The sequence below is a fragment of the Eleutherodactylus coqui genome, chromosome 1 (genome assembly GCF_035609145.1).
Source record: "Eleutherodactylus coqui strain aEleCoq1 chromosome 1, aEleCoq1.hap1, whole genome shotgun sequence".
NCBI classification, from domain to species: domain Eukaryota; kingdom Metazoa; phylum Chordata; class Amphibia; order Anura; family Eleutherodactylidae; genus Eleutherodactylus; species Eleutherodactylus coqui.
This window is the reverse complement of record NC_089837.1, coordinates 435487513-435775870: the sequence shown is the minus strand read 5'-3', so window position 1 is coordinate 435775870 and position 288358 is coordinate 435487513. Positions and strand designations below refer to the sequence as shown.

Below are 288358 nucleotides of genomic sequence, written 5' to 3'. Positions count from 1 at the left end.
TGACCTGTTGAAATAATGTAAAGCAATTTTGCAAAGTAGAAACTAGCTTAGTAGAATTTCAGTATTTAAAATTGCTGGCCATACACGTTAGATGCTTATTAGCCTGGCCTGCCAATCTCAGATGGTCCAGCTGATCATCTAATGTGCACAAGGGCTTCCTAATCCTCCATTGACAGCAGATATTGGGGGGAAAAAGGTCCAGGCAGTTGGATTTCAACTACTCAATCCTTTTTTTCTTGAGAGAGAAGCCACTACCAGAAGAGTCTGGCAGCAGCTTTCTAAGTTTTCTACATTTAAAACACACGCAAGCTCAGCCAAGCCAAGCATGCATGTTCACGGGGATGTAGGGTGAGACAGTTGATTGAACATTTGGCAATGTGTACTGTAAGGGTAAGCTCAGTAAGGTTATGAGCTACCTCCTATCCTGTGAAATTCCAACTATCATTTTTGCTGACTTTAACATCCCTCATTGACAACCCAAACTCCCCATCTGCCTATCATCTTCTATCAATAGCTTTCTTCATAGGCTTTTCACAACTTACAGTTTCTCCCATGTACAAAGACGACAATAAACTTGACTTGGTCTTCTTCTGTCACCTTTCTGGCTCTGACTTTTCAAACTCCTCTCTCTTGCTCTGTGACCACAATTTCCTTTCCTTTAGGGCTCACTTACATGAGTGTAATTTTGGTCCATATTATGCGTGTAATACAGAACGGATAATGCTCATTCACATATTGGGGTATTCAAATGTGCGTATTTTGGTGCATATTACGCATTTAATATGCCTATTCTAGTCTATGGGTACATAAAATATGCAGTGAATATTCATGTTACATGCATATTCGCTGCGGATCTTACGCAGGCTGCCAGGAGACCGGAGAGGGACAGTTCTGACATCATTAGGGCCTACTTGTTTTTTTTTGTGCATGTAAAATACGCAGCATATGCAGGTAATAAGCGCACCAAAAACAATACCATTAAATATGCAACAAATACACATATCAACATGCAATAAAAACACTGTATATTTTGCAAATATGCATCTGCCATGTGAGTGTGCACTTACTATCAAGTATTCTTCTCTCCTCCCCTAACTATCGCAGAAACAGAAATCTACAGGCTGTTAATACTCAGCAATTTATAGCCTCATTATAGTCATCACTGTTCACGATCTCTGCCTTCTCTTGTCCTTATCTAGCTGTCGCACATTATAATACAACTCTCAAAGTGCCCTGGACAAAGCAGTACCCCTTCTGCTCCGACCCTCATGATTGAGACAGCAGAAATCTCGGCACACACCTCAAACATGTTTCTTTTGGTAAAGCTCTAGTTGTGCTAAACACTTATGGAGAAAAGTGTACACATCAGCAGATATTCATCGCTACAAATTCATGCTCAGAGCATACAACTTTGCTCTTCACCATGTCAAACAAGCCTACTCCACCTCTCTCATCTCTTAACTATCCAATAATCCAAAACAACTCTGATGCTTGTCACTCCCTCCTTATCCCTAAGGCCTCGTTCAGATGAGCGGTTTCTTTGTGCACAAATAGCCGCGCAAAAAGAACGCGTCTCACGATTGAAGCTAAAAGCGGGATCTACATTTGTGCATTATTTGCACGTTCACACAAGGGAATTATGTGTGGCTTGCAGCAAAGATAGGTCAGGTCCTATCTTTTTCACGAAGCACGGACTTAGATGCATGCATTGTAGCCACGCATGTTCTATCTTTTGCAGACGCGAGTATTTTGCGCGTCTAAAAATCGTTCATGTGAATGCTTCTATAGGAAACCATTCGATCTAATAGACGCGATCCTTTCACATGCCTGTATCGTGCAAAAAAAATCTCGTCTGAACGAGGCCTAAAGTGCAGATACCTATGACGAGTCTGAGAGCTGGAGACCTGGCCACTTACTTCAAAGAGAAAATTGACATTTGGCAGGAAGTAATTTTCCAATCCTCGAACAGCTTTAATCCCATTCTCTCCTGCACCTCCTCAAGTTCACTTTCAGCATGTCACCCAACAACAGAAGAAGCCGTCTCTAGGCTTTTCTCTTCCTTCTACTACTTGCAGTAGTGATCCTACTCCCTCACACCTCATCCAGTCTCTCAGCTTCCCTCCTTTTTTAAATATGCTGTCATATTCCCATGACTTGTCCTGTGCTGCCAAATACCAATACATCTATAATATCTACAAACGCTTAGTAACATAGTAGCTAAGGCTGAATAAATACACATGTTCATCCAGTTAAGCCTATTCTCCTGCAATGTTGATCCAGACACAGGCAAAAACTCCAATGAGGTAGAAGTCAATATTCCTCATTTTAGAGAAAAAAAATTCCCTCCTGACTCCAATCCTGCAATCAGAATAAATCCCTGGATCAACAACTCTTCTGAAGTAGGCTGCCAGTCCACGGGCGAGATGTCATAGCGAGATCCGCGGCGATAAATCGCCCACGGAGCTCGCTTGACATGCTTTCTATAGGATAACTATGGAAAGCACAGCCCGACATCCACGAGTGGAGAATCATAACGATTCTCCACTTCCGTGATTAAAATCACGGCATGCCGCGATTTGCCGCGATTCTCCATGGAGAACCTATCAATTAGATAAGTTCATCGCTGAGACCTTACAGTGCTCCCCCCTCCTCCCCATGACGGAATATCGCTAGCAATATTCTGTCACGGCCGTGGACAAGAAAGGCGTCCAGTGAGTTTGTCATCACCATGTCCTCAGGCAGAGAATTCCATAGTCTCACTGCTCTTACAGTAAAGAATCCTCTTCTATGTTGGTGTAGAAATCTTCTTTCTTCTAGACTCAGAGGATGCCCCTTTGTTACAGTCACAGTCCTAAGTACAAATTGATCAAGAAATCTCTATATTAACCCCTGATATATCTATACAATATTATTATTTACCCCCAGGTGTCTTTTTTCTACACTAAATAATCCCAATTGTGATAACCTCTCTGGGTATTGTAGTCCATCCATTCCATTTATTAATTTATTTGCGCAACCTTGAATCCGCTGAAGCTCAGTTATGTATTTTTCATGTACTGGTGCCCCAAACTGTACAGAATATTCCATGTGTGGTCTGACCAGCGACTTGTAAAGAAGAAAAACAATGTTCTTCTCATGTGCCCCTAGACCTCTTTTAATGCACCCTATGATCCTATTTGCCTTTGCAGCAACTACCTGACACTGGTTGCTCCAGTTAAGTTTACAGTTAACTAATATTCCCAAATCCTTTTCCATGTCAGTGTTACCCAGTGGTTTTCCTGCCCATGTGTATAACCTTACATTTATCAGTGTTAAACCTCATTTGCCGCTTTTCTGCCCAGTTTGTTCAAATCCATCTGCAACCTTATACTGTCCTCTCTTGTGTTAAAGGGGTTGTCTCGCGAAATCAAGTGGGGTTATACACTTCTGTATGGCCATATTAATGCACTTTGTAATATACATCGTGCATTAAATATGAGCCATACAGAAGTTATTCACTTACCTGCTCCGTTGCTGGCGTCCCCGTCGCCATGGTTCCGTCTAATTTAGGTGTCTTCTTGCTTTTTTAGACGCGCTTGCGCAGATGGGTTTTCTCCCTTCGGCTTGGCTCGGTAGCATCGGCGTTTTGGCTCCGCCCCCTTGTACGCGTCATCACGTAGCTCCGCCCCATGACGTGTGCCGGTTCCAGCCTCCTGATTGGCTGGAATCGTCACGTGATGGGGGCGGAGCTACGCGATGACGCATACAAGGGGGCGGAGCCAAAACGCCGATGCTGCCGAGCCAAGCCGAAGGGAGAAAACCCATCTGCGCAAGCGCGTCTAAAAAAGCAAGAAGACACCGAAATTAGACGGAACCATGGCGACGGGGACGCCAGCAACGGAGCAGGTAAGTGAATAACTTCTGTATGGCTCATATTTAATGCACGATGTATATTACAAAGTGCATTAATATGGCCATACAGAAGTGTATAACCCCACTTGATTTCGCGAGACAACCCCTTTAATAACTTTGCATGGTTTTGTATCACCTGCAAATATTGATATTTTACTGTACAATCCTTCTACAAGGTCATTAATAAATCTAATAATAAAAACAGGGCCCAAAACTGACCTCAGTGTTACCCCACTGATAGCAGTGACCCAATCAGAATATATAGAATTGATAACCACTCTCTGTTTGCTATCAATGAATAAGTCTCTTACCTACGTACACTCTTTAATTGAGACTTGGCAATTTGTCTCTTTAATCTTTTTAAGGCTGCTCTCCCACGTGTGGTGGTGCTAAGTTCAGAGTTTCCCTCCGACTGTTTCATTTTTGGAGGGAAAAAAACTAAATAAATCAGATAAAGCCAGATCAGTTTTTTCTCCATTGATTTAAACGGGATTCCAAAAAATATTGAAAGGTTCTTTTTTTAATGGAAAAATAACGCTGCACACTGCACTATTTCTCCATCCAAAAAAATGCTAACCTAATGGAACAGAAGCAAACTAAAGATATCCATTTCTTTCCGTTTTTAATGTTTTTTGTTTTATTTAAACCCCACTAAAATTAATGGTGAAAAAATGAATCAGCTTTTTCTGTTTTATTTCAGTTTCTCTCCTCCAAAAACAGGAGAGAGATGGAAACCCTGAACTGAGTCATAATTTTCTCCTGGGTTAGACTGGTGGCATTTAATGAAGAGTTGACTTTGTTACTGCACATTTCACCTGACATTTCATTTTTTCTGTGAATACACTGGAGAAAAAAACTATTTAATAGATTTGCTTTCTTCTCATTACCTTCTGCAATTTTTAATAGTTTAAATGCTTTTTCTTTTGATGTTTATTGTCCCCTTTACATATTTATTTAGCCACATTGGTTTTCTTCTATTCCTAATCCTCTATTCCTGCTAGGTATGAACCGTTCACAGTAAGTATTAAAGATGCTTTTAAAAATTTCCCATTTATTGTGTGTATGCTTACTTTTGAGGACATTCTGTCAGTCAATAATGTTAAAGGCATCTCTAAGCTGATCAAACTTTGCCTTCCTGAAGTTTAGTATTTTTGTAACTTCCTGATAAAACACCCTATTGAAAAACAAGTGGAAATTTATTGTATTATCGTCACTATTTTCCAACCTGCACCTCTGTAATTCTGTCAAGTCTGTTGGTTAATATTAAGTTTAAAATGGCCATCCCTCTAGTTGGGTCCTGCACAAGTTAGAAAAAGGAATTATCTTTAGTTATTGACAGAAACATGTTTCCTGTATGAGATCCACAGGTTTCAGTTTCACAGGTTATATTGGTATAGTTAACACCACAGACAAGTTTTCATCATGGGCCAGTGGGTCCCAGAACTGCAAGAACTTGTCAGGCTTAAATCATTCACTTTTTAATCTGTGATTGCTAAAAAAAATATTTTGATTTAAGCCCCCTATTCTACTGCACTTGCTAGCAAAACTAGCAAACTAGCAAAACTGGGGGTGGGGGTTCATGGTCGCACTGACAGCTCACTATTCCGGTACCTTGAATTTCTAAGTGCGACTTATGTGCCTAGCATGCAGCTACTGTGGAATGGAGTGTACCCAGCATCCAACTCCCCTGACCTCTGCTCCTTGGTTCCTCTGATACTCAGAGGTGCGTGTCAGTAGAGGAAAAGGAGACCAGGTGAGGTGCACACACTGCCACCCATGCATGCCGCAGCAGCGCCATGCTAATCACAGGAGCTGTACTTAGAACTTTAAGGTGTGGGATGGTGTACTGTCAGCGCAGCCTTGAGAGCGCCCAGTGGAAAAGGACTTAAAAAAATAGGCAAAAAATATGAAATAAAAACAGGGCCCACCATTACTTGGGAAGGGGTGTCAGGCCAGGGACACAGAGAGACCACCGTTAGAGTACATGCATATACAGCGTATTTTTGTGCGGAATCAGCATCAAAACTGCACCGTTTGTCTGAAAAACCCGTTAAGTCATGTTTACATGGAGGGGTAATGCTGCGGAGTATCTGCAGTGGAAATTCTACTGCAAATTCTGCAGCATTTCCGCATCTAAAAGAGAGTCAAAATCTGCGACGCTGCGCTAAGTACAGGCTGCCGGGTACTGGTTGAAGGAGTATGCTGACAGCCGAAGACTTTGAGGTGAGCACTGTGTCTTCTGAAATCAGCTGCACGTACACAGCTGATTTTGAGTCAAAATCTGCACCAATCACAGTGGAGCGGCCCCAGTGATCGCTGTGATTGGTGAGCCAGCACTTACTGACCATTCAGAGTGCAGCAGCCTGAGTTCACGCTACATACAATGTGAGCTTTCTCATCAACCACCGCAGCGTGTTATCAGTGGATGGAGAGAGAGATCTGATGAAAGAATTGTGTCCAAAAAAGAAAAAAAAACAGTAAAACCTCTACTAATGTTGGTAATCCTTCCGAAATTGGCTTTACCTGAAACCATTGCTACTCGAGGTAATTATTTCCATAGGAATCTATGTAAATCCAATTAATTTGTTCTAGACATTCCAAAAAACACACCAAACCACATTTAATGGAGCGTAAATATGTTCTTTAATACCAAAAACAATAACAATAATAAATGAATATAAAAGACTACTGTAAAGAATAAATGAACATTTAACATGTTATTGAACATGTTAGGCCTTAGTCACACGGGCGTTTTTTCACGCGATTTGCGCATCGCATGACGGATGCGCATGCGCAAATCGCGTGACCGGCGCCGAAAAATCGGCCCAAAAATCGCCCGAAAATCTGCTCCTAGCCGCGTTTCATTAGAAACGGGCCGGAGCTGTCCAGCGCATTGCATTCAATGGAGCCGGCAATACAGCGGCTCCATTGAATGCAAGCGCTGCGGGCGTGCGCGGGGTTAATTGTCGGGAAGGGGTTAAATATATAACCCCTTACCTGCAATGCATCCTTAAATGTGAAAAAATAAAAAAAAAGGATGTACTCACCTGCTCCCGGCAGCTGGAGATCCCGGCGGTCGGCCTGCAGTGGGTGTGAAGGAGGTGTGACTCAGGCTTGCCCCTGATTGGCTCAGCGCTGAGCCAATCAGAAGCAAGTCTCAGTCACACCCATTCATGAATTCATGAATGGGTGTGACTGAGCTCAGCCTCTGATTGGCTCAGGCTGAGCCAATCAGGGGCAAGCCTGAGTCACACCTCCTTCACACCCACTGCAGGCCGACCGCCGGGATCTCCAGCTACCGGGAGCAGGTGAGAACATCCTTTTTTTTTATTTTTTCACATTTAAGGATGCATTGCAGGTAAGGGGTTATATATTTAACCCCTTCCCGACAATTAACTCCGCGCACGCCGGCAGCCCATTGCTTTCAATGGAGCGGCTGTATTGCCGCTCCATTGAATTCAATGGGCAAACATCGTTCTTCTCTGCCACAGCTGTTCCAGCTGTGGCAGAGAAGAATGATTTGTCTTCTATATGTTCTCAATGGGGGTCGGCGCTGCTGCCGCCGGCCCCGTTGAGCGCATATAGAGAAGAGAACAGGAATCGCAGATCGCAGATAAGTGCGATCTGCGATTTCTGTTCTCTAATTTATCGGACGAGCGCATAAAAAGCGCTCATGTGTCCGATACCATTGCAAAGCAATGGTTTTAAAAAGTCGCCGGACGCATGCGCATGCGCAAATCGCGGCAATAAACGCCCGTGTGACTAAGCCCTCACTGTGTGTTATTTGTGGTGTTACATAGGACTGCAGGTCACATCTACTACATCATCTGTCCTCAGCGTTATCACTGTGTTCTCTGTGCTGTTACATTGGAGTGCAATTGTACAGTACTGTACTGTACTAGTGTATTACCCGTCGCCAATGATGAAGAAGGGTGGGTTGCATTAGCAGGAGGAGGAGACGCCGGGCAGGAGATCATGGGGGTTCAGCAGCAAGGTCACGTGGGCCAGCACATGCAACCAATGTTACTAGAGACAAAATTGTGGCTAAAAAAACGGCCTTACTTGAAATCAGCCTTAGTAGATGGTTAGTAAAGTGTGCTCAGTCAGTGTAATGTAAGCTGTCAGTATATTAGTGTAGTTAGTAAAGTGTGATCAGTGTGTCAGTGTAGTGTTAGTTTAGTCAGTGTATTTAGTGTAGTGTCTGGTACTGTCAGTGTAAAAAAACAAAACACAAAAAAAAAGTTCCTGATGTGTTCTTGTCACAGTCACCCTGTCTCTTGGTCACCGATCCCGCGGTCAGTCAGTGTAGTGTAGTGTGTGGTTAGTCAGTGTAGTGTCAGCGTATCCAACAGTGTAAAAGAAAAAAAAATTCCTGCTGTGTTCCCAACCCCATCCTGTGGTACCCCATCCCATTGATTACCCAATGTCCTGTGGTCAACCACCCAATAGATAAAAAATGTTGTGTTCTTTTGAGTGCATAATAAATATATATACCTATGAGTTTTACTGCGGAGGAGGTTTACGCAATAATTGTGTCTGAGGCAGACTCAAACTAGTTAAGTTGACCCCACTTTTCTGGCATTATGCCCTTCATCATCAAGCAAGTCTGAACACCTTGTACTCCTGAGAAGGCTTCCAAGGACTGCCACTTCAGAGGACCCTGATTCATCTGATTTTCAGTGGATTACCCCAGAAAATTTCAGACCCCAAATCCCTGACTTTACTCACAGCTCAGGGATACAATTTAAGACAGCAGGGCTCAGAGGGGTAAAAGTTTTTATTGCCAACATAGTTATTCAAACTAATTTATATGCCCAGAATTTCATCTGAGAAAACTCCAACTCCACTTTTGCAAAACTCCACAAATGGACCCCTGTGGTTGCATCAAAAAAGGCAAATTTTGGGCTATTGTATTATGTATGGGGCTAGTAAAGAAGCTGAGTATTATGGCCTACTGTAACACGGATATTTTATACCACACCATAATGTTCCGTATGGCTATCTCAAGGATGCATTTTGAAGCGGTCATAAAATTCCTGCATTAGGCCTCATTCACACGAGCGTTTTATTGCAGCCATTTCACCACAATAAGACGTCAGCCGAAAATCGTTGCCATGTGAAGCATTGGATTCCAATCCATTCATTCACGTGGGCGATTTTCCGGCATGTGAAAAAATTGCGCTGTAAAATTGTCAAATCGAGGACCGTTTTCGGTCGCTGATTTTTGTCAAAGCATCAAAATGTAGGTCATGACCTATCTTTTGATGAAAACACTGGAGGCTCCCACAGAATCCTACTATATCAATTTGCAGACCAGAGGGGCACCTTTCTTGAGTTCCAGGAGGAGGTCATCAAGGCACTAATATTTGGGGACCAGGAAGGGGGGGAGCCCAGTACTTCTGGAAGTGAGGCCACACATATTGTACCAGGGTAACACTTTCATAGTGAAATTCCCTCCACTGGTAAGAAGGGAAAGACCCAAAAAAGGTCTTTTACAAACGAGGGATAAGGAAGAACACCATTTATGACTGTGAAACCCGACCTGTGCATAAAAGAGTGCTTCAAAATATACAACACGTCCCTCGAATTTTAATCTCATTATTGTGTTGAACCACCGTTACATAATTTACCCTGATGTACTTCGCACAGCTAAAGGCCCATTTACACCAGCCGATGATCGCTATAAAATCGCTAATCGGCGATCGTCCACTTTTCGGGCACTGCTAGCTGATCGTTAAATTCAGTCCAACCTAAAAATCGTCACTCCCTTTTATCAGTAGTTCTCCACGGGGAGTGCTGATAGCATTGTTTCACCTTGGAGAACAAAGGATCTGAGCGCAGATAATAGCCTAGGGCTATTAACTGCATTCAGAGAAGGCTTCATTTGCTCACCTAATTGGTATTTAAGTAGCTGATTTATGCAAAATGATCGCTCAAAGCTGTCTCTCAAACTGTCCTTTGAGTGTTCCTCTGCCCATGTAAACCAGCCTTTATACGTAAAGTCATATGCCGGTCTTTCCCTTCTGAGCCCTGCCATGTGCTTAAACAGCAATTTACGTTCACATGTGGGGCATTTCCGTGCTCGGTAGAAATTTGGTAACACATCATGGTGTGCTTTTTCTCCTTTTGCCTCTGACAAACATAAAAAATCTGGCACTAAACCACATATTACTTGAAAATTTTTAATTTTTTTTTTCAAATCAAAATGTAAAAAAAAATTCACAAAACACCAGTGCAGTCAAAATGCTCACTGCACCCTTCAATGAAGAAATGGGGTCAGTTCTTGGGGGTTTGAAATGTACTAATACATGGCGTTTGAAAATTATTCCTGCAAAATCTGTATTCTGAAAGCCAAATAGCGCTCCTTCCCTGCCCTGCCATGTGCCCGAACAACAGTTTACGTTGACATATGGGGCAGCTCTAAAAACTGCAGAATCTGGGTAATAAATTCTGAGTTTTGTGTCTCTGCTAACTCCTGCTGCGTTATAGAAAAATGGTTTTAAATTGAAAATCTGCAAAAGAAAAAAGAACTGTTCTAATGCACTTTTCTTTAATTCCTGCAAAACATCTAATGAACTTTTTAAATGCCATTTGAAATTTGCTGGTAAATGTGAAAAATTACTTATAAACCTTCACACTATGTGGAGTCCTATAGAAATAAAATAAGACTTAAAAAATGATTTCAATATAAAGTAGGCTTATGGTAAATGTTAATTATATTTTGTGGTGTATGACTAGCCTTCTTAGGCCTCAGACGGGCGTTTTTAAATGCGCATGTTACTTGCTTTTGTGATCCGCATCTATATAGAACCAATGCTTTTCAATGACAGCGGCCACATGTCCAATTTTTACATGCGCATAGAATTCACACCTACAAAAGATAGAACATATGGGTGGCAATGGACGTAGTCATGTTTTAATTACATAGATTTCAGTGGCTTTTAATATTTATGGTGGCCTATAGAAAACCCATTTGAGGATTTTACTATTGTTTTTCCTTTCATGTATTTCTCCACATGTTTATTTCCCTCACATACATCTTCCCAATGTGTGGGCTTTAAACAGGGTTTTACATAAAAACAAACCCTTTTGCCTTTCCGTTTTTTTACGATCCCATCTGAACAAACTATTACCCTGTAAGTTAACCGCCCACTCAAAGCTTTCATCCAACTAGGTCTCAGTTATTCCCACCATATCATAGTTTTCTTCAGACATTTATTACTTCCAGTTCATCACTTTATTGGTCATACTTCTAGCACTGGTCAACATACAGTTTAGAGGTTTTTGTTTATTTTAAAGTGTGTCCCTCTTAACTTTTCTGCCAGTTCTAACTGTACGAACTTCTCCCACTGCTCCACCCTCATTTCCGTTACTTAGTCCCAGATCACTATCTACACTATCTTCCCCTCCATCTCTGTGGTTTCCTTACCCCTAGTCCATATTTTAAAGACTCTTCCAACCTTCTAGCCATCTTTTCCTCAAGCACAGTTGCACCCTTCCCATTGAGATGCAGCTCATCCCTACAATAGAACCTGTAGCCAACAGCAAAGTCAGCCCAGTTCTCCAGGAAGCCAAACCCCTTCTTCCTATACCAGCTCTTAAGCCTCACGTTTACCTTCCTCAACTCCTGCTGCCTTTCTGGTGTGGCACATAGTACAGGTATTATTTCCGAAAATACTTTGGAGGTCCTCTTCCTAAGCTTACATCCTAGTTCCCTGAAATATTTTTTAAGGATCTTCCACCTACCTCTAACTTTGTTATTGGTAGCATTGAGTACCATGACCATTGGATCCTCACCCCAGGGAGTAATCTGCTAAACTGATCCTTGATATGTTGAACTCGAGCGGCAACAAGTCAACACTTTTTGACAATCCTGGTCTTTGTGACAGATTGCCTTGATTTTCCCCCTAATAATTGAGTGTCCCACTACTAGAACTTATCTAGCCTGCTTTGCACTTCTTTTCCCTTTCATACCGGAGCAGACATACACCTGGCGGTCACAGGCCATGCCATGCTGCAGCAATGCTAACCCTAAAATGGCATTCATCTCATCTGCCCATTTTGCAAACTATTTGGGGTGTGCCAGTTGAGAACTAGGCTCCCTGACATTTTTCCCTCTACCCCTTCTTCTGTCACCCAGCTAGCTGCCTGATCATCCTGCACTCCCATGCTACCATGCACCCCCACATCTACCCTATTGAGTGCCTGCTGAGTGAGCAGCAAGTTTCTTTCCATGTTGTCAATGGATCTCAGTGTTGCAAGCTGCTCATTTAGATCCAGGATCTGGGCTTACAAATGTGCAACATACAATATCTTATACAGCAGTATGCACCTTTGAACGGCTGTTCAAAGACTGCATACATGGCACAAGATGTACACTGGAAAGCATTGTCAATCATGGAGCACATTATAAATGGGGATCGTACAGATAGATTAGATAAAAGTAATATATGCCATTGAAAGTTATAATAGATAAGCAGTGATGAAATATATGTGACTGTGTTCTAAAGACCCTGAATCTAAAGTCATTAATCTCAAGTTACACACTTAAGAAACAACACACTTTACAAAACCGCATACTTGGTATACAGTACACAAACTCTCACGCTTGCACACTCGCTTTTGTTTGCTTTATATAGCTCCTAGCTGCAGTACTCCTGTTCCTCCTGTCTACCTAATAAGCTATTTCTCTGATAACTTTCTTCTCAACCCCTTACATTCTGGTTTTCATACTTTACATTCTACAGAAACTGCGCTTCCTAGTTTTTCGCCGTGTACGCTGCTGAAGTCGGCACACTGGTAAAAATTCTGTGCTCTGATATGGAAGTCTACAGGAGAGCATGTGCAGAAGTCTTTTGAGCAATAGCCATTGCGTGTGTGTGGCCATCGTGCACTTACCGTGTACTCTTTGTATATATAATGTTGAGTTCAGCTCAGCATAAAAGCCTTCATCTTGATAAGAGGGACCACATGCTGTGTTCCCCGTGGGCAGCGCTGATAGCATTGTATGCAACCAGCAGCCCACAGCAGAACAAAAGTGATGTATTTAGAGAACAGACCACCCGCTGTTCTCTAAATACATGCAAATGAAGCTAGTTAGCTACTAATCAGCTGATTAGCCCATTAATACCTAATCCAAAATGGTCCATCAAAAGTGACCATTTCTGATGAATTTTGAGTAATCATCTTTGCATGTAAATGGACCTTTACACCATGTTGTCTCTCTATCTAAAATTGAAACTTTCAAATCTAAACTTCAGGTGTTTCTACCATTTACTAATGGTCCTTTTACATGGAATGAGAAATCATTTGCACAAGCAAACGAGTGAACGATGACAGTTTATACAGGCAGATAAATTGTTTAAATGTCATTCACTCAATCATTCAGTCAATCACATTCACTGTACCAGTGAATGTGAATGACTGATAGATCACTATTTATACTCGATGAGTTGCAAATGAGCAAACAATGATTTGTATGCCTGCATAAAATGAACAGTGAATGAGAAGCAAACAAATAATTATTCGCCGTTCAGTCATTCGCTGTGTTTACACTGAACGATTATCTTTCAAATTCGCACAATCCAACAATTTTTTTGAACGATAATAATCATTCCATGCAAAAGGGTCCTTACCAACCTTAACTTGATATTTCCATTTCAATTTGTGGTACTGTCATATTTCTTAGGGAGCATGCCCATTGGCTTGTGGTCATATTTGACTCCAATCTTTCCTTCTCTCTCTATATTCAATCACTTGCACGCTTATGTCACCTGCATATCAAAAACATCTCCAGAATCTCACTATGGATATATTAAAAACTGTTATTGTTGCTCTGAACCATTCTCAAATTATCTCCTTCCAATCTATCCTGAATGCAGTATCTAGGCTTATCATTTTTTTCCATCTCCTATACTGATGCCTCTACTCTGTTTCAGTCACTGCACTAGTTGCTCATCCTATATAGAACACCATTTAAACGTATCACTCTCATCCATAAAGGTCTCCACAATGCTGCACTGCCTTATATCTCCTTTCATCTCTACTCTCTACTCTAATGATCTTAGACTAAGTCCCTCTTTAATCAAAATCTCCTACTCCTGTCTCAAAGGTTTTTCCTAAGCTGCACCAGGTCTCTGGAATGCGCTAGACCAGACAATCAGGTTAATTCCTAATGCTTAGTTTTAAGTGTTCCCAAAAACCACATTTTTTAAGGAGGCTTACCATAATTCCCTAATCTAAGCTCTTCCCCATCTACTGCTTCTTTATAGCCTCCATGGAAACCCGATTTCCTTCATCCCACAGTATCCCCCCACACCTAATTAACTTCATATCGGTATATGAACAGATACCAGTTGATGACTTGTTCATACAGCTGTATTTTAGGTACCCTACGTATTTAAAAGATGGCTGGACCATTGCACAAAACAAGCACTGTTACCCCTGTCACTTTTATTTCTTTATAGTCTGTAAACTCCTGCGAGTAGGACCCTCACTCCTATTGTTCAAACTGTCTGAGTTTAATACTGTATATAATGTCTTATGTTCCCTCTGACTTGTAAAGTGCTGCAAAATATGTTGGGCTTTATAAGTGAAGTATTATTGTTTAGCCTCATAATCATTATTATATTTGATATTACTAAAAGGTGTTTACAAACGTAATACAGCCTTTTTGGATGATAACCAAGTTAAATGGATTTTCATGAATTTAGGTCCAGGTGCTATAGAATAAATATCTCTGTACATTGTAGTATAAATCTGAGGTGCTTTCAGACGAGCGTGAACATAGGTGCGCACAGAAGCACGGACCTATTAGAACTATTGGTTCCCTATCGTTTGTTTACATGTCCAAACTCAAACGCACGTACCTGCAAACCATAGGACGTGCGTGCACCATAGGTCCGTGGTGCATGTCAATATTCCCCAGCGGGGAGTCCCCTTGTCACTGAACACTGTGACAGCACTGTCACGGTGTTCAGTGACAAGGGGACTCTCCGTAGGGAGTAAAGAATCCCCTGCCACAGCTGCCCCAGCTGTGGCATAGGATTTCTTCATCTCCGCGGGGCTGAAGAATCCCCCTGTCACAGCTGTGACAACTGTGACAGAGGATTGCGATGTTCTCCCATTGCTTTTCATAGGCACCAGCGCTTCTGCAGTCCCATTGAAAGCAATGGGCTGCTGGCAAGCCCTGCAGGGATTTTCGGGGAAGGGCTTTAAATATAAGCCCTTCCCTGAAAATCATCCCTAGAATGTGTTCAAAATAAAAAATATATATACTCACCTATCCTCAGCTGCCAGAGCTCTGGTGCATCCAGCTGTGTCTTCTCCCTGCACTGCTCTGAATCTCTTTCAGCAGGGATACACACTGTGACAGCTGTGGCAGGGGATTCTTTATGCCCCACGGAGATGAAGAAGACCTCTGCCATTTCAAGACCTTCCCTGAAAATCACTGCAGGGGTTGCCAGCATCCTATTGCGTTTAGTGGAGCCGCCAGCAGCAGCCCCGGCCCCATTGAAAGCAATGCTGCATGGACCTGCATTCTAGAGGCAATATATAGGTCTATATACCATTAATTGAACAAAATCTCTTTCTCCACCCTTGCCCGGCTTACAGTTTTTAACTTTCACTTCAGAATTAATGTTCAGCAGATGCAACGGAATACATCAAGAACTCTCCAGCTGATTGGCATCATTCCAGTAAACACAAATTGAATACAACAGTGGTGTGCTGAATGTCATCTCTTATCATAATCAGATGACACTAATAAACTACGGCTGGAAAATGCATTATTTGCTGGTGCGTGAAACCAAAATCTGTCCACACTAGTCCTACAAACATGTATCAATTAAGTTGCCAACAAAACATAACAAATTTTTTAGATCCGAGAATACTGTAGCTTGTTTCAGAGCTAAAATGAGCAATGCACAGGCCTATATATTCAAGGGGTTGTCCCGCGAAAGCAAGTAGGGTTAAGCACTTCTGTATGGCCATATTAATGCACTTTGTAATATACATCGTGCATTAAATATTGGCCATACAGAAGTTATACACTTACCCCCTCCGGTGTTGGCATCCCCGTCTCCATGGCTCCGACCAAAGCCTTCTTCTCCCTGGATTAGACGCACTTGCGCTGAAGGGGCCGCACAGGTCTTCTGCGCATGCGCAGAAGACCTCTGCGGTGTGAGCAGGCCGGAGCCGGACAGAAGAGGGCAGACTGTGCAAGCGAATCTAATCCAGGGAGAAGAAGGCTTCGGTCGGAGCCATGAAGACGGGGATGCCAACACCGGAGGGGGTAAGTGTATAACTTCTGTATGGCCAATATTTAATGCACGATGTATATTACAAAGTGCATTAATATGGCCATACAGAAGTGTTTAACCCCACTTGCTTTCGCGGGACAACCCCTTTAAGTAATGTTTCGTATAAAGTTTTGTTTTTATAAAAAGTTGTGACCAGTGTATAATTTGGCCGTAGAAAACACCACAGACTTGTGGAGTTAAAACTTAACTTAAATGACAATAATCATTCAAAAAAGTTAATAATTTGACTAAATTTCTTTTGGATTATGAATGATACTTCATGTGTTTAGTCCTGGGTGAGAGTGTTTCAGGAGACGTGTCTAATAGCTTTATCTTCTAATAATTCTAGTAACATTGCTATGCAAAAACATCTTTTTTTGCTGCCTCTCGAAATTATGTCTTAACTAAGGATTTGAGGGTGCTGAATCCAAATCCGAATTTGGAAACATAGTGGGGGCTCAGTCACGCGGGCGCATCGGCGCTCATGTTACTGCATGTAGCAGACGGCCATACCTGAAGACGGACGTCTCTGCGCCGGAGGAAAGAACATATGACCGGCTTTATTGCCGGTCATGTGTTCTTTCATAAGCGCAGCAGAGAGACGTCCGTCTTCAGGTACGGCCGTCTTCTAACTGTCAGTCACACGGGCGCATCGGCGGCGGTGTAGGGTGCCGATGCGCCCGTGTGACTGAGCCCTAAAAATAACAATAATATCAACCAAGAAATCAAATGTATTACTTGAACACTTTAAGAAATACATATTTATTTTTATAGATTATACAGCATGAACAGCATGAACAACTCATTGTTATTTACATAATATTAGGGTCAATAAACAGAATAAATAACTATTCGGTCATTTTCTTTCTCTTATATTGTTCTGAAAAGTCCAAATTAGTAGATTGCTTGTTCCCATTCCATTTACCTATTTTAAACTTAAATTTACCACATTTTAAGGCCTTAGTCAGACGGGCGTTTTTTCGCGCGATTTGCGGATCGCATGACGGATGCGCATTCGCAAATCGCGTGACCGGTGCCCGAAAATCTGCTTCTAGCCGCGTTTCATTAGAAACGGGCCGGAGCTGTCCAGCGCATTGCATTCAGTGGAGCCGGCAATACAGCCAGCTCCATTGTAGCAATGGGCTGCCGGCGTGCGCGGGATGAATTGTCAGGAAGGACTTAAATATATAAGCCCTTCCCGACAATTCATCCTGCGCTCGCCGGCAGCCCATTGCTTTCAATGGAGCTGGCTGTATTGCCGGCTCCATTGAATTCAATGGGCAAACATCGTTCTTCTCTGCCACAGCTGTTACAGCTGTGGCAGAGAAGAATGATTTGTCTTCTATATGTTCTCAATGGGGTCGGCGCTGCTGCCGCCAGCCCCATTGAGCGCATATAGAGAAGAGAACAGGAATGGCAGATCGCAGTTAGGGGCGATCTGCGATTTCTGTTCTATAATTTATCGGACGAGCGCATAAAAAGCGCTCATGTGTCCGATACCATTGCAAAGCAATGGTTTTAAAAAATCGCCGGACGCATGCGCATGCGCAAATCGCGCGAAAAAACGCCCGTCTGACTAAGGCCTAAATGCTACACAGTTTTGATAAATAAAGACCTCTGAATATTTTATTCTCAATTTCCTGCTCCTTATATACTGAAAGTGGCTACCCATAATTCCTCAAAAATGCTGATCTAATAGAGAACTGCATGTTAGGGTGGTTTCACATCTGCGGCAGGAATTCCTGCTTTCCACATGCAGCACTTTTTCTCCCAGTATTTTCAGCCGGATCTGCAACATAACCTCTGGCCAGAGGTTCTGACGCAGATGTGAAACCGGCCTTAAAATTCTTTGATTATAAAGTTGTGCTTTTTTTTTTTACCTTTTTCAGGGTTTTTTTCAGATTTCTTTTGCACAATCTTAACTTCACAGTGTGTGCACATGTCCATACTTTGAAGGTGCATGCCTGAAAAGATAGGACACGTGTGCACCATTGGGAATGGCACCCCTGCATTCTTTTTCAGGGAAGGGCTTTACATATAAGCCCTTTCCTGAAAAAGAAGCATTTTAGTGTAAAAAAAAGGAAAAAAAACCTTACCTCTCCAGATGTTTCCTTCACCCCCGCTAGTTAAAAGAATTCCCTGTTGCTACATCTGTCACATCTGTGGCAGATGCAGCAGAGGAATTCTTCAATTCTCTACCGCAGCTGTCACACATGAGTGAATATTTTTTTATTTTTTTTACACTATTTTAAATGGCTTTTTCAGGGAAGCCCTTCCCTGAAATTGATTGACGGCTGCCGGGTTCAGCGGCAACTTCTCGCGCTGTCCCCGGCTCTGTAGCGCTGCTGAGCTATCAGCAGCCAGGGATTTAAGATCCCCCCCTGCTGGTAGCTCGGATTGTGATTGGCTGAGCGCTTCAGCACAGCATTGCAGAGCAGGGGACAGCGTGAGGCCTTAGTCAAACGGGCGTTTTTTTGCGCGATTTGCGCATGCGAATGCGTCCGGCGATTTTATAAAACCATTGCTTTGCAATGGTATCGGACACATGAGCGCTTTTTATGCGCTCGTCCGATAAATTATAGAACAGAAATCGCAGATCGCACCTATCTGCGATTCCTGTTCTCTTCTCTATATGCGCTCAATGGGGCCGGCGGCAGCAGCGCCGACCCCATTGAGAACATGTAGAAGACAAATCATTCTTCTCTGCCACAGCTGAAAAAGCTGTGGCAAAGAAGAACGATGTGTGCCCATTGAATTCAATGGAGCCGGCAATACAGCCGGCTCCATTGAAAGCAATGGGCTGCCGGACAGCGCTGGATGAATTGTCGGGAAGGGCTTAAATATATAAGCCCTTCCCTGCAATTCATCCAGAAAAGTGTTAAAATAAAAAAAATATATATACTTACCTTGTCCCGGCAGCTGGAGTTCAGGTCTGACTCACACCCCCTTCACACCCACTGCAGGCCGGCCGCGCGGAACTCCGGCTGCCGGGACAAGGTAAGTATATATTTTTTTTTTATTTTAACACTTTTCTGGATGAATTGCAGGGAAGGGCTTATATATTTAAGCCCTTCCCGACAATTCATCCCACACTCGCCCGCAGCGCATTGTTTTCAATGGAGCCGGCTGTATTGCCGGCTCCATTGAATGCAATGCGCTGGACAGCTCCGGCCCGTTTCTAATGAAACGCGGCTAGGAGCAGATTTTCGGGCGATTTTCGGGCACTGGTCACGCGATTTGCGGATGCGCATCAGTCATGCGATCCGCAAATTGCGCGAGAAAACGCCCGTCTGACTAAGGCCACAGGAGTCGTGGCTGAGCCCCAGCAGCTGAGGGGCTTTCGGGGAAGGCAGCTGATAGCTCACAACTAGAAAGACGGTGACAGCCAGGAGAAGACGCTGCCAAGCCCGGCAGCCGAAGGGAGGTAAGTATGTTTTTTTTCGTGTTTTTACAGTACTTTTACTTGATTTTCAGGGAAGGGCTTATATTTAAAGCCCTTCCCTGAAATCAATTAGCAGCAGAATCTACTACCGCAGCTGACATGTATGACTGCTGCGTTAGAGAATTGAAGAATTCTTCTGCTGCATCTGCCACAGATGTGGCAGATGTAGCAGCAGGGAATTCTTTTAACTATCGGGGATGAAGGAAACATCTGCCGCATGCGGCAGATGTGTTCTTCATCCCTTTGGGGGGGTCACGGCAGCAGCAGAGAGGTAAGTTTTGGTTTTTTTTACACTAAAATGTTTCTTTTTGAGGGAAGAGTTTATATGTAAAGCCTTTCCCTGAAAAAGAATGCAGGGGGCCTGCAAAGCATTGCTTTCAATAGAGCCGCTGGCAACAGCTGCGGCTCCATTGAAAACACTGCATGCAGCTGCATACACGCGTGTTTTTGCTCATACGTAGGTGCGCACGTATGTATGCACCTATGTACGCACAATAACACGCTCATGTGAACCCACCCTTAAGATGTGTTATAGTTCAAAACTTTAATCTAAATATATGAACATTACACTTTATAACTTTTGAAAATATGATGATTATATGATAAAGATTCACAGAAATAGAGTGAGAACCCCTTTAGTATACCCCTCTAATTTTCAACAAAATATATAGATAAGCCTGCAAAAAAACTTTACATTTTATCTGGAAGCACAGTTTTCTATATTTTTGAAATGACTAAAAAATGTTATGTCTTACAAATTGTGGGTATTGAAGGAATTTAGAGCCAATATTCATACTCGGCACCCCAAAATTCATAAGGAAATGTCATTTTTGTTGATGGGAGGATTTTAATGCAGACCAGTGTAATAGACCTATAGATATTACAAATGATCTTTCAGATTTGAAACATTCATAGCTCCAGCTTAATGACACACATACATAAAAATTTGGAAACAGAAACTCAAAAGGTTTTGCTGCACAACATCAAAAATATTTTCCACATCAGAGATGTTCAATATCATCTTTATCACCCTTTATTACTCGACACACATCCAGCCTGTAGTCAAGTTCCTGCCATACCTATTGTAATGTATCACGATTGACTGATGCAATGGCTTCTGTGTTGCGTACTTGCAGATCATGCATGATGTAGGGCAAGGGTGGCATGTAGACTATATCTTTAACACTCCCTCAGAGAAAAAAAATCAGAGGACGTACCAGAGAACATGGAGGCCAAGAAAGAAGCTCAGCATCACCACAAACTGAATGGCTAATTCATCTGTTTGGTATTTGTCTATTGAGCTCACTTTTAACTTCATTATAAAAATGATGAGGGGAGGTCCTGTTAGAAGATGATTTCCTGTTCCAGCTGCGGCAGAAGCCATAACTGTAACATGTCCAGGTATAAAATCCTCAGGATTGTTTCCTCATGGAAAAAAAAGGGGCCGTACACTTTTCCCCAAATTCTGACATTATGTTTGTTAACTGCGCCCAAAAGGCATATGATGGCTTCATCATCACTAAATACTAAAGATACCATTAAACCAACAACTTCCATTACAGTTTGCATACTCTCACAGAAAGAACGTTGCCTCGCTTTCTCATCCAGTTTTATGGCCTGTAACAATTGCAATCAATAGGGATAACATCGCAAATGTTTGCACTGAATCTACCAACTGGGTGAATCTTCAACAAAATTTGTTATAAAATGACGTTGCACACTAATAACAGACTGGTAGACACAAATCAAGGACATAAAATGCTCTCCTGTCTTTGCTAGCAGCCACTTCGCCTCATATTCCCCTAGCGGTGACTACGGTAGAATAAAAATTTAGCAAAATTGTCTAATAGTAAGACTGTCCTTGTAGCCCATAGCAACCAATCAGAGTGCAGCTCTCATTTTACCTCAGCGGCTTGAGAAATGAAAGTTGCATTGTGATTGGCTGCTATGGACAACAAAGACAGTCTGACTGTTAGACAGTTTGGCTAAATAAAATTTTTTGAGTTTCTGTTTCCATTAATATCAATTTTAGGTATCTGAGTGTCATTAAATGTGATTATGAGTGTTCCAAATTGGGAAGATCATTTGTAATCACCCTGTTTAGTAGAAAGATCCTGCTTGATTCCTTGCTATGGTTTCTCTGTGAAAACTCACATATAGTGAGGTATCTGCCTTGACGTGGATTGTGGATGCTTTTTATTTTGTTGTCCTGTTTATACTCCTCGTGTTGTTTCATCTTGGTTCTTCCTTTACCATTCAACAAAATGTTCTCATATCATTGGATATCATCCCATTGGATGTCATTTACATACTATTTTGAACAGTTTCCCATTCCTTTTAAATTGCATTCAATGTAGTGATACATAAAGGCGATTTGCTTACCGTATATACTCGAGTATTAGCCAATCCGAGTATAAGCCGAGACAATAAGTTTCACCACAAAAAACTGGGAAAACTTATTGATCCGAGTATAAGCCGAGCTATACTCGAGTATCTACTAGGTTTAAAAAAATTCCATACTCAGCTCCCAGCTGGTGTCTGTGTGACAAGCTGCTTGAATTCTCCACGCTGTTATCCCCCGCCGTCCTCTCTGCTCGACTCTGTCAGTGCTGTGTAAGTAAGCGCTGTGATTGAATTGAGCGCCAGCCAATCACAGCTGGCGCTCGATCCAATTACAGCGCTTACTTACACAGCACTGACGGCAGGGGATTTGAAAGCTGAGCAGGGAGATGACAGCAGGGAGAATTCTAAAGCAGCTTGATTGGCTGTGAATGATCGAGCACTGGCTGTGATTGGCTGATGCTCGATCAAATCACAGCTCTTACTTACAAAGCGCTGACGGCGGGGGATGACAGAGCCGAGCAAAGAGGACGGTGGGGGATGACAGCGGAGAGAATTCAAGCAGCCTGCTGCACCGCAGCCGGAGACACAGGCGCCGGCTGGGAGGTGAGCATAGAGTTTGTTTGTTTTTTAAGCCTTGCCTGACTCGAGTATAAGCCAAGGGGGGCTTTTCAGCACAAAAAAATGCTCTGAAAAACTAGGCTTATACTGGAGTATATACAGTATATTTATTTGTTTTCTTTTGCAGGAATGGCAAAAAAATGAATTGTTGCAATTTTTAACACAAATATGCCAGTGTTTGTGACTTTTTCTGCCAGAAAACTGGTGAAAATCCTTCAATAAAATCCTTTATTATCTGTTGTAGTTGAATTCCAAATAAATAACATCAATATATCATAAATGTATGTCTTTGAATTACATTATTGATGGTGTAATAATTAGTTCACTAAGTGGAGTTACTTATACATATTCTTTATATCTACACATAATATATCGGGCTACATTTACTTGCGAATCCCACTGTCACTTGCTCTAGATTTGCTGTGACAATTGATACATCAAGAATAAGTTGATTAGCTAAGCTACCAAGTATTTCAATACAGAATAGGTTGGTTTTTGTAAAGGTTTGTATGTTTTACACCTGTATATTCTGATGTGAAATACTCTAGCATAAAAAAATGTACACAATTTATAAAATATAAACATGTAAATTAATAGCGTAAAGCTTTTTTATATACTCTCCATAGAACTAAAGCATTTAGAGAAGTCACTGCCATTATCTATATTTATTGCCACTTCTTGAACCTTTTTTGGAATTCAGTTTCTCAAAAACAATATTCACATGGGTTTACTTGATAGGCTAATATTTTTATATTTAATATTTTTACATTTTATTTATAGCAGGGGCGTAACTATAGAGGGTGCAAGGGATGCGGTTGCACCCGGGCCCAGGAGCCTCAGGGGGCCCATAAGGCCTCTCTTCTCCATATAGGGAGCCCAGTACTATGAATAAAGCATTATAGTTGGGGGCCCTGTTACAGGTTTTGCATTGGGGCCCAGAAGCTTCAAGTTACGCCTCTGCTTGATAGGCTAATATTTGTACAAGATCAATCACATTTAGGGCTCCCACACACTTGCGATTGCGTTTTTTGTTAACGCGATTGTCAATGGGACTTTCTATTGTAAAAAAACGCAACGCACACAACTGCGTTTTTGGTGCATTGCTTTGCGTTGCGTTTTTAACATTAGAAAGTCCCATTGACAATCGCGTTAACAAAAAACGCAATCACAAGTGTGTGGGGGCCCTTACAGATACTTTGAAATCCATTATAGTTATAAAAGCAAAGTAGTTCTCTCTGGTACCATTCCAAGTTGCGAGCATGTGTGGTTCCTATCTTCTCTTGGTTATCCTGTTATCAGAAACAGAAATACAGTATAAGAGGATACACATTTACCCAAATCCTTCAATGTGCAGTGTTAATTTAACTTTGCCAATGACTACAACACTTTCTTGTTTCTTACTCAGGAGCAGAAATCTATTAGGTCCTTGGCTTCCATGCCCCATGCATGACAAGGTATGTGCATTGTGATATGCCTTCAGCAATGCTTCTCAGCTGTTTGTAAATTTATTGCAGCTAGTCTGATTCGCTCTGCAAGTTGTATCCTTGTTTAATGGGTGCAGGAGTGCCACAATCTAAATGGTTTTCAGTCCATAAAAAAAATCTTTGTTTCGTATAATTCAATGCCAAACCACAGGGGTGAGAGCTGCCAAGCTGATCCTTGCTAATGTTGACCCTTAGTTCTACAGCGGCTTATTCCTCTCTCTCTATGAAGCTAAGAATGAAGATGCAGGTATATTGAGGGATGACAGAAGGAAGCGGTATGAGTGTTTGTCTGACAGCTATTAAGTTCATACTAACATTATTCCGTCATAGGAACAGCTAAATGGAAAGAAACACTTCAGTTTTTGTGCCTATAGACATTCATTAAGACTGAAGACCTTGAGTTTCAATCTATTTTTGAATTTTCCATCGCCATTCTGTTTTTAGAACTGAAGCAAAAGCGCAGATTTTTTCCAGTTAAAAAAAACTCAACCAAAACGGATTGCAACTTTTCAGTTTTTTTAATATTGCACTTCATGGAAAATGGAAGCAAATGCTTCTGTTTTTAATTTCCGTATTTTTTCCATTTAGCTGCACCAACAACAGAACAGATAGTTGGAAAAACAAAAATCAGTAGTGTGAGCCGGGCCTAAAGCCCCATTTACACACAAAGATGATTGCTCAAAATTCGTTCAAACGATAGCATTAAATTCAGCGTGCAGCCCGCGGCAGAACAAAAGAGATGTATTTAGAGAACAGACCACCTGCTGTTCTCTAAATACATGCAGATTAAGTTAATAAGTTACTAACGGCAATTAGTGCTCATTAGTAGCATATGCAAAATGATTGCTCTAATGGCAATTAGTGCCCATTAGTAGCTTATGCAAAATGATCACTCAAAACTGCGATAATTTTGCATAAGCTACTAATTGGCACTAATTGCCGTTAGAGCAATCCTTTTGCATAAGCTACTAATGGGCACTAATTGCCATTAGAGCGATCATTTTGCATAAGCTACTAATGGGCACTAATTGGCATTGGTAGCTTATTAACTTCATTTGCATGTATTTAGAGAACAGCAGGTGGTCTGTTCTCTAAATGCATCTCTTTTGATCTGCCCTGGGCTGCACGCTGAACTTAATGTTATCAGCACTCCCTGTGGAGAACTCACCATATGTTCCCTGCTATCGGGGATGATGGATTTTATGCTGACTTGAGTTCAGCGATGAATGAACAGTGAACGAAAAATGCATGATGGTAGCACATTTATACGCAACGGCTATCGCTCAAGAGCCATCGTTTGTACGAATTTTGAGTGATAATCGTTGCATGTAAATAGGCCTTAAAACTGTATGGCCACCTTTAGGCTCTGCTCAAATTGCAAGTTTTTGGGGTTTTTTTCAAAGACAAATCTTTATTGGAGATTTTCATACCCAGAGGCAACCAGAATGGCAGGTCTTGGATCCTTTATTTGCATTGGAAAACTTACAGTATTTCTGAGAGACCTTTATACAAAATATTTATAGCCATTCATGATGACTTCCTTACATGACTTCATTCTGACCTCAACAGAAGATTTTCCAACTGCTCTGCCATCCCTTGCTCACTTCATATACCTCGCATTTACTAGAATATTGTCACTGTTAGTTTCATAAAGCATAAAACTGCAGCTCCTATTTAAAAAAAACATGGACACTTCTTTTTGGTAATGTTCTAGATGAATTGCACATCTCATTTAAATCTTAATTGATGTATCGAAATACAATATGTAATTTACATTGCATTCATATTTTATATAGATATGAAGTGAATAGACCAGCCAATGTATTTTCTTTATTTTTGTAGCACCTCACCAAAATTAAAATTTACATGTTAATTTTTCAGGTTAGAAATCAGAAATAATGGGTGACTGGAGTTTCCTGGGAAGATTATTAGAAAATGCGCAAGAACACTCCACTGTCATTGGAAAGGTCTGGTTGACTGTTTTGTTTATCTTCCGGATCCTGGTATTAGGAGCAGCAGCAGAAGAAGTCTGGGGAGATGAGCAGTCCGACTTTACTTGTAACACCCAGCAACCAGGTTGTGAGAATGTTTGCTATGACAAAGCCTTCCCGATATCTCATATTAGATTCTGGGTGCTCCAAATTATCTTTGTTTCCACCCCCACACTTATTTATCTTGGCCATGTCCTGCACATTGTGCGGATGGAAGAAAAGAAAAAAGAGAAAGAGGAGGAGCTTAAAAAGTGTATTAAAGGTAATAATGAGAGGGAACTTCTCCTTAGGAAGGGAGTTGAGAAGAAGGAAAAACTCCCTATCAGAGATGAAAGAGGGAAAATCAGGATAGGCGGTGCCCTCCTCCGCACCTATGTCTTCAATATTATTTTCAAGACTCTGTTTGAAATTGGCTTTATTGTAGGACAGTACTTCCTGTATGGTTTTGAGCTGAAACCTCTTTATCGTTGCAACCGCTGGCCTTGCCCCAACACTGTGGACTGCTTCATTTCGAGGCCGACGGAAAAGACCATTTTCATCATATTTATGCTTGTAGTGGCTTGCGTGTCTCTTTTGCTGAATATGTTAGAGATATATCACTTGGGGTGGAAGAAACTCAAGCAAGGTATGACAAACCGATATGTCCCTGACCCTGCTTGCAATAAAGCAGAACCTTCTAGCCCACTCCCGCGAACTGCCCCGCCAAACATGGCTTTTCCGCCATATTATACTGATGCAGCTGCTGCCCCTCCAACTGTGCAACATGTATATGCTAGGTCTCCACTTTCTGATTTCAAAATGGCATCACTTGCAGAAGAGGCTATCGACCCATCCTATTTTAGTGGCCATGTTGACCACCATGCATTAGCGGCTGAGCAGAACTGGGCCAACCTGACAGTGGAGCGGGAAAGAAAACCTGGATCAAGCAGTGCCAGTGCGTGCAGTGCAACCACTTCTGCTCCAAGCAGTATGAGAAATGAGGGAGGGAGCGATGAGATGGTGGCTCCAGTGGTTGAGAGAAGTGCAAGCAATGCAAGGTCAGAAGTAGAAGATAAACCAGCCACTACCACTGTAGAGATGCATCAGCCTCCTGTGTTAATAGACACAAGAAGGCTCAGCAGGGCTAGCAGGTCCAGCAGCAGCAGAGCTAGATCAGATGACTTGGCAGTGTAGAAACAAAGCTATAAGCAAGCAGAGAACCTATGATGGCAGCAAAAGAATTTGCTGGGTACATATTAAAAAAGAAAAAAAAGGCATAGTTTGTTAACCTACTAAGTGGTAGTGGTGCTTGCTTTAGTCACCTCTGTCACTGGATAAGTTCTAACAAATTATTACAATATAAGAATAAATGGAGAAAGGTGGCGAGAGAGAACTTGTTATGCCAAAATTCAAGTTTGCTGTTATTGCACACTGTGAGTTGTAGATAGCACTTTGTCATATTTTGGAGAAATTTTATCTTTAAATGGAGAGTTTATATTTTGAAATCTACATAGTATCAAAAATACAAATGAACCACACAATATAATATATATTTAGGCTTCCATAATACTAAGTAGAGAAAGTGGAGAATTGGCAACTAAACCCTGATAGTGGTATGTACTACAAGGGCATCCAGTTGTGTGCTGTGCTATGCCATTATTACATTCTGTTTTTATACTTGTTTCTACTGTGGCATTTTAAAGCACAGCATTACTGTTATACTACTGTTGACTGTAACTGCACTGAAATGTATGTGTACATAAGACAGCAGCCAATACAGTCATCTTTGTTGATGGCACTTTGCACACTAATAAAGCATCTAATGAATTACGTTTACATATTATGGGCCTCATTGATCAAAATCATCTAACAGGAAAAGTGGCCTTGTTTTCCTGAGCAATTTGAAAACAGAAAACTGAACTCTGATTGGTTGAAAAGGTTGAATAAATGCACAAAAATACAGGTCCACCAAGTACAACCTATAATCCTACAATCTTCTTCCAGAGGAAGGCAAAAACTCCTCTTAGACAGTTGCCAATTACCTCATATTATGGGGAAATATTCCTTCAGACTCCAAATAAGGCAATCATAATGAACCCCTAGCTTAACAACCCATCTCTAGTAATCTAATACCCATAACTTTTGATATTATACTTTCGGGAAGGGCATGCAACTAGAACTTTTTCGACCATCACCACAACATTATGTGGCAGACAGCTCCATATGGGGGATACTTAATAGGGAATACTTTACCAACTCTTATGGTAAAGTATTCCCTATTATGATGGTGGTGAAACCTTCCTTCTTCTATAGGTAGTTGATGCCACCTTGTTATGGTTACAGACCTCGGTATATGAACATCATGAGACAGATATCTGTATTGTCCATTGATATATTTGTAAATCGTAATTTCCTTGCCTCTATAGTTGTATTACTAAATGGGCAACACAACGAATTTCTCTTTTAGACGGTTCTGTTAAATGTGGTCCACTGTTCTATAAAATGCCAAGAATAACGACAGAAGATTTATTTGGCTGAAACCAAAATGTTTATTCTATTACCTAGAATTGATTAGTTATATTGCAGTGGGTGAGTTAAGCCTAATGTAATGTACATGAATACAAATAAAATAAAAAATATATATTTTTGTAAGTGCTGTTTAAGAATATATTGTTCAGTTATGTATCCTACTTTTAAAAGAAGAAGCAGCAGAATATGTAACATTTCAGGGAGACTCTCTAAGAACTCAAGTCTTGTTACACTTCCGTTCACTATGTATATATTTTACCACTTTATGTTTGAGACCTCGTCCACACTGGTGTTTTCTTGCAGTGTATCTTCTGAAGCTAGTGCACTCTGGAAACAGTTGGTCCCGTGCAAATGAATAGGGTCCATCTAACGATGCGGCAGTTGTTTTCACAAAACTATACTGCAAAAACTGATAATGTGTGCCTATCCTAATACCATCCCAACTGTTTTATTATTCTCAAGGTCATTCATTAAAGGCTGTGTACATTGAAGCAATTAAAAAACTGTTGATGAAATAGTAGACTTACACTTTAAAATCATAGCTTTAGACAGCTTAACAGATTTCTATTTATCTTCCAAAAAACATTTTCTTGTTCCTATGTATAATTAATACCTAAGGGCTCTTGAGCACAATCATGTTATGGCTCTATATGCCTAAGTTGTACAGAGTTGTAATATGGGACCCCTGGAAGTCCATGGTGGGCTACTGTATCTCTATATGCCTTAAATTTAATACTGAGACTCATAAGTGGCTTTTCTGTCCGATTCTGAATAAATCCAACAAAAAATAAATATTGACATGCTCCATTGGATGTTATTTTACAGAGGTATTCTCAATTCTTCTAAGGGAGCGTATCTCATCATAATACTGTGCTGTACATAGACAACATATAATGGATCCTTAGTACATAGCAGTAGAGACTCTGTGTACCTCTGTACAAGCTCAGTGCACACAGTCATAACATATACATGAGACCTAATTCAAAGCCTAAAAGTTCAAGTGTGACTATACGTAACCTAAATATCCCATCACCCTCTCTGCCAAGCTATATCCACATAGGTTTTGGAAGCTAAAGGTCCTTTTACATGAGCAGATCACCTGCCCATGCTAATGAGCGCTAAATGACAATGAGCATTTTGATCAGCGCTCGATCATTATGTTCTCACGGGAAGATGAATGGCTGTATGAACATTATTGATTCTTTGCCCTTATACATATGTCATTGGTCGACTGCACATCTGAGTGTTTACATGAGGAGGTGTGCAGCCCGCCAGCAAGCATTTTTACACTTACATAAACAAGACAATTGGACAATAAATCAGCATTTGCTTCTTCGTTGGCCGATTGTTTGCACTTTTACATGGCCCAATGTTCGGGGAAACAAACATTCTCACCCAATTGTCAGGCCATGTAAAAGGGCCTTTAGAAGTGGAAATTAATTTGGCAAGGTCCTTACACTGTAAATCTAATGTTCTTTCACTCTGGCTTTGCAGATATCATAAACTGATTTATTTGTTTTACTTTACTGAATCACTGCACCATAAGTAAGGGAAATAAAATCACCAGTAGCCATTTAGAACTAGCAGTTCGGTAGTATCAAGGTGCTGCCAAAGAAAGTCCAAAGCTTGGCCTTGACTAAGAAGTACATATATGCTGATTAAATAGTACAATATCTACCACTTAAATTGGACTTATTAGAAACACAATAGATATGGATAATACATTTTTGACTGTGAAAATCTAATTCTCCATATTTTTTCAATTTTAACATTTTTATATCATTTTAAAACTTATTTGAATATTTGAAAATCCACCAATGTATTCTCCTGGAGGTTTTCTATTTTCTTGTTTTCAAATTGAATGTATAAAACCAACCAGCGTTCGAAGACAATATGTTTACATACAAGATATGCACATACTAAAAGCACATTTTATATATTTTTTATTTTCAATGTTCCTTATTGCTCGCTGTATATAAAAAGACATTTAATCTGTGTGGACAATGTATCTTTTTATTCAGCTGTTTATTTGCTATTACTTGTTTAATCATTTATGTTACATACCCCATCAAATTGGTGTTCCTTGTTGGTCCCTTCTGAAAAGATGCAACAGTATGAATTCAAGAAGCCAACAGGCCAAAATGAGCAGAAATATGTCATCAAATTTTGACTTATTGTAGGTGCAATAATATTTATTAGAACGTGAAAGAAGCCTAATCTGAATTAAAATGTTGTCTACTCATACACACTGATAGCAGATCCAGAACATCAAATATTGTAGTGGCAGCATCAACGGTGTATCATAAAAGAAATCTTGAAAAAGGCCACCAAGCCGAAACATTGCTTTTACTGACTTCTGGATATGCTATTGGGATCATGGTTCAGGTTCCTGATTGGCTTTTGCAAGTGAACTCCCCTGGCTGAATGCAGCTTGGCTATAGTGCTGCTGGATTATCCTGTTTTACTTCCTCGGACTGATAGGATATCATGATGATCTGCTAACAATGTCCAATTGGTGGGGTTCGAACAGTGTAATCCCTGCCAATTGCTAGAATGAAGTGGAAGCAGTGCTAAAAAAGTGCTATGTCTTCTGTTGACTTAATTCATCTTTATATATGAGCTTGCATGGTTGGCCATTATAGTCAATGGCCAACCATGCAGCCTCCAGAAAAAGCAGATTGCTTTTCTGTCTGTGATGAGAACACCTCTTTAAACAGGTACTATGCTCCTGTGTTCAGATGTGGAAATAAATACACTATATGAATGATTCTATAACTCAAGGAATAGTGGCTGTTTGTATGTAAGTCAATCCACTGTGTTATTATGGCATAATTAACTGTTATCTGTAATGTAAAGTAAAATCTACAACTCACAGTTTGCATGTTATCAATTTTGTATGGTACAGTAACAGCAAAGTGGCACAAAAAATAAAACTGTACATGAGATTAAGCTATTCACTTCATGTAGATAATCATAACTATCAACCTTGTTGGTGTTAGTACTGAAACATCTTCTGCCAGAGAAAACTTTTCAACTATGATAGTTATGTCTTAGGTCAGCTAATCTAAAGTAAGATGTCGTATATAACTGCAAAGATTCTTGCGGCAGAACACTGCTAAGAAATATCATCCTAAATGGTACTTGGATGATAAAGTAGGAGACTAATATTTTTAGTACAGGTGTAGAAATTAGTTAAAGGAAAATATACATTTATACGTTGCTATTTGAAAAAATGATGTCTTCTATCTCAATGTCATAATATGCCTGAAATATTTTTTTCAAGATAGATCATTGCCATTGGATAGAAATTCTTGTCATGTTTTCAGGTCAATTGTCTTTAATACACAGTGGTAGCTACAGTTACCTTTGGGTAAGGAAGATGGAATTATAAGAAATATTCTACTGATTGTGTGAAAAGGTGGGCTGTTTGAAGATTTCTACCTTAGATCGAACGTTGAATTGTTTTCAATTTCTAAAGTATAGAAAGAGTTGCACTTTGAAAATGATAAGTAATGCAGTATGTGTATGCTCCCAGCAATTTATAGTTCATGACAAATCATGAATAGCTTTTTTATGGAGAAACATATTTTTGTGATTTCTCACAAAAACAAAACATTTCTTGAATATATATACGCTAAAAACATGTCTGCTTTTAGCTGATAGAAATAAACTACAGTATGTAGCAGTCATTACAGCTGCATGATTCACTATACACAGTAAATATATGTGTGTGTGCGTGAGTGTAAAATCACCAATAAAAACATAAAGCCTTTGACATGTGACTTTAGAAAAAACAAACGACATTATTTCAATCTAATGTAATATTATAGTCTGATAAATTTCCACAATATAGCTGTATATTTCAAAGGATCATGCTTTATTTGCACCAATTTTATTGTGAAATGTGTGCAATATATTTGTAATTTTGGTTTCTGAAGGTGTTACAGTTATCTATTTGATTAGTAATTGCACATTTGGGAAAAATACGGATTTTGAAGTTTACATTAGTATGAATATAAATTTGAAAATAGTTCCCTAAAATTTGTTGATCCTTAAAATTAAATGTCTTAAGAAAACACGGAGCTCTTCACATTTAAGACAGTACATTTAAGGCATACTTAATTCTAGAAGAATATTAGTTGCATCACCTTCCCTGTTTTGGCTTTTGTGACACGTAGCTATATTTGATATATGTTTCTTTACTGTTAAGAATAAAATCAGATTATTTAGATAACAAGTAAAAAAGAAAGATAACAATTAGTAATTAGTTCAATAGTTTATATGTTGGGGACCTTAACTTAAAATTAAAGAATATTTTATCTTTTTAATTCTTAGAGTAATACAAAAATTAGCTATAATTTAAATTGAATGTTCAACTTTAACACCATGTTGTTTTAGCAACATTGTGTGCTGAATAGTTTCTCATTAGAGATGAGCGAACGTACTCGGTAAGGCCGATTTCGCAATCGAGCACCGCGATTTTCGAGTACTTCACTACTCGGGTGAAAAGATTCGGGGGTCGCCGGGGGGCAGAGCGTGGTGGAGTGGGGGGTAGCAGCGCGGAACAGGGGGGAGCTCTCTCTCTCTCCCACTCCCCTCTGCAACCCCCCACTCACCCACGGCGCCCCCCGAATCTTTTCACCCGAGTAGTGAAGTACTCGAAAATCGCGTTGCTCGATTGCGAAATCGGCCTTACCGAGTACGTTCGCTCATCTCTATTTCTCATCTTTATAGTGGTCAGAGCTCCATTTTGTTTCATATACAACTACAAATCTTTGGCATAGAAATAGAATGATGAAATCACCAGCAGGAGCAGTTTAAGAGTGAAAAGAGAATGAGTACTCACCCATTCTCTACCCTGGCAAAGCATTACTGCAGCTTTGGTAGACCCCTGCCAGATTCTGTTTCCATGTGGGCAGGGGTAACATTTCATACTGCTGGTGATCGCTGTGGTCACTGGCGTAATTATAGGGGATGCGGTTGCACCCGGGCCCACGAGCCTTAGGGGGCCTATAAGGTCTCTCTTCCACATATAGAGAGCCTAGTACTATGAATAAAGCATTATAGTTGGAGGCCGTGTTACAGGTTTTGCATTGGGGCCCAGGAGCATCAAGTTACGCCTCTGGCTGTGGTCATTAATTGGCTGTACTGCTCATATGCTGTCCGCAAGTAAACAAAGATTAGCAGAATCATGGTACAGCAAACCTTAAATCGCTGGAGCAGATAACAGTTAAGTATTGGTCCTTTTTTTGTTTTATTACATTTGCAGCATTTTTTTTAAAGCCAGACAGCGATGACGTCAGGCAGCCAGGACTCCAAACACAATAAAGTTACACTTAGAAATTATTCCGAAAATAATTTTGGACCTATTTAAAGAAAAAAAAACCATAGTCCTCAAAATGTAGTCCATTAAATATATCATTGCATTCATTTCACTTATGTCTTCAGTTCTGTTTAGCTTATTTCCACCTTTATAGTAACAATTCCCAAAACTTAGTAAGTGTATATTTTAATTACATTTTTAACAGTTTCATGACAAAAATTTCCTAAAATTCCTACAGAGAGTTGCAGAGCTGCCATGGCTTTAATAGATGCTAAAATAGACATTACCTCTATAAATCTTCATCTACTCAATGAATATTTGCAAGTCATTAAAGTAGTTTTTAATTAGGAACCATATTAATTACTGATATTTTACAATAACGTTTTAACAAGGACGTGTCCACACATTCTCAGGTGGTTCTAGCAGTGTGGCCCACTCCTGTCCACTTTTCCAATTAAACTCAAAGAATTAGAGGTGAGACATTATCATAGCAGTTCATGACCTACAGTATGTCTGAGAGTTAATGACTTGCTTATTGTTTTTAAGAAATAAACCTTTCCCTCACAAAAAAACGTTTTTCAATACATGTAGTCCATGTCAATTTTCCATTTCTTTATTTAAATGGGTTCTCTGGGCAAAAGATTATTTGCATAGGTGAAGCTCTGACCCATGGGACCTTCACCAATCAGCAGTATGAAGGCTACAAAAGCTTGCCCTGATGTGTAACTGTGCTTGGTACTGCAACAGTGCACACAATTGAACCCTGTGGCCTCTTCATTCTGCTCATTAGTATGGATCCCATCAATTACACCTTAATGACTTATTCTAAGAAAAGGCCAATAATGTTTTTTCCCATAAAACCAATTTAAATCAAGAACATATATTTTAAATGTATGGGCATAATACTTTAGTTTAGGAATGATATCTTATTTTAGAAGTTTCAGCCCATCTGCAATATTTATAGTAATACTGTAATTTGGGAAAAATACACTAATTTATGAATATAAATTTGTGTTGCAGCTGATAGCTTATAAGGTTTAATGTTGCCTAAAAGATGTTTATTATTTCATTACAAAACCTCATAAAAAAGGAAATAGTCTTTCTGGGCAGTCAGGGACTTGTAATATCAAAGAAAGCAGCAAGATTGTTGAAAGTGCTGTCTTTAAGGAGGTGCCTTGTGTATTAAATTCTGTAAGGACAAGTTGATGTAAATGTTAATTTACCTCAAATGTTTACAAACCTGTTACTAAATAAACTTTTTGTACCAACATGTTGACTCTTACATTCTATTATTTCTCCTTGTGTATCATGAAGTCTTAATTCACTATCACCATACACAACAAATAAGTATTATAAATCGATGATGGACTTGTTATTTGAAGCAATAGGCCTTATTTGTTAAAACTGTCTAAAAGTCTGATTTTGTTGCCCATAGCAATGAATCAAAGCTCAGCTTTCATTTTTAACACTGGAAAAATGAAATCTGCTTTGTGATTGATTGTGGTGATCAAGGCCATTGTTTCCGGTTAACTCATGCGCATTTCCGCTGCAGCTTCCAGCTGTACCACATGACAAGGTTCATGTCCGGTAATTAGTCCAACAGTGAGACCAAACATGGGCACACTTTGGAGTTGCTTTCTTGGAGAGATACTATATATGTAGGTAATGTATATGTAGTTAGTGTTTTACTTCTGACGAAGGGGATTTTAAGGTTGTACTCTCTGAAATGTGTTTAGTGAGATAATAAAAAATTGGATTACAGATACAATGATGCTTCATCTTTAAATAGTTATCTGCTTCCCTGGATCTTATGAGAGGGTGAGTGATCTGGTTGGCTTCCTCCCACTTACTGAGTGCATATCCACTATATATTTTGTATTTGGATGTTATTACCAGAGTGCCCTGTCTGTTTTTTGTTAATTAATCTCTAGCACATTTAAAAGATCATATGGATGAGACATTGAGAGTGGGAAAGGCTTAAAGGAGATGTCCCGCGCCGAAACGGGTTTTTTTTTTTTTAAACCCCCCCCCCTGTTCGGCGCGAGACAACCCCGATGCAGGGGTTAAAAAAACCACCCGCACAGCGCTTACCTGAATCCCGGCGGTCCGGCGTCTTCATACTCACCTGCTGAAGATGGCCGCCGGGATCCTCTATCTTCATGGACCGCAGGGCTTCTGTGCGGTCCATTGCCGATTCCAGCCTCCTGATTGGCTGGAATCGGCACGTGATGGGGCGGAGCTACACGGAGCTACACGGAGCCCCATAGAGAAGAGGAGAAGACCCGGACTGCGCAAGCGCGGCTAATTTGGCCATCGGAGGGCGAAAATTAGTCGGCACCATGGAGACGAGGACGCCAGCAACGGAGCAGGTAAGTATAAAACTTTTGATAACTTCTGTATGGCTCATAATTAATGCACAATGTACATTACAAAGTGCATTAATATGGCCATACAGAAGTGTATAGACCCACTTGCTGCCTCGGGACATCTCCTTTAATACTCTAGTGGATCTGGATCTATAGTTGGGAATCTACTGTGGACATGTCACAATTCCTATAATATTTATTTCTGCAGTATTGTGCTAGATGCTTTTTGGTGTTGACTTAAGCATATCCATGCATAAAAGTCTTGGAGTATTTTACAATCATACATCCACTAATGGGATACTATGGTTGTAATTTTTTTGTAAATAACTTTATTGAGCTGCAACCCCTTCTTGTACCCTCTATGCCCCAAACTATATAAAATGAACATACTCACAGTGGCTTCTAACAGATGATATCACTTGGCCAGAAGGCCTAGTGACATCTCACAAACCTGTCACATGGGTTTGTAATATAAAAGCCCTTTGAAGGTATACAGGACATCATCAGGGACATCTACATCAGGCCTTTTATTGGCTGCAGTGGTCACATGTGTAAATAACCCACAGGACCGCTGCAGCAGTTGTCTACAGAAGACTGAAGAATCAGGAGAGAGCAGCTTGGGAGCATTGTGTCAATAGAAGTATTGTTTTTAATTTTTTTATGTACTCTTCCACCAATTTACTTGGAAATTCTCTTTATAGATCATTATTTTAAGATTGTATAGTTTGAAAATGTAACATCTCCACAAAATTTATTACACCGCCCAGGTTTAATAAGCCTTCTTTTCTCAGCTCTTGGGAGAAAGAACTGAAGATTTCTCTGTCACCCACTGATGGGAAACTAATCCTCTGAAGGGCCTATGGCCTATTCCCCTGTATCCTCCTACAGGAAAGCCATTACAAGCTGTAAGTTTGAAAATGTATCCATTCATTTTTTAGCACTCCAGAGAAAACAGCGACCAAAGAAACCCTAAATACAGGAATCTGTGGGAAACCCAAGGACCTGTTCCCTAAGAATTACACTTTTATTAATTTCTAATTAGCATACTATGAAAGCCTAAATTAACTTATGTAAGGAAATTGTGGAAAGCCCTTTCACCTCCTATAGGTACTCTAAATAGATGTGTATATATATTGAGTGTTTGACACAAAATACATGAGATGTGAACAAGTGACATGGGAATTTCTTAAGCCCTATTTACACACAAAGATGATTGCTCAAAATTCATTCAAAAGATAGCTTAAATGACAGTTTGAGTGATCATGTTGCATAAACTACTAATGGGCACTAATGCCCATTAGTAGCTTATTAGCTTCAAATGCATGTAAATGAGGCTCCCTTCACTGTATGCAGATAACAGCAGATGGTCTGTTATCTGCTTACAGCCCCATAGTGCTCCCATGGGACAGCAGCTGAAAACAATGTTATCAGCGCTCCCGTGGAGGATCACAGCGTGTGGTCCCTGCTATAAGCTGACTGTCCAAATGATGGTTTTTATGCTGAACTAAAAATCATCGTTCAGCCGCAAAGCTAACGATAATAGCATTTACATGCAACGATAATCACTCAAAAGACATCGTTTGAACGAATTTTGAATGAAATTCGTTGTATATAAATGGGCCTTTACTTAGACTTAGGTCCTCCCATGCCTTTTAGTATATTAGGTGACAAAAGAATGCCATCATTCACTATCAAAGGCAGCAGTTTACGGATCATCCCATGAAAAATCTACAATGTGTAAGTCCTCTATAAATGTATGTCACCCGTTGAATTTTTTGCCTTCCCTGCTGACCCTCCCAATTTTTGGATCTTATGAGATAGCAATTCTTACCACTCTTGTTTTAGGGAAGCAAAGAATGTCTCCAGAAAAACTATGTTGGCGTTTAATGACTTGGGAGTGGATTGGCCGTGTAGCAGAGTGGCAGAAAATGTCTTCATTTGTAACTCAATTATAAAAAGCAACCTTGAACAGCCAACAAAGGCATTTTTGTTGGAAAACATTCAGTTGCCAGTTGATAAGCGTGGTCGCTTTCCATGTTTCAGATGTATATGGTACAGTCAGGATCATGGGAGTCAGGTGATAGCCCATAAAGGATGTAGATGTTGGAAAGTTGACCATACTATCTTAATACAACACTGTACATCATGTTTGGCATCCCCATAGTTGGTGATTGTACTTTAAGTAGACAAACTGGTTGATCTCTTGTAACTGTTGTTGGTCAATCGTGATTTAGGCATTTATGGGTGTGGCGTATCAAACTCACATAATCTGTATCTTCTTGCAGTTAATCTGTAAACCATATAATTCAAAATGTAAGGTAATCCTCCCAAAGAAGAGAGAGGATACGAATCAAGGTATTCCACCTTTATCAAAGCTAGAGAGATGGGTTAAGCTCATCTAATAAGGTTAGAAAAATAATAATCACTTCCCAACACAATAGTTCATAGACAATGAACTGCTACGGATTTTATGCCTGGTAAATCCATGACCATAAGCATATGCAGAGTACAGACTACTATTCAAATAGGTAGGAAATATGATATGTCCTGGGTCCTGGCTTGATTAGACACCAAAAAAGCATTTGATTCTATGGAGTGGAACTTTTTGGAAGCCTGCCTCCATGGATTTAGATTTGGCCCATAGTTCCAAAAATAGATTAAACTTATCTATAAATCTCCAAATGCCAACTGAAACTTTCTCTCTCACGAGGGGGACCGTCGTTCCATTGTCCCCTGCTTTGTTAGCACTAGCCATCAAAGCTGTAGCTATCTGATTAAGAGGCACTCCCACTGTCATGGGTGTTGAGTGGGGGGGTTCGAGAGAGTATTGTTGGACTTTATGCGGATGTTATGATTTCTCCATAACCCAGAACAATCGCTTCCTCATGCCATGAATATTATTGACAGATTCTCTCAATACTCTGGCCTTTATATTAATTAACAGGTTTCTGCAATATTGTTTACCACGCAAAGTCTGATTATAGATCCACATATAGCTAGGCACAAATTACCAGTGGTGTCTAAATGTAAATACATAGGTATAACAATGGTATGTGACCACAAACAGGCCCTAGTCAAAACTATCGACCCACTACAGAATCTAATCAAAATCAAGCTAATACTCTGGTCTAAACTGCCCCTCTCCGTGGCCAGGAGAATAAATCTTATTAAAATGGTGATAGCAAAAGTGGGTGCAGCATTTACCCCCTAGGTGGTGGTTATAGACCAACTCACGGTTGCAGGCTGAATGCAGAGCTGGATCCAGACTCCAACAACAACAAGACAAGAAATACTAGGTTTTTCAGCAGCAATCCAAAACTACTTCTCCTAATCCATCGATGTCTTTAATGATCACTGGACATGATTAACAGAGACAACAACGTTTCGATCCACACATCAGGATCTTTTTCAAGCTAACTAATGGAATCATTAACACACCTTAAATAACACATCATTTAAAAATACTTTTTAAATGATGTGGTATTTAAGGTGTGTTAATGATGTCCAGTGATCATTAAAGACATCGATGGATTAAGAGAAGTAGTTTTGGATTGCTGCTAAAAAACCTAGTATTTCTTATTAAAATAGTGAGTCAGATCAAGTGCTTGCATATTATGCAACACATACCAGTTAAGATCTCACTGAGATTTTTCCAGTCTATACATTCCATACTTACTACCTTCATTTGGGGCTCGTCCCGTGTAAAGGTGAAATTAACCACATTACAAAGACCTAAGAACCAGACAGGTATGGTCCTCCCAGAATTCAAACTTTACTACCTGCTGGGGCAGCTAAGAAATCTGAGACTGTTGTTCTTGACTGAAGAGCTCCCCGCTGCAGACCACTTCCTAGCTGAAATAGTAAATGTGAAAAACTTGGTAGGCTACCTGCAAGGACCAGAAAACACTAAGGCTCAGTGCATACTCCTATAAATTAGCCCTCTCTGTTTGGCGGTTGGCTAAATCCATGCAACATTTTGAGAATACAATGGCAGAAATGCCATTATGAAACAATCCCCACCTGCTGAAAGAACTTTAGAGCAGTTAAGGAGGACCAAGCAGCTAGACATGCCTGAGCCCCGGCAACAGCGGAGAGGTAATTATATATATATTTTAAATTTTTTACACATTCTAGGGATGATTTTCAGGGATGGCTTATATTTGAAGCCCTTCCCTGAAAATCACTGCAGGGGTTGCCAGCAGACAATTGATTTCAACGGGGCGGCAGAAGTGCCGGCCCCATTGAAAACAATGGGAAAGCATTGCACTCCTGTGCCACAGCTGTTGCAGGGGAATTCTTCATGCTCGCGGGGAGCCCCCTTGTCACTTAACACTGTGACAATGCTGTCACAGTGTTCAGGGATGAGGAGCCCCTCTATATTAAGAGGCTGTGTGAGTGGCTGTCTCATCGGTGTCCCTCACAGGTGCAATTAGCTCCCTCATTTGGTAGTCTGCTACCTGCATGGTGAGAGGATACAGCTATATGCACTCCTTAGTCAGTAAGTTTTCTGTGATTTTTTTTTAGATTTCCCCTTCTGTAATGTATTTATAGTAGTATAGGAACTCACTACATGCAAGGAACCTTGACGCGGTTAGTGAGCTGATGTATCCTGCCCAAAATCCAACTAATGCCTTGCATTTATTATCTATTATTCACATGCAGTGTGGCTTTAAAACTCCAGGGGGAGCCCAGGGTGGCAGTACAAATGGGGTTCACTGTTTGAAGTGCAGGGCAACCCGCCAAACTATTATGGCATCATTAATAGGTTGCTGGTCTGCATGGTGCACTACATGTATCAGAAGGTCTGCCACTTTGTGTCCACTCTGTGTGGGATTATACGCCAAGCAGCTACCCCCCTCTACATTAAGAGGCTGTGTGAGTGGCTGCCTTATCGGTGTCCCTCACAGGTCCCTAACTATAGATAGTTTAGATTAACTGTCCATATAAGATGATACTTCTGCTCTAAATTAACTGTCCCTATATGATGATTCTCCTGCACATTAACTCTCCATATATGATGATTCTCCTGCTCGATGCATTTCCTTCATAATAGAATTCATCAGGATCCATAAGGAATTAAAAAATGACAGCCGCTAACTAGGTTGCAATTATCTACAAGCAAGCATCTCAATGCACAGCTGATATTGTTTGTTGGAGTGTGGGAAGTGATGCTGCGAGGAGAGCTATATCATCCGGCCAAGTCAGTAAACCATTGTGAAGGTACCCAATACATCATCCTGGTCCCCTCCATAAATGTCATACATGTTTGTCTCATGTAGATGCACTGTGCAAACCTGTCTTGTTAATTCCAGTCTGTGTGTGTTGCACAGCTGCGGCGCTTGAGAGGTTAACTTTAATAAAATCATTGCCTGCATGTAAATGTATCAGTCTGTCATGTCATGTGGTATGAGTGAAGGTATAAATAGGAGTGACTGAGAACGGGAAAAGGTTCTGAGTTCCATCTTCTGGAGTAGCAAGAGTTCCATTTCTGTCTACCGCCAAACACAGAGCCACATGGAAGCACCTTCCGCTTCCTTGTGGTGAAGATGGAAGCGGAGGAGAGATATCCTGTTATGATTGAGTTCTGGATGTGAGTGGAGCGAGCCCCAAATATTTGAGAGAACATTCGTAAGTAATTCTGTAAGACAAGGCCAGTGCAAAGGTACTAAGTAATTCTTCACGTTTTTCCACGTGGCCGTCCAGATCCAGGTTCCCTGCGTAGAAGTACACTCCTTAAGTGTTTACACCCCTGCATCTCCAGGGCTGGGTGAAAATCAATAACTACTGTCAGAGGTTCTGTGGAGTGATCCCTACCCCTTTCCTCCTCTGTGATGTTCCCCTTCCAGGAGCGGTTCTTGGCAGATAACATGGACGGCAGGACCAGTATCATCCTGTGTTTCCTCCCTGACCTCAAGCCTCTTGTCTTGCCTGCACTGTATAGACTGTACCTAAATTGCCCTGTGAAAATTGTTTCTGCAATCTCACTGAAGTAAAGTTTATACCAGGCCCTAACCGTTCCTAGGGACCCTAGGTACTAGAAGACTGTGTCTGTAATTATTCTTCGCCGAATATTATTCTGGTGTGTAGGAATGGTGGCATCATCCGTGACAACTACTACCTCCATCCTCCTGTTTATTGGCATTCCCTATCCTAGGGGTGTCTTTTGTGGCCTGCAGTTGCACTCTGGCCTTGGCTGTGAGTTATCCATCTGGGAAAGGAGTCTGGTAAGTGGCGCCGTGACAAGCCATCACTTACCCCTCCCAGCTCCCCACATATGTCAAGTGTCTTGGGTATCCCTATGGGATGTTGCAATTGTAGTGTATCACATCGCACAACTCCAAATATTTCAGCCCAATTGCTCATTTCATGATGTGGTCGAGCAGCACCTTAGCCACCCGCACAAATCCCCTAACCACATGCTCACCCTCATTACCCTGCTGTTTCTAGCCACAGGGGACTTATCCCCCAACCCAGGCTCACCCCGTACTGCTCTCTACCAAAATGCCCCCCCCCCGCCCCATTCAAATGTGCCCTATGGAACTCCCAATCCACATGCAACAAACTCCCAACTATCCATGACCTCTTCACCACCAAACACTTTAACCTGCTTGCCCTCACCGAAACCTGCATACAGCGGTCTGATTCTATCTCCCCCGCTGCATTGTCCTATGATGGCCTGCAGTTCTACCACACCCCCAGATCAGACAACAGGCGCAGTGGAGGAGTACGCATCATCCTCTTGCCTAACTGTACCTTCCAGGTCATTCCCTCAGCTCCCTCGCTCACCTTCCAGTCATTCGAAGTCCACACCCTGTGACTCTTCTGCCCACTGTCCCTGCGTGTCGCAGTCATTTACCAGCCCCCAGGTCCCACCCGCCTCTTCCTAGACCACTTCGCTGCCTGTCTCCCCAACTTCCTATCCTGTGAAATCCCAACCCTCATCCTTGGCGATTTCAACATCCATACTAACAACCCCAGCTCCTCATCTGCCTCCTGGCTTTTAATGCTTACCTCCTCCCTCGGCCTATCGCTAATCTCTGACTCCCCCACTTACAGAGATGGCAACACTCTTGATTTAATCTTCCTCTGTCTCTGCTCTGCCTCTCACTTTACTAACTCCCCCTTCCACTTTCAGATCACAACCTCCTCTCTTTCTCCATCATGTACCCTAACATCTCCCTTGACCCTCCTATCTATCGCACCTCTAGGAACCTCCAGTCCGTCTGTACGCAACAGTTTGCCAAGATTATTCAGTCCTCCCTGTCCCCTATCTATTTCCTCCCCTGCCCTAACCTGGCAGCCGAACACTACCACACTACCCTCAGCCGTGCCCTGGATGAAGCAGCACAACCCATGACCTGTGCTGTCAACCGCAGACCACGGCAACCTTGGCTCACATCCCAAACGCGCTTCATCTGGTGGTGCTCTAGGTGTGGAGAAAATCAAAGCTGCCCGCAGACTTCCTCCACTTCAAATTCATGCTTAAAACTTATAACCTAGCCCTTTTTTATTCACTGAGACAGTAGGGTTCTAGTATTGTATAGATTAATTCACTGAAAAGGACCCACTAGAAAATCTAATTTTTATTATTAAAAAATAACTTTTATTTATCCTATTAAAAATTGACAAACATATATGACAACAAAAATTTTTTAAAAATAATGCCTCCGTTATCAATGCTGTGTTAGCAAAGAATAACAGTAATTTTGATATTTGTTATTTCTTTTATGGAGGTATAAAAGTGTAATAGGGAACACCCTGAACTTGGTCTGTTACCCAGAGATACAAGGGTCACAGAGTAACCAGTTGGCCCAGATTCGGCCTTGACTGTATTAAGGAATAAACCGAAGGTCTCGTATAATTATTCCACTACTTTGGTGCAGTTTATTATAATTTGTTGAAACTGGTACACACGTAGTTATTCACAAAAAAACGTGGATATTTAGGAAGATATTGCACTCCTAAGGCGCAATGATTGATATTTTTTTGCAATCGATACGCCTTCTTTTGTTAAAACGATCGACGCGTTTCCTCGGCTCCTAATTATTTAGCCGATTCATCAGGATCAGAGTATCATGTTGTATTATTGTCCACTCAGGGATATATAACTGGGTGTTTACAAGATCGCACGAGAGGCGTGATGCTCAAATTACGATAAAGAGCAGTTAATTTTCCTAGCAATAATAGCCCACTTTGGTTACCAAGTTAGAGGCTACTTTACTGGAAAAAGATGTTTGCTCAGATACAGATATGCGATTGAGTCTATGATGACGTCTGATGAGTTTAGGGCGCAATCATAGAAACATGTAATGCACTGCGGTGCTGTCATGCGTGTTATGTTTGCCGTTAAAGAGGCAATTATAGATGAGTGTATATGTTTCCACCATATAGTGCTGTAAGGTTATTCAAATGCCGAGAATGAGCTGAGGTAGCTGAATGAGCTAGATAACATTGCTCATTGAAAAGTCAGCTAACCACTGTATAGCTCAAATGAAATAATTGAGGCGCTATGAATCAGCTAAGGTAACTGACTGAATGAGCTAGATACTATTGCTCATTAAAGGTCAGCAAACCACTATGTAGCTCATTGCAATTGTTCAAGTGTTATGCATCAGCTGAGGTAGCTGCATGAGCTAGGTGATATTGCTCATTGGGGGTCAGCTCACCACTATATAGCCCATTGAAGTTATTCAAGTGCTATGAAACAGCTGAGGTAGCTGACTGAGCTAGATAACATTGCTCATTGGAAATCAGCTAACCTCCTAAGTTGATTCATGCCTATGCAAACGTTTGGAGTGTTTAGCTTGATGTTGCCCACTCCAAATGTACACACATACACACACACACACAATCGCAGAGCAACCGCTGAGATCTGTGTCTCATGATATTCTGGCAGACCCTTCACCATGCCAAACAAGTTTATTTCACCTACCTTATCTCCTCACTATCCCACAACCCCAAACGACCCTTCAAGACCTTCCACTCCCTCCTCAGCCCCAAAGAACAGGCCCCTGTGACGGATCTGACTGCTGGAGAACTAGCTGCCTATTTCAAAGACTAAATTAACAATATTCGAAAAGAAATCTCTGCAAACTGCACAGCTAGCCCCGATCCCAGTCTGCTTAGCACTGCATCCAGCACTTACTCACTTTCTACATTAGAACCGACAACAGAGGAAGACAGAGGATCTACTAGAGGTGAATTCAGAATTTGATACCCAGCTAAGAGCCTTTTCTTTAGTGTCTTAAAAATTAGACAACCAAGCATCATGTTTAGAGGGAATGTGCATCCTTGAAGTGGTAGGAAAGGGTTTCAATAAATGCCTGATGTGGAGATATTTATAAAAATTTGTTTTAGGAATCCCGTATTTAAATATCATGTCTGCAAAAGATATAAAATTCTCATTGATCCATAATTAATTAATTTAAGATATGCCCAGGACTTTCCAATTCGAGAGATGGTTTTCAATTGTCACCTCTAACACATCCAAATCCAATCTATGTAAAGGGAAGGAGATTCATTTTTTCCTTTTAGATATTACATCCCAAATATATATTATAGCTGCTATGGTAGTTGAGAAAGTACAAATTTTTTAATTGAATAATAAATGCGCCAATAGATGGGTTTTTACAGGCTGATGTCCTAGAAAATAGTTTTCAATAGAGACCCAAGCTTTAGACATACTTTATGAAATGAAATTGGTAGCAGGATAGGTACATTTAAGAAAGAAAGTATAACACTTTAGGAAGAATAATCATCTTCACTGCTGTGATTCTACCCAGCCATAAGATGCCATAGGTTCTCAAGAGCTTTAATAGACAGAATTAGGGGTTTGAAATTTACCTCAAATAATTTATTTAGAGGCGGGAACTGTCAATGAAATTCCAAAATAGGGAAGAGAATCCTTGACCCAATTGAACTTATAGTTTTGGGGGGAAAAAAGAGGACACTACAGATCACTTAATACCCAAATTAAGCATTTGTGATTTATTTAAGTTAACCTTTAATTGGAATCAATTAATTATATCTAGAGATGAGCAAGCGTACTCCATAAGCACAGATACTCGAGTGAGCATCGTCCTTTTCGAGTACCAGCCTGCTCGTCCACAAAGATTCGGGTGCCGGCAGGGGTGAGCGGTGGGTTGCGGGAGCGAGCAGGGAGGAGTGGGGGGGGGGGGAGAGAGAAAGATCTCCTCCCCGTTCATACCCCACTCTCCCCCGCCGGCATCCGAATCTTTGAAGGTGAGCAGGCAGGTACTCGAAAAGGACGATACTCGCTCGAGTATCTGTCCTTAACGAGTACGCTTGCTCATCTCTAATTATATCACTAACAGCTAGTGGTGGTATAGTCAAGCTAAAATAACATTGCCAGTGAATAAACCAATTTAAGTTCCTTATCTCCAACTTGAATTCCTATAATAACCTGAGAAAACCTTATATGTTCTGCAAAGGGTTCCATAATTAAGGCGAAAATCAGTGGTAACATGGGACAGCCTTGCCTAGGACCATTGCTGATTATGAAAGAAGTAGACAAAAAACCTGAAGAGTAAACCAAGGCACTACGGTTGGAATATAAGAACATTGCTGACAAAAATTTCCCCTAAAATCCAAATATTTGAAAACCACAAGTAGATTGTCTTAATGTATTTTGTCAAAGGCCTTTTCTACATCCAATGAGAGAAGCAAAGATGACCTCTAGTTGCATCCAAGGGTTGCTTATTCTTTATAGAAATAACTTGATCATTTTGAATTAAGCTTGGTCATAGTATCATAGTATGTAAGCCCGAAAAAAGGCATATGTCAATCCAGTTCAGCCCAATGTTGATCCAGAGGAAGGCAAAAAAACAACAACGAGGTAGAAGCCAATTTTCACCATTTAAGGGAAATAAAAAATTTCTATCTGACTCCAATCTTGTAATCGGAATAATCCCTGGGTCAACAACTTTTTAAAGTTATTAATAATTATGACATATAATATTGTATCATTCAAGAAACATGTCCAGGCCCTTCTTGAACTCTTTTTTTAATTCTTTATTAATAAGTTTTTCATTTTTCTTAAACAACAAGTTAAATCACTGCTAAGTAATGTGAAGAAATTGACAACCTGCAACCCAAACAGTGGTACAAAATTTCCCAACTGGATTAAGACAAAGTGCTAAACCTAGAAGCACATATAATAAACCGCTGGAGGTGGGGACATTCAGGTACTACTTATGGTATTTCAAGTGTGAACTGCAATTATGCTTGGTCCTGAATTTCCAACCCCTGTGAAGAGGGAAGAAGACTCTCATTGAAGGTCAATCCCCACCCAATCCAAAACACTGCCCATAGTTATCCTCACCCACCCCATGTGCCCTCTCCATCCCTCTATTTTCTTGATAGAGAAAAATAACCTCCTATTTTACTCTTCAACTCTTTTATCTTGTTAAATCTTGTTATTTTGTATAGCACCAACTTATTCTCCAGTGCGTTCAGGTAATTTTTATTTGTTACCCCCACCAAGCCGGGTACTCGTTTTACCGACCTCGGAAGGAAGGAAGGCTGAATCGACCTTGAGCCGGCTACCTGAAACATGCATCAAATTTTTAATCGCCATGTCCTCAGGCAGAAAGTTGCATAATCTCTCTACTTTTACAGTTAAGAACCCCATTCTATTGCGGTGTAGAAACTTTAGATGCTCTAGACATAGAGAATGCCCCCTTGTTACAGTCACAGTCTTTGGTATAAACAGATCATGGAAGAGCTCTCTGTATTGTCCTCTGATATAGTTATACATAGTTATCAGGTCAACCTTCAGCCATCTTTTTTCTAAACTAAATAATTCCAATTTTGATAATGTCTCTGGGTATTGTAGTCTGCCCATTCCATTAATACTTTAGTTGCCTGCCTTTGTACCTGCTCAAGCTCTGATATATCCTCTGATTGGCTCAGCGCCGACCCCATTGAGAACATATACTAGACAAATCATTCTCCTCTGCCACAGCTGTAACAGCTGTGGCAGAGAAGAATGATATTTGCCCATTGAATTCAATGGAGCCGGCAATACAGCCAGCTCCAATGAAAGCAATGGGCTGCCGGCGATCGCACGATGAATTTTCGGGAAGGGCTTAAAAATATAAGCCTTCCCGGAAATTCATCCAGAAATGTGTGAAAAGTTTAAAAAAATATATACTCACCTTGTCCCCGCAGACGGAGTTCAGCCGCGGCCGGCCAGCAGTTCTCCTGAACTGCTCTGAGTAGTATTCAGCAGCTGGGGATTTAAAATCCCCACCTGCTGAATGAGCTGCCTCTGATTGGTCCCTGCGCTGAGCCAATCAGAGGCAGCACTCACTCACCCATTCATCAATTCATGAATGGGTGTGAGTGAGAGCTGCCTCTGATTGAGCAGTTCAGGAGAACTGCAGGCCGCGGATGAACTCCGTCTGCCGGGACAAGGTGAGTATATTTTTTTTTAACTTTTTACACATTTCTGGATGAATTTCAGGGAAGGGCTTATATTTTTAAGCCCTTCCCGAAAATTCATCCTGAGATCGCCTGCAGCCCATTGCTTTCAATGGAGCCGGCTGTATTGCCGGCTCCATTGAATTCAATGCGCTGGACAGCGCTGCACTGCTCCGGCCTGTTTCTAATGAAACGCAGCTAGGAGCAGATTTTTCGGGCGATTTTTCGGCCCCGATCATGTGATTTGCGGATGCGCATCCGTCATGCGATCCGCAAATCACGGGAAAAACCGCCCGTGTGACCGAGGCCTAAGCGTGTAATGGTGACATGTATTTCCTCTGTCTATGTGCATAACTTTACATTTATTAGTGTTAAATCTCATTTGCCACTTTTCTGCCCAACCCCCTACTTGTCCAGATCCTCTTGCAATCTCCTTGCGTCCTCTCTTGTGTTAATTTCTTTACATAGTTTTGTGTCATCTGCAAATATTGATATTTTACTGCACAATCCTTCTAGCAGGTCATTAATAAATATATTAAAAAGAATAGTAGCCCAAAACTAACCCCTGTGGTACCCCACTAGTAACGGCGACCCAATCAGAGTATGTGCCATTTATAACCACCCTCTGCTTTCTATCACTGAGCCAGTTACTTACCCACTTACACACATTCTCGCCCAGACCAAGTATTCTCATTTTATATACCAACCTCTTATGTGGTACAGTATCAAACATTTTGGAAAAGTCCAGATGCACAAGATCTAATGACTTCCCCCAGTCTAGTCTAGAACTTATCTCCTCGTAGAAGCTGAACAGGTTGGGTTGACAGGAGCGGTCTCTCATAAACTCATGCTGATACAGAGTTATACAGTCAATTGTACTCCAGGATAGCATCTCTTAGAAACCCTTCAAATATTTTACCCACAATAGAAGTAAGACTAACCGGCCTGTAGTTTCAAGATTCGCTTTCTGACCCCTTTTTGAATATTGGCACCATATTGGCTACGTGCCAATCCAGTGGAACAGACCCTGTCACTATAGAGTCCTTAAATATAAGAAAAGTCCTGGAACTATCTTTTGGGACAGAATACGTCGGCTGCTGCACGGGCTGCTATGGGAGCCCATGGCAGCGGCCGGAGGTGGGAGGGAGTTTAGCAGCGTGGCTGCTAAAATCCCTCCCTTTGCTCTCATGCAGGCTCACCTCTGCTCTCCTCCCTCCTCGTTCTTTGCAATGGGAGGGGGTGGAACGGGGCTGAGCTAAGCGCCGACTGTCCCACTTCCTCCCATTGCTGGATGCGGACAAGAAGTGGGATGTAGGCGGAGCTAAGCTCCGACCTTCTCCCTGCCCCTTGTCCATAGCCATCAATGGAAGGAGGCCGGACGGGATGGTGCTTAGCTCCACCCCGCCCCCTCCCATTGCAAAGAACAAGCAGAGGTGAGCCTGCGAGGGGGAGGGAGGCAAAAGGGGCGATGACATGGTGACCTCGGCGCATATGCGCTGGGGCCCATGCCGTGTAAATGGGCGCACAAACGTTAGATTTGTGCACCTGTTCACGAGCTTTTACGCCCCAGATGATACCGTATTTCAGTCGTCTCTGAAAATGCCGGCCAATATATGTTGTGAAAAAAACCTACGAAAGAGGGACAGTTAAGGTATGTAGCATTCCAAGGGTAAAGGAGCTTTTTTGAACTGCAAAGTTGTACATTTTAAGAAGATATGGTGTCAGAATGTTTGCAAATTTCTTATAATATTCATTTGAGAGACCTTTTGGTTGTAGGGAATTTGTTGATTTTCAGAGATTTTATCATATCTATAATCTCTTTGACAGAGAATCATTTGCTTAAATTTGAGAGTTAAATAACAATGGCAAAGAAATCTTGTATAGAAATTTATCTATAATCTGAGAGTTAGGATGTGTGAGATTATCATGTTACCTCAAGTTGTCTAAAAAACTATTATCTGACAAATTCTTCAGAAATTTTTTGAAGGTTCATAATTTTACTACCCTGTGAGTCTAGTAAGAAAGGAATCCTGGATTTAGCTTCTTTAGTTTAAATTTTATTTACTAATAGTTTTGACGCTTTATTTCCTTGACGGTAGTAAGAAGGTTTAGCTCTACAGAAGTGTAATTTGTATTTGTTTTGAAGGAAGCTATGTAATTGAAAATGTGCCTTTTTAATCTTTAAAAAGGTTCAATCTGTAAAATTTTTCTTGTTCGAATTTTCGAAATTTTTAATATGTGTTAATTCCCATTTACACATAACGATTATCGCTCAAAATTCGTTTAAACAACTGAATTTGAGCGATAATCGTTACATATAAATGCTGGCATCGTTTCCTTTTTGTTTGAATGATGATTTTAAGGTGAACTTAAAATCCATTGTTCAGCTACTGGAGATAAATCAGTTTGCATTTATCTCTAGTAGACTGCATGCTGTATTCTCCGTGGGGAGCTTGCAGATTATATTGTATTCTGCTGGCAATCTCGAGAGAACAATGCAGCTGCTGGCACAGCTGGACATGTGTCTCATCACATGCTGGGTTCCGCAAACAGCTGGTGAAGGCTCATTTACATGCAAACGAAGATGATGAAGTGTTAATGGCAATTACTGGCCATTAACGCTTTATGCAAATAGATTGCAAAATCTTTTAATCATTCAGTCATTTGAAAGATTATCTTTTTGTGTAAATGAGCCCTTAGGCATAATTCTATTTTTTTCAATCTGCGCTTTTTTTCAAATGCAGCTCTTTGCAAAAGGTGACCTCTTAGCACAGCCTGATGGGCACACTAGATAGAAGACATAGGAATTTCATCTATGTCATTTAATTTAAAGTATACCTTGATTACAGCTTGGATCTCTTGCAAAAATTGGGATCATTATAAAGTGAATTGTTACACCTCCAAGGATACGATGAGATAAAATTATATTTTTCTTTGATAGAAAGGGAGATTGGGTTTGATCAGACCATGTTATAGAGTCTTATCAACTAGAAAGAAATCAATTTGCAAGTATAGGTTGTACGGATTAGAGAAGGTAAAATCTGATTCATTAGCATGCTGTATCCTCCAAACATCATGTAAACTTTCTTTAAAAATTGATTCTTACACACTAGTAGCTCAATAAACATAGGTTAGAAAGGCGGTGGAAAGAGGAAAAAAAAGGGAAATAAAGCACAGTAGACCAACATATGGGAAATGTTTTACTAATTTGTGTTACAAATTTTACATTTTATTATTAAAGGTTAATAAAGAAAATAATGTTAATGGAATCTAAGATGTAAACAAGAAAGAATACTGTACGTAATTGTATATAATATATGTTTATAATTTGCAAATAAACGAAGTTTAAAAAAAAAATTGATTCTTGAATGTCATCATTTTTACTTGGTGGTAAGAGAATATTCCTATCAATAAAACGATTAGGAACGATGTTAGGGCCCATATATGCATACTATACAGTATAAGACTAACATAAGCTTGTAAAACTGTTTCAATTAAATACAAAATGTAAAAAGTATGCGCTTCGAAGCACAGGAGGCTTGGGGGTCCCTAATATCACTAAGTATTACCACGCAGCTCAACTAGTACAATTAACCTCCAATTTCTCCCGTCATGATAAACCTCAATGGGTATCTATAGAGACACAGGCAGTTTCCCCCCAATCATTGAAAGGTATATTTTGGCATAGAAAGGAAAACAAAAAAGCAATCTTGAACCTGGTCCTGTCTTCTTCCCTGGTGTTCTGGGATAGATTATCAAAAAGATATAGCCAGATATCTAAACACCTCCCTATGTCCAGTATATTTGGTAATGCTGCCTCCCCCCTTGATATGAACAAAACCAACTTTGGATGGTGGAAAGCCAGAGATCTCACCAGAATGATTGATGTTGTGGATAGATAAGGCTTCAGACAATTTGAGTTCTTTCGTGCTATTCACTCCATTCCAAAGGCGGAGATTTTTCGTCTACAGCAAATTAAGCTTTATGTATTGCTCTTACCGAAAATAGACGGAATCTGGCTGAATTATCTATCTTCGAAAGCCTTTGTAACACAAATGCCAGGCGGCCTGGAATAACTGCCAAACTGTACTCCAATTTCATAATACCCAAGGATAAACTCCCCTACATGCGGAAATGGGAATGGGAACTAATTGAGGAATTGCTGATTTCAGAGTGGCATAAAATCACAATATCTACTGCAAAACTCTCTATTAACGTATCAATTACAGAAGTGGGTTATAAACTTCTAATGCATTGGTATCTTGTTCAAGCACAGCCCAACTACCTTACCCCATGATTTTCTCCTTATGTATTTTCCACTAATTGTCTATATTATATATAGACAATTATAATACTTTGGTTACTGGTCTACTTAGGCTGGTCTTATTTTTTTGGTCAAGGGGGGTTTCTAATAAAGGAACAGTACCTTGAATTTTACTTTATTTTATTCTGAAGTATTACATGGTATGTAATTCTGGGCATTTGCTCAACTTTGTAAATCCCTGACTACATACATGAATGTAAAGTTGAAAGTCATGAATAATGTTTTGACCTTTTTAAAATCAGTAAAATTTTGTTAAACAAAATGTAAAAAGTAAATGGAAATCAACCATTAGTCCTTGTTCTACGTGAACCAATATAGACTTTTTTACATATCTAGATATACCACGTGTGCGTGGGGGGCGGGGGGGGGGGGGGGAATAATGGATAAAAGGGAAAGTTTAGTTCTATTTCATAGGGAGAAGCATAACATTATAACTTTATTCACATCTTAGGCTTTACAGACATGCAAAACTGAGGGTGGTTTCACATCTGCATCTATCCCTCAATTTTTGTTTTCCTTTTTTTTTTTTTACAAATAAAACTGAAGCAAACTGTACCAATAGAGAGCAATACATTTTTTGCCCTCAATTTGAGTTTAGTTTGACTCCATTGTATTCGCTTTCAGTTTTTCTGAACAGCAAAAAAGCGCAGTTTGCAGCATTATTGTTCTCATCCAAAGAAACGGAAAGCAACTTTACGTTTTATGTTTTGCATTAAAGGAAATGAAAAAGGGAAGCAAACTGAAGGGATTACATCTGCCTTCAGTGTTGAAAGGATCATTTTTATCAGTACACTGCAAAGCAAAAACAATAGGTGATCTCAAAAGGAGGGGAAGAGGTAGTGGGAAAGGGAGAGGTAGGGGGATGGGGAGGAAAAAAAAGAGTAGGGAAGTGTCGCGGCCTGTCGGTTGTGATGGTGTAGTGGTATATTAACCACGATGCAGGAGCAGACTAATCGCTCTGTTCATATACAGGTTACTGATTGACATATTTTGTTTGGGGGTTGCCTAATACTATCTACATCCATATAGTTGCATGTTCGAATCTCCCTCAGAGTCCCCCAACATCAAGAAGAAAACCAGTGTGGCTCAATAAGACTGTAAGGGGGGCAATAAACGAAAAAAAAAAAAAGCATTTAAACTATTAAAACAAGAAGGCAGTGAAGAAGTGCTAAAACATACAGGAAAAAAAACTAATTAAGTAAGGAAAAGATCAAAACTGCCAAGGAGGAGGCAAAAAGACTGATTGCCAAACTATTTTTCAATTATATAAACAGTTAAAGGATTTGCACTGAAAGCACTGGCCCTTAACAAATAATGCAGTGGAAACCATAGAAGATGATGGGTAAAGGCAAATCTATTAAATAGTTTTTTCTCAGGTGTATTCACGAATGAAAAAGAAATGTCACATGAGATGCAGGGGAATAAAACAAACTCCTGCTAAATATACCTTGCCTAACGCATCAGGAAGTGCAGAGTTGGTTAAAAAGGATTAAAATCAACAAAACGCTGGGTCAAGATGGAATACACCCAAGGGTTCTAAGGCAACTAAGTGACATGATAGATATAACATACATTTATCCTCAAGAGAAGAGTCACGAAGCTAATGTATAATTTAAAAAGGACATGCTTTCCTTTAATAAACCAGTGCCATTACATATCCACATTTAAAAGAACAGCTTGAGGACGCATTTCAGCCCTTAAGACAAAGCCTTGATCACCTAAATAAACAGTGCACATATTCTCCTCTTATAGGAAGTCAAATTAAAATCAAATAAACAGCTGAATTTTAACACTTTGTGTGCTGGACTCATTCAAATGAATAAAATAGAATATTACCGGAGTCAATACAAAGACATACAGAAGATTTGTATCATGCTTATATAAACTAATAAACTACTATGTGTACATTAAAAAATAAAAAAAATAAAAATATATATATATATATTGTGAGGGATTAGCGTTTAGGATCGGTAGCAACCTGGGCATAAGCAGTCAGAGACAGTGACACTTGCGATAAAGTCTTTAGTCCAGGCTTTGCCTGGGTTTATTTCCAAGGAAACAAAGCAAAATACAGGCCTTAACATCAGGCAAATATAAAGGAAATCCTGCTCGTCTGAGCACTTACTAAACATGTAGCATTCCTGTCTACACACTGGTAATCAAAAATGGCTCCTGCACACAGTCAGCCAGGACTCTCAGACCTGCAAAGGTCTCAGCTCTCCCTTAGGCCCTGTAGGCCCAGGCTTTATATGGCCTGGTACCAGCCCCACCTGGTACGTGGGAGTGACCATCCCACCCTTCGCTTTGGTCACTCCAGGAAAAGCCGGCCCGGATTATGTGGCTTGGAGCCACTTACACACTACACCGTGTTAGTGGCTTAATGCTACTAACACTATACTGCCGGCTTCCTCCACCGAGCCCAGGCTGCTCGGTGGCACGTATCTGCCCAAGCGCTCCCCAAAGCCTCATAGGAGAGCATCCTAGGCGAGATATATCTGCCCTCCAGCACTTTGCTGGTCACCTTCTCACATACCCTCCCCCTCTGTTCGAGCCTGTGGGGTCGGACACCTTTAGCTGCCATGCAATGCGTCCTTGATAAGGCATCGGCATTGCCCTGTACCTTTCCGGCCCTGTGTTCGACCGAAAAACTGAAGTTTTGTAGTGTCAGGAACCACCTAGTGACTCTGGCGTTTCTTTCTTTTGCCTGTGACATCCAGGTTAAGGGAGAGTGGTCTGTGATCAGCCTGAAGTGCCGACCTAGAAGGTAGTATTTTAGGGATTCAAGGGCCCACTTGATGGCTAGGCACTCCCGCTCAACTATACTGTAATTTTTCTCTGGTGGCGTGAGCTTCCTGCTCAGATAAATTACAGGATGTTCCTCTCCCTCTACTTCTTGGGACAGAACTGCTCCCAGTCCCACATCGGACGCGTCTGTTTGGACAATAAATTCTCTTTTGAAATTGGATGTGACTAACACTGGACGTCTACAGAGGGCCCGTTTTAATTCTTGGAACGCCTTTTCTGCGTCAGGGTTCCACTTGACCATGACTGACTTTCTGTTCTTGGTCAAGTCTGTTAGGGGCGCTGCTATGCTAGCAAAGTTTTTCACGAACCGCCTATAGTACCCTACAATGCCTAAAAAGGCTCTCACCTGCTTTTTAGTTGTGGGTTGTGGCCAGTCCTGAACGGCTTCAACTTTATTGACCTGGGGTTTTATAATACCCCTACCTATTATATACCCCAGGTATCGTGCTTCTTCAAGACCCAGGGCGCACTTCTTTGGGTTTGCTGTGAGCCCTGCTTTTCTAAGGGAGTTCAGTACTGCCTGTACCTTGGGTAGATGGCTGTCCCAGTCTTCGCTAAAGATGATGATATCATCTAAATATGCTGACGCATATTGACGATGGGGTTTGAGTATGATATCCATCAATCTTTGGAAGGTTGCTGGGGCTCCATGCAAACCGAAGGGTAGGCAGATGTACTGAAACAACCCTTCTGGTGTGGCAAACGCAGTCTTTTCTTTCGCGCTCTCTGTAAGGGGAACCTGCCAGTAGCCTTTAGTAAGGTCGAGAGTGGAAAAGTACCTGGCATGACCCAGTCTCTCAATTAACTCGTCCACTCTCGGCATTGGGTATGGGTCAAATTTTGACACGTCATTTAGCTTCCGGAAGTCATTACAGAAGCGCAGAGAGCCATCAGGTTTTGGTATCAGCACGATAGGGCTGGACCATTCGCTTTTCGACTCCTCAATTACTCCGAGGTCTAGCATTTTCTTGACCTCCTCTGAGATGGCTCGTCTGCGGGCTTCTGGAACCCTGTACGGTTTCAACTGAACCTTTACCCCTGGTTCAGTTATAATGTCGTGTTTTATGACACCAGTACGCCCTGGTATATCGGAGAACACATCCGCATTACGTCGTATAAATTCCCTCGAATCTTGTTGTTGGGATTTGGACAGGGACCCTGATACACACACCCCTGGGACCTCACCATGTGGGGTGCTCACTGCAGTCAGGGCTTCTCTGTCCTTCCATGGCTTAATTAGGTTTACATGGTACAACTGTTCTGGTTTCCGCCTACCCGGCTGGTATACCTTATAATTTACCTCTCCGACTTTCTCAATTATTTCATAGGGCCCTTGCCATTTTGCTAGGAATTTACTTTCTAGGGTGGGCACTAACACTAGTACCCGATCCCCAGGGTTGAAGGTTCTCACCTTGGCAGACCGGTTATATACCCGGCTTTGGGCTTCTTGAGCCTGCTGTAAATGTTCTCTAACAATGGGCATGACCGCCGCAATTCGATCTTGCATGAGGGAGATGTGTTCAATAACACTCCTGTAGGGGGTGGACTCGTGCTCCCAGGTCTCCTTAGCTACATCAAGGAGCCCTCGGGGATGTCTACCATAAACTAATTCAAAGGGAGAGAACCCAGTGGAGGATTGTGGGACTTCACGGATTGAGAACAGTAAATATGGCAGCAGACAGTCCCAGTCCTTCCCATCCTTATTGACTACCTTTTTTAGCATGCTTTTTAGGGTCTTATTAAATCTCTCAACCAGACCATCCGTCTGTGGGTGGTACACAGACGTCCGTAAGTGCTTAATATTCAGCAGCTTACACAATTCCTTCATGACCTTTGACATAAAGGGGGTTCCTTGGTCCGTCAGGATCTCTTTTGGTATGCCCGTGCGGGAGAACATGTGAAGTAGTTCCTTTGCAATACCCTTGGATGACGTATTGCGTAAAGGAACGGCTTCGGGGTAACGGGTGGCATAGTCTACAACCACTAATATATGTTGGTGACCCCGGGCAGACTTTACCAAGGGCCCAACTGGGTCCATAGCGATCCGCTCAAACGGCACCTCTATGATGGGCAAGGGCACTAAGGGGTTCCGGTAATGGGGCATAGGAGCTGTTATTTGACACTCCGGGCACGACTCACAGTACCGTTTTACATCACCATGTACCCCCGGCCAGAAAAAACGCTGAAGGATGCGTTCCTTAGTCTTTTCGCTCCCGAGATGACCTCCCAGCACATGCTTGTGCGCCAGGTCTAAGACCATCCTACGATAGGACTGAGGTACCACCAGCTGTTCCACAACCTCCCCTCGGACCTTGTCAACCTGATACAACAATTCTTGGTTGACTGCAAGGTGTGGCAACACAGTATCAGCTCCTGGGAATTGAGGCTCCCCATTTATCACTTTAACATTTTCCCTAGCTTTTACTAAGGTGGGGTCTCGGAGCTGCTCAGTTCCGAAATTGGCACGTGAGACCTCTAAGTCAGGCATAGCAACCACTTTGTCCTGTACCTCCGTCTCACCCGCCAGTACTGTTAAGGGAAAGTTATCCCCATCTTCTTGGGTCACCCCAACTGCCGGAACCGTACCCTCAGGGTCAAACGGTTCTGGACACACATCATACACATTTGCATTATCATGAACCTTATTTGCAGACGACCCTTGGTGTCGCCATAAGTCCCAAAATAGGGGAAAGTCTCTCCCGAGGATCACGGTGTGCATTAAGGATTTCACGACGCCCACCTCATGGGTGGCAAGTCCACACGGAGTATCAAGTCTTACAAGGGCAATAGGGTACTCCTTGGTGTCCCCATGCACACAAACAACCCCCATGCGACGGCCGGTGACGGTTGTGGGATCGACCAGGCTGGAGTGCACCAGCGTAACCAAGCTCCCTGAGTCCAGTAGAGCTGTCACCGCAAAGTCATTCACCTTTAGGTGACATAATGGTCGATCAGTCTCTGACACAGTCTCTGCAGAACATACTGGCCGTGCGAACATCGACCTCCGCCGGGCAGAGTCACAGTCCATGGGTTCCACGGTAAGTGGACAGTTGGCGGCAATATGCCCGGGCTCACGACAGCACCAACATAGTATGGGGCCCCGGTCCCCTTGGGGTTCTACCCGGGACCGGACTGTCCAGTTGGGACTCCTCTTCTGTCCCAAATGATCCCCCTCTGAGCCGCCTCCCTTTGGGACACTTTTGACACCCCTTACATACGGAACAGTCTTACCCGGTGCTCCGGCCGACTTGCTGTTCCCGGGGTTGGAATGTCGAGGAGGCACGGCTTGCAGTAAGTCCTTCGTGGCTTTATACCTCTCGACGAGGCTCACGAGTTGGTCCACGTCCTGGGGACCTCCTTGTCCCACCCAGTGCTGGATTGCGGGGGGCAACGAGCGGATGAACTTATCCAGAACCACTTTCTGTACGATCTCTGCCGGGGACGACTCCTCCGGCTGCAGCCACTTTCTCACCAGGTGGAACAGGTCGTACATCTGGGAGCGAGCTGGTAGGTCGTCCGTGAAGGTCCAGGCGTGTACGCGTCGGGCCCGCACATGGGTGTCCACGCCCAAGCGTGCCAGGATCTCACCTTTCAGTTTATTATAGTCCTTGGCATCCTGCTCACCGAGGTCAAAATAGGCCTTTTGGGGTTCTTCCGTCAGGAAAGGCGCTACTACCTCAGCCCACTGAGGCGCCGGTAACTTCTCCCTCTCGGCCACTCTCTCAAAGACCGCGAGACAGGCCTCGATGTCATCGGTGGGTGTCATCTTTTGTAAGGCCGCCTGTACCGCGGTACGGGTGGTGGGGAGCGAACCAGACGACCTCTGCACACTTTGCGCCAGGAGAGCATTAGTCTCGGCCTGAGCTCTCATGGCTTCCTCATGGATCTTTTGCTGGGTTGCCAACGCTTGCTGTTGCTGCACGTTCATTTGTTGCTGCTGAGCAAACGTTTGTTGTTGCTGCATGTTCATTTGTTGCTGCTGAGCCAACGTTTGTTGCTGCTGCACGTTCATTTGTACCAGCTGCTTTATCAGTTCTTCCATCTTGGCAGTGTCTGGTTGCTGCGCCATTGCAGCTTTCACCCAGGACATGGGGGTTACAGCACTCTCCAATCAATCTCTCTTGGGCGGTTGCCCTTAGCAACGGTTCTCCAGCTGCTGCAGCAAAATGTCCATTAATTGGTGTATGTCTCTTTAAGACCGCTGCCCGCATCCAAACACCATATGTGAGGGATTAGCGTTTAGGATCGGTAGCAACCTGGGCATAAGCAGTCAGAGACAGTGACACTTGCGATAAAGTCTTTAGTCCAGGCTTTGCCTGAGTTTATTTCCAAGCAAACAAAGCAAAATACAGGCCTTAACATCAGGCAAACATAAAGGAAATCCTGGTCGTCTGAGCACTTACTAAACATGTAGCGTTCCTGTCTACACACTGGTAATCAAAAATGGCTCCTGCACACAGCCAGCCAGGACTCTCAGACCTGCAAAGGTCTCAGCTCTCCCTTAGGCCCTGTAGGCCCAGGCTTTATATGGCCTGGTACCAGCCCCACCTGGTACGTGGGAGTGACCATCCCACCCTTCGCTTTGGTCACTCCAGGAAAAGCCGGCCCGGATTATGTGGCTTGGAGCCACTTACACACTACACCGTGTTAGTGGCTTAATGCTACTAACACTATACTGCCGGCTTCCTCCACCGAGCCCAGGCTGCTCGGTGGCACGTATCTGCCCAAGCGCTCCCCAAAGCCTCATAGCAGAGCATCCTAGGCGAGATATATCTGCCCTCCAGCACTTTGCCGGTCACCTTCTCACAATATATATATAATAAAACGAACTTTAGCATGAAAGCCTACACATAGGACAAATACAGCTTGTTTAATGCACATCAATAAGAATTAAATGATTATCAGGATATAGTGAACCTTGTTACTACTACTTGCATTACTTTCATATGCAAAATATCAAAAAACTTCTTAGCTAATTCATTTTAATAAATGAAAAAAAATAAAGACGGCAAGTAACTATACTCTTTTTCCTTGACATAATAGATAGACCACTATTTCTTATATTTAGGGACACTACTGAGGCGGGATGTGTACCACTATATTGGTATATTGCCAATGTGGTTCCAATATACAAAAAGGGGTCAAGAAGAGAGCCTGGTAATTACAGGTCAGTAAGTCTCACTTCGATAATTGGAAAAATATTCGAGGGGTATCTGAGAGATGTCATCCTGGAATACCTCAAGGAAAACAACGGTGCAACTCCTAACAGCATGGGTTCATGAGGGATCGATCATGTCAGACCAATTTGATTAGATTCTACAATGAAGTAAGTTCTAGGCTGGACCTGGGAGAGTCTATTGATCTCGTATATCTTGATTTTTCTAAAGCATTTGACACCGTGCAGCATAATAGGCTGATATATAAAATGAGACAGCTCGAACTGAGAGAAAACGTGTGTATCTGGGTAAAGAACTGGCTCAGAGATACAGTAGAAAACAGAGGGTGGTAATAAATGGTTTGTACTCTGATTGGGCCACCATCGCTAGTGGGGTGCCACAGGGTTCAGTATTTAGGCCGCATTCTGTTCAATATATTTATTAATGACCTGATAGAGGGACTGCACAGCAAAATATCAATATTTGCAGACGATACAAAATTATACAAGATAATTAATACAAAAGAGGACAGTATATGGCTGCAAATGGACCTAGATAACCTGGGGGCTTGGGTAGAAAAATGGCAAAAGAAGTTCAATATTGATAAATGTAAGGTTATGCACATGGGTATGAGAAACTGAGGCCACCAATATACCCTAAAAATTATATGGAAAAAGTACCCTGGGGGTACTAGTTGACTGTAGACTTAACTGGAGCAATCAATGCCAGTTAGCTGCTGCAAAAGCAAATAAAGTCTTTGGGTGCATTAAAAGAGGCTATTTGTACAGAGGACATACCGACAATTATTATTATTGGTAGAAAATGTTTGCAGGCACCATCCTCCTGAGTAGATTGCTGGCGGGCTGGGCTAGGTGGCAGAGGGGCATGTGCCCTCCAGGCCGGTCCCTCCAGTTGCTGTGTAGGGCTGCTCCCCCTGTCAGTCCTGCTGTGCCATTTTATCTGGTGCACCACAGTCTTGACTTGACTACAGCGTGATGCTGAAAGTTTTGCAAATATAACAGCCCACAGGTTTCCCTCTACTTGTAATTGAGTTACGGTCACCACGTTTCTTCTACAGAGGCTGGAGGCCATTGCCTGCTCAGACAGCTGGTTGTCTAAAGCAGGGGCCTGCGCTGGTGTTTCTGGCAGCAGTGAGACCACTTCTCTGCTATCAAGAAAGAGCAACGCTGGCGGTCTTTTCCTCCTGCAGCAGCCCTACTATAAAAAATATTCAAATGTATATTAGATGTATACTATGAACGTAAAAGCACTGCTATGTGTGGTGTGTATCGGTATGTATATGTAAAACTGCCATTGACAGGGCTATATCCGGCAGTGGATCTGCAGCAAAAACCTGGCAGAATAACCACGGATTTCAACCACGGTCTTACAGGTGGATTTCTGCAGCAGAATCCGCTTTAATAAGCTTAAAGCAGCAAAATTCTGTCCCAGGAATGGAGTGGAGGGGTATATTGCCTATAGCTGTTCTTCCCTGTAATCCCTTCAATTCACTGGTTCCAGGTCCCGTTTTGGGCTATCCAAGATGGCCAACACAATCTTCAGACTACATACACCATTGCATTTGTAGTGTTAGACTACCAATACAGAATATCTGCTCTCTGAATGTCGAGAATTGCTAACGTAATCAGCACTGACAAATCAGAGAGCAGTGCAAGTATGCATTAGATGCCAAAATAGATATCTGAAAATAGGCCTGAAACCGGAGGTTTGGAGGGTTGTCAGGGAAGAACAACTGCAGGTAATATTCTCCTTTCCTCCTGTCCTAGAATAGAATTTTGTCCCAAAACCAGAGGGTTTGTTTCATGTATTAATAAACATGGATCCAACATTCAAAACAGTAAAACTGTTATACTAAACATAAAGTATCTAGACGCTTCACAAAAATATCACAATAGAATCTCTCCTTTACATAACCCTATCGACAAAATAGACTTAGAATGTGAAATGCTTCATTGTCACTGGACATAGCAGCTTAAAGAAGTTGCATATTTCAGCATCTAATTAATGTAATTAATTTGTAATTCTCATCTCAATGAGGTTATTTTAAATACAGGAAGTTAGGTATTAAAACAAGGTTCATATATTAAATTATTTCACATTAACACTTGCTGTTTTTTACATTGATTGCACTGTCGTCCCTTAAACAAAACATTTAAAAATGCAGCTGTCATCCATTCTGCTCCTCCTGTAGCTGTACACTTTGTTGTTTTATAATAAACGGTGACATTAGTTCATATCATGTGATTAGAAAGGATTCATCTCACATTAGAGCCCATAATCACACCCTATAGTCTCATTTTCACGTTTCTCATTGGCATATCCTACTTGACCCTGCTTACTGCAGCACTTTTATTATCTAGCCTAAAAGGACAAGGGATTGAACAGAAACAAAAAAATGCAGGGGTGAAAATTTGCTTTCACACTCACAGCTATGGGTTGGGTACTGTTATAGCTCCCGAACAGAAAAAGCCTGGAGCCTAGCCAAAACCCTTCCATCCATAGATGTCTGCACCTTCCAGCTGGCCATCAAATATATATATATATATATATATATATATATATATATATATATATATATGTGTGTGTGTGTGTATGTGTGCAGGAAGATCTGATTTTATGTTTGAGGAAATTAACTCATTTAGATTTTTATGACATTTATAATCATAGGACAATCCTTACCTTTCATCCACGTTCATTTTTTTTTTGCTTTCAAGGACTAGGGTAAATCTTTTCATCTGTATCACCTCAGCCTCTCTTGCTCTGTTTTGTAAGGTGTCCCACTGCAGAACACCAATAGCAAAACCTAATGTATTGTTATGTAAGAAAAAGATAAAAACTGCAAAAGAGGAGGCAGAGAGACTGATTGCCAAAGAGCAAAAATAATCCTAAACTATTTTTCAATTATATAAATGGTAAAAGCATTTGCACTGAGAGCACTAGACCTTTAACAAATAATGCAGTAGAAGATGATGAGGGGAATGCGAATCTATTAATTAGAGATGCAGAGGAATGAAACGAACGCCCTGCAAAATATCACTTGCCTAACTCAGGAGGAGGTGCAGAGCCGGTTAAAAAAGATTAAAATCGACAAATCATCAGGCCCAGATGGAATACACGCAAGGGTTCTAAGCGACGTGATAGGCAGACTGCTATTTCTTATATTTAGCAACACTATCGAGACCGGGGTTGTACTACTGGATTGGCACATTGCCAAGGTGGTTCCAATATGCAAAAAGGGGTCCAGAAAGGAGCCTGGTAACTACAGGCCGGTAAGTCTTACTTCAGTAGTTGGAAAAATATTCGAGGGGTTTCTGAGAGATGCCATCCTGGAATACCTCAAGGAAAACAACGGTGTAACTCCTCATCAGCATGGGTTCACAAGAGGTCGTGTTAAGGCTGGCAGGGACAGATGGCAAGGGGATCTCTACGCCAGCCCACTCCCGTGTCCTTACCTACTTGCCCCCCTGGGGCGACAGCTGGGCGATGGTCCCTGCGCTACTCTAGTGACAGGGACCCGAAGGACCACTGGAGGGACGAACCTCTTAAGGAATGACTTGTGGAAAACCCTATGGATTCTCCACGTGTCCAGCAAGGCCAACTCGTATGCCATGGGATTAATCACTCTGGTGACTGTAAAAGGGCCCACAAATCGGGGAGCCAGGTTCAAGGAAGACACATTTAATTTCAAATTCTTGGATGACAAGTATACCAACTGGCCCACAGAAAACAGTTCAGAAATGGTACGGGTACCTCTGCTCCTGCTTAGCACTGTCCCCCTGGACTGCTCCAAATTGCCACGCACCTTCTCCCACACCTCCTGCAGGTCTTGGACTCGAGTGTCTGCAGAAAGATTGTTGGAAGAGGAGGAGAAAGACAGCATGAAACTGGGATTGAAACCAAAATTACAGAAGAAGGGAGAAACGCCAGATGCCAAATGTGTAGGGTTATTGATAGCAAATTCAGCCAACGCTAAATAATTGACCCAGAGACCCTGACAATCACTCACGTACATTCTGAGGTACTGAACCAGTTCCTGGTTCATACATTCTGTCTGCCCATTAGACTCCGGGTAGAAGGCAGAGGAAAATGACAACCTGATACCGATACCCTTACAAAAAGCCCTCTAAAACTGGGCAACAAATTGGACTCCCCGGTCAGAAATAATATCCTTGGGGACCCCATGCAGATGTACAATCTCCTTGATGAATATGGTCGCTAGCTTAGGAGTGGATGGAAGCTTCTTAAGGGCAGTAAAATGCGCCATCTTAGAAAATGTGTCGATGACCACCAAAATGACCGAGCACCCCTGGGACTCGGGCAAGTTGGTAATAAAATCCATCGACAGCTGGGTCCATGGTCTCTCTGGAATGGGAAGAGGAAAAAGTGGGCCCTCAGGCCATCTCCGTACACTCTTGCCCCGGGCACAACTAGGGCAGGACAAATTCCTTGATGTCTAGAGACATTTGTGACCACCAATACAGATGGCCACGCAACTCCAGGGTGCCTCGGACTCCTGGATGACCTGCTAAGAAGCCGCAAGGCCCTGGGAACAAATAACCTCCCCTCAAAGACGCCTTCTGGAACATACTGCTGAGCCGCCCGGAGTACAGCAGAAGTGTCGAATGTACGGGCAGCTACCACCACACCTAGGCCCAAAATACTCTCCGACTGAGGCTCCTCTACCTCAGGTACCCTGAAACTGCGGGACAAGGCATCAGCTTTGACATTCTTGGACCCAGGCACATATGTGACTACAAAATTGAAGCGTGAAAAAAATAATGCCCACCTTGCCTGACAAGCGTTCAAACGCTTGGCAGACTCCAGATACACGAAATTCTTATTGTCCGTTAGAACCGTAATAGTATGACGAGCGCCCTCTAAGAAATGTCTCCATTCATCAAATGCCCATATTATGGCTAATAATTCCCTGTTGCCAATATCATAGTTGCGTTCTGCCTGATTAAAATTCCTGGAAAAGAACACACAGGGTTGGAGACCAGTTCGGCCTGGAGATTCATGCGAGAGGACTGCCCCCACACCATGCTCAGAGGTATCCACTTCAATAATGAACGGGCGATCAAGATCTGGCTGTGCTAAAACCGGTGCTGTGGAGAAAGCCCTCTTGAGAAGTGTAAATGCCTTCACCACCTCCTGCAACCAGGAATTAACCCTAGCCCCCTTCTTGGTCAGATTGGTCATGGGTTTAGCCACACCTGAAAAGTTCTTAATAAACTTCCGATAAAAGTTTGCGAACGCCAAAAAGCGATGTAACGCCCTTAAGTTGGAGGGTTGCACCCATTTGGTGATGGCCTTGACCTAGTCCCAGTCCATCTGGATGGCTGATGAAGAAATTACATGTCCAAGGAATGCAATCTCCTGTACCCCAAAAAGACATTTCTCCAGCGTACAAATGATGGGCTCAAAGATGGGAAAGAACTATCCGTAAATGCTTAACATGGCTCTCCCAGTCAGCAGAAAAAATTAAAATGTCATCCAAACATACAACCACGAACGTGCCCAGATTATCATGGAAAATGGTATTCATAAACCCCTGAAAAATAGCTGGCGCGTTACATAACCCGAATGGCATGACTAGATATTCAAAATGTCCCAAAGGAGTATTAAACACCGTTTTCCATCTGTCCCCCTCTGTGATACGAATCAGGTTATAGGCTCCCCGAAGATCCAACTTGGAGAACCAACAGGCTCCTATAACCTGGTTGAGGAGGTCTGGAATCAGGGGCAAAGAGTACTGATTTTTGACGGTTATCCTGTTCAAAGCTCTATAAGCAACACATGGACGAAGGCCACCATCCTTCTTCAGAAGGATGTATATGCCCCTTGGCAAGACTCTCGGTAATATACTCCTTCATCGCCTCGCGTTCTGGGACTGTTACATTATATATCCCCCCCTTGGGGATCTTGCTCCCAGGAATAAGATCGATTTTGCAATCCCATTCACGGTGCTGAGGTAACATCTCAGAAAGTTGTTTCGAAAACACGTCAGTTGAATGCACCTGGACGGAAACCAAATGTTCACTGCACCCCTGCCCCCATTGCCCTTGTTCAGAGGTGGACCAATCAATCTGGGGATTGTGAAGCCAGAGCCAGGGTAGCCCATGGACTAAATCAACTGAAAGGCTCTCCATCACCAGAAAAGAACACACGTCCGAATGTAGCGCCACAACAGAAAAATTTAGTTCAAGAATCCTCTTACTGATTAACCCCGCTGACAACGGCGTGGAATCAATACCCGAGACCTGAATTGGAGGGCTCAAAGGCAACAGACATTCAGACATGGACTTAACAAATTCATAATTAATGAAGTTTGCAACGGCCACAGAATCAATGAAGGCCCGACCGTTGAGGTGATGAGCATTATAAAAAATGGAAAATGACACAAACAATTTGGAACATTCCGGAAGTACCTGGGCTCCTAGGCGATCCCTCCGGACATCGCCTAGGAGTGGGAGTTTTCCGGTGGCTGTTTTTTGAGTCAGTTGGCGACCCGATGACCTGGACCTCCGCAATAAAGGCATAAGCGATTCCTAAGACGGAATTCCTTGCGTTCCTGTTGGGTCATAAAGCCCACTTCCATTAACTCGACTTCGTTGGTAGCTGAGGTCGTGACCGGATTCTTGGACCGGATCACTGGCAGTTCAGTCCGAGTCTTGCGTCGGGCCCTAAGATGACGGTCGTCCTTTACCGCGATAGTCATGGCCTGTTCTAACGTCTCAGGTTCTGGGTGCGACAACATCGGGTCTTTCATGGACTCTGACAACCCAGTTAAAAATAAGTCTTTCAGAGCACAGTCATTCCACCTTGACTCCACACAAAACTGACGAAACTGGGAACAGAATTCTTCCATGGCACATATTCTCTGCCGAAGACTCAATAACTTACTCACTGCATATCCCGCCCTATCTGGCTCGTCATAAAACTGCCCAAGGGCCGTAAAAATGGCATCTACCGATTGGTGGAGCGCGAGTCGGGGGGTAGCAAAAATTCCCAGTATTGAGGGTTGCCACTCAAAGGAGAAATAACTATGCCCACGCTCTGGTACTCAAAACTTGACGAGTGTGGATGTAATTCAAAATATAACCTACATGCTTCCCAGAATGAGAAAAAAGCCCTACAGTCACCAGAAAACACGTCAGGCAAAGAGACCTTAGGCTCGACCCCCGACCCCGGGCTGTTGCAGTTGCAGCCGAGGCAACGGTGGCAGACTGCTCCTGTAGCTGGAGCCAAGTGGACAGGTCTTGCACCACCCCGGCCAGGACCTGAACTTGATTGGCAAGAGTCGCAACAGCCTCCATATCCGGGGTCAAGCGGGGCGTCGAAACAGATACCCAGTAACAATATGGGCAGTGTTTCTGTTAAGGCTGGCAGGGACAAATGGCCAGGGGATCCTTACGCCAGCCCTCTCCCATATCCCTACCTACTTGCCCCCCTGGGCTAAGCCCCAGGGCGACAACTGGGCGATGGTCCCTGCGCTGCTCTAGTGACAGAGACCCCAAGAAAGGGGGGACAGGGAAACTGGCAGATAGCACTGAGTACTGACAAAAAGCAAACTGAACAAACCAGAGAGTCGTCGGAAAGCAAGCAGGGTCAAAACCAGGAGTCACGTGCGAGATACAAGAGGGCAAAACCGAGGCAGAGTCAAGAGAAGGTCCAGACTCAAAACACAAGTAAATCAGGTCAAATAACGCAGGTGTAGGCAGAGCACGTCTAAACCAAACACTGGCAACCAGTGTCTGGCCCAGCCAGGTATATAAGCAGAATTCCCTGCCCAAAGGGGGCGGGGAGAAGTCACATAACGATCAGAGGAATCACAAAGCCGCCTCCTCACAGATCGCCGCGCGGCCAACCAGCTGACAGGCACGTCAGACCAATTTGACCAGCTTCTACAATAAAGTAAGTTCTAGGCTAGATCTGGGAGAGGCTATTGATCTCGTATATCTGGATTTTTCTAAAGCATTTGACACTGTGCCACATAATAGTCTGATATATAAAATGAGACAACTCGGTCTGGGAGAAAATGTGTGTAGTTAAGAACTGGCTCAGCGATAGAAAGCAGAGAGTGGTAATAAATGGTTTGTACTCTGATTGGACCACCCTTGCTAGTGGGATGCCACAAAGTAGAGTATTACGCCATATTCTGTTCAATATATTTATAAAAGACCTGATAGAGGGACTACACAGTAAAATATCGATATTTGCAGACGATACAAAATAATACAAGATAATTAATACAATGGAGGACAATGTACAGCTGCAAATGGACCTAGATAGGTTGAGAGCTTGGGTAAAAATTGGCAAATGTAGTTCAATATTGATAAATGTAAGGTTATGCACATAGGCAGGAGAAACGGATGTCACCAACATACACTAAATGGGGTACTGATAGGGAAAAGTGATATGGAAAAAGACCTGTATGGTACTAGTTGACTGTAGACTTAACTGGAGCAATCAATGCCAGTTAGCTGCTGCAAAAGAAAATAAAGTCTTGGGGTGCCTTAAAAGAGGTATAGGGGTGAGGGACAAGAACATTATTCTTCTACTATATAAGGCACTTGTCAGGCCTCACATGGAGTACTGTGTACAGTTCTGGACACTGGTGCTCAGGAAAGATGTTGCAGTGCTTGAGGTGGTTCAAAGAAGAGCAACTAAATTAATTAACAAAATGGAAGGACTGGAATACCCAGAGAAGCTTTCAAAATTGGGATTATGCACCCTGTGAAAAAGACGGTTAAGGAGCGACCAAGTAACTATGCATAAATACATTAGGGGACAATACAAGGATCTCTCCTATTAATCTGTTTATACCCTGGACTGCGACGGTAACAAGAGGGCATCCTCTACGTCTAGAAAAACAAAAGTTTCATCACCAACATAGAAGGGGGTTCTTTACTGTAAGAGCAGTGAGACTGTGGAACTCTCTGCCTGAGGACGTGGTGATGGCAAAATCGATAGAGGAGTTTAAGAGGGGACTAGATGCGTTTCTAGAGCGCTATGATATTACAGGATGTAGACATTAAATAACCATTGGGGTTGTTGATCCGGGTCCTGGAGTCAGGCAGGAACTATCAAAATGTTGATCCAAGGATTATTCTGACTGCCATTATGGAGTCGGAAAGGAGTTTTTTTTCCCCAAATAGGCTAATTGGCTTCTGCCTCATTGCTTTTTTTTTGCCTTCTGGATCAACAACGGGGAGGGGGGTAACAGGCTGAACTAGATGGAAATTGTCTCCCTTCAGCCTAACATACTATGTTACTATATTCTTTTTTATGGAAAGGAGTTTTGCTATTAATGACCCATAGGTCAATAGTTGATCAACCAGGGTCCACTGCTCGGGATCCCCACTGATCAGCTAATCGCAGGGCCCGCTGTCAACGCATACAGTGCTGAAAGCAGATAGCGCTGACCATGTAGCAGCAGCCCCCTTTGACACTGCAGACATAGTTTCCATTGAATTCAATAGGATATGTGCCTCCAGTACCAAACTGGGCCACTTCTACACGGACTGCATTGTCTGCTTCCAGTGCTGTCTGTACTCATAGTGGGCTCAGCAATCAACTGGGATTCTGAGTGGTGGACCCCACTCCGATCAATGTAAAAGTCCTGGATAACCCCTTTAAATTTTTTATTTTCTCTCCAATGTTTTAAAATAAAAACTAGCCTATGCTCACCCTTTTAAGGTCCCTCCTCTGTCCTGGTTCCTGCCGCTTCAATCCCTGATGATCTCTGCTTTCTTCCAAGAAGCTGATCACCTGCCATTTTAGATTGTGAACACTGCTGGCAATCTTTGAAATCAATGTTGATACCACTGAGACTAGTGTATAGCCAGCTTTACTCCTCAAACAAACACTAAAGTAATTTGGTGAGTTCCCCAATTGCTAACTGAGATCTGCCTTAATCCCAGATTTCCTCTGTTTTAAATCTTTGTTTCTCTGATAACAATAAAAAACTGAAGAGCACTGTGGAATCTTTTCCATCTACAAATATGTGGTGCGCATATTTATGTATATGTGTCTATACAAGGCTTTTTTATTATTTGACTTTGGTTTTAATAAAGGTCTCAAATGTCTATTTTGGACCAAAGAAAAAAGTTATACATTTTGAAACATGAGAATGAAGAAAACAAAATCAAAACCTGTTATCTTTATTCAATTGGTAGTTTTTTAAATTTGTTTTTATGTTGAATATTCAAATCGCCATTATTTTGACATATTTCTTCAGATGTACCTGTATGAGGATTTGGTTTTTTGCTAGACCAGTCATGTTTTTAATGAACCGATTTTTATTTTTCAGAGCAGGAATTGGAAATAAATGCAATAAAAGTTAATAATTTATTTGCACTTTTTTATGCCATCCACTACGCTGCTTAAATATCATGTTAAACTTATTGTACATATCATGACAATTGCAACAACCCTACATGTGTTTTTGTTTTCTGCATTTTTTCCAAGTAAAATCACTTTTTATGGAAACATTATTTTTTTTCTTTAACAGTGAACCATTATTTTTTTAATTTACTTTATTAAACTTCATTTAATTATGTTTTTTGGCTATTTTGCAATGCTTTGGTATTCACAGTATACCGAAGCAATTTATTAGACTATGCCTTTGGTATGGTCTAATAGGCATGTAGCCATGGCAAACCCGGGGCCTTTGTTAGGTTCTTGGCTGCTATGACAGCCATTGGTTCTTCGTGATTACATTTGCAATGTGGTAATGGTAGAGAGGAATTTCCATTCCTCTAACTAACTAGCTAAATGACGCAGTTATTATTGACTGTGGCCTCTAGCTGCTGAAGCAATATAGCAACACTCTAAGATCTCCCTGTATCCCAAGGATTAATGTCACGGGCTGAGGAATCCAAGTCCTAGCTTAGAGAATGGGGCCTACCTGGGTAGTTGAGCCGCTTGCAGAGCTGAAAGCTGGTGGGGAGCAGAGAGGGAGGCTAACCAGAAGGCAAAAGGCACAAAAGACGCTTAGCCCTTGACCTTTCTAGGTGACGTCAGAGGAAGCTGAGTAGGAGCTCAATGGCCAGACAATGGTCAGCTGGAACTGGCCATGGATTGTGGCATCTGTGAGAAGGACAACACCTCAGGATGCAAGCCAGCTGGCTACAGTGTGATCTGGTACCTCTAGACCCAATTCTGGCATTTCACAAGCCCATGGGTGGGGTGACTTACTGGCATCCTCTTGGAGTCTTTCAGATGGTCAAAGTGTGAGGGGAGAAGATGAGGGTTCAACCAAAGAAGCTGTACCCAGGGCTCGCAGTGGGGAGCCTGCAATGAATATGGCTAGTGTTTGCAGGCAACAGGATACTAGTAATACACATGTGGTGTGTGCCCCTCTTTGCAGATATGACCATAGCCCTTGTTATGTAGTGGAAGTTAGGAGCAAGAGCACTGGAACAGAGCTTCCTCTCCCTTCTTGCATCATGCAGACTGACAGCTCTCTTCTTATAAATAAAAGGGATAAAACTCTCAGTCTGCATAATACAGGCAAGGAGAGGCTGGAGTGGCCAGCCCTTCATCTCAAAGCTCCATTTCAAGTCAAACTTCAAAGTATGTTTATTGCAGTGTTTCAGAGTAAAACATACATAAGCTCACTATACGTATCTGTCCCGGGTTCATGCGACACATGGTTCGGGTATGAATGGGTGCATAAAACTGGTGACATGTTCCCTTTAAGACAGAGTTCACTGATGGATGAATGTACTGTATCTAAATATAATAATAAGCAAATAAGGATTTTTTGGAAGCAGAATAACATAGATGAATGTCACTAATTAATCAGTGTGTGTGGGTGAGCAGTGTCTTATGTTTAAAGAGGTTGTCTAGTTTAAAAACCTCCATATTAATAACCCCTGTTACAGAATTCTCAGTTAATATAGAGGGATCTACAATTAAGGATGCTAATTTGTTGAACAAAATGGAAAATGGTTAGAAACTGTGTCAGTTTTGATCTGAGGCTAAAGAGATTTCTAAGTTTTTCTAAGAAGGTTTTCTACGTGATGCTATCCTGGATCTGGTTCCTTCTAAGTTTTTCATCTGCTGAGTGGAGAAGTTAGGTAGCTGGGTATTGTTTCATCAAAAGTGGGAGATATTTTAAGGAGAATTCAGAGGGTTCAGTCAAGTCACATTTTTTACTGCAGTAAATGTAAAATTGTGTCAAAATGATGCATTTTTTGTGAAACTGATGCAAAACTGCAGCATTTTAATGTCTACTGCATAGATACAGTAACAGAGTTAAGCTTACAACATAGATGTGGTACCAGCACCAACCTTACTGCATACATATGGTACCAGTACCAAGATTACTGCATAGCTATGTTGCCAGAAAAATAAACGTTTTTCTTTCCTGAATACAGAGATGCAAACATTTTTTTTTCTTGCTCAAAAGTAGTAAAATCTTATCTTATGTCAGAATAATGGTTTTGATCACTACACCTCACAAAAAGTATATGAAAAGAGTTAAAAATGTCACATGCACCCCAAAATGGTACCAATGAACACATCAACCCATCCTGCAAAAAGAAAGCTTTTGCGCAGCTCCTTAGAATAAAAAAAATAAAAAGGTTATGCCTCTCTGAATATTGTAATGCAAGAACAAAAAAATTTCAATGAAAAGGGGTTTTCTGTGCAAAAGTAATACAAAAACATTTTATCTATATTTAGCATTGCAAAATCATACCGACTTGTAGAAAAAGAATAACATCACTTATACCGCATAATCAATGCCGTATAAAAGAAAAAAACAGATTTGCAGTTTTTTCTTACTACTCAGATCCTAGAAACACAATAAAAGGTGATCAATTTGTTACCACAAGGTACCAATAATAAGGGATTAGGTCTGCACGAATGGACTAACAGACAGTTACATCATTCAGCAGTGACTCGTTGAAACACCAGTGCCAGGGTCTAGCTGGTGTGGTGGGTGAAGACAGCGAGGCATGCAGCATTGTGTGATCTGCGAATGTGATGGGATCAATTGTGGAAGAGCAGATATTAGGGAGTCCAAAGAAAAAGTAGTCAATTCTTGAGTAGACATCATGGAGGAGAGTAGTATGTATAGTCTCTCCCATCTGGACATTATGCTTTATCCGGGCATTCTACGGCCACTATTGGAGATATGTTATGGTCAGATCATGCTCCAATATTTTTATCTCTCTCGATACCCGATCAAATTGACCGCCAATGGATGTGGCAATTAAATGATAATCTTTTGAAAGATAATATATGCATAGATGAAATAAGGGAACATCAAGGGAACTCACGCTATGGATTGCCCATCTGCCCCCATGCAGTGGGAGGCATTGAAATGTGTCCTTAGGGCCCTTTTAATCAAACACTGAACGTGGATTAAGAAAGAAGGGACAATTCAAGTATCCAACCTTCTCCAACAAATCCATATTTTAGAAACATCACACTAACAGAACCTATTCCCAGCTACATTGGCAGATCTACTCAGGACTAGAAACTAGCTCAAATTCAATTTAGACCAAAAATATCTCAACTTTAGAGACCAATGCAAACGTTTTTAATAGTCTAATAAAGCAAGAAAGCTCTTATATGGTCTGATACACCCAAGAGCCACACAAACATATATTATCCTCATTTATAAAACAGCAGGCATAGACAACCATAATCCGAAAGAGATTTTGGAGATATTTTAGAAGTATTACTCCCAATTGTATGACAAACGGACAATTTGCAGATATGCATCTGTGGCAGCCAAGCATAGACCTTTGCGGGGGAGACGGCAGGAAATAAGAGGGTCATCAACGGTGGCTCTGCTGTCTGTCTCCGAAATGTCTAGGCGTGGACTAGCTCAGTGCACACAGTGGCAATAGAGATCACAGTAATGACAGGTGAAATTGAAATATTCTTGCGATGCCAGTACCTTTAGGTGGAAGCAATCTGGTCGGGTTGGAATAAAGAGTCCACACCAGCTTTGATGACGTAAAACGAAGGTACACAGTTTACTCCACACTTGCAAAAGATTTGAACAAACAGTTCCAAATTTGCAGTTTTCCAATTATTAGTAACTTTAACAGTTTGGCATTTAGTAGCAATCACCCATACTGATTTTCCACTCTTTCTCTATTCTGGAAGATGCGCCTACAAGGCTAAGTTATCTGAGGGTTCTTCCAAACTGATATAATTTGAAAAGACTTCTCTCCTTTGAGTTCCAAGGGGTCTGCCCTGTCTGGGATTCCTCTTCCTGCAGGGACCAAAAACACTCCACTCCAGCCTACAGAGCTTGACTTGAGCCCATCTTGCTTAGGCTACACTAAACACTCCTTTTCTTCTTCCCTTTATTCCTCTCTCTTCTCCCCTATGCTCTGGCCTTTCATAGTTGATCCCACAACCAATCCCGAGCTACAGGATGATCTACCTAGCCAAACTTAGGCCTGCTTAGGGTGACTGACAAGACACACAGGGTTAGGATGATGCAGACATCAGACAATGAACTAACATTGACCCAGACAGAGCCAATACACATAACAACACAGTCTATTACATCCAACCATACAAACACATAAACGCTACAGGAGACAGATATTAAAGTACTGGAGGGTCCCTGCTCTGGGGCACTACACATCCATCTTACAGGAACGCATCTCTGAATGTATAGCAGAGACAGCCTTACCGAATATAGATGTTGAATTTAGGGACATGTTAGAGACAGATATTAAAGAAGATCACAGACAGATGAACAGTGCCATGTGGTGTCTTTATGCATCTATATTTAAGTACATATAAAGTAAGGTAATTACCCGGTGTCAGGCAAGGTTCCTACAATAGGAGCAACCCAACAACACCCCAGAGTCCTAGTTTGCTTAGTATCAGTAGTAGTGGTGCTTTGATCCAGTCCGTACCCGGGATCTCCGGAGAGCCGTCAGGGAGAGTATGCACACTGGTCCACAGTAAGCATATACATATGCAGAAAAATATGTTCTAAAATTATTTAGAAAACAGTCTCCGCCCTTCATGGATTCAGGAAAAAGTACCAGAATTTCTATATGGTAATGCAAAATTTATTCACTACTACAGAAAAAAGGAGTACACAATTGCGACGCGTTTCGGTGCTACTTGGCACCTTTTCAAGCATTATGGGCAGACAATACAAACACATATTTATATATAAGCATATACACTTACTGATTAGGTAGATAATCGCTGTGCCTAGGATCTTCCGAGGTTGAATGGTAGGTAGAGTCAACATGTAACACGTAGCATCAGTTTAGAACGCATTATGTGTTTCAACCTGCTGTATTTTCAAGATTAGATTCAGAGGAATGCAACGTGCGTTTCATGCATGCACCATGACATCACTGCAGAGCCGTGGCACTTTCTATAGTTACAAATAAGGAAAGCTTTATTGTTAGTTTGCAATCACTTCCTTCACCTCCCATCCAACCTCGGAAGATGACGTCACAGCATATATAAATATATGTTTGTATTATCTGCCCATAATGCTTGAAAAAGACGCTAAGAAGCACTGAAATATGTCGCAATTGTATACTCCTTTTTTCTGTAATAGTGAATAAATTTTGGATTACCATATAGGAATAGTGGTACTTTTTCCCAAACCTATTGAGTGCGGAAATTATTTTCTAAATAATTTTGGAACATATTTTTCTACCTTTGGAACACCTTGCAACTGCAATAAGGAATAATCCCGATATCCAAGGCCTGCAAATAAGGGGAGTCTATTGTAAGACAGCACTTTATTCCGATGACCTTTTACTCTACATCATTCAGCCCTGCATTACTCTGCCCCCCTTAATAAAAGAGTTTGAAAGATTTAGTCATCTATCCAAATTTAAAGTAAATTATTCCAAAACAGAAGCCCTAAGCAGAAGAAAATCATGTATCAGAAGATTCCCCCTTAAATGGCAACAGAAGACAATTAAAAATTTGGGAGTACTTATCCCAACAGACCATTTTAGAACTATTTTCCTTGAATTATATCGCCCTTCTGGAATGCACAGAGAAAAGAAAATGGAATATGGACTATTCCAAACAGACAACATCACTTGTGATCACTGGTGTTAACTGCGCTGTGTAGAGCCAGTATTTGAGTACGTTATATAGCAACTATTATTCAGAGGTATAATAAAGCTGAGCCACTGTATCTAAGCCCACTGCACGATAAAGGTTGTCTTATAGAATATAGATAATTTTTTTGGGGTGGAGACAAATTCATATGTGACGAATTTGCTGTGGGTGTTTCACAGCAAAAAAATCTGTGCCAGGCTTTCCAACTTATCATAAACCTCACCAACATTCAAATGTTATCTAACCCTGCTTTAGCTGTTCTAAACTTAAGGCCCTATTACACAGATAGATAATTTTTCAAACAACTGAAAGATTTAGCTATCTATTTGAATAATAATGTATTAATGGCCATTAACACTTTATCATCTTCACTTGCATGTAAAAGAGCCTACACAAGTTGTTTGCAGAGCCCAGCATGTGTTTAAACACATGCCCAGCTGTGCAAACAGCTGCCAGCACATTCCTTTTTTCTCTCCTGGCTGCCAGCAGATTGCATTGTTCTCTCCAGGCTAGTGTAAACATGCTGTGGAGATAACAGCCTGCAGTCTATTGAAAGATAAATGTGTTTGTTTTATCTCTCAGTGGCTGAACAATGGATTTTAAATTAATCTTAAAATCATCATTCAAGCGACTAGTGCACGATGCCCGCATTTACATGTAACAATTATCGCTCATTTTTGGCCATTTGAATGAATTTTGAGCGATAATCGTTGCATATAAAAGGGCCTTTAGATGTAGACCTACTCGCAAATACTTTACACACTCCAATAATGCGTATATTGATTGATTGTAGACCAAGTATCACCCAACACTGGATTGGTAATTCCATCTCCTCTATCTATGACATAATTAAATCAGTTAACAACAATTGCTAGTATGCAGGCATACATTCCAGTACTTTCAATAAAAAGGGCAGTTCAAATGTCATTGGGCAGATTGGCTCCAGAGCGCTTACTGTTGTTTTCAGAGCTTCTGCGAGTTCAAAGGTAGGCAATAGAGATGAGCGAACGTACTCGTCCGAGCTTGATACTCGTTCGAGTATTAGCGTGTTCGAGATGCTCGTTACTCGAGACGAGTACCACGCGATGTTCGAGTTACTTTCACTTTCATCTCTGAGACGTTAGCGCGCTTTTCTGGCCAATAGAAAGACAGGGAAGGCATTACAACTTCCCCCTGCGACGTTCAAGCCCTATACCATCCCCCTGCAGTGAGTGGCTGGCGAGATCAGGTGTCACCCGAGTATAAAAATCAGCCCCTCCCGCGGCTCGCCACAGATTTATTCTGACATACAGGAGGGAAAGTGCTGTTGGTGCCGGAGCTGCTATAGGGAGAGTGTTAGGAGTATCTTAGGCTTCAAGAACCCCAACGGTCCTTCTTAGGGCCACATCTAACCGTGTGCAGTAGTGTGGAGGCAGCTTTTTGCAGTGTTGCACTTTTTTTTTTTTTGTATATCGGCCGTGCAGAGCATTGCGTCCTGCAGTAATTTTACATTGTCCAGGGCCAGTAGTGGTGAGGCAGGGACAGAAGACATATTTAGTGTATATAGGCAGTGGGCCTTTTCAAAAACATTTGGGGAAAAAAATCTATTTGGGCTGCCTGTGACCGTCCTCAGTGTACAGGGTCTCTGCTGGGCGTAGTTGTCCTAATTCATACGCAGCCAGCTAAGTGTTACAGCAGGCTTGCGCAAAATTCTTTCCTGCCTCTGTGTTGCCTCTTACATCACCACTGTATTCCTGTCCACAAGTGTACTGGGTCTCTGCTGGAGGTAGTTGTCCTAATTCATACGCAGCCAGCTAAGTGTTACAGCAGGCTTGCGCAAAATTCTTTCCTGCCTCTGTGTTGCCTCTTACATCACCGCTGTATTCCTGTCCACAAGTGTACTGGGTCTCTGCTGGGGGTAGTTGTCCTAATTCATACGCAGCCAGCTAAGTGTTACAGCAGGCTTGCGCAAAATTCTTTCCTGCCTCTGCTGTGCGTTCCGAAAGCGAAGTCAGCCTCCAACCACAGGCCAATAAGCGGCACATTTAATTACAGCGTTCTGTTTCTGCACTACTGGTAATACAGCATGCTGAGGGGTAGGGGTAGGCCTAGAGGACGTGGACGTGGGCGAGGACGCGGAGGCCCAAGTCAGGGTGTGGGCACAGGCCGAGCCAGTGTGGTGGCCAGGGGTAGAGGCAGGGCCAGACCGAATAATCCACCAACTGTTTCCCGAAGCGCCCCCTCGCGCCATGCCACCCTGCAGAGGCCAAGGTGCTCTAAGGTGTGGCAGAGACGCCTGACGATCGACGAACAGTGGTGTGCAACCTTTGTCGCGCCAAGATCAGCCGGGGAGCCACCACCACCAGCATGCGCAGGCATATGATGGCCAAGCACCCCACAAGGTGGGACAAAGGCCGTTCACCGCCTCCGGTTTGCACCACTGCCTCTCCCCCTGTGCCCCAACCTGCCACTGAGATCCAACCCCCCTCTGAGGACACAGGCACGAGTGCCTACCGGCCTGCACCCACACCCTCACCTCTGCTGTCCTCGGCCCCATCCAGCAATGTCTCTCAGCGCAGTGTCCAGACGTCGCTAGCGCAACTGTTTGAGCGCAAGCGCAAGTACGCCGCCACGCACCCGCACGCTCAAGCGTTAAACGTGCACATAGCCAAATTGATCAGCCTCGAGATGCTGCCATATAGGCTTGTGGAAACGGAGGCTTTCAAAAGCATGATGGCGGCGGCCCCGCGCTACTCGGTTCCCAGTCGCCACTACTTTTCCCGATGTGCCGTCTCAGCCCTGCACAACCACGTCTCCCGCAACATTGTACGCGCCCTCACCAACGCGGTTACTGCAAAGGTCCACTTAACAACGGACACGTGGACAAGCACAGGCGGGAAGGGCCACTATATCTCCCTGACGGCACATTGGGTGAATTTAGTGGAGGCTGGGACAGAGTCAGAGCCTGGGACCGCTCACGTCCTACCCACCCCCAGAATTGCGGGCCCCAGCTCGGTGCTGGTATCTGCGGCGGTGTATGCTTCCTCCACTAAACCACCCTCCTCCTCCTCCTCCAACGCAACCTCTGTCTCACAATCAAGATGTGTCAGCAGCAGCAGCACGTCGCCAGCAGTCGGTGTCGCGCGGCGTGGCAGCACAGCGGTGGGCAAGCGTCAGCAGGCCGTGCTGAAACTACTCAGCTTAGGAGAGAAGAGGCACACGGCCCACGAACTGCTGCAGGGTCTGACAGACCAGACCGACCGCTGGCTTGCGCCGCTGAGCCTCCAACCGGGCATGGTCGTGTGTGACAACGGCCGTAACCTGGTGGCGGCTCTGCAGCTCGGCAGCCTCACGCACGTGCCATGCCTGGCCCATGTCTTTAATTTGGTGGTTCAGCGCTTTCTGAAAAGCTACCCACACTTGTCATACCTGCTCGGAAAGGTGCGCCGGGTCAGCGCACATTTCCGCAAGTCCAAGACGGACGCTGCCACCCTGCGGACCCTGCAACATCGGTTTAATCTGCCAGTGCACCGACTGCTGTGCGACGTGCCCACACGGTGGAACTCTACGCTCCACATATTGGCCAGACTCTATGAGCAGCGTAGAGCTATAGTGGAATACCAACTCCAACATGGGCGGCGTAGTGGGAGTCAGCCTCCTCAATTCTTTACAGAAGAGTGGGCCTGGTTGACAGCCATCTGCCAGGTCCTTGGACACTTTGAGGAGTCTACCCAGATGGTGAGCGGGGATGCTGCAATCATTAGCGTCACCATTCCTCTGCTATGCCTCTTGAGAAGTTCCCGGCAAAGCAGAAAGGCAGATGCTTTGCGCTTGGAAACGGAGGCGGGGGAATACAGTATGTCGCTGGATAGTCAGAGCACCCTCATGTCTATATCTCAGCGCGTTGAGGAGGAGGGGGAGGAGCATGAGGAGGAGGGGGAAGAGACAGCTTGGCCCACTGCTGAGGGTACCCATGCTGCTTGCCTGTCATCCTTTCAGCGTGTATGGCCGGAGGAGGAGGAGGAGGATCCTGAAAGTGATCTTCCTAGTGAGGACAGCCATGTGTTGCGTACAGGTACCCTGGCACACATGGCTGACTTCATGTTAGGATGCCTTTCTCGAGACCCTCGCGGTACACGCATTCTGGCCACTACGGATTACTGGGTGTACACACTGCTCGACCCACGGTATAAGGAGAACCTTTCCACTCTCATACCCGAAGAGGAAAGGGGTTCGAGAGTGATGCTATACCACAGGACCCTGGCGGACAAACTGATGGTAACATTCCCATCCGACAGTGCTAGTGGCAGAAGGTGCAGTTCCGAGGGCCAGGTAGCAGGGGAAGCGCAGAGATCAGGCAGCATGTACAGCGCAGGCAGGGGAACATTCTCCAAGGCCTTTGCCAGCTTTATGGCTCCCCAGCAAGACTGTGTCACCGCTCCCCAGTCAAGGCTGAGTTGGCGGGAGCACTGTAAAAGGATGCTGAGGGAGTACGTAGCCGATCACACGACTGTCCTCGGTGACGCCTCTGCCCCCTGCAACTACTGGGTGTCGAAGCTGGACACGTGGCCTGAACTAGCACTGTATGCCCTGGAGGTGCTTGCTTGTCCTGCGGCTAGCGTCTTGTCAGAGAGGGTGTTTAGTGCGGCTGGGGGAATCATCACGGATAAGCGTACCCGCCTGTCAACCGACAGTGCCGACAGGCTTACACTCATCAAGATGAACAAAGCCTGGATTTCACCAGACTTCTCTTCTCCACCAGCGGACAGCAGCGATACCTAAGCAATACGTAGGCTGCACCCGTGAATGGAAGCATCGTTCTCTATCACCATCAAAAACGGGGACCTTTTTGCTTCATCAATCTGTGTATTCTATTCATCCTCCTCCTCCTGCTCCTCCTCCTGAAACCTCACGTAATCACGCCGAACGGGCAATTTTTCTTAGGCCCACAAGGCTCAGTCATATAATTTTTGTAAACAATTTTTATACGTTTCAATGCTCATTAAAGCGTTGAAACTTTCACCTCAACCAATTTTTATTTTAACTCGGCTGCCTCCAGGCCTAGTTACCAATTAAGCCACATTAACCAAAGCGATTAATGGGTTTCACCTGCCCTCTTGGTTGGGCATGGGCAATTTTTCTGAGGTACATTAGTACTGTTGGTACACCAATTTTTTGGGGCCCTTGCCTACAGTGTAATCCAATTAATTTTTTGCCCACCTGCATTAAAGCTGACGTTACATCAGCTGTGATGGGCAATGCAATGGGATATATTTATGTACCGCCGGTGGCTTCCTGGCACCCACCCATGCTGTGGGTCCACAGGGAGTTGTAACTGCATGTGTCCACTTCTAAAGAACCCCAGTCTGACTGGGGCATGCAGTGTGGGCCGAAGCCCACCTGCATTTAATCGGACGTTACCTCAGCTGTGATGGGCACTGCAATGGGATACATTTATGTACAGCCGGTGGGTTCCAGGGAGCCACCCATGCTGTGGGTGCACACGGAATTCCCATTGCGGAGTTGTACCTGCCTGTGACTATTTATAAAAAAACGCAGTCTGACTGGGGCATGCAGACACCTTGACAGAATAAATAGTGTGTGGTACATAGGTTCCCCATTGCTATGCCCACGTGTGCAGCTCCTGATGGCGTCGGCACAGGATTATATTTCTCATTGCTTCTGTACAGCATTGTGGGCTATTGCCCCGCCCCTTTTAAAGAGGGTCGCTGCCTAGCCGTGCCAACCCTCTGCAGTGTGTGCCTGCGGTTCCTCCTCATGGCAGACGCACTTATAAATAGACATGAGGGTGGTGTGGCATGAGTGCAGCTGCAGGCTGCGCAGGGACACTTTGGTGTGCGCTGTGGACACTGGGTCGTGCCGGGGGGTTGGGCAGCATGTAACCCAGGAGAAGTGGCAGCGGAGTGTCATGCAGGCAGTGATTGTGCTTTGTTGGAGGTAGTGTGGTGCTTAGCTAAGGTATGCATTGCTAATTAGGGCTTTTCAGAAGTAAAAGTTGTTGGGAGGGGGGGGCACTCTTGCCGCTATTGTGGCTTAATAGTGGGACCTGGGAACTTGAGATGCAGCCCAACATGTAGCCCCTCGCCTGCCCTATCCGTTGCTGTGTCGTTCCCATCACTTTCTTGAATTGCCCAGATTTTCACAAATGAAAACCTTAGCGAGCATCGGCGATATACAAAAATGCTCGGGTCGCCAATTAACTTCAATGGGGTTCGTTACTCGAAACGAACCCTCGAGCATCGCGATAATTTCGTCCCGAGTAACGAGCACCCGAGCATTTTGGTGCTCGCTCATCTCTAGTAGGCAACTCAAGTAATAAATGGAATGGGTGGACTATATTACCCAAAGAGATTATCAAAATTAGGGTTAATTTGGAAAAAATATGCCTAAAGGGGGACTTAATAAGCATGTAAAGCTATATGAAAGGTCAATATTGAAATATCTCCCATGATCTATATACACCCAAGACTCTGTTGACAACTAAGGGGCATCCTCTATTTGTCTAAGTATGTGTGACTAGTGAGGAGGTGTAAGAGAGTGAGTGTGTAAGTGAAAAAAATCAGTGCCTGTGTGTAAGTGTTTGTGGTGGGATGTAAGTGAAGCTAAATTGGGTGACTGAGCGAGAGCAAGTCAAGTGTGTGAGCGTTAAAAAAAAAAGAGAGTGAGCGGTTGCGAACAGGCAGAGCAGAGTGAGCAGTTGCAAACTGGCGGAGGTGCGTGAGAGGTTGTGAATGGGCGGAGGCACGTAAGCGATTGCGAGCGGTTGGAGGCGCGTGAGCGGTTGTGAACAGGCGGAGCCTTGTGTGGAGTGGGATCTAGTCAAACTTCACTACTTCCATAAGTAAATTGTAGATCCCCATTAGGATGAGCTCCATGTCTGGCAATATCATCCAGTGCGCTACTTGTGCAATGTATGCGGTCCTTGATCAGCCGATCGAGGGTGCATACTGTTGCGCAAGCTGGTGTTCATCGCACATTTGGAAGCCCAAATCCTGGATCTAAATGAGCGACTGGCAACACTGGGATCCATTGACATCATGAAATAGAGTTTGCTGCTCACTGAGCAGGCACTCTCTGGGGTACCTCTAAGGTAGTTTTCTTGGAAATACTACACACACCAAAAGCCACACTAGAAAGGCAGCAGGATCTTAGGGAGATAAACAAGTGGCTTCGGAGTTGGTGTAAGAAGGAGAGATTCGGGTCCCTGGAGAACTTGGCTGACTTTGCTGTCGGCTACAGACTTTACCGTAAGGACGGGCTGCATCTTAATGGGGAGGATGCAACTGTGCTGGGGGAGAAGATGGCTAGAAGGCTGGAGGAGTGTTTAAACTAGAGATTGGGGGGTAGGGCAAAAAGAGAAACAGGTGGGTAGACAGTGTAGATAACGACCTGGGGCTAAGTAATGGGAATGGGGGTCAAGCAGGGGGTGGGGTTAGAGCAGTTAGAACTGACAGAACAGCTAATAGTACCATTAGTAGCACAATGAATATAAAAAACAACAACAACCGTATAAATTGTATGGCAACGAATACAAGAAGTCTGATCGGTAAAGTAGGTGAGCTTGAAGCGAGAATGACTGATGAAAATTACGATATAGAGGGTAGAACGGAAACTCGGCTTGATGATAAGTGCGATTGGGCAGTGAATTTACAGGGTTACAATCTCTTCAGAAGAGACCGTGGGGAACAGAAAGTGGGAGGGGTATGTTTGTACATTAAATCCTACTTAATGCCGAGGCTACGGGAGGATATAGGTGCAAGAGGTGAACATGTGGAATCTCTGTGGGTAGAAATAGAGGGAGAAAAAAATAACAAAATCCTGATAGGGCTTTTCTATAGGCCACCAAAAGCAACAGAAGAAACTAAAACATTATTATTAAGGCAGATAGAATAGGTGTCAAACCACAATGAAGTAATTATTATGGGGGACTTTAATTACCCGGATATAATGTGGGAAGACAAAACCTGCAAATCTCACAAGGGTGATAAGTTCTTGAGAACAATTAAAGATAACTACTATGCCCAGCTTGTGCGGGAGCCAACTAGAGGGAGGACCACTTGTTATTATTAACTAACAAACCGGACCAAATAATGGGCGTGAAGGTTGAGGGACACTTGGGAAATAGTGACCACAATATAATTAATTTGCAGCTGTCATTCAAAAAGAAGCCTTGTCAGGGAGCAACAAAAAAACCTAAACTTTAGTAAAGCAAAATTTGATCAGCTCAGAACTACTATCGGTCGCATTAATTGGGACAACATCCTCAAAAAGAATAGTACAGACAACAAATGGGAGATGTTTAAAAATATCCTAATTACCTTATGTGAGCAGTTCATATCTTTTAAAAACCAATGTGGCTCGGCAAGACTGTAAAGCGGCCAATAAATGAAAAAAAGAAAGCGTTTAACCAACTAAAACAAGAGGGCAGCATAGAAGCGTTAAAATTATACAGGAAAAAAACTAAATATCTAAAGAAAAGATCAAAATAGCTAAGGAGGAGGCAGAAAGACTGATCGCCAAAAAGAGCAAAAATAACTATTCTTCAATTACATAAACAGTAAAAGGATTTGCACTGAGAGTACTGGCCCTTTAACAAATAATGCAGGAGAAATCATAGAAGACAATGGGAGGAATGCAAATCTATTAAATAGTTTCTTTTCAAGTGTATTCACGAACGAAAAAGAAATATCACACGAGATGCAAGGGAATAAAACGAACCCCCCACTAAATATTGCATGCCTAACACAGAAGGAAGTGCAGATCCGGTCAAAGAGGATTAAAAATCGATAAATCGCCGAGCCAAGATGGAAAACACGCAAGCGTTCTAAGGGAACTAAATGACATGATAGCTAGACTGCTATTTCTTATATTTTTCGACACTATCAAGACCGGGGTTGTACCACTGGATTGGCACTTTGCGAATGTGGTTCCAATATACAAAAAGAGGTCAAAAAGAGAGCCTGGTAACTACAGGCCGGTAAGTCTCACTTCAGTAATTGGAAAAATATTCACGGAGTTTCTGAGAGATGCCATCCTAGAATACCTCAAGGAAAACAACGATATAACTCTTCACCAGCATGGGTTCATGAGGGGTACCACAAGATCTGTCCTAGGCCCAGCGTTGTTCAACATTTTTATAAATGATTTAGAGGAGGGAATTAATGGGAAACTGATCAGATTTGCCAATTACACAAAGCTAGGAGAGATAGCTAACACTAGGGAAGAGAGGGAGAGTATTCAAAAAGATCTACAAAGATCTAGTAGGCAGCAACTAACAGAATGGTATTTACTGAGGAGAAATGCAAAGTCCTACATCTGGGCAAGAAAAATGAAAAAAGCACATACAGAATGGGAGGAATTGGGCTAAGCAGCAGCACAAGTGAAAAAGACTTGGGTATACTAAGAGATCATAGACTGAACATGAGTCAACAATGTGAGGCAACAGCCAAAAAGGGAAACACAATTCTGGGATGTATTAAGAGAAGCATAGAGTCTAGATCACGTGAGGTCATTGTTCCCCTCTACTCTTCCTTAGTCAGACCTCATCTGGAATACTGTGTCCAGTTCTCTGCACCCCACTATAAAAAAGACAGACAAACTGGAGGAAGTTCAGAGAAGAGTTACCAAGATAATGAGTGGTCTGCAAATCATGTCCTATGAGGAACGGTAAAAGGATCTGGGAATGTTTAGCCTGCAAAAAAGAAGGCTGAGAGGAGACTTACTAGCTGTCTACAAATATCTGAAGGACTGTCACAGTGCAGAGGGATCAGCCCTATTCTCATTTGCACAAGGAAAGACTAGAAGCAATAGGATGAAACTGAAAGGGAGGAGACACAGATTAGATATTAAAAAAAAACTTTCTGACAGTGAGGGTGGTCAATGAGTGGAACAGATTGCCACTGAAGGTGTCAAGTTCTCTTTCAATGGAGGTATTCAAACAGAGGCTGGACAGACATCTGCCTGGGATGATTAAGTGAATCCTACATTGAGCGGGGGGTTGGACCCAATGATCCCGGAGGTCCCTCACATCTCTACCATTCTATGATTCTATGATCATGTCAGACCAATTTGATTAGCTTCTACTATTGATCTTGTATATCTGCATTTCTCTAAAGCATTTGACGCTGTGCATAAAAGGTTGATATATAAAATGAGGCAGCTTGGTCTGGGCAAAAACGTACGTATCTGGGTTAAGAACTGGCTCAGAGATAGAAAACAGAGGGTGGTAATAAATAGCTCATACTTTGATTGGGCCAACGCTGCTAATGGGGTGCCACAGGGTTCAGTATTAGGCCACATTCTGTTCAATATATTTAACAATGACCTGATAGAGGGACTGCACAGTAAAATATCAATATTTGCAGATGATACAAAATTATACAAGATAATTAATATAACAAAAGACAATGTGCGGCTAGAAAAGGACCTAGATAAGCTGGGGGCTTGGGTAGAAAAATGGCAAATGAAGTTCAATATTGATAAATGTAAGGTTATGCACATGGGCAGGAGAAACGGATGTCACCAATATACACTAAATGGGGCACTGCTAGGGGAAGGTGATATGTAAAAAGACCTGGGGGTACTAGTGGACTATAGACTTAACTGAAGCAATCAATGCCAGTCAGCTGCTGCAAAAGCAAATAAAGTCTTGGGGTGCATTAAAAGAGGTATAGGGGCGAGGGATGAGAACATTATTCTTCCACTATATAAGGCACTTGTCGGGCCCCACATGGAATACTGTGTACAGTTCTGGACACCGGTGCTCAGGAAAGATATTACAGTGCTGGAGGGGGTTCAAAGAAGGGCAACTAAATTAGTAAACGGAATGAGAGGACTAGAATACCCAGAGAGGCTATCAAAATTGGGATTATTTACCCTGGAAAAAAGACGGCTATGGGGTGATCAAATAACTATGTATAAATACATTAGGGGACAATACAAGGATCTCTCCAATGATCTGTTTATACCCAGGACTGCGTCGGTAACAAGAGGGCATCCTCTGAGCCTAGAAGAAAGCAGGTTTCATCACCAACAGAGAAGGGGGTTCTTTACTGTAAGAGCAGTGGGACTGTGCAACTCTCTGCCTGAGGACATGGTGATGGCAAAATCCAAAGAAGAGTTTAAGAGGGGACTAGTTGCCTTTCTAGAACACTATATTACAGGATATAGACATTAGGTGACTAGCGGGTTGTTTATCCGGGTCAGGTAGAAACTATCAAAGGTTGATCCAGGGATTATTCTGACTGCCATTATGGAGTCGGGAAGGAATTTTTTTTCCCGAATGGGCTAATTGGCTTGTGTCTCATTGTTTTTTTTTGCTTTCCTCTGGATCAACAAGGGGGGTGATGAAACAGGCTGAACTAGACAGACATTGCTTCATTCAGCCTAACATACTATGTCACTATGTTACTATGTTACTATGCATTGAATATCTTGATAATTGCTCACATATCTTTGTTGGCATTTACATGGTATCTATCTGTCAACAAAATACATAGCAATAGAATATTCACTCACAAGTTGTTAATAAACATTCGTTTCAAATGAACTCCCATGTTTAATGCATAACCTTTGTAATATCTAAAGGGCGAATGACTCATCTGCCAATCCTACAGAGTATCTACACTGGAATGTGTAAGGGATTAAGATTTTGCACTTTATTTGTGTAGCTTCTGCCCTGGAGGAAAGACAAGACTGGTGTGTGTGCAGATTCTCATGAGTCTTGATGAAGACAGCAGAGTCAGCAAGCCTTCTGTTCCATAAATAAATGCAGGGAGAGGCACTCATGCCATATGAACAGTTAGTGTCCCAACACCATTTGACTCCTGGAGATCATTACAAATATTTACAAATTTACAGCATTTCCTATATGCCCATAAACTCTCACTGTTTCAGGGTAACCTGAATATATTTAGGCCTTAGTCACACGGGCGTTTTTTCCTGCGATTTGCGGATCGCATGACGGATGCGCATCCGCAAATCGCGTGACCGGTGCGCGCAAGTCGCCCGCAAATCGCCCGAAAATCTGCTCCTAGCCGCGTTTCATTAGAAACGGGCCGGAGCTGTCCAGCGCATTGCATTCAATGGAGACGGCAATAGAGCCGGCTCCATTTAAAGCAATGCGCTGCGGGCGAGCCCGGGATGAATTGTCGGGAAGGGCTTAAATATATAAGCCCTTCCCTGCAATTCATCCTAAAATGTGTAAAAATAAAAAATATATATATACTCACCTTCTCCCGGCAGCCGGAGCTCAGCGCGGCCGTCCTGCAGTGGGTGTGAAGGGGGTATGAGTCAGACCTGCCCCCTGATTGGCTCAGCGCTGAGCCAATCAGAGGCATGTCTCACTCACACCCATTCATGAATTCATGAATGGGTGTGTGAGTGAAACCTGCCTCTGATTGGTCAGGGCTGTGACCAATCAGAGGCAGATCATTCAGCAGGCGGGGATTTTAAAGCCCCGCCGGCTGAATAGTGCCGAGAAGCAGTTCAGGAGAACTGACAGCGGCCGCAGCTGGACTCCGGCTGCAGCGGAAAGGTGAGTATACCATTTTTTTTTATTTTAACACATTTTAGGATGAATTGCAGGGAAGGGCTTATATATTTAAGCCCTTCCTGACAATTCACCGCGCGCACGCCGGCAGCCCATTGCTTTCAATGGAGCGGCTGTATTGCCGGCTCCATTGAATTCAATGGGCAAACATCGTTCTTCTCTGTCACAGCTGTTACAGCTGTGGCAGAGAAGAATGATTTGTCTTCTATATGTTCTCAATGGGGTCGGCGCTGCTGCCGCCGGCCCCATTGAGCGCATATAGAGAAGAGAACAGGAATCGCAGATCGCAGATAGGTGCGATCTGCGATTTCTGTTCTATAATTTATCGGACGAGCGCATAAAAAGCGCTCATGTGTCCGATACCATTGCAAAGCAATGGTTTTATAAAATCGCCGGACACATGCGCAAATCGCGGCTAAAAACGCCCGTCTGACTAAGGCCTTAAGATGTTTTCTAGATCAGTGGTTCCCAAACTTTTTCAGCCATGTAGCCCTTTTGAAACAAACGTTTCTCGTGGAGCCCCAAGGTGTGTCAGGGAAAGGGTTAGGGGCGTGGCTTATCACAACATGTGATTTTTACCTCCATCATTATAAAAAGGACATGGCCATTAAAAAAAACAAAAAAAAAACAACAGGGAGGAACACTGGAGCACTGGAGTGGTAACACAGGGAAAATGCTCATGGAAGTATATATGCATATCACGTCGTGACGCCACCGTTCCCACACCATTATTTCTATGCGGTGGAGTGATAAACACCGGAGAAGTGTATCGTACCTCAGATCCTCAGGAACGGTTGAGGCCCGGTAAAACTTTACTTTAATAAAACGTTGCAAACAGGTAACTACAGGTACATTTACAGCAACAGTTACAGGCAATAGCTCAGAGGTTGGGAGGAAAAAAAATCACTGGATCAATACAGCCCTATAGTCCACGTTATCTATATGTCACCGGTCCTGGACATGAAATATACTCTGGAGGAGGCAAAAAGACAAGATCCTCTCCACATACCGTCTCGCAAGACAAAATTACTTAGAAGAAGACTTAGCTTAAATGCATCCCACATATTCTCCGTGTTGGTGTCAAAATCCGTGTGGTGATCCTATTGGCGGACGGCCACACAGGAAAAATAAGTGCCTGTAGTGTGAACGGGCACCTGGATTGTATGAAGTAGGATGTTGGGCGTTGTGCGCTCTCACTTTCTCTGGCATGGACTCACTCTTATTACATCCACTTTATATGCACTACAGGTAGTCGTTCCATTAGATTGTTGATGGACAGTTAGTATTAGTAGAATTTTGTTTTGAGTGAGAGATAGATAGATAGATAGATAGATAGATAGGTTGATAGATAGGTAGATAGAAGAGATGAGCGAGCACATTCGTCCAAGCTTGATGCTCGTTTGAGTATTTGGCTACTCGAGATGCTCGGTACTCGAGTCGAGCAACACGCGGTACTCGAGTCACTTTCATTTCCCTTCCCCACATGTTTAGCGCCATTTTTCAGCCAATAAACATGCGGGGAAGGCATTACCACTTCCTGCTGTGAATTGCCAGCCCTGTGCACGTCTACAGCAGTGAGTGGCTGGGTCGATCAGGTGACCGCCGAGTAATTAAACGGGTGCTGCCCGTGGCTCACCTCAGATGCATGCTGACAGAAGTTAAGGAAAGAGCTGCTGCTAGGGAAAGTGCTAGTGTAGGGTGCGGTTAGGCAGGGATCCTGACATCAAGAACCCAATAGTCCTTCTTAGGGCTACTCCTCATTGTGTGCATTACTTTTGTGGCTGGCTGGGAGCAGTAGTGCACCAATTTTTATTTTCAAGCATCTAGACCTGTACAGAGCATTTTACATCTACCATTCTCTGTGTGCAGTGCATTAGGCAGAGTTCTCATCGCTAAACAGTACGCTAATTTTTCCTTTGGCTGTGCAGAGCATTTCACATCTACTATTCTCTGTGTTGGGTGAAGAAGCTGCAGTTATCAGCACTATCCACTGGGTTAATAATTCTCTGCCCCTGTGTAGAGCATCTTACAATACACTTTCCTTGCGTGCGTTGAAGTAGCCGAAATTATCTGCACTATCCACTGGGTTAATAGTTCTCTGGTCCTATGCAGAGCATCTCACAATACACTTTCCTTGTGTGTGGTGAAGTAGCCGCAGTTATCTGCACTATCCACTGGGTTAATAGTTCTCTGCCCCTGTGCAGAGTATCTCACAGTACACTTTCCTTGTGTGCGGTGAAGTAGCCGCAGTTACCTGCACTATCCACTGTGTTAATAGCTCTCTGACCCTGTGCAGAGTATCTGACATCTACCATTCACTGTGTGCGTTGAAGTACCCGCAGTTATCTGCACTATCCACTGGGTTAATAGTTCTCTGCCCCTGTGCAGAGTATCTCACAGTACTCTTTCCTTGTGTGCGGTGAAGTAGCCGCAGTTACCTGCACTATCCACTGTGTTAATAGCTCTCTGACCCTGTGCAGAGTATCTGACATCTACCATTCACTGTGTGCGTTAAAGTAGCCGCAGTTATCTGCACTATCCACTGGGTTAAAAGTTCTCGGCCACTCCATACAGCCGATCTTATCTACCAGTCTCTGTGAGCGGTAAATTACCCCTAGCTATCAGCGCAAGACCGCAGTTAAATTTTTTCTGTCACAGCATAGAGCCTCTGTTATCCACAAGTCTCTGTGTGCAGTGAATTAGCCCCAGTTGTCAGCGCTATACAGTGGGTTAATTTATTTGGGCCCTGCTCTATCCTTTATCCGACATGATGAGGAGTAGGGGTAAGGGTCGAGGACGTGGACGAGGGTGTGGGCACAGGCCGAGGTCCTGAGCAGGGTGAATCACAGCCGGCTGCAGAAGGATTAGGAGAGCGCCGCGACTCTCCGCTCCCCAGCTTCATATCACAATTTGCGGGTCCGCGTGGCATGGCAGACCTTTATTACAAGCACAGCAGTGCGAGCAGGTCCTGTCGTGGATCGCGGATAACCCGTCCAGCAATGAATCGAACCCCCAGTCTTCCACGCAGTCCACGACTACCGGGCTAGGGACTGCACCTCGGAATCCTCTGGCTGCTCGTCCTTCCTCCCAGCCTCGTCACTCCAGGAAAATGACAGATTCTGAGTAGGCAGACTCCCAGGAACTGTTCTCGGGTCACTGCCATGAGTGGGAAAAAATGGTTCCTCAACCACCTGAGGAGTTTGTCGTGATCGATGCCCAACATTTGGAAATTTCTCAGAGTCCGTGTGATGAGGCTGGGGACTTCCGGCAACTGTCTCAAGAGCTTTTTGTGGATGAGGATGATGAGACACAGTTGTCTGTCAGTGAGGTAGTAGTAAGGGCAGTAAGTCCGAGGGAGGAGCACACTGAAGATTCAGAGGAAGAGCTGCTTGACGATGAGGTGACTGACCCCAACTGGCTTGCTAAGCCTACTGAAGACAGGGCTTCAGATGGGGTGGCAAGTGCAGCAGCAGGACAGGTTGGAAGAGGCAGTGGGGTGGCCAGGGGGAGAGGCAGGGCCATAGGCAATAATCCACCAACTGTTTCCCACAGCACCCCCTCACGGCAAACCTCCGTGCAGAGGGCTAGGTGTTTAAAGGTGTGGATGTTTTTTTAGTGAGAGCACGGATGACTGACAAACAGTGGTGTGCAACCTGTGCCGCATCAAGATCAGCCGGGGAGCCACCACTACCAGCCTCAGCACCACCAGCATGCACAAGCATACGATGGCCAAGCACCCCACAAGGTGGGACGAAGGCCATTCACCGCCTCTGGGTCATACCACTGCCTCTTCCCCTGTGCCACAACCTGGCACACAGATCCAATCCCCCTCCTAGGATGCAGGCACGAGCGCCTCCCAGCCTGCACCCACACCCTCACCTCCACTGTCCTCTATGGCCTCTAGCAATGTCTCCCAGCTCAGCGTTCAGCTGTCGTTAACACAAGCGTTGGAGCGAAAGCAGAAATACGCCACCACCCACCTGCATGCACAAGCTTTAAACGTGCAAATTGCCAAATTAATAAGCCTGGAGATGCTGCCATACAGGCTTGTGGAAACGGAGGCTTTCAAAAACATGATGGCGGCTGCGGTCCCGCGCTACTTGCTTCCCAGTCGCCACTATTTTTCCCGGTGCGCCGTCCCCGCCCTACACCAGCATGTCTCCCACAACATAAACCGTGCCCTCACCAACGCGGTTACTGGGAAGTCCACTTAACAACGGACACGTGGACAAGTACTGGCAGTCAGGGCCACTATATCTCCCTGACAGCACATTGGGTGAACTTGGTGGAGGCTGGGACCGAGTCAGAGCCTGGGACCGCTCACATGCTACCCAGGCCGAGGATAGCGGGTCCTACTTCGGTGATGGTTCCCTCGGCATATTATGCCACCTCCTCCAAAGCTCCCCCCTCCTCCTCCTCCTCCTCCGCCACCTCCACCTCTCAATTAAGAAGTTTTAGCACTTCGCCAGCACTCGGTAGCGCACGCGCGGCTGCACAGTGGTGGGGAAGCATCAGCAAGCCGTGCTGAAACTAATTAGCTTAGGTCACAAGAGGCACACGGCCCCCCCAAGCTATTACAGTTTTTGATGGAGCAGACCGACCTCTGGCTTTCGCTACTGAGCCTCCAACCGGGCATGGTCGTGTGTGACAACGGCTGTAACCTGGTGTGGGCTCTGCAGCTTGGAAGCCTTACACATGTGCCATGCCTGGCCCATGTCTTCAATCTGGTGGTTCAGCGGTTTCTGAAAAACTACCCCCACTTGTCTGAGCTGCTCGGCAAGGTGCGCCGCGTATGCGCACATTTCCGCAAGTCCACCACAGATGCTGCCTCCCTCAGGACACTACAACATCGGTTTCAGCTGCCAGAGCACCGACTGCTGTGCGATGTGCCCACACGCTGGAATTCTACGCTGCACAAGTTGGCCAGGCTTTACAAGCAGCGTAGAGCAATTGTAGAATACCAGCTGCAACATGGCCGGCGGAGTGGTAGTCAGCCTCCGCAGTTCTTCACAGAGGAGTGGGTATGGATGGCAGATATCTGTCAGGTCCTCTGAAACTTTGAGGAGTCTACCCAAATGGTGAGCGGCGATGCAGCCATTATTAGCGTTACCATACCACTGTTTTGCCTGCTGAGAAGTTCGCTGCTAAGCATAAAGGCCGACGCTTTGCGGTTAGAACAGGAGACGGGGAGTCACTTGATACCCAGACCACCCTCACGTCTATATCTCAGTGCATTTTAGAGGAGGAGCAGGCGGGGGAGGAGGATGAGGAGAGGGAAGAGACAGCTGGCCACACTGCAGAGGGTACCCATGCTGCCTCCCTCTCATCAGTTCAGCGTGTATGGGCTGAAGAGGAGGAGGATCATGAAAGTCATCCTCCTAGGGAGGACAGCGATGTGTTGCGCACCGGGACTCTGGCACACATGGCTGACTTCATGTTAGGCTGCCTTTCCCGTGACCCTCACGTTAGACGCATTCTGTCCAACACGGATTACTGGGTGTACACCCTTCTCGACCCACGGTAAAAGGGGAACCATTCCACTCTCATTCCTGAATAGGAAAGGGGTACGAGAGTGATGCAATACCACAGGGCCCTGGTGGAAAAAGTGATGCTAAACTTCCCATCTGACAGCGCTAGCAGTAGAAGATGCAGTTCAGAGGGCAAACTAGCAGGGGAGGCACAGGGATCAGGCAGCATGTCCAGCGCAGGCAGGGGAACACTCTCCAAGGCCTTTGCCAGTTTTATGGCTCTCCAGCAAGACTGTGTCACCACTCCCCAGGCAAGACTCAGTCAGAGGGAGCACTGTAAAAAGATGGTGAGGGATTACATAGCCGATCGCACCACCATCCTCCGTGATCCCTCTGCTCCATACAACTATTGGGTGTCAAAGCGGGACACGTGGCACGAACTTGCGCTGTACGCCCTGGAGGTTCTGGCCTGCCCTGCCACTAGCAACTTGTCATAGAGGGTGTTTAGTGCAGCTGGGGAGATCATCACGGATAAACTTACCCACCTGTCAACTGCCAGCGCCAACATGCTTACACTCATTAAGATGAACAAATGCTGGATTTCCCCAGACTTCGCTTCTCCACCAGTGGAAAGCAGCAGATCATAAAGATTATTTTCGCTGCAACAGAAGAAATATGCATCCTCTATTACCCCAAAAAAGGGGAGAAGTAGCTTGATCTATCCCTCTCGGATATTACTCCTCCTCCTCCTAAAACAGCATGTCATAACGCTGAACTGCCAATTTTTCTGCGGGCCAAAAGGCTCAGTTAAAACCAATTTTTTCAGAGGGCTGCCTTCAGGCTCTGCTACAAAATAAACAACATAGAGCAAAATGTTTATGGGTTTCCACTACCCTCGGGCTAAAACAATTTTTCAGGGGTACACTTGTACTCCTGGTACAGCAATTTTTAAGGCCCTCGCCTATACTGTTAGCAAACTAATTTTTAAGGGCTTCGCCTATACTGTTGGTAAACAAGTTTTTCAGGTGTTCGTTTATACTCTTGGTACACCAATTTTTCAGGCCTTCGCCTATACTCTTAGCCAACATATATTTCCGGGCTTTGCTTATACTCTTGGTAAACAAATTTTTTCAGGTGTTCACCTACACTGTTTGTACACTAATGTTTCAGGGTTTCGCCTATACTCTTGCTACAGAAATGTTTCAGGGGTCCGCCTATACACTTGCTACTGAAAGGTTTGAGGGGTTCGCCTATACTCTTGCTACGGAAATGTTTCAGGGGGTTCACCTATACTCTTGCTACAAAAATGTTTCAGGTGTTTGCCTATACACTTGCTACTGAAAGGTTTGAGGGGTTCGCCTATACTTTTGCTACAAAAATGTTTCAGCAGTCCACCTATACACTTGCTACTGAAAGGTTTGAAGGGTCCACCTATACTCTTGCTACGGAAATGTTTCAGGGGTCCGCCTATACACTTGCTAGAGAAATGTTTCAGGGGTCCGCCTATAGAGTTGCTGCAGAAAGTTTTCTCGTGTCCACCTATACACTTCTCACAGAAATGTTCTTCCGGTGTTCCCGTACACTCTTGCTACAGAAATATTTCAGGGGTCCGCTTATACTCTTGCTACTGAAAGGTTTGAGGGGTTCGGCTATACTCTTGCTACGGAAATGTTTGAGGGGTTCGCCTTTACTCTTGCTACAAAAATGTTTCAGGTGTTTGCCTACACTGTTTGTACACTAATGTTTCAGGGTTTTGCCTATACTCTTGCTACAGAAATGTTTCAGGGGTCTGCCTATACACTTGCTACTGAAAGGTTTGAGGGGTTCGCCTATACTCTTGTTACGGAAATGTTTCAGGGGTTCGCCTATACTCTTGCTACAAAAATGTTTCAGGGGTCTGCATATACACTTGCTACTGAAAGGTTTGAGGTGTTCGCCAATACTCTTGCTACAGAAATGTTTCAGGGGTCCGCCTATACACTTGCTACAAAAAGGTTTGAGGGGTTCGCCTATACTCTTGCTACAGAAATGTTTCAGGGGTCTGCCTATACAGTTGCTGCAGAAAGTTTTCTCGTGTCCACCTATACACTTCTCACAGAAATGTTCTTCCGGTGTTCCCGTACACTCTCGCTACAGAAATATTTCAGGGGTCCGCCTATACTCTTGCTACAGAAAGGTTTGAGGGGTTCGCCTGTACGCTCGCTACAGAAATGTTTAAGGGGTTCACCTATACTCTTGCTATAGAAATGTTTCAGGGGTTCGCCTATACTATTGCTGCAGAAAGGTTTGATGGGTTTGCCTATACTGTGCGTGCACAAAGGCTTTCCCATTGTGTTGTTCAGCTATCTGACACATGTACAGAATGAATTGGGCAGAAGTGTGGGCAGAGGCCGAGGTCCTGGGTGGGGTGAAACTCTGCCATGTTTGGGCACTCTCATTTCTTCATATTTAATACTGTCCCTGGATTTCAGGGGCTCGCCTATGCTGCGGGTGCACAGGTTTCCCAGCACGGTGTTCAGCTATCTGGCACAAATACACTGTATGACTTGGGTAGGGTGCAGACGGCTTTGCCATTGCATTGTTCAGCTATCTGGCACATACACAGAATGAATTGTGTGGGGACACATGGGTTTCCCATAGCTGTGTAACTCACGGCACCTTGGGTCACACAAGGTGGAGGCTGGGACAGAGCCTGACCCTGGGCCCGCTCACGTGCTTCCCACACAGAGGATTGCGAGTCCTACCTCATCATGGTTTCTTGGGCTTATAATACCACCTACTCCTCCTGCTTGGGGTCTGGGGATCAGTGCTTGTCGACATGTATTTGCTCTCGTGTTACCACAGTTATCTCAGACACTGGTTTGGACCAATCAAAAGAAGTGTAACTGAATTAATGTGATGTTCACAGCAGTACTAGTATCTGAGTCCACTTTATGCCGATGATTGCTGAGGGTGTCGGCAGAGGCTGAGGTCCTGGGGGGGGCAGCTGCGCCAGGTTTGGCATGTGGAACTTCTTGGGGGCTCATCCAGTCTTTGGAGTGATGAAAGCAACCGTAACTGATTTAATGAGACATTCGCAGCAATACTAGCATCCGAGTCCGCTTTATACCCACGATTGCTGAGGGTGTGGGCAGAGGCTGTGGTCCTGGGGGGGGCAACTGCACCAGGTTTGGCCTGTGCAACTTCTTGGTGGTTCATCCAGTCTTTGGAGCGATGAAAGGAACCGTAACTGACGGCATATTGGGTCAACCAGGTGGAGGCTGGGACCGAGTCTGACCCTGGGCCCTCTCTAGTGCTTCCCACACAGAGTATTGTGGGTCCTACCTCGGTCACAGTTTCTTGGGCTTATTATGCCACCTCCTCCTCCTCCTTTGGGTCTGGGGATCAGCGCTGGTCGACATGTATTATTTTTCATGTTTCGTGTTACCACAGTTATGCAAGATACTGGATTGGAGCGTTCACAGGAAGCGTAACTGATTTAATGAGACTTTCACAAGGTCACTGTATACCTGTGGTGGCTGCTTTTGCGACACCTCCTGCTCCAAACCAATCTTTGGTGAAAGTATGCACAGCTGCATTCTGGAGATGTGTAGAAGTACTGGCATCTGAGTCCCCTTTATGCCCACGTTTGCGGATGCTGACAATTTTGTGACAGAGGTTGCATGGGATTGGAATTATGATCATGCATTCATTTATCAGCAATTCCCATCAGCATTGTGGGCTATCGCCAACACTTTCAAAGAGGGTCGCTGCCAGGCCCTGCCAACCCTCTGCAGTGTGTGTCTCTGGTTCCTCCTCATCCAAGACGCACTTACAAATCGACATGAGGGTGGTGTGGCTATCAAGCGAGCGTGTGGCATGAGAGCAGCTGAATGCTGCGCAGGGAAAATTTTGTGTGCGCTGTGGACGCAGGCTCGTGCGGAGGGTTGGACAGCAATGCCAGCATGTAACCCAGTGCCTTGCTGATTATGGTCTGTCCCAAGTAAATTGTTAGGGGGGTGACCGCGAGGCTCTTGCCCCCAGTTTGGCTTAATAGTGCGACCTGGGAGCCTTAGATGCACCCATGCATGCTGCCCCTGACGTTCCCTATCCGTTTCTGTGGTGTTTCCATGACTTTCTGATGTTTTCAGGTGTTTCACACAACCTCCCCTATGTGGAACATCAGTCAGATTGAAAAATGCTCGAGTCCGCCATTGACTTCAATGGCGTTCATTACTCGAAACGAGCTCTCGAGCATTACGAAAAGTTTGAATCGAGTAACGAGCACTTGAGCATTTTGGTACTCGCTCATCTCTAATAGATAGATAGATAGATACTTTTCACTGTATTAGCAAAAATGGGGTTATATCAATCTTTAATTGTATACGGATCAATTAAAGGATTGCATTATCAATGTAGTGACTGGAAACAAAGACACTTGACTGTCTCAGGCACTCAAAATAATGTTATATTAATAGTTTACTTCTTGTCAGCATGTACAGTAATAGCAGAGAATTTAGCTTTATGTCATGTCTAATTGCACGAACAGATGCAAAATGGTCGCATATAAGTGTGAATACAGTTTTGTTCTTCTTTTCTATTAACTGTGGCTTGTCCAGGTATATGTGTCACAACAGCTAATCTGTATAGCACTTTTTAATATTGACCCTCCACATCAGGATATTGATGGAGAAAACTGTGCTATACAATGCCCAATACCTATACTGCAGAGGGGACAGGTTAGGGAACCTCTATAAACACTGAATTGCCACATATCTGTAATTAGGTGACAGATGCTTTCATTAATTACATAATTAATATCTCTGCCATTGTAAGGTGTTAAATACCCAAGTATTTATCTATGAATGTTACTGCTGTACTTTACTTATGTTCCTGCCAGGACCTTTAGTAAGAAGTTACATGACTGTGTTTTTCTACTCTAACTTTGCTACTGTAGACTAACAGGACCTGAGCTGCCAACTGATTGGCTGATAGATGAGGTATCAATGGCAGGCTCTGGTGTTACTCAGATGCTTTAGAGAGTGCAGAGAAGACAGTCTCTACTAGTGAGAGTTGCAGCAGAGCTGACCTGCAGCTGCACTTGGGCGATTTTGCAGCCTAGATGGAAGTTTTTTGCAGAGAGCCTGGTGGGGAGTGACCTGGCCCAGTGCTCCTGTAAAGCTAGGTTTTACTGAACCAGAGATAAAGAGCACAACTCAGATTCCTGGAGTGGTGCTACCCAGCTGTTGCAACGGGAATGCCAGAGGGAGATCTGTCAATCATCAAAGCAAATGTTAGCTGTAATTACCAACCACAAGCACTGAGCCTTCACCGGGAAAGACAAAGAGGTAGGAAAGTTGTGGAGCAAACCCGGTGTATTTAAGGGTCTGGGGCCTGATCAGATGTCCAGGGACCAGAAACGTCAAGGAGCTGAAGACAAAAAAAAAGTGTGAATGTGTGTGTGAAACAAGTTCAACTAGGGAGGCGCTGCTGACCTAATAGATCCACCAAATGGTGGTCAAGTAGAGTAAGTAGAGAAACAATACTGGCATTTAGGCACTGCTCTACAATGAATTTCAACGGACAGTGGGATAAAATTAGCCAACTTCTCTTTTTTTTATATAAAATTAAAACCAGCAGATAAGGCGTTTCGGGGTAGGCCTCTTTATCACCTGGCTAGGCTTTCCTCGCTATCTCGTACCATCAGCGCTCTCGGGTTTATCCTCCAGCCCCAATAGTGATGCCTTACCCAGCCTGACTAACAAAGGGGCCTACCCCAAAACCCTACCCCATTCTTCCACTTGGATGTGCAGACATTTATGACCATTCTTTAAGTGCGATCACTCAGCCAGTTCTGAATCCACCTAACAGTTGCCTTGTCAATCCCATATTTGGTCATTTTTTTCAATAAGTATAGTATGAGATACTTTGTCATATGCTTTACTAAGGTCAAGAAAGACATTTCCCTGATCAACCCAGTCAGTGATACTATCATAGAAGGAAATTAGATTAGTCTGGCATGACTTGTTTGTTACAAATCCATGCTGGCTCTGGTTAATTACTCCATTTTCATCCAAGAACTTGCATACATGCTGTTTAATAATTTGTTCAAGGATCTTTCCCGGTACAGAAGTCAGGCTCACAGGCCTGTAGTTTCCTGGATCCATCGCGCCTGTCAGCATGCGTTGCACTCGCGGATGCAAGGCATTTTTCATGCAAAAGCGCCTTGCATCACCTCTGTGAAATTCCAATCCTCTCGCGCGTGCTTCACGTGTGATAAAGGAGTGGAAGTGTTTCCCTTTGATTTCAATGGGAAACCTTGCATCACACTCGCATGCACATGGCACAAAACTTGCACGAGCTTCATGCTCATGTGAAGTAGCCTTACACACATTGAATGGCTGCGATTGGTTCATCGAGCCCTGCATTGATTGACTGAGCCACAGCATACAAAAACCAATCAGTGCCAGCGCTTCCTGGAGGCAGGATTTATGAGCCCCCTGACCAGGAAGCGGTGGCTAAAGACTACAAACAAGTGCGGCGGAACTTCAGGAGCAGAAGTAAGGCGGAGCAGATAGCGCCTGTTAGGTAATGTATTGTTTGTTTGTTTTTTAATGCAGCTAGGGCTTGTTTTAGGGACAAACAGCAGGACTTCTTACTGTAAAAATTGCATTGAACCACATGAAAACCACGATTACGTGCGATGCAATACAAAGGAAGGCTCCATAGGGAAACATGGCCTACAAAACATCGCAAGTCGCGGCAATACTCAACATGCCCTGATTTTTTTCTCTCGCAATGTAGCAACCTACAAAACATCGCCTATGTGAAGGAGCCTATTGGACAGAATGCGCTTCACATACATGCAATTTGTAGCAATGTTGCATCGCGGGAAAATCGTGCGATTTTGTCGCCTGTGTGAAAGCAGCCTTAATTGAACTTTGGTAAACTGTTTGCATTGTATCAAAATAATACTGTTGTATGTTTTTGCCATATTATTCTTTAACATATATTCAGTTAAGCTTTGTTCGTTCAGTTGGACTGGTATAAAGGTTCTCCATCACTGGCATCATATTCTGCACCTGTCACATGATTATGAAATTAGTATTCAAATAATACATTAATTAGGCTACAGTCTCATAGATCACCTTTAATGAATTATCTAACACTATATGTCCACATGTATCTGGTGAAGGAAATGAACCTGGATAACAGTTACTCAAGTTTGTTGTTGAAAAGTATTGATTCCTTTATTCTACACTGCTTCCAGAGAAGCAGAGTTCAGAAACTGAAAATGCACCACCTAGTGGTGAAATTTCAAACTGCATAATGTTATCAATGTAAAAGCATAATGTTTTGCTGTATAATTAGGCAAAAACATTTTTGATGAGATTTGAAAAAAATATTATACATAAATGAGGCCTTATCTATACAACAGAGCAGTATGCAGGAAACTGTACTACAACACATGGAGTACTCTTTTTGCTAAGTAAATTTTATTCTTGGCTGCCCCCCCCTGATAAAGCCTTCACTGCAGCACTCTCTTATGGTAGCCCGCAATTCACCCACACTCCCAGCCTCAGCAACCAGTAATTCTGATGAGTTGGCCTTCTCTTGTCAGATAATTTCACCTTCACTCCTATTATGCTTCCACCAGCCTGCTCTTTTTGCAATAGCAATAGAGGCACTGGCCATCCGCTTGCGTAGCACATCTACAGGGCATTAGCTGGGGGGGGGGGGGGGGGGAGAGTAGGGTGGGTTTATACGCAGATGATATGGTCCTCTTTCTCCGTAACCCTAAACATTTATTCTCACAAGCCCTTGAGGTAATAAACTCCCAACATTTTCCCAACATTCAGGACTCTATATAAATTGATCCAAATCTGCAATAATGTATATGACCCAGAACTCGGTCACAATTCCCTGTGTATCTGCCTGTGGTCTGCTAGAGGTATCCAAATGTAAATATTTAGGAATCAATATAGTACAACATTATGAAAATACTATAGCCGAAACTATAAGCCCACTACAAAACCTAATAAAAGATAAATTCAAGGCCTGGTCAAGATTACCTCTCTCCGTAGCAGGCTGTATAAATCTTATTAAGATGGTAATTCAATCCAAATGTTTATACTCTTTACAATATATGCCAGTTAAGGTCCCTGAGAGTTTCTTTCAAACTTTACACTCTCTTATTATAAGATTTATTTGGGGCCAGTCTCAATTCAAACTCAAACTCACTACTTAGGCAACGGCCTAAGAACCAAGCCCCAATGGCATTATCCGACTTCAAATTGTACTATCTGGTGGGACAATTACATAATCTCCGATGTTGGTTCACTGGGGAGGAGATGCCAATTGCAGATCATTACCTGGCTGATGGGGTAGAGGGATGGAATCTAATTGGCTTTTTGGAACATCCAGAGTTCACTAAATCATCTAAACTTATATCCATACATAAAGTGGCCCTGTTTGTGTGGCACTCAGTAAAGCACATCCAACAATACACAGATACGATGACTGACACTCCTTTCTGAAATAACCCTACTCTGCCTTCACTAAAATTAATGCAGGATGTTATATACTGGGTTACACTAGGGGTATACACATTGGGAAATATATATGAGGATAACACACTGCTATCCTATATGCAATTACGTGAGAGTCTACAAGTATCTAAGCTCCAACTATTCAGATACTTTCAGTTGAGGCATGCATTGAATGCCCAATTTCCACCAGACTCTACCAAAATTTCCAAATACCCAACAAAAGGTATTCTTAAATCACAGGGACATAGAGGACTTATATCAGCACTTTACACACATCTGCTGTTTGTCTCCTTTGTTATGAGTATTACTTCCAGCTTCTCTGGACTGGCTCTGTGAATTAAGCTGAGAATCTATTTCAAATGTTCTGACTTAAAGGGGTTGTCCCGCGCCGAAACGGGTTTTTTTTTTCAACAGCCCCCCCGTTCGGCGCGAGACAAACCCGATGCAGGGACCTAAAAAAAAATCCGCACAGCGCTTACCTGAATCCCCGCGCTCCGGTGACTTCTTACTTACCGGCTGAAGATGGCCGCCGGGATCTTCTCCCTCGGTGGACCGCAGCGCTTCTGTGCGGTCCATTGCCGATTCCAGCCTCCTGATTGGCTGGAATCGGCACGTGACGGGGCGGAGCTACACGGAGCCGCTCTCCGGCACGAGCGGCCCCATTGAGAAGAGAAGAAGACCGGACTGCGCAAGCGCGTCTAATCCGGCGATTAGACGCTGAAAATTAGACGGCACCATGGAGACGAGGACGCTAGCAACGGAACAGGTAAGTGAATAATTTCTGATAACTTCTGTATGGCTCATAATTAATGCACAATGTACATTACAAAGTGCATTAATATGGCCATACAGAAGTGTATAGACCCACTTGCTTTCGCGGGACAACCCCTTTAAGCCCGGTTTAGACACAACGATTATTGCTTAAAAGATGTCTTTTGAGTGATAATTGTTGTGTGCATTTACAGGACAAGGTGATTGCTCAAACGTTGAGCGATCACTTTGCACTCCAAGCGGGATATGCAGAAGAAAAGCGGGGCCGCTTCTCTTCTACATCCAGCTGTTCTCTGCTCGGAACACTCAACTGGTATACAGATGAGCGCTCCGAGCGAGGTATGCATAACACAAGTGGGGCCGCTTGTCTTCTGCATCCAGCTATTCTCTGCTTGGAGCACTCAGCTGTTATACAGCTGAGCGCTGTGAGCGGGGTATGCAGAACACAGCTGGAACGCTGTGTTCTTCATACCCCAGCTGTTCACGGAGCGCTCAGCTAGTATACAGCTGTGCAATCCGTGCGGGGTATGCAGAACACAGCTGGACCCCGGCTGTGTTCACGGAGCAGGATACCTGATGAAACAATAGTATCAGCGGTATCCCACTGTGAACTCCTGATAAGGCTGATCATTCTCTTTACAAGCCCTTGCCACCTTCTGCTGGCTCCAACTCAAAAACATTTCTTGGATATGATCTCTGGTCACACATGCTCTCATTATTGGTATTATTGTATATTGACGCCACCAGAACTAGGGGGTGGAGACACAATGCACACCCACAACCAACGCCCCCAGCTGGATTGGCTGGCCAGGACAATGGGTGAGCATCATCTCCCCAGCCTGCACTTGTTAATGTACTCTCTGGCGCTCAGGCTTAAAGGGCTCCCGTCAATGTCCCCTCCGCCGCCCTCCAGTCGGCTGCTGGCAATTCCCCCTCCGGCGCTCGGCCTTAGTAGAATGGGCTCCTGTCCATGTCCCCTTCGCCGCTCGCTGTTGTTCCCATTGAGCCAGTCAAGGACACTGACAGCGACTGAGCGACTGTGCCGGAGCTTGGAGGCGTTAAGGCTGAGCTGCGACGCTGGCCCCACTGACAGCTGAGAATATGGAACTGTCCGCGGGGGACCTTGACACCACCACCGTTGGAAGCGGCGCACCCAGCGGAGGAGTCCGTGACATGAGTTCTGGCAGCCAATGCTACAGCGGGGGAAGGAGCGGACAACATACATCGACTGTGAGACAGAGGACCACGATGCACACTGCTGGTGGGGGTGAGTGTGAGCAGCAGACCACTTGGCAGCCGCAGCACCACACACATCATCCACGGGACAACAGCGAGGTGTACCTAGCCAGATGTCATCGCTGCTGAGCGGGGAGTGGGGACAATCACACACTGCAGCAATGTAGCACTCAGGAAAGCACTGTAAGGAGCGAGGGTGGGGACACGTACAAATGCTGGCTCCAGCGGTGTCTCCACATACACCGCACATACACCACAGACACATACATAGCAGGGCACGGGGACAGCCTATCAAAAGCTGGGGGTGTCACCTGCATCTCACCCCTGCTGAATTATGTTGCCACCCCTCATTTCTAGTGGCGACATAATACAACAGTACCCTCATTATTTCCCTATGAACTACTGCAACATTCTCCTGTGTCGCCTCCTTCCAATGCTCTTGCACCGCTGCAACTTCTCCCTAATGCTGCCCAGCGTATTTATTTCCCCCCAGTACTCTCCTGCCTCTCCCCTCTGCCAATCCCTTCACAGCCTGCCTATTACCCAGAGAATCCAGTTCAAGTTATTATGAGCTACTCTGTTGATCCGCACTTCCGACTCACTTCATAGTGCTTGTGGATAATGTCCACATAATTCCAAGAAAAAGCCTTGGCACTTACTTGCTGTTCAAAGTCTCTTTATTGAACTTCAATAAATCTGCATTCTTTCACTCAATAAGCCTTCCAGGCTGACATGCTCTAATCCAGCAGTGAGGGTGCCTGTGTGGAGAATTGTGAAGCAGAAGTGACGAGTATTACTTCCAGCGCTGTATGTTAGGAGGGTCGACCACAAGTGATGCATCCTGTTGCTTCTGGTTACAATTTTGCTTTAGGCTTTTACACTTTTGCACAAGAAAAACCCTTTTTTGGGATTTTTTTTTCAATCACTGCATTCCAAGTCCCTAAATTTTTTAATTTTCCATGGATGGAACTCTGTGAGGACTTGTTTTTTGCAAGATGAGCCTTAGTTTTTACTGGTATCGTATTGGGATACATATGGCTTTTTTGATCATTTTCAGTGTGTGTTTTTTTTTAGGCATAATGAAGAAAATAAACATTTTGGTTCCAATTTTTAGGGGTTTCTTTTACAATTTTTGCTATGGATATGATACCATATGGATACCAGTTATGTGCTTTTTAAAATGTATTTATCTTCATACAAAGAGGGGAAAGTGCAGGAAAAAGGGTGTTTTTTGTTACTATTTTTAAAAACATTTTTATGTCCCTTTAGGGATTTTGAACCCGAAAAGCTACGATCGCTATGATTATGCATTATAGTTAGAGATGAGCGAACGTGTTCTTCCGAGCTTGATATTCGTGCGAATATTAGGGTGTTCGGGATGTTCGTTATTCGTAACGAACACCATGCGGTGTTCTGGTTACTTTCACTTCCTTCCCTGAGACGTTAGCGCGCTTTTCTGGCCAATTGAAAGACAGGGAAGGCATTACAACTTCCCCTTGTGACGTTCAAGCCCTATACCACCCCCCTGCTGTGAGTGGCTGGGAAGATCAGGTGTCACCCGAACATAAAAGTCGGCCCCTCCCGCGGTTCGCCTCAGATGCCGTGTGAGTTAGATGAGGGACAGTGCTGTTTGTACCGGAGCTGCTGTAGGGAAAGAATTGGTAGTTAGTGTAGGCTTCAAGACCCCCCAAAGGTCCTTATTAGGGCCACTGATAGCTGTGTGTTGGCTGCTGTTAGCAGTGGCAATTTTTTTTTTCTCAAAATCGGCTCTGCAGAGCGTTGCACCCGGCATTAGGGACAGAAGTGCTGCATAGGCAGGGAGAGTGTTAGGAGTGAGTGTAGCCTTCAAGAACCTCAACGGTCCTTTCTAGGGCCACATTTAACCGTGTGCAGTACTTTCCAGGCTGCTGTTAGCTGTGCTGCATTTTGTTTTGCTTCTCAAAATCGCATCTGCAGAGCATTGCACCCTCCATTGATACTGCAGGGAAAGAATTGTATAGGCAGGGCCACAACACAGTTATTATTCATTGAATATACGCAGTGCTGCCCTTTTTCTTGTAAAACAAGTGAAAATAATTCTATTTGTCCTGCCTCTGTCCGTCCTAAGGGCGGTGGACACGTGTCGGCTGCGTGTGCAACCTTTAAAAATCAGACGCACCCAGCTACGTTTTACTCCTGGCTTTGCCATTTGCTTTCCTTAATTGGGAAAAAAAATACCTGCTCTGCCACAGTTAATAACTCTGCTACCCTCACGTTCTGTGACACATTAGCAGGGACACAGCACAGTTATTAAACTTCTCATGTTCATAGAATATACGCAGTGCTGCCTTTTGGTGCCAAAAAACGGAAAATAATTCTATTTGTCCTGCCTCTGTCCGTCCTAAGGGCGGTGGACACGTCTCGGCTGCGTGTGCAACCTTTAAAAATCAGACGCACCCAGCTACGTTTTACTCCTGGCTTTGCCATTTGCTTTCCTTAATTGGGAAAAAAAATACCTTCTCTGCCACAGTTAATAACTCTGCTACCCTCACGTTCTGTGACACATTAGCAGGGACACAACACAGTTATTAAACTTCTCATGTTCATAGAATATACGCAGTGCTGCCTTTTGGTGCCAAAAAACGGAAAATAATTCTATTTGTCCTGCCTCTGTCCGTCCTAAGGGCGGTGGACACGTCTCGGCTGCGTGTGCAACCTTTAAAAATCAGACGCACCCAGCTACGTTTTACTCCTGGCTTTGCCATTTGCTTTCCTTAATTGGGAAAAAAAATACCTTCTCTGCCACAGTTAATAACTCTGCTACCCTCACGTTCTGTGACACATTAGCAGGGACACAGCACAGTTATTAAACTTCTCATGTTCATAGAATATACGCAGTGCTGCCTTTTGGTGCAAAAAAAGGAAAATAATTCTATTTGTCCTGCCTCTGTCCATCCTAAGGGCGGTGGACACGTGTCGGCTGCGTGTGCAACCGTTAAAAATCAGACGCACCCAGCTACGTTTTACTCCTGGCTTCGCCATTTGCTTTCCTTAATTGGGAAAAAAAATACCTGCTCTGCCACAGTTAATAACTCTGCTACCCTCACGTTCTGTGACACATTAGCAGGGACACAGCACAGTTATTAAACTTCTCATGTTCATAGAATATACGCAGTGCTGCCTTTTGGTGCAAAAAAACGGAAAATAATTCTATTTGTCCTGCCTCTGTCCGTCCTAAGGGCGGTGGACACGTGTCAGCTGCGTGTGCAACCTTTAAAAATCAGACGCACCCAGCTACGTTTTACTCCTGGCTTCACCATTTGCTTTCCTTAATTGGGAAAAAAAATACCTGCTCTGCCACAGTTAATAACTCTGCTACCCTCACGTTCTGTGACACATTAGCAGGGACACAGCACAGTTATTAAACTTCTCATGTTCATAGAATATACGCAGTGCTGCCTTTTGGTGCCAAAAAACGGAAAATAATTCTATTTGTCCTGCCTCTGTCCGTCCTAAGGGCGGTGGACACGTGTCGGCTGCGTGTGCAACCTTTAAAAATCAGACGCACCCAGCTACGTTTTACTCCTGGCTTCGCCATTTGCTTTCCTTAATTGGGAAAAAAAATACCTGCTCTGCCACAGATAATAACTCTGCTACCCTCACGTTCTGTGACACATTAGCAGGGACACAGCACAGTTATTAAACTTAGATTATACATTCACTAGAGGCAGTGGGGCCTTTCGTTTTCAAAAAAGGGAAAAAATTATATTTGGCCTGCAGTCTTGCGCCAATTTATTAGCTGCCTGTGAAATCAAATCACTGGTAATACAGCATGCTGAGGGGTAGGGGTAGGCCTAGAGGACGTGGACGCGGCCGAGGACGCGGAGGGCCAAGTCAGGGTGTGGGCACAGGCCGAGCTCCTGATCCAGGTGTGTCGCAGCCGACTGCTGCGCGATTAGGAGAGAGGCACGTTTCTGGTGTCCCCACATTCATCGCCCAATTAATGGGTCCACGCGGGAGACGGTTATTAGAAAATGAGCAGTGTGAGCAGGTCCTGTCCTGGATGGCAGAAAGTGCTTCGAGCAACCTATCGTCAACCCGCAGTTCTGCGCCGTCCACTGCTGCAAATCCGAATCCTCTGTCTGCTGCTCCTCCTTCCTCCCAGCCTCCTCACTCCACTACAATGACACCTGCTCAGGAGCGGGAACACTCCCAGGAACTGTTCTCGGGCCCCTGCTTAGATTGGGCAGCAGCGGTTCCTCTCCCACCAGAGGAGTTTATCGTCACTGATGCCCAACCATTCGAAAGTTCCCGGGGTCCGGGGGAAGAGGCTGGGGACTTCCGCCAACTGTCTCAACAACTTTCTGTGGGTGAGGAGGACGATGACGATCAGACACAGTTGTCTTGCAGTGAGGTAGTAGTAAGGGCAGTAAGTCCGAGGGAGCAGCGCACAGAGGATTCGGAGGAAGAGCAGCAGGACGATGAGGTGACTGACCCCACCTGGTGTGCAACGCTTACTCAGGAGGACAGGTCTTCAGAGGGGGAGTCAAGGGCATCAGCAGGGCAGGTTGCAAGAGGCAGTGCGGTGGCCAGGGGTAGAGGCAGGGCCAGACCGAATAATCCACCAAGTGTTTCCCAAAGCGCCCCCTCGCGCCATGCCACCCTGCAGAGGCCGAGGTGCTCTAAGGTCTGGCAGTTTTTCACAGAGACGCCTGACAACCGACGAACAGTGGTGTGCAACCTTTGTCGCGCAAAGCTCAGCCGGGGAGCCAACACCAACAGCCTCACCACCACCACCATGCGCAGACATATGATGGCCAAGCACCCCGCAAGGTGGGACGAAGGCCGTTCAGCGCCTCCGGTTTGCACCCCTGCCTCTCCCCCTGTGCCCCAACCTGCCACTGAGATGCAACCCCCCTCTCAGGACACAGGCACTACCGTCTCCTGGCCTGCACCCACACCCTCACCTCCGCTGTCTTCGGCCCCATCCAGCAGTGTAGTTCAGCGCACCGTCCAGCCGTCGCTTGCGCAACTGTTGGAGCGCAAGCGCAAGTACGCCGCCACGCACCCGCACGCTCAAACGTTAACCGTCCGCATAGCAAAATTCATCAGCCTTGAGATGCTGCCGTATAGGGTTGTGGAAACGGAGTCCTTCAAAAGTATCATGGAGGCGGCGGCCCCGCGCTACTCAGTTCCCAGTCGCCACTACTTTTCCCGATGTGCCGTCCCAGCCCTGCACGACCACGTCTCCCGCAACATTGTACGCGCCCTCACCAACGCGGTTACTGCCACGGTCCACTTAACTACGGACACGTGGACAAGCACAGGCGGGCAGGGCCACTACATCTCCCTGACGGCACATTGGGTGAATTTAGTGGAGGCTGGGACAGAGTCAGAGCCTGGGACCGCTCATGTCCTACCCACCCCCAGAATTGCGGGCCCCAGCTCGGTGGTGGTATCTGCGGAGGTGTATGCTTCCTCCACTAAAGCACCCTCCTCCTCCTCCTCCTCTGTCTCGCAATCAAGATGTGTTAGCAGCAGCATGTCGCCAGCAGTCGGTGTCGCGCGGTGTGGCAGCACAGCGGTGGGCAAGCGTCAGCAGGCCGTGCTGAAACTACTCAGCTTAGGCGATAAGAGGCACACGGCCCACGAACTGCTGCAGGGTCTGACACAGCAGACCGACCGCTGGCTTGCGCCGCTGAGCCTCCAACCGGGCATGGTCGTGTGTGACAACGGCCGTAACCTGGTGGTGGCTCTGCAGCTCGGCAGCCTCACGCACGTGCCATGCCTGGCCCACGTCTTTAATTTGGTGGTTCAGCGCTTTCTGAAAAGCTACCCACGCTTGTCAGACCTGCTCGTAAAGGCGCGCCGGCTCTGCGCACATTTTCGCAAGTCCCACACGGACGCTGCCACCCTGCGCACCCTGCAACATCACTTTAAGCTGCCAGTGCACCGACTGCTGTGCGACGTGCCCACACGGTGGAACTCTACGCTCCACATGTTGGCCAGGCTCTATGAACAGCGTAGAGCTATAGTCGAATACCAACTCCAACATGGGCGGCGCAGTGGGAGTCAGCCTCCTCAATTCCTTTCAGAAGAGTGGGCCTGGTTGGCAGACATCTGCCATGTCCTTGGTAATTTTGAGGAGTCTACCCAGGTGGTGAGCGGCGATGCTACAATCATTAGCGTCACCATTCCTCTGCTATGCATCTTGAGAAATTCCCTGCAAACCATAAAGGCAGCTGCTTTGCGCTTGGAAATGGGGGCAGGGGAAGACAGTATGCCGCTGGATAGTCAGGGCACCCTCCTGTCTATTTCTCAGCGCGTACAGGAGGAGGAAGAGGAGCATGAGGAGGATGAGGAGGAGGGGGAAGAGACAGCTTGGGCCGCTGCTGACGGTACACCGGCTGATTGCCTGTCATCCTTTCAGCGTGTATGGCCTGAGGAGGAGGAGGAGGAGGATCCTGAAAGTGGTCTTCCTAGTGAAGACAGCCATGTGTTGCGTACAGGTACCCTGGCACACATGGCTGACTTCATGTTAGGATGCCTTTCTCGTGACCCTCGCGTTGCACGCATTCTGGCCACGACGGATTACTGGGTGTACACACTGCTCGATCCACGGTATAAGGAGAACCTGCCCACTCTGATTCCCGAAGAGGAAAGGGGTTCGAGAGTGTTGCTATACCACAGGACCCTTGCGGACAAGCTGATGGTAAAATTCCCAGCCGACAGAGCTAGTGGCAGAAGGCGCAGTACCGAGGGCAAGGTAGCAGGGGATGTGCGTAGATCGAGCCGCATGTACATCCCAGGCAGTGCAACAGTCTTTAAGGGCCTGGCCAGCTTTATGGCTCCCCACCAAGACTGTGTCACCGCTCCCCAGTCACGGCTGAGTCGGCGGGAGCACTGTAAAAGGATGGTGAGGGAGTACGTAGCCGATCGCACGACCATCCTCGGTGACGCCTCTGCCCCCTACAACTACTGGGTGTCGAAGCTGGACATGTGGCCTGAACTAGCGCTGTATGCCCTGGAGGTGCTTGCTTGTCCTGCGGCTAGCGTCTTGTCGGAGAGGGTGTTTAGTGCGGCTGGGGGAATCATCACAGATAAGCGTACCCGCCTGTCAACCGACAGTGCCGACAGGCTTACACTCATCAAGATGAACAAAGCCTGGATTTCCCCAGACTTCTGTTCTCCACCAGCGGACAGCAGCGATACGTAAGCAATACGTAGGCTGCACCCGCGGATGGAAGCTACGTTCTCTCTCACCATCCAAAACGGGGACATTTCTGCTTCATCAATCTGTGTCTAATATTCCTCCTCCTCCTCCTGCTCCTCCTCCTGAAACCTCACGTAATCACGCTGAACGGGCAATTTTTCTTAGGGCCACAAGGCTCACTCAAATAATTTTTCTGAACAATTTTTATAAGTTTCAATGCGCTTAAAAGCGTTGGAACTTTAACTTGAACCAATTTTTCGTTACACTGGGCTGCCTCCAGGCCTAGTTACCACTTAAGCCACATTAACCAAAGCGATTAATGGGTTTCACCTGCCCTCTTGGCTGGCCATGGCCAATTTTTGGGATGTACATTAGTACTGTTGATACAGCAATTTTTGTGGGCCCTCGCCTACAGTGTAATCAAATTAATTTTTAGCCCACCTGCATTACAGCTGACGCTACCTCAGCTGTGTTGGGCAATGCAATGGGATATTTTTGTGTACCGCCGGTGGGTTCCAGGGAGCCACCCATGCTGTAGGTGCACACGGAGTTTTTAATACATCTGTACACTTCTAAAGAACCCCAGTCTGACTGGGGCACGCAGTGTGGGCCGAAGCCCACCTGTATTACGCACGACATTACTACCTCAGCTGTGTTGGGCAATGCAATGGGATATTTCTATGTACCGCCGGTGGCTTCCTGGCACCCACCCAGGCAGTGGGTCCACAGGGACTTCACAATAGGGAGTTGTACCTGCCTGTGTCTATGAATTAAAAAGCCCGGTCTAACTGGGGCATGCAGACACCTTAACAGAATGGTGTGTGGCACATAGGTTCCCCATTGCTATGCCTACGTGTGCAGCTCCTGATGGCGGTGGCACAGGATTCTATTTCTCATTGCTTCTGTACAGCATTGTGGGCTATCGCCCCGCCCCTTTTAAAGAGGGTCGCTGCCTAGCCATGCCAACCCTCTGCAGTGTGTGCCTGCGGTTCCTCCTCATGGCAGACGCACTTCTAAATAGACATGAGTGTGGCGTGGCATGAGGGCAGCTGAAGGCTGCGCAGGGACACTTTGGTGTGCGCTGTGGGGGGGAGGGGGGGCGGTTGGTCAGCATGTAACCCAGGAGAAGTGGCAGCGGAGTGTCATCCAGGCAGTGATTGTGCTTTGTTGTAGCTAGTGTGGTGCTTAGCAAAGGTATGCCATGCTAATGAGGGCTTTTCAGAAGTAAAAGTTGTTGGGAGGGGGGGGGCCCACTCTTGCCGGTATTGTGGCTTAATAGTGGGACCTGTGAACTTGAGATGCAGCCCAACATGTAGCCCCTCGCCTGCCCTATCTGTTTCTGTGTCATTCCCATCACTTTCTTGAATTGCCCAGATTTTCACACATGAAAACCTTAGCGAGCATCGGCGAAATACAAAAATGCTCTGGTCGCCCATTGACTTCAATGAGGTTCGTTGTTCGAAACGAACCCTCGAGCATCACGGGAAGTTCGTTCCGAATAACGAACACCCGAACATTTTGGTGTTCGCTCATCTCTAATTATAGTACTTCTGAACTTCAGTGTATTATCGCTTACAATAACGATCACAGGCCATAGCAGGCCCAGGCGCCATTGTCTGGCTTCCACGATTACATAGTAGTGTAATAATTGCTGAGCATGTCATCCGAAAGACCCTGTGGATGAATCAACTATCCAAGATGTTGCTATATGGGTAAAGGCTTTTGTCCAGGATTTCATGGAAGAATTAAAGGATCCCAATGGGCCCACTGGACCATAGAACAGATTGTGCATTAAGAAAAAATAATTCTTCAGCCTCTGCCCAGTGCTTTGTGGCAAAAGCATCTAACAATGTGGCATATAATCTTTGTTTTGGATAATCTTTGTAAAAATCTGCTACAATTGCAGGAGGATATCGATACGGGATATGATTGTGATGACATTTTAAGATCTTTTAAGCATCCCACCTTGGCTGTGAAGAGTGGACAGTTCCTTGACGTACCATCTATGTAGCCTCCTGTATGAGCCTGGCAGATTATTTGGGTCTACCTTGAATACGATTATAGAAGATGTCTAGCAATTAAATATTCATGACTCGCCACTGTACATTGCTACCTTCCTGTCCATACATCACCCAACCCGTGCACTCCATTCCGCTAACACAATCAGACTAAACGCTCCCCTAATACGAACCTCTCATGCCTGACTCCAGGACCTTTCCAGAGCTGCACCTGTCCTCTGGAATGCACTTCTACAAAATAACCAAACTATTCCCGATGCACGGAACTTCAGACGTGTCTTAAAAACGCACCTCTTCAAAGAAGCTTAAAAAATCCCCTGAACAAGTCCCCCCACCCCCTACAACATGCCCTCTGCCCTTCCCATCACACACCTGGACTGTTGTCTACCTACGGCACCCCACCCTCTCCCCTTTGCCAACCATGTATACCTCCTTTCCCTGTACCTCCTGTACCACCCCCTCATGTAAGTTTATTGGTGCATGCCCACTGCCCACTCCTATTTTTCCCTACAAACCTGAACACTATATCTAACTGTTGCTTCCTATTAATTTGATTACTATGTATAACTGTTGTGCCGTCTGTGCTCTCCTGTGTTCTAAAAGTGCTGCGGAATACATTGGTGCTATACAAATGCAGACTATTATTATTATACATGTATATATACATGCATACACATACACAAGGTCTTCCAAAGGGATAGTGACACCTGAGTAAATAGAAAATGTTGATTCAGAACGCCATCCTGTGTGTGGATTGTTGCTATGGGGAAGGGGGCAAATATGTAGGGGTGGTGTTCAACATGGCGGCCATTTTAAAAGCCACTATCTTTGAACAAAGTTGATATTTGCAAATGAGAAGGGGTGCATGTGACATATGTTTCTGATAGAGAATTTGATGAGCAATCCAAATTTGTGCTTAAATATCATGTACCTTATTTCATGCTAAAGGTATTAATTGATCTGTGACATGGAATACAACAACAATCCACTGTAGGATGTTCAAAAACTGTGTGCAAGTATGCCTAGAAGAATTGATGTGGTTTTGCAGGCAAAGGGTGGTCACATCAGATATTGATTTGATATAGATTTCTCTTTAGTTCATTCACTTTGCATTTTGTTAATAGACAAAAATAAAATATGAATCCTTTTTTTTTTTTTTTTTTTTTTAAAGCATTCTTACTTTGCAGCATTTTTTCAACACCTTCCTAAAACATTTACTGTAGAAGCTGTGAGAAAGGGTAACTCTTAAGCAAAATCACCAACATGATGACCATTTTGACTGCTGTTATATTGTCCTCAACTGTAATTTTTCCAATGGGAAGGTAAGTGTTTGATATATTCAGGTTAGCAGAGAATTTCACCAGAAAAACAATTCTATGCTTTATTTTAACACAACTTTATTTGTTTGCTTGCTAACACTGAGGCAATGTGAATTATGGCATTATATCAAGCAGAACATGTTGAGATTGTCCTTAAAATACAATTTTCATTTTTTTGCAAATTGTGTCCTTTAAAAAAACAAAAATTTGTATAGCACACATATAAATGAAAACTTGCACACCAAAATGGATACCCCTGTTTGTCCTGTATTCAGCAATACCCCTATTGTAGCCCCAATCTTCTTACTGGAATACAGGGAACACCCTTTGGCATTCAGGGCACAGTTGAATAATTTCCAGGTCGAAAAATAATTAATAAATTTAATCCCTAAGAAGATTTTCCCCCGCCCCTTTGGCATTCTCTAAACTGTAAATAAAATTAATAATGCATGTGTGATATGTCTCAAAACAGGGGTGGTTACAAAGGCCTGGTTAGGATGTGCACATGGGGCAGTAAAAGCGGGTATCTCTCATCCTCCTCCCATGCTTTCGGCAAACCCAACACTTTTTTGGGGAGTATCTATCAACTCCAGTGACAGGGATGGGGCATAAAAAATGGCGCTGTGCGAGCCTTCGCACCTCCTCAGACTGTAATGCTTCCTGAGGTGCTGTAGTCTCAAATATAAGACACTCAACAACCTGCTCCTAAAATTACAGGAAAGTCGGTGTTCCCTGTGATTTTTTTTTGTATATAACATGGGCATTATAGGTAGCAATCTGAATAAGATAGATTGCTACCTTCTTGTACCAGGCCCTGGTCTTATGCTTCACCAGGTATGGCTGAAGCACCTGATCAAAGAGGTCTACACCCCCTATAAATTTGTTGTATTCTATGACACAGACAGCCTTTCTTTTGTCTGATAGTCCTCCTCTCCCTTACCCCGAATGAGCTGTCTGCCCACTCACAACTGCGTATGATGCCCTCCTTTCCTCTTGCCTGGACACCAGTGGTTGCGGGAATCCCACTCTACTCTTTCTTATTGTCCCACAGGCCCCTTTGTTTGCATCATGTAGGGCTTTTTATAATGGGATATTCGTGTAATAATTGTCTGTGTAGACATGGTACCCTTTGGTAAGGAATGGTGACATTAATTCCCATATAGTTGTCCTATTTCTGCCTAGGTTCTCTGGGCAATTTGGGGGATTAAAGGGGTTGTCCCGCGCCGAAACGGGTTTTTTTTTTTTTTCAATAGCCCCCCCGTTCGGCGCGAGACAAACCCGATGCAGGGATAAAAAAAACAAAACGGGTAGTACTTACCCGAATCCCTGCGCTCCGGTGACTTCTTACTTACCTTGTGAAGATGGCGCTGGGATCTTCACCCTCGGTGGACCGCAGGTCTTCTGTGCGGTCCATTGCCGATTCCAGCCTCCTGGCTGGAATCGGCACACATGACGGGGCGGAGCTACGAGGAGCAGCTCTCTGGCACGAGCGGCCCCATTCAGAAGGGAGAAGACCGGACTGCGCAAGCGCGTCTAATCGGGCGATTAGACGCTGAAGATTAGACGGCACCATGGAGACGGGACGCTAGCAACGGAACAGGTAAGTGAATAACTTCTGTATGGCTCATAATTAATGCACGATGTACATTACAAAGTGCATTAATATGGCCATACAGAAGTGTATACCCCCACTTTGTTTCGCGGGACAACCCCTTTAAGTTGGTGGTCCCTGCCTTCATAAATGAAGAATCGCAGGTGTAGCCAGTAGCGCTCTCACACACCTTATATAGTTTTACGCCATACCTGGCACGTTTAGGATGGATAAACTGCGGGAAGGAAAGACGGCCTTTGAAACTCATTAGGGACTCATGAATGGACAGGTTTTTATCGGGGGTATAGACATTTTTAAAGGACTCTTTCAGCCAGGGAGATTAGAGGCCTCAGTTTATTAAGTCGGTCACGGGCAGTCATCTTTTGAGGGGACTTGAGAATTATCTGTGAAATGCAAGAAACGCTGCAGACTTTCAAAGCAGGCTCAGGGCATAACTGATGCAAACATTGATAAAATTATTCCCAAATTTTCTGGAATACACAGAGGTGGGATGCTCTGCAATAAATTGTCCAGCATAGATGTTTGTCTGCTGGACAATTAATTCCAAGACAGGGCCATTGATGATCAAATGAAAAAATCAATGGGGGGAAATTTGCGTCATCCAATTAAATATGGGGAAAAATAAATCACTGGAACCCCACATTGCGGGAGGCATCGCAGTACTCGGGCCTGACAACTCTACAGCTGCTCCATAAAACTAGAGTCATCACTGCACAAATGTATTTCCGCCTCCAACGCAGTTTCAGTTTTGCTAGAACTGCTGGAACAAAGCAGTTTGTAGGCCTGCTCGGCACTTTACCTCCTGCAAACCATTGTAGTACAAATTTTTTTTAGCAAAAATGAAAATAGAAAAAAAAGGAAAGTAAGCAAAGGTTAATGTAATAGTGCAACGCGTCTGCACAGTGTTACAATCCACTAAACAGCAAAAAATTTTGTAAGAAAAAAATTACAGGTGTGTTATTCATCCACACTTGGGGTGTCTCAGAAAAATTGCGCACCCGGATCCTAACACAGCCTGGGATGTGGGACACTGAGACATCTCAAGAAAAAAAAACTTTTCTCTTTCTAACTTTCACTCTTTAACTCTGGGAGGAGAGAGTGCTCTCCCTCCTCCCAGAGAATACTCTTTGCAGGGAGAGAAGAATGCAGCATTAGTCCTGTGCTTTTTTCTCAAAATATCTATGGCTGTGGTAGGATTATTAAAGCCATCCATGTCATAGGGTACCAATGACAATAGTCCCTGGTAGTTTCTATGTACAAAGCTGCATTGGGCAGCTTTATATATAGGTGCAGCACACCTGCGCCTACCATTGTGCCTGGGGGAGTCAGGAAGGCATTGGGGGGACACGTCGGCGGAAGAAGTCGGGGGAAGGGGGGGGCATCAGGGAACGTTCCATCTCCTATCACCATTCCTCCTGTTGAGGGGAGATGGAACTTTACTTTTTTTTTAAACTTTATTTTTAATTTGCACAAGGTTACTATTATCATTGATAATAGTGACCTCGTGCCTGGGGACAGCAAACCTGCAGCCCCCCGATATCTTCTCTCTGCTCTCCGTTGCCTTTGGTAATTTCCCTGCTTTCTCCTCGCAATTGCGCTTGCGGACACTATTTTGCCGGAGGGTGCAGGCACAGCGCATGGAGACGGGATGCCAGGAACGAAGATGGCGATGGGTGATTGCAGCAGGCTTCAGCACCCCAAAAGCGAACCGATGGTTGAGGGGAGCTGAAACGCTCACCCTTTGTGCTCCACCATGTACTTTTATTTGGTCATCGATATCTGTTAGATATTGGTGATCGTATGACTAAGGACTTCAAACCGCAGTGTGTGCTCCAGATTCCCACCTACCTCCAGTAGGTGAGAGCCTGAAGCTGTGACCCCCCACCCACCCCCCGGCTCTGTGGCTTTATTCCACAGTGAGGCTGTCAATTGATGGCTATTTGGAATAAAGCCCAGCTAGTGAGGCCATCATAAGGCGTATCGGCGGTCACGAAGGGGTTAATTGAATAAACACATGACTTCCAATCATATCCAATGTGTGTGATGTGTAAGCTTCTTCAAGCTCGAATATGAACAATTAATTTGGATACCTAAAAACATCCCAATTAGCAAATATCTGTACTAGAAAAGTACATGTATCATTGCTGCATATTTTAATCAACACCACCGAACTAGACCTCCCATTACCCACAATGCACTTGCCAAACTGCTTTCCAAATTTGTTGACTAAAGGCCCATTTAGACACAACGATTATCGCTTAAAAGATGTTGCTCAAGTGACTTTTGAGTGATAATCGTTGTGTCATTTGCAGCCGAAATGATCACTTAAGATGAGCGATCACCTTGTGCTGCCAGTGGAGGATGCAGAAGACAAGCTGGGTGTCCCTGCTTGTCTTCTGCATCCAGCTGTTCACCGTTCCAAGTGCCCGGCTGTTATACAGCCGAATGCTCTGAGCGGAGGATGCAGAAGACAAGCGGGGTGTCCCTGCTTGTCTTCTGCATCCAGATGTTTTCTGCACTAAGCGCCCGGCTATTATACAGCCAAGCGCTCCGTGCCAGATATGGAAAACAGCGCTGAACCACTGTGTTCTTCATACCCCGCCTGTTATTAGGGAGCGGCATACAGCTGAAACAATAGTATCAGCTGCATCCCGGTGTGAATCCCTGATAAGACTCATTGTTGTCTTTCAGCATGCTGAAAGACAACGAAGAGCGATGGCTTAACGAAAACTGCACGATGTCAGTGCAGTTACACGCAACGATTGTCGCTCAAAAGACGGCTTTTGAGAGAATTTTGAGCGATAATCGTTTCGTCTAAATGGGCCTTATCTCAAGTATGTGGGTTAGGGGTGTCAATCAACTAGACAGGATTCAAGATAGGAATTCCCACATCCAATTTATAGCTCTTGAATAAACTTTTTCTTCTGCTATGAATTCATCAGCTGACAACTAGTGTCTTGCATTCAGGCACAAACCTGTGAAACGTAGACCAGACATTATATACATTTGTCTGCATTGTACCTATAAGACTCTATGTATATGTTGCAGTATACATTTATATACATTTAACAGCATAAAAACATACATTTAATGTACACACACCATACAGTTTGTATGCTCCCTAACAGTCACCCTCCAATTATTTGAGAATTTTGTATTGCCCACTTTAGAAATGTATTGCCCTTCTACCCCTTCATATGACTATACAAGCACAGAAGCTGGGGAGGGTCCAGGAAATGTAAAATATTCTTGCTCCTGAACACAGAGAGAGCAGGAAGCAAGCAAACACATGCCAGCACTCAAATAATGATAATTCCAACTTTATTAAATATAGTACACAAACACATCACCTTACAAAAACCTAATCCCTAGATTGCACTATAGACAGCTAAAGATAACAAAGAAACATAGAAATACATTCAATGTAGAAAGTGCTGTGTGCATTACAGGCTTAGGCCGCCTGTCCATGGGCGAGGTGGAATATCACTAGTGAATTTCAACCGCCAGGGAGCAGGGGGGAGAACTGAACTGTCAATTCTCTGCGGTGAACCTATCTGACAGTTCTCTGCGGAGAGTCGCGGCAAATTATAGCAACGCTATGGAAAGCGTGCACTGCGTTACTCGTGGACGGATTATCGCCGTGAGTAACGCAATGCACCATCGGCCATGGACAGGAGCTCTAAGGATATACATCTCCACCATCACAGATAAAACCAGTGATCCCCTCTGCATCATATATCCTGCAGCAAAGGTGTGACTGCAAAACACATGCAATAATGAAGACACAATACTTGAACCTGCATGGAGGAGTCACTGCTAGGGCTGTCCTAAGGTAACAAGATCTCCGGCCCCTCAACCTTACGCTTACACTAGTATACACTTAGCTTCATCAGAGGTATCACTAAAGATAGTCGAGAGCCTGGAGCAGTGACCGAGGGCCATGGTTAGTGGTCACCGGTCACGTGATTGCTGTTATACAACGGATAGTGGCGATCACGTAAAAGTTAAAAAACAGTTGAACTTTTATACTCCTTTCGGTTTGGGCCCTGTTTTGCAGCCAGGCCCACAATGGCTATATTTCTGAACATGGGATAAACAGGGGTATCCATTTTGGGGTTAAATTCTTCATTCATATGTGCACTGTACAAAAAAACCCTGTTTTTAAAATGACACAATTGCCAAAAAAATTAAAATCATAATTTTTTCCTTCTGCTTTGCTTAGATTCCTTCAAAAACTGTGGGGTCAAAATACACAGTACACCGCTAGATGAATTCATTGAGGGGTCTAGTTTTCCAAATGGGGTCATTTGTGGGGGTTCTCTGTCGTTTGGCCACTCAAGGGCTCTACAAGTGAGCAATGGGGCCTAAATCACCTCCAAGCAAAATTTCTGTTCTGAAAGTCACCGACTGCTCCTTTCGGTTTGGGCCCTGTTGTGCATAAAGACATAAGATTAGGGCCACAATGGGAATGCACTATAGAAAAAAATATGTCTTTAAAATTACATATTTGCAAAAATATGAAATTTTATTTTTTCTCCTCTAAATTGCATTAATTCCTGAAAAAAACTGTTGGGTCAAAATACTCGTGACCCCCCTCAGTGAATATATTAATGGGTGTAGTTAGTTTAAAATGGGGTTATTTGTGGGGGTATCTATCATTCTGACACCTATGAGCCTTTGCAACCTTGGCTTGGTGTAGGAAAACAACGTGTTCCTCAAAATGTTGAGAATAATGTTAAATTTGTACGTCTCCTAAATGGTTAAAAATTTTTTTTATGTATGTCCAGAATAAAGTAAACAGATGGAAATATATATCTTAGCCAAAATTTGTACAGTATGTTTGCCCATATTTGGGATATTACAGTTGAAAATGTGAAAAAATAAAATTTGTTCCAAAATTCTCCCAATTTTGGCGCTTTTAATAAATATTCACAAATTCTATCAGTCTTTTTTACCATTTAAATGAAGTACAATATGTGCTGAAAAAGCAATGTCAGAATCACTTGGATATGCAAAACCTTTACAGGCTTATTCTGTTAAAGTGACACATGTCAGATTTCCAAAATTTGGCTCCATCACTAAGGCGCAAACAGGCTTTGTCACTAAGGGGTTAATCTGGTAGTACCTTCCTTTGCCAGATGAAAACCTACACCAGCTAGGAGGTGGAGTAGTTTTTGCTATAATCTATGCTAGTTTGAGACACAGATTATAGTAAATGTGATAGGCCATGCCCCACCCACTTCTTGAAGTGTTGGAGCTTGGTGCACATACCTGAAAAGTTGCAGTTTTGACACTAGCACCAAAATTACGGCTTTTGCACATCCGAATTCTGGCATCCTTGGCTTGTTAATAGGCCCTAGTGTACAATGCTTCACAGCGAACACACCACACCATGAACATTTTATCACAGCATTATGCAATTTTCAGGGTATGTTTAGATTAACAAGTTATATTAATTGATATTGTTTTGGGCCCATCACGTGATCTGGGAGCATGATAAAAAGGGGGAAACCAAATCTTTGAAGCAATGGTTGTCACGCCCACGGAAACGTTGTGTTGTTATTTGTGCCTGGATAAAGATTAAGGATTGACGATAAGTCTAAGATGCCATCAAAAGCAATTTCATCAAACGGACAGGTTTACTGAAGGTTTTACAATAAGGCTACTTACAAGAGCTTGAGCTTCGTGTTGTAATGCAGCAGAAACTCAATGGTATGCCATAACTGTGGGTCAAATTTGAAGATGATGGTCAGCAGAATGAAATGTGCATTGTCATAGTGGGACTGGAGCACTGGGACAAACGCCACAATTCACAGATGGACGCATCTGGCATCATGCAGTAGCAGCTTTGCAATCTATAGCTAGCAGAATTCTGCAGAGTATTTGGATGCTGCAATATTGACAATGACAGTTTCTTGGAGATGTGCTGTGGCAGGTTTGTGGTCAAGCCATCAGTTTCAAAAACTGTCTCTCACACCATCTTCATGAACGCTGGCAGTAGTGTTGCGCCAGAGATACATGGGGTGACAGATGCCACAGTGCAGTGCTCAGCGACAAAGCAAGAAGCTGTCTCGGCAATAATGATTGCAGAGCAAGGGCTGATACTTCCGCCGTTATGCAGCACCACATAGCTTGTAAATGAGGAGTCATAGTTTTGGGTGCCATCAGCATCAACAGCTGATCACCTCTAGTACGCATCAGGGATACATTTACAGCACATCGCTAAATTGATAAAAGTGCCGCAGCCTGTTGTACAATCATATCTTCAGTTGCCATCTGTCAGTAGGATAACACGTGGCCCTGCACAGCGAACATCAGCAAATATTCTTTGCAAGGCATCCAGGTGATTCCTTGGCCAGCAGGGTCTCCAGATCTCTCATCAATTGAAAATCTGTGGAACATGACTGGAATGTCAAGTGACTGCTCTCCCTCAGCTTCAAAATCAACCGTGGACTATGGTCAATATCACATGGTCAACATTACGTCAAATCAGTCTTCGAGAACTCATCTAATTAATACCATAGAACATTAATAAGTGTTTTGCCCAACATGGCGACTCCACTGATTACTGATCATCTTCTTTACTGGGCCACAGAAGACATGTATATGTTTGACATTAAAATTGATTGTTCAGAACTCGTTTCATCTCATTTCACATATTTCTTTATAGTGTGGCATTTTCTCTGTGAGGCAGTGTATTTGGCCCCAAGCTGCTTTATTAAATTATTCCCATTTTTAAGGTGAATGGCAGTTTCGGTGTTTATTTCCGATTTCATAGAAAATTGTTCCCTCCATATTGTCAGTATTGATGTCAGTATGAACAAAGTTTGAGCAAATGGTTGTTGTCTTTCAATCAAACCCTTTTGCAGTTGGTCTGGGATAACCTTCTGGTAAAGCGATGGGGTTATTGACATACTAAGGTGCTCGCTAGTTAAGTATATGGACTCCTGCAAAGTCCGATTTTCTCCACCTCAACCTGCGATGGTTATGTGATCCTTCTTAGAGAGAAACATTGTTGAACTGAATGATATTAGGCATTCCACTAGACAAAATTTGGGTATATTCACACGTGACAGATTTGTTACACGTTTCATTAACTTTTTACCACCTCATCTTCACGACAGCACACTTGAGATTGCCTCCTCCTGATAGGACAGGAACACGAAGAGAGGTTTAAAACTTTCCCCCTTTCACACCCTCCTCCTCTGTTTATAACGTACAGACAAGGGTAGGAGCCTAGCAAAAAAAAATTACCTAATTTATGCTGTAATATATCTAAGCATAACGGTATGCTTAGATATATTACATATTTGTTCTATGGAAGCGGAGGCACTTGCTGCCCACAAAGTGGACATTGCCCTAGCAGAGTGGGCTTTAAGTCCCTCAGGAACTGTGTTGTCTAGTTATACATAATCTTTCGTGATGGCTAGGTGGATCCATATAGCGATGGAGCTTTGGGCCGTTTTTTTCCCTTATTATAGCCAAAGAACTGGACAGATTCCTGTCCAGTCTGCACTGAATAGTGGAGTTGATGTACTGTAGCACGGTTCTTCGGACGTGAAGGCAGTGGAACTTCTGCTCTTGATTGTTTTTTGGGTTGTTACAAAAGAGGGGATTATTATGTCTTGGGACATATGGTAGGATGATGCTACCTTAGGTATGAATGTGGGGTCTTATTTAAAGATCATTTTACTTTCAGTGACCCTACAAAATGGTTGGTGGATCGATAGGGCCTGCAGCTCGCTTACCCTCTGAGCCGAAGTGATGGCTACTAAAAATGCCGTCTTTAGGGTCAAGGCTCAGGTGAGGATAAGGCTCTGCGAACCCAGTTCAAATTCTAGAAGGTAAAAAAGGGTAACAATTCTAGGTTTAGGAATTCTAGATTTGCTGCCTTTAGGAACCTAGTGATCCATCTGACCTTGGATAATTTGGTATGGTAGAATGCACTAGGGCACACTACCTGTACCCTTAGCTCGAAGGGAGAGAGGCCTATGCCTAGGCAATCCTGAAGAAACTCTAGGATTGAGGGTATGTCCGGAAATGTGAACGGGAAATCTTTCTCTTGACACCATGACGCGCATTTCCTCCGTATCTTGAGGTAAATCTTATTAGTTATTTCTTTCCTACTGGATAGATGTGTTTGCATCACCTTCTCTGAGAAGCCCCTATTTATCAGCATGGTATTCTCAGTATCCATGTTGAGAGATGGAGGCTGGCTAGATTTGGGTACACCAGGGGACCCTGATTCAAAAGATCCGAACGAGTCGGCAGGTGCACCGACTGCTGCAAGATCAAGCTCTTTTATAGGCCAAACCAGCTTCCTCTGGGCCAGAAGGGAACCACTAATATTAGGGTGCATTTTTGTCTTAAAACTTTTTGCAGTACCCTGACAATCAGGGGGATTTGATGGAATGTGTAGGCTAACCCCTGAGCCTAGTTTTGAGCTAGCACATCTATGGCCACCGGGTAGTCCCTTGGGCTGAGGGAAAAATAATCTATCCACTTTGTGGTTCTTTTCGGAAGCAAAGAGAGCTATTTGTGGTATTCTCCATTTGCTTGTCAGATCCCGAAAGGTATTCTGGAAGAGGGACCACTCCCCTGGGTCCAAGGGTTGGCTCCTGAGAAAATCTGACTATATTTAGAGCTCGCTTCAAATGGGTCACCGAGATGAACAGGACATGGTGTTCTGCCTAATGAAATTTTTTTGGTGTAATGCTTTGTACGGAGGGGTGTCTTGCACCTCCCTGGTGTCGTATGTAGGGTACTGCCGTTACATTCTCTGAAAAAAATCTTCAGATGTTGTTTTTTGGATGTCTTTCGATCTCCTCAATGTTTCCTTGAAGTTCGATGATTGGTTGCTGATGTGCTGGGACCAAGTTCCCTGAAGATATAGTTCCCCTATCTGGGCCCTCTAGCCTCGGGCATCTGTTGTGATTTGCACTACTAGGTCTTGTACCCAGTGTACTCCCCTTGACAGGTTTGCCTTCAACAGCCACCAACGCAGGGATGTTTTCATTGCATTCCCCATTGTCATTCGCCTGTCTAGGGTATTGTTTATTGTCTCAGACTAAGAGGATTGTTTCCTGAAGGACCCTTGTGTGAGACTGGGGCCAGGCTACTACTGGGATACAAGAGGTTAATTTCCCTAGAAGGGACATAACCGATCGGATGGAACAGACTCACTGCCTCAGGGTCTGATCTGAAATTGAACCCCCTGATCTGAAATTGTAGGTCCTGTACTTTGTTTGTAGGGAGGAAGGAGTGCTGTTTCACCAAATCCAGCATAATTCATAGAAAGAATTTTCTTTCGCTTGGAACGGTCTTTGATTTCTCCCAGTTGATCACCCAGCCTAGATGTTGCAAAAGCGGGATGGTTGTTTTTAGGTGGGCCATCAAGAGTTCTCTGGTTTCGGCTACTACTAAAATGTTACTCAGATAAGGGATTATTAGAATTTACCTTTGCCTTAGATTGGCAGTCAGCTCCGCAATGATCTTTGTGAAGACATGGGGGAAACGAGGATATTCTGAATGGTAGACACGTAAATTGGGAGTGTCATACCTTCCCACCCATAAGTAATGCAAACCTGAGGAACCCCTGGGAACCGTGATGAATTGACACATGGAAGTAGGCATCTTTTAAATCTATTGATGCCATAAATGCGCCCTTTTTTAAAATCAATTTTACTGTGGAGTTTATCGTCTCCATTTGGAACCTCTGGTATCTTATTGAGGTGTTTAGTGGTTTTAGATTTATAATTGTGCCGCCTGTTATTTTTATTAGGAATAATAGCCGTATTTTGCTCGGCCAAAGGGAACTGGAGTTACCGCAACAATTCCTGTACTCCCTGCTGAAGAAGGTGCAATTGGCATTTCACGCCTGAGGTTATTAGGAAGATCTGTTTGGAGCGAGAAACATCATATCAGTATCTGATATCCTTCTTTTCAGGATCCAAGTGTTCTCGCAGAATTGTGCCCAGCTCCTTGAAAAGGCCTGCAATCTCACCCCTACTGGAATGGTGTCATAGTCTTGATTTACGAGGTTCCCCGATTTGGGTTAAATATGAAACCTCTACCTCCCTTTGGGTAGCTCCAGCAGGCCCCGTATTGCGCTTCCTCTATACACCTCTGTTTCTTGACCTGAGGGAAAAAAGGGCCTTTTCCTTTGCTATCTTTCTTCTAGAAAGCCCTTCTTTTTATCTGTGGCCTTCTCCAGAATTTTATTTAAGTCTGGCTCAAACAAGAATTAACCGTAAAAGGGTAAGGAGCACAACTTCTCTTTAGAGGCTAGGTCCCCCAACCACGACTTAAGCCATAAAACCCTGTGGGTGAAGTTAGAGCTGCCATGCGAGCACACAGTCTAATTGATGCATCAGATTTTAGGACTGGTAAATTTATATCTTCTTCGGCCAGCGAAAATGTTATGCTTTTTTCAGTCAGAATAAATACCCAATCTATTTGGCCTCTTCACCTGTTTCTGAACATTGGACGTGGTGGTATGTCCTGGGATGCTAAGGCTGAGCGAACCTCATCTCTAACCAATAGCTTAATATCCTCCATAAAGCCTGCAAACTTCTCATTAATAATCTGGACTATGAATAAATTTGCATAACGGCTTAGGATATGCTAGTGGCAATTTTTCATTTTGGGTTTTGTAGACCCCACCACATTTTTCCCTCCTAGTAAATAAACAGCAGGGAAAAGAATATAAATGTATATACACAAATACATTTGTTTATATGAGGTACTCAACAGGCTACTTACAAAACCAGAGATAGCAGCTGGTTCAAGGATGTCCGACATTGGAGTGCTCATACTTGCTAGCACTGAAGTCACATGGACCAGGATCCAGGAGACTGGGATCTATATATATCGGCTTCTGGTCCTCTCAGATTGCTTTTTTCACCCCATAAATTTACTGCCATTGCCACGTCCCCTCTGACACGATCACATTAATCACATGGGTCCACAGGCCCCACCCCCAGACATGCATAGGAGCTCATCAGAGCGCTGTACCTGCTCCTACAGCAGGACCCACAAGTCACACAAACCAGCAGCGCTGGAGAAGACGCCTCTCACCCTCACCTCTAACCACCTTGGCTGCGGTGCCGAGGACTCCCGCGAGGCGATTCTCAGGCAGGGATAACAGCACCTGCTGCCTCTGATCCAGTATGATTTATCTTCATACTAGGAACTCCCAGCAACTCTTCGGATACAGGACAGGAAAACCACTGAGGAGGGTGGGAGCTTTAAACCTGTGCTCCTGTCCTATCAGGAGGAGGCAATCTCAAGTGTGCTGTCGTGGAGATGAGGAAGAAAAGTGTTATCGAAACATGTGCAACAAATCTGCCACATATGAACATACCCAAATTTTTCTCTTAAATTGATCCTTTCCTCTAATTCCCCCTCTATTTTTTAAAATCTTGTAAGACTGCGTCACTAGGTAGAACATAGAACTTTCACCTTCTTTCCAGAAAAATTCTAATTCTTTCATTACTACAACGTCTTCCTGTTTGTCAGACTCAACAATCTCTTTTACAGCCTTCAGGTTTAGTGGAACTATCAGGATTCTAAAACAATGGTCAGAATCGAAAGTGGATTTCTCAAGCAGAATTTTCTTTTCTGAGATTTCTTTAGAACTTTGAAATGAAGATTCTGAATAAGGTCTTAAAGCTCTTTTCCTTTTCTTTGGTTTCTTGGGCGTCAGAAAAATTGTAACTTCCTTAACTCGGTTTTGAACAAAGTGAAAAGAAATGTTTAGCTTCAGGCTGTACAGCAGAGTTATTCTAATGGCAAACAAATGGCATATTGATTATGCTCATATTTATCTAGTAAAGGCCGGCGGTATTTATTATAAAATATTTTGGCCTTTCGATGACATCATTGATCGCTAGGAAGAGTAAGTATTGCACAAAAGGCTAACATTATATGCAACCAACATGTACATGGAATCCCATGAGTGATATGACGGGACTCCTACAGAGATCCAGAAATGCAGCATGTTCTGTGCATAATACACCACCATGGAAGAAGTAAAGAGGTATGACATAGGTAAATGTATATACTTCATTTTCTTCCTGGTTATAAAATCAACCATATCTGAGAATACTCATCAGCCCTCCCTCTTTAATTACAAAACAAACAAGTTAAAAAAAAGAGAGAACTGTGGAAAGCCCTGAATAAGAGCTTCATTGGATTATTGGTTATTGCTAATCAAACGTTGTCATTTATACAACTGCATTGTAATTCTGAATGTTTTCTTTTTCTCTTGCAGAGCTGCAAACCATTTGCTTCGCTTTACACAGCCATTGATGGAAATGTATTAAAACCGGGGATCACTATCTGAACCACGTGCCAGTCTCAATCTCAAAGCAGTGTATGCAATATTTATCTAAAAGGTGCATTCCCTTTTAACCCATTCCAATCCACTGTCTGACATCTGAAGACATTATGATTAAAGGCTGTACAGCTCAGATGTTGGAAGACGTCCATTGGGGTTCCCTTACTATATATTGCCAGCCTCTCTGCTGTCGGAGCCTATCCAGCGTGTCACCTCATGTATTACTGGTTTTAGCTAGCAGATAGTGCTGTTGTACAATGGCAGAAAGAGTAAGCCCCCTAGGAAAACCAGGATACAAATTGGATCGGAAAGCGTTAAAAGATGCAGGATAGGAGTAAATGGGTTGTCCAGGACTTCGAGCGTTGGGATAGGGGATCAATAAATGATCAGCAGGGATCCACTGCTATGGCTCCCCTCCAAAGCAGCTGATGCCATGAGAGCTCTGTGGGGCAATACTAACCTGGGCTGATCCACTACAAACAGCAGCATCTACTTCCTGCACTGTGCGTAGCATGAGGCATTAGCAGAACTCTAAAAATCATCTAGACTAAGAATAAGTAATCAATAGAAAAACAGCTGAAAAACCCAGACCCCTTTAATCTATTACTAGGCAATTAATCAAGTGGTTGAAATACTTGATTTGCATGATGTACAACCTTGAAGTCTGCCCAGACTTGGAAGTGTCAAGAAAAAATATAAATGCATTCTACAGTGTTAAAGAGGACCAATCACCTCTACTCACTTATATAAGTAAATAGTTGTGTACCCTATAAAATAATTACAGAACATCTTTTCTTAGAGCTCTGCTTTGCTCCATTCCATGGTTTTATACTTCCTAGAAACGTATGAAGGAATAACAACTTGCACAATACAGCAATCGGAAGAGACACTCCTGAATTATTTTATAGGGAATACAATTACCGTATTTAGTAAAACATACACATCAAGAGAAATCGATAGCTCCTATTGACCAGCTATATTGCATACTTTCATCATAGTCTGCCTCACGAGGACTTTTTACTTTGAACAATGCAACTTTTACCCAAGGCACTATAGTTTAAGTAAGATGCAATGAAAGGGGAAAAAAATAACATCCAAACATGGAGCTACTGCGTGTATCAATATTCACTATGGGGCAGAAATAACCAACTTTATTCTGCGGGTTATTGTGTTTGCGGGGATACCAAAGTGAGATTTTATTTTTAAAATACTTAAACATTAAAAAAACAAAACACTATCTTCCAAAATCTCTATACTCCGAGAAACATGAAAAACTGCAGTTTTTGGTACCATTTTACAAAAAGACTTTTTATTCCGTTTCTTTGGGTAGATTGCGTCACTGCCTATCAACTTTACTACATTCATTGTGCAGGATAATGGTTGCATTTTAATAGTGTAGACTCTTACAGATGCAGTGCTTTATTTTTTTTGTTTCAAATTCTTTTAGTATCTCATGGAAGCCTAAACAGCTGATGTCATAATGACTGGTATAATATATTGTACTACTTACTATTACAATGTATTATGCCTGTAATGTTTGCCCATTAAGCTCTGCTTTTTATAACGACAGCGTGAAGGACAGTTTTAGGCCCTGGGCTGACATGACAAGCCAATGTTAGCCTTGATCTTGTCACAGGGAGTGTGGCAGTGGGAGCTCCCACCCTTTAACTGCTTAGATGCAGTGGTCAACATTGACCGCAGCATTCAAGTGGTTAAATGAAAAAGATCTGTCATATTCCATCTACGATGTCGCAGGCTTGTGTCTGCTGTTTAATACAGCTGACACCTGTGGTGTTTAGAGAGGTTTTGCCATGGTTCTTATTCTGGTCATAGTGATATCATCTTGGTAACTGCAAAAGGTATTATGTCAAATCTATCAAACGTTACAAGAAGAGACAAAAAAAAAAAAGGGGAATTTTTTCTTACCGATAATTCCCTTTCTGGAAGACATCATGACAGCATACGCTGGAGGTTGCTCACCTGCTGACCTGAAGGGACAGGAAGAGGCAGAATATAAAAAGCACCTCCCCTCCACCAACACCAGTGCGTTCCAAATGACCACAGTGACCAGTTACTTAACCAGAAGGTGTGTTTTTATTGACATCACACACCTCAGAAAACAAAGTTAAAGCATACACATTACCTCATGTGTTGGACAAACTAGGGTAACCATGTTGGTAAGGGGGGGAAAAAAGCCCGTATGCTGTCATGATGTCTTCCAGAAAGGGAATTATCGGTAAGAAAAAATTCCCCTTTTCCCCATGACATCATGACAGCATACGCTGGAGGAATACCAAATAAGTGGCATGGGCTTTTTAGGGAGGGATTACGGCTTGGAGCACCTTCCTACCGAAGGATGCGTCCTGGCTATATTTAAAGTCCAGCCTATAATGTTTGATGAAAGTATGGCCTGAAGTCCATGTGGCTGCGTTACAGATTTGCTCAATCGATGCGTGCGCTCTCTCCGCCCAAGAGGATGCCACCGCTCTCGTTGAGTGGGCCTTCAATCCTTCTGGAGGGGGGATGCCCTTGGCCTTGTAAGCCTCCTGGATGGCTCTCCTGAGCCACCTGGCGATCGCATCTTTAGAAGCGGCCTTTCCTTTGGCCTGCCCCTGAAATTGAACGAAAAGTTTGTCAGACTTCCTGAAACTTTCTGTTGCCTCGAGGTACGCTAGTACCGCTCTTTTGACGTCTATATTATGGAGCTTTTGTTCTTTTGCATTTTTGAAATTTTGGCAAAAGGCTGGAATAACTATTGGTTGGCCCCTGTGGAAATCTGACAATACTTTAGGCTGGAAGGATGGGTCTAAAGAAAAAACTATTTTATCCGGGTGGATAGTCATATATGGGGCCCTTCGTGAGAGGGCCTGGATTTCCCCCACGCGTCTGGCTGACGTAACTGCCACAAGCAGGGCTACCTTGTATGTCAGCCAGGCGATGGATAGATCCGTAATCGGTTCAAATGGGGGGTCGCATAAGGCCTGAAGGACTATGGTTAGATCCCAGGGTGGTGCCGTGGGCCGTGTGAATGGATGTAATCTGCTTGCCCCTCTAAGAAATCTCCTAATCCACCTGTGCTCCGCCAGCGCGAGATCGAAGAATGCCCCCAAGGCCGCAATTTGGACTTTGAGTGTATTCGGACTCAAACCTTTATCCAGGCCCGCCTGGAGAAAATCTAAGATTTTCCGGACGTCTGGCTGATCCAGCTGCTGGATGTCCTGGCCTAACCACTCCGAAAATTTTTTCCAGACTTTGGAGTAGATTTTGTGTGTCGAGGGTTTAAGGCTCTCGCTAATGGTGGAAATAACCTTAGGGGAAAGACCCTTTCCTAGGAACTTTACCCGCTCAAGCTCCAGGCCGTAAGCCTGAACTTGTGAACTTCCGGGTAAAGAAGAGGGCCCTGCGACAGTAGGTCCGGTCTTGTTGGAAGGTGGAAGGGCTCTCCCACTGACAGGGATCTCAGGAGGGGGAACCACGGTCTTTTGGGCCAATATGGTGCTACAAAAATTACTGTTAGGGTTGACTGCAGTAATTTCCTTAGCAGAAGCGGGATTAGTGGTAGAGGGGGAAAGGCATACGCTAGGTCCCAATCCCAGGGGTGAGAGAGAGCGTCCGTGCCCAGGGCCTGTTTCTCTGCGCCTCTGGAAAAGAAAAGCCGGCATTTGGTGTTTGCGCTTGACGCAAAGAGGTCTACTTCTGGTACCCCCCACTTCTCCACAAGAAGGCTGAACACCTCTGGATGGAGTTCCCACTCTCCTGGGTCCACTTTCCTTCTGCTTAAAAAGTCCGCGGCTGAGTTCTCGGCTCCTCTTATATGAAAGGCCGATAGGGACTTTGTTGTGCCTTCCGCCCATTGAAGGATCCGCCCCGCCAGTCGTTGTAGTGGAGGATTCCTGGTGGTACCCTGGTGGCGAATGAGTGATACTGTTGTCATATTGTCTGAGAAGATCCTCACATGTTTCGCCACTAATCGTGTTTGCAGGCTACGCAGGGATTTCCATACAGCTTTAAGCTCCCTAAAGTTCGATGAGCTAGCTTTCTCGTGAACGTCCCAGGCCCCCTGTACATAACCGCCTTCAAAGTGGGCCCCCCACCCTTTGGCGCTGGCATCGGTCGTGATTATTACGGCCGGGTCCAAATTCCAATCGGATGCCTGAGACAGGTTGTCCGACGACACCCACCAACGGAGAGAAGCTCTGGCTTCCGCAGAAATAGGGATTGTCTGATCAAGCGAAGCCTGCAACTTGTCCCAATTCCGGAGAATTAGTGACTGGAGTCCGCGACTGTGGAATTGGGCCCAGGGGACCACGCCGATGCACGAAGTCATTAGTCCCAGGATCCGCATTGCGTCTCTTATCGTTACCCTATGTTTTTTATATAGGTTGGAACATTCTTCTATGATAAGATGTTTTCTTAGGGGAGGAAGGGACGAATTTTGTAGACTGGAATCCAGAATGACACCCAGGAATTTCTTCCTGGTTTCTGGCTCCATGTTGGATTTTGACTCGTTAACAATCCAGCCAAGCTCCTTAAATAACTGCAATGTGGACTCCAAGTGTGATCTCAGAGTAGATGGGGAATCTGCCACCAACAGGAAGTCGTCTAAGTAGGGGATGATCATGACACCCTGGTTTCGTAAGAAGGCCACCATTTCCATCACGACCTTGGAAAAAATTCGCGGAGCCGAGGAGATTCCAAATGGTAGGCAGACGAACTGGAAGTGGCGGATTTCCCCCTCCACCCTCAGCGCAAATCTCAGAAATTTTTGTGAGTTGGCGTAAATAGGGATATGAAAATAGGCATCCTTAAGGTCTATTGTAGCCATTACGTTATCCCTGGCAATTAAAGGAGTTGCAGTTCTAATGGTTTCCATTTTGAATCTCCTATATTCAATGAATTTATTCAGTTGTTTTAAATTGATAATGGTGCGGTGGGAGCCGTCTGGCTTGGGAACCAGAAAGAGGGGGGAATAGAAACCTTTTCCCTGTTCCTTCTTAGGGACTGGGATAATCGCGCCGAGACCCTGTAGGTTCCGTATGCCCTCCAACAGAGCCTGTTCTAGGCCTGGAGACTGGGTTGGGGTTATCATAAACCTGTCCGGGGGGCGGGATAGTAGCTCGATCCTGTACCCCTCCGCCACTAGGTGCAGTACCCACTCCTTAGTTGTAATACTACGCCAGCTATTGGAATAGCGAGCCAGTCTACCCCCTACCGGGCCCGAAAGTATGGGCTGAGGGACAAAAGTTAAAGTCTTACCCCTTCCGCCCTTTGGATAAGACCATCTTCCGGTCTTTCCCTTCCCGGCGTACGTAGACGAGGGATGAGGGGTGAAGGGTCTCTTGGGTGGTCTGGTGGCAGGCAGTCCGTGACTCTTGTCAGCTGCTTTCTCCAGCAGACGATCCAGGTCTGGTCCGAATATACGCCCGCCCCGGAACGGTAGGGTACATAGCCTATTTTTGGACGCAGCGTCCCCTGACCACTCTTTCACCCACACTGCCCTTCTGGCGGTGTTCGATAGGGCTGCCATGCGGGCTCCGAGGCGGACTGTTTCCATCGAAGCATCTGCCAGGAACCCTGTTGCCATTCGCAGCAGAGGGATGCCGCTTGCGAACTCCTCCCTAGGGGCTTTTTGGTCGACTAGGGCTGCGAATTGGTCCAACCAGATTGCCATGGAACGAGCCACGGAAGTGGCCGCGATGTTAGCTTTCATGATGAGACCGGAGGTGGACCAGGCTTTACGCATGGATGTGTCCACCTTATGGTCCAACGGGTCCTTTAAGTGGGATGTATCCTCAAAGGGCAACCCGGACTTTCTGGATACCATGGCAATTGCAGTATCGACTTTAGGTATCTCGTCCAAAAAGGACACTTCATCTCCCGGAAATAACAGGCGTTCTTTAAATTCCCTGGGGATTAGCGGAGCCTGATCCACGCTCTCCCACTCATTTAGGATTAGCTGCTTGAGTGTGGCGTTTACGGGGAATGAAGATTTTTGTTGCGGGAGTAACCCCGCGAACATATCCTCCTGGACTGTGCGGGGTTGCTGCACGTCTTCCTCCACCTGCATGGTCCTGCGTACTGCTTTCAGCAGTTGATCCATGTCCGCGGTAGAGAAAAGATATTTCTTGTCCTCCTGCGTCACTTCCCCGTCAAAATCCACATTTTCCGCTATGTCGGAGTCAGACTCAGACACCGCCGGAACCGACCTGCGTGTAACCCCGGAAGGCCCAGGTTGGAGGTCCGAGAGGGAGGACTGCACTTCTTCTCGGACGACTGACCGAATTTCGGCCATAAGGGAAGTTTTTTCCTCCTGCATAATTTTCGCGGAGCAGGTAGCGCATAGCGTTTTGGTGCAGGAGTCGTCAAGTTTGGTTAGACATACTGGACATTTTTTACTCCTGCGTCTAGCCTCCCTTGGTTTTTGAGTATCCCTGTCCTGTAAGACAAGGGAAACTCTGTTAGTGGGGAAGTGTATGTAGTGCAGGTGTAGGTTGGTCCACTGGACCACTTACAGTTAGGAGGGTCTCTGGGTCCTCTCTGGTCGACATCTTGCGCCTTGCAGGAACGCTTCCTGTGCTTAGGATCGTTCCTTAGCGTGGAGAAACACCACCAGCTGATGCAGGGGCAGCGGATTTTTGAATTTGGCGCCGGCCGCGCCAGGCCACGCCCCCTTTGCGGAGCGTCCGACGTCACCGCGCTGTATCCGAAGCCACGCCCCCTGGAGCGCTCCTGTCGGCCCTGGACCCGGAGATGGCGGCCGCCGCCGCAATGACGGCCGCAGTGGTGCCGGCAGCCCGTACTTGGACCCCGGCCCACCGGAGATGGCGGCCGCCGCCCGAAATGACGGCCGCAGTGGTGCCGGCAACCCGTACTTGGGCCCCGGCCCACGCAGTCCCCGGAAAGCTCCCAGATGGGGTCCTTCCCACTGGGTTTGCCGGGGCTGCCCGAAAGATCCACGCCGCCGCTTCGCCGGTAAGTCCTCCTCCGGCATGGGACAGCGTTGCTGGAGTTCTGCCGCTGCTGTCCTGAAGGGACAGGAAAAACACTGGTGTTGGTGGAGAGGAGGTGCTTTTTATATTCTGCCTCTTCCTGTCCCTTCAGGTCAGCAGGTGAGCAACCTCCAGCGTATGCTGTCATGATGTCATGGGGAAAATCCATTTTGCCCCCATCATCTTGATTCGCCCTATAGAGGGAAGTTGAGGGTTTTTCATTGGTCTGTTGACATACTGCAGTTGGTGTAGTTCACTAGATTGGTCCCCAGGGTGCAATCAATAGTTTTTGACAGACGACCTATTGCAGTTACCATAACAATATGTCCCTTCACCTTTAATTCTCCCAAGGAGGCCAGTGAACTAACGATAGAGCCATAAGACTCTTCACATCACATTGGAGAAAGTCAGTGGTATACAGCCCTGACATATGGCATTGTAAGCCACATTTAAAAAATAATGAACTAGCCAATGGCTATCTAAGCATACTATACTGTATACATATGTGTTGGTCCACCACTGTATGAGACAGAACAGTCTGCTGTGAACTCTCCTATACAGGGGAAGGAGGAAGAAAACATATAAATAAAAGCTATGCAATTGCATTCCACCGTGACAGAAGCATATAGCGGCATCCTGAGTATTTTCCAGGAGCTTTACCATCACATATGTTGAATATGTTCAAATAATGTGATGTAACCAGTAAGAAACCCATACAGACATAAATCCAGTGCTAGCTCCATACAAGACTAGCAATACATTTTAATGATACAACAGCATTTGGACTGCGGCACATTCTTGTGAAACACAGGAAGAGTACAAACCCTGAAACAGTTACATAATTATTGTGGAACGTTAAATCTACAAACCCCATATTTCTACTACTGTCAAAGCACCACCAAAAGCTGCTTCAATAAGTAGCAACTAACGGGAACCCTAGTATTGTTACCCTAAAATATGCTACTAGATTGATTATAATGGACTAACTCAAGCAGATGGCAGGTTGAAGATGAAGCTCCACTTAAAAGTTGTCTGCTCTCCCCCCTGACCCTCCCACACTCAGTCGCTCATGTCCATGAATTGTATCTTGTAATATCTTTTTCACGTTAATGGCATGGAGCTACAAAACCCCTGCATGGTGTGGAGTTTGTGAGATCACCCAACGCAGATGACAAGGTCTAAAAAACACAATTTAAATGTAAATCACCAAGTTCGGCATCTTCTCCTACCAATAAAAGTGTATTTTGCCATGTTAACATTTAAGCATAACTTTATTGCTTTTGCATAGTCTTAAGTTTTAAAACCATAGAAGAAAAATCACTAACATGTAACAATGTCAATTGCAGTAAGATTTAAAAAAAATGCAATTAGTACTGTGAGTAATATTACATTACTATCAATATAGGTTTGTCGGAAATTGTCTAGACAAGAAAAAGGAAAAAAAACACCCATCAGTGAAGTAAAAGTGCCATGTGGTAAGCAATCCTTGCTTCAGACTGCTCCAGTAGAACGCATACAGTAAAGTTTGTACAGTGCACCAAACTCTGCAATCTTGAGACTGTATTGTACGAATTGTGCATCCTAAGAGGGTGAAACATTCTTATAACAACCATTAATTTACAAACATAGGATCCCTTACTAGGGTTAACAAGTGAATAATTATGTGGTAAAGGACGAGCGGGTAGAGGGTTGACTTCAATGGTATTCGAAACATTTCATGCAAAAGGCCATGGCTCCATTCCAATAGAGATGGCTGCACTAATGATGGCAGTTTCTGTAGAAGACTGCAAGATAAAGCTGGCATCTGCCACGCAGCTGTTGTAGGTAGATTTTTTGTGGTTGCTACATTATGTGGATTTTATGAAGGATCAAAAATTTCCATCTACTGTGTTGTGTGAGCAAACACTACTAAGCACTGGAGGCTACCTACAATTAAAAGGGGATGTCCAATTGTAAACTAATGATTGCATATTCTTAGAATTGGCTACAAAACGATCAGCTGGGGTCTGCCACGTGGTCTGGAGAATCAGCTGAGCTTCTCATGCAGAGAGCTGAATTTTGCAGGAAGCAGACAGCTCCATTCTCACTGCAGTGGTCAGGTGTGGTATTACATGCAAAACTTCCATTCAGTTCAGTTGGGAACTTTGCCTATAATATACCAAGCCTTGACACTAATGGAAACATTGCAGTCTGTTATTTCGCAGAAATCAGATCAGTGAAGCAAACTGGCCCAGAACCAGCTGATTGGCATGTGACCTGATCTACTATTAGTGGTCTCTCTTAAAGAAAAGGTATTAATGGTTTACAACTGGACAACCCCTTTGAGGGAGGAGAGTATTTCTTAAAAACAAAGAACTTAATTGCATTCTTAAAATATACAATTGGTGCAAGAAATCTGAAGTACTCCTAAAACCCCATACAAAAAGGTACCAATTCCAAAAACCGTACGTACAAAATTCAGTACTACTGTAAATCATAGCGACTTACTGATACCAAATCCTATTACCACATGTTGCCAATTGCTTAAACCAAGGTAATTTACTTATGTTCACTGGTCAATCAATGCAATTTTGATCCAAGAGCAGTCCATTATTAGCACCCTAGGTGATCCTGGCCTTTCCTCTAGTGTAAACAATGCAGCTATTAGCCCGAGAATAGTGACCCTTTTAATCTTTACGCTTTTAATCTCTACAATTTGTCCTACAAAATATTGGTGCAGTCTATGATGGGTTTGGAGGAATTGTCACATGATTTTCTACAGGTCAAGTAAGCTGTAGAGAAATTAAAAACCTTCTGCTTCATGTTTATAGCCCTTCCCTCCTCTTTCTTTAGGAGTTGGCCATGCAGGGCTGACAAAACATGCAGGGACACACAGTGAGCCCATAAGGTCGGGCCCAAATCTTAGAGACTTACAGCAGACCAGGTAGAGGGAGAGGCTCCTGCATGATAATGAACATGGCTGATCTCCTGGAACATAAGCAGAATATTTCTTTATGCATTACCCATTTTTAACTGATATTATCCCTGATTTGTCTCATAGAAAAGGAGAATCCTAATCGCTGGGATATTTTTTTATGCATTTCTATGTTTAATACTGCAGTCTATGGACCTCGGTATCTCAGTTTATAAAGAGACCATGTTTTAATAAGGGACCACCTAACCGTTTAAAAAAAATTAAATAAATTGCTGGCACATTTAATGGGATATTATGTTAGGAATGTTCTTCCCTAGAAGTACTGCTCCTACAGAAGTGGTGTATAATGAAAGCATACAGCAGCAGGGTGGTAGGTTTAGTGACCTCATGTGCCATGTGTTCTTGAGGTCTAATAGAAGGGTTAAACAGTATTAAGTCTGGATGATGTCTCTACAACAGCTGCATGATAAGAGATGGGTTTTATCATGAGGTCTGGCTACAGGAATGATCATAAATAGCAAAACAGCTATTTGAATTGTTTCTAACTTTGTGGATGTCCTGGACACGCATATGGCACCGTGGTGAAACATATATAGAAAGGGGTGTCATAGTTATTCATTGTGAATTCAGTCAACAGTCATGAAAAGAAACATCTAAATATTCCACAAATGCAAACCATTGCTAACGATGAGCTGTAAATGCTTCTTCTAAGGGCCAAATGGACTTTCATCTACTACCACCAAAGCAATTTATGCTAAACGCTGCAGGAACCTTTTACTATGCAGATCCAGCATTACTCCGGCCATCAATTTTAGGTTTAGACAGGGCTGGACAACAAAAGTTGCAACTTCTGATGAAATGTCAACCATTAGCTACAGTAAGGAACTCCCAAAGTTAGATATGGAGGACATGCAATTGCCACAAGGAAATCCTAAAACAAATGCCCAGCTCAATCAGGCATTAGTACCTTCAATTCTTGAAAGGCACTGAAAAAGTCCAAGATGATGCAGCTTGCTGTTTAGATTTCAGAACTGGCCTACTCAAAACTCGAATATGTGGTTTCCAACATCGCATGAAACACTGTTATAGCTGACAATACAATTTACACCTCAAAATGACTGTCATTACATATTCTGTGTTTCTTTAAGATATTTCATACCAGTCATGACAGGAAAAAAAGATATTTCCAGAAGGTCACTTTAATGCTTTAGGACACACTCTATTAACAAAAAAAAAAAAGAAAAGAAAAGAAAGAAAATGGCAACTCAAAAGAAAACAAAAAATAAACTTTGTTCCCCAGAAGAACATCCTTACTTTTTCAGCTACACATATGTATACAGTAACTTTTATTTATGTGGCAAGATAAGAATCACAAAAAGAAAATCCATGGTAATATTTTAATTGGGAGGGGCTAAAATAAAAAAATAGGATGAAATTAAACAAAATTAACCAAATGTTCACGATACAGTACACAAATATTGACATTTTCAAAATTGTCTAATTTTTGGTACAGACAAGGATTTCTTTCTACATATGCCAATAGGATTTCTCTATTATCCTCAAACTGAAAATAAAAACAATTCCTATTACTTTACAGTTGGATTTTAAAACTTGAGAAGGAGTCATTAAATTTTTATTAATTCTAGCCAATGTGTAACTAGCAAATTTAAGAAACTGGGTAAAAACCTTCTTTTTACAGAAAGCTTTTTCAAAACAGCAGAATTGTGCAATATGGAGATAAAGCAAATACACATGGCACATTCTCATTCAGATTTCATGTAAAAAGTTACAAACATCCCTAATCCAAATAAATAATAAAAAAAAATGAGTTTTATGTGTTGTGTTTTAGGTTTCCTAAAATTCACTACAAGGAAAATGGCAAAATGTCACACAAATATTTACATTGTAATACCCAGGCCGGGTACACCGCTACAAAACTCATAAAATACATGTGGAGTAAACATGAAATGTTTTTTTTTACTCTTCGTTCTCCGTTATTCACGTTAGCAGCTTGTCTATATCTAACGTGACTTCCGTTCTGGTCACTGCTTAATAGCTTGCAAGATTTAGTCTGTGTCTTCATCCAGTTCATAACTGTTTTTGTCATAAATATCCTTTACTAGTAAAACCCGTATTAGCATGTTTTCCAAAGTGTTGCGATCCAGGGGAGTGGATGTGAACCACAGAGAGGAACCAGAAGAGAGGCTTTCAGGAGTCAAGTAAAACACATCCATTCTCTGACCGAGATTCTCTGGGCTGCAAAAGGGAGAAACAAAAATATTTGAAATACAAGTAGAATATAAAAAAAAAGTAAACATCTGAAAAATTAAATATTGAAAAAAAATGCCAGTACAACAAAGTGAGAACATGCAGCAGAGTAATTAGGAGCACTTGGGAATAAGGTACTGCGTGCAAAACCATCCAAACCTACATTCTGTGAACTATGCTAACTGTTTTAATGTTTAAAAGGTTGTTCAGCACATCGCTCATAAATGAAGAGCTCCCCCCGTCGATCAGCAAGTTAGGACATCTCTTGAGCCAAATTATGCAGTGTGAGAAAATTCCAGCTCTTCTAACAGACACCAGATCTCTCCGATAAAGTGGGGTCACCCTGGAGATCTACCGTACATTCTGTAAATTATTACCAGTCCCTTTAAAGGGTGTCCCAAATGATCCCGTCGAGTACTTTATATCACCCCTCCCCACTCTATATCTGACTTAGAATTATTCAACCCAGATGAAACGTAATGATATTCAGATCCCGACGAAGCTTCCTTTGGTCTATACGTTCTACTACTGTTACATGGTTTATACCAGTTCTATGTACGCATTTGACTTGTACTAATTTGATCCATATAATCATTGTTTTTGGACCATTGGTTGTATGGTACTGCACAGTGCCATCACGTAATAAATATCTTTGAAACTAAGAGGTTGTTCAGCATTAGAAAACCGGTCTGTTCTTTTCTTTCCTCGGAAACCGTGCCACTCTTTATAAACTGTATATGGTATAGGGCTTCATTTTTATTCAAGTGGCTTGAGCTCAGCTGAGCTACAACATCAAAGTTCATAGGTAAGAGTAGCATTATTCATGGGGAAAAATACCCTTGAACCGCCCCGAAGTCCTGATAATGCTAGCCAACATAAAATACAGTCTACTATACTTTTAAATAAATTTACATTACCGTAATCCTCATACAAATCTAAGATACTTCTGAACCAATTCCGTGATACAGTGTGTACATTTGTACACGTACACACACTACATTACAATATATACAAAAGTTTGGTACCGTGTTAGCCAGTAGAGCAAAATGTGATTGTTCCCAGTAAGAGAATCCAAGTAATCTTGTAGATATGATACCTTTTAATGGCTAACAAAAATACATGATGTTAATAGCGAGCTTCCGAACCAACGCAGGGTTCTTCAGGCTAAAATGAAATAGATCCAAAAGAGGTATGCATATTTATACACACTTATGACACGCATACTTCTGACAAGGCACAGACGTGGTTGTGATTGGTTTGCACTTATAATAATACTGCCATTGTGTCTGTGCCTTGTCATAAGTATGTGTGTCATAAGTGTGTATAAATATTCATGCCTCTTCGGATCGATTTTATTATGCCTGAGGAAGGACCCTGAGGGGTTGTAAAGCTTGCATTAATATGTATTTTTGTTAGCCATTAAAAGGTGGTATAGCTACACGACCACGTGGTTTCTCTTGCTGGGAACAATCACATTAAAAAAAAATTTGCTTCACATGCTCCAGTATTTGATACTGAAAACAAGTGAGCAGCATAAATACTCTATGAAGTGTTGTAAAATGTGTTTTTTTTAATTGAATTAGTTTTTTTCTATTTATAACAGTGCATAGGTTTTATGCAGCTTATTTACAGTTTTCAGCACTAAACACTGAATGGAGCGACTTTTGTGCAGAACTTTGTACATGCAAACACACAAGAGTATGTATGTAAACTCACTGTCAAAAAAATTAAATAAACCAAGCACAACAGGTGACTGTATAAAACTTATACATATGTTTTTTTCCCCAAGTGCTATTAAATTCCAGAGTGCTGCATATGCGTAAGTACATAAGACAAAAACAAGTGCGATAAACATGAACTCAATGAGTAACAGACTGGAGCAGAGGAATCTTGGACTGTTCCTGCCAGGGTTTTCAATTACCTTTTAGACAGATAGTATTCAAAAATTTTCACAGGGCAACGTGATGGGTCAGCTGTGTTTTCAATCTGTTCCAATATGGTGTCGTCATCCTCATGTTTCCTTTTCCCAGGTACAACTTTATCTACAAAAGAAATATAAGATGTTGAAGTGCAACTGCTTTACTGATTAGGTCATCAATCGTTTTTGCCCAGAAAATCCCTTTAATGCTGCGTAGAAGCAGTTGTATTCAGAACAGTTGTACTATGTAACCTTTGACACAAGGAATTGCTAAATAGGTGACTGATGGCATACAATTATATTAACACAATTGGTGTAAATGAAATTAAACAGCTTACCTTCGCTGTCACTCTCGAATAATGAAGATTCCTGGTATTGAAGACAAGCTTTTTTCTCTTGCGTAAGGGGATTTCCTTTCCATTGCTTTAAGACGCTACCAAAAGAAAGTCTTAAGTGCTGATCTACTGTCCTCAAATTAAAGTATTTCGTATTAAAGTAAAATAGGGTAAAAAGCAGGGATATGGAAGATTGGGTTCCAAGCTGATTTGTTTGCCACAAATAATGTTCCTCAACGCGAGAAAATATGGAGCCTACAACGGAGATTTGAAAAAAGAAGAATCAATCAGGTATGTATATTACATTTATGGCTGTACTTAGGAATGCTAGTGGTATGAAAAAACACTTCCATATAAAACAGCCAAGTAGAAAATAAAATATTGTATGCGAGAATATATATTGGGCGTCTTTCATATTAATCAGTGTTACATCAAATGAAACCTGTAGCGTCTTAATGCCTTATGTACTATGGCAAGAAAAAAATTGGAAATTGAAAGTCTCATCAGTTTGTTCTCTAACAGGGATTGCAGCACTATTTATATCCTAGCCAACCAAGATTTCAAATACTTTGAATGGCTAAGTATTAACTCCCTTAGGACCACAGTGTTTCAGTCTGAAAGGATCAGACACTTATTAGCAATTTTAAGCATCTGTTTTATAGCCCTATTTCCTCCCATTATTTGTATTGCCAGCGCCATCGCTAAGCGATGACACGGGTGCCAGCAGTTCAAACGCAATGTTCATTGCATATGAACTGCGAGTCAGATTGCCTCAGTTGACTTCAATGGAGACCATCCACACAGAGTTCACGGCAAAATAGAGCATGCTGCGATTTTTCTTCCACTTGCAACACACACAATTCGTATCTGCGAGTGTAAACGAAAAAGCGAAAGTACATGCTTTTCACTGCCATCACCGCATGGACTGATCCTTCGCACGGACGCCTATAACGCAATTGGAGTCTGCCCGTGTGAGCCTGGCCTTAGAGGTAATGTGTACAAAAAGTAAAAATGTTTTACATTTATAGTTCCTTATTTTTAAAATAATCAAGTTCTGAGGACTTGACAAAGACCCGTTGGAGCAGGGTCGAAACGTTGTTCATGTCTTATGGGCACAATAAAGATACCAAAGTGATTTTATTCCCTGGAGCGCTGCTCTTCTCTTTTTCATTGGATTGACATACTTTTGATCCAGGGATCCAGGATCATGATGAGCGTGCACCACTTATGTGATGATATCCTTCCTTACAAGCTAAGGTGAAGCGTGTGCTGTGACTAATTGACTATTTGTGAGTGTCATATAGCTTGTAATAAAATAGTCACAAAGTAGCGTTCACTCCAAAACAGCATGGCATATTAATGTTGTAATTACTTACCATCTGGTAGAATACTGGGCTGCCAACTTCTAAGAATATCATTGAGCACTTGTCCAAATGTCTCATAATCTTGATCGTGAAATATATTTTCTGTTTTCCGGCTGCCAGACAGAAACTAAGAAGAACAACCTGTTAAGTTTTCCACTCCACTAACGAGAGTTAAACAACTTTGTAAACTACCGTTTACCTTATCGATAAAACTTATAGCTAGAATCTGTAAGCTTAACAAAGTAAAAATTACGCTGCACTAAGTTAAACTGACCAACTTATGACTTATGTATGATAACAAGGGCGGGTAAAAAAATACATCTCCTCAAAGCTATCAAAAAACAAGCTGGAATCTGACTGGCTGCTACGAGCAATACTTAGGCCTCTCTCACACGGGCGTTTTTGCACAGCGTTTAGCGCTGCATTTTCAGTGCTGTGCTAAACGCTGTAGAACGCTCCCATTCATTTCAATTGGGCTGCGTTTAGAACGTGTTGCATGTTCTATTCTTGGGCGTTTTCAGCTGTGTCTCTCCCATTGAAATGAATGGGCAGGGTTTTCAGCTGCGCTGAAAATGCTGTAAAACGCAGAGTTTTTGCAAACTCCCTGTGTGAGAGAGGCCTTACAGTTTTTGACTGCAGCATATTCTATGTGACGGCCACTGATTCCAGCGTGTTTGCGTGCGCACGCAAAGCAGCCCTGCAATGCTTTATACTGGGCCTGAGATTCATCTGAGAACCTATGAGAAGGAAGAGAACTCAAACAGAAGTTTCTCAACTTCTTGCAGCAATCTCGCATTGCTGATTGGCTTCTATGTAGGGCTATCCTCCTAACACCCTATACAAATGCCCTTATCAGCTGGGCACTGTATACAGCCTCTCAAAGTTTTGCTTTGGGAGCTGTATAAATCTGAGCTCTTTGCACTGACTAGCCAATGTGACAAGTGCAAGGATGCTACTGCAGACAGTCTGATCTCTCTGTGCACCCATCGTTAAAAGAAAGTGACATTAGAAAATATGCTAATTGTATAAACTAAGTTTTTATGTAAAAAATACCTAAAATTTTTTGATGTTTTTTATTTGATAAGTTTGTCTATAGTATAAAAAAAATATAAAAAATTTCCTGTTCTGTAGAGAAGATTATTCAGTAGTTATATCATTATTACTGGAAAGATTACAATGAAGGCGATATCTATACACAGATAACACACAATCCCTGCACAATGACCTCTGCACAGGTCACAGATCATGTCAACACCCCTCTCCCATAGAAGTCAATGAGTCATTTCATGTGCATTGTGTCTATGGCCAATAGGGGGCTGCTGTAAAGCATCTCTCTAAATGCCGTTCAAGCAAGACTAAAAAATGGAATGTGTTTCACTGTCTTTTTATTTAGTTAAAAGGTGGTATCATAACTTTCAAATATTAAAGGAATACTTTGACAAAACGCATTTGTTTGTGGCATTGGGGATGCAGAGGTTTAAGTAACGCCCAACAGAGGTATTGCAGGAATTGAAGGCTGTATGCAATATATGTACCTCTATCTGGGACACCCCCTGGTTGACGGAATTAAACAAGCTGAAAGATTTTGAACATTGGAAGAGGAGGTGTTCAGAAAGTACATCTGATGACTGTGTTGGATACAATTTAGGTCATTGAACTAGTTCTGCACTTGCATTATATTAAAAATTATATAACTATTTGTGCGCCGCCCTATATAATAAACTATTAATACCTTTGAGGCTAACATTTATCATACCTTTAACTTAACAGTCCAACTAAAACCTCAGCTTATAAATATGGTCTTTATACGGTTACACTACTGACCTCCTGGATGCCAAGACACAGATAATAAATGCTATCCGGTGTATAGCTATCTCCGTTTGGCCGTCGCACTTCCTTGATAAAACACGATAGCCAATAACTGAGCACACTTGGTGGATGCAACAAGAGGTCTTCTTTTAACCTCACTGATTTATCTGAGAAAGAAAACACAAGTAGTGGTTAATTACATTGTAAAGGTCAAACCACACAATATGGTTGGGCGCACCTCACCCACACACGTGAACGGCCACATGATCTACCAGCAAAATCATGCACCATTAGCATCAATGGGTAGGAGTGGTTTCACCCTTACAAAGTCACAATCTGAAGAGCTTTGCTTTAGGGAGGACGAGGAGCATACTTACATTCTGTGAACTCATCAGCAGTTATTCGTGCTTTTACCCAGTGCTTCCACGCATTGATGCCATAGGAATACTTCAGTGGAAACAAAGTCTCACAGTTTTCGTTAGATGACTGGTCAGAAACTGCTTTCCTCTTTGCCCCCTTTAAAAAGCATAATTTTGTATTAAAAATAGAGCAAAAACAGAACTGGAAAATATTCAAGTAATCAATTTAACTTGCATTTTACAAATCAAACAGCTTGTTAAATGCAGAGAGAACTCATTCTCCATATATAAATCTACAAACATCTATGATAAAATATATTGTATGTAGAACTAAAGTGAGAATTTGAAATAAATTTTTAGGTCATCTTGTCATTTTGCATTGCAAGTACCTTTTTCAATGGTTTAGGTCGGGGATGATCCTCATACTCCTCTTCAAATACAGGAGGCAAAAGAAACTCGCTTTCTGTATCAAATTCCTCATCGGCTATAAAAAAAAAAATCAAATATGTATAATTAGCAAATATACACAAACTCTAAAGTTAATACAAAGCCAGAACTTTAAAGTATACCTGCACTTTCAGAGGCCTTTTAAGAATACTGTGTATATATATGAGATATACTACTACTCCTGGCCATTATATGACTTGTATCCTACCTACATTTATCACTAGTTTTTTTTTCCCTTTGCAGACTGTATATATGTAATCTTAGTTTTCTGTGAGCCAGTGGGTATAGCATGTTCTGCTGTTAGGTCATCTCCCATACAGAGCATATGGAGAAAATGGCAGATTCTGCTTTTTAGCTCCCTATAGCAGACACAGAAATACCACATGGAGGACATCGCACAGCAGTACTGAGCAGTGTATATGTGAGGTCAGTACATGTGGTACTGTCAACTTATATTAGCTGCAGAAGTACATTTGTGTGAGTCATTCCACACTTCTATGGACAGCATTAGTCATCACTCGGTAAAAAAAAAACAAAAAAACATGCGCACACACTTATCTGTCGTTATATCTGTTACTAGAGATGGACTTCACTTGACAACATGCAATGCACTACAGGTTTGAAGGAGGGGAGACTACAAGTGTTCAGCATGAAAACTTAATTTTATGTAAATAACGTTATTTTCCCTTTTATTACTTTTCAAATTGGATAATATATATGCACAATGTGTTGTGACTATTTAAGCTCTAATGACCTCTATACCTTTACCAAAATAAAGCTATGGCCTCAAAACATTTTTTTGTAGACAGCCTCATTTATAATTTAAACAGGAAATGCAAAAAATTCCAATCACATCAATATTCAATACTTTGATATTACTACAACCTGCAGTATGTACGTTCCGTACATAACCAAATTTTCACAATAAGCAACTGGTGAAACTTTGTTGCAGGAGATCAGGAAATGAAATATTAAATCTAATTTTCACCTACCCCTTGGAAAGTCAATTTCAAGATCATGTTCTGGCTCATACGGCAAATCGGACAGGCCCGCTGGACTTTCTGTGGTGCAGTTTGTAGAAGCATCTTCATTTAAGATATCTTCATCTAAGATATCGTCATCTGATAGAAAGAAAAAAGGATTTCTGTATTTGCTATATGCAAAATCTCATAAAAACTAAGATGTTAGCTATATCATACCTGTGCCACACATTGCCGTATCTTCAACTATTGTCACCAGCACATCAGAATCCACAGACTGTAAAGGACTATCATTCAACAGAAAATCCTCTTTAACAGCCTCATCGTTCACATCATCCCCATCATCTTTTACTTCTTCTTTCAATAAATCTTTCTCTAGTTTTTCTTCGTCTTTTATTATATCTTCGTCTTTTACTATATCCTCGTCTTTCAATATATCTTCGTCTTTTACGATATCCTCGTCTTTTACGATATCCTCGTCTTTTACGATATCCTCGTCTTTTATTATATCTTCGTCTTTTACGATATCCTCGTCTTTTATTATATCTTCGTCTTTTACGATATCCTCGTCTTTTACGATATCTTCGTCTTTTACTATATCTTCGTCTTTTACTTTATCCTCATCTTTTATTATATCTTCGTCTTTTACTATATCCTCGTCTGTTATTACGTTGAGACACTCTTCTTCCTTTAATGCTTCACAGTCATGTCGGTGTTCATCCTTTACCTTCTTGTCCTCTTGAGTATCTTCTATCAATAATATGGAATCATCTATTTTTGTCTCTTTAACTTGTTCATCGTTTAAATTGTCTTCTTCCTTTAATTCTACATCTTCAGGGCAAAGCTCTTCCTTTAGTTCTTTTATTTTCTCCAGATCAGCTGGCACCAGAACTGGGACTGGGACCTGTGAGAAACATTAGGTACAACATATATAATTAATTATAAGTCTGCAACAATGCGATTTCTCCAAAAGGCCACACTTTATATTACATACTAAAAATTCATTTCTCCTGAGGTTTCACACCTTCTCGCTACACCTAGTTTTGCTGGCAACTTTTTTCATTCTTGCCTTCTAAAACTATTAGCTTTATTTTTCCATCAACATAGCTGTATGTGAGCCAAGTTGTATTTTTAATGGTACCATTTTACGTAACATTTAGTTTGAAACGCAAATTCTTTCTGTGGGGTAAATTGGAGGAAAAAAAAAAAGCAGTTGGACAATTTTTAGGTTCTGATTTGATGGCGTTTAATGTGCAGTTGAAGGGACATAAGCCTGGTTTAGACACAACGATTATCTTTTGAGTGGCTTTTGAGTGATAATCGTCGTGTGCGCCTTTACAGCGCAAGGTGATCGCTCAAACGTTTTCTGCTCTGAGCGGGGTATACAGAAGACAAGCAGGGCCGAGCGCTCCAAGCGGGGTATGCAGAACACAGCTGGACCGCTGTGTTCTTCATACCCCGGCTGTTCAGAGCGTCCAGCTGGTATACTCCGCATGGAGCGCACAGCTGTATTAAGAACACAGCTGCACCACTGTGTTCTTCATGCCCCTTCTGTGTTATTCCTGATAACTGTGTGGAGTATGAAGAACACAGCTGGACAGTTGTGTTCTTCATGCCCTCGTCTGTGCTATTCCTGATACTATTGCAGATACAATAATATCAGCTGTATCCCGCTGTGAATTCCTCATAAGGCTGATCATTGTCTTTCAGCATGCTGAAAGACAACGATCAGCGACTGGTTAATAAAAACTGCGTCAGTGCAGTTAGACACAATTATTATCGCACAAAAGACTTTTTTTTTTTAAGCGAATCTTGAGCAATAATCGTTGTGTCTAAATGGGCCTATACACACATTGTCAAAAAAAAAATAAAAATCACCAAAAAGATTTATCATTTTGCTGCAAAACTCAGCAGGCAAATACATCTCAGACACCTATGCAAATGATTATAGAGTTGCATGATTAGATTAACAGTCTTCCCAAAGGAGGCCCTAAAAGTGGTTTAACTCTGTCTCTAAAAAGGCGCTCAGAGGCTACTTTTTTGTAGTGGACCTCTTTTTCTGCTTGTGTAGAGCTTGTTGACTGCTAGATGCCTCTAGATGTAATAGAAGAGATTTCACCCAGTTAGCAAGGTTTGAGAGCGGGCGCATTACTGAAATGCGAAAAGCAGGATGGTCGTATTGACGAATTGCCACCACCTGGGCCATACAGACCAGACTGTTAGAAGGTGTTGGGACAAGTGGATGCATGAAGGGCGCGCACACAAGGTGATCGGGCTTAAAGACCACTAGTAGAGAGGATCATCAGATAAGTAAGAGCAGCTCCAACTGTTCCGCTGTGCAGTATCCAGAGGCAGGTGTTATTGTTACAGGCCACTGTGTCTGCTGGAACCATTTCCAGGCGCTTAGCTCAAGAACGTTTGGTCTTGTGGCGCCCATTATGTGTAATGCCTTTGACACCCACCATCGCCTCTGTTTGCAGTGATGTCGTGAACGACAAAACTGCGCTTCTACGGAGAGGAACTGCTTTGTCTGCAGCGATGAGTCCAGGTTTAGTTTGGGCACTGATGACGGGTGTGGTCATAAGCGGAAACCTGGGACTGAGCTACTCAATCCTGCCTTTGCAGTGGAGCAGCACACTGACATCACTGCTGGTGTCATGGTCTGGGGGGCCAGCGATATATTCAAGAAATCGTGTAGCCACATGTGTTGCTCTAATGTGCTCTAGGTGCTTGATTTTTTTTGACAATGAGTGTATTAACTTTAGGCCGGGTGTACGCTTACTGTGTGTGCTAGCTGTCTCCAAGTCGCAACTTGCATCAGACAGCACACTGACACCATGTGCCGTCTGATTGACATGGGCAGAGGTCATAGACCTGCACTAGCATGTCCCTTTTTTTTTTTTTAAACCAAATAATTTTTTATTAGATGTTTTCCACATATATCATACATATGCAAACAATAAGCAAGTAGCAGTACATAATAAATCAGTTTTGTCTTTGCATAAGTATTATTAGTTGTCTTACATGTAGTTTAAGATTGCGGAAGTCTTACATCTGGTATAGCAAAACAGTTAAAACTTCTAAACTAAAACAAGCGTTGTTTTGTTAGAAAGCGCAACCATAACCTCCACCTGGAGTCAAACGTATGTCGGTCATTATTGCTGGCAATAATGTTTTCATAAGTATAATGATCTGTAATTATTTCAATTCGTTCTTTAAAGCTAGGAGGGCTTTTGTATTTCCACCTTTTAGTAATAATCAGTTTGGCCGCAAGTAGACAGTGACATACCCATTTCTGGTACTCAAGTGGCACAAAGTTACAGTCCAGAAGCAACAAGGCTAGTTTTGGCTTTTTGGGAATTCTGAGGCCAATTACCTCATAAATCATTGCAAAGACCTCTTACCAATAGGGCTGAATCAGAGGGCACTCCCAAAATATATAGAATATACTTCCCTCTCCTCCACATTCCTTCCAAGATCGATTGCTTATCCCAGGGAAGTTTCTCACTAATTTGGATGGGGTATAGTACCATCTTGTAAGCGTTTTATAGTGGACCTGTATGATATTTGCATTTAAGGTGGCTTTATTTACCCACTCAAAGGAAGACAGCCATTGTAGTGTTAGGAGAAAATATACCATGTCCCTTTCCCAATTAAGTAAATGGACCTTTTTTACCATGTCCCATTTCTTGTCGGCTAGGTTTTACTACATTTAGAAGATAACAATGCTATCATCCCCACCAAACTCTTTAGATGTTGTGGTTATGGACCACGGAACCAAAGGTATTAAAACAGTCATTAACAGCATTCTTAGATTCTGGCAGTTGCAGCAAAGCATCAGATGTAATATACAACTTTCATCTACTCCATATAGAACTGGACGATCTCCTGAGCCCACTCCATAATACTCTCTATGTCATCTGCTGTACATTTATGGCAGATGTCAGGAAGGGGTTACACAGTGTTGATAGTAGATTAAATTCTGGAACTTACTGTACTTATGAGACAACCTCTTTTTTCATGAGACAGGACTTACACTCATTTATAAATTTTCTCATAGAATACAATTGGAATTGTGAAGTGACTTACTTTAAAATTAGTTACTCTTAAAGAGTATCTGCACTTTCAGAAAACTTGATAGGTCATAAAGACATGTCAAAAGTATTGATCAGTGGGGGTTCTGTTGCTAAGACCTCTGCTTATTGCTACAATGAATTAATCAGCAGGGCTCGTTTTTGGCTGCTTGCTGAAGAGGCCTCTATGAGGCCATCGTCATCTGCCATAAGCAGCTGAAAAGATCAAACATAGCCGAGGAGGCACAGTGCTCGAGTGAGAGCTGCAGCCCCCTTATAATAGCGATCAGTTGGGATCCCAACAGCAGGAACCTCACTGATCAATACTTTTGACATATCTCTATGACATGTCAAAAGTTTTCTGTAAGTGCAGGTACTCTAGCCTTCTCTTACTTACTGGAACAGGTAATGGAGCTGGAGCCGGTACTTTTTGACTGTAGAGATTCATAGGCACCGGGATATATACAGGGACAGGTATAGGCACTGGAACATACTTTGTATTTGAGTCTTCCTCTGAAAAGGAAAAATAAAATGAAAAATAACTTAAATTTATTATACTGCACATGATAAAAACCCCTTCAAGTAAAAAAGTCTTGTTTTAAAATTTTATTTACAGATTCACACAGACATTATAACCATTGCTTCTAGGGCAGATTACAGTGTCTCATGAAGGCGCTGAATGGCGGCATACAGTGTCTATGGATCTGTAATACCTATGTGAAGACTATGTGAAGCAGTGGAGTGTCTGTACACATAGTAAAGACCAAGTACATGATGGGTACTATCTGATTATCTCTACTAATTTGTAAAGTAGCTGGTGGTAACCCACAATATATGGTGCAACATTTACTTACAATGTCTAGTTAGATGTAAAGAATCACTTTGTGTATAACACAATCCTTCCTCAAATCTTGATATACAAGTTACATATTTTACAATACCTGTCTGGCAAGACTTAGTCTGCATATGAGGTTTACAGAAGGTGGCCTTTGTCACTGACAATGGCTTGCACAGCACAGCCTTATTCTTCATGTCTTTAGGTGCTGCAGGAGAACAGGAAGAACCTTGACCCTGAAAAAAAATAAAAAAAAGTTGTTTTTTCCCCCCCAATACATCTTAAGTGTAAGTGCCCTGTATACCTTTCATAATACACATTTAGAAAAAAAAGTTCTCATTACCGTAGGTCTTGGGCGTGAAGCTTGAACACCCTGATCTGTAAAGAAGTATCTATTAGTCAAAGTCAAATGAAATATTAAAAAAGCAATTGTGTTTTGATATCTATTAGGGTTTGTTTACATCTGTGTTAAAGGTTCTGATGCAGATATGGCACAAAATGTGCAGGCGAACCACTGCAGCAAGCTGCGCTACATCTGGGAAACCGCCGGTTGGCATGCCGGAAGCCTGACAGACCCAATTCTAGTCAATGGGGACTGTCGAGCGTTGTTTGATTCCATCATAAAGTGGATCTGTTCCCAGCAGGTATTTGTTTTGCTGTTCGAATAGCAGAACAGGAAAACTCAAAGCTGAATCCAGGTGTGAACAGAGATTAACAATCCTGAATATGCTGATAAATACAACCCCCTTGATATACTTAGGAACATTGTCAATTTAGAGGAGAAAAGTGACAGAATTGGCTAAATTTTAAGAATATGACCGAGAACCCTGTAGTGATAATGCATCACCTTACTGTAATAGACTGATTTTAGGTAATGTAATAAATTGTGTTGTGGAGCTTCAGCCAGGCATTAGGGAGTTGACCATTCGCTAACTTAAATACAGTGGTTGCTAAGTTTAAATTCACAGATACTTTTCTGCAACAAATTATCCTCTGTTAAGCCACTGAAAAGCTATTGTTCTATTAAATAAACAAGAGCGATTGCAGAGCAACTGAAAGGGGAAAACAACTGAAGAATGTTACTTTAAGCATAAAGGGTCAAGCTAAAATTTGCTGCATCTGTACATAGTACAGATAATCTCCTACTTACGAACAGGTTGTGTTCCAGGAAGCTATTCATAAGTACATTTGTTCGTATGTCCAAACAAATGCTTGTATGGAGGGAGATCACGGGTGAATTCCGCTCCATACAACGTTGGATGCAGGCCGATTCCTACATCCAGCCGCAGTGGCTCCAACAAGCCGTGCTGCTCATCGGTGCTGTTAACACTGTTAATGCCGCTGTCAGAATTGCCAGCGGCATTTAAAGCGTTAAAAGCTCCGAAAGCAGCACAGATTGTCGTAGCTGCTGCGGACGGGTGTCGACTGTAAAAAAAAACAGCCTGTACCCAATGTTCGGGGGTCCCGTAAGGCCTCTCGCAATAAGATCACGGGATGCCATGCGGTTGCCATGACAGCTAAGGGCCTTCTGAAAGGCCCCAGGGCTCCCTATGCAGAGTGCCTATCAAGCTGTGCCTATGGTATGGCATGATAGAAACCTGTCCAATCGCTGCACAAGTAGGGGAGTATCTGTACTGTCTTAATATAATTTATCTGATCTGCTTAAAAATGTTAATGACAATCACCAATATCATTGTATACAAGTAGTTGACTTGGACCAGTTAGTAGCTAAATAAGTAGCAACATACCAAGATACATATTTTCTGGACCCTTCTGCGTAGTCATATTCGGCTCATTTTGCTGGCTATAAAAACGCAGCAAACACTGCTGGTCACAGAAGTTCTTTATGATGCCTCGCCACTGTACTTTCTCTTTAAGTGTTCCTTGAGTTCTACAGCAGTCACATCTTGCTGCCTGTAATATATAGGAAGATCATTCAATTCAACTGCAGTGAATATTACCGGCAAGTGTTAGAAGCAGGTATTCTAGCCGAATCAGATTATTATTGCAAAAAGGGAAGAATTCTCCAAGTCTTCACGCAGAACTGAAAAAATAAATCAGTTCAAAATATTAGTTCCTTTAGGCCCAATGTCCATGGGTGGGTTTGATTTGTGGAATCTGCATGGGAAGATCCGCAAATGAAATAAAACATGCAGATTTGATTTGCAGAACTCTTGGTCTGGAAAAAAATGAATAAATTGCAGCATGCTCCATTTCAGTGCAGATCTTACACGGATAGCTTCCATTGAAGTCAATGGAAGCAGTCTGATCCGCATATCGCTGCGGATTCTGTGGGAAAGCAGGAGTTTAAAAAAAAAAAACGAAAAGAAAAAAAAAAAAAAAAACACCACTGCGCATGTGCGGCGGTGCACCACCCGATGCTTCCACATACATCCGCACTGAAGACCCGAATGGGTAAGTAGAAGACTCGCAGTGTACTTGGTCATTAGCAGGGTCAGATTCCGCAGCGGAATCGGGTTCGCCCATGGACATGAGGCATTAAAGCGATATTCACATCTCCACCAGTTATCACCAGGTTGAGAATATCCAGCTGAAAAGTGCCAGCTATTGGTGGCTGAATTTATAGAAGCAACTAATCTGACTGCTCATTTTTGTGGAAGTTACTGAAATGGCATAGAACAGTCAGTGCAGATGTTGGCGTAATCATGGTCACCTCAAGCAAGGAGGTAAGCAGAAATGAACGGAGTGGGGCTGTTTTCAAGACAGACGCGGGTCTCACCTCTGAACCAACACTTATGAGACATTTACAGCATACCACTAAATGTCAAAGACTGGAATACCCCTTAGGCTCAGTTCTGTAGCTTAAAAAGAAACGGCATGCAAAGATATCACCACATTTTTTCTTCCACAAATTGTAAACATAGAAGGAGATAGTGGTGCAGCAGAATCTTATCTTGCACTACAAATTGACTTGATAAAGTAGTTCCTCTAAAGGCACCCATTGGTGAGTAGCTACCCTACAGGGCCGTGTCTGAACCATTAAAAGTTCTTTTAACACAACTAAGGATATCAGTCAAACCAGTCTTCTTCGAAAGGAAAAGGTTTGATTATCTTTACTTTTGTTGCAAGGCCTGCTAAAGGGTTGAACGTTATCTTATAGGGTAATTACCTTCCAATAGATGGCATTAGCAAAATTGCTTCCTTCCTCCTACAGGAAAGCTAATTTCCCTATGGAGAATTTCCTGGTTAATAAGACTCCTTACACTAAATATGCCGGTCTCTACAAGGAGAGACCGTAGCCACCAAGACCGACTCTATACAGGCTATTAAAAGTCTGAACAAAAGTGGGATGTAATCCTCCGGTAGTCTGTAGGCAGCGCCTGACAAGTCATCCAGTAAAGCATTTGCCTCCATTATTCCTATTTTAGCTTGCTTCCAGTATGGTGACCCTCAAGGAAACACATGCCTAAATATTTGTGAATGATTGTTGCTCTCTTGATAAAATTAAACACACTTTATGTATTGGATTTAGGCCGTCTGCACACGAATGGGTCGGTTTCCAAATGCGGAAGCCTGGACGGCGTCCACGCGTACCTGTATTGCGGATGGTCCGGACGTCTCGTCGTCGGACATGTGCAGTAGATTTTTTTTTTTTTTTTTAAATCTGTGCCTTTCCTGCACTGTCGCTAGGCAATGACGCAGAATCCGTGACCTTTCCGCAATGTCAATTGAAGAAGGGCAGCGGGTCGGATGGTTTGCAATGACTTCAATGGAATCCACACAAAAATAGAGCATGCTGCGATTTTTTTTTACCGCAAGCAGAAATCGCAATTGCTGTCTGCTCATGTGAACGGACATGTGAATATTCTATTCTTGCTAATGGATCCAGATCTTCCACACAGGTGACTATCACAGATCCCACAATCCAAATTTGCCCGTGTGCAGATGGCCTTAGGGATCCTTTAAAGCTCATCTACACCCTCAGCTCACTTTACCTTGTAATACCAATCTTGAAATTTTCTACTGCAATCATCACTGCAGAAATCTCTCAGTTTGCCATCGAACTCTTTACTTGCGCCTCTTCTGCACATCTGAAAGCAGTAGTTGCAGGTCACACATTTCAATCCCAGCCGCTTTGCAAAGTCCTGTTTGTAAAGCAGTTTACAACCTGCAATGAAGAAGACACGTCTTACTGTACAATCAGTTACAGGAATTAAACTTCTACTGTACACTCATTGGAAGTGAGGTACAAGGAAAGTGAAGGAAAAGATAGAATGTGCCATTTTGGAGGGGAGAGACTGTATTGCGTTTGTAAGGAAATTAACTCCACAACTTTAAATACAAGTGTACAAACTCACATTTACTTTGCATCTTAATAGCAAGACAAACCTTCACTGCAGAACGGTTTCTTGACACCAGAGAATTTCACGACATCATGCAAGGTTTTCTCTTCCTGACAGTATTCACAGAAGGTAACGATGCAGTGCAGCTTTTTATAGTCCTCACAGCAGACTGTGCCGCAGAACTGGTGCACCTTTTTCTGAAAAGAAATTAAGATCATGCCTGAATGTTTTATACTCTGCAACATGTAGATATACAGAATAAAGTACGGTCATATAACATCTAAAACTCACTCTGCTATGCTTTTGACAACATGCAGGCATTTTAAAAAAGACGAATGTGACCAGAAAGCCCATAAAAAAAGTTGTCCAGTCAGAAAAACACTGCAGTTTAAAAAAAAGTGCCATGTGTCTAAAGGTTGTGTGTGCAAATGTAGCTCAGCCTCATTAACTTTAATGGAGCCGAGCTGCAATACCAGACACAGCCTTAGGACAGGTTTGGCACTGTTTTTGGAAGAAAGCAACTATTTTTCTAATCCTGGACGAGCCCTTTAAGTACTGAGGGAAATTTGATCTTAACTCAAAACTGTCAGGAAATTTCTTAGCATATAACATGACAGAGGGAGCAAAGCTGAGCCCTGTGAAATATAGGTTTATATGGTTTGAAACAGAATCTCAGATTAAAAACTTTACCTTTTATGGAGCGGAGACTCAAACCCATATTCACTCCTTGGAAGAAGGAAAGAATTTGGAGAACAGAAAAATACATGGGCCGGAGATGTTGCTTACATACCTGAAGACAGACCTCCTATGGTAGAGGTGAGATTGACAGGGTTTCCTGGCCTTGCGCATAGCCCAAACACTCTAGACTGCGAATTCAACAGCCACACTGTCAAACGAAGCCTATGTAAATGCAGGTGGATTGCTGGGGCCTGCAGTAGCAGATCCTGTCTGAGCAGAAAAGGCCAGGGCGTGTCGATCAAAAGAGATAGGATGTCCATGTACCAAGGTCAACATGGCCAGTCTAGGACTATGATAATCATTGGGATGCCCTCCACTTTGGCCTTCTTAATGGAATTAGAGGAGTTGTAGGGAAGAAATACAGGAAGTAGAACTGATTAAACAGTATTGCCAGTGCAAACACAGCTATGGTTTGGGGGTTGCAAGTCTATGACAACCTTGGAAGCTGATTGGGGAGTCTGGACACCAATAGATCCTCGAAGTGCCCACTCTCTGGGGTCTATTAACTTCCTGCTGAGAAAGTCTGCCATCTAATTTTCCACACCCAGAATGAGAATGGTCGAGTTGGCTGGAACGTGTGTTTTTGCCTAGCGTAGAATTTCTTCAGCCTGCCTCATGACTATTCTGCTTCTTGTGGCACCCTCATGGCTTACGTACGTGACTGCGGTTACATTTTTTGTCTGAATGTGGATCGGTTGACCAGCCAGAATTAGAGACCAGTGAGTCAGGGACAGGTGAAAGGCTCGAAGTTCCGGTACAATGATGTAGAGAGACTATTCAGAGTTGTTCCACTGTCCTTGCACCGTCAAGCCTCTAAGGACACCACCCCCAGTAAGAGACTGACATCCAGGGTTATCACACTTTCCACTGGAGTGGGAGTAAAGACCGCCATTGGTCAACCACCAAAGAAAGGATCGACGGATCGAATGAGGGAGGATCAACAGCCGATCCAGGGACTCATGTAACCTCCTCCAACTGGATAGAATGGCTCGCTGTAGTGAGCGAGTGTGGAACTAGGTGTACAGGACCGCCTCAAACACAGCGACCATGAGTCCTACCACCTGCATGTCTTGGCAGACTGAAGAGAGCCTGTTGCTCAAGTACGAGTTTGTCCCTTGGAAGTTGTACCTCCCCCTGAATCCCATCCAAGAATAGGCAGAGAAAGGTGAGCTTATGTGACAGGACCAGGTTGTATTTTGGACGATAAGATGATCCACCTGAAACAAATGTGTCCAGCGTTATAAGGCTCTCCACATTGGCTCTGAGATGGTGGCTTCATCAGTATAACATCCAGATAGGGGATTGCTACAAAACCCTGGGAGTAAAGAACTGCCACAACAGCCAACAAGACCATTGTGAATACTCAAGGGTGTACTGAATTGGAAATGGTTCGAATGAAATCACAAAACAAAGAAATCGCTGGTGCAAACTGGCGAATTGGAATGTGGAGATAGGCATTTGCCTTGATCCATGGAAGCATACACTGCTCTGGGGAACTCCAAAGCGAAAATGGCACACAGACAAAACAATACAGGAGTTTCAGATCGAGGACTGGGCAACTGAACCATGTTTTTTTTTGGGAACGACAGAAAGGTTGGAGTAAAAGCCAGTAAAACGTACTCGAGAAGGAACTGGGATGATTACTTCTCAGTTGAATAAGTCTTGAAGACCTAGAAAGTACTGAGTGGATCTGGTGGCGACTTGAAATAGCGATCTGGGAGGAGCAAAAAGAAAACTGATGGCGCACCCCCAAGAGACCAACATACTAGCCACATGCAGTGAATTGCCACGGAAAGAACAAAGGAATGAATTAAAAGCCTGGCGGCATCCCAGGAGGCTTTGCATAACTTGGTGGCCTGAGAGAGCTGATGAGCAAGTTCAGATAACGCCTCCTGGGCAGCATCGGACAGTATGCCTCAGCACAGTTTTGCCCATTCGGATGAGGTCCTACTAATCTAAAAGGAGGCAGAGGAGGGCCGACCCAGTCGCCTCAAAGGGTGATTTGGCAAAGGATTACAGATGTTTATCATTCTAGTCCTTAAAAGATGATGCATCTGCTAATGGGAAGGTAGTGAGCTTCAAAAGGTGAGACATGGGAGGATCCACCAAGCAAGACAGCTTTTTAATTGATTCCTCAGGAAACTGATACATGATGTCAAGACGTTTAGGGGCGAGGAAACGTTTCCTCTACGGTGGCAGAGAAATCTTAGGTCTTTTACAGAGAGTACCTTTTTAACCGCCTCAGAGATGGTCTACCATGCATCCCTGGAGAGGATCACAGAGTGGGTTGCCGTGGGTGGAGGCGAGGCAGAGGAAGGAAGCGACCTTGAAGACTGCTGCTTTAGATGCTTTAATCAGGTTCTGGCTGGATGTTCTGCCAGAAGGGGACCACTGGTAATTTCTACTTACCTTCCCTGGAGTAATGATTGTGGGAAGAGCCACATGCAGTGGCATTGATGTAGAACATGATCTCTCATTTCTCACCTCCCTTGGGGAGGGGAGCCCAGAGAATTTGAGCGAGAGGATCTTCGCTGGCGGGTCACAGAAAAGTTAGGGCTTCTCTGTGCTACCTTGCCTTCGGGAATAAGGGAAACAATAGGGTAGGTAATACAACCCTGATGCCCCTTTACAGCAGGGTAGGAGGGGGGATTTTGTCACTCTGTGAACCCCAAAGTCAGAGGAACTCCAGAACATGGAAGACCAGCAGCAGGAAGATCTGCCTCCTACAGACACTAAGCTAAAACGGATTTAGCTTAGTGGCTGCAGTAGGAGTATAACTGGTAGGAGTTAACTCTTGCTTAGTGTCAACCTTCTAGTAGCAGGAGCTATACCCAAAGTCTTTGCCATGTCCTCCAATGACACAGCCAAGAAACGCGTTTTTGCCAGAATGACCCTTTAACCATTGAGATGTACATGAGAATTTTTTTTGAACCATCATATACAGAAGTTAAAAAAAAAAAAAAAAAAACCACACACACACACACACACACACACACACACCTGAACACAGTTACCGGTAAAGGGAACAAAACTAGACATATATCTCTTCTAAAACACAAGGTCCTGTTATAAAATTATGCACAACATATATAGCCTTTGACCAAAGAATCACTTTTCACCAAAGACAGACATGGTGTCTTACCTCCCAGTCCAGTGTTACTGGTTTAGAGGAAAACAAATTTTTACAGTAATTGCATTTCAACTGAATGTCACTAACGACATGCTGGCCATTAGTAGAAGACTGCATGCTGAGAGTCTAAAACAAAAAGAAAAAAAACTGCATTAAAATATCGTTCTATGCAGCACAATAAAATAAAATGAACATATTATAAAGGTTTATATAATATTTAGCACAAGCAGATTCACCTACTAGATAAACATTAGGTCTGATAACCACCTAAAAGTACAAACGGCTATTAAAACATGCTGCCATTTTTGGACAAACGACTCAGTTTGGGCGAGTTTACCACAGTCTAGCCATTATCATTAAAGGAGCAAATATGAGAACATTTCCCTACAGCATTTCATGCATCCACTGAAATCAAATGGATGCAGCCTTGAACAGGAACCTGTTCCCAGCCCAAATCATCATAGACTAACTTATGGTGCTGTTGGGGCAGACTTTTCAGAGTCCCTTGTGCGTACTCCCCCATAGACTTGTATAGGCGAGTGCACACATGGGACTCTCAAAATTGTCAGATTTTAATCAAAAAAAAAAAAAAAAATCGCATAGACTTTACAGACAGGCACTTCAGGAACCAGAAGAGTATGAAAAATACAGCTCCCCGTCACCTGCCCTGATAGCATTATCAGTTAGTTTATGCTGCTTTAGACAGGTGACGGTTGCCTTTAAACAAATTTTTAAGGACCCCAATCAAAGACTTCCTAATACCCATAAAGTGACTATACACCTTCAATAGCTGTTTCGGAATGCCTGTTTGGCCAACTGCTAATTTTCCTGACTCCTCAAATCCACTTGAATGCTCAGTTCGGCCAAGCACTCGTGTGTTTCAATAGGCAGAGCGAGGTACGCCCCTGCCAGGCAGCTCTGGGGGCAATTTATATACAGGGAGAATAAAGTGCTCAAGATCAGAGTTTTCCCCAATGTATATTGGGGTTTTTAGGTCTCATACAAACATGTTTAGTTATTCTACATAAGTTTACATTTTTAAAAGCAAAAAAAGTAGAATTTCTTAATGTAAAAAAACAGTACAATGTATAAGTATTATAATAATCTTTGTGTATATACAGAAGAAAAACACAACTAAAAGCCCATTTAGACAACGATTATCACTCAAAAGCAGTCTTTTGAGCGATAATCGTTGTGTGTAACTGCACTGACATTGTGCAGTTTTCGTTAAGCCGCTCACCTTTGTCTTTCAGCATGCTGAGGATGAGCCTTATCAGGGATTCACAGCGGGATACAGCTGATACCATTGTTTCAGCTGTATCCCGCTCCCCAATGACAGGTTGGGTATGAAGAACAGAGCGGTCCAGCTCCGTTCTCCATAACCGCACGGAGCGCTCGGCTGTATATCAGCCGGGCGCTTAGAGCGGAGGAACAGCTGTATGCAGAAGACCAGCGGGGACCCCCTGCTTGTCTTCTGCATCCTCCGCTGGCAGCGCAAGGTGATCACTCATCTTGCGCTGTAAATGACAACGCTAATCGCTCAAAAGTTGCTTGAGCGACATCTTTTGAGCGATTATCGTTATGTCTAAATGGGCCTTAATACAGAACACTGATCAGATCTACACTGTGCACACAAGTCCCAATATGAGATTTCTGATTAGCTGCGATAAGGGGGCTCTCAGGAAAACCCTGATGCAAATGTCACTTGTGGCTGCAGAAATAGTCACATCTAGTTGAAATGACATGTAGCACCACACATTCTGAACTGGCTCTAAGGTAGATAAGCACTGAAAATAAAAACAGCAATGCAATATATCGGCAGTTAGGATAGACTAAGCCATTCCACCTCTAACAGCACCCTCTGCTGGTGGATGTGCAGATTGCATTACAACATGGCAAGTCATGGACCAAATCTCTCCACTCTCCTCTGCCAATACACAGCATAAGAACAATAATCTATATGCAATGATTCCGCTACCTCCGTATTTAGATCACATTGTAGTGGTCGCATCTTACAAATCTTTAATCTGTAATGAAACGACTGAGAAGTACTTCAACCCCTCTGGCACTATAGATTTACAAATGGTAAAATAAGTAAACTGCCAATGTTCTGAACGGATCTCGATTGATGTAATTTGCACTTTGTGTCAGACTTTCAGTAATAGAATTCCCCAGGCAGTAGGAATCCCATTATAATTCTGTCATTTTCAAACAAGGTTTAGAAAAATTGGTATTTTAAGGTGGTTCTATATCTTCACGTTGTGCTCATAAACATATGAAACCGTCTGCTCCAATATTCCAGTATGTTAAAGGGGTTGTCCGGCCATAAACATTAGGTCTCATTACTTCTGTTTGCCCAATACAATGCACTTTGTAATATACATTGTGCATTGTAAATTAGGCAAACAGAAGTTATTCACTTACCTTTTGAACTGCCCCCCCCCCGTGTTGCTCCTCGGTTGCCATGGGTTCCGACAAGTCTCGTCCTCTTCTTGTCGGGACGACGGGGACACGCTTCTCCAGCACAGCTCTGCACATGTGCAGAAGAACTTCAGCCGCTGGGAAGCTCAGTTCTGCCTGCAGGGGAGGCGTGGCTGCTGGCTCTTCATCTCCAAGGTAAGAATGAGTGGAGGGGCGGGCTCTCGTGGGGGGGGGGTGGAGAGGGAGAGATGGATGGATGGATGGATGTGTGCAGGGGGGGGAGGGGGGTGCAGTGATGTGTGTGTTAGTGGTGTCTGGAGACCCGGCTGTCAGAAGTCCCGGGGGAAGGGGGGGGGGAGAGGGAGAGATGGATGGATGGATGTGTGCAAGGGGGGGGGGGGGGTGCAGTGATGTGTGTGTGTGTGTGTGTGCGCAGGGACCCGGCTGACAAAAGTCGGGGGGGGGGGGGGGGGGCGTCATTGTGAGAGGGGTACTATGAGAGCATGTGTGTGTGGGGAAATGTTTTGTTTTACTTTACTTTAGCAGGGGGGGGGGGGGCAGTAGGTAGCCTTGCAGTGGGGGGCTGCAGGAGAGTTCTCTCTCGGCTCTCCCCGCCCCTCTCCATTCACTATACACTGTGCTGCTGTTTACACTCATGGTAGGATTTTATCGTGAACCATGAGAGTATAACAGTCTCCCCTGGCCACAACCCCTCTGATTATAGTATGCAGCAGGGGGAGGGGGGGGGGGGCTGGGCGGGGAGAGACTGTAGATCAGTTCAATAGAGGTGGGCGTGTCGTGGGCGGGGCTAGGACGTGAGCTGAGGGAAATCCTGCCTTTTCATGTCTCTTACTACCATCGAGAGCACGCACACAGAAGAGGGAGAGCGCAGAGCATTGTGGGAAAGCAGCACAGAGGCGCCATCTTTGAAAGCTGCAGTGAAGATCAGATTCTAAGGTAAGAAACTGACATTGCAGCTGATCTGCCGGCCGGTTTGAGCCCCTGTATGCTGTCTGTTACTATCCTTACTGAAAGGAAAGCAGCAGCATTATAAAAATTTTTACCCTGTGTGGCCGGACAACCCCTTTAAGCACGCTGTCCACATATGGACTGGATTGGCATCCCTGAAACATGTCAGCTGGAGAAAGGTCAATACCGGTTGTGATTATTTATCGGAGCAGATTATACAAAAATCAAAAAAGGGAGAAAAAAACAAATTTACAAAACTTTTGCAAAATAAAAGAAATAAACAAACCTGGAATTTAGCTACACATCCAGAGCTACAGAAGTTATACAGTTTTCCATCAGGCATCGTGGCTTGATACTGAGGTAAGGAGTTTCTTTTACAAAAATGACAAATTATTCCCGGATCTAAAAGAGGGGAAAAAACCAAACACACACAAAATTAAGACGATCAATTTAAAGGGGTTTTCCAACTAATGACATTGTCAGATAGGCTGACCACGGAGATCAGTCTGCTGACCACGGAGATCAGTCTGCTGACCACGGAGATCAGTCTGCTGACCACGGAGATCAGTCTGCTGACCACGGAGATCAGTCTGCTGACCACGGAGATCAGTCTGCTGACCACGGAGATCAGTCTGCTGACCACGGAGATCAGTCTGCTGACCACGGAGATCAGTCTGCTGACCACGGAGATCAGTCTGCTGGCTCCTGCACCCAGGCGGACAGGAAGCCTAACTGTAACCTAAATATCTAATAATAAAAATAGGTGGCAACAAAGATGCATCTTTAAAAATAATGACAGCCATGCAATGTTCTGTGTACACTCGCATAATTGCTGCTGTGGAGCAGCCACAATCTGTCCCCTCCATTGACGTATAATGGCTCCGTCAGGTTTCTATCTCTTCATTGGACAAAGGAGTGTGCATGCTACACTAGTCTGACCAATGAGAAGCAAAGAAAATCTGGTGGAAAAGGACTACATGTCACACTTGCTTGAAAACTTACTCTGAGTGGGCATGATAGTCTGAACTGGCGGAGGCGGAGGAGGTGGCGGCGGCTTTGCATATTTTGCTTTGTGAGCATTCATACAGGTTGTTGAACAGTAGGGTTCCATATGTCCATTTGATCCAATGCACTGAGTCATGTCGAATATTCTACACTGAGCTTTGCATCCAGTGCAGCTGGTTAGCTTTCCATGTTTCTAAACAAAAACAGACAAAGTTGATCATTGAGTAATGGAAATTACATAGACTTTTTCATTCAGAAGGCAACTCCTCAGCTATTGTTTAAGCCCTGCCTAAACATAAGGGAACTGGTGTGGAAGTAGGGGGCATCCTAACACAAGGTGATGCCATATTTTCAGTTTGTCCCATCCAAGTGGGAATCAGCCTTTTTTCATAAGAAACCAAGAGGGTAATAAAAACTGTATAAACAGGTCCAGAAAAATAAAGAAACCACGAATACAAAAGGAGAAGCAACACAATCTTGTTATGTAATAAAAAAATAAGACTGGTATATTGGGTTGCGTATAAAGGTGCAAGGACATGCAAAGGAGGGAAAATGTGGGAGTAATTGTGCTATAACAGTGGGGCTATAACATGTTTGTTTCTAGCACGTCTCACAACTAGTCTGCTACAGTTTACCTACAGGTTTAGTATGCCATATTGGATGGTTAGAACACTTAGCAACTGACTTTGTAACTTCTTTTTAAATCACATACCTTTCACATTCTTGTCTAGCAAAACTGTTCACGGTTGGGGTGACTTCAGGTGGCCGCAAACTTAACTGTTCATTTAAAAGCACCAACTGATGGAAATCTACTCCAATGGTTAAGTCTTATTTAACAGTTAAAAATCTACGTCCTTTCCAAAATCTGTCACTGCAGACTCACAAAACAGTGTACAAGGGGACCAAGACTAGTTCGACTATCCACATGGTTCAATTTCTCGGCAAATCAACAAATGTTACCCAGATGGAAGTTATATTGTGCATGTGAACACTACTGACCCCTTCAGATAGGTATAAGAACAAAAGTTTGCAGAAGTAGTCGGCTCAGCTGCTAATAATTATGGCTCAAAATATTTGCCAATTTAATAGAGAAAAAACAAACACAAATTAATATTCTCCTTACCTTTGATCTCATTTAGTATCATATTACAATTAAAGCTGATAAATATATAAATAAGTCTTCTCTATGTGTCCCAGGAGATCAGCCATGCCTCCCCCTCACTGTCCTGCGTCCTCCTGACTTCAGCAGGAGCCTCTCCCCACTGCGCTGTAAGCAGTCGGACAAGAAGCGTTAAGCCATACCCCTCAACCAGCCAAACAGATCAGCATGAGATTTTTAAGTACCTTTTTACACAGGAAACGTTCACCCGATTTCCCGCTGGAAACGGCAAGTTTGAGCAATCTTCCCGTGTACAAGCGGCCGCAACAGGGCACTGGGCGAGAAATAGCAAAAGTAAAAACTAAGGGACTACTGGGCTGTGTAAACAGGAGCCGCTCAATGTTTTAGCAACTCCCATTTATTTGAACTACTCTTGCTCCTTTGTAAAGCACAGTCTGGCGGTAGCCTGTGGGACGTCCTGTGTAAAGGTACATTTACCAAAGATTCTAGGAAGAAGTTCACGACGACTAATTTAGGATTACAAAGAAGATGCTGCCTGACAAACATTTAGCGCCATCACTCTTCCGGGTTTAGGATCCTTTCAGACATAACACACAAGGGGGAATAACATTCTCTGCCCGACATAACCAGCGCCGATCTACATATCAATTGGCGCTTTTTTTATTTTCTGTTACACAGGCCAAGAATCAGCTTACGGGGACAAATAATTAGTGCAACCATTCACTCCCAGAGACTGGCTGTGCCTCTCCCTGTGCACATGGGGACATGTACCGCTGATCTGCATTTCTATGCTCCCTGAAACTGAAGGATGGGCTGACGACTGATCTTCATTTACTTGACATGGTCCAACTGTCAGTAGAACAAGCGTTTCGACTCGATAACAAGCCTGTATAGAAGGATCTTTACTGTTCCTTTAAACCAAGGGATTTCTGCAGGCAAAACAACTATATTAATAGTATAAAACCTATCAGGAAAAGATTGTAGAAGTTTTTACAGTTAGTACAATCCAACTATTAGCAAACGAAAAGCAGATCCTATGAGAAGTATAAGGCTGGGTTCACACAGGGCAGATCTGCCTCAGAAATTTGCTGCGGCCGCTAATCCCAGGATTAGTCAGCCATGTGGATAAGATTTGTCAAAGATTTCGTCCACACGGGACGGCCAATCCATCACGGCAAAGCCGGCATTAGCCAGCGCTGCAGCGCGAATTCCCCGGCCGCAGCAGGGTTTTTTTTTCTCGTTGCGGCTGTGCTCCTGTCTATGGGGGACACTATAGCCAGACTGGCTTAAATCTAAAAAAAAAAAAAAAAAAAGGGTAAGATATTTGGTGCTACAGTTTAGAAACAAATACTTAATCTAGTTGCAGAAGACAACAGAGTCCATCGATTTGCTATAAAACCATGGCATTACCACAACTAGCTGAGAATTAACCACTTCCTTATGACAAAGTCAAAAGTAACTAAAAATTTGAAAAATAAAATTGGACAAAGTTTGTTTTTCCACATAGGAAAACCAGTCACCCACGAGTCATAGTAATGCCACAATCTTACTACAAATCATTGACAGTCTCCATGGCTTTAACCGTGGCATAAATTAGCTAAAATTTAACAATCAGTGCAAGTCTCAAACTCACGCAAGGACCATAAATCTGCAATCCATGTCAATGTGCGCAGTTCAAGGCAACTGATTGTCAATTGATTCGGAAAGCAGGAATTGTGTAATTTAGTACTATTGCACAAAAAGCCACTCCCCAGACATCTCTCAGCATGTGTGACCACCCAGCTGAAGACTAGCTCTGAACTTACCTGATAGACGTGATATGAACATACTGCGGACTTTTTCATCTTCATTAATTTAAGGGGTTTTTGGAGGTTTGATTTACATAAAATCCAGCACCCCTGCCATAAAACAAATAGGCTTATACTTACCTCTCCTGCACCATTACTCTGGGTCTCCTCTGTAACTTCACATTTATAGGATTCTCCAGCCTGTTTACAAGTCGTCACAGCCATGGCAGCCAATGACAGAGCAGTGATTGACTGCTGTGCTTTGTCATTGGCTGCAGCCCCTGAAACGTTCTGTAAACTGGGCAGGTCTGCGGTCTGTACACAAACACTGGGAGCAAGACCAAGCGGAGGCATGGGACTCAGCAGGAGAGGAGAGTATAAGCATATCTGTTATTTTATGCCATGGAAGCTGGATATTCAGTAAACCACAGATTTTGGAAAATCCCTTGTAAGAATTAACAATCAGCTGTCTGAAATTTGCTTTTAAGACCTCTTGCATTCTACACTTACACGTGTTCTACAATGCTTGAAACAATGTGTGCAGATCATTTGCTTATTTTAATGTGTCAAAATCAGACTTTATAAAAAGGTTGGAATTCACTTTTAATCAGCACGTAGCTTTGAAATTTATATACCCTTGAAACGGTCGGGATTTTTTTTTTGCTCATTAGGGCTATCCGCAGCCAATCATTAGGGAGACTTCAAAAGTAATTTACCGTCTAGCCGTAGGACGGGTGACCGTTGGGATCTATGCGATCATGAGAGATGCGCTCAGAGTAAATGGAGCAACAGTGCACTTACGTGACCACTACTTCAATTATTCCTATGGGGATGACTGTCATAGCCAAAACACAGCTTTCGGCTATCTTCACGGACAGCAAATGGAGGGTTGGTCACTTGTGAAAAGACAGTGATTTTTAGGAGATAACGCCTTTAATGTATACTTTCTTGTTACTCAGTTTAATGTATAACAGGATGCAATAAGCTACCTAGCTCCCTGTATTAATGGTTAGAGAGTAGCCAGCATGTTACCTTTTGCATCTATGTCTGCAGGGGATTTGGAGTTCTGCACCAGAAAAACAAAACTCTGACTAATATAAACGTATTACAAAAACGTTAATCCTAGCATTCTGAATATTTAGTGATGAGGGGAAAAAAATGGCATTTACGGATGGACTCCCGAAAGCAGTTTTTTATATATAAAAACCAGTACTATAAACTGGATGTGTGAATCCAGCCTTAAAGAGCAACTAATGATTGGTTACAGCTGGGGGTGTTCAACCTTTTGGCATTTCAGGTCTACATTGGAAGAAGTTTTCTTAGGCCACACAAAACGCTAACAAAGTGCATTGGAATTTCAAAGGAGGAATTTGCCCAATCGACCGGGCTAAATGTGCGTGTGAATCCACGTCAACATTTGCAGCAGTAAGCCACAGATTTTGCCATGGTTTTTAGAGGCATACTTTGCATGTTAAAATTCCACCATTTGGCCGTATCCTTAGGGTCTGAATAATCAATGAACACCTACCTGAGACACAAAGGCGGTCTGCACTGAACTGACTTTTAAATTAATCCATCTGGGATGCCTGACCTGGCTATTCTAACTACAGTCTGCACTGAGCCATCTGCTCATTAACTCAGACTCACTCAGTACTACTGCCAGCACTGGTCCAGCTGCAGCTCAAGGCAGAATCAATGAGGGGGAAAGAAAAGGCAGGGTTAATAACGGCGCTGGTTAGGTCAACAATGCTCGGTTGAGTACCCCCGACACCTCAAGGCCAGCAGCTTGTCACGTGCTCAGCACGGCCTGGAAGTAGGACTAATCGCGGGATCAATTGGGGAGGGGGGGGTCACTGGCTTAGACTCGCCCAGCATATCTCTCTCCTCCACAGTGACTCTTCTACAACTTAGAGCAGTAAGTGCCCACCCCTAGGCTCCTCCCCCTTGTGTGCCAGTGTCTCCACACTCGATTACTTCACACACTATAGTAGTTGGGCAGGCGAGCCGCTGCACTTCTTATACACAGGGACGGCCTCAAGTAGTGGTCACTGACCGCGGCCGGCCCAGTGTATAAAGAAGCAGCAGTAAACGGCCAATCCGCCCTGAAGACATGTAATTTTTTTTTTTTATTATTAAAGGAAAGCAACGTTTAAGTGGCTGGATAGTTCATTGTTTATCTCAAGGAGACTAGCAGGCCAATATCTGACTATGTAAGCTGCATTTAAAAAGATGTCTGTATCCATCGGTGAAGGAGCTCTTCATTTTTTAGGGTTGATTCGCATTATAAGTAGAGGACTATGGAAAGGCATAATAATTAGGTGTCATGATATAACTAAATATGAACCAAAATAAACTACATCAACACTTTTTAAATAAACAGATTTTTAATAAAACAGAACAGAGTTTAACAGACATTTACAATGCTGTATTTGCTTGCCAACAGTATAAAAGCATCCCTGAACACCCCACATAATATTTTAACTGCTAAGGAGGTTTTACACAATTTTAAACATTTAGTAAAATATTAATAGAGTGAGAATTTATCTATGAAATCAGCAATGTGGTTTAATCATGGAAAGGAGGCAAATTGTACTGGGGGGACTATAAACAGCTGTAGCAACATTCAATGGTAAGCTACAAGAAAAGAAAAAAAAAGTACTACCAGATGAATACTAGTACATAAATACTTAAATGGGTATATCAGTGACATTGGTTATTCTATATCCACAGGATAGTTAACTAGCTGATAGTGGGGTCCAACCACTGCGGCTCCCACCGAACACCAGAACGTGCCCCTAGATTGGAAAAATGAATGGCGCGGCAGTGCACATGCCCAGCCACAGATCCATTCAGATCAGTGAGAGCACCAGAGCTTGACCTCCATTTTCGTCACTCCCGATTAAATGAATTCGGCAGTGGCCAAGCATGCATGATGCAACTCCACTTCATTTTGCCAGACTCTCGGGGGAACGTGTGATCCCAGGTCTGGTGATCGGTGGGGGTCCAACTGCTAGGGCCTTCACCAAACAGCTAGTTAGCCCTTATCCCATGGATAGGGAATAACTTAATGTCAATGGAATACCCTTGTAACGTGAATAAGAGTAGAATACAATTAAAGGGCGATTTTCCAATTCATCCCGAAATTCCCTTTTAATTTAGGCTTCTGGTACTTCTAGAATTAGTTTCCCAATGCCCCTGAAGATATTAAAAGGTACCTACCTTACACTATTGATTTAGGGTTCAAATTTTCTACAATTGTGAAATCTCAAAATCTACATAAAACGTTGAATATTTAGCTTTACTGACTTGCATTGTTTTCTTCCTTCATATGGTATCCAAACAAATCCAGAATTCTGTTTGTTACAATGAGAGCAGCGCATTAGAAGAATCTGAGGTGTATTTGCAGGAGACTTCGTGGCACAAAACAGAGGTTGATCCTCAGTCTTCTGCCACAGAATTGCATCATCCAGATATGGATTTGCATGCGGTTAGCCTCCAATAAGTAATGTCATTTCCCACCCCCCGCCCCCTCTTCCTTTTTTAAGCCTGTTGCAAACTTCAAATCCACATGTGGAAAACTCCACAGCAAATTTACTGTAGTGCAGATTCCCACTGGAAACAATGGGAGGGAAAAATGGGAGTTTAGGGCGGAATCCAAGTTAGGATCAGCGTTAAAAATATTCCGTGTAAACAGCCCAAGCCAAAACCAGGGGCCAAATCTTTGCATTATACTTTTGCACAGTTTATGTTCCACATGCCAATTTAAGGTCAGGGCTGTGAAATTTGTCTTCTTCGTAAAATAACCTAAATTAGCAAGAACCTTTTTGTTCTACTAAAATGGAAACTTCAGATTATAGAATTTATTTTGAAGCCTGAGTTGAGCTGGAGACAATTTATTTGGACCGCCTTTACCCAAAACAGACTCCTAGGCCTTTTAAAATACCTAAGTGACATTAGGGTTGGGCTACACACTGACTTTAGTTCAATAGCTTCAATAAATTATTGGAGCAAATTATTATTATATTTTTTTTATATAATCGATGTGCTGGTTGTATGATGCATGAAAACTTCATAAAAGTTGCATGCACAAGTGACACTGTATGGCTATGGACTATAGAAAACATCTGTCTGTAGTCCCCAACATTAGAGATTTCAGGTGTCTAAAAGCACAGCGGAGATCAGCTGGTTTTATTTTCCGAGAGCACCTAGCAAAATCTGGACATCAAATATGTATGTAAATAAAAACATGAAATCTGTACAAAAACACCAAAATAATATGCAACTACTGAACTTTGAGTAGAATTAAACTAGAATGCAGTTTAGGTTTAAATTATTTTTTATTAACCAATAAAAACTAGCTTATTTTAAAACTATAGTACTTGTCTTTTTACATAGTATTTGGTATAGAAATTTATTGTAAAACTATGGTCTAAAGTAAGGCAAGTGTTCTCAAAAGTGCTGTCTATATAAACCTAAAAGATTGCTGGATACATTAATATTCCAGCGCTTCAATTCTTAGCCATTACCTCTATAACATAATGGTGTCCACAGACTTTTCACAACCTTAAAAAAAAACAGGCAAACTGCATTTTTTTGGTAATCTGAGCACTCGCTGGGAAAGACATACAAGTTCCATTAATAGAGATTTCTCAAACTATGTTCATTCTGAAATCCCACAGCCGGACTATTACAAAAAAGGGTAGTATAGTCTACCATTAACTACTAAAAAACAAAAAAACAAAAAAAAAAAAAAAAACACACAATGTAGCTTTCCATTGGACAGAATGGTAATTCTTAGGCTGGGTTCACACGGGACACAATTTTTTGGTTTAGCGATTCCGCGAGAATTTTGCTGGAAAAGTGCAGCTTCAAAACTCGCGCTATTTAACCGCGGGTTTTATAGCTGTCTCGCTATCGGCATTCCGCTGCGGCTTTCTCTCCCCATGGAGAGGAGAGGCTACTGCGGAAAAGAGAAAAGACTTAACATGCTGCGGAATTGAATTCCGCACCGCATGTCAGTTTTCGTTCGGCTAAGCCGCATTGGACTGGCCATAGCGTGTGGACGAGATTTTTGCAAACTCTCATCCACTTTTGCTGGCTAATCCCGGGATTAGGAGCCACGGGCAGAATTGCCGTGCGGACTTTCCACACGTGTGAACCCAGCCTTAAAACGTCTCAGATTATTAAAGAAGTTAAGCAATTTACTGACTACACTTTTTTTTTTTTTTTTCCTAGCTCGAGAAATCCACTTACCTAGTCTGGTTTGTTATTTCTTGATGCTCATAGACAGCGACTAGCAGTGAACATGGTGGTGAACATGCTGACAGTTCTTCCTCTCTTCTCCTGCATAGCTTGAGCACATGCACTTTCTTCCTGCACAGCCACCAAAGTGTTCGGAGGCCGTAGTTGTCCTATCTGTCCCCACTATATTGGAGAAGATGAACAGGCCATCTTCCAGGCTACTGTCCATGTCTGAAGCTACGTATTTGATTAATTGGGCTACAAACCTTATCCTATATTATCCTGCAATCTCCAATCTAGGATCACGCAATAGAGCAGACAGTCCAGGCAGTTGGCACAGGGGGTTGTGGCAAGTTATTAAACGCACTTAGTAGGACATTCATAAAATGTTATACGCCAGATTCTAGTACAACAAAGTCACACATTGTGGCACAAGCAAGCAGAAATTTGATGCCCCCTTTGAAAAGTGGGCGGTACTTGCTGTGAGGAGGGAGTGAGGGAGTGGCCACCCCAGCCAACAAATTTATGTATAATTACGCCAAAAATTGGCGAACATTATACCAGAAAAGCACGCCAGGTCGGATCTGGCATACATTTCTCAGAAGGCGTGCGGAGAAGCCGGGGATGTACTGAATATATGAAGAGGCCTGCACCTCTTCATGTATTCTGGGCACAGCACACCAGGGAAAACTGTATGAAGTCCGACATTCAAAATGCTGGGCTTAGTAAATGTCCCCTCTAGTTTTGTGCTCAGGGTTACTTAACAATAACCAAATATCTTTTTATCAAATATCCAAGTTGAAAAAAAAGCACTTTTATAATTACATCTACAACCAGTGTAAGAAAACACGTTGTCTGGACTTCAAGGTGAAGTTACAAACAAGGGGATGCAAGGTGACTGCATACAGACACATCCCTTAGGCCGCCTGCACACGAACAGAATTGTACTGCAGAATCCGTGGTCTACGTCCGCACCGTAGATCTGCAGCAAATACAGTCCACAGCATGCTATGGGAAATCGAGGGTGGAAAAAAAATAATAATAATAATTGCAACGTGCTCTATTTTTGTGCGTTGTCCGCGTAGACGGCTTCCATTGAAGTAATGGAAGTAATCCAGCCCGCCTGCAATTGACATTGCGGATAGGTCACGGATTTCGCATCGCCTAGCAACGGCACGGGAAAAAATAAAGAAAAAAAACCCTATACTGCACATGTCTGACAGCAGCTTGCTGCGACCATCCGCAGTACAAATGGAAAGAGAAAAAAAAAAAGACAGGTATGCGCGGGTGTCGGTCCGGGCACACAGTTGGAACCCGCATGCGAAATCCGACCTGTTCACGTGCAGGCAGCCCTACAGTGTCCTAGCGATTAAGGTTTACAAATTGCAGAACTGTAATCTATGCCTTCCTGCAGGGCTCCCAAATGCAAACCTGGGTGCATGTCTTAACTGGAAAGGAGGTCATAAGGATGTTAGGAAACATGTCCAACCTATGTGCTAGATACAAATCTTTCAATATATAAACTAAAGAATCAGCAGAAAAAGATTATGTATCTGAAACAAACACTTGGTTGAAAAAGCTACATGAAATATTTACCAAAGTCCTTGAAGATCTGATACAAACATATCTATTATATTATTTTGCCTACACAATTAAAAACACACAATCTGAAGGGTGAGAATACATTTAAAAGAAAATCTTAACTGTACATAAGAAAATAGCTTTCTTCTTTGCCAAGTTACCTGCGTATGATAAAAACACCTTGAAGTCTATTGCTTTTCACCAAGCTCCCCACTGTCAACTCATCCAAGCCCATATACGCACACAATGACCAGGCAAAACACAGGAGTAGAACTGCTAGATCTTTTTTTGACAACCTTAAACCCGACAATGGAGCTGTGATTAAACATATAAACCTATTTAGGACTAAAGAATTAGAACTTATGAACCCAAAATTCCCAACATAAAAACCCATAGAACAAAGCCACCACTATTTTTGGTCTAATCATTGCAAAGCTCTATCCCAAAAACATACAAATCTACCGCACGGTTATCCTAGATGATATGCAAGTATTGAATATAGCAAAAAAATAAAATAAAAAAATAAAGCCATCAGTTTAACCAGAACACACACTGAATATTGTGAGAGAGCTTCAACTAAATCTAAAGATTACACGTCTTGTTTAGTAAGTAAGCAAAACTATTTTCAAACATTTTAACGCAGTCCGATTACCTTTACTATTGTAAAAGTAACCAAGACATTAGAAGACTACTGGAAGAAAAGTTGTTCAGCCAGTAGTTAGCACACTTCATTCCCTCCATTGAACCGACTGTTTCACATCCACAACCGTTTTTCCATTCGCCTTATAGTAGACCTCAAAGCCTGCACTGTCAACTGTTTATCAGCATTTCCCGCTGTGGTGGCCCTAGAAAAGGGCAACTAATTTGTCATACTAAGTTTTCCCAGCAGCGGCCGCTGAAGGGAAACTGGTTACAACTTTCCCCAGTGAGAAGTCTGGGGGTTTCAGAAGACAGACCTGATGCAATTAGTGGATTGCCAGGTCAGCATTGGTTTCAAGCAGGTCTTGTCTTCATAAGAGAAACACCTTAACAAGTAATTTCAGTTCCGTAAACCTGAATTTTTTTCTAATGAGAACGAACTGGCGATAGGCCGATGGAAAACAAGAGAAACAACCAGGAAATTCCAACTTGCCTAACGCCACTAAAACCCTGTTAACGTGAGCTCAGTTTTCAGTACACAAGCATAGTTCGATATTTTTCAGATATGTATTCTAATGAAAAAAAGGTATATTAAATGGGCCCTCCCAGAAAAATATCGCTTACAGATAAATCCAGCTCATAATTATAAACAATTTTTTTTGCTATTGCACTAAAAAACACACACACACACACACACACACACACACACACACACACACACACACACACCTCCATCATCAGATCTTCAAGGACTAAATGTTAGAAGAGCGCTATTTGCAGTCTCTATTCTCTGTCCGCCTCAGTAATTGTTCCACTTGCTCGGTCTAGCTTCTCTCTACTCCACTGAGTATGTAGAGCGATCCCTGGTGTGGCAAGCAGCGGCTTCTGGAGTTGTATCTTCTCAGATGCCAGAAGAGATATTGAGCAAGTGATGAGTGAGACCGCGTTACTGCAGAGAAGCAAGACTGAGCATGTGTGACCGCCTTGGAACAATTACTAAGGTGACAGAACTCAGAAAGGCAGATGGCGCCATTCTAAAATTAGTCCAGGAATATTTAAAAAAATGTTTACATTCTCAAAGAAGTGCAAATACAAAAAGTTATTGTTTTTTCATAATTACAGGTTGGATTTAACTAGAAACCTTATTGTTCATGGGACAGCTCTTGAGTAAATGTCATTTTTCTATCAACACACAGAAAAGCAATTCTCCCATTTGCTTTTAACATTAATAATAAATGTATTATAGGACTCTGGCAATCAGAGCATAACCTATTATACATTTATTAGCAACACTAAAATGCTCCCCTGTCTACTGAAAACGCAAACCTTAGTTACCAGGCCTAACTGTAACATGCAACAAAGGGTAGCACTGCAAAAACCAAAAATAAAATATTTCCAATGAACAGGATGCATATTTCAAATGAATACTTATGATATTACAAGTGTGTTGCAAAGAACATCAAAATATAAAAAGGCATTGGTCAAGACAAAGATGGTGGGTAATTGCCTCTATGTCCCATAAATATTGATGTTAATGTCAAATCTACAAGCAGAGATAACAAATGAAGAGTAGGCCTTCTCAATATAAATTGTTTTAGCAGTAACTCTTCTTGCAAGCATCTTAAATGTTTTTGTTTACAGACCTGAGAGTCAGTAATGCACTAGGGCTGGTGAACAGGCAATACCATGCCCCGCATTGTTTGGAAAAGAGTTAATGCAGGTTCCCACTCATTGTTTCACATGTTCAGTATCAAAGGCGCCTGGTACAAATTGCATAGCAGTGTGTGTAGACTATCACAATGAAGAACTGTCTTTCCTTTCTAGTAGTACATGTTGGGAACACTTGAAAAGTAGTTTACCAGCTTAAATTCATTGAGGCAGGCTGGACTGCAGAACCTCTTCCATTGGCCATCAACCATGAGAACATTGTCTCCAGCTCCTTTGCTTGGCAGGTATTCACCGCAATGCTCACAGCAATTCATGATCAAGCCGTTGGCCATCCTGTAGCGATTGAAGCAATGGTCGCTGCACAGTTTGTGTGTCATGTTTTTAAAGCTAACTTCATGACGAATCTGGAAGCATAAACAAAAACAACACAAAAAAAAAAGACAGAGAAACATAGTAAGAGTTCTATAAAAATCACAACCTGCAACATTCTCTGCACCGTTCATATATCAAGGCATGGAGAACATAAATTAATGAGACAGAGAAACAGCACAACATCTAATTTAAAGAAAAAGGGCTACTGAATTGTTATTTTGAGAATGCAATTTTTTACTAAAATGGACACTTCAGGAACACTGACAAGTCTTCACAGATTTGTACTACACCTACTAAACTGTCCCCAAATTGCCAAATAGAGGGCTGAGAGGAACAAACAAAAAAAGAAAGTACTTCCTGGTTTTCTGGAATCACAGTAGGGATTGAAGACCTGCAAATGTTGCTGATTAGCTGAAAAGAATCACGTAATCTAAACATTTGACTTTGGAGAGCTGTTCAGTAGTTGTCAGAATGGCTATTAGGGTGTCACTCAGACATCCTTATTTTAATAGATCTTACATATTGACATTCACTTTAAAGAGTACCTGCACTCTTAGTCTGCAGCGCTCATGCTCTGTTGGCTGTTTAGAGCTATATAAGCACTATATAAGGCCGCTTCAGCTGCCAGGAAAAGCCGAAAATGGCCGATACAACATGAGCACTGAAGATTGTTTAAATTTCCAGAATATGAAAGTTCCATCTTTTCTGTACGATCTGATATAGACAGGTGATTTGGACAAGTGGAAGACCAAGAACAAGACTTAAAGTGCACGTACACCTTTAAGGGCTGTTGGCCGAATGCTTGTTTGGCCAACAGCCACTTCTGCCTACTCAGCTGAGCATGCACTTGTTTGACATGAAGTCAGAGTAGAGAAAGCTGCTTTCAGACAACCCTGGTGTCATGTCCTGCCGAAATGGTGTGTACGGGGGCCTTTATATTGTGATGGTGCTCAGTTACATCAGTGTGCTATATCAGCGACCGCAATCAAAGCTGAATAAAATACCAAGGAGGCAACTACTACCTGCATTCCTTCAGAAAAGTAGAACATTTTCAAGAATTTGCACTGTATTCAGGGTTTTTTTTTTTTTAAAAGGCAATGAAAGATCGAAATACCTCAGTTAATTTGCCGCAAATCGTGCACCTTGACTTGTTTTGATTTTTGGCAGAGTTCTGCTTGTCTTCGTACAATGATAAACAGTAAGTACTGCAGAATTCCTGGAAGGATTCACTTGAATCTACTTGGGCAACAATTGTACCTTTCATTGTTGTTATATCTCTGAAAAACAAACAGAAAAGCATCTCAACAAGCAGTCCTCACTCATGAGCAGGTACAGGAGGTTGACGTTTGAATTCAGTGAGATGTTAAAAAGTCAATGGGAATCCGAGCCGTAGCTCATACAGCACAAACGTTTCCACATGCGGATTTTAAAATCAATGTTGCAGAAGAACAGAGATGTCAATTGTTGAAGCAGAAACTCCATTCATTGGCTACACGCAGGTTTGCCCCGTTGAAATGGGACTAAATGCACGTGGAGATTCACAGCGGAATTCTGAGACTCTGCCTAGAATTGTTGAGGGAGATCCAGGTCAGAGAAATCCAAGACGGATGTGCCACAATAAACTACCATGTAAACATTCCCTTAAGGTGCCAAAGCTGAATTTCCAAAAATATTTTAATGTTGAATAATTAAGAAATTACTCAACTAATATGCAGCGCTTTAAGGAAGTTACTCCCGATGCTTTTTCTCCTCTATGAGAATGCAAAAGAGACTCAGGAATTTGCAGAAGGCCTCATGCAAATATTGTAATAGGACCTGTGTTGGGATCTGTTCACACGAATTTGCTGCAGCAGCAGATCCGCATATAACAGTGCATTCTGACAGCAATTTGTGTGTGAATCCACAGCGCATTTCCTGCCGCAGAATATACTCTACGTGTGAATGTAACTTTATGCAGATAGCAATGACAGGGCAGCTGGTGGGAATATACATCGCAAACTGCTGTTCTGCTATTATCCAAATGGTTTGTGCTAGTAATTCAGGTGCTAGACAGTTACGGAATCGCAGATAATGCAGCATAGTTTACACTTGCACGAATTTAAGGCTGGCGGCACACGAATGGATTTGCATTACAGAATCCGCGGTCGGTGTCTGCACTGAGGATCCACAGCAAATATCGCTCAGAACAGGCTATGCAAAAAAAATAAAAATAACGCTTTTTCCTGCACCCTCACGAAAACGAGGGTGCAGGGAGAAAAAAAAAATTCGCAGCATGTTTTATTTTTGTGTGGTGACAGTTTTTATTGATTTCAATGAAGCCTTCGGTCCAGCTGCAATTAACATTGCAGATAGGCGATGGCGTAACCCAGCAGCTGCACAGGAAAGACACAGATTTTGGGGGGGGGGGGGGGGTTCGACAGTGAGCCGCAGCAGCTATCCGCAATACAAATGAAGATGAAAGAAGGCAGGTGCGCAGTGTCGCCGACATGCGGAATCCAACCCATTTGCGTACCACCAGCCTTTGGCTTTATTTAGAATTGTTTATAATCTAAGGTTTTGACTTCACACTGTTAATAGTTAATCTAGCAAACTTTACATTGATCTCCTCGAAAAGCTGTTTTATTTTCTATCCTAAACCAACGCCTTCTACCTGGGAAAGCCAGGACAGACTTTTTTTTTTTCAAACAGGCATATTATTTTTATTATGTCCTTTTGGTCAACCCCAGTCCATTCTGCCCTACTAGGACATATGGGCATCATAGAGAGTCTCCCATTTGGGGTTCCCAATACAATAAATAAGGAAAGTAGTAAGCGGTGGTGGATCTGACAGCCCTGAACACCACAATTGCCTATTCATATACAAGAGTGCCATGCAGTACTACATTTGCTTGCTGTTTTTCCAGACATTACAAGTGGATCACTGGAAGACTGAACTGTGTGACAGGGGCTTCTGGCCAGTCAGGAGCACAGAGATTCCCTAATGCTGTTTTATACTCTCCCAAAAGTCTCTTTCTGTAAGTGTAAACAGCTGCTTACTTTTTGCACATAGTGCAGAGCTTCTTTGGAGCTGGTTTTTGTGAAAAGGACGATAAGCAAGTAGTGGAACAAAACAAATGAGTGGATCCTTTCCGCTGATATGCAGTCTGCCCTTTCTGAAGTGGCTTCTTGCAGTTTGCACAAGTGACTTTAACAGCTTTTGAAGGCTGCTGTGATGAAGGTGGTTGCAAAACTTGTTTTGGAAGGGAGGCCACCGGTGACATGTTATCCAAACCAGATTGCTGATTCCGAGGAAACGATGCAGATTGTGATATCCATGCATCTAAAAAGGTAAAAGTATGGAGATTAAATTAAATTTAAAAAAAAAAATTAAAAAGGCATAAAAGTCAATTCAGGTTACATTGAGATTTTATTTCATCTACCTCCTACTCTAAAAAGGCACCAAACTTTATAGAACTACCGACCACATCATCATTGAAACCAATTATAAACCAATTGCGCTTTTTTCCCCTCATTTCATTCCACTTAGAATTTTTAAAAATATTCTTCAGTACATAATATGGAATATTACAAATGGATAAATAAGTGTTACGATTTTCTTAAAGGGGGTGGTCCTGGGTTGTGACAAAATCAGAGCCAAGTTACACTGACAGGAGGAGAGCAAGGAGGTGAATTTGATATATAGAATAAAGGCGACCTTTAACCAAGGTCTATAATATTTCATATGCTTGTTGGTTTTGATTCAAAAAGTATAAAAAGCCTGTATAACAAAAATGGTTGAGGTTTGTACAGAAAAACACTAACTTAAAGGGGTTGTCTCGCGGCAGCAAGTGGGGGTATACACTTCTGTATGGCCATATTAATGCACTTTGTAATATACATCGTGCATTAAATATGAGCCATACAGAAGTTATTCACTTACCTGCTCCGCTGCTAGCGTCCCCTTCGCCATGGATCCGTCTAATTCTGATGTCTTCTTGCTTTTTTAGACGCGCTTGCGCTGTGCGGTCTTCTGCCTGGTGAATGGGGCCGCTCATGCCGGAGAGCTGGTCACCGTGTCGTCATTGTAGCTCCGCCCCGTCACGTGTGCAGATTCCAGCCAATCAGGAGGCTGGAATTGGCAATGGACCGCACACAGCCCATGGTGCACCATGGGAGAAGACCCGCAGTGCACCATGGGAGAAGACCGCAGTGCATCCCTGGGAAAGGACCGGCGGCCATCTTTGGGAGAAGATTTTTTAAAGTCCTTATTTCATCGGATCGGTGAGTAGCAAGCGGTTTAAAAACCGCTTTAATTTGCTATTTTATGCCAGGGGGGGGGTGACAGGGGTAAGGTAAAATTTTGAGGTTTGCCGCGAGACAACACCTTTAATATGACGATTAACCCCATAGTGACCAGCCTATTTTGTGCCTTAAAAGGGGTTTTCCAGGGAGACTACTATTGATGACCTATCCTTGAATAGGTCATCAAGAGTTGATCATGTGCATACTGTCAGCGCCGCAAATACAGAAGTTGGATCGGAAGCCTCTGCGACGACCTCTGTAGTGGCCAGCAGGGCTCTCATTGAAATAAACGCGAGCCGTGCCTGCAGTTACAGGCACCGGCCACTACACAGAGGTCGGGGGGAAGATTCCTCTCTGACCTCTATTTGCAGCACTGACCAAATGAAGACGCTCAGCTGATCGGTCAGGGTCCCGAGCAACGGACCCCAGCCGATCAACTATCGATGACCTATCCTGAGGATACGTTATCAGTAGTATTCTCCCTGGAAAACCCCTTTAAGGACCAAATGATTTTCATCATAGCATTGCAAGAGACATAACTCGTTGGCATAAATAACCATATGAGGGCTAGTTTTTGTTTTGGGGCGGGTTGTAGATTTTAAATTTCAGCACTGTGGGGAACATATAATGTGCTGTATTACATTTTTTGGGATGGCAGATGAGAAAAACATCCAGAAATTCCACCATTGCTTTTACAGCATCCAATCCATAAAACTAACACGGTAACTTTATCTGGATCAGCACAATTACTGCAATACCAAGCTTATACTAGGTTTGTTTTAGATTTTAATACTTTTGCACAATAACAATCCCTTCTTAAAAGAAAAAACACACCACACAATTGATTTTGCATCACCGCATTCTAGATGCATAACATTATTTTTCTGACAGTGTTGCGAGGTGGAGACTTGTTTTTTGCGGAAAGAGTTCTTACTAGTACCATTCTAACGTACGTTTTTCTGTAAAGTGCGCTGCAGGGAGCCGACAACCAACCTTGGATTAAGAAGCAACAGATATAAAAAGGACAAGAAGCCAATAAAGAACTCCCAGCTGGCTTACTGATACTTGAACCCCACCAAAGGACCCTGCCCCTCCCCCCTTTAAAAAAAAAAAATCATAACTTGTTTTTTGCGGGTCGAGTTAGGTTTTTCAAAATAGTACTTATTAGAGATGAGCGAACGTACTCGATCGAGTACCGCCATTTTCGAGTACTTCAGTACTCGAGTGAAAAGTACTCAGGGGGGGGGGGGGGCGCCGTGAGTGAGTGGGGGGGTAGCAGCGGGGAACAAGGGGGAGCCCTCTCTCTCTCCCTCTCCCCCCCCCCCCCCACTCCCCGCTGCAACCCCCCGCTCACCCACAGCGCACCCGAGTACTTTTCACCCGAGTAGTGAAGTACTCGAAAATCGCGGTGCTCGATTGCGAAATCGCCCTTACCGAGTACGTTCGCTCATCTCTAGTACTTATGTACCATATAATGTTCTGAAAACAGCTTAAAATTGTTTTAAGTGGAGTGAAAAAAAATACCAAACTCCACAACCCTTGGGAGGGTCTTGTTTCTACGGTGTGCAAAGTGCAGCAAAAATGACAACTTTATTCTATGGGTCGACATGATCAATACAATACCAAATTTATATAGGTTGTTTTTTTTATCCTATGTACTAAGAATATCTTGGGGGGGGGGGGGGGGGAGACATTTTCTGCCGCCATAACTTTTTTTTTATTCGACAGCTATGTGAGGGCTCATTTTTTTTCGGGCCATACTGTAGTTTCTGTTGGTACAATTTTGGAGTACAAAAGGCTTTTTGATAGCTTATCACTACATTTTTTTTCTTAGAGACCAGGAGAGGTGTGATAAAAAAAAAATGCAGCTTTTTTTTTTTTTGCAACCACCACCAAAATGGACACAGTGATACCAAAATAGGTTTAGGTTGTTTTTTATTTTGATTTTTTCAATAAGTATGGCAAAAGGTATTTAAAAAAAATAAATAAATACAACTCTTTTTTTTTTTTTTTTTTAAAAGCCTCCTGCACGGATTCCCGCAGCAGAGTTCGACCCGGCGCCCCCAGCCTACTGCTCTGCCGGTCTTCTCCTCTACGGCGAATGTGCCAGTCGGAACGCAGTCGCTATGGCAATGACGCGGTCTCTTCTGCTGCAAATGTGTCGGCCAGAGCACAGTTGAAAGGATGCCGCGCCGCCGCTTTGGCGATGATGTGGCTCCTGCGGCCACTCTGCAATGATGATTGCAGAATGGCCGCGGGACGGACTGCTTCCATTGGACTTCAATGGAAACCGGCTGTGCGCAGCTCGCACAAAATTGCAGCATGCTGCGATTTCATCCCCTTGAACGGAAAATTGCAATAAATTTCCACTTGTGGGCAGGAAATCACATTTTCTCATAGCATGCTATGGGCTGGATTTTCTGCAGAATCCAGAGGCGGAATCCTGCTCCAGATTTCACAATGCAAATCCGCCCGTGTGCAGGCGGCCTTCACGGCTATAATCAGTGGTCGTGCTGATCACAGCTGTTGCAGGCAGGTGTCAGCTGTAAGAGATAACCAGCACGAGCATTATATTGAGAGGGATCAACCCTCCGAACCCCCTACATACAAACCACATACCTCCATGACGTAACTGTACATCACTGAGCATTAAGGTGTTAACATTAACTGCAAATCACATAAAGGTTTCTAATTTCTTAAACAATCTCTTTTGCAGGTAAAACCGATTTGTAGAAGTACCGTATATACCGGCGTATAAGGCGACGGGGCGTATAAGACAACCCCCCAACTGTCACCTTATACGCCGGGAATACAGCGGAGCAAAAAATAAAAATCATTACTCACTTCCCCCCGGGGTTCTGCGGCGCTGCTGCAGGATGTTGCTCCCTCCTGGTCCCCAGCAGAGCATTGCTTTCTGGACGCAGGGCTTGAAATCCCCGCCTCCAGAAAACACACGTGCCTTCAGCCAATCACAGCCAATGATAATGATGTCATTGAATGGCTGTGATTGGCTGACGGCACGTGTGTTAGCTAATCACAGTAGCTTTCTGGAGGCGGGGATTTCAAGCCCTGCGTCCAGAAAGCAATGCTCTGCCGGGGACCAGGAGGGAGCGACAGCCTGCAGCAGCGCCGCAGAACGGCGGGGTAAGTGAGTAATGAATTTTTTTTTGACACTTTCTTTTTTTTTGTATTACCGGCGTATAAGACGACCCCCGACTTCAGAGCAGATTTTTCGGGGTTCAAAAGTCGTCTTATACGCCAGTATATACGGTATATTTCACTTAATCCATTTATAAGCAGACGTAGTTTTTGCGTGCAGTGCCGCCATATATAGTTGTACCCCAAGAGTAAATCACAATCGTTTCCACAACCAGAGTTGATAGAAGGGAGGTGATTACTGCAACGGCTATCCAGCTCAAAAAAAAAAAAAATGAATTGGTGAAAAATAAATAGCTGCATTTCATCAGGAGGGTTTATTTATTTTTCCCCCCTTCTTTTTGAAGCGAAAGAGTGACTGGGCTCTTCTCTCACCTAAAGTACCACTTAACTAAAGAGGATAAACGACTGGCCCTCCCTAACCCCCGGGCATACTATGTGGCAGCACAAGGTCAAAACCTTAAAGGCCGAGGCGATGATCATGTATCAAATTCAAGTGCCAATATATGTATGACCCATTTACATGTAACAATTGTAGCGCAAAATTAGTTGAAAAGAAGGAAAATGCACGTCACATCTAAATGCGAATCCATCGTGCACTATTCGTTTGTCGCTCAGTTTCAACTTGCAAAAACCATCGCTGGTTCTCTCACTTCTCGCTGCATCTAAACGCTCCCCGCTCAGAGTCTCACGTAGAATGTGAGCGCTGGGCGAGAAGCTAGCGATTCTCAACGATGATCTGCCTGTCTAAACGTCCTGCACGAGCAACTAGTGGTGACGTCATTCACTCGTGCGCTTGTTTGGCTGACCGCTGTTCCATGTAAATGGCCCTTTAGACACAATTTAAAGTGTCCTATCAATCTGGCAGCTCTGTAGGTGGGGAAATTTAAAGGGGTGTTCCTATCTCAGGAATCCTATTTCAAGGCGTTTGTTGCCTATAGGTTGCTTTATTGTGTGATGTCAGAGGCTCTAACTATACACCTATATGGAAGATCAACAGTATAATCACTTGGAGAGATCTGAAGCCTGGGCGTAGGGCAGCATCACAAGGGTGTGTCAGCTACCTGTCGTAATACCTTTAGGTCATTTCAGCAGCTACAAGAGCAGTTTCAAATTTTACATACATAATATTCAAAATATATCCTAAACTTCTTTGAGAATACAGACTTAACGCTCAAAACGACGATGATTTCTGACACTCTATAAAAGTACAATAGACAGGTGTGGGTCCCACCTCTGATACTCTTCTCTCACTCTAGTTGTGGCCCCCGGCCCAGCTGTATAAGGTGACCTGTCATGAACGGGCTTTGCTACTTTGTTTCTTCAACTCCTATAATAATCAGTGGGAGTTACACAAGTGTATTACAGTGATCTATGCCATTTGTATAATTCCCATAGAAGTCAACGGGAGTTAGGGAAATGCCATAGCCCAGCCCAGAGGCATACAGCTGTTTACACTCTCCCAAGCACAATACAGAGTGCTGTTCTCCTCGCAGCCAAGATGGGAACACTCCTTTAATTTCCAGGTTGCATAATTTTAATACCTTGCAAATATTTAGGGTTATCCTCTTCATCTAGAAGGTATTTACACTGACATGAAAGGGGGTTCTTTACTGTAAAGGCAGTGATACTATGGAACTCAGTGCCTGAGGATGTGGCAATTTTAAATTTGAGGGGCCGGGACGCCTTTCTTCTTCAATGTAATAATATTACGCGTTATAGTTACTACATATTCCAATTGTCAGATTTGGAGTTGGGAAGGAATTTCCTTGAAAGTAGGAAAAATGGCTTTTACCTCATGGGGTTTTTCTTTCCCGTCTTCCTCTGAGTATCAACACTGCAGGATAATAGGCTGAAAACTGGAAGGTCATAAATTTTTCTCAGCATTACATACTTAGAATTCATAAATGGGAGAGGGATATTGGTCATATAAAGGGTAGATCAATGGTTAAATGTTTTAGAAAGTGCCTCTGGGGTGTTTGAGAAAATGAAGTACCCTCTTGCAGTTACTGAGGTTTAAAAAGCCTCCTTTTTTCTTGAGAATATTGGACTTAGACCTGACGCCAAATGTCTTATTGACCCACAGATCTTACCCATGTTTGACACTGAACACTAATGGTAAAACTGCTGTGAAATGCTTACTGTAGACTTGTATTGGAGAGAGCACAGTGGTTTGAAAAGCCTCAGATTTTTGCGCCATGAGCAGACTTTACCAGTGAACACCATTCGAACTGGCGAATAAAAAACATCCCCCAGCTCCCCATCCCCTCACTGAACACCACCATAACTTAGTTCGGTGGTGAGAAGTTCCCTTTAAAATAGAACTACAGGTAGTCCCCGACTTGCGAACATTCGAGTTACGAATTTCGCTAGATACGAACTATATGTCCTGCACAGTATGATGTAATGCTATGGCATTACATCATACTGTGCAGGGACCGGACAAGCTTCTATCAAGCCTGATAGAAGCCTGTCCGGTCAGATTGCGGTTGCTAGGCAGCCGGGGGCCTTCTGAAAGGCCCTAGGGCTGTCTATGCAGAGCGCCTAGCAAGCCGTGCGCTTGATAGGCACTCTGCATAGGCAGCCCTGGGGCCTTTCAGGAGGTCCCCGGCTGCCTAGCAACCACACAGCGTCCCGCGATCTCATCGTGGGACGCTGTACGGACCCCCTGAACGTCGGGTGCAGGCTGTTTCTTACAGCGGGCACCCGGCGGCAGCAGTTCCGATGAGCCGCGCCGCTCGTTAGAACTGTTAACACTTTAAATACCGCTGTCAGAGCGGTATTTAAAGTGTTAACAGTTCCGACAAGCGGCGTGGCTCATCGGAACGGCTGCCGCCGGGTGCCCACTGTAAGAACAGCCGGCAACCGACGTTGTATGGAGCGGGATCCACCCGCGATCCCGCTCCATACTACCATTTGTTCGACTTGCGAACAAAACGGACTTGCGAACGGGCTCCCGGAACGGAACCTGTTCGCAAGTCGGGGAGCACCTGTATTTGTGTCCGCTATAGTCTCCGATTATTTTCACATACAGCATGATCTAGTTAAAGGGGTTGTCCCGCGCCGAAACGGGACATGCCGGACCTGAAAAGACCACATTGACTGTAACTCCGTCCAACCAGCTTCCGGCATTTTTCTGGACAAGATAGTGTTTCCCAGACCAACCAAAAAGTTACATTTCTGTTTGCATCAGTAAGGGCTCCTGTCCACGGGCAAATTTTCATTGTGGTTTCTGCTGCGGGGAACACAATGAACGCTTTTCATAGCATTGCTATGGAAAGAGCAGCCCGCCCATCTACGAGTGGAGAATCATAGCGATTCTCCGCTCGCGACCTGCAAATCGCAGCATGCTGCGAATTGCCGCGATTCTCCGCGGTGAGCCTGTCAGATAGGCTCACCACCGAGATCTGTCAGTTGGCTCCTGCTCCCAGAGATCTGCCGCAGGATTTCGCAAAGCCCATGGACAGGCAGCCTTAGACATCTATTAATCAGTTTTAAATGGATCTGTTTGAACCATAGGTCTAGTCTACAACTGCACAGGCGTAGCTGTACTACAACAGATCTGGTAAATGGAAGTAAACAGATACAAAAAAAAAAAAAAAAAAGTTTCCGCTTCTTTCTGTTCCCCACTGACAAATGTTTGGGAAATGTTAGCGATAATAGAAAACAATGGGCTCTATTTCGCATATATATGTGGTAAAATAGAACATGTTGCGTTCCATATTACGCTTGTAGATTAGCGTGTTGGAATTGCGTAATGTGAGCGGAATTGCGTAAGGTAATGCAATTGATTGCCTGTGAGCTACTGCGTATCACATGGGTAGAGCCCGTGGAATACGCAATTCCTATATGGTCATGTGAGCCTGGTCTACGTGAAGTGAACGGAGAAGAAAGAAAAAAAATAAAATAAAAGATTGAAGAATTTACAGGATATTTTTCTATTTCTGCTCTTAGGGTAGAACAGAAAAACTGAACGCTGAAGTGAAGATAGTGGAGTTGTGTAGTGGTTATTGTTTTAGATGGCTTTGTATGGGGCATGGTTAGAGGTCTCGTTTTGTAGTCACATTCTGGACTATACTGGGTCTAGTTAGACCCAGCAGCTCTCACTTGACAGTTTCACCAGGACCTACAGAGGCAGCGCTGCTACTACTATTGTATACACAGCACTCACTGAGCAGTATACAGTATATAGCTTTGTTTCGTTTCTGTGTTACCATCTATGCAGCCACTTTTCTGCAGGGTCATAAACACAGTGCAAAAAAGGTTCCCTGAATGACTACTATATGGCAGTCATTAAGGGGGTAAACTCACTACTTTAGGTATTCCTTTAACATTAGTGATAAGCATATTGACACTTGTGATTTTTAAAATCTAACTTTCCAAAGTCTGTAAATGTTATTTATTCCTACTTATTGTACTACATTATTGCCTCTTTATTTAACACTAACCAGAAGTGTGTGTTATAGATTCTCCATTTTGAAAGACATCACCACCAACGCTAATTCTTCCTGGATTATAAGGTCCTGCTGAAGACTTGGTCTGTGAGGTAAGTGTAGGTGGGAAAGTTGGTACGTGGCCACCAAAATTAGCTGACTGCAATCCGTTCGGTACATCTCCCATACCAGGATTCTGCAGTGATGTGACGTGCGTGATCATCAGATTCATATCTCCACTCTCTGAAGTCTGATGGTGCCCATCACTTACAGAGTTCATTCCAGAATCTAAAGTGGTGACATTTGCAATCTGTATTTCAGAGTCAGGCTCAGTAGTAATACCAGAACTCATTAAGCCAGCATTCGGTTTGTTTCTCAAAAAGCTGGATGAAGATGGATAATCCACATTGATAGATCTGTTGGAGTCCATAAGTCTGCGACTAGTAAAAGTGGAAGCATTTTTGTCATGGACACGACTGGGCTCAGGTTCTTCCTCATCATCAATGATAATGGTCTCACTTATTGCTCCCTTGCTAGTATCCAAATCCTTGCTGGAAGAGTGGGATTTCAAGTCTGCCCTGTGGTTTTCTTTTGTCGTTGAAGAAAACCCTGTGCTTCTTGGAGCTGCAGGCGGTGCTTTCTGAGGCACCTGCACAGGTTCAATGAAGACCACATCGTCGTCATCGTCAACTATCACAGATGTGGTCTGGAAGGTTTTAGAGGAAGCTGGGCCACCAAAAGCATTGCCCACATTTTTTAGTCCTGTAGCCATTGCATGAGATGGAAAACCAGAATTTTTTTGTCAATTTTCAGCCCCTTTTAAAGGACACATGTACATTCCAGGTGACCTGCAACAGAAAATAGTAATTGTTAATAGAAAATATTTCAAATAATAAAACTAAAATTCTTGAATACCTTATCACGAGATTCCCAAGACAGAGTTGGGTCTCACACGGCAGTAAACCACATGAAGTTAAAACCCTGAGGTAGCCATTGGCTGAAAGACAGGCAGTAATAATTACCAGCAAAATATTCCAGACATTAACTGCCACAGGTGGGCTGGGCTTTGGCACCACGTGCAGTTTACCACAGTTAGAGTCGCTACCCTCAGGGTGCGTTCACACATAGGGGATTTGATGCAGCAGATTTCACCCGTTCAATTTGACCTCAAATGAGAAGTGAAGTCTGTGCTGCACATCTACACCAACATCCGCATGAAATTAGCTACATGTGAACGCACCCTTATGTCACTTTTAAATGGCAGTAACTTGTAACACTATTTCTGAGTCGCTCCCCCCCCCCCCCCCCCCCAAAAAAAAACAGAGGTAATGCAAATCTTCCCAATATACTCTCTCTGCAGGTTCCATTTTTGGTCTTGGCTGAAGCACAATGTTGATCAGAAAACTGCGATTCAAGAACTTTTAGCATGATCAGTCATAAGACGGGTACAGAAGTTTACTTGTGTGAAACTGGCCACTTAAAATATGTCAGTATTTTGATCAATACAGTAACAATATCACCGGCTTCAACCATCATACATAATCAACATCTAAATAAACACACACAACTGTTTATACTAAATGTGTTTAAATGTTGATGACTTTCATGCACCTTCACATATAATTGTTGCAAGTGCTTTGCTTGTTGTTGCATATGCATTCGCGGAGGAGTGGCTGCCTTCCCCTATCTGTCCCAGGTGGTTCGATGAGACTATACAGCCAGGCATCCCTGCTTTCCCATTTATTTGGAGGTTTTTGGCCACAAGCAAGGTGTTTTGTACCGTCAGAAGCCCACCCAATAAGGTTCTGGACATTGTAGATGGGCCCACATATTTTGATCAAAATACCAAAATACTACCATGTGAAATAGGTCTAAAGGCCCTTTTACAGGGAACAATTATCGTTCAAATGAGCGAAAGTGAACGCTAATCATCCCGGCTAAACGCAGCCGACAACCAAACGACAAACAGTAAATTATTCACTTGTCATTCATTTTATGCAGGTATAAAAACCGTTGGCTCCTTCACTTATCATTCAGTTTGAATAGTGATCGTTCTTCTCATTCACTGCTACGACTGAACGATTTCTTGCTTGAACAAGCCAACGATGTAAACAGACAGCCCAAGGGAGCGTTGTCAGAGATATCGCTTGGTGTAAACAGACCCTAAGCTTCACTTTTATGGTGTAGGTTTGGGGAGTTTCTGTTATGATGGGAAGCCCCTTTGTAAATACCAATCAGCTGCAAATTTGGCTTTCAGGAAACCGCTGGTGGGAAGACGTTTTTGCCAAAGAGTTGTCTTAGATGTAATACTACATAGCAGCCATTTTCAAAAAATAGCCACAGAGGAGACAAGCCACCCGAGTCTCATTTTCGCTCAGAGGAAGGTACCAAGCGGGGGACGTCAAAGACCAAAAAAAGAAGTGCAGAATTAGATGATTGGTGGGGATACCGAGCAGAGAACCCACACTGCTCAAGTATTGATGATCTATCCTTAGACTAGGTCATTAATAGCAAATACCCAGAATACCCCTTTGTAGACCAAGAGCTGGACACGTGATTTATGAGAGCATGAGACATACCGTTCAGTTGATACATTAGCACATCATACTGCTATATAGGGCCAACAACATCTTAATAGCCATGAAAGGGTTGTCGCACCACTGACAAAACACTTCTCCGGGATCTGCCTGTGTCTGGCTCCAGCTTCCAAAAGCCCAGCATTTCCCCTGTAGTGCAGTATTACATGGTGGCCACTTAGAGGAGGGGGTCAAATCTGAGAGCACTCTCACATAAAGGGGGTTGGGAGGACAGAGTCCACCCAAAAGGGCACAATGCACAGAGAATTATTATAGATTTTTAAATTAACCCCTTCACTGGAGCAATTTTTTGTGCCCACCTTCCAAGAGCTAAACCTTTTTACATTGACATGTGACTGCTTGTTGTGTTTTTTATTACAATTTTTGTTTGTTTTTTCTTTTTAATGGTAATGTGTTTTTTTTATGTAATCTACAATGTACCGAAAAACTTTTAAGTGTTTAAATTGGGATGGAAAACGATGCAATTGATTTTAAGGTGTTCATAGTGCAGTAACTACTTCTTAATGCTATTCTGTGGGTTAGAACAATTACAGCAATACTAAATATATAAGTTTTACTTTTTTTTTTTTTACAATTTTTTTAGGGAACTTGAACCTGCGTTCAACAGATCACTTCAACAATATACTACAGTACTTCTGTATTGCAGTTTACTCTACTTTTACACTATCCTTGCTTCTATGCCAAATCTGGAAGCGTTTACTAGGCCCTGGGCTGCCATGTTACACAATGGCATCATGGCAAGTAAGGGTGTTAAAAGGCCACAATCGTCCACTACTGCAATCGCGGCTGTTACCGGCATCAGCCAATTGTTACAGGTGCGGAGCAGGCTTCGCTTCCAGTCACGCTACATACATCACCCCAGGGACAGAGGACATATGTACGCCTTAATGTGCAAAGAGGTTATAGGGGTTGTGCCAACAAAGTTATACCCTATCAAGATAGGGGATAACTTTCGAATTGGTGCCGACCCAACTGCTAGCACGCTTATAAATCTTGTGAACAGTCCAAAAGGTTCCCAAATTATTCAAGCACTTGCCACAAACAGCCGAGTGCTTGCCACCCCTGGGAGTTCAAGTGCACATTGTCAACCGCCACTACATACACGACAATCTTCAGGACTGCCGTTTTATGGCTAGAGCATAACGTTGTGTGTTTTCCCTACTCCTAGGAATCCCATGCACTTCAATTGCTTTTTGTTTTTTTTATGACAGAGCAGGTAGATGAAATTGAGGGGGTGTGAGGATGGACAACAAACAGGAACTGTAACGATTAACAATAAAAGTTGCCACTGCAACTCTGGATTTCACTTGCAGGATGCCTGCAGCGGGCTCTGACCCTGGCCGGTGGCCCTGTGTACATGTCATTTTTTTACTGCAGGGAACCGCGGATGCTCACCGTCGGTCATGCGGAGTAGAGATTAAAAAAAAAAAAAAAGAATTGTATTTCCCTCTCCGTCACTAGGCGATGATGCGGGTACCTGTGGCCCATATATAATGTCGACAGGCTGCGTATTAGACAGCCTCCATTGACTTCAATAACAAAAAGGCACGTTAGAGGACCTGAAGAGCATGGGGCTTTACTGTAATATCATAGGCCTCCAATTTTCAAAACCCATGGCATGCTCCATCACATTGTTTTTGTTTATTTTTTTAAAGATATTCTCACCTTGAAAACAATGCATATGGCACTCAATACAGCAACACATCCCTGCCCAGCTGCCATGATTGACAGTATCTCACTATTACAATCAAGGCGGCTGGGTGGGGTAGCAGCAGCTGGTGAATCATTGTGACTCTTCTCTGGGCTAGCATGTAAGTTCTGAAAAAGTACTGCACATTACCCAATAAGTGACAGACCGCGAGAATAATCGTGTTTGTCACTACTTTTTTTTATTTTTCCATTGACATGGCCATGAGTGCTTATTTTTTGCGTGGCAAACTGTAGTTTTTATTACCACCAATTTTGGGTACATATAATGTATATTAAAACGTGGTGTTTTTTTGCGAGCAGGGAAAGAAGCGCATCAACGCTTTTTTTTTACAGCATTAATCATGCAGCATAAATTTTCTGTGGGTCGGTACGATTACAACGATACCAAAATGATTACCATCACCCCACACACACAGTTGCACAATAAAAACCCTTTTTACAGGAAAAAAGTAAAAAAACATATTTTCTACATCATTGCATTCAAAGTCTCATAACTTTATTTTCCTATGGGCGGAGCTCTTCGAGCTCTTGTTTTTTGCGTGACAAGCCTTAGTTTTTATTAGTATCATTTTGGGGTGCATATGGCTTTTTTGATCACTTATTGCATTTTTGGGAGGCAAAATTAACAGCTATTATTGTTATATAAGGCATTGCAGGACTTCTGTACTGCAAAGCCTTATTGCTTCCAATTGCAATCACAGGCAATAGCAAGCTGGGACACCAGTATCTGGTGTCCTGTTGCTATGGCAACCCATTGGCCCTCTGCAATCACATCTCACATTGGAGGTCCGATGACGTCACAGAGGGAGAACGCTCGTTGTGAACCCTTTACATGCCACGATCTACATAGATCATGGCATGTAGGGGGTTAACCGGGAAGATCAATGTTCTTATCGATCTCCGATGTTGCAGCCGGAGCCTGGCTGTAATTAACAGCTCCCGCTGTGGGATGGCGTGGGCTCACTTCTGCCACGACGTAAACCCTTTCTGTCATATAGCATAAAGGGGTTAAAGTGCGGCTCTGGTGAGTTTTTTTCTCTTTTCAATTCATTATGTAGCTAATCCCCCATTATACATAAACCGGCTATTATTACCACGGTTAGTTTTTCCCTTCCTATCTGAAATTCCTGGCCATTTTCTCCTCAGTTGGTCATGTGATCTCAATTCTGACTGGGTGAAATTTACATGGGTTTATCTATTCTCAAATTAGTCATTTTTCCTTTGGGGATAATCGCTGAGGTATTGGGACACCGACACTCCCGTCAGTGTTACTCATGATGATTAGAGGCTCCTGTCACACAGTTATAATGAAGGATATAATAGCTCCTCCGCTCGGTTACAGAAGGTAATGATAGTGCAGGCTGTAGCTGCTCACCTGAAGCTGTGCTGATGCTTTATTGGACTGTTAGCACAGCATAGAGGAAGTAGGCAGGGAGAAATCTCAGCACCAAGATGGACAGGAGGCTGCACTGCATGGAAGTGACTGCAGTATACACAGCAGACATCCAGAGTGTGACAGCTAATGTGTTTTCACCAGAGTGGACCGTTAAACTTTACAAGCACTTGAAGATCCTGCCATAATACACTGCATTATGTTCAGTGTATAACGGTATGCAGTAAGCTTCTTTTAAGCCTGGAGCCTTTGGACGGCATTTTAGATCAATGTCTGCCTTATACCATTTACTATTTTAACTATTTACTACTACAATTTTTTTGCGGGAAGAAAATGGTAGGGACCAGAGGCCGGAGGAGTATTCACACATGACAAAGGAGAGAAGTCAAAATGCAAGATTGCAGGGCTCCCACTGCTAGGATCCTGCACCAACACAGGTCCCAAGTACCTTCCTCACCGAATCCCATATGAACACCGGGGCAGAGCAACAGGGAATCTCTGACATATCTCCTCATATTTGGAGCGATAGGGGTGGGGCAAGGTGGCTTCCCCGAGAGAAGGGGCAGGGCTGGAGGGGTTATCACAGTGATCCCTCTCTAGCCAAGGGAGGGGGCAGAGCTAGCGGGATCCAACAGTGGGCGATATCGCAGATTTTTCTTAGTGCTGCGAGGCTTGAGTGAAGACATTGCAAATGAGAATGAAACCATTGAAAATCATTAGTTTCATTATCATGCGTTTTCACTCGCATCGCTGGAAAGTTTATCACCAATGGGTAAGAGCCCTTACTCTGTTCAAACCCAGTTTTATAAAAACACTACCTCAACTCCCTGTCACTAGCCGCCAACTAAAGCAGCATCCCCTGGTCTTACCTACCATATTGGATGCCTCCCTGTTGCCTTACCCAGGTGAGCCCTCAGTGTATTATTTGATCCTCCTCCCTGCTGCTGACACCATCCTGCCCGAATTCTTCTTGAGCAAGAGCGAGCAGACAACCCAAGGAGCTGCTGTCAAATAGTTGTTCTATGGGTAAGCCTCCTGCTCTCATGTAACCAGCACTGAATGACCCATCGCCCCATAGCATACAACGAAGCAATACACAGGCCACAGAGACCCTCAGGCTTCTCCCCACACTTGTCCATCTAGCAGGTCTACCCAGACTGAGGATTATTCCACAGAGGTTATTGAGTTTTCATAAGTTTTCAGTTATTAGCAGATCTCCCCATGATGTTCCTCCAAGGTTCTTTTTTGTCTAAAATATTTAATTCACCATTCTAACTGCTCCATTTGAGGTGAAGTTTTCCTCAAGAAACCCCATAAAAACCCACTGCTCACCATAGCATGGGAAACCTAATTTGGAACAGGAGATCAAAGTTAGTGATGTTAATCCTTACACTTTAAACCAAGGACATTTTAATTAGCATGAGGTATGTTTTCTTGTTTCTGTTTTCTAAGATCTGGGTGGATCCAGTAGTCAGCTGCGTCTTAGTGCGAAAAATACAGTTAATGGCAGTTCCTGGGATCTGAATGGTACTAATCCACAGGCAGATTATGAGGCATGTTTGAATGAAATCCACAGCAGAAATTAAAAGCTCAGCCTTGGATTTATGCAGCAGATTATGAGATGGATCTGCATCAGATTCTGACTGAGGGAGTGAGGCCTATTATAATTTGTCTGGATTAAAGATACCACCAAGATTGTTTCAGCCTTTATTTGCCGACTGAAGCACATGCTGTAATGTGAATGAGGGTCTTGTGACTCCTTTGAAAACTCGTTACAGGAAAAGCCAAATGGCATGTTATGTGTTATTTGTTTAGTGCTAACGTATGCCGTAGCGCTTTCAGGTAATTTATTAGCCCCCCCACCCCATTCAGGGGTTTAACTTGTAACCTCCAGGTAGTGAGCAGGAGCATAGGGCTGCATTTCTGCTGCTTTAACACTCTGCGCCACACGAGGGACGTCCACGTCATTGTTCCCACAAGAGATAAGCCACTGCCTATGCCATACTTCTTTGCAGACTCTTACTCCCCCACTGACCACTGAAATAAACCCGCATGCTATTGGTGGGGTAGGAAGTAGCAGCTTTTGGACAAAGGAGCAGCTAACCATTTTCTATGTATGGCCAGCTTCATCTCTTAAGGCCCTTTTAGACAACGCTCAAAGCCATCTTTTGAGTGATTCTCGTTCTGTCTAAATGCAGGGACATCGAGCAGTTTTCGTGCACAAGTCATTGATCACTGAATTCTAGGAGCAGGCTATCAGCTGGCTGCGCTGATAAGATTCTCTGTGCCTGTGTCCTGCTGTGAATTCACAGCGGGGACACTGACAGAGCGGAGAAGAATACAACTGTTTATGCAACACAGCTGTATTCTTCTATTAGCGTCCGCGACTGTGTCCCGCTCCACTTGCATATTCTATAGTAGCTACTTCGCTACTATAAAAGTATGCAAAGATGATCGCTCAAAACTGTCACTCAAACTATTGTTTGAGCGACTTTTGAGCTATCATCTATTAGTGTAAATAGGGCTTAAGATTGACTGAAGGAGGTTGGCTTTGAGTACCTCCTCTTTACCCATTTTGTGCTTGCCTTGGTTATAACAAGATGCCCAGTCCTGAACGACATTCGCACAGTATGCTGCCACCATACTTGACTGCTTGAATGATGTTTGCCAAGGAATAGACAATGTTATGTCTGTGCTAAACAGCGATACATTTGGCATCATATGATCAAAATACATCAAGGCTAAGTGTCCATGGGTGGGACGGAATATCGAGAGCACGGTCACTGCGATTCTCCACGATGAACCTATTAGTAGGTTCATTGCAGAGAATCACAGCAAATTGCGGCATGCCGCGATTTTTAGATGCAAGTGGAAAATCACAAGCAATTTTCCGTTCGTGTACATTGGGCTGCGCTTTTCATAGTTATCTCATGGAAAGCGTGTCATGGGTGCTCTGTGTGTAATTTATCGTCGCGGATCACGCTATGACAAATCGCCCCTGGACATTCGGCCTAATGCCTGCAAATAAACGGGTCAGATTCTGCACGGAATTCACCTAAAAATAGGAAATGCTGCATTTTTTTCGTCTGCGAGTGGAATATTGCAGTTGACTTCTGCTTGTGTGCAGGGGAGGGGGAAAAATGCTTTTCCACTGAATGCTATGGGCGGTATTTGCTGCAGAATCTGAAGGCAGACAACCGCTCCGGATTCCACAATGCAAATCTGCACGTGTGAGGGGGCTTTACTCACATGTTAGTTGTGGCACTCTGGTGTTTTCTAGTAGATGTGCTCTGATTCCCTCCTCCCTTCACTCTACAGTCGAAATCGTGATCAAAATGTATACCGGTATGCAGTTGAATTAGCAAATGGCAACAAGAATTTAGTCTTGTCGCCATTTTTGCCTATGCCCACTACTGCTTTTCCCCAGCTGTAACTCCGCCCCCCCCTTATAAAAAAAAAATTAATAACTCATTAATCTAGCGACGTAGTTATACAAGGGCTTGCTTTTTTGAACATCGGTCAGTACATTTAAATGCCGCTGTCAGAATTGAAGGTGGCATTTAAAGGGTTAACAGTTTCTCCGAACAGCGTGGCTTATCGAAGCTGTCGCGGGTGTTGGCTGTAAGAAACAGCCAGCATTTGTGTTATATACCCGCGGTCTCCCTTCATACATACCTTGAAGCTGCAGGATACAACTGTACTCTAGAAGACGTGCCGTATGCTAGACTTGTCTGATATGTCAGCCTCTGAAGCAACGTCCCTTCCCACCAGAGAACATCTGGTAAGCCAAACTGGGGAACGATGAAATATATTAATAGGAAAAGTTTTCATTTTGGAGTGGAAACTGGACAATTACTATCTTTGTGGCATAGTATATATAGGAGTATGGTGCCCTACTACCTCATCTGGGTCTTTTTTTGCATATTTTCCGGCAATAGGTAGGGCCTGTTCACATCTCATTTTGTTTCTTTGTTGGGTGTACAGCATGTTCACAACATATTTATATGCCTCCAATGTCCAGACGTATACCAAGAGTGGAGTTTTGCCATATGTCAGACTGTTTTACGTCATACTTGTTATTTAACACATACGATGGGAACCTATTTTTAACGGATTGCACTGTACGCATCTGCATATTTTGCAACCTCCCATAAGAACATCTCTTAACACCGAGGGTGCTTCTGCAGGGCCCCGTCACCCAAAAATGGGCGACAGTTTTGTTTAATAGGGAATATTTTGATAAGAGGTGCGAGCAGCAAGACTTGGGCGACAGCCACAATCTTGTCATTTGGGCCCTACACGGAACAAAGTCGAAAAGCGCTGAGCATGAAGCGTTAACCGATGTGAACACAGCCTTATAATCATGGACAGAATTATCGTAGTTATAGTACTGAACATAGGGGGGCAGCAGACCGTTTGCTTCTTTTTTTCATTTTATTGAGCTCACAGTAAACAAAATTATTAGTTTGGATCAAACAAAGGCGTATTGTTAAGTTTATGTAGAAAGACATTGCTTTAAGAGATTTCATACCACATGAGTGCTTCTGCAATCAGCATTTTTTTGTTTTTTAAAGTATTTTTTGTATTTAAAGAGATGAATTGTGAGTTTAGAAATTTACTCTAAATGGGTTTTTAGGGACTTAAGATATTGCTGACTTATCCGTACAATAAGACATCAATATTGGACTGGTCGGGAGCCAGCAGTCCGGTGAGCTCTGCAGTCTTTTCTTTGGCCTCTGGCATCACACTCAAACTTGGTTCATCAAACGCCGGTTTTGATTAGCTGAGGCGGCTCTTGTGAACTAATCAGAGTAATCGCTTGTTGTAGGTGGGGTATTCAAACCACATCACTAGCAAGCCTGCCGGAGCACCGGTGTCCAACGGGAGGGACACGGATGGCGCCTGCTGGGTGAGTATAAGACACCCCCGTGAAAATAAGACATTGCCTTGTTTGGGGCAAAAATTAATATAAGACAGTGTCTTATTTTTAGGGAAACGCGGTAGTAGTCATCTATTATGCTTTCCTATGAAGAGTGGCATAGTATTAACCACTTCAGGGCCACCCATAGACTATAAACATCCATATCTCTGCAGGAAAATGTCAAAGTGTCTTTTGCAAAAAAAATCCCTCTAGAGCGCTCCCTGCTGTGCAGAAACTATGTGATTTGAGAGTCTAATGACAGCTCAGATCATAGAGCTTTGCCTAAGGAGCAATCAGCACGGTCTCCAGAAACATGATGGCCATCACAGCGAAAAAGCATTTCTGTGCCCTCCCCTACTTCTCGGAAGTCACGCAACTTACCACATAAAAAGGAAAGTTAAAACGGGAGGCTAAAATAATGTGGTATGTTAGTAGTGTGGTATGACTACCCGTATTACAAACAGAAAATTATGTTTTTTTATATATATTTTTTAAATTTTGGATTTTTTCTTCTAAATAAACACAGAACATACCAACCAAAATTTACCATGCATATAAAGTAAAATGTGTCATGGAAAAACCTCAGAAACACTCGAATAAGTAATAGCATTCCAAAGTTACCACCACAAAGGGACACATGTCAGATTTGAAAAATTGGGCCTGGTTACGTAGGCCAAAACTGGCTTGGGTGGCAAGTGGTTAAAAAGGGTTTACCATGCAGTATATTTATAAATTGGAGTCAATAGCCAACACATTACTACGTGCCTATACCGTGGCCTGAGTTACAGGCTTCCGTCTGACGTACTTTGGAGGATACTCCCTATGTATTATACATCTCAGACAAACCAAAAACAAGATGCGAAGAGAGTCTAATCCAAACAAACCTGTAGCTGGCGGTTGACTACAGCGGCCTAAATACATCACTAGGCAGTTTGTAAGTTTATACCATGTTTGTTTTTAAATTGGTCTCTGTGATTCTGCAGGAAGAGGAACTTTCCCATAGCATGCTATCACGGTATTTGCTGCAGATCCGTGGTGACTGACGCCCGTTGCAGATTCCGCAATGCAAATCCATTCGTGTACAGGCAGCCTAAAGGGTCATTTACAAGGGACGATTATTGCTCAAAATGTCATCAAACGAACGAAATTGAGTGATAATCGTCCCGTGTAAAAAAAAAAAAAAGGGGTTTACTAAGGCCTCATGTCCACGGGGAAAATCAGGCCCGCTACAGATTCTCCATGGAGAATCCGTAGCAGGTCCCTTCTGCCCCGCGGACATGAGGGCTGAAAACAACAATTAGTCACCTATCGCACGCTCCGGATCTTCCCTTCACCGCGGTTTCATCTTCTCTTCGTCGCAGCCGGATCTTCTTTCTTCGGCCCGGCGGATGCGCAGGGCACGTCGGTTGCGTGCCCCACGCATGCGCCGGCCCGAAGAAAAAAGATCCGGCCACGACAGAGAGAAGATGAAGCCGCGGCGAAGGGAAGATCAGGAGCAGGTGAGTAAATTCCGATTTTGGTCTCCTGCTCCGGACAGCTTCCATAGGCTTCAATAGAAGCCCGCGGGAGCCGTCCCCGCGGGAGACCCGCACGAAAATGGAGCATGGTCCAGATTTTTTCATGCTCCATTTTTTTTAAAATCACTTTTATTGACCATCCGCAGGTATTTATCTACCCGCAGGTGGTCAATGCATCCCTATGGGATGCGGATCCGCGGGCAGGGGAAGAGTTAAAATCTGCTGCGGATTTTAATTCTTCTTTTGCCCGTGGACATGAGGCCTTATAGTCCACTTTCAGTCAGCATAAAAACATTGCGGGATTCTCACTGAATGTAAAAGGCTGCCCACTCAGCGCTTCACATAGAATGTGGAATGCTGAGTGACAAGCCCGCGATCCAGCGGTGTATTCTGCCAGTCTAAACGCCCTGCACGAGCGCCAACGACCTCAGCGGTGACGTCAAGGCTCGTACAGTTGTTTAGACAACTGTAGTTCCAGCTAAATGGGACAAGAGGTAGGAAAACTAGATTGAGCCATTAAAATCTTTGTACGCTGCTACAGAATATACCTTGGCCATTGCATGCCATTCTATAAAAACATATGCAGTATAAGACAGGGCTGAAAAACCCCGGTCTCCATGGCGACTAGAAAAATCAGCCCTTGCAAATAAGTCTCCCTCTGAGCCCTATGTGCATCCAGCAGCTGGGTGCTTCCATCCAAATGAAAGCGTCAGCTCCATCTGCTCTGGCAGCGGCGGCCACGTAGCTCTCCTGCTAGGGGGAAGGAACGCACATGGATGTCAGATGAAGACGGGGTTATGCGCTCTTGCGGTAACCATTAGGAAAGATGCATATGGGAACAGCAAACTATATGCAGCAACTAGAAGTGAGGAGAATATATGCAGCTTCTGAGGGGGGGGGGGGGGGGGGGGGGAGACAAGGCACTCCAGTAATCAATGAGGGGGGACAAGGCACTCCAGTAATCAATGAGGGGGGGGGGGGGGGGGACAAGGCACTCCAGTAATCAAGGAGGGGCAGAGAAGGACTCTGCTGTGACCACTGATGTAGAGGGACAGGAGAACGTGGCTGTACTGCCTAAATTCACACAGCAGTTGCAGAGTGTTTGTTGAAAGAAACACGAACATTAATACATCTAGCGCATTCTATAAGCAGTAGGTAGATGTCTATGGGACAGAGGGAGATAAATGTGCTTGGCACTCTTTGTCCATCCCATAGAAGTGCATTGAGAGATGGTCATGAATCCTCCTAAAGCATTCAGGGTGCACAGATCTAAGTATCACCGGGGGTCTCAGTGGTCAGACCCCTGGCAATCCGATATCTATCTAATAGTGTGATCTGTGGCAGAGCTCTGAGGGGGTCTTGGAGTTCCTGCATCAAAGTCCAAGGCAGATCTGCAAACGGATTTGGTCAATCAATAGGGACAATTTATGTACATTTCACACTTAGGCTGTGCGTCCACGGGCGGGACGGAATATCACGAGTAAAAATTCCGCTGCGGGGGAGCACTAATGTCACGGCAATTTTCCATGATAGTTCATTGCAAAAAACCATGGCATGCGCGATTTTTAGACGCGGGCGGAAAAATCCTATCCTATGAAAAGCGCGTCATGCGTGATCCGCGTGCGATTTATCGCCAGTGGACAGCCAGCCATAGGCTACAGCAAGAATTCACATACCAGTTCTTTTTGACACAATGTGGAACTCAGTATCTACGTGTAGAAAAATGTGTTTTATAAACTATGTAGCAGATTTTCGCAGCATTCAACAGAATACTAAAATGGTGCGGATTTGGATGTAAAATCCCACCCAAATGCACAGCGAAGCCCCAAACTGTGGACAAGGCTTAAGAGATTCACATCTGAACCAGAGATTCATTAAAAAACAGAAAATGATAAATAAAAAGGCGTCCAAAAGCACCGCAACTGGGTTATGTTACACGGGTAAAGCCAGCCTAGGGCTGTGTTCACATCGGTATTTGTTTTTCAGTGATGCTAGGCGGGAACAAAGTATCAGGACTTACTCACATGGGCAACTTTTACCTCCATGTGCTACCCGTGGATAGAGCATATGGGCCCATTATATTCAGTAGGGCTAGTCACAGACAGCGCATGGGTTACCCCGAGCGGATAAAGCCCGAGGATGCTTTCACACATGCATTCAGAAAACACCACGCAAAACCAAGTTATTTTACAGCAATTTCGTGTGGCGTTTTTGCACACATATTACAGCGTTTTTAAATGAACTGTGATGGGGATGAGGTGCGTTTAATCGTGCGAAAATAGAGCAGATAGAGCTCGAAAAACGCATTAGAAATGCTGCGTGCGAGCGCTGGTTTGTGAAGCCCCATTGAAGTCGATGGCGGCGTTGTATCGCGGCGCTTCAGACAGCACACTACTCGTGGTAGAGAGTGGAGTAAGGGCTCATTCACATGGGCATATGCATAAAATACTGCATGTGGTCACGCAGTGTTTTACCGCCCTGGGATATGGTTAACTCACTGCGCATAACAGCGTATCACACACGGTCATGCGCAGTGTGACTTTTTTCTAATTAGAAGAGTCCACCACTCTGTCTCATAGCGGCGTTGCATATCTATCATACCTATATGAAATATATTACATATGGACAGTACTTAGAAAAGTATAGTGCTATCCCTGCGTGATACACTGTGAAATAGAGCATGCTATTTTTTTTCATGCCTGTCTACACGCAAAGTATATAGGCTAATGTGAATGGATCAATAAAAAACAATGTACTTTCATTGACTTAATTCACCGCAATCACAGCCATATGAATAAGCCCTAATAAAGCATTTTATACAGTTTTTAAGAAGAAGCCATAAAGCGGTATGACCATATCCTACATTTATAGCATATCCACAGAATACGCAATCAATGTCAGACGAGTTCCAAATTCGAGTGGATATCCCCCATCCTGGATTACCTTTGTGGCCAGGGTTTCAAAAACAGCCAAATTTACTCTTCTGTGCTGCTTCTAAAACTCCCACAGACGTGAATGGGAGTTATGAAAGCCATACAAAGCCAAATCAGTTGCTTCCATAGTCCCAGTGATAGGACAGGCATTACCAGTTCAGCCATAAATGGCTGAGATGGATATACCATGATAGAGCGTTCCCATCATGACAGGTGACTTTTCAGAATAAACCATTGTGTGTACATAAGTAGCAATACTATTTGTGAACATTGTATGACGTGTAGATGGATTTCTGCAGCAGATTTCCCTGCTACAGCTTCTATTTTTCCATTTTTGTCTCTGAGCCAGTGAAAAAAAACTAGCTGGTATGAAGTCCCTATACACTGCAGGCAGGAGGTCCTGCTCTCCTCCGCAGCACACCCTCAGAAACAGCACCATGGAGGATGTTGTACAACCGTAGCACTGGAGTCAAATAGAATTTACCAGCAACTTTCTGCCTTCCCTTCATTCTGCAGCTGCTGTATCTGCCTCCTCCTCTTCACAGACATCTATGTGTTGCATGTAACTTGATCCCTCAGTGAGCCAACTGTTTCTGGTCTCTCAAAACCTAACAGAGCCCTTAAAGGGGTTGTCCCGCGATAGCAAGTGGGGTTAAGCACTTCTGTATGGCCATATTAATGCACTTTGGAATATACATCGTGCATTAAATATTGGCCATACAGAAGTTATACACTTACCCCCTCCGCTGCTGGCGTCCCCATGGCGCCGACCAAAGCCGCCTTCTGCCTGGATTAGACGCGCTTGCGCAGTCTGCCCTCTTCTGTCCGGCTCCGGTGTGCATGCGCAGAAGACCTGTGTGGCGCGAGCACGCCGGAGCGGCCCCTTCAGCGCAAGCGCGTCTAATCCAGGCAGAAGGCGGCTTTGGTCGGCGCCATGGAGACAGGGACGCCAGCACCGGAGGGGGTAAGTGTATAACTTCTGTATGGCCAATATTTAATGCACAATGTATATTACAAAGTGCATTAATATGGCCATACAGAAGTGCTTAACCCCACTTGCTATCGCGGGACAACCCCTTTAACACTGATGAATCTACCACACACTGACATCAACATGAAGGGAGCACTTGCAAAGGAATTGGCTGACATAAATACCCAAGCGGGTACTGCTCAGGTATCTCCGCAGCCCCACTGAAAGTGAATGGAGTGCTGGTATGCTTGCGCAACCAGCAATCCATGCAGTCTCCTCCTCAATGCAGGGGGTGCAGGAGTGAGGAAGATGGTGGGGGGGGGGGTATATGGATAGGGGTTAACCGGCAATCTTAGTACCATCGCTTTGAATAAAGTTTAACCCTACAGAAAACAAAAGCTTTTTAGCTAGGTGAACACTAGATGTGAATGCAAGTTCTGCCCAAGAGGCTTTGGCTCAACTTACATCAGACAGCACAGACACCAGTAAGTGTGCTGTCCGATTTACATAGCACACGGCTATGTATTCAAATAAGCAAGATTGAATAATACCTCTGCAGCGCCACCTATTGGATGGCAGCATTCCTGCAAATCAATGCTTGACCCTTTATACAGGTCTCTTGAGCAATAATTGGGAATTGAAAACCAAGCCAGAATCCATACACATACAGCCAATTCGGGGGTTTTGCCCTTCATCAGTGTGCAGTAGGATCCTGGCTTGGTTTTGAATTCCTAATTATTGCTCTACTGACCTGTATAAAGGGTCGGACATTGATTTGAAGGAATGCCATCCAATAGATGGTGCTGCAGAGGTATTGTTCCATCTTTGCATCCTTATTTGCATATTACCCAGAGGAGCATGGATGGCCTTATAAGTCTCCTCAGTCACCTTCTTGGTGCTCTAAGTAGAAAGGTTGCCTTCTGAAATTGTATTTTTAGAGGGAGTAGGGGGCTTGTGCATTAAAGGGACTTTTCCACCAATTATAACATTATACAGATGTTTGTTATCACCTCTACCATAGCCTACTTACAGCAGCTGCCTCAGCAGCCAAGTGCGAGTGTACTGATGTGTGAGGGTAGAAGAGCTAAGCCATGTTGCATCTTCCTTCTCCTGTAGGTGAACAGATCCATAGGATACCATACAGCTGGCACTGTATAGATTTGGTCACAGGACATTACAGGATATGAACGCTCTGGTTAAAGTGAGTCACAGCAATACTCCATTTTGTTTGCCCATGCTCGACAAATAGATCTGGCTGCAGGAGTTGCCCGTGTCATTTAGATACAGCTACTAAAAAACTGGTGATTTGGTATAAGTACATGTAATAGCCGCATACATTATGTTTTTGCTAATTTGGGCTGTTTACCGCTGTGTTCTGGTTTCTATTCTTCTGCTGTGTCATAGAAACAGAAAAATGGAAATTCTGCAGTAAACGGATCCGTCCTATGACGAACCAAATGGCATCAGACAGATCCCGCTGACTATAATGGAGGGCTGCCTTTTGTTTTGCTGTTCAGCATTTTCCAGAATGGAACCTTTCACACAGACGAGAACAAAGCATTACTCTGCCAAGTTTTAAGTCTCACCAGGACACCCCCTTTCCATATGTCATCGCTGAGGAGGATGCCCCATTTAGCAAGACCCCCTTTGCTCTATTAGGGCTCCTTCATACGGGCGAGCGCGAAGCCGTCTGTTTTTCTTACAATAGGCAACAGGTGTTGCGATATTCGTGCGATGCGTTTTTAACATTGGAGAGTTCATGCGCTGCGATAAATCGGGGGCTCGAAAGGAAACATGAGTGACAAAAAAAAGTAGCAAGAACACAGAAACACAGGACATGCTGCGATTTACAAATCTCAACTCCAACTGATGTGAAATCGAAGACCTATCTTAAAAATAGGTCATCAATATTAAAGGGCCATGCCAGCAAAAGACAAGCAACTCCTAGGTAGTCACAACGAGATCACATGACCACATGCAGATAAAGATTCCAGGAATTCTCAGCTAGAAAGGAATAATGCCCCCTTTACATGAGCAGATTCTGGTCTGAACGAGCGAGTGACGTCACCACTAATTCGTTTGCAGTTGTTCGTTCCGCCTGTTCAGACAAGAGGATCATTGTTGAGAACCGCCAACTTCTCGCTCAGTGCTTCACATTCCTATATGAAGCACCGAGTGCTTAAATGTAACAAGACGTGAGCAAGCAGGCCGAAACTGAGCGACAAACGAAGAGCGAACGAGAAATGCACGATGGCTCCCGTTTAGACGATCATGCACTTTCGTTCGTTTGAGTGATAATCGTTACGTGTAAATGGGCCTTAACTAAACAAGGTATTACTAGTTGACTTATCTATACTGGGGGACTGCTTACGTAATGAATGAAAAGAGTTTCAGCAGACTGGCCCTTTAGGAATCCTGAAAAAACCCTTTAACCCCTTAAGGACATGGCCTGTTTTGGGCATAAGGACGCAACGATTTTGGGGAGGATTTTCATCTCCACTTTTCAAAAGCCATAACTTTATTTCTCCGTCGACACGGCCGTATGAGGGCTTGTTTTTTTGTATGGCGAACTGTAGTTTTTATTGATGCAATTTTTGGGTACATGGACTATGTTGTAAAACTTTTAGTAATTTTTTAAGATATCAGGGAGAGAAAACACATCAATTCTGCAATTGCTTTTTTAAGGTAGGGGGGTAAACCGCGTTAATCATGCAGCATGAATGACAATACATTTTTTCTGTGGGTCAGTACAATTACAATATTATTTTTTTAGGTTTTTTTTCACAATAAGAACCTTTTTTTAATTAATTAATTAATTACAGATAGTCCCCAACTTACGAACATTCGAGTTACGAATTTTGCTACATACGAACTATCTGTCCTGCACAGTATGATGTAATGCTATGGCATTACATCATACTGTGCAGGGACCAAGCAGGCTTCTATCAAGCCTGATAGAAGCCTGTCCGGTCAGATCGCGGGACACTGCGGTTGCAAGGCAGCCGGGGACCTCCTGAAAGGCCGTGCTCTTGATGGGCACTCTGCATAGGCAGCCCTGGGGCCTTTCAGGAGGTCCCCGGCTGCCTAGCAACCGCACAGCGTCCCGCGATCTCATCGTGGAACGCTGTACGGGCCCCCTGAACGTCGGGTGCCAGCTGTTTCTTACAGCCGGCACCCGGCGGCAGCAGTTCCGACGAGCCGCGCCGCTCGCCAGAACTGTTAACACTCTAAATACCGCTGTCAGAGCAGTATTAACAGTTCTAACAAGCGGCGCGGCTCATCGGAACTGCTGCCGCCGGGTGCCCGCTGTAAGAACAGCCGGCACCCGACGTTGTATGGACCGGGATCCACCCGCGATCCCGCTCCATACTACCATTTGTTCGGACTTGCGAACAGGTTCCTGGAACGGAACCTGTTCGCAAGTAGGAGACTAACTGTACATTTTTTTCTAAATCACTGCATTCAAAGTCCTATAACTTATTTTTTCATGGATGGAGCTCTGTGAGGGCTATTTTTGCGTAACCAGGTGTTTTTATGGGTACTATTTTGGGGTACACATGGCTTTTTTGATAACTATTATTGCTTTTTGGGGGAAGTAAAATGAAAAAAACTTAACACTTTGTTTCAGTTTTTTTTATTACATGCTTTTTGTTGAGCAGGATAAAAAGTGTGATCAGTCGTTGCGGATATGACGATACAAAATATGTGGGATTCTACTTTTTTTATACTAATAAAGGGGGGGGGGGGGAAGCACTAAAAGGGGTTTTACTTTATTTTTTTTTTACAAATTTGTGTCCCTGTGGGGGACTTGCACCATAGCACCTAGGATCGCTATGATAAAAGCATTTCAGGACTTCTTTCCTGCAATGCCTTATCGCTAGTGATAGCGATCATAGGCAATGGCAAAGCAGGACACCTGTAGCTGGCGTACTGTTGCCATGGCAACCCTCCGCGATTACCTCACGGGGCGGCATAATGACGTTGCATAGGGAGCGTGCTCCCTCTGTGAGCGCTTTACATGCCACAAGCTACATCGATCGTGACGTGTAAGGTGTTAACAGAGGGGGGCGCTGTCCCAACGCACTTGCTGTTGCATCGGGAGGCCTGCTATAGCTGACAGCCAGCTCCCACTGCCGGATAGCACAGGATCTCTTCTGATCTTGCGCTATGCACACGGCGTAAGCGTACATCCTTTTACATTAAATACCCCTCTGCCTGGACGTACAGTTACGTCGCTTGGCATTAAGGAGTTAAAAGTAGTTTTCTGAGAGTAAACTATTGATGAACTATCCTCAGGTCAGGTCATTAATAATTGATCGTCTGGGGTCTACCGCTCAGGACCCCCACGAACCGGCTGAATGAAGTGACCCCTACTGGGTGCAGCGTGGCACTTTGTATAATGACTGCACCGACTGAGATGCTAGCAGGCCATGTGACCGATGAATAAGAAGAGGTTGCAACTCCTACTTGAGTGCTGCAGACTCTTTAATCAACTGATCAGTAGGGATTCGGAGCAGTAGCCCCCTGCTTATCAACTACTTGTAGAGGCCGATTTACACTGAAACAATCGCTCAAAAACCGCTCAAATGACAGCTTGAGTGACAGTTTTGAGCGATCAAGTAGCTAATTAGATACTTAGAGTTATGCAGGCGGAGCGGGATACCGCTGTGATAGCTCCGAGAACGATGCAGCTGTTTGTATATGCAAACAGCTGCATTGTTCTCTGCACTTTCAGGTGGTGTCCCACTGAGAACTGCCAGCGGGATACCAGCTGAAAGAATACTATCAGCGTGTGGCGCTGATAACAGTCATCGATTTCTAGCTTGCTAAAAAACACCGATGAATGAATAGAGCACGAAAAGTGCACAACGACCGCACGTTTAGATGCAACAGTTATTGCTGAAAAGATGGCTTTTCGAACGAATTTTGAGCGATAACTGTTGTGTCTAAATGGGCCTTAAGATATCCTGAGCATAAGTCATTATTAGTTCAGTCCCAGAAAACTCCCTTTATAGAGGTTGTACTAAGATTAGTAGTTATCCCCTCTCCACAAGATAACTTGCTGATTGGTGGGGTCCATAACTGACTTCCATGTTCCATTCTGCCTGTCACTGCGGGGGTCACTTCACCCCGCAGTGACGTCAGCGTGAAGGAAGCGCTACCCACTCTGGTATGACCGCAGCCTTATTGAAAGTGAATGAAGCGCTAGAGCACTTACCCCAGCAGCGCTCCATTCAGTCATCCCCTCCCTGGCCGAGGGGTTCAGTCACTTCAAAGTACAGAGGATGGGGAACAAGGGACCTCCGTTTTCAGGATACATCAGTATCTTATCAGTGAGACCCCCACTGATGAGCGAATAATCCCCTATTCTTAGGATAGGTGATAACTTGCAACTTTTGTACAACCCCTTTGAGGGCCGGCTTGCACAAGCGTAGAACACAGCATGTCTAATACAGCGGTTTACTGCTGTGTGAGCCGGTGGGGATCCGGTCTATCACCGCATCTCTCTCACACGCCGTCATGCGCAGTCTCACTTGTTTCTTTTTTTAACACTTCCCGCCGTCGCTTAATACATATGTACACCATTTATTACGCGCCTATAGAGAATATGGCCGTATCTCGCACTGTTATTTTTTTTATGCAATAGAAAAAAAACACTAGTGTGATTGGGTCAATGGACCTTCATTGACTCCATTCATCACACAATATGTAATGAAATTAGGCTAGTGTGAGCCTGCCCTATCATTTACGGACGGCCTCACACGGCCATATGTGTAAAACTCTGCGTAAGTCACTCAGGGTTTTACCGCTGTGGAGCCGCCCCCTCATCGTGTATGGCAGCGATATTGAACTGCGCATGACAGCGTATCTCACGCACGGTCTTCCTGTATTTTTTTTCCCGTTGGACGTTCCAAGCTGCCGCTTTGCAACAGTGCGTATATATAAACCGCCTATACGCTATGTAATTGCATATGGGCGGCTTTGATAATGCGCCCATAGAAAACAATGGGCTCTCCCGCGCATAATATGTAGGAAAATACAACATGCTACGTTATTTTCTGCACTCATGTATTATACAATACTTACAAATGAAAGCGAAACAGCGTAAGGCAATGTATTTGATCGCCTGCTAATTACTGCGTATCATATGCTGTAATCTTGCGCTCGTGTGAGTCCGGCCTAAAGGCCAGAGCAATTTCAGTGTCTTTTTTTGAAAAGTTTCCAAACACGTAAGCAACAAAACAAAAACGCAAAAAAAAAAAAAAAAAAAAAGCAACTAAGGTCACCAAAATACAGGCATTGATGAAAGCGTCGCAATTTCAAACGCTTTTACTTTCGCTTACAGGCGCAGGGAGCTGAGGCCGACAGCGGAGTTTAGCATACCTGATCATTGATGAGGTGCGCTAAACGTCTAAAATAGAACAGACTCCGGTCGAAAATCACCGCAAATGAGCGCAGTGCTAAACGTCTGTGTGTGGGAGGCCTTAATGGTGCGCAAAACTGCTCCAAAAGTGAGCACACCAGAATCATCTCAACTCACTGCAGCGCAAAGTATTTCAGCTCTTTGCAATATCTACAGATTTTTTAAATGTCTAGTATTTAGTAGACAAGGCACAACTTTAGTTTACGCACCACAACTGTTACGAACAGAAGACGGACATTTCCATCTAGGACCGTATTCTGAGTAATGCAGTCCTGTAGGACAAGACTGTGGATGACCATTTACATGCAATGTGACAAGCTATAATCTTTATATAGGGATGCCCATTACATGTACAACAGCTTAGAAATCACGAAGAACTACTACTGTAGCATGATGGTTCAGATAATGGGGCTATGGCTACGTGTGTCCTTTCCTATATTGTACCCTGCTGCAGAATATGCAGCTACGTTACAGCAGAGCCATTATAAGAAGGATCCTTAATGTCCAACACGTAAAGCTATGCGCTAGACTGAATTACCAGCATTTATCCCAATGAACTAGAAAGGGTTAAACTAGCAGCCCTGGAACAATGGGGTACTAGGATGAGATCAAATGCCTTATAACTGTAGCTCCAGGTTCCTACCCTCTCTGATAACCTCCACAATACAGTTGCAGGGATAAAGCCACCGCGATCATGTACAGTACAGGCAGATGAAGCTGTAATAAATAACATTTGCATTCTGCCCCTTGCGCTGCATTGTGACAACATTTGGAAAGGGAGAAACCTAGTGGCCAGAGTCGGTACTGCACCCTGCGCTGCTCCCTCCCACAAACCTGCCTCGCTGCCATCATGTTCCAATCGCCACACTCACTAAGCAGACAAGGATTTCCCTTCTGCCTCACACAATACAACAGGCAGCAAATGTGATCCGGGCCTAGTGAATAGGCAGACTGCACTACTGCGGTCTAGGCTGCTCAGGCCTTACTGTTGTAGTCGTCTCCCCTCAAGCAGAGGTATATGGTACAGCCGACACAGGCCAAAAGATAGGCGACCGGGCAATATAAATACACAACCCGGGGGGAGAGAGAGGGCAGATAGACTTAATGTGAACTTATAATTAATAGCGCTATGATTGCTCTCTATCGCCTCAGCGCACACAGCGCCGCTCGCTGACTACATACAGCTGCCCGTCTCCCATATCCCCAGGGCCCTGGAGTCTGAGGGAGCGCAGCGAAGGTTCCCACATCCCGTCCCTTTGTATGAGGAGACTGGCGGGACAGTCCATTGAGGAGGAGAGGGGGGAGAATATATTGCCCTGTGGGAATTTTTTTCTACCCCGGCGCTGTTACTCTCACTCTGCTCTGCCGGTGGCGCTACCTCCCGTCCGCCATTAGCGAGCAGCCGAACAATACAGCGCAGGCAGCGCCGGCACACCCCGGGGTGACCCGACCACGGCAAGAATCCCCCCTCCGGTAATACAATAACGCCCGGCGGGCAGATTTTACATCCTCTCCCCTCATAAATAGTACCGTAAAGCAGGACGGCGGCGTTCTCAAAACGAGCGCTAAATAACCACCGTGTACGAGATAAAGGGGGTAAATAATACATACCCCCGCCAGGTGGCGTAAGAGAGCGCCTCCACACGTGAGGGTAACGGGGTAAATACAAGACAGGTCATATAATGTAGCCGCTTTCTCCCGTTAGGTTCCCCCCTGTCTCATTTTCTAGTCACTTACCGGCAGCAGGAGATACTGAGAGAACAGGCCCCAGCCGCAGTTCCCCCTCACAGCGATCCTTCCCCCCGTAACCCAACTCTCCCGTCCAGTCCCGGAGCATAAGGGGGCGGAGTCAAAAGCAGCAAAGTGGAGAAGGCGCGGCCTGAGCTCCCCACAATGTCCCGCCTCTTTAAACTACTCCGATTGGCCGAAGCCGTTCAGCACCAGAGTAAAGGAGAGCGCTGCTGATTGGTAGAGAAGGACATCAATCACTCTAGTGGTTTTTCCCGCCTCCACCCCCCTCTCCAAGTATGAGAGGGAAGGGCGGGGCTTTGATAAAACTTGGTGAAGATGAAGCACCGCCCATGCGTTGCAGTTTGTCTATGAAGGAGGGGGGGAGGGTCGGAGCTGGAATCGGACCAGTTATTAGCCTGGCGCTGTACTGGCTGTTGCCATTTCCATCCTGACGGCAGTATACGGGGGAGGGGCTTACCCTGGGGATGGGCGTGTTACGGAGCTATGCTGCAAGCTGCGCTGCTATGTTTATGGCGTGAGGCTGCTCTGTCTCGCCATATAGCCTTGCACACCCTTTCAGTGCCGGACGAGCAAGCGGCGTGCAGCAGATTCAACGCCCTCTATACATATCTGTATGATAAAAACCTAAGTTTACAACACGGCCGTATGTGAGAGTTCACTCAAGCGGCAAAACTCATGAAATAAATGTAACGGGCGCCGCTTAATGTGAACACGGAGCCGCTTCATGGACTCCGCACCGTGGAGCAGGAGAGCCGTGCGCTGCATGGCGGCTGCAGTGGCGCACACCGTCCTCCCCTCCCCCAACGGCCACGCTTCACCTCACACCTCTCGGTGCGGCACAAACGTATCCCTCCTCCCCTCGTATACGCATCCACTTATGACACCTCTGGTGGAAATACCAGTCCAGTGACTCCTCCCCTGCCCCACGCCATGTCACCAGTGGGTTTCTCCACGTCCCGTCCACCATTTTGTCACTGAGGCGGCTTATGACGTGACGTATGTATTACAGGGGATACAACACCAAGGCGCCACTTGTTTCATAGCCCAAGTGTAAACATGTCTCCCGTCAGCTGTTTGACGAGCCGGGACATAACGCAGCGAGACTGGCTGAGCAGGAGGCTGAGGAGTGCCGCCGGCTCCCCAGAAACAAAATGGCGTCGCGCGGGCTCCACGGCTGACGACATATTAGGGGAGCTTCACTCGACGATCTCTTGGAAACCTCGTGGAGATGATGGAGTGTGTTGGGGCTGCTGGACAGTTGAGGCAATGTCCCAATAGCCACCAGCATTGGGCTAGATGCCATTTAGTATTCTAATACCCATGTAATACAGCAAGCCTGTGGCCATGTCTGGCCATTATCTCGCCTGCGTTACGCCTCGGTTCACGGATTGCGTCTCGTTGAGCCATTTTTTTGAGGAGAGAAACTGAAAAAAAGTGGATGTTTTTTCCACATTGATTAAAATGGTGTTTCATAAAAAAACGTAAAGGCTTTAGTTTGCTTCCGTTTTGTTACGCATCCGTTTTTTTTAAACTGGAAAATAGCGCATTATTTTCTTGTCCAAAATCTGATGGACCGGAAACCTCTGCGGTTGTTTTTGGTTTTTTTTAAACCCTATTAAAACCAATGAAGGAAAATACAGTTCAGCTTTTTCTTTCAGTTTCTCTTCTGCAAAAATGTAGCAGCGACATAAACGTGAAGTGCGCCCTAACGCGGGCGTGACAGCAGCCTTTGTCCGAGGGTATTGTTTACTGTAACACAACTGATTAAAAAACGATTCCGCAAATTTATTGATTGATTGGATTATTATCAACGATTTCCTTTTTAAAACTATCCGTTGACGTGTTCGCTATTCACTGAGCGAATATGTCCGAATTTTAAAAAGCGTATTCAAGTCCATCGCTCAGCGTACGCGTAGACAGAATAGGAGAGCGCACATTTATGTTCTTCCAAAAAAAAGTTTACACACTAACTAACTATATAATATATATATATATTCAGCCTATCTTTTTTTACTGAGTGTATACAGACAGCACACGGACCCTCTATATAAAGGCGCCCACACACTTGCGTTATTTTTAACGCTACGTTTTTTTAACGCGAATCTCAATTGGATTTTCTAATGTTAAAAATGTATCGCAAGTTTGTGCTTCGCGATTTCTTTCTGATACGTTTTTAACATTAGAAAGTCCCATTGACAATTGAGTTTAAAAAAACGCAGCGTTAACACAAAGTAAGTGCGTGGGAGCCCAAACGCCGGCCGCACACGAACAGATTTTTTTTTTTTTTTTACAAAATCCGAGGTGAACATCCGCACGGAGGATCCGCAGCAAATACCGTTCAAAGCATGCTATGGAAAATAGCTTTTTCCTCCACACTCGTAGAAACGAGTTACGATTTCTGCGAGCGGAGCAGCATGTTCTATTTTGCTGCGGGCTCTGCGCTCACGGCTTCCATTAAAGGCAATGGTAGCCGTCCGACCCACAGCTCATCTGCCATTGACATTGCCGATAGGCCACTAGACGATGACGCAGGAAAAACATATTTAAAAAAAAAAATCAGTACTGCGCATGACGGATGGTGAGCGTCTGTCCGCATTACAGAAAAGATGAGGTACGCGGGGTCACCGGCCGGGGACAGAGACGGATTCAGCTACGGGCGTGTGGAATCCCGAGCGTGCTTTATGTTGACGATGGTCTGTGTAAAACAAATTTGCAGCGCGTCCTATTTTGGTCCGTATTTATAGACCAAAAACACCCATTAAAGTTTATGGGTGTGCTAAAAAATAATAAAGGAAACATGCATTAGCATCCATGTTCACTATTGATTTTTTTTTTTTTTCTTTTGTGCGCCCTGTTTACTGTTGGTTGTAACAAAACTGAGGTCCCTTGGACGTTCTTCCATTATTTTTTTTTATGCCCAGTGAAATGTATGAGAATGTAAAGGGGTTTTCTAGGACTAAGAAAAAAAAGTTAGGGTAGAGAATAGTGTAAAATAAAGGCATAGGGAACACTCCCGTTTTATGTGGCCAGTCCAGTATGAGGAGCTTCTGTCCCCATCACACCTACCATGGGAAAAGCTGCTGGTCACGCTCCATTCAGTGAGCATGTGACCACTCAGCCATCTTCAGTGAGCATGTGACCGCTCAGCCATCTTCAGTGTGCATGTGACCGCTCAGCCATCTTCAGTGAGCACATGACCACTCAGCCATCTTCAGTGTGCATGCGACCGCTCGGCCATCTTCAGTGTGCATGCGACCGCTCGGCCATCTTCAGTGCATGTGACCGCTCAGCCATCTTCAGTGTGCATGTGACCGCTCAGCCATCTTCAGTGTGCATGTGACCGCTCAGCCATCTTCAGTGTGCATGTGACCGCTCAGCCATCTTCAGTGTGCATGTGACCGCTCAGCCATCTTCAGTGAGCACGTGACCACTCAGCCATCTTCAGTGTGCACGCGACCGCTCGGCCATTTTCAGTGAGCATGCGACCGCTCGGCCATTTTCAGTGTGCATGTGACCGCTCAGCCATCTTCAGTGAGCACGTGACCACTCAGCCATCTTCAGTGTGCACGCGACCGCTCGGCCATTTTCAGTGAGCACGCGACCGCTCGGCCATTTTCAGTGAGCACGCGACCGCTCGGCCATTTTAAGTGAGCACCCGACCGCTCGGCCATCTTCAGTGAGCACGTGACCGCTCGGTTATCTTCAGTGTGCATGCGACTATTCAGCCATTTTTAGTGAGCACGCGACCACTCGGCCATCTTCAGTGTGCACGTGACCGCTCAGTCATCTTCAGTGAGCACGTGACAGCTCGGCCATCTTCAGTGTGCACGAGACCGCTCAGCCATTTTTAGTGAACACGCGACCGCTCAGCCATTTTTAGTGAACACGCGACCGCTCGGCCATCTTCAGTGTGCACGTGACCGCTCGGCCATCTTCAGTGTGCACGTGACCGCTCAGCCAATTTTAGTAAGCACGCGACCGCTCGGCCATTTTCAGTGAGCACGCGACTGCTCGGCCATCTTCAGTGAGCACGTGACCACTCGGCCATCTTCAGTGTACACACGACCGCTCAGCCATGGTTAGTAAGCACACGACTGCTCGGCCATCTTCAGTGAGCACATGACCGCTCAGCCATCTTCAGTGAGCACATGACCGCTCGGCCATCTTCAGTGAGCACATGACCGCTCGGCCATCTTCAGTGAGCACGTGACCGATCAGCCTTCTTCAGTGTGCACGCGACCACTCATCCATTTTTAGTAAGCACGCGACCGCTCGGCCATCTTCAGTGTGCACGTGACCGCACGGCCATCTTCAGTGAGCACGTGACCGCTCGGCCATCTTCAGTGAGCACGTGACCGCTCGACTATCTTCGGTGAGCACGTGACCGCTCGGCCATCTTCAGTGAGCACGTGACCGCTCGGCCATCTTCAGTGAGCACGCGACCACTTGGCCATCTTCAGTGAGCACGCGACCACTCAGCCATCTTCAGTGTGCACGCGACCGCTCGGCCATTTTCAGTGTGCACGTGACCGCTCGGCCATCTTCAGTGTGCCCGTGACCGCTCGGACATCTTCAGTGAGCCCGTGACCGCTCGGCCATCTTCAGTGAGCACGTGACCGCTCGGCCATCTTCAGTGAGCACGTGACCGCTCGACTATCTTCAGTGAGCACGTGACCGCTCGGCCATCTTCAGTGAGCACGTGACCGCTCGGCCATCTTCAGTGAGCACGCGACCACTCACCCATCTTGAGTGTGCACGCGACCGCTCGGCCATTTTCAGTGTGCACGTGACCGCTTGGACATCTTCAGTGAGCCCGTGACCGCTCGGCCATCTTCAGTGTGCATGTGACCGCTCAGCCATCTTCAGTGTGCACGTGACCGCTTGGCCATCTTCAGTGCGCACGTGACCGCTCAGCCATCTTCAGTGAGCACGCGACCGCTCGGCCATCTACAGTGAGCACGTGCTTGCTCAGCCATCTTCAGTGTGCCCGTGACTGCTCAGCCATCTTCAGTGTGCCCGTGACTGCTTAGCCATCTTCAGTGTGCCCGTGACCGCTCGGCCATCTTCAGTGTGCCGATGACCGCTCGGCCATCTTCAGTGAGCACGTGACTGCTCAGCCATCTTCAGTGTGCCCGTGACTGCTCAGCCATCTTCAGTGTGCCCGTGACCGCTCAGCCATCTTCAGTGTGCCCGTGACCGCTCCGCCATCTTCAGTGAGCACGTGACTGCTCAGCCATCTTCAGTGTGCCCGTGACCGCTCAGCCATCTTCAGTGTGCACGTGACCGCTCCGCCACCTTCAGTGAGCACATGACCGCTCCGCCACCTTCAGTGAGCACATGACCGCTCCGCCACCTTCAGTGAGCACGTGACCGCTCGGCCATCTTCAGTGTGCCCGTGACCGCTCGGCCATCTTCAGTGAGCACGTGACCGCTCCGCCACCTTCAGTGAGCACATGACCGCTCCGCCACCTTCAGTGAGCACGTGACCGCTCGGCCATCTTCAGTGTGCACGTGACCGCTCGGCCATCTTCAGTGTGCACGTGACCGCTCGGCCATCTTTAGTGTGCACGTGACCGCTCGGCCATCTTCAGTGAGCACGTGACCGCCCAGCCATCTTCAGTGAGAACGTGCCAGTCGTGCTAAAATTACCGCTGAAGTCTGTATGCACACGACCGCTGAACGTCTTCCAGGATGGCCTTGGCAGGGCCCGGGGCTATTGTACTGGACTGAAGAGCAACCTAAGAGGTGTTTTGTTCCTTTTTTATTTTACACCAATCCCTGCCCCTTAATTTTTTTTAGCCCCATAAAACCACTTCAACGTTTCCGTTCGTTTTTAACGCCTACATTTTTGTTCTATAATGCCTGACGACAAAAGAAAATAATTTAAAACTTTAAAGCATAAAACATACTTTTCTGTGTAAAATCTTGCATAGATGTTTGGCTATACATTTCATGCAAACATTTAAAAAGTAGATGTATGCTTAAAATTGCATACGTTTAGATACCGTGTTTCCCCGAAAATAAGACATTGTCTTATATTAATTTTTGTTTAAAAAGGTTTAACTTTTTTGCATGTATAGCTGCCTGGACACTATTTAAATTGAATTTTTTAATTAACTGTTAGCAGGGCTTAATTTTGGAGTAGGGCTTATATTTCAAGCATCCTCAAAAATTCTGTAAAATCATGCTATGTCTTATTTTCAGGGAAACATTGTACGTTTTTCTTTCTATGTAAGTTTGTTAAACCTTTTAAAGACCAAGTACGGTAAATTTACAGCGCTTGGTCCTTGGCTTTAATCCCGGCTGATAGTAAAAATATGGTACGGGCTTAAAGCTCCTGCAATCAAGCAGGAGCAGGACGGGTCCTCGGCTGTTAGTCACAGCCAAGGATCCGGGGGGGAAGGCAAAAGTGGCTTTTAACTGCTTGTGCCTCCTCTTCTACAGGCTACATCGTTCTCAATGAGTGCTTTGTGGTGGAGGGAGAAAGCAGAAGTGTTACTTCCGCTACTCGACCCAGCGATCACGTGAACGCCTTGTGCCACCATGGCATGTCAGAGCTGCCGGGTTCTAGCAGACCCAGATCAGCTCTGCTAGTGACTACTGTCACAGCAGGTAGATGTTTTTCCCTGTAACTGGGGCTCCTATGGATGCGGCTCCAGTAGATGCCCCAGTTACAGGGGAAAAGTGTGAAAAAAAAAATGCGAATGACCCAAAAAGTCTTATATGACGTCATGGGGGGACATAGATGTTAAAAAAATAGTTACAAGAATAAGTAAAAAAAACCTGACAGGTTAAAATTAAAAAAATATATATATATAATAAAGAAAACGACCCACTGCCAATGCCAACCCGAACCATTGCCATATGCACCCTGTAATTCAAGGCTATACGAATTATATCGAAACGTCTGTAACAAAATGAGGTACCCATTACTCTACTTTAGCGTAAATATACTAATTTTAAAAATAAACTATAAAACAAAAAACATTTTTTCAGCTTTTTATCTCTAAGGGCTTATTCACAGGAGTGTATATCGGCCGCTGTTTTCACGGCCCGCCAATATACGCTGCCATCTGAGCTGTCTTCCCCCTTCCCTCACTCTCACCAGTTCTCTGCCTCTCTCCTCCCCTCTAGCTGTTTGCAATAGATGGGGGCGGAGCTAAGATCCAGCGCCTCCCAGCCACTTGTCTGCAGCCAGCAATGCAAACAGCCGCCCCCATCCCACCCCTCCCATTGCTGGCTGTGAAGAAGGGAGGGGAGTTTACCCTACCTCCCCCTCCCATTGCAAACAGCCAGAGGGGAGGAGAGAGGCAGAGAGTTAGTGAGGGGGAGGGAAGGGGGGAAGACAGCTCAGATGGTAGTGTATATCGGCCAACCGTGAAAATGGCGTTCCCTAAAGCTGGGTTCATGCAGGGCGAAGTTTCCATGCACAACTGCACGAAAATTCCACCAGCAATCTTAAGCCCGAGACTAAGCAGCAAAGTGAACGAGATTTGCAAAAATCTCGTCCACACGCTGTGGACAGTCATTTGTTGCCAAGCCATGCTGAAACTGATATGCGCGGAATTCAAAGCCATGGCATGTCAATTATATCGCTGTTTTCACTGCATGCTGTCTCCTCTTTATGATGAGGGATAGGCGTAGCGGAATAAACTGCTTTAAAAACCCTTACCAAAACCCGCGGGACTTCAGCTGCAGAAATCTCGTGGAATTTCCATGAGGTCCCGCTGCAGACTTTCCGCGAGATTTCCGCCCCTCATGTGAATCCAGCCATATAAAAGTTTAAAAAAAAATATGTGAAAAAGAATTAAACAAATACCTATATGTCATGGAAGAAAAAATAATGGCCTGTAGAATTACTTTAATATATTATTTATACTGTTCAGAGAATGCAGTGAAAAATAAATAGCATGCCAGAATTACAGATTTTGTTAATCTTGCCACTAGAAAAAATGGAATAAAAAGCAATCAAAATTTACATGTTGCTAAAACTTAGATAAATGAAGACTATAGTTCATCCCGCAAAAAACACGGCCTTCCAGAGCTCTGGCAATGGAAAAATAAAATTAATACGGCTCATGGAATGTGGCGACACAATGCAAACCTTTAACCCCTTAACGACCAGCCCATAGTGTTTTTACGTCCTGCCCAAGTGGGCTTTATTCTCTGAGGACGTAAAAACATATGTCCTACAGAGAATAAAGCCCCGTGGGCTCTGGACGTGACAGCATGGAGCTGTCATCCCGGGCTGCGGGGACCCCTCCCCCCCCCCCCCCCGGCATTATGATCGGCGCTATTAAATACAAGTGCCCAAAAAGTTAAAGTTTCAGCTGCCCTGATGGATCGGATCCATCAGGGCAGCTGAAAATTCTCACCTGGCTTGTCGGCGGTGTCCCCCGGAGATCTGGTCCTCCCGGACCCGCCGCCGCTCTTCTGTGCATGCGTGCCAGACGATGACATCACGCGCAGAAGCCCGGGAGTCCCTGGCAAATTCAAAATCTCCTGGCTTCCGGCTCCTAAAGGTAGCCGGGAGCCAGGAGGTGTTACCGGGCTCGCGATCGCCGCGACCAACGGTTGCCGAGAGCCTGGAGCAGTGATGGGTGGCCTCGTTGAGCGGTCCCTGGTCACGTAATAAAAAAGTAGCGCTCTAACATAGGTCGGTCTCACATAACTGGATAGGAATTACGGATTCCACATCCGTCTGATCCACGCTAATACGCAGATCAATCGCATTGGATTACACCATTCCGCTCACATTAGCGGGTCGGAATTGTGTAATCCACTCGCAGAAAACAGAATGCAGCAGGTTCTATTTTACCGCGGATATCCGCAGCATAGAGCCCATTGTGCTCCGTGGTCGTAGATATACCCGCTGTCCATACGCAACTACGTTGTGTACGGGCTGCGGGTACCCGCGTCATCGCTAAGCGACGGTGCGGGAAATACAAACAAAAAAAAGGTGTAATGCGCATGACCGCCCGTGTAAGTATGCAGTTATGCGCAGTACATTACGCGGCCGTACGCAGGGTCACAGCCGGGCTCACAGATGGGATCCACTGCGGGCCTCCGCAAGCAGATTCTGCCTACGGCTGCGTGAGCCCGGCGTTATTCAGACCGCTACCTGTAATACGTATTTTACAAGAAGCCCCAGGAACGCTCGCCTTCCTGCAGTTCCAGGAGAAGCTTGTTGAGCGCCTTCTGTGCGAGACCGCCGCACCTCATCAAGCTTACGGAGACTCACGGAACGCCACTTTTCACACCCCGTCCCTGCCACTAACATAGCAACATAGTAACATAGTATGTAAGGCCGAATGAAGACATTGTCCATCTAGTCCAGCCTGTCTATCCTACTGTGTTGATCCAGAGGAAGGCAAAAAACCCCAAGGCCAGAAGTCAATTAGCCCTTTTGGGGGAAAAATTCCTTCCCGACTCCCTAATGGCAATCAGACTGTTCCCTGGATCAACCCCTAATAGTTCCTACCTGCCTATATACCAGGATTGACACTTAACCTAATATTTATATCCTGTAATATCCTTCTTCTCCAGAAAGACATCAAGTCCCCTTTTAAACTCCTCTATGGATTTTGCCATCACCACTTCCTCCGGTAGAGAGTTCCACAGTCTAACTGCTCTTACAGTAAAGAACCCCTTTCTGTGTTGGTGATGAAACCTACTTTCCTCTAATCGTAGCGGATGTCCTCTTGTTACCGTCGTGGTCCTGGGTGTAAACAGATCACGGGAGAGATCCATGTGTTGTCCCCTCATGTACTTATACATGGTTATTTGGTCGCCCCTTAACCTTCTTTTTTCTAGAGTAAATAGTCCCAATTTGGATAGCCTCTCTGGGTATTCCAGTCCCGTCATTCCATGTATTAGTTTAAGGTCACGAAATACCCCCAAAAAGCATGAGAGGAGGGGGGGATACACGTTTTTTTTGCCCCATGGGCCCATTCCAACCATGTCTTCGGAAATACCACACAGTTCACATTATTACTTTTATCTAAGATTTGCGAACGCCAAAAAGGGCGCGGAGGGGGTGGGGAATTTTTAGGGAGTCAATTTTTATTCCGTACAAATAAGCAATGGGGCCTGGGATTTATTCAGTTGTGCCCTGAAATCCAACGGGTGTTCCCTCCTTTATAGGCCTTGCCATGGGTCCTGTAAGTAAATTAGGGCCACAATGGGTATGTTTCTGAACTCAGGACAAATGGGGGTATCCATTTGGGGGTGAATGTCTTCATTGCTATGTACACAGTACAAAAAAACTGTTTTTAAATTTAAAAAATTGCCCAAAAAATTGAAAATCGTAACTTTTTCCTTCTGCTTTGCTTAGATTCATTCAAATACTGTGGGGTCAAAATACGCAGTACACCCCTAGATGAATTTGTTAAGGGGTCTAGTTTTCAAAATGGGGTCATTTGTGGGGGTTCTTTATAGTTTTGGCCGCTCAATGGCTCTATAAGTGGGCAATTGGGCCTGGAATTTATTCAGTTGTACCCTGAAATCCAACGGGTATTCCTTTCATTGTAGGCCTAGCCATGTGTCCTGTAAGTCTATTAGGGCCACAATGGGTATGTTTCTGAACACGGGACAAACAGGGGTATCTATTTTGGGGTGAAAGTCTTCATTTATATGTGTGCTGTACAAAAAAACCTGTTTTTAAGTTGACGCAATAGCCCAAAAAATGAAAATCATAATTTATTCTTACTGCTTCGCTTAGATCTATTCAAAAATTGTATGGTTAAAATACACAGTACACCCCTAGATAAATTCGTTAAGGGGTCTAGTTTTCAAAATGGGGTAATTTGTGGGGGTTCTCTATGGTTTTGGGCGCTCAAGAACTCTACAAGTGGGTAATGGGGCCTAAAAGGACTTCAAGCAAAATCTATGTTCTGAAAGCCACCGACTACTCCTTTCATTTTGGGCCCCGTTGTGCATGCGGACATAAGATTAGGGCCACAATGGGTATATTTCTAAAATCAGCACAAATAGGGGTATTCATTTTGGGGTGCAAGTCTTCCTTCATATGTGTGCTGTATAAAAAAAAGCTGTTTTTAAAATGACAGAATTGCCAAAAAAACGAAAATCCTAATTTTTTCCTTTTGCTTTGCTTGAATTTATTCAAAAACTGTGGGGTCAAAATACACAGTACACCCCTAGATAAATTCGTTAAGGAGTCTAGTTTTCAAAATGAGGTCATTTGTGGGGGTTCTTTATAGTTTTGGCCGCTCAATGGCTCTATAAGTGGGCAATTGGGCCTGGAATTTATTCAGTTGTACCCTGAAATCCAACGGGTATTCCTTTCATTGTAGGCCTAGCCATGTGTCCTGTAAGTCTATTAGGGCCACAATGGGTATGTTTCTGAACACGGGACAAACAGGGGTATCTATTTTGGGGTGAAAGTCTTCATTTATATGTGTGCTGTACAAAAAAACCTGTTTTTAAGTTGACGCAATAGCCCAAAAAATGAAAATCATAATTTATTCTTACTGCTTCGCTTAGATCTATTCAAAAATTGTATGGTTAAAATACACAGTACACCCCTAGATAAATTCGTTAAGGGGTCTAGTTTTCAAAATGGGGTAATTTTTGGGGGTTCTCTATGGTTTTGGGCGCTCAAGAACTCTACAAGTGGGTAATGGGGCCTAAAAGGACTTCAAGCAAAATCTATGTTCTGAAAGCCACCGACTACTCCTTTCATTTTGGGCCCCGTTGTGCATGCGGACATAAGATTAGGGCCACAATGGGTATATTTCTAAAATCAGCACAAATAGGGGTATTCATTTTGGGGTGCAAGTCTTCCTTCATATGTGTGCTGTATAAAAAAAGCTGTTTTTAAAATGACAGAATTGCCAAAAAAACGAAAATCCAAATTTTTTCCTTTTGCTTTGCTTGAATTTATTCAAAAACTGTGGGGTCAAAATACACAGTACACCCCTAGATAAATTCGTTAAGGAGTCTAGTTTTCAAAATGGGGTCATGTGTGGGGGTTCTATATGGTTTTGGGCACTAAAGAACTCTACAAGTGGGCAATGGGGCCTAAAAGGACTTCAAGCAAAATCTATGCTCTGAAAGCCACTGACTACTCCTTTCATTTTGGGCCCTGTTGTGCATCCAGACATAAGATTAGGGCCACAATGGGTATGTCTCTGAACACGGGACAAACAGGGGTATCCATTTTTGGGTGCAAGTCTTCATTCATATGTGTGCTGTACAAAAAAAAGCTGTTTTTAAAATGACAGAATTGCCAAAAAAACGGAGATTACAATTTTTTCCTTCTGATTGGCTTGAATTCATTCAAAAACTGTGGGGTCAAAATATGCAGTACACCCCTAGATAAATTCCTTAAGGGGTCTAGTTTTCAAAATGGGGTCATTTGTGGGGGTTTTCTATGGTTTTGGGCGCTCAAGAACTCTACATGTGTGCTATGGGGTCTAAAAGAACTTCAAGCAAAATTTCTGTTTTGAAAGACACTGACTACTCCTTTCATTTTGGGCCCCGTTGTGGACTCAGATATAAGATTAGGGCCACAATGGGTATATTTCTGAACACGGGAGAAACAGGGGTATCCATTTTGGGGTGTAAATCCTCATTTTCATGTAAACTATAGGAAAAAAATGTCTTTAAAATGATAGATTTGCAAAAATATGAAATTTTACTTTTTCTCCTCTAAATTGAATTAATTCCTGAAAAAAACTGTGGGGTCAAAATACTCATGACACCCCTCAGTGAATACACTAAGGGGTGTAGTTTTTAAAATGGGGTCATTTGTGGGGGTATCTATTATTCTGACACTCATGAGCCTTTCCAATCTTGGCTTGGTGTAGGAAAACAAAGTGTTCCTCAAAATGCTAAAAAGTCATGTTAAATTTGTACGTCTCCTAAATGGTTAAAAAAAAACGAAAGTTTTTCCGATGTGTGCCCAAAATAAAGGGTGGAAATATAAATCTTAGCAAAAATTTCTATATTACTGTATGTTTGCACATATTTAAGATATTGCAGTTGGAAATGTGAAAAAATGATGATTTTTTTCAAAATTTTCCCAATTTTGGCACTTTTAATAACTAAACACAAATTCTATCGGTCTAATTTTTCCGCCTAAATGAAGTACAACATGTGGCGAAAAAACAATGTCAGAATCGCTTGGATATGCAAAACCTTTCTGGTGTTTTTCCATGTTAAAGTGACACATGTCAGATTTCCAAAATTTGGCCTGGTCATTAAGGCGCAAACAGGCTTGGTCACTAAGGGGTTAAGAAAAAAAATGTTTTAAATGTACAAAATAGCAAAACATAGAAAAATGGTATAAACTTGGTATCGCCAGAATCGTGTTACCACAGAGAATAATGTTATCACACTATTTATTCTGCACGCTGAACGCCGTGAAAATCAAATCCAAAAAACAAATGGCAGAATTTTTTTCCCAATCTTCCTACAAATTTTTTTATAAAATTTATGCAATACATTATATATACCCAAAAATGATGCCATCAAAAAGTACAACTTGTACCGCAAAAAACAAGCCCTCATATGGCTATGTGAATGGAAAAATGAAAAAGTTATGGCTCTTGGAAAGCGACTGCAAAATTAGTTGAAATTAAATGATTGGCCGATTTAAAAAACCTGCCCTGGTGGGTCTGACAGGGTAGTAAGAAACCTGCTGCTGAATGGGTTAATAGACTAAAAAACTTTTTGGATGAACAAAAGACGTTTCGTCTAACTATTAGAATTAAAATTTCAAGTGTGGTTGACTTCCTTAAAGAAAATGACAGTTTATCATTGCTCAGCTGAAACAATCGTTTGCTGTTAAATTTTCCTCAAGGAATGGTTGTTTTGGTTGAAATAATCTATTTTCATCAACTTCAGGGTGCATTCAGACAACCGTATATCGGCTGGGTTTTCACGCCCAGCCGATATATGGTGTCTCTCTCTGCAGGGGGAGGAGGCTGGAAGAGTCGGGAGCAGTGCTCTGAGCTCCCACCCCCCCTCTGCCTCCTCTCCGCCCCTCTGCACTATTTTCAATGAGGAGAGGTGGGACAGGGGCGGAGCTAATTCCCAAAACGTAGCCTTGCCCCCGTCCCGCCTCCTCTCATTGCAAATAGTGCAGAGGGGCGGAGAGGAGGCAGACAGGGGGCGGGAGCTCAGAGCACTTCTCCCGGCTCTTCCAGCCTCCTCCCCCTGCAGAGAGAGACGCCGTATATCGGCCGGCGTGAATACCCGGCCGATATACAGTCGTCTGAATGCGCCCTCAGTTTAATGTGTTTGGGAACCATTAGATTAACGTTGATGTAAATGGACGATTTCAACCAAAACGACAGGGTGAAATGTACCAATGGGATGATTGTTTTAGCCAATAGACAGTCGTTGTTTGGATAGAAGCCTGACACATTTTACATTTTTGTCCAACTGTTGAACAAAAGATCTTTTGATGCAATGAAAGAGCTTTCATTTACGAAAAATCTTTCTTTGAAAGAACATTCCCAGGAAGACTTTTATCCATTGCCCGCTATTATTGAACATATATGGCCAGTTTGAATAACTGTAACAGCCACTATGGCATTAAATGTGTATGGCAGCATCTGCAAAATGAACATTCATCAGATGATTGTTCAACATTTGATTAATCATCAACATAGTTTTACAGTCGCAATCAAAATTATTCAAGCCTCATTGCAAATTAAGATTATTTACCAAATTTAAAAACTTTCATATATTTTAAAAATATTTATATATCAAACAAGAACAATTTAAATATGTTATTTTTGATAACAGCTGGTCATTATGTTACGTCCATGAGGCATGGTGCTTTAGTGCGCTGCACCTCAATACGGATGTAAGATGGTGTCCTAATAAAACCTCAAACACCTCTCATAGTATTTGCAGGGACCAATTGCACCTCTGCAGGCTGCAATGAAATGACTCCTGTCCCTTACTAATCAAGGAAAGTGAGGAACCCCTGCCTAAAAGCCGGGTAATTGTCCCAACAAGGATAGCCCCACTGTCTTCATCTGGGCCCTAGCTATACCTGATTACGAACCTGGAGAGATGCACAAAACACAGGACATGACAATGTTCACACACACTAAACACAGAACACAACAGTTCACATATCATGTCTGGCCACCTGCACAGAAATTCAGAACATGCCGCTGTTCACACCAACACACAAAGTTATGCAAACCACATAGAACAGGACTGCACAGAGAACACGTCTGGCCACTTGCACAGACATATAGGACAAGTCGCTGTTCAAACCAACACAGAAGGTTTTGCAAACTACATAGAACAGAAAGCCCACCCAGAACTCACATGCATCCAAATAGCAAACCATAGCTAGTCCAAGTGTCCTCACTTCAAGAGGGAAAGAGAGTCTGCCACCATGGTGAGATACAGGGAACAGTGTCAGGCATCACCCACCTGACACACACAATACATCAGACGTCTGGAGGCCACACTCGCCAAGGTACATGGAGAAACGTGCAGGTGCGTGCACCTGCGAGGTCACCGTACCACACACTACTCAATGCACACACCCCAGAATGCAAGGAGGGGAGGGACAGCAGGTGTCCAGACCATCCTCAGGGAAGGAGAGAGAGACACTTCAGACAAGCATGTATAACACTAGCTCTGAGTGGGTTGTACAACAGAGTAAAACAGTAAAGCACTGAAATGACCAGCATCTACTACTAAGAGATGCTGGTTTTTATATGCAGCAGACCAGAGGGGATTGGCTGGAGAAACACTACACCCAGCCAGCTTAATTAACACTCACCTGTGAAGCTGTGCTCATGGAAACCTGTAGAACCACAGATCCTAGACGCACAGCCTAACAGTACCTCCCCTTTAAAAAAGGGGCCTCTGGACTCTTAAGGCATAAAAGAATTATGCAACTCCTCCAAACCATGCACATGTACAGGATTTATTTATAAAGGCCCTGATATCAAGATGGCAAATAGGAATGAGTAACAAATTGTGATCCTATAAATAGAACCTCTGCGCCTTCCACAAGCGGCCTAAGTCACGGAAGTCTGCAAAAAGAGTGCACAGCCCAGAGGGAATAAAGATGGAAATTCCCTTCTGCTGACATAGCGTGTGCAGGACTTACCTGTACGAGCCTAGTACGGACGCCAGTCAGTCAACAGAGGGAATAAAACACAGGTACATACCACTCAGGGGTCTGCAGCAAACGGTAAGGCTGGTCATTATATTACGTTCATGCGGTGCACTAAAGCGCTATGCCTCACTTCAGATGCAAGATGGTGGCCTATTTAACACTACAAACACCACTCATAGTATTTGCACTGACAAACTACATTTCTCCAGGCAATGATGGAAGGACTACTAATCAGGAAAAGCGGGATGATTGTCCCGACAAGGATAGCCCCACTGTCTTCATCTGGGACCTGGCTATCCCTGATTAGGAACCTGGAGAGATGCACCAAACATAGGACATCTATCACACATGGCTATTGTGCCAGTCACCGCCCCATCTCCTTGATCAATATGGATGTAAATTCTTCTGAAAATACTAGTGAATAGACTGGGTCTTTCTCTACTATCTCTCATCCGCAATGATCAGGTTGGCCTTGTACCGCGGAAAGAGGGGAAAAATAATACTAACAAGATTCTCTTCTTTATGTCATCGTCTTATTCTATGGAAAGATAATTTTGCTTAATAGCTGTGGTTGCAGAAAAAGCCTTTAACCATATTCACTGGAGCTTCATTCAAGCCTCTAGAACAGATCTATTTAGGGCCTAAATTCCTGGGCAAACTTTTGGCTCTGTATGGAGAGCCAACAGCCCAGGTCAGGACAAATGGTCTTTTGTCTGAGTCATTCTCCAACTGTCAGGGATGCCCCTGTCCCTTTTACTCTATGTTATCTTTATGGAGCACATTGCAGTGGCCCTTTGGAACAACCACAGTTTACACAATCTATAAGTAGGCTCTAAACACTATAAGGTGGGTCTCTATGCAGAAGATCTCATGTTTGTTGCTGAGCCTCACATATCTTTCCCTGTGATCCTTCATGAGTTTAACGGGTTCAGACATTTAAGCAATTTTAGGGTCAGTCCCAATACAACTATTGTGGAAGTTGCCTATTTAGTGAGCCAGTTTCTCCCTTTTAAATGGAGATCATCCTCGATTAAGTACTTGGGTATTCATCTCTCTGTGGATTTTCCCCCGCTTATTTATGCGGCACTATGCGCCTCTCCTGGAGAGAACCACCTGAAATCTTCACATAAGTTCCAAAAAAGGGGTTTTCTTGTTTTGGCATATCAATGTACTTAAGATGGACATTGCTCCTTGTTTCTTTTACTTTTTTCAAGCACTCCCTATTAAACTCTCTGCACACGTTTTCAGACAGGCCCAGACAGTTTTCTCAAAATTTGTATGGGCGGTGGAGGGGGTGGAAAGGTGTGGAATATACTTAGCTATCGATCCCTGTTTCGTCCTAAATACCGTGGAGGGGACAGACTTCCTGACCTTAAACTTTAACACTCTGAAACTTGGTCACTCGTGCTGCTCTACCCCCTTTTTGCAGATCTCCAATCCACTCTCCCAGATTCCTCTTTCATCTGGTTGGAGTACCTACAATTAGCATCTATCCTTCGATCTAACTCCAGGTTTTATTAACTTTATGTCCCTTCCACCCCTATCAAGGAGTTATTTTTACAAGACAAGCCTCCCACTCATACATTGTCTCGCATATACAATATACTACTTGTAACAGTCACTCCTGGAAGCCCCTCGTTGACTTGGTCTCGGGAAATGGACATGTTGATCCAGTTGTCTGACTCCAACCGGTAGAATGCTTTTGTGCTGTCAAAAAATTACTGCTGACTTGTGTGGTGCAGAAGAAAAACTGTAAAATATTTACCAGATGGTACAGATGCCCAGATCTTCTACACCCTATTTTTCCAACAGCCTCTGTCTCCTATTGGTGCTGTGATTTGGCACCAGGGCTTATGCTACATGTGTGGTGCCACTGCCCTGGTATTACACCCTTCTGAAATATGTTCTTTCTGATGCCCAAAAAAACAACACACCAATCAGTTGTACCATCTCCTCAATTGGCTTGGCTTTCTATCATCCCTGGCAGTCTTTCATCTGTAAAGCAAGGCTTCTTGCACCACTTCTTAGCGGCTGTAGGAGCAGTGATCCTCCGACACTAGAAGTACACACAACCCCCATCAGTCATAAAGTTGATCCAGGAGATTAATCATAATGCACAAATAGAGCAGTTGGTCCGGAGGGCTCTCTCAACCCTAGCAAAACAGCAGATTTATGGTTTACATGGTCCTCATTTTTGGAGTTTCAGGCTTTCCTGGTGTGTGTCATGTGGACACAAGATTGCTTTTCCCTCCCTTCCCTAAGTAGGCTTGCAATACATGAGCGTATAAGTATCTATTTGGTCACCCCCTCCCCCCACTTTTTTTTCTCCCGTTTTTGTTGTCCCCACTTTCTTTTCTCTAATTTTTTTCATCCTCTCTGATGGTGGCTTCTTCCTACGTTTAATTTACTTATTCTTGTTTTGGTTCGACATGGTTAGCTAGTTATAATAAGCTGTTTGCGGGGCTTGATTTTGGCCGGCGACATGACAGGATTTGAATTGCGGAATCCGCGCTCGTCAGCTGCATGGACGATCTGAAGTATTCTATATTCATTCAAAGAATAGAATATTTGTATATCTGCTCACATGAGTGGACAGTATTTGCAATTTCCGCTCACAGAGAGTAAATCGCAGCATGTTCTATTTTTGTCTAGATTCCGTGCGGGCGGCTTCCCACGCCGGCCTGAGATTGTGTCAGCAAAGGGCCTCAGATGAACTTGTTTCTCCTCAGTATTGTGGGCTGTATGGTTTGTGTAGCAGAGATTTCACCTACCTACCACAGCAGAATATCTATTTCTATTGATTTCTTATGTTGTCCATGTTGTAAGCATATGATGTACCCCTGTCTGTGAGAGTTATTTTACTCTGTCTCTGTTCCTTTTGCTTTCACTATTATGCCTGTATCTTAACTCCATAAACAGATTAAACATAAAACTGCAAAAACAAGCATTTTTTTTTTATTCTGGGGCAGATTTACTTAGACTACAGTTGTATACGCCTGACAAAGTCTAAAGTGCTCTTAAGTGGAGTGCAACTAAATAAGGCACATCTCTGCCTACCTGTAGAAATCTACACTGGCTATACAAGAAACTGGCATACATTTCAGCTATAATTTATGCCAGTTTCTTGTGTAAATTATAGTAAATCTGATGGGTTGCTGAAGCTTCTGCCCACTACCACTAAATACAACCCACTTTTTTTTAAATTGCAGAGGGTGTTAGAAGAATTTACCATATATAGTCGAGTATTAGCCGACCCGAGTATAAGCCTAGACAATAAGTTTTACCACAAAAAACTGGTGAAACTTATTGACTCGAGTATAAGCCTAGCTATACTCGAGTATATACTAGGTAAAAAAAAAGGCAATACTCACCTCCCAGCCGGCGTCTGTGTCCCCGGCCCCATGGCCTCCCCGGCGGTGCGGCAAGCTGCTTGAGAATTCTCCCCGCTGTCATCTCCCTGCTCAGCTTTGAATACCCCCGCCATCAGCGCTGTGTAAATAAGCTGTTAGGTAGTGCTGCTGGGACCTGTAGTACCCAGTGTTTGTTATTTACATCTGCTTTTTCTATCAGTAATCTACCCTTTCCATACAGGTACGCCAGCGTCCCTTTTTCGGTCCCTAGTGAGAGTAGGGACCAGCGCCCGGTTGCCCGCCTGGGGTTAGCCAGGAATGAAGGCAAGTAGGCAGGGATAGGGGTTGTGGGTGAGATCTAGGGCACCCGGGCTGGCATATCAAGGGTAGTATACCATAACAGTAGTCACATTTGCAGGACAAATGGATGAGGCAGGAAGCGTAGTCAGATGGAAGCCAGGAGTCATTATCGGGTAGTCACGTTTGTAGGACAAATAGATAAGGCAGGGAGCGTAGTCAGATGGAAGCCGGGATTTGTTATCTGGTAGTCACGTTTGCAGGAGAGAAGCAGGTTTAGGAGGTGACACTTGATCAAGGCAAACAGCACAATAATCTTGCACTGAGGGAGTAGCAAAGCCAAGCTTTTATATCATGTCCAATCAGGAACAGGGTGGAGCTAAGACAGGGACTGGATTGCAGGAAAAGGGAACAAGACTGAGGTAATGCAATGGAGCTTTCCAAAGGGCTGATGGCTCATTAGGTGGAGCCGCTGCCTGAAGTGCAGGAGATCTTGGGTTCAAGTCATGACAGGTGGTTTCCCTTTCGTACTAACAGCAGCACAACCATGGGGATTTCCTGCCCCTGTGTACTGGTAGGACAGATGAAAATTTTAATGAAAGAAACTAATAAACCTAATCTTACTAGTCACACTCCTTCTACCCCGTATAGTGCTACCCAATACATACCTGAACTGTGTTTCTTTCTACTTTGTGTAGAATGGTAGAGTTGAAAGAAACCTCTAGGATCATCAGGTCCAACCCCCTGCTCAGTGCAGGATTCACTAAATCATCCCAGACAGATATTTGTCCAGCCTTTGTTTGAACACTTCCATTGAAGGAGAACTCGCCACCTCTTGTGGTAACCTGTTCCACTCATTGATCACCCTCACTGTCAGAAAGTTTTTTCTAATATCTAATTTGTGTCTCCTTCCTTTCAGTTTCATCCCATTGCTTCTAATCTTTCCTTGTACAAATAAGAATAGAGCTGATCCCTCTGCACTGTGACAGCCCTTCAGATATTTGTAGACAGCTATTAAGTCTCCTCTCAGCCTTCTTTTTTGCAAGCTAAACATTCCCAGACCCTTTAACCGTTCCTCATAGGACATGATTTGCAGATCGCTCACCATTTTGGTAACTCTTCTCTAAACTTGCTACAATTTGTCTACGTTATCGAACCACACCGGTACCAATCTGAGCAAGAGCAAACGGTCATCAACGTATTGTAACAAAACAACAGCCTGTGATTCAGGTTGTCAGCCTTCCAACACTTGACCCATGAACTGTGAGAACAGGTATGGTGAATTTTAAACTTCCTGTGGCAGCACAACCCAGGTATATTGTTTGCCTTTGTGTGTGAAAGCAAACTAATACCTGCTTTCTTTTATACAGAGGGATACATGGCAATGGGACTCCTGGTTTCAACCTAACCTGAACTGGTGGTACTGCTAGTCTGCCTATATCTGTTGTTCCCTTGCTCCAGAGGGTGACTGTAACTTCTTGTTAGCATTATTCCTGCTCCTCCTCTGACAACAAAGGTGTACATGTGGCTATAGGGGTCTCTCAAGATTGACAACATGCAGCTAGTATACAGATTTCTTTCTCTGCTAACTGTCCTGTGATATTAACCAACCCATCCTCCCTGAACTCTAAAGAGGCGTGGATTTTCTGCAGCAAATCTGCTCCTAATAAGTTTAGAGGAGTGGTTTCACTAACCAACAATCGGGTAGTCAGAGAATGGTTGGGTGTGAACTTCACTTCCATGGACTTAGACAAAGGAGTATCTTTTGGTGTTCCATCTACTCTTACACATGAAAGGCTTTGTTTACTGATGTCACTCTTTTTGACATGTGTGCTGTGTATTACACTAGGGGCTGCTCCGGTGTCTACCAGAAAGAGGAGAGGACCTTCTGATGCTACAGTCAAAGAGACAACACATAAGTGGATTTGCTAACTTGCAAAGGGCAGACGTCATCAATTAGCACAGACACCGGATTGCCTGTTTCCTAATGGTCAGAGGAGGATGGTCTGGGTTTGGATTGTCCATTCTGAGCCTTAGGAGGTGCCCTACATTGTCTACGCATGTGGCCCTGTTTGCCACAGTTGCAGCAAGTGATAGGTTTCTGGGATTCATGATTGTCCAGGTTTACAAGTACTGTGGTACAGGAGCTTAGCTCCAAACCGTGGACAACTTGGAGAAAAGCCTGAGCTTCTAGAGTGCGCCATTCAGAACGGGCGGCTTCTACTTTGTCCTTCAGGTTCTTTTTGAGACCTCCCACAATGGCTTGCATAAGAAGTTGGGCATGTGTAGGGGCATTAGGACTGTATCTCAAGTCCCTCCACGCTACCAGAATCCTAGGCAACAAAATTACTGCTGATTCTATCTTCTCCTGCCTAACATCATGCAGGGTAATTCCTAACTCTGTCATACGCTTCAAAGCCCAGTCTTTCAGATGATGTAGGAAAGTAGCCCCCGAACCTGAGACCTTAGGGTCAGGTGGCAGATTAAACTCCTCCATCATCAAGGGGAAAAAGAATGGATCAGCCTTATGTCTGGCCACTTATTCTAGGTCTTTATAACAACAGCCAAACTCCTGCTAACTGTAGGCAAGCTCTGTAGAAACCCATGGGTTGTTTCTCATGATTTGGCATTTAATTAGTGATACTAATAATATCTTGGGGTTTTGTTGACCACAATGGTGACAAACTCAATAGGAGCCACTGTTTGGGTTATAGGGCGGGGTGCATTTTTAGACATTGTCTTTCTCATTCTGTACTTACTGCCACCATCATTTTCAATTCTTTCTTCTATCTTTCCTTTAGCAACCAGGCGGGCACATCTGTCCCAATCTTCAGCTGCCTTCAAGAGCTTAGCATCTTTAAAACCGCCTTTATATTCTATCATTGTATTTGACTACAGACGGGGAGTAAGGGTCCCATGCCTGGTGTCTTGTTTCATGATAGACATCAAAGCCTTGCATTCTTTAGCGATCTCTTTACCTTCCATAATCCTTACTATGTTTTTGGTTATTATCTATTCTGACTCCGAGGTGGCTTTGTTAAACCATTTGTTACTCATAGTAATCTATATGGGTTTTTAATAACCTTTTTCCTTCTTATTTAAGGAGAAGGTAACTCCGTCTGAGGATATTATGTCAACTATGGCAAGAGATTTTTGTCACAAGTCAGACAACATACAGTACGGGTGTTCTCTCTGCATGACCCTAAAAACTCAGGCTTCACAGTGCAGGACCCACCTAAACCATTGGTCCCTCATCAGGGATCCGGAACATGTTACCAGTAGATTAGGGAACTTAGATCATAGAATATCCACACTAGGACACCTAGCCAACCTATTGGTACTGTTATGGTCTTCAAACACATTGGGTTACACATTCATTCAAACCTAGGCAACTAGTCAGCTGATTTGACAGGGTTCTTTGTCATATAAAATGGACCATGTTTAGACCTTAAATGAACCACTCAATATAAATGAACGCACTTACCCAACTTTGAGCAGACAGAAGCACAGAGACACAATGAGGGATAAGAATAACAGTTTCTTGCCAGTCGGCATTCTCCTGATGGGCCTGCGCACTCTGTCCTTTCAAAAGTAAGTTGGGTCAGAGGTTCTGGTCACTTGGTCCCTGTTCCGGGCATCAGCTGTTATCAGTACTGATCTGATGACCTCGTTGCCAGGTGCCAAATTGGTAGATATGGAAGCCAGTGATGAGAGGATTGCTAGCAGTATCTATTAATAACGCAAAGCACTTTCATGTTATAGCAAGATGATCTTCTCATGAGAAGTCAAGAAAATTCTGTTTAATTGAAGACATTGCCAGTTTTTATACAGAAAGAAAGAGGGCATTATCATACAAAAGTTACTATTACAAAGGTTACAAAGCTTATTGATCATAAGGCTTATTGACATCTACAAAAAAGTCTCAAAGCTCTTAAGGTTCGGCTAGACAAGGAAATGGCTACAATCAGGGTCTTGCTATCACATTATACATGATTTTTGTTGACTAACTAAGTCTTTATGTTAACATAATTTAGTATTGCTATTCTTCCTATTGACTCCTTTTGTCTTTTAATCCTTGTTACCGTCACTACAAAGCATAGATTTTAGTCTTCTATATAAGGGCCAATAGTCCAATCAGATAAGAAATACATACACTTATTGCATTCTGAAACTTAACAATTTATGTGCTGTCACATTTAGGCTTTTTTTTTAAAGTGGGGTGCCCAGAACTGGACACAGTATTCCAGATGAGGTCTGACTAAGAAAGAGTATAGGGGATAATTACCTCACGTTATCTAGACTCTATGCTTCTCTTAATACATCCCAGAATTGTGTTTACCTTTTTGGCTGCAGCATCACATTGTTGACTCATGTTCAGTCTATGATCTATTAGTATACCCAAGTCTTCTTCACATGTGCTGCTGCTGAGCCCAATTCCCCACATTCTGTGTATGCTTTTTTCATTTTTTCCCAGATGTAGGACTTAGCATTTCTCCTTGTTAAATACCATTGTGTTAGTTGCCGCCAACTGTTCAAGCTTTTCTAGATCTTTTTGAATACTCTCCCTCTCTTCCCTAGTGTTAGCTATTCCTCCTAGCTTTGTGTCATCAGCAAATTTGATCAGTTTCCCATCAATTCCCTCCTCCAGATCATTTATAAGAATGTTGAACAACACTGAGCCTAGGATAGACCCTTGTGGTACCCACTTGATACATTCTTCTACTTGGATGTGCAGCCATTTATGAACACTCTTTGAGATCACTCAGCCAGTTGTGAATCCACCTAACCATTGCCTGGTCAATCCCATATTTGGTCATTTTTTCAATAAGTATGTTATGAGATACTTTGTCAAATGTTTTACTAAAGTCAAGATATACTATATCCACCACATTTCCCTGATCAACCCAGTGAGTGATTCTGTCATAGAAGGATATTAGATTTGTCTGGCATGACTTGTTTGTTACAAACCCATGCTGTTTTTGGTTCATTGCTTCATTTTTATCCACGTACTTGCATACACGCTGTTTTGTTTGTTCAAAGATCTTTCCTGGTATAGAAGTCAGGCTCACAGGCCTGTAGTTTCCTGGATCCACCTCCTTCTCTTTTTTTGAAGATAGGGACAACATTTGCCCTTTTCCAATCTTCTGGGATGTCTCCTGTGCTCCAAGAATTTTCAAAGATTATGACAAGTGGTTCAGCAATTACCTCCGCTGCTTTCTTTAGTATCCTAGGATGTAATTCATTTGGACCTTGAGACTTGAATTCATTTAAGTTAGCTAAGTGTTCCCTCACCATCTCTCTGCTTATAGATAGCCTGCATTCTTTTATTCCCCCAATAGCACAGGGAAGATCAGTTGATGTTAAATCAGATACAAAATAGGAATTTAAAAGTTCGGCCTTCTCAACATCATTTTTAACCAATTCACCATTTTCATCCTGTAAGCATCCAATATCATCTTTGACTTTTCTTTTGCTTTTGACATACCCCCAAATTCTTTTTTATTGCTTTTGGCCTCTGTTGCAAGCCTCAATTCATTATTAGCTTTAGCTTTTCTGACATTTGCCCTACAGTTTCTGCAGACTGCATTATATTCTTCTTTAGATATTCCCCCCTCTTTCCATTTAATAAACATATTTGTCTACCTTTTTAACATGTGTGCAAGTTCTGTGTTCATCCATCCTGGTCTCTTTAAATGCTTCACATTCATCCTTCTTTTAGGGATTGTTAACAATTGTGCTTTGAGAATCTCATTTCGCAATATTTCTCAATCTTCTGGGACATTTCTGTCCTTAAGAACATCCAGCCATTAGATTCTTGCTATCCTCTTTCTGAGTTCATCTGCCTTTCTGAAATACAACCTTGAAGCATGAGTCTTCTCAGGTCTTCTTCCTCTTTTTATCCAAAATTCAAGGATAGCATGATCACTGCCTCCTAAGCCACCCTTACTTCCTCAACCATTTCCTCCCTGTTGGTAAGAATTAGGTCTAAGATAGCAGATCCCCTTGTTTTCTCCTCTACCTTTTGGAAGATAGTTGTCAGCAAAAGCTGATAAGAATTTGTGGATCCATTACTTATACCTGAGTAATGGAACCTGTGTACATGATAAAGACATAGTGGAACTCTTAGTCCCTAGGGTGCCTGCACACGAACGGAATTGCTAGCGCGTTATTTTATGCACATTGTCCGCCCCAGACCGCAGCCAATATACTCCTATGAGGATACGCAGTTGTCCCCAGACAGACGGATTTGTATCGTGTTTTTTCATGCGCTTGAAAAAATCTGCGACCTGTTCTAATTTGGGTCGGATTCTGCGCGTGAAGCCTCCAATACAAGTGAATGGGTGCGTTTTTTCACACAGTACATCCGCAGTGCAGCTGCGGATGGAGTCACTGGTTGCTATGACTACAGGAAGTAGGCGTGGTAGGAGGCGTCCCAACACACAGCACAGAGCTTCACAGGCAAATTTCAGCAGCAGCACTGCCCTTCCAGTCACCTCATCCACCAGACAGCAGCCACCAGCCTGCAGCCACCAGCCTGCAGCCACAAGCCACCAGTCATCAGCCACCAGGCGTAACGAATAATGATCGACATGGGCAAACTTGTCGCAATGATGCAGGACTTCCCTAGCATATGGGACAGTAACTCCCCAGAGTACTTAAACAAGAATCGAAAGGAACAATCCTGGCTTCATCTCTCCGCTCAGGTTTATGGGGATGCCTGGACGAACGCAATAGAAGCGGAAAAGATTAACTTGCGTGAGTATTATTCGCTATTGCGTCAAATGTCCTTTTTTTTCATTTTAACCCCTCAGTGGCCAAGCAGTTTTACTTTTGTCTTTATTGCGCTTTTTTCCATCCCCACTTTTAACCCCTTAGTGACGGAGCTTTTTTGCTTTTTTCCTTTTTTTCCCCCTACTCCCTAAAAAATCGTAGTTCCTTTATTTATCCATCGACGTCGCTGTATAAGGGCTTGTTTTTTTGCGGGACGAGTTGTATTTTGCAATGGCACTATTTATTGTACTGTATAATTTACTGAAAAACCTTTAAAAAATTGTAATCGGAGAGAAAAAAAAAGACATTCCACCATCTTTCAGTGTGTCCTGTTTCTGCAGCGAGCAAAGTGCAACAAAAACGACCTGATATTTTTATTCTATGGGTCAGTATGATTACTACGTTACCAAACTTATATAGTATTTTTTTTGCTGTAGTACTTGTATTTTTTTTTAAGATATTTAATTTTTTAAAATTATTTTGTGTCCATTTTCTGCGTGCAATAACTTTTTTATTTCTTTGGCGACATAGTTGTGTGAGGGCTCATTTTGTGCGGTATGTCCTGACGTTTCTGTTGGTACCATTTTCGCATACAGTTGACTTTTTGATCGCCTTTTATTACATTTTTTCTTGGAAATAGGGTGACCGAAAAAGTGCATTTCGGGCGTAGTTTCTTTACTTTTTTTGACCACATTCACCGTGCAGGGTAAATCATACATTACTTTGATAGATCAGACTTTTACGGATGCAGCAATACCAAAACGGTCACACTGCAGGACGGACGACTCTCCGCAACGCTGGCAGAAAAGAGCACATGACCGGCTCCATTGCCGGACTTGTGTTCTTTCCTCCAGCTCTGAGGAAAGATGTCCATCCTGCATTGCGGCCGTCTTGTGCAGGAAGACGGGTGCATCAGCCGCCAGGATGCGCCCAAGTTACTAAGCCCTCCCTGTTTTTTTGCGGGAACAGTTGTATTTTCCACTGGTGCCACTGAAGCGGCATTTATTGGGTTAATAGCCTTGTTCAGCAGACACCCGCAATGTGTAGAGGGAGATAGGTAGTATTTCTTGCCAATGCAGGATGTAAGAACGCAAAATCTGTAGTAATGAATTCCTCTTGTGAATTTTTTTGCAGTGACTGAAATAAAGTCACGCTGGAGAAGCGCCCGAAAAAAGTTACATGGATCAACCATGCCCACAAAGACATCTGCTCACCGGGTGAAAGCATGTTGCCAGAATAATTTAACGGTGCTCGCACAAGTAAGAGGGACAAAACGGAGTCTGGGTGTTGGTTTTTCAGCTGTTTTCCAAGGAATGGGCAGTTCTCTAGGGGTTGGGTTTACAATAAGGGGCGGCTGCTGTTTTTTCTGCGTATTTTTTTCCGCAACACATCCGCGTATATCCGCGCGTGATTTTTCACGCATCTGCACCTATCCGCAAGCACATTTAGATACCATACGCGCGTGAAAATCCACTAGCGGAATCCGGAACGCTCGTGTGCAGGCGGCCTTAGGCCGCCTGCAGACGAGCGGGTCGGATCCGGCAGTGAGAATTCTCGCCGCGGGACCCGACCCGAGAGCCTGCAGGGACAAGCGCGTACTTTCCCGCGCCTGGCGGCCCCAGCTCTTTCATGTGCCAGCTGCGGCGCAGCCGGCGCATGCGCAGACCGGAGCCGGCGGCCGGGTGAGTGCGTGCCCCGCACAAAAATAGGACATGCCGCGGTTTGTTTGCCGCGCGATATTTCGCGCGGCAAAACCGCGGCCGTCTGCATAGGAGTGCGTATTGTAATGCACTCCTATGCAAACTTTCAGTGGCGGAAATCCCGCGGGAAATCCCGCCGCGGGATTTCCGCCCGTGTGCAGGCGGCCTTAGTCATGAATTTCCTTTTTTTTAAGGTCTCTCAAATGCCATATCAAAAAGTAAAGATTCTTTGGGGACGTGGCTTTGTTGTTGCAGCTTAAGGCCGCCTGCACACGAGCGTTCCGGATTCCGCTAGCGGATTTTCACGCGCGTATGGTACCTAAGGCCTCATGTCCACGGGAAAAATATGATTTAGGATCCGCAGCGGATTACCCGCACGCGGATCCGCACCCCATAGGGATGCATTGACCACCCGCGGGTAGATAAATACCCGCGGATGGTCAATAAAAGGGATTTTAAAAAAAATGGAGCATGAAAAAATCTGGACCATGCTCCATTTTCGTGCGGGTCTCCCGCGGGGACGGCTCCCGCGGGCTTCTATTGAAGCCTATGGAAGCCGTCCGGATCCGCAGGAGACCTAAAATAGGAATTTAAAAGAATTTACCCATCCGGAGCGGACCCGGAAGGTCTTCTCTTCCTCACGGCCGCATCTCCCTTGCTTCGGCTCGGCGGATGTGCCCGGCGCATGCGCGCAGCACGTCGACGACGTGCCGGCGACGTGCCGCCGGCGTGAGGAATTCATCCGCCGGCCGAAAAAGAAGATCCGTCCGTAAGGAAGAGCAGAGCTTCCCCGCCCGCTACGGATAGGTAAATTCTTATAAATTCTTATTTTCAGCGCTCATGTCCGCGGGGCAGGAGGGACCCGCTACGGATTCTACATGTAGAATCCGTAGCGGGCCCGATTTTCCCCGTGGACATGAGGCCTTAATGTGCTTGCAAATAAGTGCGGATGCGTGAAAAATCACGCGCGGATATACGCGGATGTGTTGCGGAAAAAAACGCGCAGAAAAACCAGCAGCCGCCCCTTATTGTAAACCCAACCCCTAGAGAACTGCCCATTCCTTGGAAAACAGCTGAAAAACCAACACCCAGACTCCGTTTTGTCCCTCTTGCTTGTGCAAGCACCGTTAAATTATTCTGGCAACATGCTTTCACCCGGTGAGCAGATGTCTTTGTGGGCATGGTTGATCCATGTAACTTTTTTCGGGCGCTTCTCCAGCGTGACTTTATTTCAGTCACTGCAAAAAAATTCACAAGAGGAATTCATTACTACAGATTTTGCGTTCTTACATCCTGCATTGGCAAGAAATACTACCTATCTCCCTCTACACATTGCGGGTGTCTGCTGAACAAGGCTATTAACCCAATAAATGCCGCTTCAGTGGCACTAGTGGAAAATACAACTATTCCCGCAAAAAACAAACAGGGAGGGCTTAGTAACTTGGGCGCATCCTGGCGGCTGATGCACCCGTCTTCCTGCACAAGACGGCCGCAATGCAGGATGGACGTCTTTCCACAGAGCTGGAGGAAAGAACACAAGTCCGGCAATGGAGCCGGTCATGTGCTCTTTTCTGCCAGCGTTGCGGAGAGTCGTCCGTCCTGCAGTGTGACCGTTTTGGTATTGCTGCATCCGTAAAAGTCCGATCTATCAAAGTAATGTATGATTTACCCTGCACGGTGAATGTGGTCAAAAAAAATAAAGAAACTACGCCCGAAATGCACTTTTTCAGTCAACCTATTTCCGAGAAAAAATGTAATAAAAGGCGATCAAAAAGTCAACTGTATGTGAAAATGGTACCAACAGAAACGTCAAGACATACCGCACAAAATGAGCCCTCACACAACTATGTCGCCAAAGAAATAAAAAAGTTATTGCACGCAGAAAATGGACACAGAAAATAATTTTAAAAAATTTAATATCTTTAAAAAAAAAAATACAAGTACTACAGCAAAAAAAATACTATATAAGTTTGGTAACATAGTAATCATACTGACCCATAGAATAAAAATATCAGGTCGTTTTTGTTGCACTTTGCGCGCTGCAGAAACAGGACGACCGAAAGATGGTGGATAAATAGATAAGCGACGTCGATGGATAAATAAAGGAACTACGATTTTTTAGGGAGTAGGGGAAAAAAAAGGAAAAAAGCAAAAAAGCTCCGTCACTAAGGGGTTAAAAGTGGGGATGGAAAAAAGCACAATAAAAACAAAAGTAAAACTGCTTGGCCACTAAGGGGTTAAAATGAAAAAAAAAGGACATTTGATGTAATAGCGAATAATACTCACGCAAGTTCTTCTTTTCCGCTTCTATTGCGTTCGTCGAGGCATCCCCATAAACCTGAGCGGAGAGTTGAAGCCAGGATTGTTCCTTTCGATTCTTGTCTAGGTACTCTGGGGAGTTACTGTCCCATATGCTAGGGAAGTCCTGCATCATTGCGACAAGTTTGCCCATGTCGATCATTATTCGTTACGCCTGGAGGCTGGTGGCTGCAGGCTGGTGGCTTGTGGCTGCAGGCTGGTGGCTAGTGGCTGCAGGCTGGTGGCTTGTGGCTGCAGGCTGGTGGCTTGTGGCTGCAGGCTGGTGGCTGCTGTCTGCTGTCTGGTGGATGAGGTGACTGGAAGGGCAGTGCTGCTGCTGAAATTTGCCTGTGAAGTTCGTGTGCAGGAACCTACAGAGCTTAGGACCCACTAAGCCTTTCCTCAGCTTGAACACTGCCCAACATTGGTTCTAAAGTTATCGCCAAAGAGAGCAAGCAGAACAACTTGGGGACACAGCAAAAGCACTGCTGAGCCACTTTCTGCAAAATCCATCCGCAAAACCTACCTGGCAGCATGCTTCCATGATTGCACTGATGACTCCATCGAACCCCCACAGTCACCAAGTGACTGGATCCTCGCTGCAGCACAGCCCCTCTGTACTTACATGGGAGTAAGAGGGTTTACCTCCTTCCTGCACAGCGGCGGCTGCTAACCCTCCTTGGAACTAGACAGACTGCTCTGCATTGCAGACTCCTGCATTGCCTTAGCATGTGGCCTGTAAGTCTATATCCCCGGTCAGTATCCCATCGCCTCTGCAACATAGCAATGCTTCTTTGATTCTGGCGGGGATGCAGTGCTTCGACCCGATGGCTCCACAGTCCCTCCTGCCTTCTCAGAAGAATCTTCACCTGGGACCCCAGGTACTGTGATGCCCTCTCCGGACTCCTTTGTACACCTCCAACTTTGGACTTCCTGGCAAGATGTACTCTACTATATGACCTTACATGTGCCGCACCCTACATGAATTATGGGCAGTGCCTTACCCACTAGGGCAGACCTGGAGACCCAACTGGAGGAAAAGCATGCCAAAGACATTCATGACATCACTCAGACAGTTCAGTCGCTGTCTGATAAAGTCTTGACCCTTGGACAACAAGCTGCTGTAACTTTCATTGAATTGCAGCAGTTATCTCAGACAGTAGAATATCAGTACCCAGATGAGAAATATTGCCCTATATCTAGATGATGTGCAAAATGAGTTGATGCAACAATTAAAAGCTGCTGGGTCTGCTGGTGGATGTATCCTCAGAGGCACTTTACGATACTGTGGTCGTCATTTTCAACAAAGTATTGGACAGATTGGAGGACATTGAAAGAAAGCTGGACAGAGTGCACCACCTATCTGGGCCAAGAGCCAGAGATTTTAATCGTCTATGTGGTGTGATATGCCACGTGCATTTCTACAAACAAAAGGAGGACATTTTACATAAGGCATGGGAATTGGGGGTCGTTAACTTCAATGGATCTGAAATCACTATTCTCTGAGACGTTTCCAGGTTCACACTGTACATGCGTAGAACCATCCTGTTCCTGTTGAAAACCACTAGAGCAGCTGACAAGACTTATCAGGGGGTCATCCCATTGATGTCATCCTGCCGAAATGTGGTCGCCCATATATTGTTTGCTCACCAGTGGACTTGGAAAAAGCATTCCATTTACTTGAGACTCCCACTGTACCGATACTGGATTGGACCACTACACAGCCCTTTCAATTCTACAGCAGCGGCCCCTCTCACATGTCCATGTAAACTGCCATGGCACCACTGTGAGGTTCTTCGGATAGACTTCGATGTTCTCTGCCAAGTGCTCGCCCCTGAGACTAAGCAATACCCTTGCTGAGTATAATATTCTGGTCATATTGTGCCCCTTTTGTTAAGATCTATCCTATATCACGGTCCTTTTGGTAAACTAATCTTCAAAATTCCCACCTAGTCCTTGAATGCCTACCATTGTTCCCTAGGTTTTAGTGACTTTGGAAAGCAAGGGGATATTGCAGTTGTGGTCTTTCCAAAGCTCCTTAGCTTGGTTATGTTGTTCTTTTTCTGTGTCAACTGTAATTGAAATTTATCTAATGTGCTTTGTAAAGCTTGTTGGTTTCCAGGCCATGCAGCTTGGAGGCCCAAGTGTTGATACTTTCAGTTTATCTTTGTGTGATTGAGAAAATTCAATAAATAAAAAAGATTCCATATAGAGATGATAAAGTCGGTCTGCTTTATACTTGAAAAGGGAGAATTCATAGTCATGTTGGCTCTATAAGATGTTTATCTACACATCCTTATCGCCTAATGTCACAGAAAGTATCTCAGGGTTGCAGTCAACATCGAGAGATTTTCATTTCACAGCCTTCCCCTTGGGGATCTCTTCTGCTTCATTTGTTTTTATAAAAGTCATTTCCACTGCTGGCAGTAGCCCTCAGAATTCAAGGTATAAAGCCCCATTTACACGGGATGAATGTCAGGCAAACGAAGCCCGACACTCGTCTCTGCACATACTCGTTCCTGTGCTGTCACACAGCAGCGAGTATCGCTGGCTCTCTGACAACACGACCAGCAGGGAGGTGGGGTGGCTGGAGATTTATTTCCTTGCTCTCCCCCGCCCCTCTCCATTCACTTAACATAGCGGCCGTTCAGTACTGAACGGCTGCTATTTACACTGAACAATCATCGTTAAGGATCATAGCTCATTGTTTAGGCTACATAAAATTCTAAATGATGAGCATTCAGTGTAAACATCAGCTGTTCATTACTAAACGGCCGCTGTGTTGAGTGAATTGAGAGGGGTGGGGGAGAGTGAGGATTGAAATCTCCCCCAGCCGCCCAACTGCGAGCCGATGCTCGATAAGGATGAACAATATGACATCAGTCTTGTTTATCAACAAGCAGGGAGGCACATGATCCAAAGCCCTTCAGAAAGAAGTGGAGAGGATGTTATGGGCAGAAAAGAACCTATCCGATCTGACTGTGGTTCATATATGTGGAGCCTTCAGTGTGGTAGTAGATCAGTTGAGCAGCGGGCTACCTGTGGCAGTGAAGTGCTCCCTGAACAAAAAGAGCCTTTCAACAGATCTTAGAGAAATGTAGTACGCCATATATCAATTTCATGGCAACACGGTTGAATGCCAAGGTGGAAATATTCTGCTCTCCATATCACATATATATCCCTATATAATAGGGTGTCCATTCCATGGAGGTTTAGGCTGGCACTATGTATTCCTTTTTTTCTCTACGATATCGAGGGTATTAAAAAAGATCAGGCAAGACTAGGCAATGGTAATAACCATCATACCATTCTAGCGAAAGAAATTTGTGGTTCTCCCAGCTCATATACATAAGTCCAGGTAACTTTTGGAGACTTTCACCAGTGCAGGACCTGGTATATCAGAGCGCTCAGCTCTGCACACATATGAAGAACTTAAGCCTAACAGCCTGAAGGTTGACTAGTTCTTATTCAGAGCTATAAAGAGTCATGGAGATGCTGCCCTACTCTAACCTAAAAATTCTACAGGATAAAAAGAATATTTACAGCCTCAGAGAAGCAAGTAAATAGCTTGGACCCATTATTCAATAACAACCTTTAGTTTTTACAGGATGTGCTTGACAAAATTTTCAGTGTTTCCACACTGAAGGTCCAGGTGTCAGCTGTCAGCCTTCCTGGGAAAGCAAGATGTCCCAATAACCTCTGATAAAGAGCTTTATTAAAGGGTTGGCTCACCTAAAACCTACAGTTATGTGATCCATTCCACTACAAGATTTATTGAAGGTATTAAAGGAGTTAACTCTTCCACCTTTTAATCCTTTTCAGGAGGTAGATCACAGCTTCCTTTCAGCAAAACTGACTTTCCTTCTGGCCATTATCACAGCAAAGAGTATAGGAGAGTCTTTCATCACCTTCCTCTGCAACAGGGTCTTACTTACGTGCCTCTTTACCTTTACTTCTAAGGTCCCTACTTTTGAAAAAAAAAAATATATATATATAATCGTGATTTCAATTTCTCTTCCCAGCCTTCATTCTTCTACTTCTGTCAGCATACCACCCAGCGCGCTCACTCCGATCAGATAACACCCTCAGACTAAACACCCCTGTAATACGAACCTCACATGCTCGCCTACAGGACTTCACTAGAGCAGCACCCATCCTCTGGAATGCTCTACCCCAAGGCATCCGGACAATTCCCGATGCACGAAATTTCAGACGTGCCTTAAAAACGCACCTCTTCAGGGGGGCATACCAAATCTCCTGACCTAGTCCCTCGCCCCTCCCTATGGTGCTCCACCCTGTTTGCCTTCTGATAAATTATCTGTACATAAAATTTCCTACTGCCTGTGTTCCCCACCCCCTGCACCTCCTGTACCACCCTCAACCCATTTATGTCTAACCCAATGTATCTCACATTGTAATTGTTGCAATTGTTGTATTGTTTTGCATTTATCTATGCCTGAAAGCGCTGCGGAATAAGTTGGCGCTATACAAATAAAGATTATTATTATTATTATTACTTCTGAAGAGCTCAGGCTTAACTCCTTAGGTATTTCTAGGTGTTAAAAAATTTGCCTAGACCAAAAGAATCTAGAATGTTGGAAAACCTGTTTATTCTGCTCTCAAGAATAGATAAAGGAGGTGATCAGAATGTAATTTGTGTCCCAGGACCTTGAGCCTCCAGCTTCCCTCTACTCAAACCCTTGCCACCTCATGGTCAGAGAAAGTCTATACCATTTGAATACATTTGTGAGGCAGCTTCTTGTAGCTTCCTCAATACTACTATAGGTTAGAACCATGGCTATCAGAGAGAATGACCTTCAGTCGCTCTGCACTAAACGCTGCAGAGCAGGGGGGCCCTCCCACTGCGGTTTCTTCCTGCTATAATTCATTGAATTATATTAATCGGTTTCCTTTAGTCCTAACAGCAGCACAAGCTTCCCTTGCTTTTTTAGTTAATTTATAAACTCACACATTGCAGGTATGTACCAGGTAGCACTATATAGGGAAAGGAGCTAGAACTAGTAAAGTTAGCTTTATTAGTTTTTTTTCATTAAACATTCCATCTGTCCTACCAGTACACAGGGGCAGGAATAACTCAACGTTGTGCCGGTGGTAGGGATAAGGAAAAACTGATTAACAGTAGAAATCAACACATCGCACATGTTTTTGCAGAAGTTTTTTATGCAGTTGTTGGAGCCAAAGTCAGACGTTGATTAAAAAAATATGGGACATATAAAGGAAGTACTTCTACTTCTACATCCTGCTGGCAACAGAGTTTTCGCCAGTCCCAGATATTAGAGCAGGCATACAAGTCCAGTTTCAGATATTAGAGTAGTGTCCCAGATATTAGAGTAGTGTCATACAAGCTTTTTCCCCAAGATTTCCGTATAGGGGGGAAAAAAAGGCCACCTACATATGGAATTCAAGAAAAGTGTGTGCATGTAGGCTAAATATTGATTCTTACAATGCTTCTTATGCATCGCTATTCCTCTGTATCATAGGCATTGCTGTCCATCACAGAGCTACTACTATCTCCTGGTCCGTGTTTGAAAATCTAACACAGGATGTGTGGCAGCTCACTGCACACCTTAGTTCCTAGTATGTTCTTAACTAACTGTGCAGGCGCTAATTGTTACTGCAATCTTGTACTATAGTTCCAGACTCTGCAGTATGTCAGTGATAAACTCTCTGACCAGAGAGAAATCGTAGTGGCACTTTTTCCCAGCTCCAAACCGTCTGCATAGCTTTGGCTACTGTAGCATACTATTTTGTTCATTGCATTAGTTGCGCTCACTTTCCAACCTTTATATACTGACTTTAAAAGACAAAAACAATGAGGAAAAGATCAGAAGCATGGTCCGAAAATATTTTTCTGAAAGAGTAGTAGATGCTTGGAGCAGACTTCCTGAATTTAAAGAGCCAGTTTGGTGATATTTTCTTTTCATTCATTATGTAACTAGTCCCCAAAGTATAAATGTCAGCTAGCAATATCTTGTTTAGTTATTCCTTTCAATCTAAAATGTCTGGGAGTTCTCCTCAGATCTCAATCTGACCACATGATAGTTATTTAGGTTTATGTACTTTTCAAAAGGTCAGATTTTCACTCAGCACGATTCCTGTATGATGGACCCTACAACACGAACTCTTTGGAGGATGACACAGAAACTCCTATCGCAGTTATAATGGAGAGGATAGTTCAGCCTCCTGACTATATACTCATGGTCTATATATAGAAGATAACGATAATTATACTGTCCTCCCAGTAGGCAGAGATGGTACAGGCTGTAGCTGGTCATGTGATGTGCTGATGCATCATGGGAATGATAGTGCAGAACAATTAATGAGAAAGTAGGGACAAATCTCAATATCAAGATGGTGTCTGATAAGTATCAGACAGGAGGTTGCACTTTATGAAAGTGACTGCAACAAACATAGGATATGTTCAGAGTGTGACAATCGTGAAGGGTGCAGGGATGGAAAAATGTTGTTGCTTGAGTGTGCCTTTCAGAATGTCTGAGATAAACATGTATCTACCCTTAAAGAAAAACAGAAAGGAAATAAATATAGGGGGAGAAAAGATGGATTATGTGTAGGGATGAGCGAGTGTACTCGGAAAAGCACTACTCGCTCGAGTAATTTGCTTTATCCGTGTATCGCTGTGCTCGTCCCTGAAGATTCGGGTGCCGGCACGGAGCGGGGAGCTGCAGCGGAGAGCGGGGAGGAACGGAGGGGAGATCTTTCTCTCCCTCTCTCCCACCCGCTCTCCCCTGCTCCCCGCTGCAACTCACCTGTCAGCCGCAGCGGCACCCGAATCTTCAGGGACGAGCACAGCGATACTTGGATAAAGCAAATTACTCGAGCGAGTAGTGCTTTTCCGAGTACGCTCGCTCATCTCTAATTATGTGGTCTTTTTCTGCCATCCATGGTGACTAAGGGTAAAAATCTGATCAATAAGGTTGATGAATTGGAAGCAATATCGTCTGAGGAAAATTATAACATAGTGGGAATAACTGAAACCTGGTTGGATGACAGCTGTGATTGGGCAGTTAACATACAGGGTTAAGCAGGGATTGTAAAAACCAGAAAGGGGCAGAAGTTTGTTCTGTTTAAAGCCCACTTTGCAGGAAGATATATGTAAGGAAAGTGAAATACATGGAAACAGTAATAAAATCTGTATAAGGCTATAAGCCACCAAATACAACAGAATCCACTGAAAATCTAATACTAAAACAAATAGATGAAGCAGTATATCATAATATGGTAATAATGGGGACTAGTCCAGATGTAAACTGGGAAACTGAAACCTGTGGATCTCATAAAGGTAACAAGTTTCTATCAATAACAAAAGATAAGTGCCTTTGCCAACTTGTGCAGGATTTAACTAGAGGGACGGCCATTTTCGACTTTAATATTAACCCTATAGACGTGTTTCACACAGCTGAGAGGGGGGAAAAAAAGTAAAATTGCACAAGATTTGTATGTTGCAAGCTGCACAAATATGAACCCCATTCATTTGAATAGGGTCATGCATATGAGCGAGGTTTTCCTGCATAGTACCGCGATGCTGTGCAGGAAACACATCGCAGCATGTTCTATCTTCCTGCAATATCGCCCCCATTGTTTTCAATGGGACCGATGGAAGCAGCGCTAGCCCCATTAAGCCCTTCAGTGGCGGGTTTCTTATCACCCTGTCGTGCTCACCAAATTGTAATAGTTTTTTTTCTTTTTTGCAACGTTTTCACAGTTTAAAAAAAAAGTAATAAAAAGGTTAAATCGCCCTCCTTTTGCCATATCTATAATAAAAAAAATCTAAATCATAAAAGAAAAATACATATTTGGTATTGCCGCGTCAATAAAAGTCAGATCTATCAAAATAGGGTGCCGCATCCGTAAAAATCCGATCAAAATAGTGCATTATTTACCCCACACGGTGAACGAAGTCTGGAAAAAATAAAAAATAAAGAAGGAACACCACAAATTTTCAGTCACTTTGTCTCCCAGAAAAAATGCAATAAAAAGCAATCAAAAAGTCATATGTATTCCACATTAGTACTAACGTAAACTACAGGACATCTCGCAAAAAATGAGCTCTTGCTCAAGTACGTCGACGGAAAAATAAAGTTATTGCGCGCAGAAGATGAAGTAGAAAATAATTTAAAAAAATGAAATTTTTGAAAAAAATACAAGTACTACAGCAAAAAAAAAAGAACGAAAAAAAAAAAAATTTCAAGTTTGGCATCGTAGAAATCGTACTGACCCATAGAATGAAGTTATTATGTCATTTTTATTGCACTGAAAGATGACGGAATGTCATTTTTTTTTTCATTTTACTCCACTTAGAATTTTGTAAATGTTTTTCAGTACATTATATGGTACATTAAATACTACCATTGAAAAATACAACCCATACCGCAAAATACAAGCCCTCATACAGCAACGTCGATGAATAAATAAAGGAGTTATGATTTTTTTTAACTTGGGGAGGAAAAAAAAGAAAACGGGAAAAAAAGAAAAAAAGGGGCCATGTCATTAAGGGGTTAAAATAAATAATGTACTAACTTCCTCCTCTGGGTGATTACGACGCAGGGATACCACATGTGTAATTTTGTTTTTAATTTTTTACAAAGTAAAGGGAGACAAGTGTTTTTATTCTTATTTTGTTAATATTTACCTTTTTTTCTTATTTTTGTCCCTTTTCGGGACTTCTAAAGAGACCCATCAGGACCCCCTGATCACATACCGGGGGCCCTATGGTGACAGCCCTTAACATGCTGCAGTTGCATAGACTGCAGCATTTAAAGGGTTAACACAGCAGAGATCGGAGGTTTTCTCCATTCTCTGCTGTGTAAAAGCTGGTGCCCGGCTATCCTCTGACAGAGGGAGCCCCCTCCCTCTGTCAGCCCTTTACATGCTGTGGTCCTATAGACAACGGCATGTAAAGGGTTAACAGCAGATAGAGGTTTTCTCCATTCTCTGCTGTGTAAGGGCTGGTGCCTGGCTGTCTTCTGACAGCCAAGCACCAGCTCAACCTGTAAACAAAGCAGTGCAGGACTTTGAAAATAGAAGCGGGAGATTGCTGGCAGATCGGCAATATCTTCCTGCTTCTGTTTTTCAAAGTCCTGCACTGCTCTGTGTGGGTCTGTGCAGGCAGAGCACACTGCCACAGCTTATGGCAGTGTGCTCTGCAGCTCCCATAGTGAAACATAGCCCGGAAATCTTCGCTATGGGCAGTGGAGCTCGTCCCGGAAAATTTCTGGACAAGCCACTCAAGGGGTTAAAAGCAATGGGAAAACTACACGATCCACTGCCATGGCAGTAATGCAAGGCTGTTTTCACATGAAAAGCCTCACATCCAGTGATTCACTGCCCTATATCGCCCTCATCCATGTGAAACTAGCCTTGAGGAAGCCATAAGGACTCAACGATTTTGGGGCTGTTTTCACCTCTATTTTTCAAAAGTCATCACTTTTTTATTTTAAGTCTATATGGCTGTATGAGGCCTTGTTTTTTGCATTGTAAACTGTAGTTTTTATTGGTACCATTTTTGGGTACATATAATGTATTGCAAAACGTTTCAGTTCTTTTTTTAGAGCAGGGAGAATAAACATTTCTGCCAGTTTTTTTTTTTTTTTTTACAGCTGTAATGACATAGCATAAATGACATGATACATTTTTTCTTGTAATGACATAGCATAAATGACATGATACATTTTTTCTGTTGGTAAGTAGGATTACGACGATACCAAAATTACAATTTTTTTTTAGATTTTTCCACAATACATACTTTTGGGAAATTATTATTTTTTCTATATTGCTGTATTCAAAGTCCCATAGCTTTATTTTTCCATGGGCGGAGCTCTGTGACAGCTTGTTTTTTGTGTAATGAGGTAGTTTTATTGGTACATACATTTTTGTTTTTTTTGCATTTTAGGGAGGCAAAAGAAACAAAATAAGCATTTGCCTAGATTTCTTCTTACATTTTTTGTCATGCAGGATAAATAGTGTGTTCAATTTATGGTGCAGATTGTTACAGATACGATGATACCAAATATGTGGTATTTGAAAAAAATTTTTTATACAAATTAGGCGAAAGTCTGTAAAATAGGGTTTTTTAGAATATATCTTTTATTGTTCCTATAGGGAAATTGAACCATAACAGCTCTGATTGCTATAATAATACATTGCATGACTTCTGTACTGCAATGCCTTATTGCTTACAATGGCAAGCTAGGACGCTAGTATCTGATGTCTTGTTGCCATGGCAACTCATCGACCTTCCACAATTATATCGCAGGGGTCTGATGAAGTCACAGAGGGAGCATGCTTCCTCTGTGAACCCTTTACATGCGGCGATCTACACAGATCACGGCATGGAGGGGGTTAAAAGCAGAGATCGATGTGATCATCGATCTCGGTTGTTGTAGCTGAATGGCAGCTATCAGTAAGACAACAAAATACTAAACTTCTCTCGGACATTGCACTCCTGTTTTTGAGGACAGACAAAAACAGGAAATTTTTAAAATCATGAAATACTGTGAGCATTATGTCTCAATAAAAACGTGTAAATGGAGCAATAAAAGAACAAAATAGAGCATGTAAAATCAAAGGGGCAGACTGTCCACAAAGGAAACTCCGCAACAAAAAAAAGAAAAAGTCAAAAAACTTTTTTTTTTTTTTTTTTTTTTACTTTTGTGGTTTTTGGACATGGTTTTTGATTTGAATCTGCAGCAGATTTCACCCCTTCAATTGCAAGGGTGAAATCTGCTGTGGATTCGCATCAACATCCACAACAATAGCGTGGAATTTGATACTTTTTTGTCATGGTTTTGATGCAGAGATTTCATTGCGGGCTATCCACACAATTTTCTGCTACATGGGGATTACAAATAATAATAATAAACGAAGGCAGGAAAGAAGCAGTAATTGGCTATATTAAAAAAAAAATAAAAAAAATTGAGGTGGACTCGTCCAACCCCCCTGCTCAATGCAGCATTCCCCTAATAATCTCAGACAGATATTTGTCCAGCCTTTGTTAGAACACATTTCTATAGAAGGAGAACTCACCACCTCCCATGGTAACCTGTTCCACTCATTGATCACCCTCACTGTCAGAAAGTGTTTTCTAATATCTAATCTGTGTCTTCGCCCTTTAGGCCTCATGTCCATAGGGAAAATCAGATCCGCTACGGATTCTCCATGTAGAATCCGTAGCGGGTCCCTCCTGCCCCGCGGACATGAGGGCTGAAAATAAGAATAAATGAGAATAAACTCACCTCCGATCTGCTCCGTTTCTTCTCTTCGCTGCGGCGTCATCTTCTCTCGCCGCGGCCGGATCTTCTTTCTTCGGCTCGGCGGATGTGCATGATGACGTCGGTGACGTGCCCCGCGCATGCGCCGGGCCGAAGCAAAATGATCCGGCCGCGACTGAGAGAAGATGGCGCGGCGCCGAAGAGAAGAACCGGAGCGTGTGAGTAAAATCTGATTTTTGTCTCCCGCGGATCCGGACGGCTTCCATAGGCTTCAATAGAAGCCCGCGGGAGCCGTCCCCGCGGGAGACCCGCATGAAAATGGAGCATGGTCCAGATGTTTTCATGCTCCATTTTTTTTAAAATCACTTTTATTGACGATCCGCGGGTATTTATCTACCCGCGGGTGGTCAATGCATCCCTATGGGGTGCGGATCCGCACGCGGGAGAAGAGTTAAAATCTGCTGCGGATTTTAATTCTTATTTTCCCCGTGGACATGAGGCCTTAAAGTTTCATCCCATTGCTTCTAGTCTTTCCTTGTGCAAATGAGAATAGGGCTGATCCCTCTGCACTGTGACCGCCCTCCATATAGTTGTAGATGGCTAGTAAAGGGGTTGTCCCGCGAAACAAAGTGGGTCTATACACTTCTGTATAGCCATATTAATGCACTTTGTAATGTACATTGTGCATTAATTATGAGCCATACAGAAGTTATTCACTTACCTGTTCCGTTGCTGGCGTCCTCGTCTCCATGGTGCCGTCTAATCTTCAGCGTCTAATCGCCCGATTAGACGCGCTTGCGCAGTCCGGTCTTCTTCTTTTCTGAATGGGGCCGCTCGTGCCGGAGAGCGGCTCCTCGTAGCTCCGCCCCATCACGTGCCGATTCCAGCCAATCAGGAGGCTGGAATCAGCAATGGACCGCACAGAAGACCTGCGGTCCACCGAGGGTGAAGATCCCGGCGGCCATCTTCACAAGGCAAGTCAGAAGTCGCCGGAGCGCGGGGATTTGGGCAAGTACTGGACTTTTTTTTTTTTTTTTTATGCCTGCATCGGGTTTGTCTTTTTTTTATGCCCGCGCTGAAACGGGTTGTTTTTTTTTTCAATAGCCCCCCCTGTTCGGCGCGGGACAACCCCTTTAAGTCTCCTCCCAGCCTTCTTTTTTGCAAGTGAAACATTCCCAGATCCTTTAATCAAGCCACATGGCACGTGTAGTGCACCGTGCAGGCCCACAATACGCCCAGTATTTCCTTTTTTTGTGCAGGAAAAAGTAGCAAGCAACCACCCAGCTCAATATAAGGATGGTGTGAGTGGCTGTTCATCAGTGCCCACCACATGTGTTACTTGATTCTCTGTTTAGCAGTCTGGCAGTCTGCATGTTGAGGGATAAGTAGTATTTATACCTGCCCTCTTGTATCAGTAGATCAGTGAGTATATTGGCACTTTCTGTGATTTTCTTGTCCATTTATATTTCCCTTGCTGTGATTTTAACTAATTTTCAGTCTTTGATCTATTACTATACCCTAGTCTTTTTCACATGTGCTGCTGCTTAGCCCAATTCCTCCCATTCTGTATGCACTTTCTTAATTTTTCTTCCCCAGATGTAGGACTTTGCATGTCTCCTTATTAAATACCATTCTGTTAGTTGCCACCCACTGTTCAGGCTTTTTAAGATATTTTTGAATACTCTCTCTTCCCTAGTGTTAGCTATCCCTCCTAGCTTTGTGTCGGCGGCAAATTTGATCAGTTTCCCATCAATTCCCTCCTCCAGATCATTTATAAAAATGTTGAAAACTGGGCCTGGGACAGAGCCTTGTGGTACCCACTTGATACATTCTTCCACTGGGATGTGCAGCCATTTATGACCACTTTGAGTACGATCACTCAGCCAGTTGTGAATCCACCTAACAGTTGCCTTGTCAATCCCATATTTGGTTATTTTTCAATAAGTATGGTATGAGATACTTTGTCAAACTCTTTCCTACAGTCATGATATACTCTGTCTACCGCCTGGCTTTCTTATGAAGGAAAGTGAAGAAAGAAGATTGCAGATTTCATATGTCTGGCAAAGTCACCTGGGGCTATGCAAATAATGAAGGTGTGGTGATATTTTAACCATACCCAACTCTTCCCTGGTCCACAGTAGAATGTTAGGTGGCCAGAGGGAGGAAGTTAGAGACAAGACAACAACTAGTCTACACGGAAAAGCTTAAAACAAGAATAATAAAAAAGAAGCAAACAAACTATTTGAAAAAAAAAAAAAGCATGTAACAGTCATATCTTGCTTGTTAATAGGTGATGAAAAATGCTACTGAATACCATTATTTAGAAAGATGGCAAACAGACCATTTATATATTTATTATTAACACTAGAATCACAGGAGATATCGGTAGAGAGCTTCAGAGTCTTGGTTCAGATCTGATAAAATGCCATCCGTCTCTTTTTGAGCTCTTAGCTAGAGCAGCTATGGAACCTAATGCCACACATGCCCCAGTGCCAGTCGAATAACTGTGAGCTGTGAATAGTAGAACAGAGTTAGAGCAAACAATGGTAAAAACCAACATAGACATTTAGAGATGCATACAAAGACAAGGTTTTAATACATCTTATACGAATAGCTAGGACTTCTTAGAAGGCTTAGGCCTTATTCACACGAGCGTTGTTTCCACACATTAAAGGCCTGTGAAAAGAGCGCTTCTATAAGAAGTGGGGCTTCTTCTCTTTCTCCTGCTGGAGCAGCTGCAGGTTTTTTTTTGGTTTTTTTTAAGCGCAGCTGCTTCAATGCGCAGCCGTTTTAATGAGCAACTGCCCGTTCACTCGATTTTTTTTTAGCTAAAACAGCGCTAGTGTTGACAAGGCCTCACAAGCAGAGGCACTATCAAACTCATTTGTGCAAAATTATAACAGCCTTTGAAGGGGCATTAGCTTTCAGACAACTTATGCTCATATACTTGCTTGCGTTAGTCTCATAATTTCTGCAATATACAGTAGTGCCTTGACATACGAGTTTAATCCGTTCCGTGACAGAGCTCTTGAACAAAAAAAACAAACAAACAAACAAAAAAAAAACTGGTATGTCAGAGCACTTTTCCCCATTGAAACGAATTGAAACGCCATTAATGCATTCGGCATTAATGGCGTTTCAATTCATTTCAATGGGGAAACTAACTACAAGTGGAAAAAGAATATCAATATTCACCTACCACTGGTGTTCAGCGATAGTCTGCGGCACTGCTGCAGGCTGTCGCTCCCTCCCCCATGCCGCCAGAGCATCGCTTTCTGGATGCGGGGCTTGAATGCCCCGTCTCCAGCAAGCTAATGCTCTGATTGGCTAACTTAGCACTGCGTCAACCAATGAAATCTGGCTCTGGGTTAATGGCTGTAATTGGTTAACCCAGCGCTGGCTTTCATTGGCTGACGTGGTGCTGAGTTAGCCAACCAGTGCATTAGCTTGCTGGAGGCAGGGCATTAAAACCTGGTATATTTTAGAAAACTTCTTTAACTCAGGTATGCTTTAAATTGAGGCAAGCACTGTGGAGAAGGTTTGGCTCACACTTCATTTTAACTTTAGAAGCATTACTCAAAAGGGTCAATGTTGTAAAAGCAAACTTACCTCTGACTCCAAGAAAGGCACCAGAAACACAACCCCCAACAAAGTAATTGACCAAATCATCTGGTTTCTCACGAATCTGAGCTGTAACACAGGTAGTGATCCCAAAGATTGCACCAAGTGCCGCTAACGCATACAAAGAAAAAGAAAACTGATTACAATTTAAAACATGCTCGGCACCAAAATATCTTAGTAAATAGGAGCTAGCCCAGTGATCAGCTATGATCACTGGGGAAGCTTCGGCAGGCTATACTTTATATCACCTTATATATTTAGCAGCAACTACGGAAAAAACTATTAACCCTTTAAGGACCAGGCTGTTTTGTACCTTAAGGACCAGACATTTATTAGGGATTTTACCCATGTGGTGGTTTAACTGCCCTATTGATTTTCCTTTAGCTACCAAAATTATTTTTGCTGCATTTTTCTTTCCGTGACATATAGGGCGATTTTGTTAATATCTTTTTCATTGACTTTTTCCCCCATTTTTTTTAGTTTTATTGGGGGTAAAAAGCTAAAACAAAACTGATTTTTTTTTACATTTATAGTTATTTTTATAGTATATTTATGCTAAAATAAAGTATGAGAACGGGTTCCTCTATTTGTTTCGGACGTTTTGATATATAATATGTATGGTTTTGGATTACAGGGTGCTTATAGCGACGGTTTTAGTTGGCTTCGATTTTGGGTTATTTTCTTTCTTATGTTTATACTTGTGTATGCAATTATGGTTTTTGCCATCTATATCCCCCGTGACGTCATATAAGACCTCTGGGGGACATTTTTTTTTTTTCAAATTTGACACTTTACCACTGCAGTTGGGGCATCCATAGGAGCCCCAAGACAGGGGAAAACATCCCCTGTAGTGACATTAGTCACTGACAGAGGTGATCAGGGTCTAGTATGACCCTGTAGATCTGCTGTAGCAGGGAACCCCAGCAGTCATATAACTCCCCCCTCCCCCTTTCCGGCTCCCATAATGGAAGTTACACTTTCATGTACACAGCACTCATTAAGCACTGTGTACTTGGGAAAGGAAAAGGCAGAAAGGGTTAACCCTCCTGCCTTCTCCTCTGGGTTATCAGCTGTTACTAACAGCTGACAGCCCATCCTGCCTCTGATTGATTGAAGAGGCAGCAGGCTTAAATCCCCTCAGTAATTTTACTATCGGCGGGGATTTAAGCCCAGGACCAAGTGCCGTATATTTACCTCGCTTGGTCCTTAATGGGTTAAAGGAGTCCCAAAAATGAATGGACAAGCATGTAGTACATTAAAAGTCCAGGTCAAACTCGTGTCTTTGTTCAGTGGCCCAGTGCCAATTTCATTTCCACAAATGTTGATGGTCTGATGTTGTATGATAGACAGGGACTGAACATTCGAACTGAAAGCTTATTTTGCTCAGTTTCTATTTGTTAATTTGCATTAATGTTTGGTCCTACGAGACCGCTGTTATATAAAACTGTTACTGGTACTGCCAGAGATAGTGGGGTTCAAAGGCTCAACTATATCTAACAGTCCCATTGAAATGAATGAAGCATCAGTGATACCACCTGTTTTCACTGTGGGATGCTCTGGACCCCTGTTCTAGGTGGTGGGGGCACCGAATGTTGGATGCCCACCAATAAGCAAGTTTTCCATTATCCTGTTGGTGATAACTTGCTTTTTAAGGGATAAACTCTTAAGTTATTTTTACTTAAAACTAGTCATGTTTCCATTTTATGCCAATAATGTTCCATCATAAGCAGTCAGTAGTTGTCTGAATCCCTATTGATCAGAGGCCACTTCCCTTTCCCTGCAGTTCTGCTGTGCTTCATACTGAAGTTCAATTCAAGTGACCAACAGCAGACAAAGATTGGACATGTTGGATTATTCTCCTGGGTAAATGTGACGCTTAGGACACCAAGCTTGCCAAGAACACTTGTATGATGTGACGATGTGCTCATGGGGTGAAGATAGCCAAGCTAGCTTTTGCAATAGGGGCTTATGTAACATCTCCTGGCCAGGAATATTCTTCTGGAGAGTATGAAAAGCTCTTCCTTTTATAAATAAGACTTTTTGATCACTTAATTGCATTTTAATAGCTCAGGTGTACAAAAAACACCATTCAACATGCAATATAAATGATATGCTGACATTATTTTGTGGATTAGTATAACTGCGAAAATACCCAATATAGGGCGTCCTAGAAAGTGTATACATGCTTCAACATAAGTTTTATTACTAGATTCATACAGCTATCAAAGGATAGCTTTAAGTCATATTCGACTTCTGCAATCACATTAGATGCTCAAAGTGGCCACCATTAACATCCAGACACTTCTGATTTCAGCCAACTAAAGCATGAACATTGGTGCTCGAAAGCCAAGCGTCCCTTCACCATTTTTTTGGACTCTCCTGATAACCACATGGTGGCTTTAGATACAGACATAATTCAATTAAGATTTTTAAAAAGGGCATAGGTAACCACTAATGAAGTATGAATACATTCTTTTTGTGTCACCATGTGGTGGTGGGGAATACCTAATATAGTAAATGATGGCTGGTGATTGGTAGGGGGATGGAATTACAGAACATATGCTGGCCCTTAAAGAGAAGGCGGGAGCATGTATGGGCTCTACTGATAGACACCTAGTAAGCCGAAATGGAGTGGCGCCATGCACAATATGATAGACTGTGGCATCCGACCGCAAGCCCAGGAGCAGATGGGTAGTGGCAACGCACCATGACAGCTTGTTTTTAATGGGCCAAACTAATTATTTCATTGGCACCTTTTTGGGTTACGAATGACTTCTTGAGCATCGTTTTCTGTTGAGTGTTTCTGGAGCTAAGGTGCATAAATTTTGATTTTTTAGTTCTTATAGGAGCTTGAAAAAATTGAGATCTGGCACAGGACGGGCACGTATGGTGCCCTACTGACTGTTATTGGGCCCATTGGGTTGCCCCCCCAACATTTTACTCAATAAAATAGAGCAGCATATTGCAGTATTTTGTCCACTATGTGTCCCTGATGTTCCAAACATAGAGGTTTGCTCCTAGATTTGTGTAGTTTCCGGCTGCTCACAAACGCCATAGTGCAGAGAAGCTGAATCCCCCATAACCCCGTTTACCATTATAGTTTATAGACCAATTATTTTGACTGTTATGAGGACAAAAAAAAAAAAAATTGTCTGTATTACACTTTTAGTAAGCAAATTGAGGTCCGTACAACAGTAATACCTTTAGAAACATTTATTCACATTAAAGCAACCCACTGGTTCAGTGTGTCACTATACATGCAGAATGCATAGTCAATATACCAGGTACTTTCCTTTTCAATGTTACTTCGGTGGTTCATCCCATTCCCAGTCTCTTATGCAACAAGAGGGAGGTCTTATACCGCACACTGTATGTAGGGGTACTCTGAGATAGGGTTGGGACATAGACACAAAAATATCGATAGTTGATAGTATCGACTATCGCTGAACAAACTATCGATTATTGTAAAATATCGGTGGAAAACTATGGATAGTTCGATATAATCGACTTTTTAAAATGCTGTATAAAAATAAAACAGGTCTAGGGTTAATAAAGCAACACAATCAACAAGAAATATTATAGTTTTCTTTTAAAACTTTAAACTGATGAATTTAATAGTAACTTATAACTATTAATAACATAATGAAAAGCAATTAAACTTAGGCCCCCTGCACACAGGCAGAAATTGTGTGGCAGGATTTCCCACAGAATTTCTGCCCGTGGAAGCTGCCATAGGATTACGTTAGAAAAAGCAATCCTAGACAGATTGCTGCGATTTGTCCGCGCGTGATTTTGCGGCATGCTCCATTTTTGTGCAGGGCTCACAGAGCCCCGCATAGAAATGTCACTGCCCGGCCGCCGGCTCCGCCCTGCACATGCACCGGCTGGCCGGCACATCAAAGAGCCGGAGCCGCAGGAGAGGTGAGTGCTGCGCTGGTCTCTGCAGGGGCTCTGGTCTGGTCCCGCTGTGAGAATTCTCGCAGCGGGATCTGACCCGGCTGTCTGCAGGCGGCCTTACAGATGAAAATAAAAAATTACAGATGAAACATATAATTAAAATTAGGTATATGAAAAGAAGTTTTTTATCATTGGCCCCAATAATTGTTGTCTAATGAGCCAAGAAATATTAATTTGCTCGCATGCTCTCCATTCAAAATGCTCCTTCGAGCAGACAGAATTTCACCAGCTTTTGAAAAAACATTCTTTCTGCAGGAACCGAAATAGCAACTACAGAAAGATATTATTATTAGAAAGATTGGGGCCTGGTAACGCGAACGCAATTGTAATTGCATTAGATGGGTCTCCTAGCTTTTCTATGGGCACTGCGTTCGCGTTAGACACTGAACGCACGACATGTCGCGTTTCCTTTTCTGGACGCGACCTTCGTGCGTTCAGCGCAGCCCTCCATCTGCATGTGGAAATGCTTTCACTTAGAAAGCATTGCCCACAGCCATCGCGCTAGACACAAGCATTCAGAACATGCGACTAACGCGATGAACAAACGCATGTGGAGAAGGGGCCGAAGACCCCACTGTTTCTGAGAGTCGTTTTGCCTGGAGCAAACCTTATTGGTGACAAAGAGTCACCTCACACTTCCCAGAAGTTTCTAGAACTTGTTTATAAGTTCATTAGTGCCGCGAGCAAAACGACATCCTGAACCAACACAAAGGAAAGGGCAGAATGTAAAGAAAGAGAATCTGGTCACCGGACCGCAAGACACGTCTCTTCTTTACAAAAATCGATATAATATCGCCTTAAACTATCGATGTTACCGATATAGCGGACATAACAATATCGATGAAAAGTATCGCCAAAGCATTAGTGATATATTGATATTTCGATATGTCGGTTTTCGATGTCCCAACCTTAGTCTGAGAGTCTGGCAGCCAATAGGTGAACTGAAGCACGGCAGCAGCACTGAGGAGGAGGGCACCTGGTATGTTAACTATACATTCTGCACGTATAAAGAAATTATTACAGTCACAAACAAAATATCAGAAAAAAGTTCCTTTTAATTACCCATGGTTAACGTGGTTGTTCCAGCTCGTTGAACCCCGTCTAGTACAGTCTTAGGTTGAAAAAGGATTGTGTGATAAGCAGAGCCAACTATGCCTGATAAGGGGGAAGCAAGAGAAGTCATTCAGTAAAAGAAACAAGAAAATAACGGGGGCCATTATTACAGAATAGACATTGACGGCCAGTCTCCTCACACCAATACGGACCTGTGTGACACCAGCTTTTACAATCTTATGTATTAAACACAATCTGTTGGTTCGTGTCGTATACAAAGCCACAGTTCTCGTCCGTTTTGAGTGAAATTTTGCATGAGCGTCCTGCAGCACCAGGCGACGAATACTGGCGGCATTAAATATGGAAAACTCAGACTTCCCCTATAATTTTTGTTGCCAATAGCAACCAATCACAGCTCAGCTTTCTTACATAACTGAGGTAAAATGAAAGCTGTGCTGTGATTGGTTGCTATGGGCAACACAGATTTTATTTTGGACAGCTTTTGTAACAGTGCCTTGGAGGGCTCATTTTCGTGGCCCACTTTGTATATTCTAGGACTGCTATTCATAAAAACGCCGTGCATCGCAAGGGTATATCTCCTAGTTGGTGTATAAAACCAGTTGATTACAATCATAATGGCTGTTGTACTACTGCTGCCAATACTTTGATGACCTAGACCAATCTGAGCTGTTCCATATCCCAGACAAAATTACAAGGAATTTAAAAGGGTGATCTAGTGTCAATTTATTTTAAAGTGACTGTCCTGTCCTGGAAGCAGTGGTCATGTGTCGTTCATCGCGCATATGAGCACTAAGCCGATCACAGGCTCCGATGAGGTCCTGGAGTCAGGTAGGGACTTTCAAATGTTGATCCAGGGATTATTCTGACTGCCACTATAGAGTCAGGAAGGAGTTTGCCTTTATGACATTCACGGTGCAGTAAAAATTACATTTTACCTTTTTTTTCTGTGGCTTAGAACAATTACGGTGATAACAAAATTTATTATATATATTTTTTTTTATTTTTTTAATTGTAGTTCAGCACTTTATTTTTCAAAGAATGTGCTGTCGCCATCTTTTGCCACTGTGGAGGTATTATTCTATCTGCCTTATTTGCATATTATCCAGAAGAGCATGAATGGCCTTTTCAGCCTCCTCACTCACCATCTAGGCGCTCTCCCTAAAGAAAAAAGATAGCGTTTCTGACCACCATGTATGTAACAGTTCCATGAGCTACATCTCCCGCAGTCTGATGATACGGAGAGATAAATACATCGTAGAAGTGCCAGACATCTGCACAACCTAGTCAGTAGTTTATAATTTTTTTGAGCCTTACAGGCAATAGGTAGCTTGTACAACCGCAGGAATGCTTTATCCCAATCTTCAAGCATAAAAGTAGAGGCTAGTTCCTTCTCCCAGAAAGTCAGGAACAAAAGAATGATAGGAAAAGGATCCATTCGGTAAGATTGTATCTTGTCACCACCATGAAGTAGGGGTGGAGAGAAGATTGTGACTGCTTGACAGGTCGGTGATGCCCTCTCGTCGCGATTGGCTGGACAGCAGGCTCCCCTTCCTCAGCCTCACAGTTTCTGGCACTGAGTGTTGCCGCCGCCGCCGCCCTGCCACCAGCGCTGCTGTGAGTGTGGGTGGCCATCTCCCCTTTCCAGTCCTCTTAGTGGCCCCACTGTCCGTGTCCCCGGGGCCTGTAGTGTGCCACCTGCGGTCCCCTTTACCGGCGCTCGTGTCCCCGCTGACAGATGATCAGCTCCTAAAACTTCGGAGGAGAACCTCATGCCTCACTGTTGGCCTCCTTATGCTCTGGTGGAGAAGGCAGCCGACAGATGCGGTGCAGAGCGGCGCAGGGGCACGTGATGCCGTGGGAGGAGAAGGCCGTGGACAGACCAGCTGATGCAGTGAGGAAGGGGGTGGAAAAGGCTGCAAACAGAGCCAGTGGTCTACCTGAGTGCTGCTGAGCGCCAATGGGGCGGCTCATGGAGTGCTGGAGAAGCAAGCAAAGTGCCGATGGGGCGAACTGCAGGATACTGGGTGAGTGACCAGGGCTATTGCAGGCGGGGACGGAGCTCACACCCGCCACAGCGGGTGCAAATTAAGGGGCACATGGGCCAATGATGAAGGCCAGGGACAGCTGCTGCCTCTGCACCGCCTTTTGGCTGCCATGGGGGGGTTAGGGGTTCGTTTTCCTATTAGGCTTACATTTATAGCCCTCCACGGCAGCCAAGAAGCAGGACAGAGGCTGAAGCTATAGAACCTTAAAGAAGTCACCCTATCAGGAGCTAGGGGTGTGACAGGGGCGTTCCTGCATCCAAGCCCTGTCACACACCTAGCTTCCTGGTGGTGACAAGATACAATAATACCAATCCCTTCAACAATCAACCGTAGATCTGTGAGAGGCCATGGGCCAGAAGTGACTTATTGGTAAATAAAGACTAAAAGGCGTTAAATGGGGTGTGAAATTAGAATGAGGCATATTGGAGCGAAGAAAATGTGAAAACCAAGAAAGGGGAATATCGAGCTGTGATTAGTGCAAGTCTGAAAAGGAAGGCACCACAGATCCACATAAACCTTGGTGCACTCTGGACCAAACTAAAAATCCTCTAACTCAAGGCCAGGCTGAAAGTTAGGGTTATGGATAAGATGGGTTAAAGGGCCCTCCTTGTTAAATAAGATTTTTTTCCACTACCAATTTGTCCTTAAAAAAAAACAAAAAACACACAGCTAGCACTGTCAGAGGAGGCTAGACATTTCAAGCTCAACAAGATCGACCTCAAGATAGACCCACTACTTGGATGTACCATGAAAATGCAAATCCCTCCAAACAAATCGGCTCAAGGCGGATTGTAAACATTGAAAGAAAATCTTAGGAGGCCTAATGCCTGGTATAAATATAAGTAACAATGGACAACATCCATTTTCAAAACATTGATGTGACCGAACCAGGGGAGATATTATCATATCCAAGTACTTGATCGTACGTTCCAGTAAGGGCAGGTAATTTAGTGCAGTGGTCCCCAACCTTTTTGGCATCAGGGACCGGCTTCAAGCAAGACCATTCTTACAAGGCCCGGCAGGGTTGGGCGGGACATGGGCGGGGGCTTTGGTTATATGGGGCGGGGTTATGAAGGGAGTTGGAGTTTAGTGCATTCTTATTTAATTATGACATTTAGAATGTCCTGGCAGTACACACATAGGGCAGTATATAATCTATCCCCCCCCAGCACACACATAGGGCAGTATATAATTTATCTGCCCCCCCCCCCAGTAATAGACAGCCCCCACCTCTCAGTAATTAGCAGCCCCTCCCCCTGAAATAAGCAGCCCCCCCCAGTAATAAGCAGCCTCCCCCAGTAATAAGCAGCCCCCCCCAGTAATAAGCAGCCCCCCCAGTAATAAGCAGGTCCCCTCCCCCTATAATAGGCAGGTCCCCCCCCCCAGTAATAAGCAGCCCCTTCCCCTGTAATAAGTAGCCCCCCCAGTAAGCAACCCCACCCCCAGTATTAAGCAGGACTCCCCCCAGTAGTAAGTAGCCCCACCCCCCAGTAATAACCAGCCCCCCCTAGTAATAGGCAGCCCCCTCCCCTGTAATAAGTACCCCCAGTAATAACCAGCCCCCCCAGTAATAGGCAGCCCCCCCCCAGTAATAGGCAGCCCCTTCCCCTGTAATAAGTACCCCCCCAGTAATAGGCAGCCCCTTCCCCTGTAATAAGTAGCCCCCCCCCACTAAGCAACCCCCCCAGTAATAAGCAGGTCCCCCCCAGTAATAGGCAGCCCCTTCCCTTGTAATAAGCAGCCCCCACCCTCCCAGTAATAACCAGCCCCCCCAGTAATAGGCAGCCCCTTCCCCTGTAATAAGTAGCCCCCACCCCACCCCCAGTAATAGGCAGCCCCTTCCCCCCATAATATGCAGCCCCCCCAGTAATAGGCAGCCCCCCAACCCATATACTTACCTCCTCCCTGCTGTCGCTCTCTGTCTGCTTGCCCGAAACGCTTCCTCCACGAGTCCTCTCCTGCGGAACTAATGAGTAGGGGACTCGGGGAAGAGGATCCTGGCTGCACAGACGTCAGTGTGCGCCAGGATCAGCGCGATTACCAGCGGGGAGCTGTGGCGCCCCCGCTGGTAATCGCTTCAGTGGTCAGCGGCGTTGGCACGCCGCGGGCCACATAACACAAGGCAGCGGGCCGGATTCGGCCCGCGGGCCTTATTCGGCCTGCGGGCCTTGTGTTTAGAGCAAAAGTTCCCGGCGGTGCCGCGGACCGGCGCTAAACACCCAATGGCCCGGCCTTGGTCCGCGGCCCGGTGGTTGGGGACCCCTGATTTAGTGGACATAGAGAGGACAGGTCTCAAGGAATATAAATACATACACACATATATATTTAATGCTAGAGCCTCACCATTTAAAAGGGAACTGTTGAAATAAGTGAGAAACCTTGGCCGCAGGCAAAAATATATTTAAAGCCTTGGTCTTGGAAAGGTTTACATTAAAATTACTGTGTGTCAAATTTCTGGAATTCGTGAAAAATATAGAGGGAAATGATATATATGCATGTAGCTAAGAGATGTATAACAAAAGATTATCAGCTTCTATCGAATCTTATATTGCTAAAATCCGATAAAGACTGTACACACTGGAGTTCCGCCTCGGAGCTGTTGTCAAGTGTTCCATAACCCGGTCAAAAAGCAGTGTAGATAGAGGGCAACCTGGGTTGTTCCATTACCAATGGAAAATGAGGTCGATATAATTCCATTAGTTCGGACCCCAGCAGAAGGCCCACTTTAAAAAGGGAGAAGTTTTCCTATAAAGCCTTGTCCTAAACCAGTTTGCTCAAGAGAAGGCCAAAGGAAACCCCAATGCACACAGTCAAAGGTCTTCTGAACATCAATCGACAACAAGCAAAAAGTGCAGATAGTGACTGTTTGGCAAACAGAGAGGATGGAGATATTTGATTAAACACTAATGAGAAATCGGATATAAAGTTACATTTACACGGAAAGATGATCGCTCAAAAATCGCTCAAACGACAGTTTAAGTGACAGTTTTGAACGATAACTTTGCATAAGCTCTTAAGTAGCTAATTAGCTTCTTAAGAGTTTATTAGTGTGTAAATAAAGGCACCTGCTCTATGCAGAAGACAGCGCTCCCGCTGTCATTTGCATACAGCTGCTTTGTTTTCGGAACGGTCAGCTGGTATCCAGCTGAGAGCTCCAAGCGGGATACCAGCTGAAATAATGCTATCAGCGGTATCCCGCTGAGAACTCAATGCACTGAGCTGATAGGGCTTGCTAAAAGTTAGAGATAAACAAGTAGTGCATGAGAAGTGTACGATGGCAGCGCGCTTAGACAAAAATTCTCTCAAAAGACTGCTTTTGAGCAAAATTTGAGCGATAATCATTGTGTGTGAATAGGCCTTAACTGTTCCCTGAACAATTAGAAGCAGGAAGAAAACCCATCTGGGACAGGACTTTTCCCTATGGGAGTAGACTTGATGATAAACTTCACCTCTTCAGTCCTGCTTCAGAGAAAACCTCATCTATTCAGTCACGCAGGGAAGAGGTTTTTGGAGAACATACCCCTTAATTTTAGCTGACAAAGTGTCAATGGACAGGTAGATCTCAGAATGTCCCTAAATATTATACAGGTCCCGATAATAGCTCTTTCCTGCAGGAGCGCAAAAGCCTAGCCAAGAGGCAACTGCATTTTCATAAGAAAACCACTTAATATGATCCTAAAAACAAGATATATATATTTTTTTTAGCCAAAAGCCTGTTTAAGCTCCAACCTAGTGCTGAGAAGGTCATTTAAGGCAACCAAGGATTAAATGGGATTATGGCCAACTTCTAAACTGAATAGAGTTTAGCCAATAAGGAAGAAGCTTTAAAAGAGTTTTCTTTCTTTAAACGGGAGCTGTGTTTGGCAAGTATGCCCCGTATGACACAAATGAGAGTCAAGCTTGAATGCAAGATGCGATATGGGAGGGCATGGAGGCATATAGGTTCCGTATTGTGTCCTGTGGCCTATAGGTCCACACTTGCTGTAACTGAGACTCTAGATCAGGGGTGTCAAATTCATTTTCACTGAGTACCACATCAGCTTTATGGTTGCCTTCAAAGGACTGATTGTAATTGTAAGACTGTATAGTAATAGTGACCCCAGTAGTAAGTCTTCCATATATTGATAGCCCCAGTAGTAATAGTGTCCTCCATAGTAGCTCCAATAGTAAACGTGTCCCCTAGTAGTATTAAGTGACCCCTCTATTGGCACTCGACTCACTCAGCCTGTAGCACCGATCCTCGGTATCTGCGGTGCATACAGGATGGCGCATGCAAACAGCAATGGGTGGAGTGGGGAAGATGTCAGTGGTTACAGACTGCACTGCCAACTGGCCATATAAAATGAGGTGGCAGACCAAATTCAGCCGCAGGTCTTGTGTATGGCGTGTGTACTTTAGATTAGATTGTGCAAACTCGTAGGCTTTTAAAGTTGGCATCCCAGATGGTCCCTAAACATTTATTTTTATTGGCAATAAATCAGGCTACCAGGCAGCCACGGAAGTGTGACAATGTTGTGGGGCTCCTGTGCCCTCCGTGTGTGCGGACGAGCATTATCCTGCTGGAAAATGCCTCCTGGTAGGCCTGCCATGAGAGGAACACACGTGGCTGCAGGATGTCCTGAACATACTGCTGAGCTGTCATTGTCCCTTGTACCACTACTAGAGGGGACCAACTGACTTATGTGGAGGCCCACAAACCTTAATGCAAATACACCAATGCCTCAGTGTCTCTGCAACGAAGGGTTCTCTCACATAAGTGTATATGGGTTTCGGTTGTGTAAATACGCTGCATATTTATGCGACCACAAAATTGCAATTTCCTGTGTATTTTGGATGTTTCTGCGGGCTTTTGTGCACATAAATATTCTGCATATTTACACAAAAGGGCCCATTGTTTTGCATCTGCAATACGTATTTGTGCTGGCCCACTCACTTCAATTGACTTTATTGCATGAAAAAAATACATACATGTGAATGAACCCATTGAAATCAATGAGTTCTATTCACTGCGTTTTATGCATACAATATGCTGCACAAATACGCTCATGTGCACAAGCCCTAATGGTTTAACGGCCATTCTATGAGGGACAGAACATGCTTGAAAAATGCCTGTGAAAGTCATCCGAACCTGCGGATTTCAGCAGGACCAGCCAACTATGTAATTGTGTATGGAGGTCTTCCCATCCTTTGTGATGGGTAAGTCGCTGCTAGAATGTTCTGGCAGCAGCTTATTCTTCTCAAGCCAATGAGAACACATGCATGCATAGCTGTACAGTCTTTCATTAACTCCTGTGAGACACTGAAGGAGTTAATCCTGGACGGGTCGCTATGTTTCACCTTGATTCAGGTATTACGCCCATTGGGTGAAGGGAGTTCAGGTCTCACTATTTGGGACAGGGGAAAAACCAGGGATGCAATATGATCTCCAGCAAAGGTAGTTGCTGGAGATGTTTTGTAAAACATGTTTGGGCCCGTTCTTTTTTGGAATGGATGGCAGGCTTTGCAGTGGGGCTGTCCATCCCACTCCCTCCACTCCAGGTATTATTTTGGAGAGACAAGCTCCTCAGGTGCGGAGGGTGGCCGAAATATCGGGGCCATAAAGTCTGCAAAGTGGCAGACAGAGGAGAGGCCAGGTGCAGCTAGGAATGCTGGAAGCTGCTGGTCTCAGGGGACGCTCTATTCCTGACCCAGGAAAAGAAAAAAACTGGACTTTGTGCAACTGTGTGGTTTTTCGTGCGGCTGCAGCGAGTCGTACGTATAGTGAGGGACGGACTCTGTAATAAGCACAGGCCAAGACTGTATGGACTATATCTGCTGTTGTGGTCTATGACTGCCGCCCACACTGCAACCCTACGCTCTACCTGATCTGACTCTCCCACACTCTGTAATGATCAATTCCCTATTTTTGTCTTAAAGGGGTTGTCCCGCGCCGAAACGTTTTTTTTTTTTTTCAATAGCCCCCCCCGTTCGGCGCGAGACAAACCCGATGCAGGGGTTAAAAAAAAAAAAACCGGATAGTGCTTACCTGAATCCCCGCGCTCCGGTGACTTCTTACTTACCTTGTGAAGATGGCCGCCGGGATCTTCACCCTCGGTGGACCGCAGGTCTTCTGTGCGGTCCATTGCCGATTCCAGCCTCCTGATTGGCTGGAATCGGCACGTGACGGGGCGGAGCTACGAGGAGCAGCTCTCCGGCACAAGCGGCCCCATTCAGAAAAGAAGACCGGACTGCGCAAGCGCGTCTAATCGGGCGATTAGACGCTGAAAATTAGACGGCACCATGGAGACGGGGACGCCAGCAACGGAACAGGTAAGTGAATAACTTCTGTATGGCTCATAATTAATGCACAATGTACATTACAAAGTGCATTAATATGGCCATACAGAAGTGTATAACCCCACTTGCTTTCGCGGGACAACCCCTTTAAGGATTGGACTTCTGTACAAGATCTATAAGGCACTTAATAGACATAATTCATTAAGATTGTTTCTTAGTATATTTGATTTCCAAGAATTAGAATCGGTCCAAGGGCTTGTTCACATGAGTGTATATCGGCCGCCGTTTTCACGGACGGACGATCTACACTGATCTGATGCATTGGATTCCAATGAATCAAATTACACAGGCGTATTCCTGCGGCGTAAAAGCGCCCAGCCGGCAAATATAGCGCTGGGCGCTTTTACGCCGGGCAGCAAAGTTACTCCTTAAACTATCTTTATGCCCTGGAATACATTGGCCACTGCATAGACTCCTATGGGAGCCAATGACAGCGGCTGGAGAAGGGAGGTGGGGTGGAGTTTAGAAACATGACTGCTAAGCTTCCTCCCCCCTTCTCTCTCCTCCCCTCCAGCTGTTTGCAATGGGAGGGGACAGAACGGGAGCAGAGCCAAGCTCTGCCCCCTCATTGCTGGCTGCAGACAAGAGGTGGGTGCTTAGCTCCACCCCCCTCCCACCCACTTCAATTGAAAACAGACGGAGGGAAGGAAAGAGAAGGTGAGACGGGAAGGGGAGGCAACAGCACTGCCGACTCGGCATCTATGCACTGGGCCCTCTGAACGGGTGCTCAAGAGTTAGATTTGTGTGCCTGTTCACGCGTTGTTATGGCACCGGCGGGCGCATGTAACAACGCCTACGCTCATGGGAAAGAGCCCTAAGGAAACTGTATCGTGGTAATCATGTATCTAACCACTGATTGCAATAGTTAATGGAATCTACTGTAAATATTCCATGAGAGCTATTTTCCGGATTGTTAAAACAGATTTTTTTTTAGTTTGGTATATTGTGGACGATCTATGGTGTTGGCATATTATTGGCCATCCCTCAGATTTGGCACTAGATTCCAACTCTTTATTGTGGATGTAGATGCCTACCGTATATACCGGCGTATAAGACGACTTTTGAACCCCGAAAAATCTGCTCTGCAGTCGGGGGTCGTCTTATACGCCGGTAATTCAAAAAAAAAAAAAGTGTAAAAAAAAAAAATTCATTACTCACCTGCCCCGGCGTTCTGTCGCGCTCCGGCAGGATGTCGCTCGCTCCGGCAGGCTGTCGCTCGCTCCTCGTCCCCGGCGCAGCATAGCTTTCTGAATGCGGGGCTTGAAATCCCCGCTTCCAGAAAGCTAATACACACGCCGGCAGCCATGACATCATTGAATGGCTGTGATTGGCTGAAGGCGCACATGTTAGCAATCACACCCATTCAATGATGTCATTGAATAGTGTGATTGGCTGAAGCCACGTGCGCTTTAGCCAATCACAGCCATTCAATGATGTCATGGCTGCCGGCGTGTGTATTAGCTTTCTGGAAGCGGGGATTTCAAGCCCCGCATTCAGAAAGCTATGCTGCGCCGGGGACGAGGAGCGAGCGACATCCTGCCGGAGCGAGCGACATCCTGCCGGAGCGCGACAGAACGCCGTGGGAGGCGAGTAATGAATTTATTTTTTTTTCTCCACTGTATACCGGCGTATAAGGTGACAGTTGGGGGGTCGTCTTATACGCCCCGTCGCCTTATACGCCGGTATATACGGTATTTAGATGTAGCTTCCCGTTTGGATGGCAGATATTGCCTATCGAATACAACCATAATTTTTTTTATCTGGTTGTCTTTACATCTATGGACCTTTATTCTAGTATTAATTTTGAGGCATTTCCAGTAAATGGAACGGATATTATGGTTTTTGCTCAATAACAAGGATAGCTCTATTATTGTTTGAGATCGGTGGTGTATTTTTTTTTTTACTCCATTGATCTCATTCTGTCTTTCTAATCTTGAGTTGGGAACCATCTTCCCTATGAACACCCATTGGGTAGCCGCTCTTTATATTTCTGTATGTATGTTGGCGTCTTGTAGCCCTTGTTTTATTTAATCTAATAACATTTAATTTTAGGGATTTGTCTTTTCTGTGAAGGGCTTTCTATTTTTGGTTTAGCCCCCTCTGCCTCAGTGACTCATGCATAGCCATGCATTGTTTTTTTTATGTGGGAGTTGAGATGAATAGCTGTCAGACAAACAAAGTGTGTAGGCATATCGAATGAGTTGTGCGCAAAATCAGTCCAACTGCAGGCCATATACTAGTAAAGTAACCAGTACTTGTTAAGAGGAAGCCTGGCACCAACTATAATCATCATACACTTAAACAGTAGTTTAGGGGAGGAGGATTCCAGGGCGTCTCTTCATACTCACCTGTTCCCAATGTCCCCCTGCGAAACCAGCGCGCACACAGCCAGCGGGACTTTTCGGAAGGCTGTGCGCATTCATTCCCTGCAGCCTCCTGGCATCTAAAGCATAAGCACCATAACTTAGTTTATGGAGCTTCTAGTTGGTGACAGTTCCCTTTAAATCCCCCGCAGCACCAATGGTCCAAGCTGGTCTTAGCTTACTTTCCTGCAGCTAATCACCGGCCTAAGCAGTCTTGTGCCGCACATGCAGGCATCATTACTGAGGCTAGGGACTAGCAGTCACATGGATATACAGCACACCTTCACTCCAGGAAAATGAAGACAGACAGGGAGCGGCGGGGGATTTAAAAAGTAAAGTTTAAAAACAGATTCCTTGAGTTAGGTGTTTTGTTTTTACATCCCGGACACTCCAGCACAGTGAGAAGGTTGTTTAACCTGAAGCACCACACGTTCACATAATGGTGCTCAGGAGCTGGGCTTCCGCCATTGGCAGCAGTCTTTTAACCAGAATCTGATGCAGGGAGAGTGCTTGCTGCGCACTTTGTAGCAATGCTATTACAGAGTGCTAATGGGTTGTCATGGTAACCGAAAGCCTATAGGTCCCTTTAAACAGGACAACTGTTGGGCGCATATGCCCTGGACAGCCATCTCATGGACTACCGCCCGACTAGCGCTCCTGTATTTTACACAAGAGCATTAGTTGTTTGAGTGAATGGAGGCGGAGCAGCCGGGGATCATTCCAGCCACTCCATTGACAGTCAACAGGAGTCGCTCAGACATTGAGCAGCTCCCGTTTACATGGCCCGATAGTCACTTGGTTTTTGATTCTACTGAAGAAAAAAAAAAGCGACTCGTACAAGTGAGTGATTTATCGCTCAGTGCCCCGTCAGCGGTCACATGTACACAGGATGATTACTCACTCATTGGTCGATCCCTCAGTTTCAGCAATTGTTGGTACTTTGCAATGGCCCGATTGTCAGGCACCTGGAGGAACATTTACGCCTGATGATTGGCCCGTGCATTAAAGGGGTTGTCTGGGTGTCACAATTTTTTAAAAATAGAGAAAACTCTCTTGAAACAAGAAAGCACTTATCCATCCTCAGATCTGGCAATCCAGCGCTGCGGCCCCGCGATCCTCATGGCCTTTATTTAGGAATAGCGACCACCTGACCACTGCAGTCAATTAAAGACAAAGTGCTTAGGTACTGTTCTCCTGCCATCACCGCTCAGATGCTGTGAGCAGGTCCTAAGCGCTGCAGCGACTGGTGGCTGCCATTCCTAAATGAAATTCAGGAAGACCGTGGGGCTGCAGCGCTGGTCGGAGGATGGGTAAGTACCTCCTATTAGTTTTAAGTGAATTTGTCAGCTATCTCATAGTAGTGACTGGCTGAGTCTGGGGATGTAAGTGTTAGATTTACCTTCCTTGCTGTTCTCCTGTTGTCAGCGCTCAGTCTCACCGCTGATTACATTCAGTAGACTACATAGGTGCACAGTAAGTAGTCCTCCCATTCTACACATAGAAGACTACTTAGCGTGCATTCAGCAGTGAGTGTGAGCACTGACAAGAGGGGGAATGGCAGGGAACTATAAGGCTTCTATCCCCGGACTCAGTGGGTCAGCTACCGGTCTTTACAGCCCATAAGCTTAGCTTGTAGAGCTCACAGTAGACAAGAGACTATTTAATAGAGGTTATTAAAAGTGCCGTTATAACACCCAATCACATTAAGCCCTTAAAGGCACGGGCTATTTTGACCATAATGACGATTTTTGGTTTTTTGGGATGGGGGGGGGCAGGGATTTTCAGCTCCACTTTCCATTTTTTTTTATTTTTCCGTCAACATGTCCATATGAGGGCTTATTTTAGCTTATCAAACTGTACAATCCTTGGGTACATTAGCGTATTGTTAAACTTTTACTAATTTTGGGGGGGAAGGCAGGGAAAGAAAACATAAATTCTTCCAATTTTTGTTTTACTTTCAAAATCACTATTATTATGTTCCTGTAGGACACTTGAACTATAGAAACTCTGGTACTTCTCTCGTGCAAAGCAAGAGCGCTCGCAACAGTGATCGCAGACCATGGCAGGCCCGGACACAAGCGTATGGTGTCCCGTTGCCATGGTAATGAATCGTATAGATGTACATTGATTGCGGCATGTAAGGGGTTAAAGGTGGGGATTGGTGTTATCATCAATCCCCGCCGTTGCAATCAGAGCCGGCTACTGCTGCAGGCTCACTTCTGAAAACCGCGCTTACTACAGGACGTACGTTTACTACTACCCTGCCAGGACATAAACTTACATCCGGTGGCACTAAGGGGTTAATATATAGCACTTGGAGGGCATAATCTGCCAGCAATAGACTATAAAAGGGAATGCAGTGCGGACTATGAACAGTACACATTGGTAGCACAATGCCCTGACAACACTAATATATAGGCAGCCCCCTCATACCCAGCGCTGTAGACAGCTTTGTAACCAGCCATGTCTTCTGGGCGCAGTGCGTCCCGTCTGGAAGGTCCCAGTAACCCATTTTCCTCCAGGCGACAAGGACACCGTAAATGTGAAATCCTTGCGAGCTGAAGGACCTTTGATGATGTCATGAGCATGTGATCAGTCACGTGTGTGTGGGAGGAGTCTGTGCAGTTCACGAGTATAAGAGCATGTAGAGAAGTGCGCGCTGCCTGACGAGTCCTCCCCGCTGCTCTGATGCATTGACTGGTGGCGCTCTCAGCGCAGTTCACACTAGTTCCCTTGGTTCTGCCCTGCTGTTCCCTTGTGGGAAGCGGTAAGAACACGGAATAAAAACGTTTTCCCTTGGCAGCAATGTTTAAAAAAAAAACCCAAAAAACCTGAAAAGTTTGAAGCAAAGGAGCAGCAATCCACGCTTTTGCTTCAGTTTTAAAAACGGAAGACAGAAAAATTTACAAACGGATTGCAGTTTCTATGCTTGTCTATGGGCATTTTTTTATTTTTTTAGCTTGACGGAAAAAAGTAGTATAATTGTAGCTTAACCCCTTAGTGACCAAGCTTTTTTACCCCATTTTCGTTTTTTCTTCCCCCCCCTTTTAAACAATAGTAGCTCCTTTATTTATCGACATGGCTGTGTGAGGGCTTGTTTTTTGTGGGATGAGTTGTATTTTTCAGTGGTACTATTTAATAAGAATAGTATGCAAAATGTAAAAAAAATTCGGGAGAGAAATGGAAAAAAAATGAAATTCCACCATCTTTCAGTGCGTCTTGTTTCTGCGGCGCACAAACTGCAACAAACATGAGGTGATAACTTTATTCTATGGGTCAGTACGATTACTACGATACCAAACTTTTTTTTTTTTTGCTGTACTATTTGTATTTTTTTCTTCAAAGATATTTAATTTTTTAAATTATTTTCTGCCGCCATCTTCTGCGTGCAATAGCTTTTTTATTTTTCTATCAACATAGTTGTCCGAGGGCTCGTTTTTTGCATACATATGACTTTTTGATCAGTTTTTAATGCATTTTTTTTCTTGGTGACTGGGTGACCAAAAAAGCGCATTTCTGGCATTCTTTTTTTTTCAGATGACGTTCATCGTGCAGGGTAAATAATGCGTTACTTTGATAGATCAGACTTTTACGGATGTAGCGATAGTAAATATGTATTTTTGTTTCATTATTTAGACTTATTATAATAATGGCAAAAGGGTTTTTTCTGCCTGATATTACTTTTTTTTTAATTAGTAAAACTCTCTGATCTTATTTGTACTTTTTTTTGGTCCCCAGAGGAGGCAACAACTTGCAATGCTTTGATCACTCATGCAGTATGATGTAATGCCATAGCATTACATCATACTGCGATCGGGCAGGCAGTCTATCAAGCCACCCCACGGGCATGGCTTGATAGTTATTCTTCCATGACAGCCCTGGGGCCTTTCAGAAGGGCCCCAGCTGCCATGACACCTTCACGACTCCTTGCGATCTTATCACTGGGGTCTGTACGGGACTACCAAACATTGTTCGGGGGATTTGAATGTCACTGTCCGAACCGACAGCCGCATTTAAAGGGTTAACAGGTCATGTGAGCCCTGCAGTCGGAGGGAGATCACCGCGCAATCTCTCTTCATACATAGCCTGGCGATACTGGACGTACAAACATGATAGGCCAGTTCCTAAGGAGTTAAAAGAGACGAAATAATCTTGTAAATGTCATACATTTAATAAAAATAGATAATTGTGAATGTCTTAGGCCGGTCTCACACAAACGGATTTCTATTGCGGAATCTGCGATTGGCATCCGCACGGAGGATCCGCAGCAAATGGCATGCATTGAAAGGTATGCAAAGATAGCTTTTTTTTTTTTCTTCACACTCGCAGAAATGAATTGTGTATTCCACAAGCAGAGGAAAAATCGCAGTATGCTTTATTTTGCTGCTGAGGCTTTTTAACCCGCAGAACATCCTTAATTGGCATTGCAGTTGGGCTGCGGGTACCCACTCAGAATTTCCGTTTTCCTGCTCTATTTGGGGAGCAGGAAAGAAGTACCCTTTAACCGAACGGATCCCATTGACATGGTATATTTGGTTACCCGTTGGGCTTTTGCCTTTTTACAGGACTATGGGGGTCCAGAGGGGCCAATTTCCAGCAGAATTCTCGTGTGGAAAATTACAGTAGCAGAAAAGTTAATGAGATTAAAAAAAAACAGATACTCTCTATTTTTCAGTTTGTTTTTTTTACGGCTTTCACTTTAGTGATTTCGCCCAATTAACAGCGATTGAGAGGGGTACATTATTGGAATACATACTGCCCACCACTTGGGCTCAAAGTTTATAAACCGCTGTATGGGTTTAGATTAATTCACTGAAAAGGACCCACTAAAAAATCTAATTTTTATTATTAAAAAATAACTTTTATTTATCCTATTAAAAATTGACAAACATATATGACAACAAAGAAATTTAAAAAAAAAATAATGCCTCCGTTATCAATGCTGTGTTAGCAAAGAATAACAGTAATTTTAATATTTGTTATTTCTTTTGTGGAGGTATAAAAGTGTAATAGGGAACACCCTGAAATTGGTCTGTTACCCAGAGATACAAGGGTCACAGAGTAACCAGTTGGCCCAGATTCGGCCTTGACTGTATTAAGGAATAAACCGAAGGTCTCGTATAATTATTCCACTACTTTGGTGCAGTTTATTATAATTTGTTAAAACTGGTACACACGTAGTTATTCTCAAAAAAACGTGGATATTTAGGAAGATATTGCACTCCTAAGGCGCAATGATTGATATTTTTTTTGCAATCGATGCGCCTTCTTTTGTTAAAACGATCGACGCGTTTCCTCGGCTCCTAATTATTTAGCCGATTCATCAGGATCAGAGTATCATGTTGTATTATTGTCCACTCGGGGATATATAACTGGGTGTTTACAAGATCGCACGAGGGGCGTGATGCTCAAATTACGATAAAGAGCAGTTAATTTTCCTAGCAATAATAGCCCACTTTGGTTACCAAGTTAGAGGCTACTTTACTGGAAAAAGAGATGTTTGCTCAGATACAGATATGCGATTGAGTCTATGATGACGTCTGATGAGTTTAGGGCGCAATCATAGAAACATGTGATGCATTGCGGTGCTGTCATGCGTGTTATGTTTGCCGTTAAAGAGGCAATTATAGATGAGTGTATATGTTTCCACCATATAGTGCTGTAGGGTTATTCAAACGCCGAGAATGAGCTGAGGTAGCTGAATGAGCTAGATAACATTGCTCATTGAAAAGTCAGCTAACCACTGTATAGCTCAAATGAAATAATTGAGGCGCTATGAATCAGCTAAGGTAGCTGAATTAGCTAGATACTATTGCTCATTAAAGGTCAGCAAACCACTATGTAGCTCATTGAGATTGTTCAAGTGTTATGCATCAGCTGAGGTAGCTGCATGAGCTAGGTGATATTGCTCATTGGGGGGTCAGCTCACCACTATATAGCCCATTGAAGTTATTCAAGTGCTATGAAACAGCTGAGGTGGCTGACTGAGCTAGGTAACATTGCTCATTGGAAATCAGCTAACCTCCTAAGTTGATTCATGCCTATGCAAACGTTTGGAGTGTTTAGCTTGATGTTGCCCACTCCAAATGTACACACATACACACACACAATCGCAGAGCAACCGCTGAGATCTGTGTCTCATGATATTCTGGCATATTAATAGGATAAATAAAAGTTATTTTTTAATAATAAAAATTAGATTTTCTAGTGGGTCCTTTTCAGTGAATTAATCTATACAATACTAGAACCCTACTGTCTCAGTGAATAAAGCTGTATGGGTTTAGGAATTATTTTCTCTTTTCTTGAGAATTGCTCAATCGTTGATGAATATGAAGGGGGAGGCCATCCCACAAAATCTCACACCTGTCCAAGAGGATGTGAAAATACATGTAGTGTAAGAAAAAAGTGGTTGTAGGCACAATCCCTTTTTAGGCTGGGGTCACACAGGGCGGTTTTGCCGCAGCAGATCCGCCCGCGGCAAAACCGCCCGCGGCCGCTAAGCCCGGGATTAGCCAGCCATGTGGACGAGGTTTCTCAGAAATCTCGTCCACACGGGACGGCTAATCCGCTGCGGTAAATCCGGTTGAAGTTGCGGCGGCCGCAGCCGCGGTTTCAAAAGAAGCAGCATGCTCATTCTTTTTTTCATTCCACTGCGGCCGCGCTCTCCTCTATGGGAGCGCCGGCCGCAACGGAAGAGCAAGCGGCCGGACCGCTTCAAAGCCTCCGCGGCTTAAACCGCGGCGGCTCTGCCGGCGGAGATCTCGCGGTTTTTGCTGCGGCCAAACCGCGAGATTTACGACGGCAATCCGCCCCATGTGACCCTAGGCTTAAGGAAGGAAAATAAAAGGGATTGCATCTACAACCACTTTTTCCTTATCTTCCCATAGGTGGCGCTGCACTATGAAGGCATTGTACCATCTTCTGTTGGCATACCAAATTTCCTTATGCCATCTCGGCACTTTTCACAAAAAGAAACAGTACCCCTTTTGACATACACCCACAAACACACAGCTCTGCATTATATGCTTTACACACACAGAGCGCTGCACTGAATAAAAATAACGGACTAACTTTGTTTCAGCAAAATAAATCTAGATTTTTGACTCTTCAAGGTAGCCTCCTCTAGCTGATATAACAGCTTTACACAATCGAGGCATTCTTTCTAAAATTGCATTCAGATATTGTTCAGAAATTTCTTGCCTACATTGCTGCAAAAGTTCCCACAAATGTGCTGCACTTGTAGGTTGCTTTGCTTTCACCCTCCTGTCCAGCTCATCCCAAACAAGCTCAATGGCGTTTAAGTCTGGAGACTGCGCAGCTTATTGAAGCCTACCACCTTCTTAAGTAGTGTTGACATAACATAGAAGTATGTTTTTAATCATTGTCTTGCTGTAATACGAACCCCAGACCAACTAGGCATATACCAGGGGGTATTACATGGCGAATCAAAATGCTGTGGTGGTCTTTTTTGTCTGGTGTGCCAGTTACCCTGTGCAAATTGTCAACTCTGGATCCAACAAAAGACCCCCAAACCATCACGCTTGTTCCTCCATGTCTGACAGTGTCACACACTTAGGAGCCATCCTTTACAGTATGATGTATCAAAGATGTCAAATTTTGATTCATCAGTCCATAAGACATTCTTCCACTCCTCGGTAGTCCCCTGGTGGTGCTGCTTGGCCCAAACAACTCTCTTTTTAAAATTTTGCAATCTTAGCACTGATATCTGTCAGAAGTCTTCTCTTCACAGTTAAAATGGAAACTTGATTATTTTTTGCTGTACTAAGTTGTGCTTAAAGATTTTTTGCTTTGAGGCGCTGATCACGCAAACTGTTGACTCTCAAAAACTTGTCATCTGACTCTGCAGTGGCTTTTGCTCTGCCAGGCCCCTTTCTGCCAGTTTCCTCCAGTTTTCAAGTACTTTTTGAGGGTATAAGAAACTTTACTGACTGCCATCTTGGCTTTCTTGGCAATGTCTCTGTAAGACAGACTAAAGGCCCTTTTACACACAACGAATTGCGTCCAAAACTGAAATTTAGCGATCGACTTTACGTGTACACGCGGGCAACCGAACGTTTTTCACTGACTTTTCACTCATCATTGACATTCAGTCTGCATAAAAGTTTTCGTTCAGAAAATCATTTTCACCTGGTTTAATTGACAATCGTTTCGTCGCTAAGCGATTCGTGGATATGGGATTTCATTTGGTGGGGCGTTCTTGCACAGGAACAGCGATTGGCTGCCGGAACAAAAAGGCAAAGCTTGTTTTTATATGCCTACCTACTGCTCAGCCCTTGTATTTCTTTAATTTAATTACTACAAGCCTGAAAACCAAGTTTCATAGTCGCCTTTCATGACACATCCAGGACTAGCCAATGCAATTCCTTAATTCAATTACGAAAGAACAAGAAATCCAAGTTTCCTTCTGTATTGCAAACACGGTTTTTGCTATGGCATAAAGAGCTTCCACTGTAAGATTGTTTTAAAAAGGCACATTGCGAAAACACGCCTTTCCTGTCCTTTGTTTTTGCAACTGTTTTAAAGTTGCATTTTGTGACACATCCTGGGAGTCCTGTAAGGGTGTGGGTTACATCACTGAATTGGTCGAGACCACCAAGCTCAGCTTCTGTGTTTAGCTTGCCAAGCACTCTCTCATAGTGGATGCGCCAAAAAGTAGGCATTCTGTAGTTTTTCTGTATAGCAAACACCTAATCCTCCTGGTTATTAGCACGGATTTATGCCACCTGCCCTCAAAGACCAATCATTCACAAATGCACATGACCTGCAATCAAAACAATTGCCCTGTAGCTTTACATGTAAACACTAGCAAGCGTCAGACTGAGCGTTTGAAAAAGCGACCATTTCTAACAAAAATCATTAGGTTTAAAAGCTCATCTTTCAAAGAAAATAGTTGCTCACTTTTTCGGTGGGTCTAGCGAAATTTAAACAAAATTTGTTGTGTGTAAAAGAGCTCTTACATTTCTAAGGGTTCTAATTGACTGTCTTAATTGCCTTTTCTTGCCAATATTATAGCAGTATGCTCTGTCCTGAAGAGCAAAACTGTCCAAATCCTACCCTAGAAGGTGTTGTGATGCAGTCTGATCCAACAATTGTTATATAGGATCAGAGAGTTTGAAAATAATCTACAAAAGTTGAAACACCTGTAGGAATAGTTTGCATCCAATTTTAAACCATAATGTGCTTTCTGTGCTCTCTTTCCTTTGAACCATTTCACGTTATCTGCTGGACTTGATCTGTGTTAATGAAAAAATAACTGAAAAAATGTAGATGTTCTAAAACTTTTGACCAGTAGTATGTATATATTGTGGGAAGATCGCCATCTGTCCTCCACCCAGATGGGTGGTCGCATCTCAGTAACCCATGTCCAGGCCAGATGTTTGGTAAGTCTATATATCTGTCTTTGTTATGGTAAATAATAGACAGCAAAAGTGACGTAATCTTCGTACTGTTATAATATGTCACAGTACACACATGCAAATCAACACATCCCTGACCATCTGACTACTAAATAACATACTGCCCTATCTAAAATAGGCCTAGTGCCTTAAACACAGAGCAAAAGTGCCTCAGCTTTACCCAAGCAGGGTGTCGATCTAGGAAGTGTCCTCCCCTGTCAGACTCGTGGTAGCAGCTTGGTCTGCAATTAGCCACTCTCAGCTTTTCTCCTGCCTCGCCACACCCAGACAGGTGTTTCCTGAGTAATGCAGGCTACACCCTTTTGCCTGCCAAATATCTCTCTCTCTTTCTCTCTCTTCTCCATTTTCATAATATGTCATACCTTTGCAACCCATTCAGAGATAAGCTACCACAGGGGATCTCCAGAGTCTCCGAATCACCAGCCTAGCAGCTACAAGATGTCTCCGCAAGCCTTCTTTTGACTTACGCCATCAAACCCGGAAGTTGGGTCATTAATACCTGTGGGGTATTTTCGATTTATCTACTTGAGAATGTTCTATAGATATCCAATATACATTTCCAAAAGGATTTATTGAACTGACAATCCCACCAAAGATGAAGGAGGGTACCTTTATTTTGTTTGCACTGCTAGCACCAGAAATTCTGGGAAACGTTCAAGAAATATCATCTGGACAGTGAGACCAGTGAGATAAAATGTCAAAATTTTCTCCTTAATCTCAGAAGCCAAAGAAATCCCATCTGAAACCAAATATATATCTTCACTGTGTTACCCTTTGAGGAAGTAAGGGCCCATTTACACACAAAGATGATCGCTCAAAAGATGGCTTTTGAGCGATCATTTTGCATAAACCACTACCAATACTAATGCCAATTAGTAGCTTAGTAAGGCGTATGAGCCGCCGGGAACTATATTCAGAAAACAACAGGTGGAGCTGATAGCTGTGATAATGTTATCAGCGCTCGCCACAGATAACACAGCTGGAAGTCCCTGCTATCAGCTCTTGTGCCGAATGATCGATTTTATGCCAAACATAAAATCATGGTTCAGCAGAAAAGTGAAAGGCACATTTACACTCAGTGATTATCACTCAAAAGATTGCTTTTCAGCGAATTTTGAGTTATAATCGTTGTGTGTAAAAGGGCCTTAATGTCTAAATCCCGTTCCCATTTGGAGAGTTGCACAGTTTGGAAGATTTGCAGAGTTGTAATAACACCTGATACATGCAACATAGGGATCTTTTCACAACCCTTGTGCTGAGCAACAAGCTATCAAACACTGAGGCAACAGAAGAATATGAATGAGCCTTAAGCACTTTCAGGACAAAAGATTCTAGTTGTTTGTATTCTAGCCAAGAAAGAGACAAATCAGGTTTTTGAGTTCGCAAAGAGGCTAAGGAAGAGAGCTGCCTATTTACCAGCACGTGTAAGGTGCAGGGGAGATGACTATTCCGAAATTAAAACACATGACACTTTCAGGGCAGATTTGAATACTGGATTAAGAAACAGCAGAGTTAGCATACTTCTGCACCCAACAATCCCATGCCTTCAAACAATGTGAGATAGAGAAAGGCAGCTTGTCTGCTCTGCTGAAGGTCTTGTTTCAGGCCCAAGCCATAAATTCCCAGCAGATCACCAGATGCCAAATTTGTTTTCTAGTTCTACTCATAACTTCTTATACCCATTATGTGCCCAATCCAGCAATAATTTATTGCGGAAAACTGACCACCTGAAGGGAGTCTCTAGTACCCTGTTGTACCTCCTCTAGCTTGGATGCAAGATGTGATATGGAAAGGCATCCATCATAGAATCATAGAATGGTAGAGTTGGAAGGGACCTCCAAGGTCATCGTGTCCAACCCCCTGCTCAGTGCAAGATTTACTAAATCATCCCAGACAGATATTTGTCAAGCCTTTGTTTGAACACTTCCATTGAAGGAGAGCTCACCACCTCCCGTGGTAACCTGTTCCACTCATTGATCACCCACACCGTCAGAAATTTTTTTCTAATATCTAATTTGTGTCTCCTCCCTTTCAGTTTCATCCCATTGCTTCTAGTCTTTCCTTGTGCAAAAGGAATAGGGCTGATCCCTCTGCACTTCAGATATTTGTAGACAGCTATTAAGTCTCTTCTCAGCCTTCTTTTTTTGCAAGCTAAACATTCCCAGACCCTTTAACCGTTCTTCATAGGACATGATTTGCAGACCGCTCACCATCCTGGTAACTCTTCTCTGAACTTGCTCCAGTTTGTCTATGCCTTTTTTAAAGTGGGGTGC

At 43.7% G+C, this 288358-nt stretch overlaps 3 protein-coding genes across 3 annotated transcripts; 1 reads left to right on the top strand and 2 right to left on the bottom strand.

The window, feature by feature from the left end:
• The first annotated feature begins 25975 nt into the window (after window positions 1–25975).
• Window positions 25976–27241, top strand: GJA3 (gap junction protein alpha 3). The gene has a single exon (XM_066593362.1). The coding sequence runs from the start codon at window positions 25976–25978 to the stop codon at window positions 27239–27241; it is 1266 nt and encodes a 421-aa protein (XP_066449459.1).
• Window positions 27242–141406: 114165 nt separating this feature from the next.
• On the bottom strand, window positions 141407–215570 carry ZMYM2 (zinc finger MYM-type containing 2). Its single transcript, XM_066582166.1, has 23 exons — window positions 215459–215570; window positions 191272–192104; window positions 182423–182705; window positions 180501–180663; window positions 179206–179418; window positions 166976–167171; window positions 166260–166375; window positions 162596–162709; window positions 158762–158912; window positions 158368–158540; window positions 156160–156325; window positions 154755–154789; window positions 154518–154647; window positions 153974–154089; window positions 149723–150407; window positions 149516–149644; window positions 148466–148560; window positions 148095–148233; window positions 147733–147884; window positions 145921–146035; window positions 144548–144799; window positions 144213–144333; window positions 141407–142279 (listed from the first exon to the last, which is right to left on the bottom strand). The coding sequence occupies exons 2-23, from the start codon at window positions 192026–192028 to the stop codon at window positions 142090–142092; spliced, it is 4491 nt and encodes a 1496-aa protein (XP_066438263.1). The 5' UTR covers window positions 192029–192104; window positions 215459–215570; the 3' UTR covers window positions 141407–142089.
• Window positions 215571–259568: 43998 nt separating this feature from the next.
• On the bottom strand, window positions 259569–279239 carry NDUFA11 (NADH:ubiquinone oxidoreductase subunit A11). Its single transcript, XM_066582165.1, has 4 exons — window positions 279082–279239; window positions 265893–265985; window positions 260862–260984; window positions 259569–259763 (listed from the first exon to the last, which is right to left on the bottom strand). Exons 1-4 carry the CDS (start codon window positions 279158–279160, stop codon window positions 259648–259650), a joined length of 411 nt encoding a protein of 136 aa, XP_066438262.1. The 5' UTR covers window positions 279161–279239; the 3' UTR covers window positions 259569–259647.
• Between the last annotated feature and the right edge of the window lie 9119 nt (window positions 279240–288358).

Coding starts and splice junctions, on each gene's coding strand:
- GJA3 (XM_066593362.1), top strand. CDS start 25,976: ATGGGTGACTGGAGTTTCCTGGGAAGATTATTAGAAAATGCGCAAGAA.
- NDUFA11 (XM_066582165.1), bottom strand. CDS start 279,160: ATGGGTTACTGGGACCTTCCAGACGGGACGCACTGCGCCCAGAAGACA. Junction 260,985..265,892: donor AACAACCACGTTAACCATGG/GTAATTAAAAGG, acceptor TGTATGCGTTAG/CGGCACTTGGTGCAATCTTT. Junction 259,764..260,861: donor TGCCTTTCTTGGAGTCAGAG/GTAAGTTTGCTT, acceptor TACTATTCACAG/CTCACAGTTATTCGACTGGC.
- ZMYM2 (XM_066582166.1), bottom strand. CDS start 192,028: ATGGCTACAGGACTAAAAAATGTGGGCAATGCTTTTGGTGGCCCAGCT. Junction 180,664..182,422: donor CTCTGCACTATGTGCAAAAA/GTAAGCAGCTGT, acceptor TTTGTTTTTCAG/AGATATAACAACAATGAAAG. Junction 156,326..158,367: donor TTCAAGATTGGTATTACAAG/GTAAAGTGAGCT, acceptor TATATATTACAG/GCAGCAAGATGTGACTGCTG.